A 288,358-nucleotide genomic window follows, 5' to 3' on the forward strand; every position below is an offset into this window, starting at 1 on the left:
GCTATCGTGGGAGGGGAAAGTACCTTTTAAGATCCGTCAAAGCCTTTGCTAATAGGGGTGATCCATCCAGGGCTTTCAAAATGTCACTTCCCTGCCTTGTTCATTTGCATAGCCTCTAAAGCTTCCAAGAGAGCGTGTGATGCATTGATTTAGCTGGTGACTTGGGAGATGCTTTCCTTGTTGATGCAAACGTTTAAGTGAGTGTGACTGTGGCATTCCTTAATCCACTAAACTGCATAGCTGGTAAGTACTCTGCCACAATTTTACAACATCATCAACACACATCGTAATCTGCCAACTGCACTTGGGTAAATATCACTGTTTGATCTTTGGATAATCATGAGTATTTCCAGTGGTGGCCACCTCAGTTTCTTTTTGGATCCACAGACTCTGCTTTTAACTGCTGTCCTTGGCTTCAAAAGTAATTATCTAAACATATTATTAAATATAAAATTATACCACACATTTTTTTTTACCATATTGCTAGGTTAAAATATTTATATTTTTGTATGTGTTTTATATATTTTTAAAACATTTTGATCAACTCAGCTGCTGTTTCCAGTTTAATTACATTAATAAAAAAATAATAGTTGGGATGCTAGCATGGTGCACCTAAAAATGTCACCACATTGTTTCTGTTGCTTTAAAATTTTGGAATATTTTTTGTATGCAATTTATTCTATTTTTATCCAAAAATGAAAAAAGAAAAGGAAAAAGAAAAATATTTAATTTACATTTTGACATGCTATTCAGCCTGCAATTAGTGCTTTCTTGAGGTTGATATAGTAAAAAGTATGTACTATAGAAGAAGGAGTAGTAGAGATATGAGCATTAGTGGAACCTTTGTTTGGGGGGCGTTGCTTCCGGGTTCGTTATGGGTCGGACTTCCTGTTTGACTCAGGCAATCTGAATGCAACAGGCAGTGGTTTGGTCGTAATGGGTGAGTTCTGTTCTACTATTCTTCAGGTCAGTACATGGTGAAAACACACCAAAGCTACTCTGTAAGATGTTTTCTTCATTTAATCAGTAGATAGCACTATGATACGGTTTCTGTGCAGTTTCTGCTAATAGTTGTAAGTTTTATCAGCCGAGGTTTAGATTGGCAGGATGCCAACGCGCAGGTGAAGTCTTGCTGGATTTGATGATTAAAAGATCGTGATATCTTATTAGCTCCAGGTTTTAGGAGTTTTATTTTGCTTTTTTTGAATAATATTCAGTGCATGTTGCTTGGTGACTCATAAAGTAGCTTAGAGCATGAGAGTAAAGTGAGTTTAGATGACGTTAAAGGTAGAGAAACTATTTTTTGTTCATGAAGCGTGGGAATTCAGAGGTTAAAGTTGGAATAATGCCATGTTCTAAATTTTTTTGTAGGTCTTGTAATTCTATTTTTGATCATTATTAAGTTTGGTTTGCATTTTGATGTTTGAACCAGTTAATATGCAGCTAAATGCAGTAAAGCTTTAAAAACAGTTAATTTATCATGTTTAATACACTATGCCTTGTTTGTCTTCATCTAAGTGAAGGAGGGTGATGTGAAAAATGTGTGAAGTTATTACTTGTGAGAAATGTAAACAAGGTTTACAAAACAAAGGTATTGTAAAATATTAGTATTGCACACTGTAAAAGGTAGGGGTGTGCCGATCAGGTTTTTTTGTTGCCGATTCCGATACCGATCATCCATGAGGCCAATGTCTGCCGATCACCGATCACTTCAGATCGCCTGGAATGGCCATTAATTTTCTGCTTTAGGTATAAATGATGAAGTGCATTTGTTTATAACGTTAAGCTGCTGTTTTATCAAGGCTGTTTTCGTTTCTTCTGTTTCAGGAACTGAGGCTCCATGTGGTGGTGATGGTGAACCCTGGTGGCTTGTGTTTTTTATTTTTTTTGAAGTGCCAAAGGTATTCCCTATTCTTCACTGGATTTTGTCCCCTTGATTTCATAACTTCTCTCATTGGTAAGCCTCAGTCTCCCCTGACAGAATAAAATATTCATTTCAAAGTTAATATTTGAACTTTGAGGTTAAAATATGTTAGAATATCTGTTCTAACATACATATTTTGTGTATGTTAATATATATTCTAACTATATGAAGTTAGAATATGTATTTAAAAATAGTTAATACATATTCTGTGTTTTATTACAAATTTTAAATACTTTTAAACGTCTTTTGTGTTCCACTTTACCTGTCAAAATACTTGGCACACATTATTTGAATCTGTCTCCTTTTTCTGGTAGGACAAACCTGTGTTTTACCATTTAGTTTTCCTGGAGTATGATTCCAGGTGGCATTTGTCCTCACTCATTGCAAATTTATCATTGAATAAAACCCAGCCCAGCCTGTCACACAGGAATTAAAAGGAAATACAAACAAAATAAACCAAAGGAAACAAAACAAATCTATTGTTAATCTAAAGCACGTAAACTAGATACTCCTGTTCTGGTTTGCTAGATAAGTATAAGGAGGTATTATCTGGACTTTCTAAGTATGCATTACATTTGTAAAAGTAATGAGTACTCCACAGTTTCCAAGTAAGAATAAAAACTAAATGTTCCTGTTCTTGAAGATCTTTTTTCTGGATTCTAAGTTCATTCTAATTCCTTTTCTGGGTTGCAATAATAAGAGTCTCTCTGCATAATAATCTAAAAATGAATCCAAGAAGTATAATATTGATCTGGATACTGAGGACTCTACAGTTTCTAAAGAAATAAGCTAAAGAGTGACTAATCTAATTCCTTTTCTGGGTTAAAAGTGAGCACTCCACAGTTTCTAAATAATAAAATAAAAGGGTTAAATTGCCTTTGTAATAGGATTTATGATTAGCTGTTGTCAGTGTGACTATTATACCCAGACAATAATGTATTTCTCTCTTGCTTTTAAACTCTAAAGGCAGTTTAACACAGATAAAGATGCATATATTATTTGACTGTCTTAATGAAACAAACTGTAAGAACTTAAAATTAACAATTCACCCTTGCAGCTTTTACAGTGTTGTGACTGCCGTTGTTGATCCCGAGGTCAAAGGTTGGAAACGCCACAGGTTCCAAATATGATTTTAAATGGTTTTCCAGTGAATAATTTTCAACCTGGAAACTGCCTTGTTTTAATTTGATTACAGGGAATGTGATTTGAATGTTAATGTGAAATAGTGGTTTAATCTGAAAAGTTTTGTCCTAATGCAATGCAAAATTTTCATTAGTGAAAAAAGTAAATTATTGGTGTCTATCGTAGCATTAAATCTAAGAAACACTTCACATCTGCTTAAACAGAAGGACAAAACAGTTTAATGAAACAAAAAACACAACTCCCACACAGTTAAACTTGTTAACATTTATTATTTCAACACTTTTTTCCTTGTGAATTTTCTCTAGAATCAAAGCTTTTAAAAAAGCTTTTAAAAAAGCTGAATTATAAGTTATTCCAGTGCAAAAAAAGCTTTCAGAAACAGAAATTACACAAATGTAAGAGAATATTCTATCAAACACAGAATTAATTTTCAAACCATAGCATTTCCCTTCTGTATTTTTAAAGTTGGTACAAACAATACGTAGGCCTCCTAATTAGATTTAGGACAATGGGCTTTTTCAATATGTTTATAAAGCCATGGCATATTAGTCATAATTGAAGCCTTCTCACTTTGTCATTTAAAAACCTGTATTTACTTTGCTTCTGAAAGCAATTTGTGTCACTGGATTTAATTTTGTTTATTAGCTCTTGCCATAATTCATTTCTAATATATATGACACTTTATTTCACTGTTCAGACTTGTGGAATGTAAAATCAGAAAGTTGCCTAGACTTTGAGGGAAAAAAAAAACCAAGAACAGGTAAGACAAAGCAATAAAAAAACAGAGAAGACATAACATAGCTGAAACTATAAAGACGTGGATAAGATGCAGTTAACATTTTGTCGCCTACAAACTGGGTACTTGTAGATTCTAATGTCAGCACATGGATTATATAAATGTTTAGAAGTGAGACACATACACTGTGGTAAATGTTATTTACAGTTTTAAGCCTCTTACCTCTTCAGCTGCTAAAAAGAAAAAATAATATCACAGTAAATCTTGACATGTCTATTTAGGCTTTTCTGCATTCTTAATTATCTCTGTATTGTTTCTGACAGAGAGACGGCCCACAGCAAGGATACTTGACTCACTTTGCTAAAACTCATAAAGCATTGTATTTGTTCTGAATCATTACTTCATATCATCACATCAAAACCCTTCACTCTTCAGTGCTTCAGAGCATCAATAGCAATCATTTTTGGTTTATTCTCGGCTGTCTGTGAACCCCGACAGGAAAAAAAAAAAAATCCAGTTCATTTCAATTGTTGGTGGGTCACTAGCCAGCATGATAAACTTTCCAGAATACGTGCTGTTTTTAAATGTGTATTCTCTCTTTATGCAGAACATCAAACACACTGGAGGTAATGCTAAGTGTAATAAACTAATTTTGTTAGCGATATAACAGCTTGTGAACTGAAATTAATTTGTACAGATTGAGAAGACATCAAGAGATCAGTTGCTGTCATGTAGCTATCCAAGTTTTTACCACATAGATTACAAACACTAGCTTCTAGTATGAGAACATTTACCACTGTTTAAATAGTAAAAAAAATGGCAGTTTATCACTTTATTGATCTAAATAATACCACATGTCAATATTAACAGAATCAGATACCAGAAATTGTGTAGCTCCTTCAATAGTTTTGTCCAGAGCAGAACAATGTGAAACTCTGGAAGTCAAGCCAAGTATTATCTGAAGAAAGTTTTACATTGCAATGTTCTTCAGTCATTTTGTATTTGTGGAGTAAAACATAAAATCTCAACAAAGTTCACATTTCTGCACATTTTCATCAGCTGTCAGTGCTATTAGCACAGATGATATTGATTACTGTAACAACAGATTCCTGGCATATCTCTTTTAGATTGCAAATGATCCATCTTTTGTCTTTGAATGGGCTAGTAATATTTCCAAATCATTAGTGCTTCATAAAACTGTATCTTTTTAAATGAGCTCTACCATTTTTAAAAATCTATTTCAGAAGCCAATTTATGGCTAATGGACTGTCTCTTTAACCTGGAAAGGGAGTAAATAATGGTTTTATGTATTTACTTTGAATCACTTGTATAATTTTGACCCCCAGATTCATATTGCAATATTGATACTTTAGATATGAGAAAGTTCACTTCAAACTTGTGTATCCATTTTCTGTTTTTAGAAATCACTGATCTTCTTCTTATTCCTTTTATCTCATCTTTGATATATTTACCTTCAATGGAAAGTCATTAGTGCTTTAAAAATGTTCTCTTTTTACTTTGATTTTCAATTATTAACTAATCTAAGACAAATACTTGAACAACCCACTGTCTTCAAAAAAAGAGTAAATATTAGAGGTTAATGGTACACACATTATAATGTGCCTTCTTTATTAAACTCTGCTAATAAACACTGTTAGCTAGTGCAAGTGCAATTAATGGTTTTGACAATAACACAGTTGCACATTGTGTTTTGTCCAATCTCAGTCTAAAAAACAATGAACCATTTACATGCATGAATGTGATGTATTGCAGTGAAAATAAAATAACACCATACCTCATATGCTTGAGGCTCTGAATCGATTGGTAGTTGCAACATGAGCTGAAGAGTACTGGTGCATGAATATGTGAGTCTGTGTGTGTGTGTGTTGAGGAGAGAAGAGAGAATGATTCATTGTGAGAATGGCTGGGGGGGAGGTTTAGGGCTGATGATGAAAATCGATAAAGAATAATAAATGAGAAACAACTGAGCAGATTATAGAGGTTATGAGGATGTGGAAAAAAGACTGACTTTGTCCTTTTAGTTCACACTTTAGTACAGCGGGAGACAAAGACGTGGAAAACACCTTGAGTTGTGGGAATGTGGATTATGCCGCAGTAAAGGATGTCCCCTGCAATTTTTATTTATTTATTTATTTTTTTTCAGAGGGTGGTCATAGCTTCAAGGTTGGAAAAGGCAGGATTATAAACGGAAGGTCACAGGACTGAATGTCTCTAAGTGTAGGGGGGAGGTAAACAATCTACTGCCCCAAACTAATTAGATGCCCTTGAGAGAACTGTTCAATCCCCAGTGTTTCTATGTATCTGGTGAACAGTGCACTGCACAGACCATTTCCCAGGTGTAAGTGTTTGATCTGTAAATAGAAGCGCTCTTTCTTTTCCTAATAAACACATACAAACACAAAACTAGAGCTGCAATGCAATGGGGTTTGCGTGTGGCCCAGCAGATTTCAAAAGTTCCAAGACTACACACAGAGCTGGTCGAAAACACAATCATCTGCAAAAAACAATTGGTGAAAATTAAAAAGCACACCTCCCCTGCCTTTGCTTTGCGTTATCTTTAAGAAAACATGCAGACACTGTCGGCAGATTAATTAAAATCCGTATAACGCAGTGATTAGAATGTGCCTGTAGACGACTACTTACAAATAAATAGACAGCTGGTCCTTTTTAAGAAAATTCTCACGCTTTGACAAAAACAAACTCTGAGTTATTTTAACAGACAGGTGAAAACGGAGATAACTAAAAGGAGAGAGTTAATCTTCATGGAACAGCAATAAGAGGATGTGTGGGCAGGGATACAGCAGTTTTTAAAGGATGTGTCTGGAATCTTAATCTTTCCATTGACAACATTGTCGGCAAATAAAAATATATTTGAACTCATTAAGGTTTTGAGACATATTTCCAAAATAATTTCTTGTACAAATTATGCGGCTTGAGATATTATTACTGCAAAGTGAAAAATTCATAATTAAAATTTGTAATTGTAGTAATAAATTTGGAACCTTATTTTCAAGTCATATCTAGAGGTACAATGCCTATGTTATTTGGAATTGGGCAAAAACAAAACTTTTTTTAAACAGCTGCGTAAAGATTAATGATGAATTCATCCTTAAATATGACAAATATAATAAACATCCATGTTGGGAAATATACAAAAAAATCTTGATCTAGCATTTTTCAAGACATTTTAACTTGGAGATTTATCACAGTTCAGATGTGTTTAAAATGTCATATTGTCAGTGTTGGTTAAAATCCAAATAACGCAAAAAAAAAAGTCATAGAACTTGTTACACAGTAACATATTATTGGAAAATCCTCCTGTGTGTTGGCAAATCTATAAAATGTGTTGGCAGTTAATGTAACATACTATATCTTGTAGAACAATACATCTTTAGTTTATGTCAGAAACGATTTCTCTCTGCTAAACCAAATACTTGTGACATATTTACTACTGCGGCATATTAATTACTTGCCTAATATTGTACTTCTTATAATAGGTTATATAATGAGTCTATTTTAAATTAAAATTACTTAGTTGTAATGCTGAAAACCATTTTAAAAATGAAGTTGCAAGAGTAAATGTTTATTTTGACATTTCTAGACATGGGAAACACACTAGAATGGAAGTTATCTTATCAGCTTTTACTGGTCCTAATTGGTAGCATCACAATAATTACTTTCCACTGACTTCTTCCCTGATAATGCTAAGCTCAGGTGTGGAATTATTCCTACATTCCAGTTTCCGCTTTTGAGTGGACTCAATATGTCCTAAACTGAATCATTCACCACAAATAATGCTTCTTATTGTTCTTTCTTTTTCTGTAGTTTTAGTTATAAAGCAATATTGATTAGTTCACCTTTAGATATTTTCATGTCAATTCTGAAGCTTGCATTTTTGATAGAGCTTAAAAAAGTAATGCAAACTTCTACAAAGTTAAAGCAAAAATCAAGTAGAGCGAATACAATTCACTGCCAAGAAAAACTCATAAAATAAAAAAAAAAGTCTTGTTTAATTTAGCATATTGGAGCATCTGTAGAAATGGGTATTGTGTAGTTAGCCAGCCCACATTAATTCACATTTCTCAATGATCCACTCTCTTTTGATTGCCACTTATTGTACTACCCACATCATGCATTGACTCCATATTGTATTATGAGGTCTTGCATTTCAAGAAACCCAAGGGATGATGGCCTTTGGCCTTATTTTAAAGGAGCGACCAGATGGTTAGATGAAATTGCACAGGCCCTATGCAGCTGGCTATGATGGATGTTGTGAATGGACTGGTCAGAGAGGTGAGTGAGCTGGGGGTGTAGATGTTGGCATGGGCTTACTGTTGATGCAGGAATAGTCCAGGCATAAAGCACACCTCAGAGAGATCCATCTGTTTTTTGTTTTTTTTCATTAAGTCCTGATGAACATTAATCACAGAGCCAAGTTCTCACTGGCTGTCTTCCTTCTTGGAAATGCACATTAACATATACACATAGACACCGTAAAGTACACACACAAGCTCCTGATTTAATTGAAAACTGCCCTGAGAATCTGTGAATCTAAGAAACTGCTTTCTCGTATTCCATGCTTCCCTTCACCTTCACCTTAAGACCTTAGAGCCAGCCGTGTGCTGGCACCAACATTCAGCATTTCAGCAGGGCGGAGAATCACTGTAGTTCTTTTAATGCAGCTTCACCAGGGTGCTCAGGGCTAATTCACCCACACAAAGAAAGCCGAAACTATTCAAAGATGACATGTAAAATTCTGTTTCCATCGCTTTTGGAAGGAACATCATAACAGGCTCATCTTCAGAGGCCAGGGGGATTTATCTTAGAGAAGTGCCTCTGCTGTGGGTTTAAAATAACTATTGACAGCAGAGTTGCTCCCTAGATGAGGTCTCAAATTTCATTAGGATGGCACTAGTTACATCTTTTGCGAATTTGAAAGAAGGCAGAATATTGCTTTAATAAAAAGTTTACCTTGTCTTGTAAACATCCTCCTCTTGAAGTTCCCTCAAATTTCCTCACGTTAAAACAACTTTAATAAACCAAATGATAATTGGTAAATGGCTTGTACTTGTATCATGCTTTATTAAGTCCAAAAGACTAACTAGTGCTCTTTTAGTCTTTTAATACAACCTTTTATACTCAGAGCCTTCTTAATAAAATGCAGTACAGACCGTAGTCTTGGAAAATCACTTCATTAGTCGGGTTAGATTATAAAAGAATATCCTGCGTGGGAAATGCAAAGGCCCCCCATGTACTTGGATGAACCTAACTCAGTTGGAGCTATGTGCATACTCAAAGTGAACGTCTACCCGACACATCCGCACAGAGGTACGTTTTTATGACAACGTATGTGGTGCGCCTGAGTATGTGGGACGAGCTTCAATCAAGCACAAGAATGCAGAAGCTGATATTTAAACTTAAAACTTACCAAGACACATGACTATCCACCTGAAGTGATTGGCTGGGCAATGAAAAAAATGCGTCAGACTAGCAGAAAAGAGGCTAATAGTAACTCTGACCCGGCAAGAATTACAACTCAGGTGGAAGAAACTGTCAACATGAAAACTATCAGTCATGCACTGCATAAATCTGGCCTGCTACATCTCAAATTGTGCATACAAATCTAATTGGGAGCTTTATATTGCACTTACTGTAGTTGTGAGTCTCTCTGCAAGGTTGTCTGTGTGCGTCTGTGATTTTATCCTGAAAATAACTGGCAGCCTGTTGAAGGTATACAATGACAGATAAGTAGAAACAACGGTGGATGTTTGTCTTTTTCAGAATTGAATTTATTTTTACCAAATACAGATCAAGTGCAGAACAGAGCAGCACATTTGCTTTTGAAGCTAAATGATGAAGTATACGTTGTGATCTTGCTTGTCAATCAGTGAAACCTTTCTGCAGGTTTGATCTTTTGATCTCTAAAACAAATTGTGAGTGGGTGCAATCCTTTGTTTTTGAAGCTGTATGTGCAAAATATGAGAACACATAGTTCTGTTTCAAAGTGTCATTCTAACAAGCTCCAAAGACAATGAGAGCTTTGAGGACAGAGGAACTTTTTCTGTTCATGACTGCTTCTGTTAATCTATTCTGCAAGAGGAAAACCCATCTTAGAAAGAGTAGGAATCATGCTTGTCATATAATGTGACTGATATGTAAAACAGAGTTTGCATAACTAAAATATTTTTCCACAACACTGTGATGGTGATGCAATTAAAAACCAGTGGTGTGGGTTATTATTTGGAGGCAAAATGATATTCCAGAAATGATCACATTGTTTTAAATTACGAAAACATAATGGTTTAAAGGGGCTTGTAAAGATTAGTGAAAAAAGGGTTTTTTGAAACATTTTCAGTTTTATTTCTTTATTACATTTCTTGGAGTTGAAGTCACCTCAAAATGTCATGTTTTGTGGCATATAATAGACCTTAACATAAACCAACAAACAAATATATATTTATGTAAAATTCTAAATAAGGCCTTTTAATTTCTAAATTCAATTTAGAAATGATATTCTTATAATTTCTAAAAAAAAAAGTTAAGTTCGTTGAGAGCTGAAGTCAATAATGGCCTTTATAGAATTACTGGAAATCTATAGCATCATTATTAGTAGCATAATAAACCATTTGCTATTTGCTTTCTTATTTTTAATTGTCATTTACTATACATCCACAGGCTCATTTTTGTACATTTTGTTTATCCATGTTGAGAAGATTTGCACGTGTTTTACACTGGAACTGATATTCACTATGTGAGATCATCTGGTTGATGGGCATTAAACATAATGCAGAATGCAGATGAAGCATTTCCTTAGAGCATTGCACCATGGGTTTCGAGAGTTCCCTACAACATTTTCATTGAGTTTTTAATGTTGCCTCTCAGCATCCAAGCATCCTGTATTCCAGTAACAATGGAGCAGGAACCTTCACTCTGATCAATCCGTGATGCACTGTTGGATTTTTTTTTTCTTTTTTCTGATTTTGCTGCCACAACCGACTATTCTGCTTAAGACTAGAAAGTGCTTCCATCTTCTAGTGCTAACCAAAATTCCTTCTACGATCTAGTCAGATGGTTTCTGATATTTTCTGCTATTCATGTGTGCAGTTTTCTGCAGAGGCAGATTGCTGGCCCATAGTTAGATGAAATTGCCACTCTCAACAGTCCAGCCTTGGGTAAATAGCTTTGGATGGGTTCTATCAATTTGTAAAGGGGTTCATTAGTTTTTGGCATTTGTGGAGAACAATTGCACGGCTTTTTTTGCCAGTAGGTGTAAAATACGGTTGAACATATTGCATTTAAACTCATTATCCTTGGGTGTCTGCAAATAAAATGGCCTATGCTTGGGGATTCAGAGGGTTTCTATGGTTGTTTTTTAATTCCTCTCGCTATGAAACGTGATCACATATTATGCTATCTAATAGTTATATTGTTGGATCATTCATTTTTTGTCTTACTACACAATAAACAAGCTAAGTTATGATAATATTATGTTTAACTAAAGAAAATCAAGTTAAATCTGCTTTTTTTCGATTGAAAAGAAAAATGTGGAGTGTGTCAGCGAGAAAAAAACACACAGAAAAAGAAATTCACAGGCCATCAGTCCACCGTCTCAGTTTAATGGGCACATGCTGTATATTACAGGCCACTGGGTGAGAGGTCTTTAATGCAACTGCCTGAGAAAATCAGAGGCTGTAAAGAATTAATAAAGGCAGTGATCCACCCTTTTAACCATTTTGTAATTCACAGATTCAAATCTCATTTGTAAGCTGTAATAGCAAGGATATCCTTTCATAACACCAGTGTGACAGGGAGCTGCCTGCCTCAGTTGGACCAACTCATGCTTGATAGTGCATTATCATTAACAGGGAGCTGCAGATTAATATTTCATTAGGATTGTGGCTTTGAAGGGGCTTCCAGGCATACCAAGTGATATGTTATTCCCTGCTTCACACCAATCTCTCTCTCAGGGCCACAGACGGGATTATTATAATGGACAGAAAGGTGACGCAAGGTGATCAGAAAAAAGTAATATCCCTATTCAAAGGTGACTAAGTCTGGTGAGCCTAAAACGTGCTTAAAACATTTAGCGTAATGAACCAGTGTTGTACTTCTATGGCTCCCTGGGAGGGTCAATAGTGATGGGCCTCTTGTGGTGTTAGCTAATCCATATCCCCCATCTCTCCAAATGAATAAGTTTGGATGAGATTTTGAAACAAAATCTAACAAAAAAAATTAGAAGAATAAATAACATGTCAAGCTTCTGGTTATTTATTTAGTTTTTTCAATTTTAAGAGGAAGAATGTAATTTCCATTAATGTTTAATGGAAAAATAAATCTCACCTTGGCTACAATTTCGCAAAGCTGCTCAAGGAGAACTCAAGATTTTAAAATGTTTTCTGAAAAAAACAATCAAAAAAACAAACAGAAAAACATTCCAGTCTTTGTTTTTAAAGTGCAATAATTGGGCCCTGTAGTATTTTCTTGTTCATAAAATCAGAAACATTTGGCTCGTTTCTCTAATACTGAAAACCCACCATCATTTCCATCCTTTATTGTTTTTTGGAGTTGGTTTAGATTAATAAGTAGTGAAGTGTGGGAGGAAAAGATTGTTCTATAGAACCACTGAAAATACTTAGACAGCTGTCTCTTGAGTGACCATGCTATGGTCTTGCAGCTGTAAATAATCCAACATCTTGTCCAATGAAGGAAAAATACCAAGCTAATACACAATTGTAGCTTGTTTCCTTCCAGTCTGCTCTTATCTGTTAACAGTTTTTCTACCAAGCTACTTATGATTTAGTAACCAACACAACCACAATGGATGACTTGCAGCAAATACTGGTTGAAAAATGGGTTGTCGTCCCATAGCACTTGTGACCACCCTGGTGACCATTGGTGACAATTGAGGAATCTTGGTCTACCAAAGTAATGTGCATTTCTGCAATGCTTCCATTGTCACATTTTAAATATTAGTTTTACCTACAGTTTAGCCACAGACAACAGAATGATCAAAAATTATATACATATACAGGTGTGCAGTTTATTTGCAGGTGCTCAAGGCGATTGCTTAATACTTGACGTTTTTATCCACAGATTCGGAAGGGAGACCAAGATTTCCAATTGAGGGAAAGAGGAAGAGGGATTGCAGACTGAAGCAGAGGTCGTCTGTCACAATGACCCAAGGTGAGGACAAACAGAGGGAATTGAAGAGAATCTGGAACCAGGAGTTCCTCCATTAGTCTACTGTTGTTTTGAACAATTTCTATCTAGCAGAAAATGTACAAGTCTCCAAACCTTAACTAACTGCCACACTTATTAGCTTAAGCTACTTCCTTCTTAAAAGAACTGACCTGATCACTTTCTTTTATCTTGTTCTGTTTTATATATTGTAATTGCTAAACTATACCATCTGAACTCACCTTATTTACACCATTGCTATTAGGGCAATGTTTAAGTAATGTCTATAAATTAGTTTTGTATATATAAAAATTGCATTTATTATTTTTGTACCACCTAAGAGATATAATACCCAGATGTAAATTCTTTGTGTGGGTTACACACTCAACCAATATACCTTATTCTGATTTAATGTAAATTATACAACAGTCAAATTTTTAGTTAAGTGGTGCAATATTTGCTAATTTACCTTAAACATTCAATCTGAAAATCCAGTGTATGGTATCTCTTTTACTGTGCCTTTTCAATGATTCTTTGATAGGTGTATGCATGTCTTGGCTACAAGAAATTGACTTTTTTTCCCTTGAGTTTGAGTTGGTTACACGCTTGGCTATGTTGAACAGAATTACATTTCATCAAGACAACGGTTTGATAAAACCTAAGCAAATCCTTTCCTCTGCAAAGTGTCTGTATTATTTTTGACATTCCCTTGAAACTGGGAGTCTTCAAAGACGGCACGCTTAAACCTCGAACCATTTGAAATATCAAAGTGGTGGAATGGCAACTTTCTAAATGTCACGGTGGGGGATCTTCCAGTCTTTTGATGCTCATTTCTTCAGGAACAGTAGTAATGGGTCTGAAAGTATTTCAGCAATCCTGTCATTGCAGCAGTGCTTCTCTTGTGGCAATTCTCCCTCTCCTTGAACACTTACATTCAGAAAATGAATGTAGTTTTTATATATTTGGACTGTTGTGGATCGTAGATATCAATTGCTCCCATCAGAAGTGTATTTTACTCAGTGAAACATTATGCAAATATAACTAGAATATAAATCCCCTGAAGGAAAAAAATAGCTGATAACCTTATTTATATCCTAGATATGGATTTGGGGAATATTAATCAGACTTCTGATCTTTTTAATGTCCTGATGGCCACAAGTGTTGTTGTGTGGTTCACAGCTGTTTCTGACAGATTGAGTTATGTATAAGTGAATAGATTTAGCTGCAGGGCTTTTGTGTTAAATGCGATCTCTATTATTGACTTGATTGACCCAACAGGGAGTATGTTGAAGACCAGTTTAATTCCACCATGTTCTAATTAGCAACTTAAACAACACAATTCTCTTTGTGATGGTTATCCAACACAAGGAAGGCTTTGTCTGTTTGTGCTCTGGCTTGGTTTCATTTATCAGTGTGCCTTCAGTTCATTTTAATTCATATCAACACTCATCCCATGCTCCTCATAGAATATTTAATAGGTGTTAATTAAGTTGCTCAAACAACTTCTTTTTCTTTTTTTCTCTACCATTCTTTTGGGATCATGAGGGCCCTGGGAAAAAAATAAACAAAGGCCTATCATTTCTAAATAAATTAAAGTATAGCAAAAAAAAAGAGATAAAAGAAACACAAGGGACATGCACGAAGTAAAAAGGTGATATTGAAAAATAAACAAAAGGAAATTATGTGTTTCTTGCAGAATTCAAACCAAAGCTCTGAAGGGGCAGCCAATATGTTAGAGACAAACCATCATACTAGAGTCTTTATACTCATGAATTTTAAATAATGATGAATTAAACAGATTAAACTAAAAAAACATGCATAAGTAATCCAGGTATCTTCACCCTTAAATTATAAAAGTCTCAAGGCAACAGCAACTCAGATATTTTTTGCTGAAACATTGCTTTGGCAACTAAGTGCACTTGAACTTTTCTACATGATTTAAAAGAGCAATTATCATTACCAATATTTTTCAAGAGGGATAATTTTGTGATTATGCCATGTTCAGGTTTTTGCTGAAGCAATTTTAAGAAGGAATGACTTAGAAGTACTCAAGTATATAAATGGTTGCTTCAACTTAATCATGAAAATAACTGTAAGGTTCTTCTACACAAACTGTCACTCTTTGTCATATATTTAGTAAAAATCCAATGTTAGACAATGCTTTCAATATTTTTTTTTTACTTCAAATATATTGAGTTGCCACAGTTGACAAACCTCAAAACAACAAAATTTAGTCAGGACAACTTTGAGGACAGGATCAAAACATGCATCCATGAAATATATCCAGGTCCTCTAAAATTGCTTTATAATTCTGTTGTTACATGTTCTGTAAAATTAGATTATGGTGTACATATTCATTTTAGCAAATCAAACTGGCACTTCTAATAGGTTCAAAATGTATCAAGACAGTATGTGTAATATTTTAGTTTGTTTTATATTTTCAGTGGCGAGCTGCTGGATGGGTGCTGAGGTGTACTGTTGCCTCTACTTGCCATTGCATTTACCATTCAGTTTTACATTCAGCATGGTTTCCCCAATGCTCCCAGCCCTTTGACCCCTTCACAATATTCTTCCAGACTGTTTCTGACTCTTTCTGACCTTGAGCTGTGAGCTCAGCAGACGTCCAGAAGAAGGACTGGGAATCATCTGCCTCTTAACAGCATCAGCATTTCAGGCTCCATGTTGACACATTCAGAAATCAAGTGGGAGTAAGCTGAATTAATTTTGCTTATAGTTTCCCATTCTATTTTTAAGAGTAAGGACAGCATAGTCATTGTCACATTTTTATAGAAATAAGCACAGTGTTAGGATTAAATGCTTAATGAACTACTAATCTGGCTACCTACAGCTTGATGGTTTTGTTATACAGGTAACCAGCTTTAATTGCTTTTTACCTTGCTGTCATTCAGAGCAGACAGGAGCTATGACATGTGGATTTCTCAAATTACTTTTTTTTTTTCAAAGTTAGCAAAAGCTCCTTCTACTTAGAATGCTGAAAAAGTAAAATTCCCAGGGCACTTTTGTAACAGTTTCTGTGTAACTCTGTATGGTTGATGTTATGGCTTCAAGAGGGTCCTCTGAAGTCCCAAGCTCGTCAGAGCTGATGCAGTGTGGAGTTGGAACCATCAGAAAACAAAGGGCTGAGGGAGCATAAGCTCTCATTTTCCAGAGAAAGTTAAAAGCAGCACAGCTTCTTTAATGCTCATAGGCCTATTTTAGATATTCTGAGCTTTTAATGTCAAACACATGCAGCTGGGCTCCCCGACAATGTCAATGATGGAAAAGGGGCTTAAAAATCTAAATCATCTAACAAGTAATTTTCTACTCAAGTGGGAAGCTGTATGCAAAGTGGTGCAAGGAAAAAAAAAATCTTAGTTAAAATGACCAAATATCTCTGCATATTGTAACTGGTTACAATTTAAATATTGTTTGGATAAGTAGAGCATGCTGCCATTTGAAAAGATTTGGTGCACATAGAGGGAAAAATATCTGTTCATTTTCTGTAGCCTCGCCTCCTGCTGAGGATTGCAGAGATGTTGCGGTCTATGTCAGCAGGAATTAGATATGAGACTTTATGCGCATGGAAGAAACACATTGTCAAGTGCTGTGTTCTACTCCTAGATTTAAAGCTCTATATAAAAGAAACAACTTCAGATTTGTCTTGCATCTTTATCTTGAGCCAGCTGCATAGCAAATATATGGAGATTTTAAAAACAATAAACAAACCAGACTCTTGTCTCAATAAATGAATGTCAGTCAATAAAAAGACATTAAAACACTGTAAATACACATTATGAGAAGGTTTCACTCTTATTACCCATGCTCTGTCTCATATGACCTTGAATTTCAACTACAGGGATTCTTTTCAAAGACAGGAAACATGTTTAGATTTTAAATTAACCAACTCTTAAAGAATGCAAAGAATTCCTTATAACTTATTGGTGGTTATTGCCTATTTTCATTATCCAACTAAAAACCTTGAAAAAGTATTCAAAATTGATAAGAGTCATTGGGCCAAATGCATATCAATAAAAATGTTGCAAACACAGCAGTCATAAAGTTCGTACACTTAATTTTGTAAAAACATTAGGAAAAGAAACTTTATTTTGCTTAACAGTGAGACATTTTAAAATGGTCTACAAGTATGTTTAGTAATGAAGTAGTTGTAAGCATATCACAAGTGTCACTTATTCCTTTAAAAGTGTAAAGAAACTGATTGGGTTGCTGAGAAAACTATATTCTGCTGCTCACAGTACATTTAAGGGATTTGTTGTTGTTGACTACCTTCCTGTAAAACAAGGTTGTCATACATGGTTGATATGAAACTGTGGCTTTGAGAATATAAGATGTATTTTTATCACTGCTGTGATGCCTGATGGGTACTGAACTTAGATGGAAGTGGAACTACAAGTTCCCATCAAATCTTGTTCTGGCTTTGCTGAAAGGCACGCATTTTGACTTGAATAACTTGTTGTTGAAGGGTAAAAGTCTGCAGAGGAACATTGAAAACCATTTATTCCAATCCAAAATGTCAACAATTCTACAAACATGACTGCATTTTCAGAATACCCTCCAAATACAGCACAGGTTCCTTATTTTTTTTTAGCTCCTCTTATTTCCCTTTACACCCCAGTGTCTTAAGCTTGTCTTTGCTGCCATTAAGCATAAACACCTTTTAAGGTTTCCAATGCTATCAACATGGAATATTTTAAATCTACATACAGAATAAACTTAACCTGACTTTAAGTTGACTTTGCTTGTAAATACTCTGCTCTCATACGTGGATTTAGTTGTTTTTGAGTATATCAGGCTCACACTTCCATCCTCCTGAAGCCGTTTTTAATCTTAGCACTTTATATCCTTTTTGTCACTTTGTTTCTGTTGCTCATGAGAACAGTTCCCTCACCAGCCACACTGTGTAGCCTACAGTGATGTGTACTAGATGTCTGCCACTTTTCCTTAACCTTAAATGTCACTCCGGGAGATCATGTTAGAAGGGATAATACACTCTCAGCCAATTCAATTGGTCTAGCTTCCACACTGCAGCTTCATTGTGCTAGGAGAACCCCATGATAACAATCAGCTGTACTGATCTGTAATGACAGGACAGGGGTATTGGGGGTCTGGCTGAGTAGATCTGATGAAGGAGTGGAGAGAGGGACAAAATTGCAGACAGAGAGCCCCTCTTGCCAGAAGAGGGCTCTGCATGTTAGAAAACTAATGGCTCTTCTTCACAGCACTAAATGTCAGTCTTCACAATTATTCAAATGAGGTATTCCTGCGATCATCTTTATCATCATCTCACTCGTTTTGTTCATCTTCTTCTGTCAGTTCACCCTTTTACCCCCTTATTCCCTCCCTGCTACCGTTGCCCTCTTCTCTTTATCCTGCACACCAAGAAACCGAGCATTAACACCCTGGTCGAGTCTGACTTGTGTTGAATATTTCAATATGGCTCTGCTTATCAGCCAGCCCCTATGACCTGCCTGGATGAGCAAGTGAGAAGCAGAGATTCGCATGACGAGCTGTGGAATGGATACTATACACAGTCATATATAAGTGAAGAGCTTGCCTCTAGGTGCACAAGCTCATGAATACCAGATCTACTCCCACGCTCATTTATGTGGACGAATCCAAAAATTCTTGATCAGACAAATTTCAGATTGATTTTGTCCACTGTTTAAAGCCAAGCAAAGTACAATCTTGGTATATCTTCTTTTTTCTGTGATTGTTTTCTACATGTTTTGCAACACAATAAAAAAAAATAAAATGGTGAATAGACCAGAACAATAGCACTGATGGAGCTTGAAATCATTTCCCAAAAGAAATTAATTAAATTGTGATCAAAGCACCATTGAAAACTCTGCTGGTGAGATACACAATGCGCTAGGTTTTGGGTGGTAACCAGGGGTGGAAATTAAAAATATTTTTCACCAGCCACAGTGGCTGGTAGATAAGTTTTTTTTTTGTTTGTTTTGTTTTTACTAGCCACTGTTTTTATTTTTTGTGTGTAATATTCCTCTTGATTACAAGCCCCACCAATCCAATTCAAGCAACTTCTATAAAACATATTATAACTCTAAGAAAACCAATTAACTACAGACTAATTTAATATAAAACATGACCACTAACAACACAGGTGTAGAGCAAGAACTTAATTTTAAGTAATTACTAAAAGCAAACTTTATCTATACAACCCTAACATTTTTGCAATCATTTCCTATGTTGAGCATTTCCACATTTTGGATAAAACTTCCACAGACAGTATTTCATGAAGATGTGCTCCATGCACACCTTTAGGTGTGACTTTATTGAAATGTTTGATTCTTGTTATAGAAAAGAATGATTTTGTTGCATCTGGTTGTCTGCGTAGTCGAGGTTTATACACAGACTGAAGATGAATCAGGTTGTTCTGCTATTTAGTTTGTCATCATTTTTTCAACCTCCTGCTCCAGCATAGGTATTTGGTTTTTGATAAAAATCCAACTGACAGTGTGGATGCAGTTATATCAAATATCTGCAGTTATATCAAATATCACTTTTAAAACAAGTATCCAGAATTGCATAGATGGGGACTGTTATAGGAAAAAAATGCATTGCCAAGCACTGTTAGGTGAAAATCACTCAGTCAGGTTTATTTAATACCATGCGCATGATATGAGAGCCACCAGATCAAAAACTCATGAACAGGTCAGAATGAAGCTCCAAGTAAGGCTCAGTGGTTTCTGTGTCGGCTTTATGTGGACTCCAAGTTGGCAGAGCCAACTTGGAGTCCACATAAACTCAGAGTTTATGTGGACTTGGACTGCCATCGTCAAAACAGTGCCATCGTCACTGTTTTGATGATGGCAGACAACATAGCAGTTTTATATCATGAATAAGAAACCTTATGGAAAATTGCTAAACAGCTGAAACAGTGAGTTCCTTTAAATCAAGGCTAAAAATACACCTGATTAGAGTTGATTGTGAACCATAAAAAAATAGAACATTGACCAACATATTTGATGTGCATTGATGACAAAATGTAATGTTTGTCACTGGTTCCTCACTTGTTGACTTTATGGTGTTCAAAGACTTTATATTTTTGTGTTTTTATGATGTGAAGCAGTTTGAATTGCCTTGTTGATAAAATGTCCTGTACAAACAAACTTGATTGATTGATTGAGTTGCCCTGTGTACTTCGCCTTTCGCTGTCTGACCACTGAAGTGTTAGTCTTTGCAGTAAAGTCAGACCATTGGGATATTGGTCAGTGAACCACAAAGAACAGGAGGAGGCCCTGGCCCCCAAATCAAGATTTTCAGCCAAACATTATGATGGCATTGCTTGAGGAAAGGCTTGACTCAAACCAATAGTGGGGAGTTAAAAGGATCATGGGGTAGCACTGTGTGTGTGACCAAGGAGGGCAAAAGACACAATGCAGCCTCTAATTGGTTTTTCTTTCTGAAACCACTGCTCTTTTTCTCTTGAAGATGTGCTGCGCTCAGACAATCACAACTGAGAGGCCTGCAAAGCCTATTGGATTTAAAGGGAATCCGTATCTTAAAGGGGTGCTGTGCTGCCGAGGGGAGGGGCACTGCAATCAATAATTCATAAGGCCTTTCCTTATTAGGATTTCTCCTGACTGGGCTTGCAGTTTTTATGCCCAGCTCTGTGTCGGATGAGAAGGTTCCATCGAAAGCAAAGCCACACTGGAACTGCCTCTTCTTCACTGTTGCAACGGCTGCCTACTTTGTCATTCCCACCATGCACTCACAGCTTTTTCAACCTGTAGAGATCCTTTGTTACTCATGATTTCTCAGACTTTTTAAATACAAATCCGCCTTTTTAGCATTACAATGAGGATACTATAGAGTAGTGGTTCTTAAGTGGTTCTTAACCTGGGTTTGATCGAACCCCAGGGGTTCGATGAGTCGGTCTCAGGGGTTCGGCGGAGCCTCTGCCGCGGAAGTAAAGACACACTGTGTAAAGTCGTGATGACACCCCGCTTTGCCATCACCTTCTGCAGAGGATCACTTTACATTTCAGTGCTAAGCAATGATTGGCTAAGCTCACCGTTTTTACCAAATTTTGTAGCTTTCGGTGTACTTCTAAATCTGCTCCTTAGTCGCATCTTTTCGGAGTTGGTACTGCCTCTAGTGGCGTGGGGGTAGTGACACAACTAATATAATTACATTACTAAATCAGAATACTGCAAAGTCTTTTTTATTATAAATTTTTCATTATCTTAAGAATGTAGAGATAATTAAATTACCTAAAGACCTTAAAGTGATTCCATTTTCTCTCGATGTCCAACCTGTTGAAACTGTGGCAAATTTTAAATACCTTTCATCGTTCCGGACAGTCAGCTCAACTTTGCTGAAAACACTGACTATATTTTGAAGAACTGTTCTCAGAGACTCTACCTTTTAAGAAGACTTAGTGATTATGTTTTGAATTTGGGGGGGAAGGGGAAATCATATTTTATTTATCACTACAGAAGGGTTCAGTGAATGCGCATATGAAACTGATGGGTTCGGTACCTCAAAAAAAAGGTTAAGAACCACTGCTATAGAGTATTTAGTATGTAGAACTGCTGTCATAGCCACAATAGGGATTTTAAAATATCCTTAAAATATATCACAAATTTGACTTTATTGAATATATTTACAGATTGATTTAAATCAGTAGGTATTTAATTATTATTATCGTTACGTGTTTATATGGAATGTGTCAGTCAGTGTGATGGTACATGTATACAAACATTTATACCTACCTTTAAGCTTGTGGACTGTCTTTACTCTGAACATTTGACGTCTGCTGAGCTCAGAGTCACTGGGAGCTTCTGGTCAGATCATTCTCATTACACTGCAGCTGCAGCACATTAGGAACTGATAAAATACTTATCTGCCATGTGTTAAGAACTAATCACACACACAGGGCTTCGCTGGATGCCTCTCTATCATTAATTCTCCCTTATTTTCTCCCACACCTTGTTTGGCTCGTCATCCCCACCCATACAATCTGTATCATTTATTATCCTTAGTTTAAATTATCTTCCAGTTACCAATCCTTTAACCAGGGATGATTAAAATTGCTTCAGTTTGCCTTATCACATCTGTAACTATACTGTTGTCATCCTGCTATGATGAATGAGATTTTAAACATCCTGCATTACTGTTGAAGTCTCTGAAGGAATATCTTCCAGGCGGCCTGAATTCCACATGTTCATTTAATGGCACTAGAAGTGACTGCTGTGCAGGTAGGAGCCATGATGCGAAACAGATAAACAGTGATTACACTCACCATGATAAATGAAAGGGCAGCTCGCCAATGTGAGGAGTTTTGCTCATCATAGATCACAATTTGTAAATGCTGCTTGCTCAGGGTGCCATAGTGGAGTGGAGGGCTGCTCTCCTTAATTCAATCAATAGGATTTTATGCAACTGAATGCTACATTAAAAAAGTGGGTCCAAACAAGCAGTTTCTAAATGGAGCATTTTTAATCCATCCTAATAAAAGTATTTGTCATATGTATGAGATTGTGAGGGTAAGCGAGCAATAGGTGTATTTCAGTCTCCAACAAAAAGCCTCTTTTAAAATATTCCACCTTTTTTGTATGTCCTTTCTGGTTTTTGTGGCAATTTGGTTCCCTGACAAAATGTCATATGCTAATATTTTGAATAGCTTGTTATCTATCCCCAGTTATTTTTTTTTTAACATGTAATTTCATTAGAGCCAAAAGAGTCTTGGTGTGGTAGATGACGCTTTTCTTTCATCAAATAACATCTAAAATTTACAAGACGGTATGAAATGAATATATGCAGCAGGAACTAAATCTTACGTAATATGAAAAGGTTGCAACTTTTCTCCACAATACTTGTGGAGATTCACAACTCTCTTTGTGATATCTTGCCTGATTTATTTAGATTTTCCTGAGATGTCATTGGAGGAAGCAGTGTGTTTGAAGTTTTGCCTTAAAATACATCCACAAGTGTCACTTCATTTGACTCTCATGTTGTGAAATAACCAGAAGCTGACAAGTGCGTCACGTCACGAACTGGGATTTCTCTGATAATTTAAAGGCCTAATAATCTTACTGTGTATAAAGTAAAATAAATGAAAGTTATAAGATCTGAACAAAATTCTCAAATTATTCCGGTGTTGAATTAAATGCAATTTAAAAAGCCTTGCAAATATCTTTAATAACATGGTTAGGTATTACAGATACATTTTGCATTGCATTAGTTACTTTTCTTACAAACCTCTTAAAGAGAGAAAGTAAGGACAAAACCAAGACAGAGATTAATAACAAAGTGACCGAAATAATGTATGTGCAAGAAGGGGGTTACTTTGATTGTTTCTCAAAATATCAGTTTGACAAGTTTTTTATCAGTTCTCTTGTTTGCAGGAGGTCAACAAGTGCCATAGAGAAAGAAAGGGGGAAAAAATGGCCTTTAATACCGTGGAAAAAGCATAAATGTGTATGGGGACAAATTCCAGACATAAATATGTGTGACTTGAGTTTGATAACCTTTTACATTAAAATGGCTGAGAATTTTATTTTTGTGCATCCATAGATAAGAAGATATATGTGTAAAAAAAGATTTGTATTTGTAAAAAATAATTGCACAAAGTAAACATTTTTTGGTCTTTTTATAGATACAAATAAAAAAACCCAGCTGACCTTAAAATTCCTCCCAGAATTACAGAGATATACCAAGCTAGTGATTTCACACCAAGTGTTTTAGAAGCTTGGAAGCCATTCATATTTTAAAACAGAAACTCAGAGTTAAGAATTCTTGTCACACATTTTGTGTCTTGGAGCAGATGAGAAGCTGAACAGGAAGGGGTAAAAACCTTACGTGATTCCAAAAGTCCTCTTTCCCATATGTCAGTGATGTTTCCCTCCTTCAGCATTCTGGAGTTCACTGAATGAGTCATCAGCCGTCTTCAGTAAAACAGGATGACGCAGGACAAGATTATTCAAAACAGCTGAATTGTGTTGCAGCAAGAAAACTTGTAGGATAGCAGAAGTGGGTTTGGGACCCGGGAGCTGAAGTCCAACCAGCGGTGGATAAGAAACAAGTGGGCTGCCAGTGACTGCCATAAAGGAACAAATCACAAGCATATAAAGATATACAAAACACTTTATTTTAAAATTCATATTAATTGGCTATACATTGGTTAAAGCAGCTGCACAGTGGTGCAGTTGGTAGAGCAGTTGCCTTGCAGGAAGAAGGTTCTGGGTTTGATTCCTGGCCTAGGGTCTTTCTGCATGGAGTTTGAATGTTCTTCCTGTGCACGCATGGGTTCTCTGGCTTCCTCCCACAGTCCAAAAACATGACTCAGGTTAATTGGCCTCTCCAAATTCTCCCTAGGTGTGTGTGTGTGTGTGTGGGGGGGGGGGGTGTGCGTGTGTGTGTGTGTGTGTGTGTGCATGGTTGTTTGTCCTGTCTCTGTGTTGCCCTGCGACAGACTGGCAACCAGTCCAGGGTGTACCCTGCCTCTCGCCCAGAACGTTAGCTGGAAAAATGGATGGATATTGGTAAAGCCACTTAGTCATGATCTTTGGGACTTTGGTTTTGCTTTTTTGCAATTGTGAATGCTTCCTGTGTTCAATTTAGTTCTCAGTTTTAAGATTCTTCTTGCTGTTGGTTTTGTACTTTAGTATCTTGTCTTTTATTCTTTGTTCCTCTGGTTCTTTTCTCCTTCGGTTTAATCAAAGATATTTCACAATCTGTAGTATTTAAGTCTCTTTGCATTCTGCTTATATTTCCTGGGTAAACCTGTGTTTGCCCAGTGTCTCAGTCCCCTGCACTACACAGCTGTCTGCTTGTTAACTCACCTGTCTTGCAATTTAGTCTCCCTGGTCTGAGTATTGGTCGGTTCTCTTGTTTGTGTCAGATCCTCGGCCACTGCAACCAGCCTGTTTTTGTTATTTGTGGTCCAGTTAAAACATTTTATTTTAACCATTTTGAATCTGGATCTTAATATTATCATTATATAACTACATGACACAACATGCTCTAGGACTTGTAAAAAAAAATGAATCGTTTATTTCCTAAATCTATTAGAAAAAATACTTGTCTGTTTTAACGTCGGCCTAGACCTGCTAGTGAAGGAATACTCAAGACTTTCTAATTGATTTCTACCCATCTCTATGGCTGCCCAAGTTTTCAATATTGTCTTGCCAGGGTCTATCATGCCAGCAGACTTCTAATTTCAACTAAGTACTCACTCCAAAATGTGCATTGAGTGCGCAGATGGAAGCTGAAATTGTTACATTTCCATGTATCACAGTCTTAACCCAAAATTTACTCTGAATTATTTTTTTTTCTTTCTTCTCGTCTCTTTTGCCTGTTTTTTTTTCTTTTTTCTTTTAAGTATATCTGGCATTTTCTTTTAGGGTTTAACTTCTTTTGCTTCTGCTTTTTCTGTAGTTGGCAGCTGCTGTATTAAGTTTACAAAAGTTTAAAAATGCAACAACAAATCATTCTTTTTTTAGATTTGGGTTACAATTGACAGAAGACATGTTTATTAAAGACGTATTACAACAACCAGGTTAATATCGAATGTAGCTTTGCACTGGAAAATGAAACAAACAAGGCATTGCATCTTCTTGACAGAAATTGTTTATACTCCCTGCATTCAAGTGCTTTTTATACCCTCCCCCCTTCATCATTTTGTACCTCACTTTTCGGATAAAAAATGGTACCGTTTATCACGGGTTATTTGCAAATGGCCATGCAATTCAGACCCACCAAGGAGATGTTTTGTTCTGACTGTGTTTAAATTTGTACCCACTACAGGAACTTTTTATAGTGACACAGACAACATATGATTTTATAGTAATTTTCTGTATTCTATTCATAGTCTGCTGCAGGAAAATTTGACTCCTCTAAGCAGTATCTACCGGCAAGTAGTCACTTAACATTTTCATCATATAATTTTTATTGTAATCTGAGTCAAAGGGCCCAACAATGAATCAAAACCAAAATAAAAGGTGACTGAAAATTGAAAAGTGAATCTTTTTCAGATAGTATAATATAATTTAATGAAAATATGTGAGATTGTAGCATCTCTGTCACAATTTATTTCGTCTTAAAACAAAAAAGAAAGAAAAAAGCATGACCTAAATTGCAATGGTTAAAGTACATATTTAAGTGAAAATGGTTGTTTTTAACCATGTAACTGAGACAAGAAGTTACCACATTTATTGAAGTTGTTAGAATGACAATGAAGTGCATGTGTGTGTGTGTGTGTGTGTGTCCGTGTGTGTGTCATAGAGAGTGAAAGAGAATCAATTCATCAAGAACAAAAAGTAGGTTACACAAAAAGGAGAAAAAACACTTTAAAAGTTATAAAGTTGCTGCAAATTGTCATCTGACCTCAGGGACCTACATGATCTCTATCTGACAAGTGACTCAAATGTATTTTAAATCACAAAAAGAACTCACAAACTAAATCATTAAATATTTTAAGTATATTCAATTATTTATTGAATTCTATTTTTGATGCTTTGCTATTTTCTGATTTTTATTTTCAGAATGTTTAAGTTACACTTCATTTGTTTTGAGGGTTTTTTTCCTACTGAAAATGAATGAATTGCTGGTTTCTTTCATGCATTGGTTTATGCCCATGCCTTATTTATTTGTTTTTTATTTTTTTTGTCTTTGCTGTCTTGTGAAGCACTTTGGATTGTCTTGTGTATGAATAATTCTATACAGGTAAACTTCCCTTGCCTTGCCTTACCTAAAGACTAGCAAAATGTCAATTCTAACTTGGATTCTTGCAAGATTCACAATATCACAAACACAGGAGAATTCATTTAGCCAGACTTCAAGCTGTGACTCTGAAGCCAGAGCACAGTTGTTTTTGATCAATCAGCATCTTTTACTAGCTGCTACAAGGAGGCTTTAGGATGTGATGACAGTCAGGAGTGGCAGGTCCAGGAGATGTGTAGGAAAAATGTGGCTTTAACAGCAGTTATATTAGAACAGGAGAGCATCTCTGTTAAAAAGAAAAAAGGCAACAGATATTTACTAAAAGCTTCTCTGTGCAAAGATCTATGTATTTTTTAAACGCTTGCACAGACTGGCCAAAGCACAAATTGAATTTCCTCAACTGGCTCCACTCTGTTGATTTGATTGTAACAGATGGTTCAACTAATCACCTGCCAATTATTTTTTAAACACTTGCCCTTCTCCAAACTGACTTCTCCAATAATTCTTTCTAACAAACCATCTGGAGCATTAGCTTAGCTGGTTCCCAGCACTTTCACTTCTGTCCTTAATGAAATGTACAATAGAAAACTAAAACATCAAATAGCTAAAGATAACTTCATAGTTTTTATTGTATGTGATTATGTCACACACACACTGTTGTTTTGCTCAAACAATGGAAGCCAGTTGAAACGAAAACTGGCTAATGGACTTTTATACCTTTTAAAGACTCATAGCCCACTCATAGAATTTATGAGGATAAGACGCCTTAAAATACAGAATGATACAAACAAAACATACATTTAAAAAATATATTTTTTGACATTTATTCATATTATGAGTGTCATACTATTGACTGTTGCCACACTTTGCACAAGTACATACACCTTTTCACAAACGCATTCAACTGACAATAAGAATATGTTAAAAGGACACCAACTTCAGAATGATAATAGATGCTGACCATGACCCAATAAAAATGTATTGCTAGCTGGACTTTATGCAAAAAAAAATGTCCAAGTTGACTAGCTCGGGCTTTTCTGGGCCTTGCAGCTAAATCAGTAACTATAAATAAGATGCCGACTTCAACACTGTAAGGACTGAACTCAAAAATGTAACTTTTTGAAACTGTTACTTCATGCAACAGAAGTTAGGTTAGCATTCACCAACATTTTGGTGACAAAATGACAAAACGAAATGAAGACAAGAAAGATAAAGCTAAATGGTGAATTTATTCATTTATTAAAACATTTATCTTAAACATATTGCAAATATTTGATTACAGGTACAATACACATCCCCAGCTACTCATGTAAAATACAAATAATATCAGTAAATGTTAATGGATTAATGACAGCACATTTATTTTGAACATGTATTTATTTTAAATAAAAAAGAAAAAAGGACGAGAAAAAAACATCTCTGATCTCACACATAATTTGGTAAAAAGTGATAACTTTGCATGATTTTGTAAACTATGATAATTGAATGCAAAGTTGGAATTTTTAATGGACTTTCAATGCAACTTTTAGAGCAACTTTGCATTAATAGTGTCATTATTTACCGAATGACATTTCATGACAACTGTCATAAGCATTTATAGACTTCTTCATGTTAATGACAGATGTTATGTCATGTTTATGACGGTGTCATGTCAGTCTTATGCACACCCCTTCAAATAAAGTCTTACCCATAATTTGAACTGTGATTTAAATTATTGACACTCTGCATGCCCCTGTCTAAATTCTAAACATTATTCTAATGTGTCTTATGTGTGATAGTTTTGAAAAAAAATAAAAATACCCCTGCTTTGCTGTAACATTAATGAAAATGAAACATATGTCTTACACTGACATCTTAGCTAAAGGACAAACCAAGAACAAACACATATTACCAATACAAACTTTGTATTTTATCTTCTTGCTTCAGGGATTTATTGTTTGTGTCTAACAACAACACTATCATTAGTTGTTTTATCGTAATAAGTGTCAGAATGGGAGAGCGAATGCTGCATGAAAGACTTCTTTGTACACTATGAAGGTATTCCAAAATAATCTCAAATAACACAGGAACGATTAGACGTTTGCGATGGAAATTAATCAGGCTTTTGTTTATCAAAAGTTCATCTTAATGTTGTATTCTCTTTGAAATAATGAACCGCACCAAGATAAAACACAAGTTAATTTCTTAATCCATTCATCATTTTGCATCGCCTTATTACCCATGAGTATTGACCATTTTTTGTTGTTGTTTGTTTTTGCTTTTTATTCATGTGTTTCTAGAAAACAAACAAAAATATTTAATTGCCATTTTATTCCAGGCTTGCTTGGAGGATAGTTTGGCCTCTGCTATTATTTAAATGTGTGAGTTAAGTTAATGTTCCATGTTTTAGCGCTGCAACATAATAAATTAATAAGGTTGATGCAAGGCATGATACAGACTATGGGAACCTACAGTTATATTAATATTTAATATTTTCCTTCATTTTGAAAGTGGTTGTATTAAATCCTAATGTACTGTGCTACCCAAGATAAGAGTTAAAAAGTTCAGATTTTTGTTGCTGTTGTTTAACAGCTATTATGACTGAAGGGAAAGGCTGCTGTTGACTTCTCTCTACATCAACAATAGAACAGCGTCCTGTCATAAAAATCATTTTTGCATCATCATCACGTAAAATGAAAAGCGTAAGTGTATGCCTGTCCATTCACCTCTCATTCACCTTCTGTCTGGGTTTTGTGATAACAGCTTACAGCAGGCGGGCTTCTCCTAAAAAAGCTGAAGTGACACCTAGGCAGCGTAATAGCTTCCTGGTTAAACGCAAGCTGACTGCTCATATGCATGTATTGTGTTGTCAGGAGGTTTGTTTTGTTTTCTTTTCCATGTCTGTACCGATGGATTCCTACATGCTTCATCTCAGCAGCATCACCTGCTTGTCGGGGAGCTTTAAGCTGATATAAATAGCTCCACTTTCTGTTGGTGTGTTTTGTTAGTCAGTGTTGCTGTCAAAGCCTGTTTACGCCATAAACAGCCTCTTCCTAAGGTCTGCGGTCCTCATACTGTCACATGTGATTGGCCGTCTGCTGCTCGATGGCCCATTCTGCCGACACGCAGCAGAGGGAGGGAGGAGCTGCCCCAGAAGCACCAGCCACCGCTGTCAACTGTGGGCCTAACTCTTGGCGAAAAAGCAAAGGTAAAGATTGATAGATGACATGAACAAAATGTTGTTTAGGAGGCGGGGAAGGGGGCAGCTGACAGAATATGCTTCCGAGGTCCTGAGAGGGCTAACTTGACTTCAGCCACACATGACTAACTGCCCTGAAGGCAGGTAGAGAAAAGGCCCTGTCATAATCTATTACTGCATCTCGGCTCTTGAGGGAACATTACAACTACACAACAAATGCATCTGAGCCTTCTGTACTGAGATGAGGACACAGAGTCTGCAGTATCCATGTTGGCTGTACTAAAGTACGAGTTCTGAAGCTTGTTAGACCTAAAACAAGACGCATTGCCAGCATCCCCTGAGTAATGAGTGTAATGAAGCTGTTTTCATGACATGTTTATCATGCAAATGACAGCAGAGTAGTCCAAGAAACACTTGGAAGGAGATGTGTCACATTTTGAGGTTGAAGAATTGTTTGGTACACAGTTTACCAAAACTGCTGTTGATGATGAACTTGCATAATACACTGGTTATAAATTGTTACATGCTTCATATTGCGGTGAGCTGCATCAGTTGCTGAGTTCCAATGCAGCACTTTTCCACATTGACTCCTGTTGAGGTTTATCTTGCTACCGGGTGCATGTGTAATCTGCGGCAGGATTTGGAACGTTTTATTTATGAACGAGGAAAGAAGTGGTGGTGAGCTTTGTTTTAATGCATCTCTTTCACACCTCTTTTCATTACCAGTTATTCTGATGGACTGAATCTCAATGTGTACTTTATCAGGTATGTTTGATGCACACATGGCAACAATGTGTTGCATTTAGGGATCTAGATATTAAGACAATATGCAGGATTTCTAACAGAATCAGAATAGGGAAGAAAGGAATGAATAGAAAACGATCTACACAATGAAACGTCCAGTTCTGTGGACTAAACAATCTTGTTTATATCAAAAATCAGATGAGAATTTATACTAGTTCCACATGATGCAAAGAAAGCAAGGTATGGGAAATAACAACGTTGTGCTGAAAACTGGTTCAAATTTTCTATAAGCAAGTACTACATAATTTGTTATATTACTTTATCTTAATTTATGTGAGCTAGATAATCTAGTCTGGTCTAGAGGACCACATGAACAGTTGTGACGGACCGGATTTGGCCCACGGATCTTGAGTTTGATTTTAACAAAGACCTCCTTTTTGATCCTTGACAATTTGATAAGTTTTCCCGAGTTAGCAAGGAAAGCTGAGAGCTGAACGTGGATTTGCTCTCCGTAATTCTGCTGTGATTTCATTGCATCGACCAGGGCAGAACATGTTGGCCATGTTATTATAGGTTTGCACAATTTTATTTAGCAATGCTTGTGTAATAGTCCACTGCTGAGTGATAAGTGAAATATTTCATATGTGAAGCTAAGATTTGTGTTTTAATATATTAGATTATGTTATGTTGAACCTTTTTTCATGGTTTTATGTAAGCACACATGGCTTGTAAACCTGTTTAATCTCACTGCAAAATGTCTTAATTTTCTTGACCTCACAGTTCAGTTGTGTGCTTCAGGGATTCTTCTGAATTGTTTGAGATATATTTTAAGTGAAAGGACAAACAAAACTTTTTTTTTTGAGAGTTTAAAACGCATTTCTGTTATCATTATTACTCTCCCCTGTTTTTCTTTATCCAGATGGGTGCCTTTCACCTATCCATAGAGTGGTCACTCAAGTGTCACTCCATGAATAGGAGCCTGATCAAGCGGAGGCTGTTGTCATAGCAACTGCCAAGGGGAACACAGGTAAGGGCACAGATGATTGCCTGAACTGAAGAGCGCTTGATGAGGGGTAGGGCTGCTGTACAATCACGGCTCAGTGAGTCAGGTCTCACGTGACAAAACTGGAGGGAAAATTTTTTTTCCAAATTTTTCGTGACTTCTCTGGTTGTGCGTCCGTCTTAAAGCCCTCTGTTCTGACAGCCCACAAAATGTAGACAGGGACACTTTACTGTGATGGGCGTTTTTGAAAAATAGTAGAGTTAAAAAAAAAAAAATGATGTGTGTGTGTGTGTATATATATATATATATATATATATATATATATATATATATATATATATATATATAATCTCCACCAGAAAAATGATTGTAGGATCAGGAAAGTTTCCTCTCTGCAATACCTATTTATCTAGTATTATTTCTTTTACTCCTGACATTATCCTTGTCCAAGGTGTTCCAGACTTTCTGTGAATTATAAGGATGCTGCCTCATGTAGGATTATGCCTCTAATAGACCTCCACAGGTGCCCTATTATTGATTTTTGTACAGTGGGAGAATAGTCAGCTTCATGTACCAAGCCACTGAAGCAAAACTGACATAAGCCAAGGCTCTCCTTTTAACACAGGTCACAGAGATAAATCTCTGTCTTAACATCACAGCTTATATTTGAATCTTAATCCTGGCTAATGAAATTATGAAATAAGGAATGCCTTTTTTTCTGCTTCCAGTTTTACTAAACATGTTGAGAGAAAATGTGCAAACGAGAGACAACATCCCAGAATGGCCGCTTGCACAATGCCACAGTGTGGAATTTCTATCTCTTTTGTTAAACCCTGCGTGAAGTCTTTGTGACCATGCTCTGGCATTGCATCAAGTGTGGGGAGCAAACGGGACAAATGGCACTTAAAGTCAAAATCAGGCTTGTGAGAAAGAAAAGATGTCAGCGGGTAAAAAGAATAGCAGGACAGCTGCATTTGTCACAAGAGGTGTGAAAAATTTCCAGTGCTTTTACAGCTTGGTTTGTCACACTTTAAGGTCATCAGTTTCTTAAAAACAGAACAGAGGTACATTTTAGTGGTGAATTTAGAATTCCCACTTTGTTCATAAAAAAAATAAGTTATTTTTCTTATTTTTATACTGCATGGTTCATTTTCCTCATGCAGTGAAATATTATCAGGCAAAACTAGTATTTACTGCTGTGTATTATATTAATAGTGCCTTTTAAAAGTATTTGCTGAGATTTATATATTTTTTTACATTTTGTCACATTACAAATACAGATATTGTGGTGTTTTGAGGGTAATGATAATCTGTGACAATGGAGCAAATAACAGAAGTAGAACAAAAGAGATACAATGCCTTAGTAGGTTTGTTAGACTATATTAGTAAGAATTAAACAGTGTAATCAAGACCAAGAAATGTGTCACACACTTCGGAGTTAAAGCTATAGAGGAGGGGAAAAAAATAAAATCCCAGACTATTCAAACCACAGTCCATCCATCCATCCATCCATCCTCCCTCCCTCCCTCTATATCCGTTTGACTGTGTATTGTCATAGAGGAGGTGGTACTGCTTATCTCTATTGGTCATTGAGGACAAGCAGGAGACTCTAACAATAAGAGAATTAACACATTTCAGTTGTTGTCTATCAAAGGTCAGAAGGTCAAGTGAAGTATATGATAACATGAGGTTTGTGTAAACAGTCACCGGCAAAACTTGGACACAAAAATAATTTCCAATGTGCAATGAGAGATGGCGAGATATATAATTTAAATCTGAAGCTTGAACAACCCACCATTGTTGTTCTGAAAAAAAAAATGGTAAGAGCTCTGATGGAGCGTCACTGTTTTTTGAAAAAGGCTTATAAACTCTCGTGTATGTAACATCATAAAGAGAGTTTCATTCAACGTTGTCAGTCACTTTATTTTTTTTTATTATTATTATTTCTTATTTGGTCATCCTCCTATTTCTTGACATAATTTTATTTGTAGAAATCCTTGACTGTTCAACTCCGTGAGCTAAAATTCAGATGTTTTTTGACACACTTAAAATGTATGTCTCAGCAGGCGTCCTTCTTGCTGATGTCAGCAGGTATAAAGAGACCTTTTCCGGACAAGCATGGCAGTCATCTCTGATGGGACGGCTTTTGCTGACATTTGTCTATTCAAATAGCGTCAGCACCAAATACTGTTTGACCCTGGACGTCCTTCGTTCAGTCAGGGACAGCATGCAGTTGGTCAGTGTGATTGGTGCGATTAAAACAAACTTCCAGTGTTAGTCATGGCAATTTTACATTTATTTCTCTGCAGTAAATTTTGAATTGTAAACGTGAAGTGCTGTTTTCTGTTAATTGTCTCCAAAATATATAATAGGTAATGTGTTTTGTCTGGCTGTTTTTAAACAATGGACAGATTCACAGAGAGTTGGAAGATATGTACATAAAGTTTAGCTCACAGTAGGCGTGTTATTGTTTTCCAACTTGCAGAGGCATAGGATCTAAATTGCTCCTTTTTTGCGCCATGATTTTGTGATGCCTGCAGTGAGTCTGTCTTAAATTGGTATGAACTGAAAAATTAGAGCAGCCAGCATGTATACTGTATTTCCTTATATTTCTATGTGTGGACCTGAGAGGGAATATGAGAGTGATGATTGGACCACTTGGTGAAACAGATTATTAGGTAGACATTTTAATTTCAATTTTGAACTCTGTGAGCACAAGCACTGGACTTCAAAGAGCCATTTAGTTCCTCCACTTCATACATTAGGATGGTTGGCTCTGGACAGAAAAATGGTACTTATCCAGCTGATAGAAACCAAAACCACTGCTTATGGAACTTATTTCACTTTAAAAAATAAATAAATAAATAAGCTATATGGTTACAGGATATATTACAGGAAAATCTGTATTCATGTAAAATCGGACATTTCCTCTATATAGTTTTACTTTCCTACTACAACGCTCAGAACTTTAACGTTTATCATTTTTTACCTTTGACGTACACATAATATGCACCAGCATCATCACAAATGTTTGCAATATTTATTTTTTGTTTAAAATAGTTGTCATCCATGAATATCTTTCTTTGTTTTAAAGCATAAAAGGCAATATATGTAACATTTAAAACATATTTTATAACACTCACACATGACTTGTACTTTTTTTCCTTAAGAGATTTATTAACAGATAAAGTCTTACTGTATTTTTTTATTTTTTATTTCAATATAGTTTTTCTAATGTTTTTGGCTTTTGAAATAATGCTCTTTTTCTTTTCTTTTTTGTGTAAAATACTTAATATTCATGATTATTTGAGAGAGAATGGCATTATCGTTTTGAATATTTGTTGTCCTTTTAAAATATCCTGAACATTGTTTTAATATATATTCCCTTTTAAAATGCTAATAGTGAAAAACTTTTTTTTTCTCACATATTATTTCCTATGAAAATATAAAAGCAAGACTTAGGACACTGTCCACATTTTTTGTTTGTTTTTATATATTGATAAACACAATGGCAAACAGTGCAACTTTTACAGAAGTCCCTGTACTGAACAGGTAAAAAGTAAAAGCTAAAAAAAAAAAGCCTGATATGGAGGCAAGAGCAGCTCCCAGAGTCCCCGAGTATTCATTTATTATCATTTGTAGGTCCAATTCTATGAAAATGGTTGTAGCCCTGTTGTGTGCAAGGAGCTAATACATTCCGATTTGGTGCTTTCTCTTGAGGCAGACCTGAGGTGTCAGACTTCATCCACTTCCGTGCTGCTGGAGGGGATATCTCCCGGTTTGATATATGGTGAATTCCTGACGGATCGCCTCCAGTCAGTCAGTACACAGAAAATAGCTCAGAGCTCATATGACAAATGTTACCCTACCCACACACTCCATTTGACCTTAGGAAGGATGGACAGCCTGCCTTTTTGTTAGGTTTTTTTTCCTCTATCTTTTTTAAACAACATGCTTAGCTGTCAGTAATGCTAACAATTACCACGTCCACCCACCAAATGAGTACATTTTCAGTGGACAGATTTAATCTGGTTAACATACGCCCGGATTGATTTTAAGCTGCGGAATCATTAATTAAAGCACAGAACATTTCCTGGGAAGCCGCGCATTGATGGAGAGCAGATCATTAGTGGTCCTTTGGGTCCTTGTAATATACTCTTCTGACAGTGGCCAATTCAGCATGACTTGGGTAGGAGGACCCAACTCACAAATCAAGCTTGTTGACCTGTAATTTGTTGTGGGGTGGATTTTCCAGCTGCTTCAAGAATAAGGAGCTATTCCCTGTTAGGGAAGTGGGGATTAAATGTCTAATGAAACTACGAAGTATCTATCTATCTATCTATATATATATATCACAGGAGGTGAGGGACTTGGTTCAATAACTATGATCACCAATTTCACAATCAATTATGTCCTTATTTCCACACTTGTGAATATTGGCATTTTGATAGATATCCTAACTTCAGGGTGTTGCATGTAATGAAAAGGCTTTATAATAAAACTTAGGGTTGCAAGGCTTTTTATATGAGGTTTCATCACTTTTACATTCATACCTTGGTGGGGAAGAAGAAATATTAAATGGCAGAATTTCTGAGAACATGAAACAAAATGATATTCAGTGTCCCTGCCAACACTTTGTAAAGTGGTGACCTTTAAGAGAGAGAAGTGTTTATACTCCATCGACAGAAATCTCATATATAGAAAATGTTCCACTGTTTCACTAAAAGGAAACAGAAAGGGACAGCTGTCCCTTTCTAAAAATGTAGCTCACGATAGTTAACATTTATTTCCATCACTAAGTCATAATGTCTGCAAGGTCAAACTCAAGCATCTTTGCATGAGACAGTGTCCAACCAAGACAAAATTGGTAATGGTAAAGTCAACTCAATTTTTTTTATTCACCAAGTGAAAATTTAGATTCTGAGATTTGGATATCCGGTAATCAGAAAGTCCAGGAAAAGAAAAAAAAGTCTGGTAGTTTATAGACTGAAGAAAGTGGCACCCTATGGAGGAATTGCTTCAGTTCTGCCAATTTACCTGATGGTAACTATGATGGATGCCTGTAGTATCTGCAAAACGTTTTCTTCTTCTTTTCACTTGTTTGGTTGAAATGTAGAAAAAAATGATGCAGCTGATGAACAATAAAATGCATTTCTTGATAAACATTATTCTCAGACAACACCCATTGTTGTCTCAGTGGTCTGGCTGTTGACTCTGCTTAAAGCTGTCAGTTGCAGCTGTAGCATGAACTGTGTTTTGTCCACATTCATCAGTTTTTGGTTGTTTTCACCGTTGGATATAATGTCCCAACAGAAAGTGGTTAAGGAGAACTCTGACCTACCTTTTTTTTCACTATCTCTCCACCTTTTTCTGCCAATGGGGTCACTCATTTACTTTTTGATTACCATAAGAGATGTCCAAATGGTGCTGCTACAGATGCTGCACCATAATCCAACTTTGTAAGTTGTTTCCCGTTTTCCTGGATGTGGCTCATTATTTTTGTTTCAGAAAATGTTTCAAAATTACTTATCCGCTTGTAAGGTTTCTAGTTTTTTGAGAGGCTCTACATTTGATACATGCCGTTGAAAAACTACAAAACATAAGTAATGAATCAAATAGAGGCCTGCCTTTAAAGAAATATTTATAGGTGATTAAACATTTTAGTGGTTGCAGACTGGAAGTTGTTGAACAGCACAACCTCAGGTCACAAATCAAATTAAGTCCTTGACTGCAACCCCCATTGATTTCTTGGGTCTGTGGATGACCACAATTCAATGCCTTGCTTCTGATTAAACACCAGCACCATGTTTTAAAAAAAAAAAAAACCAGACATTATCTCCTGCATCCCTGTTATACCATTGGGAATTCAGTCGCGATATCTCCGTGGTTCGCTCACAGAACAGTTTGTTAATGACCAGCCCCTCTGACATATAGGTGGTTTCCAAAGATCGTGATAAGCCGAGACCAAAGTAATTAAAAACCTAAACACCACAAAGCCATGTGTCAAGACAACTAGTTTAATATGGTGATATACAATGTAATTTTGTAATAAATACAATGTAATACAATGTAATTTATATATATATATATATATATATATATATATATATATATAAACTTTTAAGCCTACAATGTAAAAAAGATAAAACTAAATGAATAGATTCAAAATCTAGCTGTACCAATATGTATGACTTTATCGAACATTTTTATGAAGCAATATTGACCCACTCTTTTTTTATAACATTGCATTAGCTAATTTAAGATTAAAGGGAATTATTTATACACCGTTCTCATTAGGTCCCACTACAGCATTTAGGTCCAGTGTATGTCTGAACTTTGACTATGCCAGTGCAACACAATAATAATTTTCTTGCTCTGTTCTTTGTCATTTTGTTATAGATTTGTCTCTGTGCTAAGGATCATTACTTGATTTTAGACCATGCCTCATTTGTCAGTGGCATCACATAAAACAGAGTTCATGGTGAAGTGAGTGAGTGTTTCTGTGGTCCCCAGTTTCCCCCAAATCCTCACTCTTATCCCTGCATTTGGTCCTATCTATTGTGCTTTGTTTTCGCAAACATTGCAATGTTCATTGTGGAGACACGTTTTATGTAGTCTCCTATGTCCTAATGAGATTGTTCCAAAAGTCAAATTGTTAATCCAGAAGCAACTTTACAGACATGAGTTATGCGTTCTTCTGTGAATATGTTCTCACAACCCTATCAGACATAATTTTTTCATCTAATTTCAATGTCATAAACTTTAACATCCACATTTAAAGTGAGGGCTGTTGAGTCTGAGATTTAGCTATTGGGTTTCTTCATTTTTTTTTTTTCTTGCACACTCTTAAATTTGTTGGGATGCTAAAAAGTTTGGCATCTTTTTGAAATTCTCTGCACTTGTAAATAATAGTCCAAGCAGTAAAATGATGAAATTCATATTCCTTTCCCTTCCAGAGAAATTAACAGCAACAACTGCTACTCTAAGGTTTTTTCCGACGTTGTTGCCATTTGTATACTCCAAACCAGCAAATTGCCAAATAATAAGTTGCATTTTAATGAGCATCACCTGGCTTCAGGATTTTCTCTCCTGAATTTCCTGTTAATAGCAACAGTGTTTTGTTTTCCCAGTGACTGTAATAGAATTGGACTGGATTCTAACTGTAGTCATCTATTTTTCCTCATTCCCACTGATGTACATGGAGAAACTAAATTATACAATCTGTTCAGGTGCGTCTAATAGCAAATCATGAGAGAATTTCTTACCAAATATAACCCCATAACTTATATACAATGCCCTTCCTTTAACTCAAGTCATGTTGTCCCACTTAAGCATTGAAATATTTGGATGAATCAACAAAACATGTTCCTGTGCTTTTACTTTTTAACCCTAATAAAACAGCACCTTTTGCCTAGCTTTTTCTTCACCACAACATACCATACCAATGCTTAGATTACTGCACACAAAGTCCCAATTTCTCCTCTTCATTTTAACATTTGTGAAAAAGATACAAAGGTAGTTGACCCCCCAGGTAAGGGGCGGTCATTTACCCCAATCTATTTTTGTCCAGTTGAGAACCATGAACTCAGGCTTCAAGGAACTGACTCTTATCCCAGTAATGGAGTCCAGTCCAGTCCAGAGCATGCTCAACTTTGTGTTAGGTATACACATGCTACTCTTGCTTCAGGTATGCATGAACAAGACTAAAAGCAATCCAAGTACCGTATTTTCCGCACTATAAGGCGCACCGGATTATAAGGCGCATCTTCAATGAATGGCCTATTTTAGGACTTTTTTCATACATTAGGCGCACCGCATTATAAGGCGCATAGAATAGACGCTTCATACTCTATTATTACACATCCACATTAATAAAGAAATGGTCCCCGAGTACTTTATATAGTAGGCTGGCCCAGTCGTTGTTTCACTCACGGTGTTGGTGTTGCGATATTATGCCCAACTGCTTTCTGGGTAACACAGACCAACCGACACGCTGCCGCTGCAGTCTCTGTCTCTCTTCCCCTGCCCCTCCTTTAAATGTATTATCAAACTTTATTAACAAACCAGTGTTCTGACAACTATCCCAGCATGCACCGCGCACTACTTCTTCTACGGGGAAAAAGAAGTTGGCGGCTGCTTACCGTAGTGGACCAACTATGTAAGCAGCCTACTGCATGTCTGTGTAAACATGACGTCTTTCATTTCGATCTGAGTTAATTAGCGTAGCATTTCTGCCGGATTTTCACAACATATCAGCCACGACAATGGACAGGGGAACCAACAAGTTCATGTCATCTTTTTTGGACGACATCAAGGTGTTTGAGCCACTGGATGCCTCCAACATTGTGCGCGTCACAGCTAAAAGCTACCGATAGATGAGGAAAACAGCAGATCCTCACACCCTCAGCATAAATATAGCTGTGGACAAGATCACTGATGCCTATTGTTCTTGCAAGGCTGGGTAAGTCGGCATTCATGGTTTTGATGGTCCACAATGTACATTAGCATATGTTTACTACTGTAGCTTGTGTTTGTGAGACGGTCACGCACGTAGTAGCTGCACTGTGACCTAAAATGGGCATTAGCCAATGAAACGCGGCCCCTGTGGTAAGGTCCGTTGCTGGACCTGTTGTGGCTCAATATTGGTCCATATATAAGGCGCACCGGATTATAAGGCGCACTGTCGGCTTTTGAGGAAATTGAAGGTTTTTAGGTGCGTCTTATAGTGCGGAAAACACGGTACCTCATATTCATGCAGCGCTGCACACAAAATACTTTAAGGGACCTGGTTGAAAGCTGTTCTCAGTTTCAAAAATTGACCAAACAACCAAATTCCCAGGAACTCCTCAGAAATTTGGCAGGGATCTGGCCCACAATTACACATCCAGGACAAGAGCTACCCTGTTCCTCCTGAATCCATGGTGAAACAGATGGTGAGAGCCTAATTTCCAACATTCTGGTTTAAAAGAAAATGTGGAATCATATTACAAATCTGCTGCCATTTTAATACTGTGGTGTTTCTGTGCTTATGATAAAAAAATGGGGAAAAAAATTGATTGATCCTCCAGAAATGCAACTTGCACTTAAAAAATTGTTAGGACAGTGTTCAGTCTTATTTGATAACTTGCTGAACACCCAAAGAAAATGTGCAGTATGGAGTTTTCTCCTTCAAGGAGGATGTAAACGGATGGGGTGCTTTGCTAAAGTGGATTTGGGGGAACCAGCAGAGGCTGACTAATCAGGGGGTGCTTGGGAGAGCATTAAGACAGACGTGTGGAGGGGAAATGTGACACCTGGAAATTACACAATGTAATGGAATCAGCCAAGTGGTAAATGTAGCTTTTAAATAGGTTTTGTGTTCTCCATTAACTTGCCAGACACTGATTGGTCTTGACAGCAAGGGAAAGTGATGGTCAGCATGTTTCCCCCTCCCTTCAGTACTAACCCTCATGCACAGGCATGCACAGACACAGACACACAGAGTTTTGAGTGTGTGACATAAAGTTCTTTGTAGTTAGAACAGTGTCTGGAGTAAAATAAAGGGCTGGCAGAAGCTCTTAGTACAGGTGATCACAGCAAAGTGCTGCAGTTATGTTAAATTCATCCTTTTGTGGTACTTTTGTAACAGCTTGTCTTTTAACGTAATCACTTTCAGTCAGAAAGATGGCATCTGAAAAAAGATAGAATATGTGATTTTTATGAAAGGCATGTAAGAATAACATCTTTCTTTTTTATAAGAGTCCTTGGTCTTTTTTATTTCTTACTGTCCTGTGTACCTTTTTTTCTTAATGAAAATATTATTTTAGTTTTCAGATATAATTTTCTGCTCAAAGTCAAGTTGGCCTGAATTTTTATGTAAAATCATTTTATAAGTATTGAGTACAAATTATGAGATGTAATAGCAAGCTGCTCATTCTATGAAATAAATATGCAGATTTGGCTAGTAATCATGAGCTACCAATCAACTATTTAACTATTTTGTCATTTTCAGTATTATATTATCATAATTTGACAAATATCTATATAATCCTGTTCCAGTAACTGTTTCAATAGAGACAAGCCACTCCAAGAAATTAATCTGGTATCTAAAAGTGAAGAGATGGGTTTATTGATGGAATAAAAAATATGATGTAGTTACAATCAAATTGACAATATGCCACTGTTAGTTAATTTAGCAAAAATAATTGGTATTTTAAAAGTCAAGTCAAGTTTATTTGTATATCACATTTCAGCAACAAGGCAGTTCAAAGTGCTTTACATGATGAAAGAAACTCACACAAGTCAGTAGACAATTATGGAACAACCAACAAACATTACATTTTGTCAAATGTCATCATATAATTAGACTTGAAGTAAGACCTCTGCTGTTTTTACCTTTGTGTTTCTGTCAGAAAGGCATTCAGGCTGCATTACATGGATTAAATTTAAAAACGATACATTTTCTGGTTGACTCCAGGCGCAATTCCATCACATTTGTAGATTTATTGTTGACTAGACCAGGATTCAAAGTGAAATAGATGACTGTTGTTAACAGCTGATGTTTGGACTGATGATAATGGTCTTCTTTGAGTACACTTTAAAGTGCATTGTGGTGTTGAAGGACAGATGTTTTGCTATGTCTCAAAGACACAATAATTAATAATGAATAAATGAGTATTCTTACAGCTATAGTATCGTAACATGATGTCACAAGCATCCACTATACTTCCAGTTTTTCATTGGTTCACAAATTGGCATCATTTCTGTCTTGAAGTATTGTTTTGTTTATAATCACTGAAGAACTGATCATTTATTTTGCACATAGGCACCCACTAAGGTTTGCTAACAAGTCCGGCATTCAGTTTTGTGCAGATGGTTATGCTGTTGACTTTTTAAGCTGTGTTTTGCATCCCTTATTAGAAATTAGCATATGCAGCCACTGATGACCATTCAAAGCAGAATAAATGGAGAGTTTTCTTATTTCATGGTGGATCTGCACTTTTAGTCTATTTTGTATAAAGGTAGCTTGAGAAGTAACAAAATACTGTACCTGAAATAGAAAACTTTTATCAGTTTGGTGACTGAACCTTACCAGTACTTGTGATTAATTTTAGACTGGCAATATATCACTTCAAATAGATGTAATATTCATTTTCACTTACTCAATCCTCAGTGCAGATCAAATACTTCTTACCGATGCTACTCTTTTGCCAACCACAAAAAAATAATATCACAAAATGCTTCTATAGTCTCTGTTTTAGAAGCAAAATAGACAGAAAAAAATGAAGATGCATCAAGATTCCCTTTAGCAGACAAGGGGAAAGATCTACAAAATAACTGAGAATGGAAGGGTCAAAATGACTGAATACTTAGCAGTGACTAATACCTCCGTCACACTGTTGCGTATGAGCGTTTTATTTTAATAGTGATGAAAGACACAATGCCCTAGGGAAATAATGTTCTTCATCTCTCTTTTCACATTTAAAACTGTAGCACACACACATTTTGATCACTGCCTAAACCAGCCTGTCACAGATTTTTGTGGAAAATGCCAAAAACTTCTCCCGCTGCAGTGCTTGCATGCCAGCACATAAACATCAGGATCAACATATGCATAGTAATGTTTTGCCCAGTAAATACACACATATGACGACTCATTACCATAACCCAGTAATAATCACTTCATCTCACCCAGTGCTATACAGGTGGCATGGTTGAAAATTGTCTGTCAGTATCAATTAGTTCCACATATACAACCAGACTGCACTTCAGCAATGGCCAGGGCGACACTGAATATATAGAGCAGGACAAATTGAACTGTAGCTGTATTCTCTTTTTGTGCTTACAAATTTAAAACACCCCCAAAGTAAGTGTAAGATTGGTTTCCTAAGCAAACAACTGTTTAACGTTCTATTTGACTCTGATATAGTAAAACTGCCGTAACCTGAAAGTTATTTCCTGCCAAAAATATTCAGCACCAACCAGCCAAGTGAAATACCACCAGACCCCATAGCACATTAAAATATTCGGTACTTGAGTATTTACCCAAGTGTTTGCATTATGCATAGCGCCCTCCCCCCCCCCCCCAAAAGAAAAGTGACTGGGAAGAGTGAGAGCTACTTTCCAAGCCAGTGCTCAGAGCTCTTACATGTTCTCCAACATGTGGGAGTATCAGCTGGCTCAAGGGGGGCCCACACATTGACATGAAGCTCATGAGCGTCAGCCTTCACACAAGCCCCGCAGTCCCTTTCAATGCAAATGAGAGAGGAAAAGAAAGGAGGGCTTAGCTGCGTACATTCAGTATCTGCCTCCCTGCTTTTGCATTTCAAATGAATATAAGATAAAAGCTCACTTTTTAGTCAGCTGGTGACTGTCCTTTCTCAGTTCTCTCTCCCTTTACTCAACATCCCAACTCTCCGCTGACATACAATCGTTCCCATTTTAAGTTTGCTGTGACTTTCCCATGACTGCCAGTTTGTTCACCCCATTATTAATCTGAAGGCTCTTTTGCGTAACTAATGCTCGTACTAAACAGCTAATTGGACCAGATGCTGTTCATTTTTTTGCGTTATACCCAATTCATTAAAAAGACCTTACAGCTGGCCATTGGAAAGAAAGACAGACTGAACGTGGGCTATTAATAAATGGTTTGTCAGGCTTAGTTTCACTAAGAAATATCTGCATTTAACTGTGGCTCAACTGTAATAGGGTGGTAATACCTATCCTCCCATCATTATTTACACCTCTGCTCTTTAGCCTTAGCAGCCCGTGCTGCAGTCTGTACACATAGAAATAATGGCCCATTATTACTTTTTTCTTTTTTCCCAGAGAAATACTGGATGGCCATGTTCACAGAATAGTGGGAGGGTGTGTTGAAAACTGTGCCCTTCCTCATGGGATGCGGGGGTGGAAAAGAGTATGCCGAAGTCAAACACCAATTACCGTAGGCGCCGAGAGAAATACTTGTTGGAAATCTGTAGACTTGTTCACATGTATCAGTGTTGGTGGAAATTTGTAGTATGTGAGGAAAGAAATGATATGAGTTTATCAATTTATACTGTTGCTCTCAGAAGCTCCAGATCAGGCATAAAGTGAGAAGATTTTTCTTTAGTCACTAAGGGCAATTCAGTAGTACTGTATTATGCACTATGTATACACAACAATAGACATTTATTTTATTTTTATTTTTACTATTTTTGGTCTGGTGTGATTCTAATTGTCCATAAATGCACAGTGCACCTGTTGGCTGGTAGAGAATAGGTAATTGCTGCAAAGAAGTTTGTTAAACACAATATAAGTATACATGGAAATAACAGGTATCAGGTGGAGAGATGCAAGAAAATGTCCATGTCACAAAAACAAGAGCATTACAAGGCATTATACTATGCTTCGCATGTGGATCTACATATCGTTGAGTGAGCATAGATTTCTAATTTCAAGGGTCTTTTAGTTTTATAGTTTTTGAGAATGATTGATTTGTCTGTGCCTTATAGATCTAAGCCATCTTAGTTTTTGCTCGTTTTCTTTAGGAAACGTATTTGCGAGTGAATTGCAAGCTTCTTCATAAACTGTTGTGTACATTCATGTGCATGACAAATACCGTAATTTGCAATATTTCTATTTCAAGCACAACTTCCATGTAGCTTTTGTGGTGTTTTATCAACTAGTGGAAAAAAAAACAGTGAAGCAGTGATGGGAAGAGAGCAGCGTTAGCTTACTGAACGCTGGAGATGTATGTGTTGCATCAAATTTGTCTTTGGAATCCGTTTCGGCTGAAGAGTTTTCAGAAATGTATTTTAGCTTTTTAGCCAAGTTAGCTGATGTTGTGCAGCATATTGATGCTGACCTGCAGAATCTGTGGTTTAGATAAAATTTCTGTTGCTGCTTCCAGAAAGTGGATGGTAAAGGAGCTGTCTAATGAAACTGATGAAATGTAGTTATATTTTTACTGCACTCTAAAGATGCCCACAATTTTACTCAACTGTTTTCAAATTACTGTAATAGGCATTCAAGAGAACACCTACTACAGGTCTTTGAGAAAGGAGTAATTTTTGATAGTTTGTCTCTTGATTGTAATAACCTTTTTATATAGACATAAAAATGCACCTGCTGTAACATTGATTGCCCATTTGGGACTTGAATAAATCTGAACTGAACTGAACTAAAATGAGTATGTTTGCCATGTTTTAGCAGCTTGCATGCAGGAAATAATAAATAATTTTAAAAAAATCACTGAGATGTTAGTGTAGCCTTTAGGAACTGCATGTTGAACAAGTTCTTAGCAGAGTTTTGAATATTATGAGGGACATGTTTCAGAACTGCAGGAATCACCTCATTATGCTTAGTGGTGCAGGGCATATGGTGACTGTGCCTCTGGAGAGCTGCATAAGATACATTAAGTGAAGAAAGTTGTTTACAGTCACTAAACTACAGGCAAAGGATTTAGCTGCTGCAATTTTTTTTGTTAAATCACTAAACTAAAGGGAACTGACACCTCCCACTCCTAATTTGGCCTGGTAGTTTTCTCTTTACCCTCCTGACACGCATGCAGATTGGCAAATAAGCACCAAAAACTGACTGTGCCTGTGCTTTCGCTTTGCACCTGTGTGAAGGAATGAGTAATACAGGATGAGTATGGCAACATTTTCCAGTAACCAGTCTGAAACTGATGCAAACAGATGCAAACATGCCGCAGGCTTCACACAGACAGGAAAATTGATACTGTTCTTCAGGAAAAAAAAAAAATCCTGAGTTTAAATAAAACTACTTCAGAAAAATAACCACAAGGGGAAAAAATAAAATAAAAAAACGACTAGAAGACAGTAACAGGAAGAAATAGAGCTCCTGTTGAGTTCTGAAATCAAGAGTTGACACACAGGAAGACTGCACACAAATCTGACCACTGAAGGTTGTACTTGTGTGTCTTGCCATCCACAGAACCAGAGCGGCAGGATAAATTCACTGATTCACTGACGAGCAGGTAGGATTAAATATCACCTCATGGATGTCTGGATATACATGTGACCTAGAGTGCTCCTCTTCAACAAGACAAGAGTGCTTCCAACGTTAAGACAGTTCAGAATGTAAACTGGGACATGATCTGACAAACCTAACATTTTCTATTTCTATTTTCAGCTGAAAAATTGGGCTGTGATTGCATGAAGGTGACACTGAAAAGAAGCCCCATCACTCTGAATCCTGAATGATGCTTTTCCGGCAGACTTTTCATCCCCAGGGACTCACTGAAGAGTCACAGCATGACATTCATCATCATTCTCTGTACCTGAACTCTATGATGTTACTTTGTATAAAGCATGTTTTTGAAACCTGGTCTCATGAATTTGCACATGAATAGAGTGCCAGATCATGTCATGTGTCAGTGCAATGGATTTTGCATGTTTCATTTTTCATTTGTCGCTGCATGCCATGTCCTGCAAAAGCATGGCATCACTGAGTTTAATGTAGCCATGAATTATTACTTTATGCTGCATATTGTATGGCATGCTGCCCTGTTACCCTAATCAAATGACAGATCACTGTAACATAGCATAATTGTTAGCAGTAGTAAACTAGATTGAAGATTATAAATGTGTATTTATTTTTTTATTTTATTTATTTATTTATTTATTTATTTATTTATTTATTAAATCAGAAAAGTGCTTCCAGTCCCTCTGAATCCAATTACAACTGTAAGTTTTTGGATGCATGTCCCAACCAGCGGATCTAGAGAACCAGCTTTCTGCCCATTCTTCTTTGCAAAATAGCTTGAGATTGAATGAAAATTAATTTCTAAGCACAAATGTTCAAGTCAACAAATTCTTATTTGGATTTAGATGTGGACTTTTGTTGGGAAATTCACACACACAATGTCACACTGCACTGCTCAAGACTGGTGTCTCCCCTGGTTCAAGACCCCTGAATCAAATGACTGGATTGTCTTCTCACCACCAAGATCCACAGAGTCCTGGTAATTATGGGTTGAAGTTTCCTGAAGCAGAGACGCTTCTAAAAGTTGCAGGACGCCACCACTCCAGGAACGGAGTTCGACAACCCTGATCTTAGGCGTTCCACAGTTACTTTGGCTCAATTTTTGGGTCCGTTTCCTGCTGGAGGTTGAAATCCATCGCCTAGCTTGATTATTTTGCAGGTTTCCAATACTGACATATTTTGACCTATTTTCACCTTCTCATCGCGTCCGACCAGCATTCCTGTTCCCGATGAAAATATTCCCTACAATCAGATGGTGCTACCATCATCTTCCAGTGAAACATGTTTTCTGTGTCTCCTTGATAGCTTGTGGCAAACTGCAAACATGAATTTGTGGGGCTCTTTCTCATTAATGGTTTTCATTAGTGTGTGACTAATAGTTGACCTACCAGCAGATTCTTCTACCAAGACTGCTTCTCTGATTAATACTCTGATTGTTAGCTTAGCTGGAGGGCAAAATCTTAGTAAGACTGCATTTGTGCACATGATGTCACAGTGATGTGCCAAAATCTGACCATTCAAAGGGCATAAATAGTTTTTCAAGGAATTTTATTGCTCAAAGATGGAAGCTATAAGGGCCTATTGTTTTGTTACAAAATGTACCAGCATCATCAGACGAAAACACAAAAATAAAGTTGATGTGAAATGTGAAAAATTTCTGAACTCAGAAATTCCTCTTCAGAATGTACTTAAGACTTTGAGATTGAACTTTATTCATAATTGATGCTAATACAAAAATGAACATGGTCAGAATCCTGAACTACTTGTAGCACATGATAAAATTAAATCTTAATTTTCTCCTCGTTTTTTTCCCCTTAGTTTTGACTACAGACAGTTTGCATGCTAAAAATCTGGGACAAATTCATTCATTATTGATACAGCTTTTATTTCAACACTTTCTCATTTGATTATCCACTGTCTGGTATGGCAGCGCTCATTTGCCTTCATCCATTAATAATTCAAGATTTCCACTGGTTCTCAGACACAGAGAGATTCGCACTCGAGGTGTTGTGTAACAGTGATTCCACAAACACTTTTCACATGCAGTTAGAGCTCCTTGGTAGGTTTTATTATCAGCAAAATCTCAAACATTGATGCACTAGTTACTTTTTGTACTATATGTTTTGATTCCTAAATAATTTTGAGGTCTGGTTCATTCTTAAAGAAACTCTCTGATAAATTGTGATAAATTATTGATTTATTCTGATAAATTAAGACTTGTCATTTTTTCTTTCTTTTTCTCTTGCATTGTTTGGTCTTTTCAAGTGCATTATAGAGACTTATTCACCCAAACAAGTTTCTTCTGGTTTTGATTATTGTAATTTTTATTAATTTTTTTGCCTAAATTAAATAAAAAATTGTGCACTCCATAGGCTGCAACTGATACAAACTGGTAATATTGTTTTAATTCAAGGATTTTGGGGCTCATATTGTATTTTTTGCACTTGAGGTTTAAGGTGATAATCTGGGAATTATGTGTCACTTTTGACATCTTCTAGTCTACTTCCTATTGTCAGCTTGTTCTGTCAAGGGAATTTTTTGATTCTACAATTTAAGATGTAATCAGGAACTTGGTGTCTCGTGTGGAATTAAACCAACAATAAGAGATTAATCACAGTTACTTTATGATTTGATTTAACAAGGGACCAATCATGGTTTTGACATTGGAATAGGCCTTTTTTAAAATATATATATATATATTTTTTAGTAACCATCAGTTTAAAAAAAAAACTTTTGTGTGCTAAAGTTATCTTTGTCTAATAAAGTTAGTTTGATTATCTGAAATATTTTTCAATGAAAAAAAATCAACTATGGAAACAGTTCTGTATAAGGGAACAAATACTTGTATGAGCATTTCTTAAAAATACCTTGTTATATAAACTGCATGTGCATTCAGATGAAGGGTGTAAAATTCATCGTTTTATTTAAAATTCATCTTGGGCTTGAAGCTCCCAGGGAGTTAAATTAAGTGGATTTATTCAGAAAATGGTAGCAGGTCTAATGGCATGTTGGATATCTGTTGCTACATTTGTGTAGCATTTATGTACATTTTGTAGCAGCGGTCCCCATAAATTGTGATGTTCGAACCCGCGGACAAACCCACTTGGTACCCATATTCTAGCCCAGTTTAGACCCAGTTGGGGCCCAGGTAAAAATTAATGAAAGCACCCTAGTGGGCCACAGATGGGCCTCATGTAAGATACCCATCTGGGCCCCACTCAAAACCCAGTCTGCACCCATTTAAATTATCTGGGCAAACCCATGTGGGGCCACTATGGAACCTGCGGACGAACCCATTTGGGGCCCATATTGGCAGCCCTCTTTTTTCCCATATGGGGCCCACATAGGCATGCTGGCTGGGTCTTGACAAAGAAAAAACATGTCCAAAACAAATTTATGGCAGCCAGGTTTAGCTCAAGGTCACATGTGTGCAGCAGTAAAAGGTCAAGCATTAATCATGTATGTCAACATAGTTTTCATTCACCAAAGAAATACAAGAATACACAATATTGAGATGTGTGTGTTTTATTTGTTAAATAAAAAAAAATCAACACAATATTCTCTCTTTTTCCCTTTTTCCCAAATAACACATCCACTGAAATCATCCACGCCTTGCAAAAATGTTCAAGCCATGATGCAAGACAGGTCTTATCAGAGAAGACAGATGGGATTGTTGATAGATGACAGACATGCTGATAAAGGATTTTGATTTTTATCTCTGCTCACTTCATAGGGTGGGAAACCTGACAGTCTGCATCTTCAAAGCAAAGAAAGAAGGCCAGAAACTCGCCATGGTGCAGCAGATGGAAAGACTGTGTTTTTAATAACCTCGGTTCCTCAACTGCCCAGCAACGACGCCAGGCGTCATCGTGTCAGTGAGCAACGCCACACAGTTGTGCCTACTCGCTTGTCAAATCTGTAACATGGCCAAGGTGATAACGTCTTTTCTAGTGTTACAAAAATTACAGTATGGTAGAATGAGCACTTGCCATCTGGAATTTGCTCTTTCTGCTCGCTTTGAAATGGTAATGTCTCCTGTTTTACATGAGGTCAGATTTAATTATCAGCCAGCCAGGCCAGATGTCCAGTCGCAACTTTGCATTCCTTTGAGGTTTCTTAATTTAAACACACTGAATTCAATATTCCTACAGCTGATGCTGTCAAGTTCATATTGTGCTCCAGATATTTCGACTTAATTGTTTTCTTTTTTTTTTTCTTTTTTTTTAATGCAATCTCTCGCCGCAGTTTTAAAAAGTCACAATTAATGTCAGGTCAATGCCACTGCTCTTAAGTAGCAAAGCTCAGCTCATGTGACATTCACACAGCTGGGTTGATGTTTCACAAGGTGCTTAAACTGCGTCTGTGACAGTTGGAGGAAGAGTCACAGCTGACCACAGAACATTAATGTAGACTGAAATGAACTCTAATTTCTAGAGACGTGCTCCTTTTCAGCAATCTGAATCACTGCATTGGTTTATCATGCTGTTGCTTTGGGAATGACTCACTGCTGCAGGTTCACTCTAACATCAACAATCCGTCCTCCCTGGACTGAAATCAAACCAAAAGGATCATCCAGAGCAATGAGAAAAGGATAACTGAAACAAGAACATCATCTTTCACGTGCCTTCGATTACATATACTGCCTTAAAAAGAGAAACAAAAGGAGCTGATTATACAGTGGCCATTGATAATAAATGACTTGACAATATCAGTGGAATGTGTTCTTAAAGTCTAAGGAGTTTGTTTAAAGGCTTTGATAAAGCCGACATTTAAGCATTTGCAAAACAATAACAAAACAATTTAAATCTATCTATAATTTAAATTTTTTGACATGCTTGCCTACATATTTCTTCGTTTTTCAGAAGAGCATGTCTCATTTTGACAAGGGAGATATTTAACTTAATTTTAAAAAAAACTTATTTGTTGAAATCCTGAATAATCCATGTAAAACTGTTTGCTTTTGTAATTATACTTCACTTTTTTTTCTAAATATTAAGGTCTCCAAGAATTTTTAACCAGTAAATCATCATTTCTACAAATGTTTAACACAATTTAGGTCAACACATTATTGTGCTTTGATGTTTTGTTTTCTTTTTCTTCCCTAAATGAGTCAACACTACCTGAACAACATAATTGTCCTCCAAAATAGCAACAGACTGTTGATGAGCAGCGGGAACCTCAGGCTTCAGGAAGGCACATCTGTCAGGTAGTTTTGAACAAAAGCGAGTTGAAATATTAATGAAGTACCGCTTGGAGGCCAAGCCCAGGGATGGCATTTGACAGAGAAGAGCACATCTCTTTCTGGTTTGTGGCACTTTATTTAAGACTAAACTCAAAGACTGAACTGTGCATGAGTTTTAGAGTTCTTCCAAATTGACTTCCTGTAAGCATAAGTTTTATTAATTAGCCTCTTTTCCTACAAATTTCAATGCACTCTTACCCTGCACTGCTTTGTGGTGCTTTGTCAAACAACACGCTTGAGGCTGTTTTAGAACTCATTAGTTTAATTGGCAATAAACTGCAATTATTCTTTGCAACTACAGACTGCATGTCGAAGCACCTACATACACTATAGACGTACAAATGAAAAGGATACCAGCAGCAGATTCCCCAGATCCCTCCCTCGGTGTCCTGGACAGAGCAATAATAATTACTGCTCAAGGGGCAGATAGGTAGGTTCAACCAGAACGTTCTCTGCACCAAAAGAGTCCCCTGCTTTAATAACAATACATTTGTAGGCTTGTCAGTGGCCTCCGTGACTCAATAAGAAATAGATGAATTAATAATAGCCTCAATTGAAGGTATCTGGTTGACATTCATGTTTCATCCAGCTTTTTTTCTACCTTACACTGAAACCTCCCTTTTCCCTGTTCACATAAATTATTCATGCATTTAGGAATGCAAGTGGGTGGTTGGAAACCTTACTGATTGGAGGATTTGTACAGTCATTGATTACTGTTGGTAGGCAGACGTCTGATTTTCTTTTGTTTTTATAAGCTTGTGCAGTTATTAAACACACAGGTTTTCACGGTAAAAACTGGTAACCATTGCATTCCAACTTGTGAAGGTGTTATTTGTAAATATGAAAAATGATAGTTGGCAGGAACATGAAATCTAATACAAATAAAAGTTTAAAATTCATCTGATGCCAGTTACCACAAACTACCTAAAGAGCCAGCCAGCCAGCCATCAATTGCTTATTGATTTAACCATCCATCCTGTGGTCTGTGCCTTTTGTCAGTTTCCCATTTAATGTGTGGTCACTGTTGAAATAACTGCAAAAAACACTTTTGCATTTATATTTTTTCTATTTACATTTTAAATGTTTTCCAAAATAAACTAAAAGCTTTACAAATGTGAGCCTGAAAAAAGTATGCTTTGTTTTTCCGACATGGAAAATGTGTTGACACCCTCCAGCTGGTCTGGTGGAGCTTGTTCATTTAACCTCCGTGAACAAACCGTTTAAGTCAAAGGTTTGGATTTGTTGTGCATTCATGTATGTGCAGATTTTTTTCATGGACCTGTTTTCTGCGTGTGCATGTGTGATTGTACATTTCTGGCAATGAGACCTTGGACAGGAGAGTAATTGATTCAGAGAATCTTCAAATCAATTCTTGGACAGCTGGGGCCGAGGAGATTAGAAGTGAAGCACAGGCGGCCTGCAGTGCAGTCAGACAGGCCCCAGAGCAAACAGTCATCTCAGGATTATAGACCTGGGGGGGTTTGGGGGGGGATGTACCTGTTTTCTCCTATTCCATTCCCTCCTGGTCTCCTTGCAGTGACAGTCTATACTCACTACTAACCACTCTTAAAATAAAAATAGCAATCCTGCTGTCCATCTTCAGTGCTTCTCAATAGAAGAATAACCAAACGCTCCTCCTGACACTGTGGTGAATTATGTGAATGTAAGGCTGAGTGATGTATTCTGGCGAAAGGATTTTGACCTTATGAATCTCCTCATTTCTACAAATAAAGCCAACTGCAAAAGTAGCAAACTCAGGGTTAGGTACATATCATATGCCTGCGTGGTTCAAAGGAGCCACTTACCCTAATGAAGTAAATAAAGTAATGTGTTCAAAGGTCATTTGTATAATTGTTTTGGTCGGACAGGACAGATGAATTGGACTGACCTTTGTTCCAAGTCTCAGATATATCTTACCTATCCAGAAAATTGATTCAATTAAATCAGAAAAGTAAATGTGGCAGCTTGATGGCAGAAAAAAGTGGGCTTAGAAGATAGAGAAGAAAAAACTTAGAAAAAATGTAATGCCACAAAATGAGCACTTGACACAATCTGTTATATTTTCAGTTTAAACTTGATATGTGAAGAAGCTTGAAAAACGCTGTCTCAGATAACTGAATTGATCTCATACCATAAATTCTGACTGGTAATATAATTTTATGTGCTTGTTTGAATAGAAAAATACATAAATAAAATAAGCATTGAAATCTTGTTTTCTTAAAAAAAAAAAAAAAAAAGCTTTGAGTTATGGGACTTAAAGACACACAAAAATAAAATGTGTCAAATGTTACTTAATGGTGGCAGAAAGCAAATTTAGTAACAACATTTGCTACAAACAACAGCTTCCTAGGAAACATATAGTGAATCGGGATGGATTTCTTTTCACTCGTCAAAAAAATAAAAGTTGTGAGAATACAACACAGTTCATGGCCTAATTATGAGAGAGCAGTCATGCAGTATCAACAGCCAGACAATGAGTTGACCACAGCTGTTTTTTTTTTTTTTTGTTTTTTTACAACCATAGAGTTTATCAGGTAAGAAAATGCTTTCTTTTACTGATAATTAGGTGTAGCAGCATCATTATATGGTGGGCCTGAGGCTGCAGGTGCTGTCTGAATATGTGAACTCTCCTTCCAAGCATGTCAAGTAGCTTGTTTTTTTTTTTTAGGAAAAATAACATTTGGTTGTAAATTAATAAAGTAAATGAGACAGAGCTTGACTAATCCAAGTCCTGGTCGTAACATTTTGACGTTGGGACAACTTTGACAACTGCATGAATCCATAGTAATGAATTGTTGTAAACCAGCTGTTTACAATTGCTAGTCAGGACCACAGCAGAAAATGCATGGCTACTTGAATGTTTGTGTTTCATATTATGGTTTTTGTAGCAAAAAGGTTTTTGCCTGTTTTTAGGGAATTATAGACAGACTTTGTTCAGAGAGCAATTTAAGCTCCTTCACAGGGTGGCAATTTGCTTAGTCGCTAAGTCATTGCACTGACAAGTTTTCCTGGCTTCTTCCTTGTCACTGCACTTTGCTGTGAGAAATTTTATGTTTGATTTGTGTCGGTTTATGCATACAGCTGGAGACAGCAACCACCTCAGTTATGCAAGGATAAGCAGGTGTAACTGTGATTGAGCGACAACCTGTCCAAGATGCAACCTGCCTCTTACCCGGCCGTTGGAGATAGTCACCAGAAGCACCAGTTGGGCTGAATGGATGAATGGATGGATGATCCACTGATGCCTAACAAAGCTTTGCAAACGTGCCAATACGTTTTTTCATAACTTCCTGCTGTGTTTGACAAATTCTAACTGACTTCTTAAGGCTGAGTTAAAGTTGTGCTTTATTGCACTGAGCATGTCTGAGCTGAGCAAGTGTTGTGGCTCTCATAGTTTTTACGTACCTCGGTGCAGTGTTCTTCAAAAATGAGCCCTCATAGAGATTTCATACAAATGCCAGTGCAGGTGGACCTGCTCTGCAAGAGCACCTACTAAATCATACAGTCAGAGAGAAAGGTGGCACATGCTGCAAAGATTCAGAGGAGCACAACAACGTGTTAGGCCAAGCAGGTTCAGTGAAAGTAGGACTTTAAGAAAGACGTCCTCCCTGTTCTTTGTGTCTGATGCTGGCGGAGTTACCTGACCATAAAGGTGCTCCCAACAATGTATAACACCTCCTACACAACCCTCCCTCGTAGATCAGAGTTGGGCATTAGAATTATAAATTAGACCCAAGACATTTTGGGTTTCCGAGAAAAAGAAAAGCTTCTGGCATTGTGTAGGTTACAAGTGTTGATTCAGTCCGTTAAATGTTTGTTTTTAGACTATTTCTGTTATCTAGTGGATTGTTATTTTTGGATGAAAAATAAATTTCCTTTGCACTTTTATTAGTGATCAACTGTTGTCAGATTTTATATTTTTATTGAAGTGTCACAGTTTATTTTCATTTTAAATAAATTCAGGATACTTAAATGCAGATATATCCGAGTGATTTGTTTTAGTATCATTTACAGGACTTACTGGAAATCCCTGCGCCACTTGATTTTGAAAAGTTGTGAGAGTGACATGCTTAGAAATATTCACATAATTTAACTTCTTTGGAAAGCTTCCATTCAGAACCATTCACGCTGTACTTGAAAGAGTTTAAATTGTAAAAAAGTAACAGATTCAGGTGGATGTCTCTCTTGTAGCCACATAGATGAGAATGGTGCTTCATCAAGGACTTGCTGGCTCTCAAGGTGATTACTGGGTGATTAGCTGTACAGTAATCAGAAGATAATTCTTGATATGGATGTGATTGTTTCTCTGGGGTTTGTGACCTCTGCAGATGCATCCTTCATGGAAAAATGAGGCTGGGCAAATGGGAAACCTCTGACCACCCATGCAGGAACATGATACATTTGTCATACAATAGAGAGCTGTCAGAATGAATCTGCCTGCTTGTCCTGGAGTCTAATATTGAATCTGTAGTGGACAAGAACTTTTGGATGAATTTTACTGTCTTTATTTACAGGTCAATTCTGACCATACTTGTCAGAATTGACAAGTATTTATGAAAATATTTGTCAATTCCACAGTTTTATTTAAAGTTTTTAAGTTCAATATTATTTTTGATGGCTATAGAAACTTTTTCCAAGTATTTTACTGTGGCTGTTAATATGGCCTCTGTGTTAGATCTATTCGATTTCAACATATTTTTCATATTAAATGCAGTTGCATTTATTTGTACCATATATGTGGTGAAGTGAGCCAAATACTAAGAATTATGGTACCAAATCAACAAAATGAGGGAAAACATGTGCTGTTTACCATTACCCTGCAGTTCTGTTTGCTGGGCTCGCTATTTGTGTGTTTGTGTTCATTACTAAACATTTGTGCTTAGCAACGCTGCAGAGGGTCCAGGGAGGAGGGCACCAATGAGCAAATATGGACCGCTAGATTAAACCTTTACTTGAAAAGGCAGAAAAAGAGAAAAAGAACAGATGAGTGTAATAATCATGTTTCTGCTTTCAAAATCTAACAAGTTTAGCAATGAGAGCTCTGAGTCCACTTCAAGAATCTACAAATTGATTCCATGTGTTCCTTTTGTGTATTTGACTGCAATTTAAACAGCTGGTAGATTTTAAACATGAGATCCATCAGTAAGAGTTTTGATGGCGAGATTTGATTTTAGATAACCAATTATGCAAAGCTCTCAACTGATAATATAAATTTTACTTGATTTTGATTACTTTATGAGAGCTGTTTACTTTTGGATAAACTAAAAAAAACAAAAAAAACAATTAATAATAATAATAATAATAATAATAATAATACATAAAATGCCAATTTCTTTACAACAGTTACAATATACTGGTGTTTCACAGTCCTGGATTCTTTGTCCTGCATGTTTTAGGCGATTCTCTGCTGCCACACATCACTTAAATTAATGAATCACTAAAATGCTTCTCCAGCATTTGATGGCATGCTAAGAAGTTAATGCAATCAGTTGAATCAGCTGGACTGGAGCACAGGCGCATCATGATGGGCAATGGGCCCCGAGGATCAGATATGAGAACCTCTGCAGTAGAGTATGCCACAGAAATATTTAAACAGATAAAACCCAAATAAACAAATTGCAGTGCATGTGTTTGCTCCTGTGCAAGTCAGATTATAGCTCATATGTTTTTATTTTTTTCTTTATTTATTCCACGCAGCTTTTGCATCATTATATTTCATCAGATATGCATCAGTTTTTGCTAGCAGCAATCTCTGGGGATTTAGTAGAACGTTGTCTTAAGTGTGAGATTTCCAAAAGCTTGCCAACATTTTGTAATCCAACATGTTTAATGACATATAGAATTTGACAAATTAAAAGAATAAAACCAAGCAAATCTGTTGCAATATGTTAATGTTTTTGTTGTCTTCTGGTGATGTCAAACTCCCGTTGTGGCTGCCAGAATGAACAGCTAATATGCCTGAAAATGAAGTTTCCATTTTTAAGCCTCTCTTACACCTTTATGCTTCCTCTGATTTCATTTTTATCTTTTAGTCTGTTTCTTGTAGTATAACAACTTACACATGACAGAGTGTTTTTGCCAGTGCAACCCAATAGTGCTCATATGTTATTTTAACTGATTTTAAAAATATTCAATTTTGTATTCAGATGTTCAGAAAGACGGCTCTCCTGCTCTGTCATCTTGAACAATAAGATTGTGCTAAAACAAGCATCAGATCATTAACAAAACAGCATTCTTGCAGTTTTTGACTGCTTGTTTAATTTTTTTGAGATTTGGATAAGAAAGAAAAAAAAACTAAAGAAGGGCATTGATGAGCGCCAGAATTTCCAGGATATCTAAAAATGTAACTAAAATTGAGACGACAAATTATATTTTTATACAGACTCCCATTGGTTGCCTAAAGTTAAAAACCATGCTGTGCAATTTTTATACTTGTCAGAATTCATAGAAGATCTTTCTCATGTAAATTGAATTGACAACAAAAGCTAGGGGGCAGGAAAGGCAGCTGAGGTCTGAGGTTAACCAAAAATCTAAATGAGCTGTGAGGTTCCTCCATCACTCTCCTGTAACATAGGGGTGGGAAGGATGAAATCCCTATACCTCACTTGTCTATTAATGCCAGTGGCAGTCTGAAAAATCAATATGTCCAAAATAAGACTCTATGATCACTCCCACGTCATGGATACTTTCTGCAAATAGTGTCTTGGCTTTTCTGCCTCAGATAAATTGATTTGAGCCTGCAAAACAGTTGAACTTGTTCCTTTAAAATCATAAAGGAAACCTTGAATGTGTCATGTCTGTTTAACAAGTCTGTTTAACTTTTAGAAATTAATAGCACCGTTGTTTATAGCTATTGTCTGAAGAACATTTTTATTTTTCAGACTTCTTACTTCATCAGACAGATGAAGAAGCTGGCATCAGGAGGCCGGCCAAAGGAGAAGGTGAAGGGAATCACAGAAAATATTCAAAGGGATTTCTCCAACAATTAAAGGAGATCTGTAGTTGTGGGCTGACCTGCCAGTCACACATGTAACCCACCAGCCTGCATACAGCGTTGCGGATATTTAAAATATTATTATTAGTTCTGAAATAACTTCCTTGTGGAGCAGTTGACAGAAATAGGCTTTGAAATTCACCTCATTCACACACAGCTAGTTTACCTTGCTGTCTACTTTGCAGAACCCACCTTGAAAAGAATCTGTACGGTAATGGCATCAAACTCAAGTCCATGGAACAGGACAGCAAGAGAACATCTATAGATTGATATACATAAGAATGAACAAAAAATTTTTTGTGGGGATCACTTGTCCCAGAAATCACAACTACCTTCAATTTAAAGATACATGAGCTTAGCAAAGCTAGAGATCCCTCTAGGGCCTTCATAAACTTTACCATACTTTTATGTATTCCCTATTGCAATGCATCTTTTCATAGCGAATCAGACAATCTGCCTGATACTGACAGATTGTTCAATATCAGACGCAACTCATGAGTATAATAAATAAGGGGAAACAAATCAAAAGTAAACAAACTTTTGTCTCTACTCGCAGTTTAAAGTATTTTCTTTCTTTCAAAGTATTTGGCTTTCCTAGGAAGCCAGATGATTAACATTTTCTATACAATGCCAGTCCTTTGCCTTTAGTCCCCAACAAGTCCAATTTATTGCAGTGTCATTAGCCATCTATAGCTGGTAAATCCAACTCATTTCTCCTTTCAGTGTCCACTCCACAGAAAATTGGAGTACCACCTCCTCAGCAGCTTTCCCATGGGGAGAACCAAACAGCGTACAGAAACTGCCTCAGTTGTTTCTGAAAATATGAAACTACAATACATGACATCACTTAGCAATAAAAGGACAGGTCTTCTACTGGTCTGCCATTATTGAAAGAGCAAACACGGAGCCTAATCAGACCTTTGGAACTTTCTGAGAGTGAAACCCTTTAAAACTTGGTCTGTTGAGCTACAGACTGTAAGACTGTTCTTTCCAGAACTTTCTAGTACTCATTAGGTCTTTGTCCATTGGAAGACACAATTTCACCCGTTTTATTTTCACAGCAAATGTTATTTTATGATGATGCCATCTATTTTGTCAAGCGCACCGATGATCTTCCTCATATGTTGTCTAATTTCCTTTGATTCTTCAATTATGTGGAATAATTAAGGAATCTGTTTGAGGTGTTGCCTCTAAAACACTCAAAGAATATGAATTACACAATCAGAAACTTACAAAGCCGTAAGATCATAATCTGGGCTCACAAACATTGAAAAAACATTGAATTCTATTTGCAAATAGAATTCAGCAAATCCTATTTGCTGAATTTCCAACATTCAGCAAATAGAAAAATAAATTGAATTCCCAACTGACATGAAACAGGATATTTATAATGTAATTTAGTTTAAGAAAACCTGAATTTTTTTTAAATGTTTTTATACAATTTATGAAAATATATCTTGTATTTCTACATGTTTTACGTTTTTTTTTTTTTTAAATATAGCTGAACCGGAAAAGGTGAGGGAATAAAAAACAACAAAAAACCTAAAAGACCTTTAGATCTGCTACATGCACCCATATTATAGTTAATCTGTCAACTCTAAAATGCAGAAGTAGATCTTTAAGAGTTTTCATATTAATACAACACCAGCAATTGCGTGAAACTATTTCCAATCTTCAAGCTATGAAAGAAACACAGTCAATATCCAACTGTAGCCCTTAAATAACTGGAAAAGTGATAGTGTGATGCGCAGGATAAAGTGAGAGTGATTCCTGTAATTCAATATATGCAAATATCAGACTGGCATGGTTCACGTGTAGCGATTATCCATGTACAAGATCCTTGATTAAGCCAACAGAGAGCAGTGTACATTGATTAAAAGGCCACATTTTCAAATGGCCCTTACCTCTAATTACAAATCTTTTTTCTTAACCCACTCATTGATTACTAGGGAGTGTCAGTATTTTAAATTCAGTAACACACTGTGCTGTGCTCAGGTCACCATTGTAAGTGAAAATCTCAAACATTCCACCAGTTCAAAAAAGGCTAAATAAATAAAATAACAATAAAATAAACCTGTTGTCATAATGTTCTTTATCTAGCCAACTTATTTTGGCACGTCACCAAGTATTCTGTCTGTCCAGAGGCGCAAAAAGTGGGTATGCAGCGTATGCAACGCATAGGGGCGCAGCACCAGAGGGGGCGCCAAAACCCCGTCTGGAGGGGGGGACGCGCCGATTATGTTTTCCCATACACTTCAGCACCTCTCATACTTCACGTATCATCGCCTCGGGGGGTGGGGTGGGGGGGTTGGTCAGCGTCGCTCCTTCACCCTGACGTTCCTTCCCTGGGGGGGGGGGGGGGCGCCGATTTATGTTTTCGCATCCACCTGAATAATGTGTAGTTGCGCCACTGCCGCTACATATAGTTTAGTTAGAAACATGCTCGGACGTGTTCGGACTTATCCGCTCCCCTGCAGCCGCTGGCTCGTCTCGCCCGCTCTGTCAGGGTGGAGCGGCTCGTTAAGCCGAGAGAGAACCACCGTTTCCCGCTGGTTTTCGGCAAGGAGTTAAAAGCAAAAATAAGACAATATCTAGTGTTAATGATTGCTAATTTTATTATTATTATTGTTACTATTAATTACAAAAACATTTATTTAAAGTTGGTGCTGAAAGTTATTCAGCACTAAGTTAGTGTTTAAGTTAAGTTTTGCTTATAAATTAAATTATATGTGTCATTTTATTTTATTAAGTGCTATATTTATTTTTTAGGAACATAAAATTACTCTGAACATTTGAAATTTCTGGCTAATTACAAGTTATTTGCAGTGGAGACAGCTATAAGATTGAATTCAGTCATTCTTATTTGTGATTTTCTCTTTTCTGATAGATTTTGTAATTTTACATCCAGGATCTTCAGGAGAATTGACCGAAACCCAAACTCCTTGTTCTCAACGAAGACCTTCTGTATGGCCAAGAACATGAGTCTGCTCCCTCATGGCATTGAAGCTCAGAAGAATAACATGTTTTCATGCTTTTTAGTCACTGCAACATTTTAACACTAAAATGTTGCAGTAACAACATTTTAATATATTTATTTTTTGTTTTTTATGTTGTTTCCTCATTTAACCAAAAATTATTTGCTACCTTTCAACTGATGCTTTTAATTTGAAAGGATTTTTAAAGGGACAAGGTTGCTAAGTGATCTACACAAACTTCTGACAATAACTTACAATTAACTGTTTTGGACATAGTGCAGAGAGTAAGAGAGCGTACGAGTCACAGCTAAAGGGAGATAACTAGGGAATAGTCCAATTAAGGTCTAAACAATTAATTAGTTAGCGCTTGGTTGATGAGGGAACAAGGTGAGTGTTTTGATGAAAGTACTGTATAAATTGAGCATAATGTTTGTTTCGACATGAAATTGTGTTAATTGATTAACTGTCGAACAGTTGGAATATGTTTTTGGTTAATTTGTAATATAGCAATATTAATTAAATACATGTATTGTAAGTTTAATGTTATTACTTAAAGTAAGGTTTATAGGTTAAGGTAAAAGGTTAGAACCACAAAGAGTTACTAATGGTATTTTATTTGTATGTTTGTAGCTCTTACGGTGTGTTCATGTACAAAGGCTGTTGAATAAACAAACGTGAACCATCAGTTTGAGAGATCATCCTTTCAACCGGGATGCTACACTGTATGCTTTTGAAACAACTAACTTATGTTTTGTAACTTTTGTAAATGAAATCTGCTGGCTCTCTCTATATCACATGGAAATAAAAGAAACTTTAAATTTAGATTGTTTTTAGTCTTGTTTTTATTTAGTGAAATTTAATATGAATACATTTTTTGTTTTTTACCCAACTATAGTGGTATAATAATCCTTGTGTTGAGTTATGAGTTTCAACCCAATTTTGGGTCAATTTAACCAAATTAAACAAGTCAATTTAACCCAACCTTTGGTTAGCTGCCATAACCCAATGTGCTGGGTCAAATCATCAACCCAACCCAGTTGAGTTAAAACAACCCAGAGTTGGTCGGTTCATATTTGAGCCAGCGCTGGGATACGAATTGGGTTATTTTTAAACCCAGTAGTTTCTACTGTGTGTGTGTATATATATATATATATATATATATATATATATATATATATATATATATATATATATATATATATATCCCTCCCCTCCCACACACACATTAAGTTTGTTTGTTCGTATTTCCATCCCAATTTAACTTCCGTCCCCCCAGAACTCAACGGTACGCAAGACCCCCCCACCCTCTTCGCACCTTCGCACTTCCAATGGCACGCTAGTCAACCCTCAACGTCTCTCCGTCGCCCTTCCATCTTCGCTTCCCCCGACCCCCCCACCCCCTCTAACGATACATCCGCCCCCCACAGTCCGCATCCCCACCTTCTCTCCTCCTTCGAACCCCTTCTAACTATACTCTAGCCCCTCCAGTCCACCACCGTTCCCTCGTCCCCCTATTCTCGCTCTTCGGTAGGCTCTACCCACCTCGCTCTGACTGTAACAGCGGATGACTAAACGTTTCAGGTATTCTCAGACTCAAAACTTGGAAGAACTCTAAAGGCCATAATGATCCACTCCCGTGACTTGTGAAGTTCTCCTGAAGAAACGCATCCAGTCTTGACACTTCTGACAATGAGTCTCTTCGTTGGTGACAAAAAATCCTGGAAACACCGTGAGGCATGAGGACTCGGAGGCTGGTCCTGACCCAGAGACGGGTCCTAACTCGGAGGCAGGACCTAACTTGGAGGCAGGACCTAACTCAGAGACAGGTCCTGACCCAGAGGCAGGTCCTATCTCAGAGGCAAGTCCTGACTCGGAGGCAGGACCTAACTCTGAGGCAGGTCCTGACCCGGAGGCAGGTCCTGACCCGGAGGCAGGTCCTGTCTTGGAGGCAGGTCCTGACCTGGAGGCAGGTCCTATCTTGGAGGCAGGTCCTGACCCGGAGGTAGGTCCTGACCTGGAGGCAGGTCCTGTCTCGGAGGCAGGTCCTGTCTTGGAGGCAAGTCCTGTCTTGGAGGCAGGTCCTAACCAGGAGGCAGGTCCTGTCTCGGAGGCAAGTCCTGTCTTGGAGGCAGGTCCTAACCAGGAGGCAGGTCCTGTCTCGGAGGCAGGTCCTGTCTTGGAGGCAGGTCCTGTCCAGTAGGCAGGTCCTTACTCTGAGGTAGGTCCTGACGCTGCCGTCCGTCCGTCCCCCCAGCACTCAACGGTACATTAGACCCCCCCCCACCCTCTTCGCCCCCTCGCACTTCTAATGGTACACTAGTCAACCCTCAACATCTCTCCTTCGCCCCCTCCTTCTACGTTTCCCCCGACCCTCCTAACAATACATCCGCCCCCCACAGTCCGCCCCCACCACCTTCTCTCCTTCTTCATCGAACCCCTTCTAACTATACTCTAGCCCCTCCAGTCCACCACCGTTCCCTCGTCCCCCTATTCTCGCTCTTCCGTAGGCTCTACCCACCTCGCTCTGACTGTAACAGCGGATGACTAAACGTTTCAGGTATTCTCAGACCCAAAACTTGGAAGCACTCTAAAGACCATAATGATCCACTCTCGTGACTTGTGAAGTTCTCCTGAAGAAACGCATCCAGTCTTGACACTTCTGACAATGAGTCTCTTCGTTGGTGACAAAAAATCCTGGAAACACCGTGAGGCATGAGGACTCGGAGGCTGGTCCTGTATCGGAGGTCTGTCCTGATATGGAGGCTGTTCCTGACTCAGAAGCAGGTCCTGTCTCACAGGTCTGTCCTGACCCGGAGGCAGGTTCTGACTCTGAGGTAGGTCCTGACTTGGAGGCAGGTCCTGACCCGGTTGCAGGTCCTGTCTCGTAGGCAGGTCCTAGCGCAGAGGCAGGTCCTGACCCGGAGGCAGGTCCTAGCGCAGAGGCAGGTCCTGACCCGGAGGCAGATCCTGACTCGTAGGCAGGTCCTTACTCAGAGGTAGGTCCTGACCCGGAGGCAGGTCCTGACCCGGAGGTAGGTCCTGACCCGGAGGCAGGTCCTGGCCCGGAGACAGGTCCTGACCGGGAGGCAGGTCCTGATTCAGAGGCAGGTCCTGGTTCAGAGGCAGGTTCTGACTCGGCGGCAGGTCCTGACTCGGAGGCAGGTCCTGTCTCAGAGGCAGGTCCTGAATCTGAGGCAGGCCCTGAATCTGAGGCAGGTCCTGACTCGGAGGCAGGTCCTGACTCGGAAGCAGGTCCTGATTCGGAGGCAGGTCCTGACTCGGAGGCAGGTCCTGTCTCGGAGGCAGGTCCTGACTCGGAGGCAGGTCCTGTCTCAGAGGCAGGTCCTGAATCTGAGGCAGGCCCTGAATCTGAGGCAGGTCCTGACTCGGAAACAGGTCCTGACTCGTTGGCAGGTCCTGATTCGGAGGCAGGTCCTGACTCGGAGGCAGGTCCTGTCTCGGAGGCAGGTCCTGACTCGGAAGCAGGTCCTCTTTCAGAGGCAGGTCCTGTCTCGGAAGCAGGTCCTGACTCGGAGGCAGGTCCTGTCTCGGAGGCAGGTCCTGACTCGGAAGCAGGTCCTGACTCGGAAGCAGGTCCTGACTCAGAAGTAGGTCCTGACTCGGAGACAGGTCCCGTCTCTGAGGCAGGTCCTGACGAGGAGGCAGGTTCTGTCTCATAGGCAGGTCCTGAATCGGAAGCAGGTCCTGACTCTGAGCCAGGTCTTGTCTCGGAAGCAGGTCCTGACTCGGAGGCAGGTCTTGACTCGGAAACAGGTCCTGACTCAGAAGCAGGTACTGTCTCGGAGGCAGGTCCTGTCTCGTTGGCAGGTCCTGACTCGGAGGCAGGTCCTGACTCGGAGGCAGGTCCTGACTCGGAAGCAGGTCCTGACTCGGAAGCAGGTCCTGACTCGGAGCCAGGTCTTGTCTCGGAAGCAGGTCCTGACTCGGAGGCAGGTCCTGACTCGGAAACAGGTCCTGACTCAGAAGCAGGTACTGTCTCGGAGGCAGGTCCTGTCTCCTTGGCAGGTCCTGACTCGGAGGCAGGTCCTGACTCGGAATCAGGTCCTGACTCGGAGGCAGGTCCTGTCTCGGAGGCAGGTCTTGACTCGGAGGCAGGTCCTGACTCGGAAGCAGGTCCTGACTCGGAGGCAGGTCCTGACTCTGAGGCAGGTCCTGTCTCGGAGGCAGGTCTTGACTCGGAGGCAGGTCTTGACTCGGAGGCAGGTCCTGACTCGGAAGCAGGTCCTGACTCGGAGGCAGGTCCTGACTCTGAGGCAGGTCCTGTCTCAGAGGCAGGTCCTGACTTGGAGGCAGGTCCTGACTCGGAATCTGGTCCTGTCTCAGAGGCAGGTCCTGTCTCGTTGGCAGGTCCTGACTCGGAGGCAGGTCCTGACTTGGAGGCAGGTCCTGACTCGGAAGCAGGTCCTGACTCGGAGGCAGGTCCTGACTCGGAGACAAATCTGACCACTGAGTGAACCAACTTGAGATGCCCAAAGGGTTCTTGCCTCTCCTCTGTGTCCGAAGCGTCTCCACAACAGGCAGCCTTCTTGATGATCTTCCATGTCTTCTGAAGGAAGCTATCTTGGAGAATGACTTTTCGCGGCCGTGCCAGGTTCCTTCTGAAGCTCTCCACCACCTTGTACATAACTACCGGGTTGTCACTTTTTATCATCTTGAACAACAACTCTCGAACCACATCTTCATTGCCCCAGAGAAGTTGTAAGATGTCTCGGCAGAGTTTTCGTTCCATATCCTCAAAAAAGACGAAATCAATGTCTTTTACTTCCTCCCAGATTTTCGGAGCAAGCTTTTTATGTACCGGTTCGGTGTGCTTCATTTGGTAACCTCCATAACTAGATCTGAAACTGGACTTATAAATCAGTCTCCAAAGAATCGTTTCCACCATGACTCTCCTTTCATCTTCGGTTCCACGTCTGAAACCCATCTTGTTCGCTTCCTTCAAAAACTCTTCAGGATCCATCCCTGCCTTAGTAAACTCGTCACTCAGGCAGTTGTCATCCGAGTACAAGTCCTCATTAGGAAAAAACGTCTTTCTGATCTTACTTTTTGTAGACTTATACCTCTTCTTTGGAGGAACAGGATTCTCCAGGTGACGCTTGAATTTTTCCACAATTACGTCATGTCCTTCTGGGTAATCCAGCAGTGCAATTAAATGCAGTCCAGAGGCAAAGTGGAATGCATCTCTCGCAGTACTCTGGAAAATCCGTTCACTTAGCTCTTCCGATACCTCCGAGAGTACGTCCACGTTTATTTCTCCAGTTTTTCTCAAAAGCAGAGTCAAAATCTTGCTGTGCTGTTCCTCAAATGTCTGTCGTACCAGATGCAGAGTCGGATCATCTGCGGCCTTTTCGATCACTGCCCACAGAAGTTCACTGAGAAATTTTTTCTTCTTGTAATCTGGACTTCTTTGTCCAGGATGAACTCTGTTGGACAATGTTTTTTTTACTTTTGTCCAAAATGAGACCTGAGGCCTCACATCCATTTCTCTCTGCGGGCTTTCGTCAGTCATATTTTCTGAGCTGAGCTAAAACGTCCAAATGAATTGTGTGTTGACTGACTTGTTAACTGATTTGTGTCGACTGATCAGAGAATTAACTGATCAGTTGGTTATGTCATGGACTCTATGACATCACAAAGTCATCCTTAGAAGGGCCTCATGACACAGACATCATTTGAAGTCATGCTGATGACATCATTGTCAGCAGCATGGCAACTGTTGCTAGGGCTAATAATAGCACGCAGTGAGCATGCGCTATGAAAAAAATAGAACCTGTGGGCACTACATGCATTATTCCCACAAGTCTGCGCAGTGATCTGCGCAGCTTCGCCGGAACAGGAGGGGCCAGGGAACCACTGGCTTTGGGCCAACGGGTAGGGCACTTTACTGCCTTACCCATTTCTGTCATTTGGGTTTCATCTCCCAACAGGCATAGGGCAAGTGTCAGTGGAACCGCTACATCCAACCAGTTACTCAGCAAGTCCACCGCTTTAACCCAGAAGGGTTTAACCACCTTTCTATTCCCATATTCATTGTAAAAAAGTTCCTACTTTTCATCTGCTCCCCGGCGCAGGAATCTGCTGCGAATGAACGGTAGATGCTCCGCTCGGTTTGGTCGCAGTCACAAGGTCATATTTATAGTTTTTTCTTCATATTTTACAAAGTGATTGCCTGTCACCTGGTCATCCAGGCAAAGTCGTGAAAACGTATATTTTCTCATGGTGACTCACTAGTCTCAAACGTTAGGCGCTTCCAACACTACGCATGCGCACAGCAGATCAGACAGAGAAACCAATCGAGTCTGTTAACATCAGCTCAGGTCCTGGGAGTAGATATAATTTTTAATACAGATCTTACAGTTAAAGCAACTTAAAACAAAAAGTCAGCATCAATGTAAAATTCCAAATATATTGAAGCAGTCATGAAATGTTTATTGAAAAATTAACTACCAAGTCAAATTCTATTTGTTACCTTTTACTACCTTTTACTGGCCTTAATTTGAGCTAATTTAATTTACTACCTTTTATTCCCGCATGGAAACCCTGTTACATGAGGCAAGAAGCTTCTGGCCTACTGTAACAATTTATAAACCATTAACTAACTAAAGTTTTACCACAGATGTAACTTCAAAACAGGTCAGTTTTTGCCTTCTCCAACATTCATAGCGATTAAGATGAAGTTTTTTATCAAAGACCTGTGTGTTCACCAGTTGGACTCTCACACCTAGCGCAGCATCACAGTAGTGTGATGACAAATGTGACACAGTACTGTCTCATGTTTTGTAGTAGCAGAGGCGCAAAAAGTGGGTATGCAGCGTATGCAACGCATAGGGGCGCAGCACCAGAGGGGGCGCCAAAACCCCGTCTGGAGGGGGCGACGCGCCGATTATGTTTTCCCATACACTTCAGCGCGCATCACGCATCACCTCTCGCACATAACGAGGGGGGGGGGGGCGCCGATTTATGTTTTCGCATCCACCTGAATAATGTGTAGTTGCGCCACTGTGTCTGTCCAGTCATGACACTTTGTCAAACCTACCCTTTTATATCCATGAAGTATGTATGTACATCACTTGCAATGTAATCCTATCCTGTGTAGAAAGTGTGTGTAAAAGGGAGGGTGTGAAAAGTACAGTGTGCTGCATCACACAGAGAGTAAGTTACTTTAAGATCACAAACCATCTGGGGATGACAGTTCAATGCTTTGTGCGTCCTGTATGACTGCCCCCTAGTGGTCAAAGAGTTGTTATCTTACTTAATCATAAATTAGGTCATATCTCCATCAGTTGAGGCCAATTGAGGCGTTTTGCATTCCAGGGTGAGTGAATCATTAGCAATCCTGCTAGAGAAAATTAATATTGTGAGAATGTTTGACCTCTAATGTCACAGCAGTAAGTTCCATTGCAGAGACATTTTTTTATGCAAATAATACTTTCTCAACCTTTTTGAAATTACGGACAAATTATTCAACATTTCCGAAAACCAAAACATCTTTACCTATAAATCAAATTGTGTATGCTAAAGTTTAAGATGTGTAAAAAAGCAATTGATTATTGACATAAAGCAGTGTATCTTCAGACTCAATTTAGATTAAAAACTGTGTGATGGGGATGACAAAATAACGCCCATCTACGTCTCTGCATTTTTTTCGTTTTTCTTTGTATTCCTTGGGTTGTACCATTCCCATTATTTTGACATTTTAAAAATGGCTGAAAGAGAGCAGTTTTGCTGCACTGCTATCCGACTTCCTGTTATCTACATTAAGTCTTGCTCTCTCTTTCTCTCTTGTAGCCTGAGTGCTACTTTTTCTCTGGTTTCCACTGACTTCATTGATACAACACAAAAGAGGGCAACTATAGGACCAGCTGATAGCATTTGATTGAAGGACAGATTTTTGATCAGTGAAAGGGTGATTTCCTTTAGATATAGTTATTTTTATTGTCTTCTGTTTTAAATTTCAAATTATTGAATTAGTTAACCCATTTTCGCAACATTTTATTGAACACAATTGCAGTTCATGTGCTGTAAGTTGGCTATCATTCTATATATTTAAGCAAATATATTAAAATTAAACTTGATTAGGGTATGTTTATCTCTTGTGTCGCTAGGTAAAGCTGTTTGTTCTCAAGCAGTCACACCTCAACAAACAGATTCTTTAACTCCAGTGTGACAACAACCCAACATGTAGCTGTGAGTGACTGACATGCTGCTGGCTCCGACAGACTTTACTTCACAATACTGCTCCGAGACAACATACTCATTCATTATTTTCTGAATAACTTTCAGAAAAGGACTGTGAAATACAAAAAATTATCCATAATGCTCCTGGGCTATACTAAAGTGGGTTTATTTATTCATGTTGTGAGCAATATTTGTGATGTTTTGGCTCTTTAAAAGGAAAAAAAAGTCCCGCTTTAAACTACATTTAGTTCCTTTTTCTATTCAACTCCTTGATAAATTTACCAAAATATCTGGCCCAGCAACAAACATCACGCTGTGAACTCATAAGATTGGTAAAAATATTTTCACGATTTAAGGAAAATATTCACAACATGAGAGAGATGGCGAGCGAGACAGAGACAAAGAGAGTAATTATTAAAGACTCCAGTCATTAATGCTGGAGAGAAAGTTCACTTTGTAACATAATTAAAAGTTGTTCAGGAGCAAGCATTGCTGCAGGGTGCAATTACTCATAAATGCCAATGCGATAACATGAAAGTGAATGAATCCATGCATTGTACGCAAATTCAAATAAATTTGAAGTTGGCTCAGACACACTTTCCTTTACACACTGATCCTGAGGAAAAGTGCATCAGATTAAGACTTAGATGAATGTGATAAAAACGCAAACACACACACACACACGCACGCACGCACGCACGCACGTACGCACGCACGCACGCACACACACACACACACATGCGCACACATAGAAACATGCAGCCAACCTACATGCACAACCTTTAATTGATGAACTTTAAACATCAAATGTTATGATTTCTTTTACCAGAGAAACTTGAAAAATAAACAACCTGGTTTTCACTCTTCCAAGATATTTGACGAACGCGTAGTCATCTTGCTGGGGGAGAAATGGTAATGGTAAATCAGTGAGCAGCTGGATTCCCCCGCATGCACCTGCAATTTTCCCCCTTCCCCAATACTAGCCCAATGATGGCGCCTGCAGATTTTCTAATGGGCCATTATTTTGGCAGATTCAAATGAAACCAAGGTGAAATTGCCTTTTTTTACTATTTATAATGCATATTTGAAGTAGCGAAGGTTGTCACAGTTGCATGAGGCATACAATTATTTTCTCATTGTTTGCATTATATAGGGTCATTGAGGTTAATTGAGTCTTACTTCAGTATTCTGACGGGAAGTCACACAAGCTCTTTTCACAGCGTATTCATTTTAATTAACGTGAAAGAAGTAAAAAGCTGGGCCTGCTTGCGCGACGATGAGCAAACGTATAAACAACAATAAAGGCCGGCCCTGTTCGGCTGTCTGTGCAGTGTTTGAAGCTGTGGAGCTAAATCGTTCTCTGTCTGTCGCTACTGCTCTTTTACCGTAACTGAAAGATGGGAAACTCAAGTGAAATGAGTAGAGAATTCAGATAACCTTCTAAACAAAGCCTTGTGGGTATTGACTGCTAGAGCATTTTGAATCTATAAGATAATACAGACTTTCACTCTGCAGGAGTTTAAAACGCTCTCTTAGGTGAGTTTCTGTGATTCTAAACATTACCCTCCTCAAATTGTGCATATTTTTCCACATATTTTTAACTTTTAAACCTTGCAGTTTATTGAAAACTAAGTAGAACCAGAAAGCTGGAAATGTTACAGTTTAACCCTATTGTTCAGTACTGATTGCAGTTATCTGAAATGGCAATGCAGTCCCGTACTTGAACACATAACAGCAATGTTGGTCTCCATTGTTAAAGAAATGTAGAATGGCAGTGATTTTCCTTCTTGTTTTTTTTTTTTGTGCTTGCAATCATGTCAAGTTCAAAAATAGATCACAAACTCCATTCTTGTCACTGGTTAGATTGCTACCCAGCAAGAATGCTTCCTGTTTGATTTTCGGCTGAATAGTATCTTTTGCAATAGTCCAATGTCCTTCCCCTGTCCAGGCATGTCTGACAGGCAAATTAGAGATTTTCTGCTGTGTTTTTGAGTGAGTGTGAGAGGTCTTGGCTTTTGTCTTATCTGCATCTCTGATGTCCTTTTGATTAACTAGTGGGAGCACTTTTCATAACTGTTGGCATAATTTAATACATGGAGGAACATAGATCAAAACACAGATCTTTCAATTAGACTAGAGCCTTTATGTACCTCTCCTTAGTTTGATAAAACGTTTTTATTTATTTAAATATCTGAAACAAATGTATGGAAAAAAAGAGTACATTATAACAAGCTTAGCAATGGAGATAGATGAGAAAGACAGGGGAAATAAAAAGATTAAAGAGAAAAAAAAAGAACATTTAAAAATAGGGTCATATTCAATTTTACCACAATGTTACAACACACTGATGGATAGGAATACTAAAGCATTTGTCAGTATATTGCACTCACCCTTCCACCTCCCAACCATGACTGAATTGATACAAATCCACAAGACAATTTAACTATTAAAAAAAATAATTTTAGTTATCACTTTGACAAAAACACACAATTTAAAAAAGAAGTTTGCCTTAACAGCAGCCTTTAGTTTGTCTGCATTGTTGGTTCTGCTGTCTCTAATCTTCTTCTATACTTCGTACTTTCTCTCCTGTGGGAAAATTAAATCAACATCTTTATAAAGCTTGTCAGCAGAGGGGTAAGCATGGAGGGCTGTAAAATATTCTTGTTGACTTTGGAAGTGAGAAAACACAGTGGACCAAAAAAATAAATAAATAAATAAAAACAATTAACATGGCTCCCCAAATTGAACTTTACAGCGGATCTCAAACAACTTGGAACCTGTATCGCTTCTTCCATGGCCAGGTAAAACATCTGAGATCATGGGGTCCAACCGACCCCACACACGTAAAACTTGTATCATTTACCACAGTCCTCTACGTTTATCTCGGTCCTCTACGTTGCCTCAGTCCTCGCACACACAAGGGTTGAAAGGGGTTATACACAAACACCAGCACAGTTCTACTCATGTCCTGATGGTTCCTGAAGATTTGAGTCAAGCTGCAGCCACAACTTGTGAAGAACCTTAAACTCTTGAATGGTTTAACTCGTAACCCTCTGAATTCTGCAGTTATTGCCTGTTGTCACACTTTTTCCTTCCACCCAAGTTTCCGTTAACATGCTTGAATGCAGCACATGAAAACAGCAAAGTTCCTCAACATCGACCTTTTGTGGATTATCCCTCTTGTGAAGAGTGTCAATGACTGTCTGCTGGATACTGTCGACTTATTGTCTTCCATATGAGTGCAGGCCATAACATATAATTTAAAATATTATAATAATAATTTCTAAAAAACATGATTTTGTTTAGATTTGTACAAGCCATAATAATAAAAATGAACATAAATAAATGTTTGAAAATGTGTCCCTCCGTGTATAACTTATCAATTCATGAACTTTTTCCATTTTTTTGAACTGAATTAATGAAATAACGCTCCAGTACGTTGAGATGAATCTCAACGTTGTGACAATCAGTCATATGGTGTCACACGACAAGGGTAGCACTGAAAGACAAACAGAATACACACAGAACCTCTGCAACCATTACAACCAGAGCATCTCAATGACTTTGGAAACAGGATGACCTTTGATTCAGAGAGAAAATCATGATTACATTGTAATGACAGTCTGAGTGTAGGTCAGGAGCAGTGCTGCATACAGTACGTTCACAGGTCAGGACTAATCACACAGGGTTTAGTGAGAAAATTAATAGCTCTTTGATTGCGATCTATAGGTTATCGTATTGAGGAGTTCAAGAGGATTTTTACTTCTCCAGTTTGCCTCCTTGACCTGAAAGGTTTTCATGAAGGAGTATTTACATGATAACCTAACAGGTCTGGATCTGTGGAGTGGATGTTTGTGTGTGAGGGTTGTGAGGCAGGCCTATAGAGCAGGCTTTGGAAGTATGACATTCATGATGCTCTTTCCTGACGCGTCCATACACTTGAGCTCCAAATGGAGAATAATTTATTTAAAGGTTATGAAGCTGTAGCCCCCCTCCCCCCCAACCCCCCTGTCATACACATGTATAAATTGCTCTCAAATTTGAAGCTGGCTTTCAGTGGTTACAGAAGACAAATGGCAGGGATGATGAGTATGATAACACTAATAATTCAATTGATAAATCAGGTTGGTCAGAAATCCATTATTACTCACTGCCTTTCTCATCTATAACCAGTGGCTGAATCCCGCTAGCAATCGCTTCCCATCTCGCAGACTGTCTGGATGACTGATCAGGGTTGTGATTGTCTCCACTCTCCCCATCACACCACTGCCACATGCGTCAGCAACAGCACATACATCTTGAGCGGCCTCTAACTCCGAGCCAGCATAGTCTAGAGCCTCGGTAAACGTTGCAATCAGCAGAAGAATTGGGCCAATTCCTCATAACCTTGTCTGCACATGGCACCTCGCCTTGAATCATAAGACTCCGCTGCTGTGGAAAGCCTTGAGTTTGCCGGCACAGAAATTGTATGGCCCAGGTAATGTTGAAAATGGGTAAATGGATATTTAATTATCTGCCTTGTCCCACAAAAAGTGGGAATGGTGGATGTATCGGGGTGACCACAGACTCATGGGTAACAATGTGCACCAAAAAACAAAAAAAAACACTCATGGCATTGCTGCGTGTTTCTCAAAGCGTTCTATGCAGTGGAGAACTGGTGGTTACAAAATAAATGAATAAATAAATAAAAATAAATGAAATCCAACATATTTGTGATCTCTACTCCTTGCATGTACACATAGCTGTTCAAAATAATAGTAGTTCAACATAGCTCACTGGATCAATAACATTTTTGGAAGAAACTATTGATTCATGCCAAACAATTTACAACATTTTTTTTTATCAGTGAGATCTCAGTGTCCCACGTCATTCTGTAAAAAAAAAAAAAAAAAAAAGATTTTACATGCTGCTTGAAGTATATCCCTCTGAAAATCAGAGTAAAAGTAGTAAATCCAGACATTGCTCTGGAGATCTTTGTAAAAGTAATTGAATAACAAAGTGATTGTAGAGGGCTAAACAAATAGAGAAGTGCAAAAATACAGTCTGCTCAGCTCAACAAAAACTCCAGGAAGACAATAAAAAAGTCTTTTTACAATTTAAAGAGATCAAAGATACCCAAACTGGCTTAAACTCAGCAAATTATTAATAATGCTTTCAAGTCCCCTGTGAGTACTCTAACAATTAGATTAAATGTGCTTAAGAGGCTAAAACCTGCCATAGAACACATTAAGTGATCTAAAGACAAATTGTGAAACATTTTGTGTATGGAAGCAAAATATTTGGTAACACTATATTTGAAGGGGTGTGCATAAGACTGACATGACACTGTCATAAACATGACATAACACCTGTCATGAACATGAAGAAGTCTTTATGAATGTTTATGACAGTTGCCATGAAGTGTCATTCAGTAAATAATGACACTCTTAATACAAAGTTGCTCTAAAAGTTGCCAACTTTGCATTAAATTGTCACTATTTACAAAATCATGCAAAGTTGGCACTTTTAATGACTTTTAATGCAACTTTTAGAGCAACTTTGGACCCATAAGCAATGAAGTTAAGCTAAAGTACATCATGAATCATGTAGAGTCAGGCCTCCTGTTATGGGAATGTTCCAAATATTACATTGTTGTGGTAATTATTCAATTGAAATTAATTATGGATAAGTTTGAATGGATCAACATACTTTAAGGGCTTATGCTAACATGTTAAACTCGAGAAAATGCAATTAAATAACTCTTTGGTTATTTAATTGACTCCAAATACACCAGTAAGCGAGCAGCATCGCAATGCCAAACCGACCAGGTTAGCATCAGGGACTTGCCAGGCCCCACTCAAACACAAAACCTGTGGGAGGCATGAAAATGCTTTTTCTGGGTTAAAACCAAGACATTTGGAATGCAGCCCATTTGTCCTGGATTAGAACAGCTGTTCACACAAGACAAAGCTGGTGACAGATGTGCAAAATTCTTACAAACAGAAAAAAAAAAATCTCCAAGAATTTTCCAGTTTATACATTAAATGTTTGAGTTTCTAAAGAGAAATGTAGGCAGTGCTGTCTATTAACAACCTAAAGTTCTTTTTTGTTTGTTTTGTTTGCAGTAGCATGTTTGCGCTGTTCTCAGGAAATAAAAGCTAAGAATTTTGAGCTTTACTCTCTCTTTTAAGCACTGCTATTTTTCAACTGTATGAGTCAGTCACCATTCTCTCCTTTCATGTAATCAATACAACTTTCAAAGAGTTTGAAAAGTTGACTTTGTGGTTTTGATGAAACGATAATATTTAAATAAAGCCCGAGCTGCTACTTCAAAAATATGTACTCCATCAAAGAGACTTCAGAAAAGCAGACATGAACTTTATAACACATTAGACTTAGAGATGAGTTCCCATTCACTATTGTTAAGGGGAGATGTTCGATCTTGAGCACTGCATTCAGTCTAGTGCCAAAGCTCTATGTGTGTTTTTTTTTTTTTTCTTTTGAGCAGAAAATCTAAATCAATAGTGAAAATGTCTCACGTGATTCATTTGTTCGGCTCAATCGAAGCAGCAGCAATTTTTCCAAATAATTATGAGCAATCTAACATCTTGGAGTGCACATCTTCTCCGTCCAATCACAGACTTACGAGCGAGCAGAGAAACACATCATGGAAATTGATTGTCCTTTCTCCTTTCTCAAAGACTTCAGGAAAAAAAAATAAACAACAATGGGCTGATCAATCTAGTAACATAAGTATACCTCTTGTCAATGTCCCTCTCTTTACAATGGGGACTTGATGTTTTAGGAGCTATTTGTTATGACCAACTTGCCAGAAGAGACATCGATCGCCGGCTGCTTGCAAATGCATTTTGCAAAGAAAAACAGAGCTGAATGTGCTGTGCCACGTGTGGATGTGAGTCTTGCATAAAAAGTGTCAACTTAAATGACTTTTTTAATTTACTCAAAAAGAGGACTGATTATTTTAATGGTAGCTCTCATTACAAACCTTGCCTTCCTTTACCCATCATTTTTTCGCTCCTTGCTTTTCGCATCAGTCCACGCTTTGAACGGTCGCATCAAATAACCATAACTCTTGATAAAATACTTCCCTTTCTTTCAGGCCTCAAAGGGAAGTCTGTTCAAACAAATTGTAGAAATTTGTTTGCTGAAGAGTACTGTCTGCTTAGCAGCTTCAAACACGAATGGCTGGGCAGTGCAGTTTTTATTCTGTCGTAAAACCGAGGGATCATTGTGCATACATGATTAATTTTGGTTTAAATATAGATTAGAGATTTTTTTTTTCTTTCTGCTTTATTATGTTTCATCAGTGCTCAACTAATATCCTCCTCTACTTGAATGTGTACACTGCGTAGCACATTTTAAACTTCAATTGATCATTTTAATATTTGTCTTTGCTTGTGTCGACTTTTTAGTCAAACGTTACACTACAACACTTTATAAGAGCATTCAAAGGGCTCAAATAGTGGATGATTAATGGTAAACCTGTTCTACATAAAAACTAAAAACTATTTGGTTTAGTCCAAGTAGTCTCGATTTATGATTAACTTTGCTGAAACTACACTAGGATTCTTATAATTAGTATGAAGTCGTGTGAAGCACGTTTCTGTCGCTGTCATAAAATTTAATATCAATGGCAACTTGGTGTAAAGGAGAGTGCTTTAAGCTCAATGCAATGTATTTGTGTCTCAGCCTTATTTTAAATTATAAGTGGAAATAGTTCTTAAGTTCTTCCCTATTTGTTTTGATAAAATTGGCTAGAGAAGGGGTCAAGCTAACTCATAGCAATCCACGTTTCTCAAATTTCATCATAAAGTCATTTGTATTTCTGAAACTTCAGGATCTACCAGAAAACCTGATGTTGTGACTTCCAGCCTGGTAGTCGAAACTATTGAGTAAGGAATGAGTCTGATGTGAGGCTCACACAGCCCTTTAGGAGGCACTTTTAGCCAATAGACTCAATTTTGCTTTCTCCCCACATGGAATATCAGTTGTGGACCTTTTGACTGCCATGGAGTCAACCGTTTGGAACAACAACAGTGCAGAGGCAGAAATAGAGCAACTTAGGATGAAAGTTATTTCAACCATTTGCTAAATCTCCTTCTTTAAACCTCACACCTTAGAAAATTCTCCTTCTTTAAACCTCACGCCTTAGAAAATTTCACCATTTTACTAGAAGACAGGGGACATACAAAAAGATGCTCTTAAGAAATTCAGTGAATTACTTAAATTAAACACTCATTTATTAATCCCAAAGGGAAAATAACTGCAACTCGTGTTATCCAAGTTTCTTCAAAGTGTTGCTGTAGATGCAGATGGCTGTGGGCAGGAAGGATCTCCAGTAGCAGACTGTATTGCAGCAAAGTAATGAAGCGTCTCACTGAAGAGGCTGTGTTGTTGTATAACAGCTTCATGCAGAGGATGCTCAGGATTGTCTGTCAGATTTTCCCCAGGATTAAAGACCAGTTTTCCAGGCCTGCAAACATCTGTCAGTTCCCTGGAATTAACAGATGTTCACAGTTTCAGGTGGTCATGTTTCTCTGTGCTGGAACCTGCAGACTGCTCTGTCCCTTCCATCAGGTGGCGTCTTTAGTCTGGTCTGTTGTCCAGGTGAGCACAGGTGTATTTATGCTCCTCCACTACCTTCACATCCAGAGGTGCACTCCCTTGAATTTTGATTTAACTTAAACTTATGAATCAAAAGGAAATAATACAAATTATTAATGTATCATAACATTTGATATCCTGCCTTATTTTCCTTAAAAGGATATTACTGATGACAGACCTAAGTACAAAACATTCCCCAGTATTAATGCTAAGTTGTAATAGAGCTATGTTTTGTCCACTCTTATACCAAATGACAACTTTTACACCAAATGTCCATAATATATCATGCACAATAAGGTTATGTCACAACAACACTGATCTGGTCTGTTGCAGCTGTATTTCTTACTCCACTACTATTGCACTAACACTCCCATACTCTATAACTCTTTTTTTTTCTCGTAATAGTAAAGAAATTATAACACTTCATGGCCTATTCTTTCAGAGACAAAACTGAATGTTGTGGGAATTAAAATGTATTGCCATCAAAGATAGAAAAATCATTCACTTCCAAAGTAATTCAACAGCTATTGAAATTCAGGAACTTAACAGAGTTCCTTAATTTTATGCTAAATATTTACTTGGTGGGGGTATTCCTCAAATTTCCAGCTGAGGTGATTGAGAGCACAGACCAAGATCTCTCTATAGAGGGCACCCACAGACCCGGAATGTCTTGTTTGCTCGGCCTGTGTACATTTTGTATTTGAAAGAGCAGCAAGTCAATGAATCTCCATAATGCGAGAGCCAGGCCACATAACTCACGTTGATAGTCCTTACATTGTGCCAAGAGGCGATAAATCTGCTCTGTAAGACATGAATATGCAGTGGCAGTCAGCCTGGCTTGTTCTTGCTCGCGTGTCCCCTGATGAACAGTTTATTCCTCTCCTCTATTCACAACAGAAAAAATTAAGCCAATGAGCTGCAGCACTGTCTCATCAAGAGACTTGTATTAAGCACCAAAATATGTAACATTGTTTATTCTTTCCTCAAATGTTTGCTAATTTATGCAAATATCTTTTGTGACGTATATGGTAGTGAGTGAGTTTAATATCTATCTATCTATCTATCTATCTATCTATCTATCTATCTATCTATCTATCTATCTATCTATCTATCTATCTATCTATCTATCTATCTATCTATCTATCTATCTATCTATCTATCTATCTATCTATCTATCTATCTATCTACCTATGTCTATTTCTTATGCCTGAACTAACCATACTATTTATACTATTTAGTTATTTCTTTTTCAAAGCAGACACTTTTCTTATTTGATTATTGACAGGATTTGTATTATCATTTTCTTTAGAATTGTATAAATTTAGCAAAGTTGCTGTGCAGAGTTATGCTCGCAAAGTTTCATACTGTTATGAGTGAAATAAAAAAAAAAGTATTCTATTCAAACCTTTAAACTGTTCCATAGCAATATGGCTGAATGAATTCTTTCACGGCTTTTGTTTGTGATGGGTCCTCTCCAAGATTATTTGTGGCCCCTATCTGGCCACCTCAATCAAAACTTTCTGGAGGCAGCCCTGGAAGCCAACATTTTGCAGTTTGTCTTTGATGACTCTTTGCGGTGATGAAAAAATGGACAACAGGACAAGCAGAAAGAAGCCGCAGGGCACTCACGCCACCACACACACTAACAGAGTGACTAATAATTGCCGGGAATTTTTTTGGTCTTTTTTTTTTTTTGTCTGACCCTCAGCTGAAATCTATTTTCCATAAGTATCTCTGCTGCAGAGATACTTTGGGGAAAGTGTTCACCTTTTTTGTTTTTGCTTGCATTCTATCGTGAACATGACCCACACGTTTTAGTAATTGGACTTTCCTACGAAAAACCATAAGTGAAAAACAAACAACCACGTTGTTTTATTGTTGCATCCATTTTGATAAACCAAAAAACATTGTCTACTTTATCATTCTTCTGCTACTCCTCAACAAAGGCTAGTGAAGCTATATTTCCCCCATGATGTCAATGCCCATGCGTGGTAGGGATGAGTAGGTTTTACTTTTTTTCTTGTTTTGTTTTTTGTTTTTTTGTTTTTTGATGGAAGTTTGACTTACCTGTGACCAAACTAAAAAAAATGTTTTGTGACAAAAAATGATGTGGGGCACCACTTTTGAGGTGCAAAGAATAAACAGCCCCTATATTTGTCTCAGTATGATCATATAATACCATGGATGGATGGCACAACATGACCTCACTGTATTCAGGTCAATTTTTGTTTTTCTTTGCCATGTACGTTATGTTATATTATCTTTTCTTGTTTTAAATAAGTAAAGAAAATTTTAACCTAATTTAACTCCCAACTAATAGTTTTTGACAGCCAAGTACAAAGAAAAAGATCGCATGTCTATGTAATATTTTAATTTTAAAACACAAATCAAGTAAACACTTGCTTTCGTTTTTCATGTTTGAGGTCAGAGAAGCCAATTAACTAAACATGCACGGACCAAAAAAGTAAAAAAAAATAAAATAATAATAAAAATGCGGTAAGGACGAGAAATAATGTATGGACTGAAACAAAAGCGCCGACAAATTCAGAAAAGTAGAGAACCGGGTGGTGATTCGGATCCCTCTCACCTCCACGGAACACTTGGACATAGTTGACAGCAATGCGTAACGACGCGTGCCTCTAGTGGCACCGTGGAAGCAGGGTCGTCAGACGCACGCAGATACACGGCTGCCCGCATTATATCCCAAACCAACACATAGTGAAACGTTCGTTAATTTAATGCGACGTAGCAAGAATCTCTTTGAACAGATGGACCTTCTTCAGTGACCTCTCTTTTGCCAATGACGGTGCGCAACCGGACCGGAGCGGGTTCCCTGCGTTCGGAGCAGTTTGCAGAAGTGAAGCGATCAGTACTGGAGTGACTAAACCACGAGAAGCATTTCGGAGTCACCGAAGTATGTTGAAATTTCTCAACAATCACAGTACGAGCTGACGAAGACAAAAACCATTCGAGGAGAGCCAAACTTCCGCAGGCGCAGTTCTAGTCGTCCACAGTGGCGCAGCGAAGCGCAGGAGTTCGGCTCGGCTTTTCTGCCTGTAGACAGACGGCACCGTGTGCAGGAGGGTATACAGAGAGACTCCTGCGGGGTGATTGTTTGCAGCCTGCAGAAGCAGGTGTTTTCGCTGATCCGCCTGCGAGGGACGGAGGGGGGCTTTATCCTCATCTTTCTTTCTAAGACTGGTGAGAAGAAAAAAGAAAAGAAACCCGAGGAGAATGTTGCACCAAGAACAATGAGCGCAGAGTTGTCGCATTTTACTCAAATCCACACATGCTCTGTAGTAGAATTCAGTTTTCATGAGCAATTCTGACTCATCTTTGGAATTTTTAGAGAGAAAAAAAGTGGATCCAACGACTTTGCAACCATGCGAAATACTTGGCTGTCTCCCCGGAGTGCGATTTGGGAATATTGGACTTCGCTGATTGCATTCCTCTTTTGGATTCAGTACTCTTGCGGGATGCCTCACGTTATACGAATTGGTAAGTTGGAAACACATTAGCTGTATCCACTCGTGCGAGCACTCACTCAGGTTTGGATGTAACCTTGGAAGTTGCTCCCAGATCATCACATTTACGCGCGAGTCACAGTTAGTTATTGGTGGAAACGAGCAGCCTCTCACCAAACGCTAAGGTCGTGTGAATATTTAGAAATAATCTCAGCGAAAGTGCCGATAAGTAACATTGCAGGAGTAAATTGTGAACGCCTTCTGAACTCAGGTGCCGCGCAAGGAAACACTGTGGGCTTGTGTGACCTCTATGCACTGTGCCTTGTGTGCTCCATTTTCTACGGGCAGCGTGTTGAGTCACCGGCTATATTCACACTGCCTCCTGGAAATGTTTTTTAAGGACGCATTTCTGTATTTAAAAAAAAAAAAAAACTTAAACACCAGGAAAAAAATAGCACCCTTCTAAAGTTTGAAACATAAATTCTTCATGCAAACTCAAATAGTTGGACGCATTTTAGAAAATTTTATTGAATTAAATACTTGCACATGAAAAGTATTGGCAAACACTAAGTAAAAGTTGTCCCCATCAGTTATATCTCGCCACAGAGAAAAAAAAAAAAGATGATGAAGCCAAGTTTCATTAGCTTTCTTTCTCAAATCACTCACTGAGGAAACAATGTGAGAATTGTCTTTCGCAGACTGGCCATGTGATAAAACATTGTGTGCAACTAAGAGACAGGGACAGAATGAAGATCAATATGTTTCTTTTATTTTTTTTTTGCCACAAGGAGTATAGTTTTTTTTTTTTACTTTAGTGGAATGATGTAAGGACAATTGCTCAAAAATGGCAGTAGTCCCCTCATTAAAATGCCACTACTACAGCCAGAGTATAGTCAGGGGGTAAAACCATCTTAAAAGGATCTGGGCTTTTTTTCTTCCAGATGGCTTAAAGTGGATTAATTGGTGCACTGTATATCTTGTATTCTCAGAGCTGGAAATTGTCTCTCTGTTTGATACATCCCATCATCAACACTGTTGTTGTAAATAATAATTTCTCTGCAAGTCTCTTGGGAGCCCAATATATTTATATATGTGAGGTGTGCACAAGTTAAAGATAAATAGGTTTTAGAGGACAGTGAGTGAAGAATGTTGTTTATCTTTATTTTTAATATATTTCTAGCATTTGCATCTAGAGAAATGGAAAACATGAAGTGTAACTTGTTTGCAGCGATGTGTAAAACGAGACATCATCCAGCTTTTGAGGGAGGCCCAGCGCAAGCTGTGATTTTTCACATCACTGTGTTCATAACATATTGACGTTTCAGAAACTGCACAAATTCAAAAGTTTTCTCATTACTGATCTGAACTTAAATTGTTTGGGTCAAGGGTTATTTTCTTTTCCTTCTATGATCTTCTTTTCAAGTGGCAGCAGCCGAAATGAAGACCCAAAATAGATTTGACAAGCTTTGTTTTAAAAAAAAATGTCAAGGTGCAAAGACAAATTTACCCAGAAATGTGCTACAATAGCACCATTGCTTTTTATAGGATCTGTCATTGCTTGTGTTGCAGAAGCGGTAAACGTGAGTGTGAGTGCCAAGAGGTGAGAGATGCAAGAAAAGGTTCCTTCACCTTAATAACCAAAGACAAGAAAAGAATAGTCACAATACATATCTCCTGATATTACCTTTTTAAAGAAAGTGTTTGTGCAAAGTGGCTGGCTTAATTAATTTATTTTTTCCTATGTAAAAATAATACAAGAATCTAATATTCTCTTTAAAAACTTCTCCCACATGAGCTTAATATGTGCATAAATCATGCAAAATGCATATGTAATATTACTGATAGTAAAAGTTTGTTCTATAAGTGCACAGATTATTTATAGCTGAGCGGATTTCTGAAGGAGATGTTAGTAGGTTATATTTCCTGTTTTTTTTTGTTGTTTTTTTCAGATTTGTAGTTTGTTTGGGCGCTCTTTGTCTCTCACTCACTTTGCAGAGGCCAACAGAGGGGTCTCTCATAGTCAACACAGTGTGGCTAATGTTGCTCCTCAGCACTGGTTACCAACCCCAGCGAACCAGTGAAATTCATCGAGGTGGGCGGTAGTGTGTCTGTGCCGTGTCTGCTCTGAGTTAGGTGGCCTGCAGTTCTCCAAGTACACCATCTGGGTAATGGTGGGCATCCAAGGTGGAGTTGTTGCCATTGATTTTAGTGCTTTTACAGTGCATTGCTCCGAGTTGATGCCAGATGGTTGCTCTGTATCATTCAGCAGCTTCTATCTGTTGGAGGGAATAAAAGACCATTTCTACTGTATTTGTCCTCTCACATGCTGCGTTTCTCTTTAGTTTCCCTCTGCTTACCCTTTGCAATTCTTTTTTTCCCTCCTTCCTGACATGTCTTGAAGCCTCCTGTCTCATAAAGGGGCCGTTTAAGCAGAGCATGGAGCGTTTTCTGTAAGAAGGACAAAAAGTGATCACGGAAGCAGAGGGGATATTTTTCCCTTCACAAATATTTTTAGATAATTTGCATGCTTGGAGAGATAAAAGGACACTAATAATGGAGCTGTTTTTGTCTTTCTCCATAACCACATTCTACTATCATTTGAGAAATGTCCTGCACTCATTATTTTTAGCCTCCATGTTAATTCAGATATATATTTATGTGACAATAGCATTATTGCAAGTTTAAGTTCAAAGATAAAAGATAGAAATGATTTATTGAACAATTAATTTTTCTTGGAAAATATATTTCTTTCAACCCTTTTCACATGTTGATAACAAGTCAAGTAATCACCGCAAAGACATTGGAAGTTCATAAATCATTTGTAATAAAATTTGAATGATATGGAACAGCTACTGACATTTATCAGCAGAAAAGCTTTTTGGGTCATAAAAAAATCCAGATGTTTTCCTTACAAAGATGCTGCATGCGTTGCTTAGGTATGACAGAAAGTAAGTGGAGTGTAAAGCAATTTTGACTTATTCTTCCCCACAAACTGTTTTCTCCTCCTAATTGTTCTTGTGCACGCTGATCTTATTATTGTAGTATTTCTCTGGCTTGTTTGTATTTTTTTTGCAACAAGATTTAAATTAGCGTCGACATGCTTTTTCTTCAGCGGTGGAGTTTTGTATGACAGATGTGTCAGAGGTGTAAAATGAATTGCGTCATTAAGAAATTGGACCTGCTCGTTTAAATTATCTTTGGGGTGGTCCTAAACACATGAACAACAATTTTATATTCTTTTGGTTCCTGAGGTCAAAGGAATAATGACCTCGGCACTAGTAGTGCTAACTGGTACTCTCTGAAGTTTAGAGATCCGTCTGTAACCGGTGCCAATAGTATTTTCTGCAGCAGTATGGGTCCTTTGCTTTTTAGAAACCATAGGTTGATTGTTGTTTGATACCTTGGTAAAGAGAATCTTTTCTGTTGGCTGGGATATATAATTAATTAATTTGCACTGATAAGGACAGAATAGGAAGGGCCAACTGGTTTTCAATGCTGATAGACCTAAGATATTATGTTGGTTTCTTTGCCTTCTTGCACTTTATTTTCTGTATGTTTTCAAAACTTTATTATGCATAACTTGATTTGTTTTGTTTGTTTCGCTATTTTGCACACGTGGATTACTTTGACTGTTGCTGAAATATAGTTAGGTTCATTAAAAATATAGTTATAGACAGAAATGCTGGCATGTTCCTCACTTATTTTCCCCAGTGTGTTTATCAATATATTATACAAAGATAATCACATATTATGAGCAGTTTCTTTTATGAGTATAGTGATGAGACTAATTTATCATTTGTTGTCACTTTTCTGTGTCTGAGGCTAGTCACTGTATGACAGGGATTTATTGAATAATCAATTACTTTATCTGTTTTATACTTAAGTCACTTAATCAGTGCCACATAACCAATCTCCCTCATGATTTTATGTTTATTTCATTATCTCCACTCCTCGCTACTCCCCTACAACACCTTCATGCATACATTTTTCATTTAGTTTTTTTTCCAAAAATGCTTTGAGAAGGCAACGTTCCCCGCTTTCATTATTGTCTTTGAAACAGCCTCAAAGTTCCAATGCGAGCTGACAAATGTGCAAGTACTTGAAGCCGCATTGTGCGGCATGAGCTGCTCGCAAGCTTCAGCAGGATAAATCGGGTTTGTGGTCACCTCTTTTAGTTGAAATCTTCAAACACGCGGAGGCACTTCAGTGGCTTGTTGTTATCCCCGCACAAGCAGCAGGAGAAGGCTGTGAGAAGTTTTCATGTGTTTCACTCGTCTGCAGGGAGCTGCGAGCGGCACACTCTCCACTCACATCCTCCCCGAGATCCTCATCGACTGGGTGTGTGCAAATGTTTCATCTGAAATGATTTAGACACATTTCAGCGGCATGCAACAAGCTGTAATGGTACTTTAGGATTCTACATCTCAACAAAGCCAGATTCAAAACAGAGGTGCTTGTATGGAGGATTACCCAAAGGAGAGCGGTGTAGCTGGGTCAGAAGAGTGGGGAAGAGGATGCGTTTGGTGATGAAAAAGAACAATGAGGATGTCGCATCAAAAGTTTTGTCAAATTAAGATGGCCATCAGTTGCTTAGTGGAAATGAATATTTCATTTTCATCAAAATTTAATCTCTCCCTTGACAGAGGTATGAAGTGAGCAAGGAGAAGGCTGCGGGCGGACGCAGAGGGCCGGGGAGTTGTTGTGGTGAATATGAACAAAGGCTTGTAGAGGTCACAGAAGAATTGGATACACAGAGAGGCTTCTTTGATGTGTAATTCCATTATCTGTAAGTGAAAGCAAAGATTGAAATGGGAGGAACAGTGTGGTTGTTTTACCTGCTTTCACGTGTGCCTCCTTCATCCACATGTATAAGCTCAGATGGGATAAACAAAGTGCAAAAGAAATAGCACGGGGCCCATTTTCTGTCTTCACTATCAGGCATCTGCATCTCAGCTCTCACACACACACACACACATGCGTGCTTTATAAAAGCCGTACTCGATTCACGGTATTTTCTAAAACATATGTCCGGTCTCACTGGGCCTCTTGTACCACAATCCAATTCCTTTCTCTCTGTCAGCGGACTCGTGGCTCATCATTAGCTTCAATCTTGCTGATGAGGAACTGCAGATGTTCTTTTTGTTGAGCGAACAACTCATCTCCGAATGTGCAGTCTCCTCTACTCATCTGCGATTCTGTTGAAACACACTAGAGAATGTTGCGCTTTGCATAAGACGTGGCACTATCTGTCAGGAAGGACATGTAAGAAACATGTAGCTTTACTCCAAGTCAAAAAATTTAAAGCGTCTGTGCTTGATAAGGTGAAACGGATGCATAGTCATAAATACTTTAATCTACGCGTAATGGGAGGTGTTAACAAGCCCGAACTCCATCAGGGAAGCACAAGTACCTGCCTCCAAATTCAGTCACACATGGTAATGATCATCCAATAATCCAACCCACCAGGGGCTAATAGAGCGGATCTACCAGACAGTATGATAATCCTGTGACATACCAGGTTCCTATCTACCCCCAGCTAGCTTATCTTTGCCGATGCTCACACACCAGATGGTGTTTTCATATCGTACTACAGAGTGGGTGCTCACCAGTGAAAGGTCCTCTGCAAACATATGGTTCTGCCTATTGAAATAAATAAGGCTGTGATTTCCTGATGACTGGGATTTTCTTTTTTGTGGCATTAGAAAAAATCTAAGTGAATTAGCATGGGCTGGTGTAAGATGTTCAGAATATGATAGGTTTGAGTGAAAGTACCGCAGTTTTACAATATGTACAGCATGATTGATTGTATTTAAAACAGTTACTCTACAATTATTCTTTCGGGTATTTAAATAACATAATTGATTAATTATCCTGATTTTAAAAATGTTAGGCAAGTACATTTATTGAGTGAAATATTCCAACTTTGCATTTATCAACTCAAATCTTACAAGGAAATATTCACTGAACATCTTGTGGGGCTATCTGCAGGTAGACAGCCTGTTGTCGTTTGCTTTGTTTACATTTTGCCAACTTTAATAGATTGCCAACTGGAGTCCCAAAACAATGAACAAGAATGAGTTTTGGGAAGGAGAAGAACTTCCAAATAGCTGAATTTATCTTTCTTGTAAGCAAGGAAAAAGTTTAATAGCCATCTGTCAGCCAGCTAACCAGCCATGTCCAGCAGCAAATGGGGGAGTGGCAGGCCTGAATTTCTTTAAACTCCATGAAGCTGGAAAAAAAACCTTTCGTGACTCTGGCACTAACTCTGGCATTTCAGTACAACAACTTTAAATTCTAAAAATTGTGCTATTGGACCATTTTAGGGGTTTTTAAAAAATATATATCTTTTTAGACCTTGGTTGTTACATTTACCTGGACCATGCCTTCATTATATATTGATTATTTCTGTTGTGGGGAAAACTACAGTAACTCATGATCTAATTGTTTTTGTTTGAAACAGAAAAACAGCTAAAATACATTAATATTCATAATAAAAAGCATTAATTTTACATGTAAATCATAATTTGCCTTTCGTTTATCCAGTGTATTTCATAACGGAAGAGGAGACTAGAACTTTGAATGGAAACACCAGTTTCATAGTATTGTGGTAACTCTTCTATCTTGATTATATAGAAACAGAGAGAACAGTGGTGAGTGTCCTCACAGTCACTGTTTAGAGCCAGCCACCTATTACACGTACTCGTGATACTGATTTACAAATCACTTCTGGATTTTATATGTGGTAAAGATAAAAAAAATCAATTATTTAATCTTGCATATGTAAACAGTGATGGAAGACGAGCAAAATGCACAATACACAATTGCAGAATGTAGGAGGAGTAGTTCTCTGCACAGAAAGAAAGGAAGCTTGCTTGTAGCACAGAGAGTGATCCCTTTTTGCCCTTCTGCTCCAATAACACTGGGAGTCCGACAAACTGATACTAGCTGGTTAATGGATCTTCTCGCCTAGTGACCTTGCAGTCAGCTGCTGTGCAGAATGCTGCTCTTAGCATCCCGAAGGAGCGCCACCTTAACACTTAGGTGATGGACAGCACTTCTGAAAGTTTCACACGATAACTAATATATTCTTTTACGTTAACTAATTGTTTTTTTGTGAACAAGAGAAATGTGTAGGAGTGACCGCCAGAGGCGAGAAAGTGAACCAACTGCTCAAATCAAAAAGAGAAATCTCTGGTTACTGTAGAAGTTTGTATGTCATCCAATTAAAATACTTTAAAATGTACGAATGGTATAATGCAAAATTTAGTTTTAAAACCGTATTTATTTTTGGCTCTAAGGGATTGCTGCCCCGACCCAACCAGTTGCTGTAAACTGCAGTCTCTCTGCTGTTCTTAAGCCCAGCTCAGCTGTTTTTAAATGCGTTCATTAGGGGAAAACACAGACAAGGTCTTTAAGCTAAAAGTACAATGGCTATCACTTTTATAAAGCTAACTTTATTACTATTAAAGTTGGAAAGCTGATTTAAACCAGTGTAATAACGCCATGTTTTGTTACAGTTTTATTTGAAGTTATTGAGTTATTACCGTGGTAACGTAGCACTACAGTGTAAGGTTATTATAATGTTGGAATCTCCTGTCAGCCCATGTTGTAAGAACAAAAAGACTGACTTCTATTTAAAGGAATTACAAGTCATGACTTGACACTAATTTGTTTTATGTGTACAAATGCAAAGTTAAACCTGCAACTGAATTAATTCTGCTGCAAGACATTTCTTGTAGTTATTGACAGTGAATAACAATAATACCAAACAAATTACTTTTAATGTCTTAAAACAGTCATTGTGATTGTGGTTGTTGAGGTAAATTGTTAAACAAAGACGTATCAAACTATGTCCACTTTTTCTTTGCATATTCATAAGTTACCAGTTTTTTTGAATGGAATGTAAGTTTAATTTGGGATGCAGGTGAAGACTGGTATTAAAGTGAACAAAAATGATGTGCATTCATTTTTAAGGACTAACTAAAAAATACATTTTGGTTAATTTGGTTAATAATTGGAATTTGTCTCAAAAGCAACTATACAATCGCTGCATAGTCAGTTCTAAAGCTAAAATTTAAAAGACAAATCCAGTGATTGATATAATTTTGCCCAAGCAAATGCTCTTCAATGAGTCTGACAATCAGTTAATTTAAACAAAATGTTATTCTCTCACACCTAGTTCACACAGTGGAGCCAGGAGGCAGGAAATTGCAATTGCACCTGCAACTAAACAGAAGAGGAAAAAGAAAAAGAACAGACAAGGCCACTGGCTGTAACACTTCAGTCTGGAGCTTCCTGGAAGGCCTTTGAAGTGTCTTCCCATAAGTGCTGCAGCTGTCCTTATTTGGAATTAAATTTATCTGAGCAGAGAAAACAAAGGGAGAAGCAGAGCAAAAGCTTCAGGTTTTTTTTCTACACCTGTAGTTTGTTTATTTTGGTCCCAATTAATTGGTTGGTTTGTTAGGTTGTAACTTTTTCCATTGGTTGGGATTCTTTTCACACAGAGAAAACTCAAGGCAAACATAAAATTTGTCACCGCAATCAATGCAAGAACATTCAGCCTGTTTATTGGTCAGATGTTTCAGGGGAAGGAATACCAAATGTAAATACAAGAAGCGAATGCTCTGGCTCCATAGAAAACACAGAGGATTGCGTCGTACCATTAGTGTATTAATTCTATTTCAGGCAAAATTATTATTTTAAATTGAGCTAATGATTTCAACAGGACAAGTTGCACAGGACTTTGTTAGCTTGCTTATTCTACCACATCTCACAATGCATTTCAAACCTGCCTACAGACAAAGTTTGGCTCAAACTTACAGTGTACACCTGATAGCTAGAGTTTCTTTGTAACTGTACAGAGAGCACCTACGCCAAATGTTTTGGTTGGGAATTGCTGTGTTCCCATCTACAAAAAACGATCTGCACCCAGGGGGGAGGACGAAACGGAGAGGATGGGAAAAGACTTGTATTATGGTGAATGTGGAAGACATAGAGGCACGGGTAAAATGGAGATTGTGTTTTTGTAGCCACAAGGCAACCAGTCCATTTAAAACCTCATGACATGCATCTCTAAAACTTGTGTCCTTCAGCATGTTGCTTGAAAGCTTTCCTGTGTTGTATGCTTAAGGAAGTTTTTAACCTTAAAGACATATTAATTTACAGCTTGATTGATACAATGCATTAATTGGGTTGAAGCTCCCTATGGGCCTTTAAGGTATTCAAAGTCATTATAGAAGGCTTTGGGGGGGCGGGGTTCTGACAATGTTTTGAAATTCATATCATGTCAATTTTGGCCATTTCCTTGTGAACATTACTGTAGCAAGGCAATGAATCAAATTTCATGCTCTAGCCATTTGTCTTTATTATGTGCCCTTGTCCTTTCCATTTGACTCCCACCGCAGTTCTCCTTGGGGCTCCTCTCAAATCATTTCAAAACAGTTTGGGAAGAAAAAAAATGCTTGATGAAAGGGCATTGTGCTTAAAGGGTCATGCTTGCAATGTAACATAGTTAATTAGAATGAGTTTTTTTCTAGATAATCTGGTGATTATTTTTTTTACATTTCAGCACAAAAAGTAATTTGTCTTCCTTTCTCCCACACACACTCTTACACCGTGTATGTTGGCAAACCTTGCAGACATTATAGGCACGCAAAAATAATGCAGCAAAACAGGCAGAGAGAAAAAAAAAACAGCAGCGGGTACAAGGATGATGCTGGAGGACTTTTATTTAGCTGGTTAATTAGCTCGAACCTTTTGATCCCAATTTTAAAACTAGCCACATTGCATTTGCCGCCTTTCTTTTGTATGTTGTTCCGTGCCCGATAAAAACCAGCTTTATTTGGCCGCCTTTCAAACACCGTAGCATTCACTGAAGCAATATGAGCTTTGCTTTGCCTCCCCGCGTTAAGCGTCCAGCTTATCTCATCCCAGACGCTCTGTGTAAACTTGGTCACCTTAGACACCTCGCTTACATACAGTTAAACACCTGCGTTGCAACAGCCGTCCCTTTTCTTCTCGCTGCTTTAAAGCAATCAGAATTTGACAGTGGAGGTATCAGCCGCAGTGCACAGGTTTAAAATCCTATTTAACTCGGGCTAAGGACAATGAGTGGAGGGTGACACCATTTCATTCTGCCCTTTTAATCAAGCTCTCATTGTTATAGGTGCACCGCAAATGTCAGGTCTTGGCTGCGCGATTCTCTCCAATTGCTGCTCCATGACTGTAGGGAGATTTGTGTGCGGCAGCGTTCACTGAAGGTGGTGGAGAGGCGGGGATGAAGTGTGTGCATAACAGGGGGATGTATAAGGGGAACTGGCATAGGATCCCTGGAGCGTATGGGTAGAGCAGGAGTTACTAATCAACTGTGAGAGAGGAGACTGGAGAAGACTCACCCTCTATTTCCCCCATGCGAGAAAGAGAATGAACAGATAAGACAAACCTCCTCGGGCCAAAAACACTAGAAATGAATGGCTATCACCTAAAATATGAGGGGGGAGACGAGTGGAGCGTTTCTTTCTTCCATGTTTTGCCTCACACAGATCTTCTTTTTCTTCGTCTTATTCATGCTGGCAGTAAAAAAAAAAAAAAAAATGCCACGACTACTGAAGGGAATGCAATAGACTCGAGGGTTACCTCTCAGGGCCTCTGCTCACCCCTTCACTGATGGATAGCCTGGAGGTTAGAAGCCAATGTCAATTTAGTTAGCACAGCCAATACCCAGAAGATTCCACTCAGCACCCACGGTGTGTAGAGGCAAGACAATCTTTGAGGGTCTGTCCCCCGTCTTGGGGAGTGTTTCTTCATCTGACAATCCTCTGTCCAGGTTGCCTCTGGAGAGCAGTGTGGTTAACCACAAAATGTTCCCCTGTGACTCATGTGAAGACAGGCTGACGGCATGTAGCCACCTTCAGACATATGAAACAAGCAGGAGATTATTGTTGACAGGGAAGGGAAGCAGAGAATGTGGGCGGTTTGAGGCTGGCAGCACATTGTAGTAAGGCTGTTAGTGACGCTTGTATGAATTAGGACCTTTAATGTGGAGCCAGAAATGCTGCTAACTGTCCTGTAGGTTTAAATACTGTTTTAGATCTGCTTTTCCAGAAGTACAGATGGCTGTCATAGTAACCACTTTGTGGAAAACTAGATTGATTAGGGGAGATTGTAGCTTGTAATTAAGCAGCAGGCTCTTTTTGGTCAAATCAATTCTTTATCACAGAGAGTTAATGAAGAGTCAGCCTTCTGATTGTTTCTAAGTCGTAGTTTTCGGTCTCAAGGGTTTCTCGGCAAAATGTATAATATATATCTTGTTACTCCAATAGGATTTTCCTTCATACCGCCATTTCAATACTGGACATCTGTGTTGTGTTTTAATAGCTGAAAAAAATATGCACCTTTGGCAAATAATCAACAATACAGACATATCACATATTTTATGTAATGTCAAATAAAAACAAATGATGAAACATACCGCATAGTTGTATCAATCCTATAAACTTTAATTCAAATGCTATGCAAATGTTGCAGGATTAACAACACAAATTCTCTTTTCACACTCATGAAGATTCACGCACCTCAGAATGCTTTGACACTTCTGTAAAAGTGTCCAACCTACTTTCTGATTATTTCAACTAGTAGTTAAACATTGGGGACACTAAGACTACACGCATAGAATTGAACCCTAGATGATTAGATAATTATTAAGTCTGGGAAAGAAAAAGAAAACAATCATTTGCGATTAATCATCACAATTATTCACAAATGAACATTCAATGTCACACTGAGTCAACAGTCATTGTCTGAAAGCAAAAAGGCCTTTATATTTTACACATTTTTCTTTTAGATTTTAATGGAGATAAACTGGAATCATGATATTTTTCCACAAGGTTATGACAACTAAACAAGTGTGACAGCAATTGAAGCTCTAGTTTTTCTTTTCACAAACTGTCAGAATGGGCAAAGATTTCCCAATTTTCTGCATAAATTTACGCAAGTAAATCAGGTTGCCAGGAGTGGAAGGATGAAAATAGTTCTCAAAAAAAAGTCAAACTAAAAACTATGGATGAATGGTGATGGGAGAAGTCGATTTCTTTTTTGCTACTTTGACTCAATAATGTTAGCATTGATGTTTGTCGGTTGTCCAGATAAAATCCATACAGTTTGAGATTGTCTCTGAGTTTGACAACATTATCTCCACCATTTTGTTTTCAAGGTACAGAACAAAAAATGTGATTTTACATACAATTATTCACATCAGCCAAAAAAACTATTTAAACAGATAATGACACTGAAATCTGGATGTAAGTTATTGACTAATAAGCCAATCTAAAGTTAATTGATCTTATCAATTGACTAACATTTAGTTGACAGGAGGCCATTTTCTTTAAAATCTTACTTTTGTCCTGCATCAAGGCCACCTGTCTTTCCATAACATGAAGGGCTACATCTCATAGAATATGCTATATTAAAAAAAAAAACACATCTTTATATTCTAACTATTTCTTTTAGCAAATGTATTAAATACTGACTGAATACAAAGAAATAACAGGAAAACATTAACACAGCCCAGGGTGAGACCCAACACACACAACCTGATAGTGTCAGCAATGACACTAGCAAAAGTTGAACATTTTTCCATTTTGGACGTAACGTTCCATGCCTGCGTTCGCATGTCAAAAACTGAGGATGTTGCCAGTCGCTTGGCGATTGTATTGTCATCATGTAAGTTCCATAGATAATGATCGGAAAGGACTTGTGTGTTGAGTCCTTATGTCGTTCTTCCAATTCATCTACCTTTTTTTGTAGGGCCTCTCTAAGCAGGTGGTTATAGTTGCTCTTGAGGGAATGTTAAATCCTTGCTCCATCTTTGCTCGCATTTGTTTTGCGTAATTCCTTCTGTTTTTCTGTTAATACATCTTCGCCTTCTTAGCACATCAATAATCTTTAGTTGAGAACTTGACTTTAGTCTACCATGCAACATGGATGAGCGCTACTAAGGTGTTGACTTAAAGAGCCGGTCAAGAGTTTATATCTCAAAACACAACAGCAAAAAGTACATTTTGCATCCCGTATCGGTCTCTATTTGAACCATTTCGCTTTCCTGTTCCTGTTCCAGCCCTTGGATGTCTCCCCCAAGATTATTTTTCTTACAACTATCTATTGGCTCAACTCAAGGATGAGCATCGACGCTCTCTTCTGGATGGCGGCCAAACTACATCACTGAAAGAAAGTGTTGGTAGTTAATTGAATGGAATGAATTTTAATCTAATAAACCATTATTTGAGTATTTGTTTACATCCCTATACAGGGAATGCATTTATTATTTTTGCTCTTGTTTTGCCTCAGACCAGTTTTGGACTCTCTTTTTTTACTCCCCTGTTTTTAATAATAATAATAAAAAAAAACATTTTTATATCATGTATTTTTTAAGTGGAGGGTTAAAATTACATTTATGCCTTTTTTTTTACCAAGACAAAACAATATACCATAAAATATGTGCAAGCCAAAACAATATGCAATCACCAAGAATGATCACTTTGATGAAAAGGATTCATTGAAATAATGCTGCAATAATCACATGCATATTTAACGATGCTTCTGCAACTTATTAGGCTGATTATTTTCATTGCTTAAGCAAATGTTGAATGAACCTCCTGAATGCCAATTTAGTGAGAAATGTCACAAGACATGAATATTAGATTCATATGCAGACACGTTAAGTGGGTTCTGTTTATAGTGACATTTAATATGTGAATGCATAAACTGTGTGCGTGTGATTGTGTGAATTTGCGACTCATAATCGTATGTGTAGAAATCTTGAAAATGTATTGTTGTAAATCGAAAGAATAATAAGACAAGGTATTCTCTGTTGACTTAAAACATGAAGAAGGCTTTAACTAATATTCAGAATCGCTGTGCATTGCTTAAATGTGGTTGTGACTGTTATTCATCCATAAAGGATGTTGTCCGTTAAAAATATAATTGAATAAATGCATGTAAAGAATAACTGGACTTCATCAACTTCCTCTTTGTTTTGTAAAATTTTAGGTTTTCGTTAGATTTCAATGATGATCTTATGAAAACACCTAATACATGTCTTTGTATTAGGCTATAACCTCAAAGCTAGTATCTAACATATCTAACATAAAATATCTGATTTATATATACTGGAACAGTGCATAAACGTCATATTGTGTATGTCGAAGGCAACAGGCCTAATTTTTAGTCAGAAAATTTCTGATTCTCAACTGTCAGATGTGCATATGTCAACTGTCCTGAAAATAATATAAAAAGAAAAAGAAAACATTGATTAAGTAATGCCTTTTAATTGTGCATGTCTTCAGTTTTTAGGTTTAGATAACTGTTAAACTATATTAAAGTTTTACGATCTAAATTGTTATTCTGTTGTGTAAAGACAGATCAAAGATTTTTTTTTTTCCTTTTTCTCTTTTAATGTTGCACAACTGAGGGAAGAGATAAGATGACAAGAGACCGGTATGAGGGTGTTTGTGTTTTTCTGAGTGGAGCCTATTAGTCGAGAAAGGGTCTCTAAGTGACTGTCAAACTTAAAACACTGGAGTGGGAGGGTATTACCTCCAATTATGTGCTTTGGGACATTGGAGAATATGTGCACTGTGCACCTGCAGACATTTTTGAAAAGGAGTCATTTGTTCCCACCTTTCTTGTCTCCATTCTCTATTCCCCATCCTTATTATTTTGGCCCCATTCACCGTTCTCCTTCTTTTCTTTTCAGACAGAAAATGTGACCCATCCTAACATATGCTCATTGTGTTAATCCCCTGCCAGAGCAAAATGAGAACTCCTCTCTCACCTGTCTTGACCCACACACCTTCTATCTCCTTAACACACTTTATTACACGCCACACATTTCAATTTGCAAGCCCAATCACCTGGATCTTATGAGCTGCTTGTTGGAAAGCAATTGAGTCTCATTCAATCTGTTCCCCTTATGTTCCCGCTGGATTTATGATTATTCAAAGAAATTAAAGGGCCCGCATTTACAGAACCAACATTTTTCTCTCTTGTTCTTTTCTTTCTGTGTTTTTTGAGCACTTCCTTTGATTGCACCCACCAGCCAAGTTTTCTTCCACCCAGTATTTGCCTGGTCTTCTGTAGACCTTGATTTCAGAGTCGAAGGTTGGGTGGGGGGTGTGGGAATAATAGCGCATGGAAATGGCCTGGTGATTGCCTTCCTCCTGGCGTAGTGATAGAGGGTTTGAGCGATCGCACACCTCCGGCCCCTCCCTCCTTGGTGGCTGATTAGCTTTGAAGCCCCGGAGCTCTGGCACAGTGGCTCATCAGACCCCGCTCAGACTGTCAGGAACCCACTTGATTGCGCAATCCCTCATAATTGTCTCCTGTCCAGCTTTGGTGTACAGCGAACTGCCATTTCATTTTCATGCTACATGATGCTCAACCTTCCCTGTAGGTTTCTACAATTTTCCACATATGAGTTTCTCCATTCTGGAGATTTGACTCATTAGTTTAAAGCCACAATAGTATGGCTTTTTGAGACATCAGTGTGGCATAATAAGCAATATGTGTAAAAAAAAATGAATTAAATCATTAGGAAATATCTTATAATCATTCACACAGATTTTTTAAAATAAATGCAATGTTCAATGGACTCCAATGCTGCAGGAAAATCACAAACACTAGTTTTTGACAGGAAGTTGTTCTTCCTGTCAACTCCAGCAACTGGAATAGGTTTGGTGCAATATATATATTTTTAGGAAGGCAATTGGAAAAGAATTGCCATAATGGCATTTATAATTATTGAAGTGGAAGACAAGATTGAATGTTAAGGCGGCCTAGAACTCGGAGGCCTCCAGCCCCTGCTATTGATTCATATAGCTCAAGTGAGGGAACTGCCTGAGGTAAGGAACTCATCATAGACTGCATCAATTATTTTTATGTCCCAGCATTAGCCTCAGGGGACATTTGAGGTTCTTCAAGTTGAGTCTAATCTTACTGTGATCAAGCTGTAATTCTCCAGCTCATATTCATTTGTTAGTCTGTGGAGACTCCAGCTGATAGTTTTGAGGTAGGACGTATGTGTAATTCATCTGTGAATAAAAGCAAAAACAGAATGCATCAAAGGAAAGCGCAGATTGAGGTGGTGGTGTCAATCCTTTAAGATATGGCACCAGAGAGAATGTTACAACTATTGTCGGGATCACACTTTGTAACCCTTCTGGCCAAGGAACGCCTCAGGAATGAGCTAGAGAGTGGATCTGGGAGGAAGCGTATCACTCCTGGATCTGATTCCCCATCACTCCATCTGGGACAAAATGGAATACTATGTCTGGATGGATGAAAAATACAGGAATCTGCTGCACAAGTTTATCTGTTGGACATAAAAGTCATGGTTATTATGGAATCTTGACACATTGCTGGTAAAAAATAAAGGGTTGAAATTTCCACATATGTCTTCTTTGATTGAATTATTATTTTTTTCTGAAAAAATTTTATTAATGCCACCTTATCAAATGCATCATTTTAAATTATTATCCAGAATACATATTTTCATTGTAATCATTGGAAAAAATAAATGAAACAATACAGATAAGGAAACTATGTAGGTAGCACTGGTCCATATGTGGTCTCATGTGGATGAAATTAATCATATCACATTTAGAAGTATATATAAAAAAACTGTGCTCAAAAACTTCTCTGTTTGTGTAGCGTGGAGTTAAATTTTCCCATTGCCTCGGGAGAAAGCTTTTCATTTTGTTAGACTTGTGGCTACAAACACTTTTGCCTGACTGCTGAGGCAGAAATAGTTTGTTGCTGGGGTGGTGTGGATCTTTTGTAATCCCACAAGCTTTGAATTTGCAGAGTTGAGAGCACAGATTCAATGCAACTTGCACCAAAGAAGAGAAAACTTCTGTCTGTGTGTGTGGACTATTTCAGATTCCGTTTGTTTGGACTATGAAGCAGGTGCTTGAGATGCTGTCGAGCTGCTTCATACCACATATTTATGTCGGTACAGACAGTAAATCTGGGAGCCGTTAGGCATTTGGAGCGGCTCAAAGGGGCTTTTCAAACAGAGCGGGCATGGTTCTCATTCTTAAAGGTTTCTCCTGACAGTTTGACCAAAAAAAAAAAAAGTTTAAACAGACTTGCATTCTTTTGAGCCCACTGAAACATTAATTGTGATGACATGTGTTTGTACTACTAGCTGAAGAGAGTTGCTGATTGTATGCTGTGATTATCATTGTTCTTTGCGACTCTTGATGCTTTAATGCAGCAATCTGTTTGAAGTGATTTGTACCTAAAGTAGAGTTTGAACAACGCACTAAAACTCAAGCTGTGCGTTCCTCTCAATTCTTCTTCCACTCTCTCTTCTTCTCTCCTTTTAGCATCAAACTCATTCACTCCATTGTCATACAGTACAGAACCTGAAACCATGTTTCCTTTGTCTCGTTTTAAAACTAGGCCTGAGCACATGTTTAAGTTTTATGACTGGTGGTGATGGTGGGCTCCTGTGGGTCCGGGCAGTGTCCCTAAAACTGACATTAGTCATTTTCACTACCCCACTCTCGTTTTCCCCACATCATCCCTCTCATTTCATTCTTTCTTGTTTTTAATTATTTTTATTAGGTAGCTCAGTGAAGAGATTTATTTATGGGATATTTCAGCTGTAAAGATGGGCTGTTTTGTTCATAAATTCTTAGACTTATTTGGAGACGAGTGTTTGTGACCATTTTTTGTTGTGTGAGGAGTTTTCTAATTGAAGTTTTTAATTCAATCCTGAGAGAATTACAAGTTTGGCTTAGAGATAGTGGAATTAGTGCAATTTAAAAAAAAACAAAACAAAAAACTAAACTTTATGAACAATTTAATTAATAGTAAATTAATAAAAATAATTATTAATGATTACATAAGCCAAACATTGACTCAAATTCACATACCTAAGTTATCAAATGTATGAGACGGTCATGTCATTTAATTATACTTTTAGATTATGCGTCGTTGCCACTGGGGACAGGGGCACCAGTCGTCTTTCCACTTACCAAATAGCTTGGATGACCTCCAGTTACTCAGTTCAGCAGCTGCTTATCAGTAAACCAAGACACAGAAAATGACATTTTCCCCCTCGCCTTCACCAGTGTTGAAGTCTTTTGCTTTCGTGCAGCAACGCTCAAAGAAAACTTTCATGTTTTGTAAAATAATTTGCCCACTTTATGATGTGTGCAATTGCATTTAAGTGAATGCCAGTTTGTATTTTATTTTTCACAGACGATGTGAAGACTGTGGCCACAGGCTTGTTTCTGTCCAAACTCTTACCCAGTATTAGGCTTTTACTCTTGTCACCGTTTGGATGGAGTGTTTTTTTTTTTTTGTTGTTGTTGTACTCCTTTCCTTCTTTTATTTCTAAAAGTAGTTTTCATTGTCTTTTGTATTTTTTTTCTGCCATTTTTCTTGCGCTTTCTACCATGTAACCTATCTACGTTGACAAATTTGCTTTATTCGTCTGTAATAGCAGCAGTTATTCCACCAGTTGCACATTCACACATTCTTTATATTGTTGCTGCTCTCGAATGAAATTGGAATCAATGTCAGCTTTGTACAAGGTGATAGACTTCATTATATTGGACAAAACTTGTGATAAATTGTAAAGCTGCCATTAAATTCAGGACAAGCCCTTACATAAGCAGAGGCTGAGTGGATTGTTGTGACATTACACATTTGTTCAGTCAAAAAAATGAATCAAGGTGTTTGCCATGCACACAAGGCCTCAGAGAAAATATCAGCTTTCTCAAGAATCCCTGAAGAGCGCTGTGAAAAATGACATGTTGGTTTATCTTACCTCTTCATCACTGTCTTGTGTTTGAATCACTGCACAATGAAAATAATCTAAGAGAGCAAGACAGTGAAGTATTTCTAGCAGAACCTAAAATTTTCTGCTGTTCTCCTGTTTTGTCACATGATTAAGTCTGAGAGAAATGCATCGAAATCAGTTTAGCCTATCGTTTGATTGCATTGTCTGCTCCACTGCTTTATGAGGCCCATTTTGTATACTTTTAGCACTGGGTTGTAGACAGGTAACTTCACTCTTATATCAAATGATACAAATGTTGACAATTCACATAGACCTTTTTTTCTATTTACCTATTCTGTACAAACCAAGTATAATACTTTGGGTGTCAACCTGAGTTATTTTGGGGCTGGTGTCAGAAACTTGCTTACATTTTGAAAAATGTTACTAAATATACAGACAACAGACAACTGTGACATCGTCAGAGCAATGACAGGCAGAAGTATGGAAAAGTTACTGAAATTAAAAATAGAAATATTGGAGAATGTTCTCCTAGCTTAATCATGTGCAGCAGTTAATTATTTCCCCTACTCTGAATGCAGAGATGCATTCCTGACCGCCTAACCAAGGGGAGTTTCTTCAGTTTATGACTAAATATGTAATTGCTGCTGCTCCAAAAGGAAGCACTACTTTATTTGAACCCTTTTTGCAAGAAAGATGCAATTTAATTTTAAATTGTTCAATTCATATGAAAGGAGAAATCACTGAAATTCATTTATCAAGTGTCTTTTATGTCAAAAAAACATGAAGTTATCTCTGAAGTCTTTTTTTTTTCTGTCTTGCATTTGCTCAGAACCAAATTCACTAAAGTTGGTTAATACAAGTCATCTCCATCTGCGGCCGAGCTCACAGTTGTGCTGATTCCATTATGATGGAGTAATATGAGTCTTTTGATATGACGCCATGTCTACAGTGAGCGCCTGTTGCATGTGGCTTAATAAATGAGTTCAACGTGGGTGTTGCTGCTTATGCCACCTTTTTGAACGGAAAACTGAAGGCAGTAGATGACTAATGCTTCACCACTCTGTACGGGAAAATTGTATTTGCAATAATGCACACGTGAATACATCAGACCTCATTAAAGCACTGAGTAGAACAGGAAATAAATAAAACCTGTTTCACGACTTCATGTTACCTCGCAGTTGATTGTCTTTTCTTACCATTTAGTCAAGATGTGATTGGAAAATCAGAAGTAGTCTCCAATTTACTGAATATTGTCATTAATCACAGCTGCTTTGTTTTTAATTTGTTACACATGCCTCTGGTGCTCACTGTCTGCACAGTTCTTTTAATATTCTGAATGCTATGTTAGATTTTTCAGAGTTGAAGATTTAATGTGCCACCAGTAGAGATAGATATAGTTGCTTGTGCTCAAAGCATATAATGTCAGTTTGTTAATAATTTGCTGACAATGGGCAGTGGTGAATCTACAGAAGAAGACATTTAGTTGAACATTTTTAGAGTTACTCTTTAAATTCAGTAAGCAAGAACATTTAGCTGTGACTTAATGTTTACCGTAACATAGTTGTTTCTGTATATAGATGCAACAGTGAGTTAGGCTTGAGTGTTACACACTAAAAACAGACTGAACCAGGTAAAGACTGAATGGTTTGATCTATTCAAACTGGTATTCTCCATCTTCTTGGCTTTTGCCTATATGTAATGGTTTGCATCCTATGTAACACACACGGTACGTATACACTTAAATACAAGAATAATTTAGTACATAAATAAAAGTATGCATTCATTAGGTCAAGACAGTTTTGCCCAGCTTGATATATAATTTTAATAAAACTGTTTGAAAGAACATTTTTTTGTGATATCCTTAAAATATTTTCTCGTATCTGTTAATATTTTTGAGGAAAATTCACAGTAGAGCCACATGTCCAGCCAGCTCAACACCTAATATGTTACCATAATGATCTTGAATTACATTTTTGTTGGTTTAATTAAAGATGTCATCAGTTAAATGCTTGTTTAATTGCGTTATCTATCTAAATTCACAAGCACATGCTACCTTATGCACAAACCCATCCGCCTCAGTGCTTTTGGTCGATTAGCTTTTTGTAATTTTCTTTTTGAGCACAGAAATGTAAAAAGGCGAAGGGACGGATTACACGCTGGACAACTACGAGGTGTATCATCGTAATTGGGTAATTACTCCTCAGTGGATCTGCTACTCTGGTTCAAGAGAATCAAAAAGAATCATCAAATAAGCTATAAAATTTTAATGACCAGCAATTTTTAAACATAGTCTGTCCATTTTATTTAACTGTCATGCTATCCCCCTACAACTTTAAAGTCTGTCTAAAGGAAGCTATATAATGTACGAATGTCTGATTGAACTTGCTGCTACTACTAAAAGCTGATCTTGATAAAATGATTTTGTGGAGAAGGAAATTCATCCAAAGCAATGCAGATGGCATGCTTTTACTTGTGACGGTCATTAAGAAAAACAGTAGTAATTCAGAGATGGCAAGGAAACATAAACCATAGTGACTGGACACTGAAACATTATTGCTGCCAGATTCTAAACTAATGAATGACAAAGAATGCTGTCAGTCAGTCCTTTCACCATTTGTACTTTTGTATTTCCTTCTTGGATGTTCGGGACAAGAAGCCATCTGTCACGGGATGTTCTGTGTCAAACATGCATGAGTCTATACTGCTTTTTCAGCTGACTCAGATTCATTAGGGATCTGAATCATAGTCAGTGAAAACTAAAGTCTTAATATGTTGTGATATCTTAACCTTAAATATACCTAGTAATTATATATTTTTAAATTATTTATCACTTTGTTTCCTGCAAAGTGAAGCACCGTTTACATTCAAATATACCATCTTAGAATCTTTGAATGCAAAATGGCATTCAAAATGTGGGATGTTTCACACAAATGCATTAGTTTACTGAAGTTTGGTTTATGAGTTTACAAGTTTTTCTTTAGTTTAAGAAGCCACATGAAACAGTAGAGAATGGATTAATTCATGGTGCTTTCTGGTATAATTGGTATGCATTATTATAATACTTGTTTGAAAAATGTTTTGGAATCATTCCCCTTGAGCCACCTACAATATTGAAATTTGGATAATTTGAAACTCATGGAGGCTTATTGGCATGTTTGAACATTTATATGATATAAAGCTTTAATTCATATCACCTAATCTTGAAATTTATAGAAAACAACACATTTCTTGTTGCAAAACTGTTGATAGGATTTTTTTTTTTTTTATAATAACTTTATGTAGAAGCACGCACTAAGAAGCAGAGAATCTCTTGGCTGCTCACTTTGTTGCACCTTCTGTGCAGAAAAAAGGAATTATTAGATTTAATAGCATGTAGGAGAGGGGAAAGCAATGAATAAATAAGAGGTTATACAGTGCTGCAATTCAAATCAGCCTTGGTTTCAATTTGTTGATGGAATGGTAATAGCTAAGGCAGAGAGTGAAGGCAGAAAATGGTGTGTGATTTCCCACACTTGCTTGCATCAGACCATGCTAATTTGTGTTTTCGTGCTCTGAAGCTGAAAAGCAAACCTGTGTTCAATATCTCTACATAATTATTTATTATTTATTATTTTTAAAAGAGGTCATGCCTGTCCTTGGTTTTAATTTGTTATTGAAAAAAAAAAAAAACCCTTCACTGCTAGTGTCGGCTCCTGGATCATTTTTGTCATGTCTGAGTAGGCTTGTGGATCTCTTCAAAGACGACAAAAAAAGTATGTGAATAAGAAAAGCACAGCGTAAATGTCCCTCCTAATGACTCTCAGCAGGACTGCTCCTCATATCTTTTATGAGCCAGGAAGAAAGGCGTGCATCATTATGGGGTGCCCATGTGAAATCTACTAGCAGCATGATGCTCCACAAAAAGAATCCCCTCCTGGCAAATCGGGCGTAATGGGACACATTAGCGTATCGTTAGCCTGTTAGCATGCCTGGAGGTCAGACACTAGCTGCCAAATTCCTGCTGCTGCGCAAAAGAAGAGCTGGCTCTAGATGTCTGCTCAGTCATTTCAGAACAGATAAGACAGAGATGAAGACATCTCTTTATAAGACTAAATATATTCCAGGGATTTTGGGAAGAAGGGGATTAATAAATGGAATCCCAACCAGTTTTTCCTAGTTTAGGTTAAATGTCACCCAAACACTGCAGTCTGCAGTACCTTTCAAAAATGTTCACAACCCTTGAAGATTATCACATTTTATCATGTTGCAAGTTTTATCTGTAAAAAAAAAATAAAAAATCTGAAATGTTCCATTTACTTTAAGTTGATGTTGGAAAAAGGCAAAATGTAAAACAATATTTCTCAGACAAACTGGATGAACTTCACTAGAATAAGTCATCCCCATAGACACACCTTGTCTACTTAACACTTTTTGGATGTTTTCATGTTTTCAGTAGGCATATTGCTAGGTTTTAGTGTTAAAATGCACCGAAAAACACTTTAGATGTCCATTGCGCTATTAGATTATTAAAATGCACCAGAGAAGAAGTTCTGTTTTAATGACTAATCAATTTTCTGTCCCCGAGTCTGAAACTGCCTGGAGTCTGAAAACAGTGGAGGATAAAATGTCACCATTTAGAGCTGGAGCGAAATATGAGTCTATAAAAGAGGAGAGGCTCTTCAAGATGCCCAATGCATCAATCAAGGGAAATCTTTTATTTTGAGAGTTGCTAATGGAGAGCTCGACTTCATTTATTGGTTTTGCCTCCTCATAAACTTATAATACTCATCTTCCTCGTATTTACAATAGTTCCATTATTAAGCTGTCAGCAACTCGAAAAAGAGGACATGAGGCTTATTTACTTAAACAGTTTACACCACAGCATGGAAGAGATAAATAGCAGAACGACAAAGATTATGTTTGCAAGGAGAGATGATTTTCAGTTCAACAGTGTAATATGAGGGTTCTGTAAGTCACTCATCTGTTGTCAGTTTTTCTGGTGGAAATGTAACTCAAAATCTGATCGAATCCAAAGGATATTCACCAAGAGAATAATGGACACTCAACAGTAATGCAAATTATCTAAAAGACTGCACTGCTCCATCAGGCAGTATTAAACAAGAGATGTTTAGATTTCCTTCGGATAATAAGTGACATCTCCATGCACCATCATGAAGAAGGTGAGAGATGAGGGTTTTCTAGGCCAAACGAGAGCAGAAGCTAGTCAGCAAATAATGGGCAAGTTATCTGTGAGCGATGACTATCAATTAAAGACACTTAAGGCACTAATGATAAGCAAATGGTTACTAATGAGGATATGTGAAGGTGGGAACACGTCTCTGGAAGTCAAGTGCGGTGTTAAGATTCCAGCAGTATGCTAAAAGCCATCAAGACACACAGGCCCACTCATCACACTATCAAGGTCATTATATGCTACAATCAACTTACTTAGCATTGTTTTTACAGGAAACAAAGTTGCTTCACTTTAATGTGGCGTTTGGAAACCATGTACTGTGTTACAGCAGGTGATTACGCTAATTAGTTCCCTCTGTCAGCTAGAAGGCATGCTAATCAGTGAAATCGTTTTGTGTGGTGTTTGGCTGGAATTAAAACTTGCACACTCTGGGCTATTATCTGTCACACGGTTGCTTATTCCCGCATTATAGGTGAAATTTTAAGACAATAAACTCAGCAGGGTCCTTCTAACTGTGAATAGAGGTTCAAATAATTAGTTAACATGCTTCGAATATGAAGCTAGTTTAAGACCATCTGACATCATAACAGAGCCTTGTAGCAAATGATGACAGAAAAAGTCCAGTGGTTTTAATTTTACTTAGGCCTTAAAGCTGTATCTGACTCATCTTTTATTTTTTTTATTTTTTCTAGATTGGGCTCAGAGTCCAGCTGTTTACCTTGTGCTTTGAAGTAATCATTATAAATCCTAAGTTGTAGATATTTAGTACTATGAGGCTGATTTTAATAACTTGGTCTCCCCTCCATCAATGTTTTCCTCTTGACTCAATCTCAGGATTTGTGGTCTTGATAGCATTACCTTCTGTCCTCCTGCTTTACCACTGGCAATCTGTTTGAGGGAGTTAATGTTTTAAATGTCAAGATTTAAATTATGAAGCACATTTTGATCTCATTAGGCTCAATGAAGCATCTTATTGTGTCTTTTAGTTTAACACCGCTGCTATTACAGGATTTCTTTCAAAACCTTGCAAACCGTTTAGAACACTAATAATTTCTGTTTATTTTGTGTCTTAGCTTGTACTCTAATATGTTTTTTAGAGTGGTCTTAAATCTGAATGTAGGATTTAAGAATGCAAGTTAATGATTAATGGGTTAATCTAAAGTTGATTGATCTTACCAACGATTAGTTTATACGTGGCTATTTTCTTAAAAATGTGAGTTTGAACGAAGAATGTCTTTCCATAACATGAAAGGCAAAATGGATTACATTTTTTGTAAAAACTAACTGAAAGCATATTAAATTAGGTTGCTGAATGGAAAAAAAGACAAAAAGAATAACATCTATGAAACACTTAATCCCATCTGAACAGTGAGATATAAAACTATAATTTACAGACAGTGTAAAATCTAAGATTACGTGAAAAACTCTTTTGATGATGAGTATATACAAGGTATGAGTCAAGATTTTTGCACAATACTCTAATTGGACAGAGCATTTTCTTTCCTTTGCAGTCACACACTTGAGATTACGTCTGTGGCTATTTAAGAATTCAGCAACTTGACCAAGGACTCTTAAACGTTTGCAGTGATAGTCGAGCCAGAAAGACGACATTTTATTGTTTCCACGTAGCTGCCTTTTGCAGTAGCCTGCTCTGATCTCCATCAGCTGCTGGAAGGTACAAGGAGAGGCAGCAGATATGTACATTTAGAGTCATTCACTCATTATATGTCTCCACCCACTTGGCTCCATCCAGGGCTGTCAGAGGGCTGCAAGCAATATCTGGTCAGGTTTATAACCCGGGCTACGCGATGCCAAGCATTATATGTGTAGAATGTTATCGACGTCTTCATAACCAAAATAATAGTAAATAACATGTAACTTCATTACAATATCTCAAAAGCCTTTTAAACTTTATTCCAAATTATTTTTAAAAACATTGCTTTTTTTCCGTTTAATACCCAGAACTTTGCTGAAGTCTAAATCAAATGAGTGAATAAGCTGTGAAGGATGAAGCTTTCAGTGTAGAGGAGGGAAATATTGTCTGGGCAGGAAAGAGCATGATACCAATGACACTGAAAACTCTCCCACACCTCAGGGTGTTTTATTATCTCCTTAGCAACCTGCTCACAGCCGACCCCCATTACCACCCTGGCACACAGGTCAGGCATGTATTGCATCAAATAAAATGTATTTCCTGACAATCTCACACAGAAGGCCGCAGAAGAACACAGAAGTACTAAACAAGTATGTTTTAGGACAATATAGCTTGATGGAATTGTTCCATGAGCGTTATCCATCCCAGACGACTGGAAAAAAAAAAAAAAACTGAAGGGTTTTACTTGCATCAATCAAGGCAACTGATGTCTGGGATTTTAAAAGGTTAGTATTTATTTGCAGGAAATGAGAAATGGTCAAAATAACGAAAAAGATGCGGTGCTTTCAGATCGCAAATAATGTAAAGAAAGTAAGTTCATATTCATTTAGAAAGAACAATAGTAATGTTTTAATCTAGGAAGAGTTCAGAAATCAATATTTGGTGAAATGACCATGAGGTTTTCAATGTTATTTAGTGCAGTGGGCTCTTATTTTTTTTCTGTAGCTTTCATTATTTTCATTACAGTAAAAAGAATGAAGATATGATCAACAGCTTTGCACTAATCCAACCTTACCTTCCTCCTTTATAAAATGAAATTGTATACAATACAAACATTCTATTTGCTAACAAATATTTTTTTTTGAAATGTCATCATTAAACGCAGCATGAAACCAAAATCCAAATCATTGTTTGTTTGCACAAACTTAGCAAATAAAAAATATTCTGATTCTGTAGCTCTTTGCTGTGTGCTTCAGAGGAAGAGATAGTAAATCCTTAAGAAACTTTGTCTGGATTTTTGCATCATTTCAGGCAGTTCATTTGTGAAACCACAATTGCAATGAGTGCAAGTTCCTCAGAGAAAAAAATAGAGAGCGTTATTTTATGGATGCCAGAAGCAGTAATCATTTTAATAGAGGTTTTTTCTCACCCCGTTTCCTCTGGCAAAGTCGAAGCGTGTCTGAATATGTCTGTGTCATTTGGTCATGTGGGTGTGCTGGAGTAGACGGCAAGCTTTCACATATCTTGTAGGTTATTTTTTTAGTCACTCAACTGTGGTAAGAAAATGGTGAAAACATATGCGGTACGTCAGTTATTATGTTTCTGTCCTTTAAAATTATGAAGAGAATGGTTTTCCATATATTGCAAAAATAGTGTTCTTGAACTGTGTATAAAGGAAGCAGAGCCTAAGTGATTGTGTTTTGATGCTCGAGCAAATTGAAATTAACTTAGTAATTTACTTGGATTTGCTTCAGTGTTAGTCTAACATTCATTACTAATGTCATGCACAATGTAAAACAGACTGCAAATATGATCAAATAAAAAAATCTAGACCATAGTTTAATCAATTGTAAATGCAAATCTGATATACTTCACTGTTTGAAAATCAAGTGAAAGTAACGGCAGGATTTTTCCAGATAGAGGATCGTTGAGAAGGTCATTTTTATAGCTCATATACAGATTCAGTACACACAGTGATGTCTTCCAGTTCGTCATCACTCCTATTGTTCATGACAACGGTTTAGTAATAAAAACTTAAAATTCTGTTTTTCAGAAAATTTAAGAATTTAAGAACATTTCCTGAAATATTCAAGAAAACAGATTTTTTTTTTAAAACAGATATATCGATCCACTAACAAGCATATCCATCTTGTGAAGTAAATGCGATATGCCTGTGGCATGGCTGACGAAACAAAGCCCACTCTGCTTAAGGAGCAGCTTTTGGATTGTCTGTGTTGGCTTCCACAGATTGTCTTTGTGGCCGTCTGATATTGATAAAGTTTGCATCACCTCCCTGTTTTTTAAACTTAAACACAATACCTTCTTCTTTGGTTTAGGTTTAACAATGTCAAAATTAAGCTGAGTTCAGTTTTTTGCTCTGATTTTGCAACTTTCTGCATTCTCTCACCTCTGTTTTGTTTTTTTCTCTCTCTCATTCCACTGTACATTAGTATAAGTAGCTTAAATGGCAAAACAAATGTCTGTAATTTACTTGTGTGACAATTTTGTCAGCTGACATTCTTAAGAATTAGGATTTTGTTAACACATAATTCTTTAATGTGACCGCAGTTAGACACATATTTTTAATGGATTGCTTTTCAATCAACATTCCAGAATAATTTTGCTTTCTGACAGCAGACACATATGAATGAGAACTACTGTTTTGGGAATTTGGCCAAAACAAAGCATGGTTTGTGTTAGCAAAGAGAACAAAATAAAGCTCAGGTTGCAAATACTGGGTAATGATATCTGATTTACCAATTGGTGAGTGACATCATAATCTACCTATTTATGCATTTTTACACTTTTATTTCAGACAAAATATAACAAATTAATAAGAACGTCTTCATTTTGGAGCTGAGAATTTATTTTAGGATGTTTAGATGGTGAAAAACGAATTCAAAGTATTTCTATTTAACCTGGCTGAACCAAATTTAGAACTAGTTATTGTTTGCTATGAACTCATGCAACTCTGAGTGGGTTCTAGCACCGTGAATGGAAAGAGGTGTTGATCATTTTTGTTTAGTTTCTGGGAAATAGTTTATAAAAACTATTTCACAAAATAGTTTAAATTAGTTCAGTTTGCACAGCTGAAGTAGTTCAGTTGTGTAAACTGAGCTGTTTATTCAGTTTACACAAAACAAATACATAAATGCTGTTTTCAGAGCAATGTTGAAAGAACTACACAATTTCTTTACTAATGTAGGTTTCTCATCTTCATGTTTTGTTTTTTTCTTCCTGAATTCAAACTGTACACCAGAATAACAATCCCCTGTATTTATTCACTTCATTTTAATTTAAGTTGAAGTTAATATTTTTGAAGATGTATCATTTCATTTTTGGTGAGGAAAACATTTGGTTAAATTCTGTTTTTCTGTATTTATACAAACTGATTAAATCATCTTTGTGGTAGCCACAAAGTGACTTCAAAAGACTAGCAAGTCTCCGACAGTACCAAGCAGTTTTTTGTTTTTTTTTTTACCAAAATGAGCTCCAACTGGGGAACCTCTACATGAAGCTCTCAAGAGATGTTCCTCAAGCACCCTCCCACACCTGCCTGGGACAGGCCTTCCTACCGTTCCCTTTCCGCTTCCTCCTCCCACTGGCAGCAGGGCAGGCTGTAATTAATTTCCACATTTTAACTATGAGGCAAAACGCTAGTGTCCTGGGACCGAGGCGCATGCCACCAGTCTAGGTTCTGGATTCAAGGGATAGGGATAATTAGCCCCCGGAAGATTGGGCAGACAGATGGAGAGAGTAGACGGTGGCACCTTATGGCCTAGGAGCCTGATCTCGCCTGTTCTTTTCACTAGCTTATAGAGTAGCTGTAAACAATTATTTCCTAACTTAGTGAAAAAAAAAAATGCAACGCAAACAGCTGAATATTTTTGCCTCAGGATACTTGTTTTTTTTTTTTTTAGCTAACTTACTTTTGGAAAGATTTCAGCTTGTGTTTCTGTGGCATACAATCCTCCTAACCTTTTGCAAACATCCAGAGCACTGAATAAGAGATGAATCTTAGGCTGTGTGTTAATGTGTATGAACACAAATATTTCCTAAAATGGGTGGCTGCTAATGTGTGCGTTGACTGTGCAGGCTGTTTTGACAGCAGCTATGCTCTCTGTCTCACTCAGCCTGCAGGAGCCCTCAGTCACTTAATGAAAAAGAGAGTGAACTTGTTGTAAGTCACTGATGCAGAAAACAGATTAACTCTGGTGGGCCACACTCGTCCAATATCATGTACAACAAAAGCATCACCTCAAGTGGGCATGAACATAGAAAGACCCTGCATGATGAAGAATATAGGCACTGCATTAGTGCTTAGTAGTGGCTATATTAACCTGGCTAATTTACAAGTGCATCTTAGTAATTTCAACTATAATAAAAACATAATTTATTTCAGCAATTCACTTCAAAAAGTGAATTGCATTATATCTGATCACCACACAGAACACTATGTTTATTTTATATTTATTTCTGTATATTTTGATGGTTGTGGTTTTCAGCTACTGGAAACCCTAAATTCAGTTTTTCAGAAAATTAGAACATTACATAAGTCTGATGAAATAAATACATTAATAAAATGGTCAACTATTGAAATGCATGTTCATGTATTAAACACTATGTTTGCTCAGTCTCTGTACTACTTTTGAATAAATCACTGCATTAATGTGGAATGTCATGGAAGCAGTTGGTCTGTGGCACATGCTTAAGAAGTCCCAGGTTGCTTTAATGGCAGCCTCCAGCTTGTCCACATTGTTGGGGCCGGTGTATAGCTTCTTCTTGGCAATACCTCATGAAATCTCTATTGAGTTTATGTCAGAGGAGCTTGTTTGCCATTCAAGTGAACCATGGGTATTTACCAGATATTGCTACTTGTGATAGTTTTTTGTTTGACAAAACAGAGATCAACACTTGCAGATGTTATGGCTTCTCAAATCATCACTCAATGTGTGAGTGGTATATTGGCTGCGATTCACATTGTTTTGAATACTGCAATATTTTGTACATGGAATTTTGTTTGCCATAAATGTTTCTTATGCATTATGATGCAGTAATTACCGTATTTTCAGGACTATGAATCACACTTGTTTTTATAGTTTTGCTAGTTCTCTGAAATCAGGTGGGACTTAAATGTTTTTTCCCTCTTCAGGACTCATCTATTGACTGTTGGGTTAAATATTAATCCATCCTGATTGACATGAGTCAAGGAGTAAAAATTACAGTCTGTAGCTGTGAGGAAAGCTAATCGCAGGCAGAAAGTCCAGAGCTGGTTCAAGAAAGTGCTGCAGCTATGTCTTCACGTCCCGGTAGTTGCCAGGAAGATTAATTTAATGACCTTGCAGGCAAGTCTTCTTGGTGTTACCACTTCATGCAATGCAACTTCCTATCTATCAACCCGTATTTACACTGCATGCATCTCCTCTCCGCTGCGCACTTCGCCAGCAGGGTGGAGATGTTCCTGACCACTGAGATGTAGAGCAGTGGTTCCCAATCCTGGTCCTCAGGCATCCTCTCCTACATGTTTTAGATGTGTCTCTGTTCCAGCTCACTTGATTAAAATGACCTCCACTGCATGTTATCTAGTACTGTTGAAAGCCTGTTTATCACACAGTTATTTAACTTAGGTGTATGGTGGCAGAGAAACAGAAACTGCCAGCAGACTTTTAAGCCAATGTTGGCAGTTTCTGAGTTTGTTGAAAAGCAGGTGACTGAACACAGACCGTCACAAGATTATATCATTAAAATTGACAAGGTCCCCTTCATGTTTGATGATTTCTAAATAAATGCTACTTACAGTCCAGTGTGACATATTATTTTTCTTCTCTTCATGACAGTTTTCAACTTGTGCAACTTATAGTTCAGAAAATATAGTATATAAGTTGTTTTGTTGGTCAGTCAGAATGTTGCATTTGTTGGTTTGCTTTGACATATTTTCAGTGTCATATAGCATCCATACTTAATTTAATTAATATCCAAATATCAATATCAATAAATGAACAGAATTAGGATTTCATGAATTATTAAGAAATCATTAGTTGGACAAGCCAAATTAAACAACTGTTTATATAAGTAAGATCAACAAGACTATTTGAATAATGACTGAATCATTCACTTAAGGTAAATATCAAACATTCAATTAGTAAACGGACTGCGGTACACACCAAAAATAAAAAAAATAAATAAGTAAATAAACTGAGTCATAAAAGGTTCACAAATAGTGAATTATTGCATTTTTTTCTATGGAAGAGAGAGTTGGCTGTGCACATGGGAGTAATTTATTCTACCACAAAATCAAACCAAGTCACATTACTGTGAGTGTTGATACACAGCTCAAATTGCTTCCAATCCACACCGTGAGCAAAGTACAACACTCAATATTTGCTGTCCAGGCAATCTGCTGTTACAATTGGCCTTTCATGTGTTTCTAGGGATAATTTCCGGCTGACATATTATATAATTCAGGATACGCAAACACAGCTACAACCGCTTCCCTGTCAGTTTCACAGTTACGAGACACAGCTTCTGAGTATTTCATTGGTTTGTCTGAAAAGCAAACACAGAAATCTGAAACATGGGAAACAAACAAGAAGCTTTTTGAGGAGTGTAGAAATTTTATCTAGAAAAACCAATAGTGCTTTCATATATACGTACACAAGAGATATCAAAGGGAAAATGCTCTTCTGAATTTTCTGGGAGTTGTAGCTTTTTTTTTTTCTCCTAGGCATCAATGTACAGCTGCATGCATATGTTCTCTTCTTCTGGGGAACAGTTGAAAGATGCTTGTAGCTTACTGTTCCCACATGCACAACTACACACATATAATAAGTCAGGTATTAAAAGTTTAAAAAAATTAACTTTAAAAATGTAAAAATGAAAATCAGATTTAAAGTAGCTGAGAATATTTAACTTCTGCATTGTACCCAACCTTCTCTATCTGTATGTAACATCTAATTTTATTTGGCTTTGATTTTACATTGGTCCTGCTTTGTATTAACTTGTACTTAGTGAAAGTCCAAGCCAATTTATAGTTCTGAACATGTGAATGTTAATTTTCCTTTGTCATAAACTGTGAGAGCTTTCAGCTTGTCAGTGCAGCATCTTAGCATCATTGGGAAGCTGCATTGCACATTAGATTGTTGTTGTCATCATAATACCAATATGTGCAATACTAAAATCTCAAAGGACTGCTTAGAAACAATATTAGATAACCTACTTTTTTCCACATCCCATGCATCCAACCTTTGAATGCCAAAACTATATTTACCTATTTAGATGGCTTTTCACTGCCCTTGATGCCCAAACCTGATATGTATTTTTGCAACAGAGAAGGAAATCTCATGCACAGAGGTGGAGGGCATCATAATAATTGAAAAAAAAACAAAAACAAAACAGAGCGATGAAATGCAACTGATAATGCCATCTCAATATTCAGTCATAAAACTGTAGTCAAATGTTTCTCTGATATGCAGCTTAATAAAAAGATTATTTACATCAATTGAAATTACGTCGGTGTGATAGAATAGTAACCTGAGCTTGTTATTTTTCAGACAGGATTTGCCTGGTTGAGTAAGTGGATAGATAAATGATGTTGATCGGCTCATATACATTTACATAAAAACGTATGAACCATTATATTGAAGTGTGTTTGACTATGCTTGCGTGTCATTCTGTGGTTAAAGAATCTAACTAAAATCAATCAGTTTCATGACTATTTGTCACTTGAGGTGGGTTCTTTCTTCACACAAAGGAAGAAAGGCAGATACTGCTTTCCAATGTCTTTCTGGTTAGCTTATGAAGTGTTTTGTAGACAAGACATAAAAGACAAATGTGTCAACAAAGGGACCGAGTCTAGAGCAGGTTAAGTTGGTTGCAGGTTAATCGAGAAAATCCAGTATTCATTCTGAGTTGTTCAAAAAAAAGTTATGATAACTGCAAGCTACTGGAGTGTAAGGCACTAAAATTTAATGAAGTTAATGTTGTGAAATTAATTAGATAATCAAGCCTATAAAGTAATTTTATTATCATTGTCACACACAGGTCCTAATAATGTATGTCCTCTACTTTATCTGTCCACTGCCCCTCCATGTTCTAAATTACACAATAAAGATGCTGAACTCTGACACCAAAATCCGCTGATCATTATATGCTGACGGCACATAAATGCAACATATGGTGTAAAGGGGGAGAAAAATTCAGATATCTGCCTTGTCCCTTAGCATGCTGTAACAACATCACTGGCTACACTAATATTACATGCCTTCCAACATGTGTGCAGCCTAACGATTCCCATCGTCAACTGACAGTTTCGGCCGTGTCTTCCCCTCCCTGAGTGGGTTTTTGCGCTTTTTGCTTCCTCGCCCTGTGAAAAGCACGAGAAAAAAATAAGTGACAGTTAACTCCAGAGACTCCTGCGCAGTGGTGCAACATGTCTGAGGCTGCTATCTGACAGACAGCAGTAGGGGGCCTGTAAATTGTGAAAAAGGCTGAGGTAATGTGGGGGGCCTGGCAGAAAAGGAAGGGGAGCCAGAAGTATTTTGAAGGCTGTTGACAGGTAGACAGCAGGAGTGTGTAAAAAGGATATGCTTCTACCTGCGCACAGGGGCTACATCAATCTTGGTGTCTTTGATATCATCCTTTTTATAAAAATATATAAGTATGGTAAGATGTTTATGTGAATTTAGGTTGTGTGGACTGAATGGTGAGTTCTTTCTCCACTTATTTTAACGGCCATAAAACTATGTGCTGCTCACACCTGTCTGCTGATGTACTTTGTGGATTTCTGGTCACTCTTTTAAAATGTCAAAGAAACGGCTACATGTTGATCAGCGATCATTCTCTCAAATGTTCTAGAAAACACGATGAATGGAAAAATGCCTTTGAGGTCGACTTATTGAAGTGCTGCTGTTTCTATTTTGTGTAATTAGACCTCGCTCTGAAGTTAACTGTTTGAATGAATTTCTGCTCAATTCCCAATTTTAATGAAGTTGACCTTCAGTTTCTGAAGTGAGTCAGTTAAATGAATGCAAAATAAGAGTTTTTAGTATATATATGAAATCGGGCCACACAGCTGTTGAGTTGACACTTCCGCATTATCATCACCAGACTGCATTATCCTCGTCAAACAGAGAAAGAAAGAATGATTGCATTAAGAGTTTAAAACATTTATTTTTATTTTAATCAAAATGTGTTTTTTTTTTGTTTGTTTTCTTTTAAGAAATACATTTCAAAGAGATCAGGTGATATACCTGCAGATTAATCATTCTTTGATTTGTATAGCAGCGTAACAGCACTTGTCATGAACTTTCCATGAAATAACTTGCTGACTCTTGCCGTTTTGTTTCCCAAAGGCAAATAAAATTTGCTGTTTGTGTCAAATTTCTGCTCATAGATTCAGACAGATTCAGAGGCTAAATGTGGGTCACCAGAAGGAGACAGGTGGAAGCTGAGCAAGCTTAATTGCTTTACATCTCCTAAGGTTTGAGAGGAACAAAAATAAGAGTGCCCTCTACTTAAGTGAAACAAGGCTGCAAAAATGCAAAGACTAGTTATTATCATTTTATTATTATCATCAAGACAAATGGAACAAACATGATAAATTACTATCTTACATTTCTTTCCCATCTTAAATTTCTTCCGGGGAGTTGAGGAAACAATCAGAGCTCTTGGATTTTCTTAGTCTAGGTTTAAATGTACTCCACCTTTACAGAAACATAAAGAGCTTTTTAGGTTTTTAACAACAGCACCTGGCAGAAAGGACAACCCTGTAGTGCAGTGGTGCCCAAAGTCCTTGAGGGCCGACATCCCACATGTTTTACTTCTCTCCCTGGTGGTAGTAACAACCATTTCAGCATGTCAATGTTCTTCTTAGGCCTCTAATGAGCCATCATTTGATACAGGTGTGTTAAACCAGGGAGAAAACGAGAACACACAGGATGCCGGCCCTCAAGGGCCGACTTTGGGCACCCCTGCTGTAGAGTCATGCTACTCACTATGTCTTGGGGAAAAAAAGAAAAATGATGTCCAGATTAGTTGGTAAGCAATCATTTAATTTTCCCTGTCACAATGAATAAGGATTAATTTGCAGGCAAATATTACAAAATGAATTATTAAGCAACTCATCTCCAAGGCCAAATTAATCTTGAGGATTGATGATGTGCATGTAACCTGTGATCGGAGGGACATATTTCATGTGCCATTGGCTAGTACACTTTGCATTCACAGGGCCATTACCAAATGATGACTTGATTCTGACTGGCTGTCCCCGTTTGGAATCTAGGTTATATAAACAAACAGGAGACACTGGTTGGGCAGCAGACCGGATTTTGATTGCTTGGAAAGTCAGCTTTTTAATTAAGTTCATTAACGAATTATGACAGTTACTGAAACATTGTGATTTGCATGTAATGGCTCATGAAGCGTCCCTTCCTGATTCCAGCAGACACACAAAATGATTTATTGGAGTGTCCTTTAAAAGCTGAGTGAGCCTCCCTTGCTGTTTGGGTTTGGTACTCAACAAAAATGCATCAGTTCTGCTGCCCTACGACTTTGTTTTCCACAATCTGTCGTTCTTCTTCAGAAAAATCATAGCACAGTGGACATGATAGTCTATATCATGTTAAAGTTTCTTTAAAATTTCACACTGCTTTTTGTTGAATGACAATTTATAGATATTTGAGTCAACATTTAAATTGGCTACAGAGTATCGGTGGTGTTTAAATTAAAAATGACTGTACTAGTTCTGTGTGAAAGGCCAAAGGGAAGAAAGTTTGTCATGGTGAATTTTCTGTGTACTAACCTTTTTCTGCAGCCGCACTATTGGCTCTCTTTAGGTCAGGTGTTACGCTTGCTTTAGGCTCTTGATCACAGAAGCACCCTTGAGATTTGCCAGGTAGGATTTAATAGCTGCCTCCAGCTTATGGCCTTCATTTTACTCTTGGAACAAAGACTATCTGAGGATCAAAGGAACCAGCAACATAATGGCATAATAGTTCTTAGCCACCTTTAACACTGCAACTTATGCCTCCTTTAAGGAAACTTGCATCAGGATAATAGTTGTACCAGGAAGTGGTAAGCAAGAAGGCAGGGTGATTCAAAGATAAGGACACTTTACTAAAAAGGCAAGTTCAAATTCCAGAATCCCGAGTAAACACGGACAGCAAACAGGAGAAACAAACAGTAAAGAAACGGAGGGATAAACAGAAGGCAGAATAAGACTGACATAACAAAAACAAACAAGAAGATCTGACACTGAACAGAAAACAACAAGGGGTGTATTTACTGTGAGAACCTGTGCTAAGAAACATGTTAATTTTCCAGGTTTGCAGTAAGAAATCTGTCTGATCAAGGCGTAAAGCTGCAGATATACTGATGTTTTACTCTTATTGCTTTTGCAAAACAATTCTGATCAACAAAATGTGGCCTTAATGACAATAACACCCTTAAATGTCAAAGTGGAAACTGATTTCTACAAATTAATGAGTATTAAATAAAAATATTTAGCATAAATTAAGTGATCTCATAAGTATGCTCCCCCTTGTAAATGGCTGACGTAATTCAACAGAGGTCCAGCCAATCGGTGCTAGTAGTCTTACAATGAATGGAATGGAGTCCACCTCAGAGCGGTGAGAGCGTCTCTAGTGATTGCATAAAGACACCTGTATTTGAAAGGTCCAATCATTGGTTTGTATTCCTGGGTACAACTACTGCATGAAGTCAAAAGAACATTCAAAGCACACCAGAGAAAAAGTTATTAAAAAGGTATAAATCATAAAATGCTTTCTGTATTAAATCATCCAAATATAAATGTACATATGATAATTTTAAATTATGTTTCATGAAATGCTGCAAGTGAGACCCGTTGAACATCAGACATCGATTGGTTGATTTGGGATTTTAAGAACAACATGGTGAAAAATTTAGGAGGTTATGATGGGTTCTTCTCTCAGACACTGTTGTTAAATAACATGGATACTTTTTGAGATGTGGGCACTTGATTTAGGAAAGTTTATTCAGCTTTTAAAAGGAACAAACAGAAATCAGTAATTATTTTAGGATCCATTTTTGTTGAGATATATGAAGCATTAGGAAACTGAAGTATTGAAGGAAAGTGAGTGCACTCCTTAAGTGCTATCGGAGGACTAAAGTTGGTGTGGAAGGCTTTTCCTTTTTAACAGGGTGGAGGGGTGAGGAATGTTTTTTTGCCAGTGGGAGGAGGTCAGACACATCCTATCAGTTCGATTGATTATTATGTCATTAACCACTGACAACATAAACGAGCGGAAATGAAATATAAGCTATCAGAGATGCCCTCCTGGCTAACACAACCTGAAAGTCATCATATTCTATGGATTTCCTGACATTATTCACTACATTATCTTGACATATAAACTACTCTTTATGTTTATTTCCATCACATGGTCTCACGGGTAAATCTAAAAGAAGCATGCCTGCACTAATGCATGATTCGAAATGGTTTGCAAACAAATACCCAGCACCAACCCCTACGCCCCACCTATCCCTCCGGTTGGCAATGGTGTCCTTCCATTGATTTGAATTGATGCTGAACGGAAACAAACACAAAGGAAACACATAAACCCAAAAACAATTAGTAATTACATTATGGCGTATGAAAGTTCAAGAGTCAACCATAAAAAAAAAATCAAATAGCAGTTTAAATACATTTTATTTTATCAGTGATTACCCTATATTATCCTTCAATCATAGCTGCTGTGTATGAAAACTGTTACCAATAACAATTCTTTTCCAAGCAAATGTAATTAAGAGAGCTTCTTTTTGCAGGTAAGATAGTGACTGCTCATATCCTTGCCACCAAATTCCACTTTAAAACTATTTCAGCCATCTGTCCATCTGCTTTTCATCTTAAAGGGCCTCAAATCCTGCCCTACAATGCTTCAGTTACTATTGAAGAAATTGAATTTTTTAGAATGACGATGACCTTCATTTTACATTCAGTACTGACATTCTGTAACATACCAGATATATTAATGACAATTTATTGTTTGAATAAAATACTTGCTGGGTAATATAAAATTTATGAAAAAAACATTTAGCATATTAGTGTTTTTATATATAACTACAATTCATATTGAAAATAAAATAACTCTTCTAGCAGTGGTTCTATAAGTGTGTATTTGTGTTATTTTTTATGCGTTTGCATGATTTATGCACATTTAAATATGCGACTCACCCTTCCACTACTGTGGACTGAAGATTTACATTCTAGGTTTTTCTTATTGCACATGGACAGTCTACTGTCTCTTCTTTTGAAGAATGGAATACAAATCTGCTGAGTATGTTATGCAACAGCAGCTACAGAAAATATGTGTGAGAGAAACTGTAAACCATAGAAGTAAAATCATGACCCCGAGTTGACACCAAACTAGCAGCAGCCGTATAGAAAATGCAGAGTTTGCAGTTATTTTTGTTTCCTTTTCTGTTGAAGCTACATAAAAAAAGCTGTTAGCTTGGTGATTTCAGCTGGTAAAGCAGTTGCCAATAGTTTTTTTTTTTTTTTTTTGCTTTATTTTTTTCCTGTGATTATTCAGCTCAACACCTTACTCACTGTTCACTAAGCTCTCTTTTAACACTTTAATTTTCCCACTGACCCATACGTACTTAGCTACCTCCCTTTCAAAATAAATGATCTGCTTTGGACACTTTCCAGCTGTATTACAAAAATGCTATGCAGCTAATTCTAACTGAAGTCATTTGTCAAAGACTCAAAGAAGTTGTGGCAGATAAATCATATCAGCAAATGTTACACTGGCATGAAGTTAGTAATTTTTCAGCTAAAGATATTTATGCTGGTGATTTTTATTGATCAACTTGAGAAATATGTGCTTGAACAACACACAATCAGAAACAAAATAGCTTAACACACACTTCTTACTGTTTGAATCAACCTTTTCCTGTTTCCAGTGATTACTAAACTGTCCCTGTTTGCTAAGTTAGATTTCTTATAGAAATATAGTAGTTTTTCATTTTTTAAAATTTTATTTATAGAGTAGCACTTTAGAACATTCTGATGTACATTGCCAACTGTTAAATTAAGTGTTACATAAAAAAAATAACGAGTTAAGTTTTCATACATAACTGTATTTTTAAGCCAGATTACAGAAAGTATAAACTTTCTTTCAAACAGTTGACTACAGCAACAGGTGGGGGAGGGCACCACTCTGGTTACTGTCTCTTTTTCTGGCATCTAACTAAGATAAAAGATCTTGGTTTTAAAACTATAACGTTTTGCCATCATTGTGGTGCTTTGTACTAGTTATTGAACTACACTTACTTGGCACTCAGCTAGCAAAAAAGGTCTGCATTAAAGAGAAAGCACTTTCTACAGGCTGCCACCTGCATCATCCATGACTCACTGTGCATTTCCTTCACCAAAAAATGTGAATGCATGTGAATATGTAATATGTAATTTTTTTTTTTTAAATCCCTTTTTAATTAGAATTTTAGTCTCGCATGAGAACTTTCTGCAATCAACTGATACTGTCAGAAGAATAATTACAAAGGACAAGCATAGGGTAGATGTCAACAAGGAAGCAAATTGTGTTGATCGCATTTTAATGTAGGGATAACAGACCAGAAAAAACAAAAAACTAAGTTGGTGGAAGTTGTAACACATCAAACAATTTATTGTATTTTTCATTTACAAATATTGGTTCACAATTTTAAAATAATGGTTCAGACGTCACAAAAAAGTAAAAAAAAAAAAAAAAATGAAAAAAAAACATTGCCTTGTGTGTGCTTGAAAACTTATCAGCTTTGAAGTGCTTCAAAGTGCCACATTTAATCTGTTTTAGAAAGCAACATATGTTATGTACCACCAGAAGTTTCATCAGTCAGAGGACCTACAGTCTTCAGTAATCTATGTCACTGCTGCTGACATCTTTCTGCACATGTGTAGAGGAAGGCAAATACAAGCATGTTTAACCTCGGTTTGACTTGTTGACTTGCTATTCTTTTTGAGGACTGTCAAAATTTGATGTAGAGTTTTAGCTGCTCACTATCCAACTGTCTCTCCTGTATTGAGAGCTGTCTGGAGATGTCAAAGCTGAGTGCAGAGCAGGTCACATGTCAGAGACAAACACGCCGTTGCAGCAGTTAATACAGTCGCCCTTTTCCATGGAGCATTCTTTTAAAGAGTGAAAAACACATGTAGGGGAGATTCCCAATGAAGAAAATAATGTGCATGGACATTGTGAAACATGGCTTTAAGCAGATATGGAATACTGAAAGAATCAAACGACATCTATTTAAATGGTGGTTGCTATTACAGCTCTCACTGTTACATTTAGTGAGATGTAACAGTCAGCCACAGGTCTCTCCTGTGGCTGACATAAAGTTGCAGACAGTTTGCGAATGGTAGTTATTTTGTGATGAGTTTCATCTGGTACTCCAATACTGATCATTTAAAAATCTCTTCTAGGGGAGATTCCCTACTAGAGATAGTCTGTAGACTATCATTGCACTGCCAACACCATATATTCCCCTCAGAAAATTGTGTTGATGAGTAAGTTTGACATGCTGAGTTCTAAAAGTAACTTCAATAAATCAGATCCAAAGGTTAGTTCTAGTCTTCTTTGTTGCAATCATCACTTCCAATGATCCCAACAAAAACCTTAGTGTCTTTAACTTTACTTAGCAAAAATCACATTGCGTGCCAACCAAAAAAACGAAACAATGCAAAGGGTAGGCCACAACCTAACATTCTTCAGCTCTTCAATTATTTTTAACAGCAATATGGGTAACACTTTATTTGAAGGGGTGTGCATAAGACTGACATGACATTGTCATATACATGACATAACACCTGTCGTGAACATAAAGAAGTCTTTATGAATGTTTATGACGGTTGTCATGAAGTGTCATTTGGTAAATAATGACACTTTTAATGCAAAGTTGCTCTAAAAGTTCCATTGAAAGTCCATTAAAAATGCCAACTTTGCATTCAATTGTCATTATTTACAAAATCATGCAAAGTTGGCACTTTGCATGATTAATGCAACTTTTGGCAGCTCTTATCTATTGCTTGTCATAACTAATCAGCAAAGATTATTTTGTGAAGCTCAGTCAGTTATATTTACACTTTAATTTTGGAAATCTGCCATTTATAATAAAGACTTTATAATATTAGCCTTTATTATAAAGCTAGTATTCCACTTACCGAGTTATAGTTTATAGACTAAGTGCAGATGGGTTAATATTTCTGGTGCTGTTTTCAGCTAAAGCAGGGGTCCCCAAACTACGGCCCGCGGGCCGGATCCGGCCCGCCTCCACATGTGGTCCGGCCCCCTGAACAATTCCAGAGAGCATTCAGATTTTTTTTCATTTATTTTATTTTCCAGTTTAAATGTGGATTTTTCTTCAACCACCAGGGGGCTCTTTAGCAGGAAGTGTGTCCTGTAAACTGTGGGGCGCATTGCTGCCATCTGTTGGACTTTTAGGGAACTGCTTGACTTTTATGTTATTTAATCAGTACGGTTGTTTGCTAGCGGTAGAGCAGATGAACACACGTGTCTGTTATGAACGCCGCGCATTCCAGGTTGAATTCTTCGAAGCGATGCCTGTAAGTAGCAGCTTATACTTCAAAACGAGCCTTTATGTTAACATATGAGAAATCAATATGTTAAAGTTACATTCCCTCAATGGAATATATACTAGTTAGTCCCAGTGACCGTTTCACTCATGGGTTTTGCCCATGTGCTTTATGGGTAAAAATCAATCCAGAAACACACCCCCTCCCCCCTGGCCCCCCACCATCAACATTTTCCGGCCCCCCACCAGAGAAGGGAAAAGTTATGTGGCTCTCACAGGAAAAAGTTTGGGGACCACTGAGCTAAAGAGTAACACAGGATAACTATATACCTGCTCTATGAGATTTTCAAAAGGTGCACACATCTTGTGTTCTTTGGACAACAGAGTGCTGAATGATTGCTAGTGAGTCCACACGATGCCGCTTTAGCAGAATGCCATGTACACGTCAAGGATCAAAGCAAACTGTGGAAACAGTTTGCTTTGCAGCATGTGTGACCATCAAACACTGGGAGAGTGAGAGAGAAGCTATGTGAAAATAAAACAAGCTGCATGGTTCTTTAGATGGAGAACATGCTGTTAGAGCTCCTCTACGAGTTTTTCTCAAGAGTTTTCTTGGGTATTTGTTAAATTCTGTTTTTAGTAACTTTTAAAGTGATGATAATTGAAGGCCACCGGAAGCTGCATGTTGATATGTTTTCATTTAGTTTATCAGGTCATTGAACACTGATTATGTAGATTGTTCTTTTAGATACTATGTGTCAAACTCAAGGCCTGCTGGCCAAATCCAGCCATAATTATTTATGGGACACATAAATAATTATAATTGTTCAGGCTCAGGTGGGATAATAGGTATTTTAGGAAACAAATCAGGTTTTCTCTGTATCAAGCCAAATTACATCAACGTGAAAAGATGTTCAAATTTTTAAGAAGTACTCATCAATTGCACAGACGGATATTTATTAATTCTTTTTTTTTTAATGTGTAGTTCTATCAGTACATTCTGCCACAACTGGCCTCGTGATCTTGATGTGGCCCAAAATGAAAATGAGTCTGACACCCCTGCTTTAGATAAACAAGTTTAGCATTAAATTAATTTCCTTAGTAGGTCAGGACATTGACTACTAGTATTTAAGCTATACAACATAGTTTCCTTATTTAAAGATCAAATCAAGCTGCTCTTTTCCTGTTTTTTGGTGTATTTAATGAAAGAAAATTAAACAACATATCTGTATTGCCTCGGGACTTTATCAGTTGTGCAATAAAACACACACTTAATGGGTTTGTTTAAAATGCCCTAATGGTGTTCTTGGTCTCTGTCCAAAATACCCAGAAAGGCAATACAGGAATAATTTAGACATTTAACTCTAGGCCGTATGTTTTTGTCAAGGGCACTAGTCTAATTAGAAATAGTCCCCAGTGCTACCAAATAACTCTTGTTTTTCGCGATTTGACTTTTTGACTTAGAAATGTTTTCTTTGATTTTGACTTCACTGCTCTTGGTGGTGCAAGGCGTTCTTGGCACTCTGCACCGTTGAGCGAGGAGACTCTCTACACCTGTCAGAGCTGACCAGAACAGGTAATGAGGAAAGTCCCTCAGGATGTTAACGAAGCCATTAAGCGCTCAAGTGTGAAACTGCTAAGAAGTCGTTGTGTTAAACTGCGGTGGCCAAATTAAAATTCCCTGCACATGGCGCTGAAATGTAAATATCCAGCCTTCGCAAGGATGAGCTGGCCTCCTTTTCCGTGCCCCTAATCGGCTTTGAAAAGACGGTGCAAAGTGCTGAAGAATAATGCTTGTGCGCTGAGATAAAACAGGCAGCCTTTATTATAAAGCTACAATAGGCATGCCATGTTTAAAAAAAAAAGAGCTTTGTGCATTTTGTTCCTTACACTGAATATAAATGGCTCTAATTCAGGAGATAAATGCACGAGTTTTGTCACACAGTATCTCATGGCTTATCATTTTGTTTTGTCTCATCAGAGCCAGAGAGACACTGATGTGCCTGGTATCTTTAGCCTGCTAAATGTCTTTAACAAGAATGTTTTGAAGTAAAACCATCAAAGAAACAATGCTTTTGCCATTCAGAGCTACAGCTGTTTCTTTAGCAGTTTCACAAAACTAAATGATTGTCCTTTTTTGAATTTTACAAAAGAGACGAAAAAGTATTGAAGACAACTTTTTCCAAAGTAAATATATTTCTAATAGGTTTTACTAACAGTCAATGAAATCCACACAAAGAAAGACATAAAAGTACATTATTCTTAACAAGGAATAGATTAATATGTTTCTATGAAACTAAATGAGAGTCCTTTTCTAATACCCTAAATATAAATGTTCATAAGTGCAAACTTTGGCTCCCAACCATCATTTAATGTTGCTTGGTTGACTGGTCCTTCACATTCCTTGCTCCTTGCTCTTTGCTAATCCTCTTGAGCGCATGGTCCTCTGCACATGTTCTGAGGGGGAATAATCTCCCTCCAAGCGCCACCAAAAACGTTGAAGAACACGGATAAAACGTTGGTGCCTTGGGCTTTCAGTCCAGATGTTTTAAGATTGGTCTTGCTCAAGGAGTTGCACACACCCGTGTCCATTGCAAAGTTATTTTTAATTTCAACCTCTTTTGTCCCAGAAACTAGTCGGAGGTGCCCCACATGATCTGACCAATGTGTTCTCCCCTCATTTGTCTACATTAACTTGCATGTGTGGTCCGTCCAATAATAAGTGGGGCAAGGTTTATTTTTAGCAGCACCTGCGAGGACTTTGACAAAAAAGGTTAATTCTGTCTTGTCCTCAATCAACATTTTAATCCCTTTGATCTGTCGTAGGCCATAAACCTGCACTAAGTTTTAATATTTGAGTATATTAAAAAATATATTGACATCTCTTTGTCTTGGTCAATATTTGGGATGCAGCCAAACTGCATGCTGTTTTTTCTGCCTCATGGCTGAAAATGTCGCAAAGCCTGCCAGAGATGTTTATTGTTTTTTAGCAAAGTAGAGCAAGAGATCATAAAACATGCTTAACATCCAATTTTCATTACGCCTCTGGCAAAAGACACTAATTTCTGAGGGTGGGTGACCATAATAGCACTGTCAAAGGCTTAAATGTGTTGCTGAAAATCGTGTTCTAATTATGTAAAACATTAAAGCAACTAAGTGGCTGTCAAAACCACACTGTGGTAATGTGGCCTGAACTAAACAATACCCTTCCATTTTATCTCGGACTCTTAAGAAACATGTAATGATAGACCAAGGCCTTGCTTATAATTTCAGCCCTGATAGTAAAATCAATGTGCTAAATATAACCATTAAACTGTTTGCCACATAAATTCCTATGGATTCCACAAATTTCTGCTCATTCTTTATCCCGGTGGTTGGCTTTAGTTTTTCCAATAAAGTCATGATATAATAAACTGTGATGTAACGGTAAACATTATAGACTATTGATCAGTTCCTTGGGAATAAACATACTGCTCTCAGATTCATTTTGGACTATTGTTTGTAAAAATTATTTTATAATTATATATAATTATATTATTGTTCCAATAATAAAAAATATTATTGTTCCAATAATAAAAAATTATTTTATTATTCCACTGTGTGGAAATAAATTTCCACACAGTGGAAATTTATTTTTCCACTGTGTAGAAAAAAAAAATATGTACATGATATTTTGAAACCAATGCTTAATATGCAGTTACCAAGACATATCTCTGAGTTGGCTGTGAACAGTTTGGTCAGTTATGTGAGGGAGGTGGTCAGCTGTGTAAGAAGAGTGAAAGAGCAACTTAACAATAGGTACATGCTATAATATAAACATCCTCAATTTGATTAGTAGTGTTGGCTTTCATGGACATGATCTGTTTTCCATAGGAATATGTTGAAACATATGCTTGCATGGTTGCTTAGATAGCCCACATATTAACTGTAAACTGTGTTTTGCCAGAACGTCTCCCCGACCACGTACAGGCCTGGTACGAGTGCTTTTCGATAAATTAGAATATTTAAAAGAGCACTTGTTTCAGTAATTCAATTCACTGAGAGGACCATTATATTGATCAAAAACAGACTGACATTTTCAAGCCTTTTGTATTTACTTTCTTAAAAGATTACTATGACAAACAAGTCTCTTCAAAGCACATATTCCAATCTATGTACTTGTGTTGACACTTCTGATATAAATCTAGTGCTAACAATTGCCTTCATTGGTCACCGATGATGGCACTTCATAGTCCATCATCCCAAAACTGAAAGCACCAGTCACAACTGCAAACCTACTAACACATGACATAAATCTTTTCAAAGAAAGCAATACAAAGAGATGCAGCCAAGAGGCCCCTGGTAAGCCTGGATGAGGTGTAGAAATCTATAGCTCAGGTGAGATAATGTGTGAAGAGGTAAACTATTAGATGTGTATTCCACAAATCACAAATCTGGCCTCTTTAAAAGAGTTACAAGGAGGAAGCAATTGAAATAAAGTTAATAGAAGTCCAGTTGAAAATATGCCACAAGTCATGTAGGTTAGCTAAGAAGGTGCCAAACTAAATGTAAAACAATATATGCTGGCAAGCCTACACTGCACATAACACTGAACACACTATCCCCCTTAGTTCAACATGGTGGTGGAAGCATCATGCTTTGGCATGGTTTTGTTCAAGAGGAATGTCTGTTCACAATTTTTGGGACATTTGATGGATCTATCAGCAGAACAATACTAAAAGAAATCCGATCAGAGGACGCAAAGACTTGAAGAAAGAGTAAAGGTTCACCTTCTAGCAGGGTAGTAAGTGAAGTATGCAGCCAGAAAAAAAACTGAAAGAGTGGAATAGTTTAGATCAAAGCATTCTTTGTTGTTAGAATGACCCAGTCAGAATCCAGATCTAACCTCAATTGAGAATCTGATACATAACCTGAAAATTGATTCAAATGCAATCTGAGTGATACTGAACCGTTTTGGGAAGAAGACATTTTACATTCATTTTGTCACCTTTTACATGGTGTGATGCTGCTGCGAAGATGTTTAGCAAAAATTGTTCTATTTTTCTGAGTACAGAACCCACTTACTAACACACTTGAGTAGATCACTTATTTAAAGCAATCTGCTTAAGTGGGTGAGCACATCGCTTTAAATAAATGATCTACTTGGGTGTATGAGTAGATCACTTATTTAAAGAACAACAGGCTTTGAAAATGCATGAATTTTTGGAAATGTACTGGTGCACAAGCTGTGCTTACAGATCTGTGAAGGAACAATGCAGCTGTCCTGTATGATGGCTGCTTTCTGCTCTCTGTGAAGATTTTTACATGGTCATGCTTATAAATGTATTTTCTTTTCTTGAAATCCAACACAAATAAAGTTGCGGTTGGTAAAGAAGACTTGTTACATTTTAATCATAAAACACTTTTACTAATCCAGTCATAAACAGTCTTCAGTATGTATATATATTTTTTAAAGTTGCTGTAAAAATAATATTGTATATTTTACTGTGATAGTCATTTTTCTCTATCTGATACCCATTCTGAACAGTTACGTTGAATATAAAGGTGGATATACTACACATATAGAACAAGAAGCTATCTTTACTCTGCTACTTAGCAAAGAATTACCATTTAAAAGTGAACAAGTCCAAGGTTACATCCAGTCTCTTTGGATTAATGTTTTAAGACTTTTCACAGTTGCATAAATACTGCTGACATTACAGGGATGTGCTAAAAAGAGAGGATATACATGGCCAACGGCAAAATAACCGTGAGGCTTTATAGCTGGATTGTGTCTTTGGGGACAATATCATTGTACAGAAAGGTTAAAATATTATTTTAAAGGGCACATTTATAATTGTGCTTATGCTTATATCTCATTGTAGTTATCTTAATTGTAATGATCAAAATAGAGCAATTTAAAAAAATATATATACCAAAGAAAAAAGCCAGCACAAGGCAGTTCATAAAGCAATCAAAAATTGTCTAATAGTGATGATGTCACATTTGGAGCACCAACCTTGGCAATCAATGCATAAAATTATATCTCTGTAATCTCTCTGTAATTCATACTTTAAATCACAAGGTTTTTTTTTTTTTTGGAGGGGGGTTACCCAAAAAGATTAAGAAATAAAATCTTTAGGTAAAAGAATAATACTACTAATGTGTCATTTGGAATCTTGGCCAAATGACCAACATTTGTAACAAATATTACAAATGAAGAATACTATAGGTAACATTTTTCTGCACATATTTAAACTTGTTTCCTAAACACACACACACATGGGCAAAGACACACACACTTATGGACACAATAAGAAGGTACATCGTCCAATCCTTTTTTTTTCATGCGCAGTGTGGAGCTTTTTTGTGCTTTTGGCCTGCTTTGAGTCCCACTGAGATAAATTGCCAATGCTGCAGGTCTGCATATTCCTCCCAACACGTGGACAAAGAAAGGTGACTGCAGGTGAGAAGATGGATGGGGTAAGGGATGGTGGCAGACACAGGTAGCTTGGCAGATCTCAGAGCCACCGTCCACCTGGCGTTACTTACTATTGTCTCATCCCCAGTTTTCCTGGCAAAGCCTTTGATTGAACTGGCACTGAGACAGGGATTTGGCAAAGGGAGTGTTTTACCTCCATGACAACAATAGGCCTACAGGACTGGGAGGTGGTTGTGTGTGTCATGCATTGTGCAGCAGTATTGTGTAATGTAGATTTACTGTGCATTGTTTTAGCTTTCTGGAAATGGATTTGTGATTTGTAAAAGGAAAACTGAGGCCAGCTGCCAATCAATTCTGCATACTCTGCTGTTATCCTCACACAGTATACAGCAGACTCTCTCAACTGAAAGATCAGATTAACTTGGCCAATTGTTTAAACTTGTAGGGAGAGAAGGACACTCCCATTATTCGTACTTTAAGTGAAAAAATAGTATTTTTATTGCAAGCACGCCCCTACCCCCTAATCATGGCCAGGGTGCCCTGCATGGTGCGATGCATAGGCCCCCGCCCTGACAGATTATCCAGTGTGAATGTTTGGGAATGATAATGAGATCAAAATACCTCACAGACAGCTGGGAGGAAAGGGTAAAGACTGGAGAAGAGAAGGGAGTGAGAGAAAAGTTAGTGGGAGCGTGCAGAAGGAGAAGGTGAGCGATAGCTGCGATAAATTGCAGAAGCAGAACCACTTGAGCATAAAATTAGATTTTACAATTGTGTTGTTACCTGACAGTCCTCTGACAGTGGAGATATCACAACATTATAGGGCTGCATGAGTGCTACTAATCGTATCAAATAAATAGGAACGCCTTTAAGCTGGGATGGAGCTGAATGAGATTCAGTGAGACAGTAAGTGTGATGTTGAAAGAAGTAATTAAAATAGCATTTCTTTTTATGGACTCAAATGCTAAAGTCCCCAAATAAATCCATAGTATATTATACAGTGTGAAAGCAAAGCAATATCTATTGTTTCTGTCCCCGTGGTCTATCGGTTCATTGCTGATTTCATACATTGAAGAGCTTTTACAATTTAGAAATTAGATTTTTAAGCTTTATTACATATATCATTTGCAATTTTGTTACTGTTTTATGTCTTCTTCTAGTGCACATGTGTCAAACTCAAGGCCTGTGGGCCACGTGTGGCCCGCCATGTCATTTTATGTGGCCCCCACAGCATTTTATAGGCCGACATTAACTTACAATAGATTTTGAGCACGAATTGACTACAAACTACATCTCCCACAATGCATTCCGATTGTTACCAGCTAACATTACGGCTTCTCGCCACTAGAGAGCAGCAGAGTCACCTCAAGCTGCTTATTGATTTTCCCAGCGAATAAAACTGAGACATCGACAAGCTAACATCAAAACGTCCAAGAAAAGAAAAATCGATTTACAAGTAAGACTGTGAATGGAGATGTGTGTGAGTTGGTGTCAGGGCGGCAGGTCGCGCTAGACGTTATCTTGACCGACAACATAAAAAAAAAATCGGTCCTGTACTATTTTATCCGTGAAATTACAATCATATTAACATCGACTATTTTGTCGCATTTTATGCGGTTTAGTTAATATTCACCATGAATCCAGATCCCATCACAAATTAAGCAGATAAATGTATCTACATTTTTCTCGTAGTGACAGAAACCACTGACTGAGGCCCCAATAACTTTTAATAAATTCAATTAAGCGACTTCACTTAAATTAGCATCACTTCACCCGCTGGGGTCTGAACGTACTTCCTCCTGGTTCCCATCTGCAGAAAAATCTGCACTAATTCATCAGTCAGTTGGATCTGTCTGATCCAAACAGATCCACTGAACTCTTTGAGTGTTTTACCCTGTGCGGTCCGGTGTGCGCTTTTACCAGGATTATTTAGTTATTTATTTAGCGTGGTTTCGCTTCTCCGAAACGGACAGATGTTACGTCTGCAGCTCCTCCAGAACGCCGCTCTCCTGGGTAACGTGAACCCAGAAGGCTCCATTTGTTAAATCCGCTGGATGAGTTACTTCCAGCGGTTTCTAATTCTTCGCAGCGGCGGAGCCACGTCCGCAGTGGTTGAGCTGCGGACTGCGCATGTTAGTCTAATTAACTTTTGCATCGTCATTTATTTCCTCCAGATAAACTACCGGCTCCTCAAATGGATTAACACAATGTTGCATTCTCTTTAGTTTTCTCTGGTCTGTAATGGAGACTTGAATTTAACGCGCCATTTCAACCAAAGGTTTATAATGCGCTTCCTAACCATTTTTTATTTGTAAGTATTGATTTTATTTTTTTAGCCAAGCCTCTGTGTCTGCTAATGACATCTTCAATACATTTTTTGATCCCAGGCTTAGTTTATGGACTGAACAGACAGAAACAGTTACCATTATACATTTTTGAACTGTTGATTTTATTTTTGAACCATTTTTTTAAATTGTAAAATGTTGATTTTATTTTTGAACCATTTTTTATTTTAAAGTGATTTTATTTTTTAACCTTTTTTATTGTAAAGTGTTGATTTTATTTTTGAACCATTTTTTATTTTAAAGTGTTGATTTTATGTTTGAACCATTTTTTTTTATTGTAAAGTTTTGATTTTATTTTTGAACCATTTTTTTAATTGTAAAGTATTGATGTTATTTTTGAACCCTTATTTATTTTGAAGTGTTGATTGTCTGAAAGACCTTACACATGAATTGCCCCTTACGGGGTTTGAACCGATGACCTCAGCATTACCAGCACGGTGCTCTAACCCGCTGAGCTAACTCACCTACCTTACAAACTGTTGAGTTTCCATGGATTTAAGAAGAACTCACATGATCTTACCACAATGGAGATTTGATAAAAGTGCTTATATTCCAATGTTTTTCAAAACAACATACATAATATTTTATTTTCCAGAGATTTTGTATTTTGAAGTGTTGATATTATTTTTGAACCATTTTTAATTTTCAAGTGATTGTATTTCAGAGATATTTTTTTATTTAATGTCTTAATTTTATTTTTGAACCATCTTTTATTTGTAAGTGTTGATTTTATTTTTTAGCCATTTAACCAATTCTCTGTAGAACCATTTGTCTCTGCTAATGACATCTTTAATACATTTCTTTGATCCCAGGCTTAGTTTATGGACTGTAATGTGAAATTGGGCACAATTATAAGTCTGACAGTTTGTTCACCAAGTTACTGTGCTCTCTGAGAGGATCTGTGGTATAAGTATTTGACATTGTTCTATGCCCATCGTTGGCATTAGTCTCTAACAAAATGTGGATCATCTACCAGGAACACTAAAAAGAGCATGAGTTTCTGTAGTGTAGTGGTTATCATGTTTGCTTTATATGCAAAAGGTTGCTGGTTCGAAACCAGACAGAAACAGATTTTGCATGTTCTATTCATCACAGGTGTTTACTATAGGTCAACAAGGGCTCTGTGGTGTCATGGTCTGTACTCAGAATCCAGGCATCTGAGTGCAAGCCTCAGCTGAAATTTTCATGTTGCATCTCACATCATCAACTTTGGAACCTCAAACTGAAACAAAGCAGAGAAGTTCAGTTCCTGTAGTGTAGTGGTAATAGCATTTGCTTTACACGCAAAAGGTCTCTGGTTCAAAACCAGACAGAAATGGTTTTTGTAGGTTATGCATCTCTTGGGGTGCAGCGAGACAACAAGAGCCTTCCTCTTTTGTGATGGTTCATTTGCCAATCGACTTCAATGTCGGCTTCTTTGAAATCGAAGCTACTTTACTTCAATTACCAATTGGCAGTTCTATGGCGTAATGCACATGTGTCAAACTCAAGGCCCGCGTGCCACATGTGGCCCCACAGCATTTTATAGGCCGATGATTGACTTAAAATAGGTTTTGAGCACGAATTGACTACAAACTACATTTCAACCAAAGGTTTATAATGCGCTTCCTAACCAGACGCTCCAAAGCGTCCGGTCCATAACTCTTCAACACGCTGTCAGCTCCCTGTCAGAAAGAAGCATTTAGTTCAGAGACCATGAGATGATATTCAGAAAGGATTTTTTAAATTAATTGATTTCAGTTGCCTCTGAGACTAAATCTTTGCGTAAAGTCTATAATGTCTGCCCATGTGACTTGTTTTTATTATTTGTTTGCTTACCTTTAAACACTGATTTAAATATGGTAATTTTTAAACTGAGCAGTAATTTTACATCCATGGAAACTCAAATGTAATATTTAAAACTTCAATACATAAAATCAGTTATTTAACAATATGAGGTGGTGTTTAATTTATTTTTAACATTGTATTTTTATACATTTATGCTAGAGGTGCCTAAGTCTAGTTTTCCAGAGCTACCATCTGCAACTTTAGATGGATTCCTTCTCTAACACACCTGGACCAGTGACTCATTATAAGCCTCTACAGAACTGAATGAGAGAAGTCAACCTTTTGTCTGGGGTGTTTTAGCAGGGATGCACTCCTGATTTGTACCGTCAATGTGGCCCGTTGATGGGGGCCAATATGCTGAAGTGGCCCTCTGTGAAATTGAGTTTGACACCCCTGTATCTAGTGTATGCTATGAAAATACTCAGCATGTTGGATTGTTCAGGATAATACTTTGAACTGATATTATTGTGAACTGATATTATTTAAACAGTCAGATTTGTTTTGTTTGGATCCTACAAAAAAACCTGATTGAGAAGACGCTTCCCTTTATTGGATGGTAGATGTGTGTAAAGTAATACAATAAAACATACATTTTACTGTTAGCACAGCACATCAAAGTAAACAGTAATTCTACGTAACGGATGGGGATGAGGGATTAGAGGAAACAATTATTTGTTGCTGGGGGTTACAATAGTAAGTTAAATGCATCATTATGACAACAATGAGGACTGAGCGAATCAGTCTGAATGACAAATGGAAGCTCTAAGTCAAGTCAGCTTACAAGAGAGACAGTGTAAGGAAGACAAGTCGGAACGCAGGCTTTATCTGTAGTTTTCTGAAAAGGAAAAAGAGCTTCTTAGTATAAATCCTTCACAATGAACGAATGCATGAAAAGTTTAGAACCTGTAGCCACTATTCTGTCCTATTGTTTATTGCTTGATATTGAAAAGCGATAAAGTGTTCATCAAACTAGTGCCAATATTAGAAATTTGTTTTCTTGCAAATTTATTTAATTTAATAGCATTTCCATCACAAACAGTGATTCATCATGTATATGTCACAGATTGAGGGAAATCATGCCTAACATTTCTATAAAATGGATGATTAGCATTGTGATTAAACAAAGTTGGAGCATATGAAGGTGAAATATTAAGGCAGTTTTTAAACTATAATAGTCATCAGCACCATAAGCATTTGTAACTATAACAGCAGTATATTTGCACTAAATGCCAACAACTGTCTTATACAATCTCTCAACGATAACATATTTCCTCAAATATAATGTTACTGAGGAGAAGACTATTGTAAAAAGATTTGCAGGTACTATTAACTCTTAAATAAGCTCACTCGTCTGAGAAATGCACCCAAGATATCTCTTTATGTGTACGTCATGATATTACTGTGAATATTTAAATGGGCTATAATTGCAGTTACATAATATTGTCAACCAAAATGTGACCTGCAGCAGCACAGTATCATATTGTGTGGATCCATGACTTCAGTCCCAATATCTATTCTTAAATTGACATCACCATCATGTCCAGTGCTGATGCTAAATTAGATAAGTCCCATCTCTTTATACATGTCCAAAAAAAATGAAAATATAAAATTAGTAATTCTTATATGTATTCTCCTCCAGATTCGGATGTTCAAATTTTTTTGCTTTTTGTATCAATTAATTGTCTCTACCTAAACAAACATCACACTCACATTTAGTCTGTGTGAGAACACAGAACAATAAAACGTCCTCCCAAAAAAAACCCTCTCCTGTTTAGCAAACCTTTTGAAGTATATTTTAAAGCCCACATCTAAAACAATCAGTTGTTTGATCAGATGAGAGCCAGACAGTTCATCATTCCCTGAGGCAATGCGGTTAATACAGAGTGGTGGCAGCTTCAGGTTCTCAAAACTGCAATTAGTTGTGAACAACTGAATGATGTGGAACTTGGTTTGAATGACACCACAGAAGTCAGACAGAAATACAGTACCTAGAAAGCGTGGTGGAAAAAAAAGTGTTTTACCCTTTGTGGTTTGTGATCTTATTGTTTTGTAAAAAGTATGTCAATGTTTAAGATCATCAAACAAATTAAAATATGAAACAAAAATATAACAGAAAACACTAAATCCAGTGTATACATGACGGCATTTGAAATGAAGGAGATTCAGAACACACCAGAACCTGTTAATCATAAAATATGGTTGAGATATACACATCTACCTGTTGTGCTAATGTGCACTAAAATGTTTTGCGTTGCGTCGCTTGAGCAGTCTTCAAAAGTATCAGATTTTGTCCACATAGTTTAAGTGGCTCGGTCCTTTGATGTTATGTATCAACTTTCATAACATCTACTATAGGAAAAGTAATCAAAACTAAATTTTGACTTTGCGTTGTAGCAAAAAATTTAGTCTGTCGGAAGTGGGCATGACCAATGTAAAAGTGATGCAGACTCATCACTTTTACCACATTGCTTTATCAATTTTTTTCCTGCATTTTAAATTTTTTCCAACTAACACTTTTTATCAGACGGCTGCGCAGTGGCAAAGTTGGTAGCGCTGTTAGCTTGCAGCAAGCAGCTCCTGGTTCGAATCCTGGGTCGAATCCCTGTGCATACCTGGGTTCTCTTCGGGTAGTCCGGCTTCCTCACACAGTCCAAAAACATGACTGTCAGGTTAATGGGTCTCTACTCCTTGGGTGTGGGTATGTGCGGGCATGATTGTTTGTCCCATCTTGTCTCTCTGTATTTCCCTGCGATGGACTGACCTGTCCAGGGTTTACCCCGCCTCTCGCCCGTTAACTGCTGGAGATAGGCATCAGCACCTCTTGCAACTTCACTAGGGATAAGCATGTAAAGATAATGGATAGATGAACATTTTACAAGAGAAGAAGAAGAATCAGCAAGAATAAATAATCCGTACAATTACAATACCTCTGTTGGGAGCAGGCAAAGAGCCATGGCTTGTTTGCTCACTTCCACAGTCTTGGAACCCTAAAAATACATAACCAATTGTTTCATACTAGTCAATAAACTGTAATACACTAACAAAATGTATTCAGCTATTATAACGAATCACATTTTTGTAGTGAAAGTGATGGTGAATTATGAGATCGAATTATATTTTTTAATTCAAAAGCTTTTTTGATGATGCTACGGTCTAATGTTTATTTGTTTAGAATGTTAATCAATGAACATATTTGTATATTAGCTCACCTGCTAATCTATACTTCACCAAATGCTTTTCGTTGATAAGGCTTATACGATTACTCATAAGAGGTGTAAACAACATGTGCAGATCACCTCTCCTCATTCTAAAGACAATTTAAAGCCTTTCATTCATTTAAACCGAATTTGTTCAGACTCTTAAGAAGTAACCACAGCCACAGGGTGAGGTAGGAGGGAACATGAACAGATATACCACAGCTAAGATCAAACTCTGAACTGTCTTGCTGTGAGGTGACTTTGCTAACTAATGAGCCAGCTTGCTGCCAGACACCATTAATTAACCAGCAACCTTAATTTCCTCTCATGATACTCATCATTGATTAAATGAAACAGATTCTTGGCCTGATTTTCTTTGTCTGGTATAAAGTACAACACTGGCTAAGTCTAGCACTAGCTCTCAGTATTTTATAAATGTTGGTCCCCAGTGTTGTGTTGTTACCCATAATTACAAATGAACGTATTCTTTCCAAAATTGGCTGCGTTTCCAAATGTTCATGGTGATTTGTGTATGCGCTTTGTGCTGGTCATTGTTTGCTGCCATCATTGTGTTGTTGCACATCCAGGGAGACGGGAAGCTATTCAGAAGGAGATTGGTAATCCCACCAGTGAGAAGAATTACAAAAGAGCAACACTCAGAAATGCAGTGGGCGAGTACACATGCATCCAAGAGCATAATGAGTGAGTTACATTGTTTGGGCTGCTGAATTGGTTCGTCTGGGAGCAAGGAATTTGTTCTAACAGGCCGGATGCATTAGGCAATGAATGAAAACCTCAGGTTCTATTTATTTATCTAACTTCACTGTATCTGACTTGAATTGAATCCATAATACTTCGCACAAGAATATATATTTTTAGTGTGCATAGAATGCGTTGTCCATTTTTCCTTAAACAAACATTTGTTCTGAAAATTGAGGATTGGTCAGATTCAGAATGAGAAATTATTTTATTTTAAGTATCTATCCATAAATAATGGATTAGCTTTTGATAAGAGCAAAAAAAGCACATGGATTTCATTCAACTAAAGTGGGCCTTAGTTGAAACCTGTCTAAAAATAGCTGGCAGTATCTGCAGATACAGTATGGCCAGATTCCTACTGGCAAGAAAATTATAGAAAAGGTCATTGATCTTCCCTCACCCCAGCACAAATTTCATGTTGGACAAGGGCAGTGGCGCTGCCATTTTTTTTTTTTTTTTTTTTTTTGCTACCTCAGTAGCAAAAAAAAGTTCAGCTAGCAAATTCGACCTTTCCTTCAGTTTGAAATTGTGGTTGCTACATTTATATTGAGTGTGCACCTCGTTTGACAGAAGGAATAAAAAGAAAGGGAAAAAAAACAAAAAAAAAAAACTCCTCTGTGAGTTTTAAAGCAAGAACATGCTGGGAATATTTCAGGTGAATGTTAAAGGTTTCTCTATGCTCCAGGTGATGAATCCTATTGTAAAAGAACTTTGGTTGAAACACAGAATATAAGAAGCATCATACTAAGGGCGAGGAGAAATAGGGCTGGACTTCTATTCAGTGTCTCGTTGTTCTCTTTTTATTCATATATAGACTGCACATTTTATTTCTAATTCTTAGTCACTAAGGTTGCAGGAAGAGTGGTGAGGCAAAGTATTCAAGAAGATTTAGGTCTACTGTGAAGTGTCCAGAGTCATTGAAGATTTGGAGCCTCCTGTCATCTACTGGTATTAGTCAACTGTGTTTTCTGAATAAAATTTTAGAGCGCTTCATACTTCCAGCTACTAACATGTTTTATGGAAATTACATGCTTTTTGCTGACTTTTTTTTTTTCCAGCAGGTTGTGGAGTGTGCCTACATTACCAAAAGTACTTAAACTTGCTTTAATGATTATAGTATCACTGTGCTTGATTAACTGAAACCCCATAGAGAATCAATGGAGCGTTGTCAAGAGATCCAACAATGGAGAAGAGCTGAGGCTATTAAATCAACCTAAATACCTCCATGCCTTGCTGCATTGGCGTGTGATTAATGCAAAGGGAGCTCAAACCAAAAATTGAATGCATTCACTGTCATAGTACAAGGACATACTTTTATTGACTTTAAGATTTTTTTTTTTATTTACTCATGTAATTTTATAATTCTCAGACAACCTGAATTTGGAGTTCAGTAATAGGATTGGATATTGGAGACACTGATGTCATTTTGTCTCATTTCATAGATTTAAATACAGTTTTCCTACCTCATAGGATCACATTCCTAATGTTTTATATTCCAGTTGTCTCTTCATGATTCCAAACAAATTAACTAAGCTGTCTTACAGCAGCCTGCTGCTACGTAACAACAGAGGTTTGGGGTTTATGCTTAAGTGTAAGGCTGTGTTGTTTGCGGGTACATGACATGTGAAGCTTTCATGCTGCTACATCAATTTTTGGGCGGGCATATACACTTAAAATGTGAAACCTCTAATTCTGACTCGACACAGCATGTCTCTGTCAGTTCCTTCAGGCCCAGCAGACCTCGCAGCACCCACTGGTTCTGTTTGAGATTAAAATTCAACCTCATTTTTATTCATACCACAAGTTACTGAGGGCTTTCATTTTTACACAGACCACATGTTTTAATGTATAATTTATTCCCTCAAATAACAACCTTTTATCAACATTAAAGAGGGGGTTTAGTCACATATTTAATGTGACTATGGATCATTTAATTTAAAATGATCTCTTTTAAAAGTGCAATAATTGTACACTTATTATTTGTTCTATTACTAATATTTAATAAAACACACAGACTGTGCATGTTTTTTTTTTATTTTAGCTTCTTTTTGGCAGTCAGCCTCATCTATTTTTAACCTTTTCTTATTTCATGTGTATCTTTCTGCAAATTTTTAAATGTTATGTAAGTGTTCAAGCAAAGTTTTGACACATTTTAATCTTTTTATGGCTGATGCAAGATATAGTGGCCAGAAAGTTGAATGTTTAAAACTTTGATTTCATTACTGAATGTCTTTATTTTTGTATTGAATGATTTATTTTTTTTTCTATTCACCAACCTGCCCCTTTGTGAAAAAGAAATGTCATCTCTTGTTAAACCATAAACTGATTAACCACATTCTTGGAATGCCTATGTCAATTTAACAGGTCAAACTCAGGCCTGATTACTGCCATACCTGTATAGTTAAGAAATTATTTTAATAAAACCTTTCTGAATACATGAGATGAGCTAAAAGATTTGAGGAAGTAAGACATCATATCCCAGACATTTGCAAACACATAAGAAGCAAAGTCATAACAAAAATCTGATTAGTCTGAAAAAGGTTACAAAGCTATTTCCAAGGTTTTGGGAGTCCAAATCCAGAAAACCACAGTGAGAGCCATTGTCCACAAATGGAGAAAACATGCAATCATGGAGAGCATTCCCAGGAGTAAAAGGTTCAGAAAACAATAACTCAGTATTGTATGGACAGGAAAAACAACAGTGGGAAATTTGGAAGGTGTTTCTATTTATTAAGTCTATCACAAACCTAACACATTACAGAAAAAGAACATTGTACCGAGAGGAAACATGAGGGTGATTGCTTGATGGTCTGTAATTGCTGAAAAAACAACAATAAACAAACAAAAAAAAAGCAATATGAAGGTTTTGATTCAGACGTAAATCTGTGTTTCCTCTCAAAACGAGGTCATCATTGGAAAGCTGGTTTTGCGTTTCCTCAGGTTATTTTTGTATGATAATCAGATTTGTTTATGTATCAAAAAATAAAAACGGAAAACAGTGGGCAAATACTTTCTCACCATGCTACAAATCTTTCACCTGAAGGTAAGAGACAAGTATAGCATTCAGTAGAGCAGATTTTCAAGAAAGGCAACAAATAAACAAATAAAGTACTTACCAAATTATGAGGTGCATCACATTACTGATAGTGACAAATATTCTTTCTATGCGCAGCTTAAACTACTTAAACATGGCCTTACGTAGTAAATCACCTTAGTGGCAATGATGAAACCCAGAAGCGACAGTCTGCCGAGGTGTACTAAGTTTAGGTGATCCATGCTGTTAAAGTTTTAATCATCTGCTATTCACGCATATCCTTATGTGGCTTTGAAACAGAGATGATCCACAAAGTCCTCAAAGGACAAATTATGGAAACAGCTGCAATTAGTGTCTGATTTATATATTGTGGTAAGACCTTAGAGACTAATTAAAGGTCTTTGTGTTCCTGTCTATTGGAGACATGCTAATTTAAAGCCTTTTGACTGTGATTCACGAGGAACAAAATCTGAAATTCATGCATCTCAATTCATGCACGCCCACTACGATAACGAACACTCAGCGTAGTTGTTTAAACGGGGCCCAGTAAACATCCAATCTCTGCATCATTAGACCAGAATCTCCTAGGATGCTAAAAGGAACAGCTTGTCCTTTATTTGATGGCGTTGCAGGAGGTCTACTGCATAAAGCCCTCCGTATTGTGCTTATGGCAGATATCTGGAGAAAGGCGGAGCAAATTATCTGCAGGATTTTCCTCCCAAGAAGCGGGATTCCTAGTGTTTATTAAATTTTTTAGAGTGCTTCTGAGCAATGCACATTTTATCCTCTTAACAGTCAAATTACTATATACTCCAGCAATTACTTAATGTACTCTAATGAGATTTCCCCATGAAATGGAAGGATTCATTTATTTTAATGTGACGCATTCCACTGGGCAGGTTTATGCATCACATCCCCCTTGCGATCCAGAGGAGGCTTTGAGTCATAAATAGTAAGATGAGCTTGGCTTCCAGGTTTACCATTTCCCCCACAGCAACTGAGGTATGCGACTCTGTGATCCAGGCACACAGGATCTGTTCTGGGGCATCAGGAGGTCACCGTCACCGTTCTCAAGCGTAGCTCTCTACAACCACACATTTTCTGGGATTAGTAAAATAATACCATCCTGACAGGTAGTGTTAATATCATGGACCATGGAAGTGCAAAATCCACCACACAACTAAAACACAAAGATGATGCAAATGTGTTGCTTCTCACTGTAAAATAAACATTTTTAGATTTTTATAATCCTGAGGCATCTGACATGAACACAAATTACATTTGTACCCTGTTTTATACAACATGGACTGTTGTGAGATTCTCAGAGTAATAATATTGAATAAAAATACCACGTTTTCATGACACGATGCTGCGTAAAAAGCATGATGCCGGTAGCTCGAAAATCCATGTTATTAACTACCAGAAATGTTTCCAAACACCCAAACTAATCTGTCTTATAATAGAGGAGAACAGCAGTGGCTTTTATCTGACAACTTACTAGCAATGTGCTGCAACACGTTTTGGCAGAGGCTTCTACTTATAAATTCAAATTACAGTAGATCAGCATAATTTATTAACAACTGTGTACAATGCAATGACTATACTTGGTACGTTATGTCAATAGGCAGAAGGTCATCTAAAAAACACCGCCCATGGGCTGCAGTTTTGTATCTGGTGAATTTATGGTTAGCATGTTTTTTTCTTCATTGATAAGAAGTCAGGTTATCCAAACTGGTAAGCCACTTTAATAAAATAATAGTGAAATAATATGTATTCATAAAATATATCAACATTTCCAAATAAAACATACAGAAAGGCCTAAGAAACCTTTTAAAATTAGGAAATATTAATGTTAATCTATTTGTATGATTTGTTCTTTAAATTGCCATTTATATTATTTTGGCTGTTACGATTAAGCAAATAATCAAACCATAATAGTCTAAAAGCACAATAAGAAACTTAATCATGGCTAAACGTTCTGTACCATATCAGCCTGCAGGGGATGACTGAGGGATGAAGAGACCATGTCGCTGACGTGTGGTTGTTTAGGTTCTGACGGATCTGCCTCTGTGTTCCTCTGATCCATTCTGTCTGGTATCACACTGCGCCACGATGGACACATTATTTTTATTTTTTTTAATTGTCTATGTTCATCCTCACTGATATTGTTCAGCCTGGGATTTGCGTCTTCCCTCTCACGTTCGTATCTTGACAAGAGTTCCTGCTTCTAAGGACATGGTGGAGTATCGGATCGAGGACGTTTTAAAAAGACGCGGCTGCATAGTGTCTGTCTCTAGGCAACCACAACAGCGTCAGACCGCAGCGTTCTGGGGGTCCTTTAGCTCCCGCCACCACAATTTAGCTGACCTTAATATTTTCCGTGTTTTATTTTCGTAATTATTGTTACACTTTGTGTTGATATGTGTATTATAGACATGTTTTCTATTGGACATTTATAGAAATGCGGAACAAAGAGCGTCCCGTAACTACGGTGGCCGACAGGTGCAAATGCGCACCAAAAGAGAAAACATGCAAACAAAAGAAAAGACACACCCCCGAATCAAATGCAGCAAACAAAAAAGAAAACACCCCCGAATTAGAAAACACCCCCGAATTAGAAAACACCCCCGAATTAAATGCAGCAAACAAAAAAGAAAACACCCCCGAATTAGAAAACACCCCCGAATTAGAAAACACCCCGGAATTAGAAAACACCCCCGAATTAAATGCAGCAAACAAAAAAGAAAACACCCCCGAATTAGAAAACACCCCCGAATTAGAAAACACCCCCGAATTAGAAAACACCCCCGAATTAAATGCAGCAAACAAAAAAGAAAACACCCCCGAATTAGAAAACACCCCCGAATTAGAAAACACCCCCGAATTAAATGCAGCAAACAAAAAAGAAAACACCCCCGAATTAGAAAACACCCCCGAATTAGAAAACACCCCCGAATTAAATGCAGCAAACAAAAAAGAAAACACCCCCGAATTAGAAAACACCCCCGAATTAGAAAACACCCCGGAATTAGAAAACACCCCCGAATTAAATGCAGCAAACAAGAAAGAAAACACCCCCGAATTAGAAAACACCCCCGAATTAGAAAACACCCCCGAATTAAATGCAGCAAACAAAAAAGAAAACACCCCCGAATTAGAAAACACCCCCGAATGAAATGCAGCAAACAAAAAAGAAAACACCCCCGAATTAGAAAACACCCCCGAATTAGAAAACACCCCCGAATGAAATGCAGCAAACAAAAAAGAAAACACCCCCGAATTAGAAAACACCCCCGAATTAGAAAACATCCCCGAATGAAATGCAGCAAACAAAAAGTGTTGAAAACGGAAGTGCTCCAGACCACTATGCGGAGTCTAACAAAAAATAGCTGTGTCCGAATTCAGGCTCTGCATCCTTTCAAGGGCCCTGAGAAACTGATCCTTCGAAGCATAGACATAATAAGAGTACACCCTCCCCCCCACGATTGGCTGCTCCGGCGCAAATACACTTTGCTTTGCTCAACCAAAACAGCAGAAGATGCCTTCAGCACTGCGGAATATTGTTGATCGGATCGACGGACTACTGACGTGAGGGCTCGACAGACTTTTCGCAAGTAAGATGGACATATTACTGTGTATTTTTGTGATTAGAATATTACTATACTGTATTTATGTCCACTGGCGAAATACCAGCTAATGCTAGCTATAGTGCTTGGTGTTCAGCCCCCGCTCTGACAGCTAACCGAGATTCCGTAAATCTTAAAATGTTTAAGTCATTCTCCAACATTTAGATTATCTGATACAAGAGCCTACTATAGAAATGAAACAATATTATAAAAATCATAACATTCACCAGCAAAGTTTACACAGATGACAATGGCTATTATTTAATTATTTAACTCAGTCAACGTAAGATAACTCGAAAATGTCCCGTTTTTGTTTTGAAGGTTTCCTACGACGTGAGGAAGAAGGGAGAGACAGATTCACTGCACAGCACGGATGAATCTCGTATCGGATTTTGGACCCAATCTCAGCTGCTGAATCACTCTTAAACCAGAACTCGTAGGCTGGAAAACATTATATATATATATATATATATATATATATATATATATATATATATATATATATATATATATATATATATATATATATATATATATATATGTGTGTGTGTGTGTGTGTGTGTGCGTGCATAATCATGCATAGCCTAATGTATATTATTCAGTATTAATGATTATTTATTTATGTTTGTATACTTATATAAGTATGTATTGATAACACGAGAGCGGTCCATTAGGCGTCTGTCCTTTTATTATGTCTATGTGAGAAACGGCCCGATCTACAGAAGACGGATCCTTCGAAGGCCACGAATATGGACGACCAGAAGAGAGAAGCTGTAGCCTCCGGCTAGCTGCCTAGCCTCCATCTCGGCGTTATGTTGCTTAGCAACCGTGACAACGTGAAGCACAGAGCAACGAAGTAAAAAAAACGGACTCAGTTGTTTTTTACTCTTTATTTCTGTATTATTCTTCACCTTTTGTAATAAAAGTTGTTCCATAGTAAAAAGAAAATCTGTCTGATTCTAAAATGTTTAATGTATACAAGGGATATTATTCATTTTCAAATACTCTCCAGATCTCAGGTAGTAAGACATTACAGTTAAATAAACTATGTTTGAAGGCTTAACTTTAATCAGTCAAACCCATTTGCTCAGGAATAAATTAAATACTTTATTAATATCTACATGGAGCGCCCGGCCAGCTGACAGCTTGCGAGTGAAGCTGGCTGTTAATGCAGCGGGAGAAGACATCTCCGAAAACGTCGGAGCAATATTGGAAGTAGGTGATTTATTAATGAACCGAGCAGATATTTCAGATCTATACATCTACATTCTCGCCTAAAAACATTGTAAAAAATAAATTTGTGTAATTTTAAGTGTAATACAGCAAAAATTATTTTGTCGCCATTGCTGCTTCGGGGGTGTTTTCTAATTCGGGGGTGTTTTCTTTTTTGTTTGCTGCATTTAATTCGGGGGTGTTTTCTAATTCGGGGGTGTTTTCTAATTCGGGGGTGTTTTCTTTTTTGTTTGCTGCATTTAATTCGGGGGTGTTTTCTAATTCGGGGGTGTTTTCTAATTCGGGGTGTTTTCTTTTTTGTTTGCTGCATTTAATTCGGGGGTGTTTTCTAATTCGGGGGTGTTTTCTAATTCGGGGGTGTTTTCTTTTTTGTTTGCTGCATTTAATTCGGGGGTGTTTTCTAATTCGGGGGTGTTTTCTAATTCGGGGGTGTTTTCTAATTCGGGGGTGTTTTCTTTTTGTTTGCTGCATTTAATTCGGGGGTGTTTTCTAATTCGGGGGTGTTTTCTAATTCGCGGGTGTTTTCTTTTTTGTTTGCTGCATTTAATTCGGGGGTGTTTTCTAATTCGGGGGTGTTTTCTAATTCGGGGGTGTTTTCTTTTTTGTTTGCTGCATTTAATTTGGGGGTGTTTTCTAATTCGGGGGTGTTTTCTAATTCGGGGGTGTTTTCTTTTTTGTTTGCTGCATTTGATTCGGGGGGTGTCTTTTCTTTTGTTTGCATGTTTTCTCTTTTGCTGCGCATTTGCACCTGTCGGCCACCGTACGTAACGCAACATTTAACAGCCAAATACTGGATAGTATTTGGCTATTAAATGGACGGTGGCAATCCCATGCTTAGCGTTCAGCAGCAGTCAGTAGAAAACAAGAACGACTGTGGCAGTTACTATGCTACTAAGAAAAAATATAAAATCAGGTTTCCAAAAAAATAAATAAAGGAAGAGAGAAAAAGGTAAGAGTGTCAATTTGTAACCCAGTTTTTCTCCGAGGTGGGTAGACTGTGTGAGATTATCAACCATTTAGCATAGTTAGCTTAGCTACAGACTAATGTTTGCCTCCATTTCACTAGCATTTAGTGAACGAAAGAAATAAATATACCAAGATATTCATATATTTAAATTGTACTTGTACCTTTTACCACATTTAACAGATGAGTCAGTCAGCAGCAACTCTAAGTCCCTCCTGACTCGTCCTCTCCTAAGTGAAATTAAAGCTGCAGTATGTAAGTTTTATATATTTTTTATATACATATTTGTTAAAACTGTCATTATGTTGTGAAAAGTATCACATGAGAGGAAATCTGTGAAAAATCTATTTCCTCTGCCCTCTCCCACTGCTATCTAGAAACAACCAATCAGTTGCCAGGAGGCAGGTTATAGCGCTGTCAATCATAATCTTATGTGGCTGCTCATCCTCCCTCCCATTGCTCTGTGCCATGTTGTAGCTAGCACAGCCTGTTGTGAATGCTCAGTCTAGTTAGCATAGCTACCAATGACGGCAGATAAACTATTTTCCCGTAAGATAAGTTGTTTCTCCACCATTAGCACATTTAGCAGTAAGTAAATGAAGTTGACTGGCAGCACTAAGACCCTCCTCCTCGTTCCGATTGGTTGTTTTTTGTCGGAATGGTGCATTACTTTAGCCAGTTATAGTTCATGGAGGAGGTGGAGAAGATTAATTGTTTTCACAGATTATCTGTCTCATACCAAACTGTCACGACATGGTGACAGCTTTAACAAATATGGAGAAAACATATTTTTTATTAGTTATATACTGCAGTTTAAATAAAATGCAACAAAGCATCTTTGAGAAGTCTGGATTGCTTCATGTATATTTTGCACGCTGCCTAGATGACTGTTACTCGTGGGGAGAGACCTTTCAGTAAAACTAATAGAAAAAATTTAAGCAACCTATTTGCATACTGTATGCAGACTGTTGCATGTAAAATTCATGACTCATGAGCAGTAAATATTGTGCTAGTATCAGTATTGAGCCAAAGAAAGCAAGGGAGTTGCAAGCCTTTAAAATTATTACGCTTTTCATGGGTCAAGAAATTGTAACACTAGCTGCACAGGGGGGCCCAATCTAATTTTTAATCATGGGGCCCGAGATTCCTGGCTCCGCCCCTGTGTATTATTCACTTATGTTGTGTCATGTTATACGTACTGTAAACTGTATGTACTTCCTTGAATACACCTCTCATACGGATTTTCCAGTATTATTTATCACCATAACTAATTATGTTTTTATTAGCGTAGAATCTCAGAAAACCTCATAACAACCGATTTATGCTACTCTGTCTTCCCTTGTTCTCTTTCACTAAGCTCGCCATGCTGCACCACTTTGTTTGAACAGCTTAGCAGGCACACAAAGCACTGGTTCCAAAATAGTGTTGTAGCCTCCATTAATTCTTCAGTGCTTCAGAGAAGTAAAGGTGAGGCTGAAGATTTTTAGTTGGTTGCTGTCTGCAACTTTACCATAGATCTCAAAATATATTCTCCTTCATCAGTGTGTATGGTGATGCAGTGTCAGACTCCCACTGTGGAAAAGAAATGTTTCAAAAATCATATCGCACAACAATGTAAAAACGGTGAAATAAATTAAAGGAGCAGAATGTTAGGACAAAGCTTTAACTGCACCAACTTCAAATCCGAAGATCAAGATCACTTGAGGCAGCCATCTTAAGTTATCTATAGTCTTGTTACCTTTACATACAGAGAATACGTTTAAATTTTATTTTATGCTAGAATTTAGTAAATTCCTTTTTTTTAACAAACTCTCATTAGAACTCTGTTTACAGATTTTTGTGATAATCAGAAAAGTCATGAGTTCAATAAAAAAATTATACAATTATACAAAAGTTACACTCTAATAGATGCCCCTTCTGTGTGGATTTTTTTTTATAACATGTCTATCTTAAGGATTTCTCCCTATCATGAATAATATGGTTTCAATTATCTGTTACTCGACATTTGTTGAGCATTAGCCACTCCCTTTTTGAATCTAAATTAGGCTTTTTCCATTACCAAAACTGGATTTTTGTTTGGTAGTGTCCATAGATTACCACCAGCAACTTCAATTGAACCTTTTAATCAGTTATTGTTTTATAAAATTTGGATTCTCACAGATTTGATATTCTTAATAGTCAAATAAATACTGGAGCCAGAACTATAACTTCACTTTAGTTATACATATTTTTTTTATGTATTGAAATGTGGAAAGGTTTTGAAAGGTCGTGTCTGTGACTCAAATTATGAATAAAAGTAAACCTGATGACAGACATTCAGGCGCTGATAAAAGTGGAAATTGTGTTTCTTAACTTTGTTGACAGAAGAGGAGCAGAGACATTTTGCTTTCTGACAGAGAGGGATAATTTGATGAGAGTGGAGCTTGAGGAACGAATCTCTCTTCGCAAACTGATGTTTTTGCAAACATCTTTTAAGAAGCTGTCTGAGCTGTCTTCTTAGTCTGTTGCCAAGCCACAGGGAGACTTTGTTGTCTTCCATTCGACACAAGATGCTACATTCGTAGTCTTACCAATTAGCCATGAGTTGTGGTTCTTCACATATTTTAGTTTTAAACATCAGGCATCACGTTTAAAGGTGTTGAATTGGATAATGTTTGTAGCTGTTTTCGCAGCTGTAGCAGTCTGGATGGCTACTTTGTGAAAGAGCAAGAAATGTGCAACAGGCTAAAAAAATTATCTCTGCAAACCCCACACATCCTGGTTTCAAATTGTGTAAATGTATACCTGGAGATTGGTGCTACAAAGCGGTTTTTGCTGAAACCAACAGATTTTTCAGATTTTTTTCAGAGAGATTTTTCCCCATGCAGTTTCTGATGAACACAATGAACACCTCACAAAAAGAGTAAAAAAAGACCACAATATTTCCACATTCTTCTTTCCTCTTGCAGATATATCTATGAGATATAAAAAAGGGAAAAAGAGCAATGTGTACATGTTCTTCATGTTCTTGCAGTTGTAAAGTATGTAAAGTACTGCCAGCACTTGAAGATTGAAGTCATATTCACATTTTGGGCCCACGGTCTTCGAACGGTGAATGTAAGCTAATATTAACCTTTTGGATTGACCCCGACCTCTACTGAAAATTTGTGAACTAAAAACTGGTTCTGTGCCAGGGAAACAGTTCAAATGAAGTCTGGTCAAATGTCCAACCAAAATTCTGTCTGAACCTTGTTGATGGAGACAAAACATGTATGTTTTCTGCACAGTTTGCCAACCAACATGCATTTAAAAATGACTGAAGTACATTATATTATCAGTCTATCTATAAAAATCCTAAAATGGTGGTATCTATTTCTGGCTGTCTTTGAGTGAGAAGTGGGACACAGGCTGCCAGTGCATTGCGTAGCAACACTGTTTTTCTTTAATATCTTTTAACGTTTTTACAGGTCCTTATTTTATGGATTAACTTGAGAAAACTTGAGAAATACTTGAAATATTAAAATAAAAAAGTTTTTTTTTCGCTCTCTCTGCACTGTAGGGAGTAGAGCTGAACTGATGGTCTAACACTCACCACCATCTGAAGCACCACTTTACTTTGATGTTGATATAGACATGTTTTGTAAGTTTTGAGCTGTAGTCTATGCCATCTTAAAAGGAAAAAAAAAAGGCTTTTCTTTGAATTTTATGTAAAAGAACAGTGCTGAAGTCCGGTTATCTGCTCCACCAATGTGGTATTCAGGTGAAATGAAAGGATATCCTAATGGAGAGACAAGAGCTTAAGATATTCTGCTGCTGCGATGGAGTGGACATACAAGCACAAACACACACATACATACACGCTCATACACATACACGCTCCTTAAATCCATTACGGCCTCAGACTTCAAAGCTCATATTGGTTTTTTCAGTATTCCCTAAAAATGGAGAGGGTTGCTGAATGTTTGCAGAGTAAATTCAATACCTCATGTAATGTGCACTGCTGCCTTTACTGCTATTCCTAAGTGCAAATGTCTCTCAATATTTCCCTGTCTGTGACTACCCAAAACTATGCCTGTATATCTTTTTTCACCTGTGTTTATGTTTGGGAGCAGATTTCATGACCACCTTGTGTGCTTTTGTCTCCTGTTTTTCAGGTGGGATTTTCGAACAAACAGACGTACCTGCTTCACTTGTTAGTGCAGAAGAACTTGCCTTTAAATTTGCTGTGAATAATATCAACAGAAACAGGACTTTGTTGCCAAACACAACACTAACATACGACATACAGAGGATTAATATCTACGACAGCTTTGAGGCATCAAGAAAAGGTAAGTGATGTTACTTGAAGGACTTGTTAATGCAATGATATGAGTACTTCCTACAGAAGCATTCAACTGCAAAAACTAAGAAATAAATTCAGGAGCATTACCTTATTTAAACAAGAAAACTTTCTCCTTATAATGCAATGCAAAACTTGTTAAAAAAGAAAGAAAATCTTGTTTTAATGAGATTTAAAAACTCATTATACCAAAATATATCTCTCAATGAAACCAAAATATATTTTTTTAATTAAGAAAGGTCATAACAGAAAGGGTCAGACAAAGGAGAGTTATGGTGATCCCCTCTTTGCCCTTTTGTAATAATAATAATGACATAATGCACCAGAATTTATTTACCACATCTGGTAGCGAGTCGCTCCCCGTAAATATTAATAAATAAGGATATCATTGAAATGTTGTTCATGTTGTGTACAGTATGCCTTTTAAGCTTGGTTGGAATGTGTTTGCATGTATTGCTGCTTCCCCCCACCAAAAAAAAGCACTTTAGTAAAGAGGAGTTTGGACCACTGAGTAACAGTCTAGAACTTTCTTTGATCGTCCCAACTAACTTTCATCTGATGTCTCTTGTTCAGGACTGGCTTAAGACAAGCAATGTGACAGTTAACACATTGCTTGTCTTTTTGGCTGACCATCATAACCCAGGGTGTAAATGGCTGTTTTCTGAACAACAATTGCTACCTTAATTTTGACTGCTTTGTTATGTCGTCATTTGTAAGTCATTTTTGATCAAAGCCCCTGACAAATGCATTAGCAACAACATAAACAACTGTTAAGTTGGTGGTTTTCCCTATGGTTGTGTTTGTCTGGAAGTTTTTATTTCAACTCTAGTTTAGAGGAACAACTTCAGAGCCCCTTACGTGTACAGTTATTCTGAAATAAATAACTGTAACATTTGCATTTAAAATCTTGTATTAGATTTTTTTTTTTGTTCTAGGTGCTGCACAGCAAGTGTACCCATTATCAAGCTCTCATCTCTTTCCTTCCATTAGCTTGTGACCAGCTGTCGTTAGGTGTGGTTGCAATATTTGGGCCTTCACATAGCTCATCTTCAAATGCTGTGCAGTCCATCTGCAATGCACTGGAAGTGCCACACATCCAGGTGCGGTGGAAACATCACCCAATGGACAACAGGGACACTTTTTATGCCAATTTATACCCAGATTACTCATCATTAAGCTATGCCATTCTGGACCTCGTGCAGTATCTTAAATGGAAAACAGCCACTGTTGTATATGACGACAGCACAGGTGAGGAGACTACAAATAACTGCATACTTTTAAACACAAATGTATGTGTAAAAAAAAAGAAAAAGCTGCTGTGCTCTAGTAAGTAACAGAAAAAGCTGTGCCTTTATTTGTGCTGTTTTCTGCAAGGTCTAATAAGGTTACAGGAGCTGATAATGGCCCCATCAAGGTATAACATTCGATTAAAGATCCGCCAGCTTCCTCTAGATACGGAGGACACGAGGCCTCTTCTAAAGGAAATGAAGAGAAGTCGGGAGTTCCGCATCATCTTTGACTGCAGTCACCACATGGCTGCACAAATTCTCAAACAGGTGAGTTCTAAACTCTTATAGACAACCTTGAGTATCAAACCAGAAGACTAGACAACCTTAGGTTCCCATCTAACCAGTTCCAGCTTCAGTCACCTCAGCTATGGTGCTAATGCTGTGAGGTCTGTAACACATCAGCTGCACAGTTTGAGATGCACTGAAGAAGAGACTGTTCTCCTGTTCTCCAATGGAAAAACGGAATGGAGGCGTTCCGATGCTTAAGGGGATAAGAACAATATTTGATGCACTCATGCATTGCCTTCCTGAAAGTATTAATGTCTCTTAAACATTTTCATATTTTGTCAAAAACTTCAATGTATTTCATGTGATAGACCTAGGTAAAGTAGTGCAATATTGTAGTGTGCAGTGAAAGCAGTGGATCCATGTTTTTTTGTTTTTTTTTACAGTTATGGCTTAGACGGGTAACATTTATATATGTATTCAGCCAAAATGAACTGTAATACCATTAATTAAAATCTAGAGCCACAAATTACCTTTAGAAATCACTTAATCATAAGCAGAGTCAAGCTGTGTATAAATTATTGTCAGCATTAAGACATCTGTTCTGTGCAGGTCTCTATTTTTTGTAGAGAATATTAATTAATTTTCTTATTTAAACAGAAACATCCAAGAAACATTAAAATTATACGCATGCAGCACTGCACCATTATATTTGCCTCCTTTATATCTTAAGGTTCCAATTAGTCACAACCTGTTTGACTGTAGATTATATTTCCATTTTGTGAATTTCATTGTTTTGATGCATTCTTTCACACAGTTTATGGATGCAAAGATGCACAGTGAAAATGGATCCATCCAAAAGCATATTTGCATATTCCAAACCTAGCACCATGTTATGCTTTCTTATTGAAACAGAACATAAATGTGATTTGATATAAATGTCAGTCAACAGGGAGCTGTCAGCATTTTGCACTAAGTGATGAATGTGTAGGTGGTCTGATGTTTTATAGATGTCAAGAATAGGCTGTTAAATCCCCCTCCTTTCTACAGATTTCTGTCAACTTATATTAATATGCTTACCAAAGGCATCATTGCCAAAAAAGTTATTTAAATAGCTCAGTCCTCTATTGTTGCTGTGATAGAAGATGACATGATCGCTCCTAGCCAGAGCGCACATCTAATGCAAAGACGTCAGTGTCTTGTTCAGTGGAGTTGTGAGATAAAACTTTGAGGCAAAAAAGTTGCACCGTCAAGTCTCAGTTTCAATATGACATATTTTAATCAGTTTTATTTATCCAGAGGTTGTTTGTGTGCCATGGAACAATAACAATGATGATTCATTACAGCAATTGAATAGATGTTCAATAAAAAGATTACTGGAGTGACAATTAAATGTTCTAGCTGTAATGGTAATAGCAGCAAGCAACAGGTATGTTTTTTCTGATATTATTTTATGGGTTAAACTGGGTTCCAATTACATTTTGTGTAATTTTTCTCAATAAACATGAAGCAACAGCAGCAATGAGAACAATCTTTTAGACAGGTACAAGCCTTTGTTTTTCCCTCAGCCTTGAAAATGATATTGCTAAAGTAAGTAGCTCTAAAATACACTGCTGTCTGACAAAACATGGAGTTTCTATTTTTAGAATTTTTTGTACATAGGTCAGGGGTGTACAAAGTCAGTCCAGTTATTCAGTTTCGGGCAACCTCTATAAATTGTACTCTCAGTTTCATGTCCGTTGCTGACAGGAGTAACACTCATTTTGGTCTTCTGCTGCAGTGGACCATCTGCTTCTAGATTTGACACGTTGGGCCTTCAGAGGTGGTTTTCTTCGTCCCTTGGTTGGAAGAAGTGGTTAATTAAGCCAGTATTGCTTTTCTATAATTTATACGTTACCTTGTACAAAGTAGTTTGTCCACTCTTCTAACTTCTAACATGATCAAAAAATTGTCATTTGCACATATGCTGGTCACTAGAAAGTTTTTTTAATTTATAGACTATCTCCATAAAGCCAAGAGATGTTTGTGCGTGAAAATCCCCTTAATTCCAACCGGCCTGTCTGCCACCAGCAACTGTGCCATATTCAAAATCTCTAAAATCCCATTTCTTATGAATTCTGTTGCTCTGTTTGAACTTCTGCATGCCACATCTAGATGCCTTTTTGCTTTACAACCAGATTCCAAGGCAAAATAATAATAATTGTACTTCACTTCTAGTCTATGTATCATTCATGTTTGACAATATGAATCCCAAAATAATGTTTTGCAGCACTACTGTCATGATCTGTTTCCCTGAGTCTCTGTCTTTGCGTCTTCCCCGTTGATTGTTTCCAGGTGTGTCTCGTTCCCTTGATTACCCTGCGTGTATTTATGTCCACCTGTTGTCTCTGTCTCTTGTCGGGTCCTCGTCTAATGTCGTCGTTGTGTACCAGTGCGTTTCCCTGTGTTCTTTGTGCTCCCCGTTGTTCTGTACCTCGACTTTATCATTAAATTTATCACCATCGTCCTCCTGGGTCCTCCCTGCGTTCTTCCTCACCACCTCAACCACATCACCTTATGACAACTACAGAGTTAAATTATGTTAAAATACAGATCACCTCTCTGTCATGCTCTTGGATTTTCTTCTTGACATGCAATGATGCTTAACAAAATGAAAGGCATTTTTTTTTTCTTAAAAATCTCATTGTGACTCAACATGCATCACTCAAATTATATTCTATTTCAGATTATGAAAATGAAAATGATAGGAATGACTGTGTCTTATTTACAAAATAATTGCCTTTGTCCCATGGTTTCACTCTATTATTGATGAGAATATTTGAAAAATAATAAAAAATAAATAGATGGTACGTTCTTTGAATCTGAATGGAGATATCTAATACTAATAACCTCTGACTGAATTAAATATATAAAACAAAGTTTCAATGTCAGGTATTTGGCTTGATGTCTGTAGTTGCAGAGGTGAATTTTCTCCACAGAGGCTTAACATCTCTTTTGCATAACCTTGAGTTTTGAGGGGGTTTTTTTATTTTTTTTTTTATAACACATGGTACAGTAGAATGGAAAGCACAGACACCATGGTGGATGCAATGCCTTTGAGTGTAGATGGAGTGAAACAAGTCGCAGCGATGGAGTGTTTGGATATAATGCAAAGATTAGTAAGTCCTTGATTGAGACTCTTTTTTGTGTTGCGGTGGCATCAAATGCCCCAAACCACCAGTTTAAATACAAAGAAAATCATTAGACATGTTAGTAAATGGTAAATCAACAGTCTGCTTATGGCTAAGAAACATTAGCAAGTGGTAGCGGAATCTTGCTTGCAAAACTATCATGATATGAGTCAATAATCTCATTAAAACAAATGTTTTCTCCATCACTGATGGCTCTTTTATTGAATCTTTGTGGGACTGCTTGTTGTAAGGATGCTGTTTGGGATAATGAACACTCTCAAATGACAAAATAATAATTTTCCCTGCCCCAGCTCATTTCATCCACACCTTTAATTCCATGTTTTTGTCTCTGTATCCTTCCAGGCCCAGACCATGGGCATGATGACAGAGTATTACCACTATATCTTCACCACTCTGGTAATGTACCATGCTTGTTAATGCAAATAGTCTCGTTTGTTCTCATCTCTTCTCCGCTAGAATTTTTCATGAATAGTGGCTAATTGCCAATGGAGTTTGGATCCAGTCCATAACATCAATTTTGTTTGACAAGTCGGAGGCACAATGGAGTCCCAGGTTTGCAGTGGTAAACACTGCTTCATAGGACTGTCAACAGCAGTCTGAAATTCCACAAAACGCCAGATTGAGATTCAAAATGGAATGTTTCATCCTGGTAAGCTGATGAAGATTAGACCTATTGCTTTGTGAATTAAATAAACAGTTAATGGGAAGTTTGGTAAAATGTGAAATTAATGCTTACAAATTATAGGTAACATTATACTGCAAAATTTGCAGGTCAGACTACAAACATGTACAGTGGCCTTAAAAAATACTCACCCCTTGAATGTTTTATCCTTTTGTTTCTTTTACAAACCCAAAATCATGATAAACAAAACTTGTTTTTCAGGACAAAAATAAAAGAAAAAAAACACTAGAGTTCAGGTGAAAGCGAATTTCTATGAAATAATAAAAATTAAATTAAAAAAATTATTATCTTCCTCTTTAAAGTGACTGACCAAATTCAACAGATGTCCAGCCAATTGTGGGTGGTACGCTAACAATGAATGGAATGGAAATTACCTGAATGCTTTTCAGTAGATTGTAGTATAAAGACACCTGTGTTTGAAACGTCCATTATCGGTTTAATAATGGCTACCATTACCACTGTTGAAGAAAACTCATATTAACAATGTTCTTTGGTCTGACAAGAACAAAGTTAAGCTTTTTGTCAACCAGACACGATGTAAACAATAAACACTGAACATCACTGTAAGCACACCATCCCCAATGTGAAGCATTGTGGTGGCAGCATCATGCTGTGGGGATGTTTTTCTGTCACAGGCCCTGAAAGCTCTTGTAAAGGTGGAAGATAAAATAAATGCAACAAAATATAGAGAATTCCTTGCAGATGTCTTGTTTCATCTGTAAGAGAACATTTGACTTTAAGCAAGACAATCACCTGAAGCATTGGACTTGGGTTGCCCACGCAATTTGACAAAGGTTTAACACTTTTGGAAGAATGACGTAAAATTGCAATGGCAGATGTTCAAGTATGATTGAAACCTGACTGTACAGACTCTGTTCAGTCACCACTGACTTGGAGGGGTGAATATTTATGCAATCACTTATTTTAGGTTAAATATTTTTTTATTAAACTTTGTTGTTAATGATTTATAAAGCAAGAAGATGTAAAACATCCACATGGATGAGGGCTTTTTATGGACAATGTCTTATGATGATGATGAACTTTATAAAATCCTGGTACAAAGTCTAAAAATAGAAATGTCTACACAAACAAAAATTCCAGACAGTTCGTTTTTTATTTACTATTTTATTGCTAATAATGTAAACTACTTAAAATAACTGGCTTTATAGCAGTGACCTTCTCACCTTGTGTGATAGAATAAAAAAAAAAACTCAACACAAGTGTCCGTAGGGTGCTGCTTTTCTCCGTTACCCTGCCTAAATGGGAACCAGCAGATTGAACTGGAATACAAAGCAGCATGCTCTGTGCTGTTCCTTTCACCCTCTGTTACTGTCTTTGTCTCCTGACTCTCTTGAGCGCTCACACTCACTGTCTCTGCAGGCATGGCCAGTCTGTTGTGATAATATGTTATGACACAGGGGTCCAGATATGATGTGTGTCATTTCTCACAGTTGACAGCGGAGCAATGACATTGTTATGTGGTGTGTCATGTTCATGTAGCATCTGTTGTGCTTTAATATGGAAATCTGAAGATTATTTATATTCTTGTATTGTCTTTTCGAGTATTTAGCAGCATTTTTATGCATTTGTTTTATTGCATTTTCCCAACTATATTTTTTGTACATAAGACATGGGTATCTTGATAGGATCAGTGTTATACCTATCTAAAACTGCAATATGCTGTCTTACTGATAGATATCCCATTAAGAAGATTATACCTGGCAACTTTATTTGATCCAAAGTAATGAATTCTTGCACGGTGTACATGGCAATACAATTTCCTCTCGATGGAGTTCACTGATGTCTATGTTTTATCTTCAGAGGTGAGGGAAGTGCCGACTTATTAGAGCGTGAAAAGGCAAAAGCACAGAGCTATGGGGGTAATAACTTCCTTGTCCTTTGAAATGAAACTGTCATAGCCCTTGTCTTGCCACAGCGATCTTAGAGAGCTTTAAGCTAAGAACTTAGTTATGTTTTCCCCAACTGTATCACTTTTGCATTATCTCAAAGCATCTTAAACTGCAGAAAAAAATTCTGTATAAGGCAAATGTAGGATCATGTTACGTATGTGTTTGTGTTGCATGTGTGCGTGTGTGTGATACTTAGTTCTGATAAAAGTAAACTAGAACTTTTCATAAGTTTTTTTATTTGTCTGACTTTCTGTAATATGAAAAGCAAGTACAGAACAAATCACCATTTGTAAATATTTGTAAATACAATTGTAAATACAAAGTAAGAGAGGATTGGACATGCTTTGCTACATTAAAAAAATAAAATTGAATTCGTATAGTCCAAAGATTTCTGTTAGTTTACTTTCCCAACTTCCCAATCTATACCTCAGACATTTTCAGCTGTGGTAATCTGGGTTACTCTTTGCTTCATTTAGAAAGGACAAATTATTCTGCACGTTTAAAGAAGGAAAAAAGACAGCTTTATCAGAGGGTAACAATGGCCATTCTTTAGTGAATGTCTTACATGCTCTCCGTCCCCCGGCTCTTCCTCCACAGGGTGCTAATGAAATATCTATGTTCATCCAAATGTCTTTTCCAAGCCCCGCGGCCCAATTTCACATGACGTGTGTCAACATGTGACTTCACACATCAGATACAATCGCTGCTCCAGACATTACAAAGGCTCAGACTGAATTCCTATTTATTTTTTGTTGAAGATGCCAAGGCAATGCAAGAGCGGAATATTAATATGATACAAAACAAATGATTTGTTTTGGTGTTTTCTTTAATTTTCCAAGCTACAAGCAAATAATTAATAATCTGCCAGCCTTTAAAAAAATGCCTTTTTGTTAAATCCAATTAAAAAAAGAAAAAAGTGGTTGGGATGTTTATTGCTTGGGCTGTTTAGCCATTATTCATATAAATGTGACCATGTCAGGAAAAATCTTTTGAACTCTAGTGCTCTGTCTGATTTGATTTATAATGCAAAGTTTAAATTATTCTTTGTTCTGTCTTAAATAGATATTTCTCTGTTTTTATTTGATGCTGTCCAAATCTATCTCTATATGAGGACAAATGATACAGAGTATGTACTTCAAACACAAGATGTTCAGTAATGCCTGACTGCATAACAACCTTTCGTTTCTTTCTTTTGTTTCTCAAAAAGGACCTGATGGCTATTGATCTAGAGCCATATCGCTTTTGTGGTGTCAACATGACTGGCTTTCGCATCCTCAATGTGGACAACCCCCAGGTTGCATCTATTGTGGAGAAATGGTCAATGGAAAGACAAATTCCACCTAAACCAGATTCAGGCCTGCTGGAAGGCATCATGACGGTATAAATATAGAATTTTTAATTTATTTTTAAAACTACAAAATCAGAAACATATTCAGTTTGTTTTTCATATCAAATGATCATTTTTGTGACGTGAATAGTTCCAAGAGTAATCCAGTGCACAGTATGAATACTGTTTTTAATGAACTATTTTGTAATATTCTTCAAGTTCCACACTTGAAATGCGGAATGGGCAGGCGTGATATTTTGATTTGTTTTAAAAGTGGTGCAGTCAGTATTGCACAACCATTGAAAATGGATTTTGTTGTATTTTATTTTGGCTTAGAGATCATCTATGTCACGAGAATTATCTGCACACCTATAGACTGAAGCAGAAATCATTATGAAAAATCACTTCAAATTGAAAATTGATTTAGAATGGAATTGTGACCCTAAAATTTAATCAAATCATGAAACACTAAAAGATTCCCACCTGTAAAAGAATGGGTACCTTCTGTGCCAGTATGTTTTTGACAAAAATTATAGTAACCTTTGCCTATTCAGACTTGACAGCGAAGACAAAATACAAGAAAATTACCACCTGGGATAAACACAAGATACTCAAGATTTTAACTTTTTACTGAATGTGCGGGTTATTTAAAAATACCAATTCTTAATTTGTGATTTATTCTGAGTCTGAAGCAGAATTTGGCATGAAATCTTATTAAAGTCCAGTGTTTACCACTGACTGCTGTCACTTTACAGTAAAAACAAATTCAGACACACCATTCCAGGGAAAACAGTCACAATCATACTTTCTAAAAGAATAACTAACAATGCAATTTTGTTCTCTTTTTCATGAAAGTTTTTGGTCATATATTAGCAGATACCATAAAATGTGTTTATTCTTAGAATATGAAGTGTATCCATAAAGTATTCACAGTACTTAACTTTTTCCACATTTTGCTATGTTACTGCTTGATTTTAAAATATAAATTTAATTTAGTTGTACAGATTTTATAGGGATTTTTTTGTTGCTTGTAAGTCTGATTTACATTTGTGAATCTGTATTCCATCAGCCTGGACAGATCGTCAAATCAAAGGAACTCTGTGTGACCTCCTGCTGATATATATATATATATATATATACATATATATATATATATATATATATATATATATATATATATATATATATATATATATATATATATATATATATATAATTTTGATTGGTTGCCAGTGTCACCTCTTGAGACAAATATCACATGAAATTGCTATTCACTTCTTATAAAAAGAGTTGCATTTGCAGCAATCTAAAAGCAGAGCAGCTCTCATTCATTTCTACACCCAACAGTTGAAGCAATTAAATGCCACTCTCCTGTTTAAATTGTAACCTTGCCAAATTTACCAGACAGATAAATGTCCCTGTATTTGGCTTGTGGTGTGCGTTAATTTCCACCCATAATAGTGTCTGTGTTGAAATGGATTTTCAGTGTTATGTCAGTGTGAAAACTATTGTCTATAGCCGCCAGCTGAAATAATGTTCACCCCTTATTCCAGACAGATGCAGCTCTGACCTATGATGCTGTCCACATTGTGTCCGTCTCATACCAGCACGCTCCACAGATGACTGTGAACTCACTGCAGTGCCACCGACATAAACCCTGGAGATTCGGAGGCCGCTTCATGAGTTTCATCAAAGAGGTGATGGGTCACCTTTGGCCTGCTGCTGTTTTACTCTCAGTTATTTATGTTGAAACACACTGAGTGGTTAACCAGAGAACAGAAGTGGAAGCCTAGTAACTGTGTCTTATTTAGATCTTTAGCTAAATATGTCAGACCCGCTACCAAGAGAAGCTAAGCTTGACTCACACATCAAAGCAGTTTTTTGTCAGCTTCATCATTTCTCTCTACTCATAACCTATTTTTCAGGATAAAAGATGCCATAACCTTTTGGAGGCACATGTTGTATAATTGCCTTTTATCACATTCAACATAAGCATCTGACAGTGCCTCAGACAAAATGACAAATCAGAGATGTGCCGAGTTGCTTCAGTTTGTATCTGGAAGTTTAAATAAGAAAATAATTTGTCATATTTTTTATTTTACAAATAGTAGGGATTCTGTTTATTTATTTTTAAACGAAATCATTAACCTTTAAGACAGAATGCACTCTCTGGATTGTAATTTATTCATTTTGTCAGAGAAAATTACTGACAACTTTTCCCATCCAGTGTTGACAGAAACAGCTCTGTGATGCACATGCTATCAGAATTTGCAGCCAGCATTGCAAGTGCTATTTACTCAGTAACAGCATCTAGACTGATAAGTGTCATTGTTCATTGTTACCCAGATTCGTACTAACCCTGACTAGGGGAAAATGAACCGTTTGAATTTTTGTTGCGTCTCTTGTGCAGATAAGTGTTTGTGTAGTTCATCTTTTGACTTGTGTAAAAATACAAACCTAGTTACTGCATTGCTTGTACCTAAATAATAGAATGAAGAATAAAATGTACAAATATTTAAACTTTAGCCCAGTCTGATGTTTAGATGATTGGTAAACAGAAGGAGAATCAAGGCTAAAACATGTTTATCTTTTCCTTGCTCTAATGTGAAGCTTTGATAGAAAGCGAAGGTGAGGTGTATATTTTGAACAGACACAGCTTGTGGGTTTTTCAAGAATTTCCTTTTACCAGCTGATATCTTTGACAGAGATAAGCCTGATAGTTTTGTATGGTATCCCTGGCTCAATAACTTCACATACGTTCAAGCAGTATATTGCTTGAAATTGGCGTAGCCCAAATCCTCTGCTCACTCCAGTGAATATGAAGCAAAGTATCATTTGTGTCTGACCTGCAAAAATACCTAAGGTGGGATGATTCAAGTCATTTCTGCTTTTCATCCAGCCTCTGTTCTCAAGATAACAGCCCCTTTGCACACATGTTCAAGATTTTTCTGAGGTCTGTGAATTACACAAAAAGAAACCTGTTAGGATTTTAGAAGGTATTTGTGACTTTGGTACACTTCACCACAGCCTTTGAGGTATTTGCAGTCGTGCACGCTGATGTTTTATATTTGTGTGCTAAAACAGCCTACCTTTGTCAGTTCACAGAGAGACTAATTTTACTCTTGGTGATATAAAATATTATGTTCCGACTTGCAGTAATGAGGGTTTTTTCTTTGCTTAAACAACATCTAAGGACATAGAATGTGTATATAACATAAACAATTACAAGGATTTTGCACTAATTAAATAACCTCGTATTCTACATACAGTTGATTCACAAAGCCTTTGCAAAACAAATGTGTGCTTCAAAGTGCAAAATCCAAGCAAATAGCTGCACAAATTTGTATATATCTTTGCTCATTATTTCCAGGGTAATAAAAGCATCAGATTCCTAAAGACCAGTCTCAATAGTAATAAGCAGTAACTACAAATTATTGTTAAAGTTAGAGTCCACATTTTACTTCAAAAAAGAAAAGGCAAGAACATGACAGGGTAGAATTGATTGATTCTTGAATTGCTTGTGCTTGCTTTGATTTGTCAAAAAGTGTGTTACATTCTGCTAATCTTCAATTGGATTACAAAATTCTACACTTATTTAACGTTGAAAGAGAAAATGCCTCGCATTTACATCGACTCTGAAACAAGTATTTTTTTTGCAAAACTAACTCTTCTGCTTTTGCGTTGGACTGACCACCTGCACCGGGTGCACCCCACATCTCAGCAGCAATGGCTGCTGGAGAAAGGCTGCAGTCCTGCAAGCATAATCGGGTGTAGATATTGGATGGATGGAGCAAAACCTTCCACTTATAAAACACTGTCTGGGTGAAATGACAACATTCTGCGTTGGTTGGCACAAAATGGCAATATGTAATTTGTAAAAGAGTTCCAATGTTGGAATAAAGTTAATCAAATTGAGTAGATAACTGCAGCAAATGAAGTAGGAATAGCACAATATGTGAATCAGTACTATAAGTATTCTATATATTAACCTCTACATATTAATACTTACTTAATAAAATATTACTTTTAAAAGACTGTCAGAGCTGCAGAGGCAATCCTCTATTTTCAGCCAACAGATAAGCCAGAAATGTATTATTTGCATAACATTTACATGCTTGTACAACAATGTCTGGTGTTTATTTGTTCCAATTAGACTAAGTAAACATCAAAGTATTGTTGGCCAATTTTTCTTTCGCAATTATATTGGAAAAGAGTAGCAAATCCTGATAAAGGTTAAACAAATGCTAAACATCTAGTGTGGTAATAAAACATTAACTCACCGCTGATTTACACTTGCTTCAAGATCAGAGGCTGACATGTTCTGAAGGTTGAATTGGCCCTCCGGATGTGATACGGCTGAGGCATAGTATATGTCATTTTCTGAATTAAAGCTGTTTGAACATGCCTCCCACCTCGGTGGCAATAGGCCAGAGGGAATGAGGTATGGGAGGATTTTGAAAAATAGAGTGTCACAGATTTCTCCTTGAAGGTTCAATCTTTGCACAACAAGTTCTTGCAAGCTGGAGGCTGGACAGCTAGCTGGTTGTGAGGTTGTCACAGAATGGGTTTTAAATATTAGTAAAGTGCAATAGGTTGGCACACGGTGATTGATTGCCTTATTGTGTGAAGACCTGTTAAACATCCAGTGTGCACATCAGAGACTGCGACAGGATGAGCGTGACATTGATGCCTAATTAGAAATCTCTTTTTTTTTCTACGCAGAAGCGTTAATTTATACACATTCTTTAGTTGGTATAGCATTTAAAAATGAAAATGCTAATTCAGTGGCAACGTCATCAGCTGTTAGTATCATAGAAGCTTACAGATGGCTTACATTTGAGAGGATCAGGTAAGTGGCATGCTGTTGTGGCTGCACCTGCAGTCATTTCTGGAGGGTGCCGGTATCAAGGAATCATAATCGGGGGCAGTCGTAGTTTTTCTCCTTCGGGTGGAATCAAGCAAAAGAAGATGGTTGTTAATTAACTACGTAGTCTGGAGGGAAAATGTGTCGGAGGCGTTGAGATGTAAAATGTAATTAAAAAAAGGGAATGCAGCTTGTATAGTTGTGTTTTTGCTTTTGGTCTGTGTATGTGTGGGAGTGAATTTATTTTCAGCAGGAAGATAAAGTGCACTTTTTTTTTGGCAGGAAGTATATTTCTTTTTATGTGTTTGGGCTATCAGAGTATTTGCTAAACATAAAGAATACAAAATAAATTAAGGAACAGAAACAATGTTTAAAATTTACATTCAGGCAAGGCTTTTGCAATTTACGCAACAAGCAAATATATTCTGTTATTCCACCTCCTAATGACATTGCAGCAAGAACGATAGAAAGATGGATGGATGGATCACTCAAGCCTCCATAAAATAAATCTTCTGCAGTGCTAATATAATTGAAATGTTCTTTATTAATATGCAACATTTTCATGTTTCAGTCTCACTGGGATGGTTTGACTGGAAGGTTGTCCTTCAACAAGACGACTGGGTTACGCACAGACTTTGACTTGGACATCGTCAGTCTAAAGGAGGATGGACTTGAAAAGGTGAGTTTGTTTCACCAAACTGGGCTCTGCTGAAGGTTCCTTCCTGTTAAAGGAAAGCTCTTCCTTTCCACTGAGGCCGGATGCTTATGCAGGATGGGGGATATAGCTGCAAAGTCAGTGAGTGAATACAATCGGCTTTTACTACATCCTTTGCAAATTATATTTCATTATTTGAAACAATAAAGTATGTATGCAATCCAATTTGAATCCATCTATAGAAGTAGATTGAGGATATATTTATTAAGATAAATGTAGATGTTAGTCTTGAGATTGCAGCTATAGAAAACATTTTCTTCAGATTCTGTTTCACATCTTTTGATATTAATCACAGATATTTTTTTAAAATACTGAAATATTAATGTTGAAGTGTCATTTGGCTTTCTTATTAAGAGGAGTATTGGGAGTTAAAACATAAGCATAAGTTAGTAGATAGTAAAATAAATTGTTTGGGTTACACAATTGTGTGTTAGTAGCAGAATCTCTAAGTGATAATTTGAGGTAATGCTTAAATGGTGTTTGGCACTAAACTGAATAAGTACATTTTACAAAAAGATAAAAACAACATCTACCAGGGCAAAATTGTAGAAAGTATTTTATTATACTGGAGGGCAACTACAACAGCTATTATCTGCTAAGTGGCTTTCATACAGTGTGAATGAATAAAATAAGGATGAGTCCCATTATGACTTCTTCAGAAACTCCCTCAAGGCTTAGGACTCTACAGTATAATAGCAGAGACTTTTCAGCTTGTAACCCTCCAGAACAGAGCTTTGAAATGATTCTTCTCCTTTTCACTGGCGTCTTGTCCTGCGCGCAGCCATTTAAACTGAAGCATTGCAAAAATTATTTGATGCCGTATTATTATTGTGCTTTTGACAGATCCTTCACTCAGGCATATTAGCGTTGATCCACAGCCTGCTGTAGATTGCTGGATTTTTTTTCTTTCCTTCCTTGCATATCCACAGAATCGGCTTTAACTGGGTGAGCCTGTTAAGATGTGGACTTTTTTTATTCCCAACTAATCCCTTGTAATTGAATATTAGCCTAAGTTTATGAACAGGTTCTCAGTGTGTCACTTTTGGTAGACGAGAGCATGCCCAAGATGGTGAATTAAGTGTAATGCTCTTTGTGTATTTGCATGAGAAAATAACTTTTGAATCAACTAATTCATGCTAATCATGTTAAATGAATTGAACTAATTGTAATTCGGTGCTATTAGAAGGAGTTTTGCAAAGCGGAAAGCATCCTGATATTTTTAAATTCTCTCCTGGAGTCCTCTCCGGTTTTGTGAGACAAGCTGTAACTAATGTGGTTTTCAAATTAGAGCATATGCCTCTCCCTGGATTAGCTAGGGAGGACATTAACAGGCATTTTTCATGCTTTTGTGTGCGCTTGTGTCTGTGTGTGTTGGATGGTGAGCGTCTTTAAATGGATTCACCTCAAGCACAAATCCCAGTGAATATTAAAAGCTCAGAGTGTAGCAATAGAGGAAACAGAGGAGGGCTTGGTGGAAAGCTTGAGTTGCAAACAGAGATTGCTATAGACAGCCACAGGACTATTTGTGCTAATGATATGTTCCAGAGTGCGTTTCTACAATGTGCTGAGATATTTGCCTTAAGGCTTCTTGCATGTGTAACTTCTTTTTATTTGCTCAAATCACTTTGCTTATCTCACTGACACTGCAGAGAAAAATTACTCGCACAATGGAATCCAAGCTCCAATTTTTCTCCCTCTTTATTCTTTTCAAATTAGCTGTAAGGTTTAAAATAAGCACTGTGTTTGGTAGTGTCCTACTCAACATTTAGTTTTTTTTTTGTTTTCATTTATCGTTACATATTGTTAAAACTGAGAGCACTAATAATATAATTGCAAATGAGGTAATATGGTGTTTTTAGTAGTTCATCAGCATTTTCATGATCATCTCAGGTAAATAACGATACTCTTCGAAGAATGTTATCATTGTGTGGTTTACCCAACATGTTTTTTTTTTTGTTTTTTTTTCCTATCAGTGTATATTCTTGACTACCTATACTTTGCAGAGCACCTTAGCCTGCTGATAAAAGGTGACACAGCCAATCATCTAATGCTGCTGGAGATGTGTTCAACCTGGCACTAATGCAGGAAACAGTTGGCGGGGGAGTCTGTGGAGGTCATAGCTCGCCAACAGACACAGAACACTTAGCTTGCACACTTTTCATCTTCTACAGGTGGGGAAGTGGAGTGCGTCAGGAGGTCTTAACATCACGGAAGTGCCGAAGCGAAAAGGGATGAACATCACTGATTCTCTGTCTAACCGTTCTCTTGTCATCACCACCATTCTGGTAGGTCACCATGTCTTCCAACTTTTCTTACTGATTATGTGCTAGGAATCAGGTTTAATGCAATTAGCATATTTAGTTTTCTTTAAAAAAAAATCCTCTTCAAAAACATTTTTTTAATACATTGTATTGCCATAATTAAAGTAACAACTGCTTTTGCAAACAAGCAAGCTTTAGTGATTAATATTCCGTTACGATATAGACTGCAACATGTTTAATCTTCTAGGAAAGCTTTCCACATGCTTTTGGAAGGATCACTTTTAAGGGAGCACTTGAGCTCAGGCAAAAGCATTAGACAAGATAGCCTGGATGAGAATCTATGCTCTAATTCATCCCTATCATTTTTTTTTTGCATTTAAACAATAAACTCATTCATCCATCTGCTTATGGACTTTACTTTGTGCACTGGTGCAAAATTATTTCACAACTGGAATATGGTGATCCCAATTATCTTCCCACATTTTTGAGAGCATGAAATTGCTAAAAATGTTATTGTGTGCTTCATCATAAAGAGCTTCTGTCACGGGAACGAAGGAGCCTATCCCATACCCTGAAAAAATGTACGCTTGGTATAATAAAGTCTGACAAGGACCACTTTCCTGGCAGCTTCCAAACCAAGACTCGTCGGTTTGATTACCAGACAGAGAAGAGTGATTTCTCATTCCTGAGTTGATTGGTGCATAGCGTTGTGTTTACACGTCTACATCTTACAATTTGCATTGCTCTTGATGAAGTAAAGTTTGCATGAAGTTGCAACGCCATGAAAACCCATTTCTTGCGCTTCTCCCCTCATCGCTCCTTAGCTAATCTAAGGGCCATGTAAAGGGCCTCTGCAGGGTGTTATGCACTCTGTTCACTTTATTACCTACATTTATTTTGGTCTCTGTAAACCTGATAGATGGTTGTTCGTGAAAATCCTAGTAAAACACTTTGACTGGAGCAAACGTCCATTTCTCATTCAACTTCACTTAAATCATTTTGTCCTACCTCATTCTGATGCTCTGTTTGAACTTTAGCAAATTGTCATCAGCTATATTCTAGATGTCTAAATGATTTGAGTCTTAACCAGGGAATGCTTTTATTGTTTTGTCTGATTGAGGAAAAAATAAGCCAAATGTTTGTCTATTATCATCAGAGGGTAATATTTTTTTTGCTGAATTGTGTGTTGTAGCAACTTGGCTCACTGGACATTTAAGCTTTGGAAGTGGAGATCAGGAAGAAAGCAGCACAAATGGAGCAAGTGAGACTATAAACTAGCGTTAATTACACGTTCAGACAAAAAGACCTAGAAATGCCTCTTTTAGACCCACATTACCATTTACTTGCCGTTGTTTGTCCTTAGCTCTGTCACTGGCTGTTGGTGTCTGTGGAGGAGCTATCACAGAGGTGATGGCACAGGCCTTCCCCTGCACACCCCTTAAAGTTACAATGATAAACACTGTTATTATGCCTATATTGAGCCACAAAGCTATAATTATGACAAGCAGGATTGTGGTAAGGAATAATTATTGCCTATCAGGTGCTATCTATATTAATTCTGTCTCAGAATGGAGAAAATGAACAAGGATTTAAGTGGTCTAATGTTGAACCACGATACAGAACCAGTCACTGATTTTATGCCATTGTGGTGTTAAGTAGCTTTTATTTTCTTTCCGTCTTCTTAAATATATAATTTTTGGATCTGACAAGCCTTCTTCATTTGCAGTTTCTTCAGGAATCATTAGTTTAGGAACATAAAACTTTCAAACTGTTAAGAAGAGCTTATATTTTAATATCAATCTCCCCTCGTAGTGTAATGAAATTGCATCACACTGATTCTCAGTGATGCATGAGCACGACATCTGACAGCTTTATACTGATAACTTCGCAGTAGAGATTAGGGCACTTAATGTGTTTTTCCTCTTACAATAATTGTTTGCACTCCATTGCCTGTAATGTCTATTTGCAAGCCTGCCTTCCTCCTCTTTTTGTTGTGCACGCTCATGCTGCGACTAGAAGGGTTGAGCTGGTATAAAGACTTTGATTTGAGTCCAAACCTTGGGGAATTCCATAAACGGGAAGGCTAGAAACAGATGGTAATGGCCTTCTCGTTAAACATGCAAACTTTTTGATCAAGTTAATTGGACAAGTTAAGCGAAGTTTTTGGCCAAGCATTTTGCTATTTAAATGCATTGTCATCAAGTATTCATGTCTCGTTTATTTAAGAGGCAGTTTTGTGTCTATAATATCCAAACAGATTTGGATATTATAGGAACAGTCAGATACATTTTGTTAGCACTCAGTGGGAAACATTTGAGAACCTGGGTACCCTTCTTCATTTTTGCAAACATTTTATTTGTTCAATTTCTGTACCAGATTCATTAAGAATATTTTTGTATTTACATGCAGGAGCCAATAGGCCCATCTTAGATGGACGATTTCTCAGACAAAAAAGTCATATCTTCTTTGCATGGATCATTTCTGGGAGTTTTATTTATTAACCTATTAATGTGAAGCATTTCTTGTCCCTCAATCTTGAAATGGCGATACTGTATTACAAAATGTAGCACATTTTTTAAAAACATAAAATTTAATACATTTAATTTAACAAAATAAAATAAAAAATAACATAGTAAAAACTGCAAAAAATCAAGCACAGCTGACTAAAAGAGAAGACCTTTTGTGATGATTCTATTTTATTTTAGATCAATAGCTCAACTGGTTTCTGAATTTTGAGTATGTCAATTTATTTGCTTTGGGTGTAATACATATTAACAAATATGGGTTGGGTGTCCCCTAGTATTTCACTAACGCTTGATTCTCCAATAACTGATAATTTTTTGATTGTCATACTGTAAGTGCTATGGTCGCCAGTTTTCTCCTTTGTGTCTCCCCCTTTTTTTCTTTTGAACCTCTCTCTCCCACTGACAAAACACAATGGCAAGGGGTCACCTTCACAAGAGAATTAATTACTCAGCTTCTGAGCTCAGTTAGTAAATTATACAATGGCAGTTGGGTGTAATAAATTGTAGTTTATTTTTGCATTTATGGACCGACATGTTTTTAAATGCACATCAGTACTTTGCAAGTCTATCTGGCAGGGAAATAGTAACAAGCACCAAATAAAGGAAATAATTTATGAGCAATTCAGATTCAGTCATTGTCTCTGCGGGCAACAGTGCCGTTGCTGTCCTTTGGAGGATGTTGACAATTTATGAAGGCACCGTCGTGTTCATGTTCCTTTTCACTTTTGCTTTCCGTCCGTAATCAGACAAATTGTGATCAGTCGGGTGGATTATCGCCGGCCTCTAAAGACTGTTGGGTAGCTGAACAGAAAATGTTACTTTCATATATAATGTTTAGTTATTTTGATATTAAATATTGAAAAACTAATCACTGAATTACGTAGCTCCAAGTATATTTATTTCTCATGCAAATAATATCTATTTGATATTCTGGTCTTTATAGAGTAATAAGAGGATTGCTTGTACCAGTCACTGATTTTATGCCAGTGACTGGTTGGGGTTTGTGCTCAAACAGCTAGTTTGCAATAACTACTTATTATCTTAACAACATTACCTGCCTGTTTTTGTACACTGCAAAAAACGGACAGCCCCTTTTGGTTAAATGCACTTATTTTATTTGTTAAATGCCATTTGCCATCATGAGTCTTTTTAACACAGAATTTAAGTTTACATGTTTTCCAGTATTTTGCTCATGGTTCTTTTTTTTTACTCTTGTCAGCACTGATTTAACTCATATCTGAAAGCTGATTTTCCTCATAGTTTTAAGGCAGATGTGAACTTTTGTTTCTTGGTTAAAGGACTTTGTCACAGTTTATTACAGCGTCTGCCTACGATGTATCCACCAGCTAAATAAGTTAATATCCATTTTGTTTGTATAGGCCTAATGTAGCTTAGCATTTGGTTATTTCATGTTTCTGTATGTGGAAAAACTTCAATCTCCTTTCATATTTTAAGTCTCTGTAGCTGCACACTGAACTTGAATCTGCTGTCACTATCTGTTAAGTGCTACAGCGACTCGTCAGCTCAGATCGCTTTTCTTCAATTAGGTGCATGTGCTGAAACAAATTGAAAAAGCTGACCTCACCAATGCTTCTCATTTGATCTTTTGGGTCCGTGCAGGAGGAGCCATATGTCATGCTTAAGAAGTCTGACAAGGCACTGGTTGGGAACGACCGTTTTGAAGGATTCTGCATCGACTTGCTGAAAGAGCTCGCCAAAATCCTGGGCTTCACGTATGAGATCCGCCTGGTGCCTGATGGAAAATACGGCTCACAGGATGACAAGGGACAGTGGAATGGCATGATTAGGGAACTTATGGAACATGTAAGTCTTGCTTTATATCATATTTTTTTTTATTTTCCCCTCTGGCTTCAGCTGATGAGATAATGACTAAAAAAAATCACCTTATGCTTTACATAATGGGGATAAAATAAACCTGCCAGCATCTGCAAGCCTCACTAATTAACACCATAACTGTGTTTGAAATGTTCACACAAGCATTCACTCACTATAGCGATGATGAATATGAGATGTTTTTGCATTTCAAAGACTGCCTGGGTGCTGCGGTAGTACAAGAATTCCCAGTTATATTTTATACAAATAAGCGCAAGTGGGACAAAACAAAATGCTTGAAAGCCATGGTAAGCCAAGTTCCATTCCAGATTGTGCATATAGTAAAGAAAGATGGTTTAAGGTCCCTTGCAGTTCAAAACAAATCTTTTAGAAATAAAATCTTCTAATATTACTTTTTTGTCACGGGTGAGGGACAGAGTAAGGTGTCATTGTTACATTTCAGAATTCAAATAAATAAAAACTTTTCAAATCTCTTACACCAAACAACTGTTTTCAAGCAGGATGTCCTGATCAATAATGTTAATAAAATCAATTCAAAATGCTACGCTATAAGAAAGACAACACTTATTTTGTCAGTACTGCATTGTCAGCATTATTAATGTTATTTTATCCCACTCACCTCAAAGAATATGATCCAGACACTATATTCTCAATCTTTTTACCTTGACAGTGACATATATTTTCTCCTATCCAATTTTTACGCATTAAAGGTCACAATTATTTCACTGTTACACTGCTAGACTAACACTAGCATGATTTGTCTCTGTTTTGATATGACTCATTGATTATTTGCGTCGCAGCTTGTTTCATGTTAATTATGGCCGAGAAAGTTCTCTTGCTTCATCAACTCAGCTTTTTGGTTTGAACGTTGCAGACATTAATGGCACGTGCTTTAGCTGCTTCTTCTCCAGTTCTCCAGCCTTTAGTGGGTGTTGTTTTACACTTTTGTACATTTTTTACACTTGTAAAACCTTGTGTTGTTTTTACACAGTGGATGCTTGTTAAGTGTAAAAACAGAAGTGTGAGTTCTTCACAGGCACCCGAGTTCCTGAGCCACAATTTCTCTCAGGCCCAGTTAGAGCCACTCACTTTATGCCCAGACTGCTTATGAATATAGCCGTCATTATTATCTGTGCAACATAGTTTTTATTAACTTTATCTGTTTCTACTTCTCAGGTGAGCTTAATTTTAAATACTCATTGAATTTTTTTGTCTATGAACTAAGAAAAAAATTGTATTTAGAATATTATTGGAAGTCAAAATATTCCTTTTAACATTAGACACTATTCCTGTTTACTTTGTAGAACCATTTTGTGTCATTGCAGAATGCCCTGCCTTTCATCTGAATTGCAGGTTGTGTCCTCCATGGAGACAGTGATATAGTTATGATTGAGTACAAGTCAGGAAGAGCCTTCCAACCTGTCAGTTACATTTATGGCACAATTATGTCAAGGTTGCCTAAAAGTTATGAGTGTGCTGATGTCACTCGGTGAAACGCAACACTCGCCACAGCTGGATGACCAGGGGTCTGGAAGAAAGCGTGTGATGAAGCATATCTCGAAAGGATTTTTGCAAACACGTCGACCATCGTCTTCCCACAGGACAGTAGGTGATCGCAGCAGTCTCTGTCAAACTCAAAACCTTAGCAGCCATGAAACAGCCTTGCATTCAATTGGTGGTGGTTATTCTCTGCTGGCATTTCATAAGTGTCCCTGTCGGTGCACTCCCTTTGTCCTCAGCCCCATCAGGTCAGAGCTGTACTCAGCTGAAAACTTGTAATAGCGTAAGTGGCATTTAGTGCAGGGAATTGTGTGGCAGGAGTCAATGGCTTGGTGCTGAAAGGGTTGGAAAAGGTGGACTCCCACTGCAGCACTTTATTTTTACACGCAAGCTTTTTGCCAGATCCACGTTGATAACTATAACCTTTAAGGGAACAAATGGATTACCAGAGGCAGACAAGTCAGGCACAAACTGGAAATGCACAATGCCATAATTTAAAAGTACATTTTTGTCTTTGGTTTTTAAGAGAAATGGTCCTCGTTGCCATAGTGAAAAAGGTTACCGGTTTGTAGGCAAAGAAAACAGCTGTGGTACTAATAAATAGCTACTTATAACATAAGATTTAAATACTGTTTTGCAAAGAGATAGCGTCCGGTGATAGACACCTCTGTGCTGTGCATAAATTCTAATACAAGCTGTTAAAGGGCAAAACATTAGTAAGCAGTAGCATCTAGAAGTTAAACCAGATACTTACATTAACTGCATGCAGACACAGCACATTTTCCTCTTTTTCTCACTACAAATTAACTGAATTAGGATTAGAAAAAAAAATTGTCAAAGGCCACCATAATTAAAGTTTTTTTCTGAGATTATTTCATAGTTTTTTTTGTTTATAAACACTTATTCACGACTGATAGAACTGCTTCTTAAACTGTATGATTGTGTCAAATGTTTTGAGTATCACACGAGTTGAAATACCTCAAAGTTTGGCCCATTCCTCCTCATAGATCCTAGTCAGCTTTCCAGGCCAACTTGTGATTGAGATCAGAGCCCTTATTCTCAAAGATTCCCAAGACTAAACCTCTGCTGTCAGTTTAAAAATTCTAAAAAAAATTAGCAAAATTCTTAGAAGTTCTTGAATTGTAATTATTTTTTCTTAAATTTGGCCCCAGTAATGCTTCGTTCATACAGCAAGATTTAAAAATCGTCATTTACTTTCAAATCCTGAGAGACCACACACATGATGCCAAAAATCTTTGATAAAACAGTTTTGGTCGAGTCACACAACAGGAGCAACACACCACAGACAAGCTGATTTCACAGACAGGAAATCTTACAAAACTTCAAGAGTTTTAACGTGACTTCAGTCTAAACAAACATGGCAGACTTGGAAGAAGACAGTTTTGACAGTCTTGACAGTTTTTGTTGTTTTTTTGTCAGTCATTTCATCAGATCAAATACAATCAGGCAGTCAGAGTTCATTGCTGACAGCTGAGCGTCCGCATTAATATCAAGTAGATGACATAATGAAATGACCAGCATGGTGAGAGGCTGTAATAAATGACAATAATGATGAGAATGTAAACGTGCAAACATGTTGATACTGTGTGGTAATTAATTAAATTGTGTATAGTTACATCATCATAGCAGTTTTAGATTTTATGATAGGTTAATTTCTATCAATGGATTGTTGGAGGTGTGTACACGCATACTGTATAGTGGTCACATATATATATATATATATATATATATATATATATATATATATATATATATATATATATATATATATATATATATATATATATAACATTAACATTAACTTTTAAGCGAGTTTATAGCTAATTTAAATATATCCGTAGGCTTATTGTACATTAGGAGAAACGATTTGTTCCTAAGCCTCAACTTGTCTAAGTCTAAGGCTTAGGAACATCTAAGATATTCTCTAATCAGTTTTGGAACATTTAGGAAAATAAAAATACTTATCCTAACTGGCCTAAAACAGACATTTTTAGTCTGACTTATTGCCACAAAGTGAAGAAAATGACTTCATTTGCTTATACAGTTTACATAAACATCAGGGCTTAACTATTGGTGTATTTTCTTTTAGTTTATAGCTTTGAAAAGCAAGAGACTAAAACCATTGAAGAGCTCACCCAAAGTGCCATCTGTGCAAGAATCATCAATTTACTCATTGCTTCCAGTGCAACACCTGAATCGAAGATCAGCATCTATACTGCCGGTTATTGCTTTTACTTCTTCTTATCCAAGTATTATGGATGCAAGGAGATAACGTAGATATTTATTCAGTTCTATTTTTTGGTTCAGTGCTTTCTAGCCTTGTTGATAAGAGTAAGCTGATCATAATTCGGCAGACCTGAAGCATGGGCTAAAAGGCAAGCTCAGTCGATTTGACCCTGAGATGACATGGGATGCAGGCATCAAAAGGAATCATCATATCTACAAATCTGTTGGAAGGAAAAATAATAACAGTAATACACAACATGAAGAAAGTATATATGGACATACTGGTATTTCTTTCATTTTTGTAATTACTTTGTGTTAACCTCCTAACACCCCTTGGACCTTCTGTTTAGAGGCACTAGATAAGGTGTATAATATTTGAAAGTTTTTTTTTTTTCAGAAGGGGTACAAAAATAAGTCAGGAAAACACATAATGGTCCCCAAACATATAATGTAGCTCACTACATTTGTTTGTGCTTTGAAAAAGATTGAATAAAAACACATTTTATCTATGAATATCAGCTTATCTGATTTTCTCCACGAGAAGGGAAATTTTGGGTTGACATTGCCAAGTGTCACAATTTGATATATGCAGCATGCAGTGGTTTAATTTACTGTAGTCACGAAACTCACTGCTGTGCCAAAGGGCATTGTTTGTAAGGTGCTAAATGATGCAATAGGCCTTGTTGAACTTGATTTAGTCAAAATAGATGATCACGTTAATCAGGCTGTGATGCAAATGTTAATAGCATTCTTAGCACTTCGTTTGTTTCAAGGCAATTAATCTCTTCACCGACAGATACACTGAAAGGTTTAACCAGCACACTTACTCTTTGTCTGTGCATGTTGTCAGATAGATTTATGGTAAAAACATAAAGTTGCAGATTATTTAACAGTGCTTTAACAGTATTTTATCTGAAAAGAAGTTATTTATTTGTGAGGAGATCATTCTAACCTGCAGGAGAGAAACTTTGATGTTTATCAGATGCAACAGGGCAACTTGTTGATGCAACTGACCTGTACTGTTATTGCAGACCTATAATTGATTTGCCTCAGAAGATATACCTTTTGTTAAATCAGTTACAGACTGCAACTAAATAATGCTTGTGTTGTTTTTTCCTCCAACTTCTTTGTATGCTTCAGTACTGCAAGACCTGAATCCCCACAAACATCTTTGAAAGCACATTTTCAGGTCATCCAGCCATCAACCCTATTTAACCTCACAAAAAAATAAATAAACTGGAATATCGACTGTTTTTACCATATACCAGAATGTCCAAATAAAGGTTCATTAAAGACAGTATAAGTACGCAGTAGGACTGATGATAAAATGTTATTGTTTATTGTCAGAGCACTTTTCAATCTGTTCTCTTAAAATGTGAAGAATTGGCCACACCTAAAAAACCTAAAATGATATGGCCATTCACCTAAACTCATAGACAGGACAAACAACTAATCGGAGAAGCAGCCAACAGGCCACAAATCTAGCAAGAAAAAACCCCAGAATGCAACAAGAAGTCACATTATTAATTTGTCACAAGTCAATAAGTGCACACAGAAAACATCTGGGAAATGTGCTCTTTTCATATTAGGCAAGAATTGAAGCTTTCAGCTGGTATGTATGGCAAAACAACAACCGCCTCGAACACATCTCTAGCATGGTAAGACGTGATGTTTGCAGCATCATGCTGTAGGAATGTTGATCTTTAGCAGGAATGGGGAAGCTGGTCAGAGCTGATGGGAAGATGAGTGCAGTTAAATGAAAAGCATAATTGGAATTGTGTCTCAATTTGAACTTAAGAAAAAATGTAACATTTATTTAATTCTGCGTGCCTATGAAACACAACAGAAGGAGAATATGCACGCCTGATATGAAAGCATTGTTGGTAATATTTAATTACTGCATGCTGAGAGCGGCCAGAATATATAGCTCTAACTAACGGTGCTATGTATTAGTGCCTCTTGAGAATATGTTGATCATGTTAGTGTTAATAAATGTTCTCAAGGTTGTTATCAGGTGAGAAGGTCTGCAGGGACAGCAATGTTAAGCCTACCATCTGCAAACCCAGATAACACCGCACCATGTGGCACATACTAGGACATTGTGTGTGTAGTGCTTGCGCCTGGTTTGTGTGCATAAGCAGAAAGCAGAACAAGGACATGCTGCATGTATATTAACCCACCATAGGGATCTCTGGAATAGCATGCTGGCTGATCTTATGGCTGAGTGGCAGGTTGGTTCAAAGCAGCAGTTGGCAGCAGAGAATACAGCGAGCAGGATGTGATATGCGAATTTGAATAGTTTAGGAGAAACAGTGAATGCACGGCAGGATTCTCTGGTTTTTCTGTCTTTTTATCAACTGTGTGTTTAACCACCATGGTGCAGACCACAGGAGCACATAATTCAAGGTGCCACATGTGAAGTGAAAATGTTTCATTTCTGACCTGCGTTCACGGGTACACAGAGCGTAGATCTGGGACAAGAGTTGTGTAAAATAATAGGGTTTAATTCTGACTAAGGTAAATGTTAAGGATAATATATGACAGAGGAAGACAAAAGAATTTCTACTCAGTGCTCAACTGCAACAACCTAAAAACATAAATTATTGTGCAACAAAACCCATAGAAAAAACACAGCTTTTATTTTGCACGTTTAATTTTTGTCTATACTTGATTTAAATACGTTTTTGAATAAGCCCTATTTTCACAAAATAGATAAAACAAAACATTCAATCATTTCTATGTGTTGAAAATGCAGTACAGTGAACTGTTGTATATTCAAGCCCTGTTACTCTTGCACTGCTCAACATGGAGGAATTAAAGAAAGCCTTCCTTTGTGGGTTGTGTCGTTTCTTGGAAGGGAAAAGGGTATCCGAGCGTGAACCAAGCAGCTGGTTTCATTAACCTCCTGCCCAGCCATCATGTAGGGGGAGAGGATGGTGGTGGTTCTCGGGTTGCACAGCGTACGTGGGTGGTTGGGGCATGGATATTGAGACCATTTAAATTTGCAGTCCAGGCATACTTCTATAATGGGTGGCGACCGCAACTTAACCTGCCATGCCATGCGTGTCTCAACTACATGTTGTTCTATGTATTAACATGCTCACAGACTGGCTCTTGCACTTTGACATGTTATTCTCTGTATCAGTTTGATTTATTGGAATTATTCACAATGTGCGATCAGGGGTTTCCAATGCAAATTTTATATAAATTCTTTATCAGACACAGTACCTCCCTTAAGTCTCATACCTCCTCAACTGTGACAAATTTTGTCATTACACTCTCAAAAAGTGTGAGATGCAATGCTATTCAGCCTCCCTGAGTTCATATTCTGTAGAGCCACCTTTTATTGCGATTACTTCACCAAAGCTGGAATTTTTGCCCATTCTTCTTTGCAAATTAGCTCAAGCTCAATCAGCTAGGATGAAAAGCATCAGTCTCAGTGGTGTGAAAAACTTTCTCCCTTTCCTGATTTCTCTTTTTTTTTTTTGCCCGATTGTCACATTTCATTGTTTCAGAACATTATTGGTTTTAGTGGGTACTCACTTTTTCAAGCAGAGCCATGTAGGTTTAGATTTATTTCTCCCTTAATAATAAGCATTCCCAAAATTAATTTAAAAAATATATTTTGTGCTAACTTTTGTTGGCTTAGGCTAATATTTACATTGGTTTGATGTCCTGAAACAAAGTGCTTTAAAAAAAGGAAATCAGGGAGGGCACAGACATTTTTTCATACCACTGTAGTTCGGGATTTTGGATGGATAATTCTAACACATTAAAATCTAGATCCTTTGATTTATGTAGTTCATTTGTGATTTTGCCTGCTCGTTTTCCTGCTAGAAGATAAACTCTTGGCTGTTTCAAATATGGTCACTCACCATTGTTTTAACTACATCCATCTCTACTGCTTCCCTCTCCTTACCAATGAACTTGAGATGTTCTCTTATAAACTTACTACACTTTAAATTTCTCTACAACTTTATCCCTGACTTGTCTGATGACTATCAGACAAGTCATCATTATTGGTCATTATTGGTGATCATTATGGCATTTGTTCCTTAATGTTCTCCAACAAACCTATTAGGATAAATACAGCTGTTCTCTGAAGGCCTGAGATTAAATTAAACACAGTGGGAGTTTATTAATTAGGTGATTTCTGAAGGATCTGATGCTCCAGATTGTGCTTAGGTATATCAGAGGGGCATGTACTAATTAAATGTACAACACCCTTCAGTTAAAAGACCTTTCTTTTGTTGCAATTTCACAAAAAAGTGTGAACAATTCTTAATACTTCTGCGAAATACAATGAATCAAAAGTTGACATTTTACTAGTTCAATTAACAAATGAATGTATACATGCAGACTGTTGGCCCAGGATAGCCAAAATTAAACTGTTGGTCTGAAAGAAGAAATCTACAACTATAACTGTTTTATTTTCCCTTTTCAGAGAGCAGACTTGGCAGTGGCCCCTCTCACCATTACCTATGTGCGTGAAAAAGTCATTGACTTCTCAAAGCCCTTCATGAGTATGGGCATCAGCATCCTGTATCGCAGACCCAATGCCACAAACAGCGGCTTCTTCTCCTTCCTAAACCCCATGACTCCAGACATCTGGGTGTACATTCTGCTGGCGTACCTGGGTGTTAGCTGTGTTCTTTTTGTCATTGCAAGGTAAGTACAGATGCTTTAAGCTGTTTGTCCTTTCAGTCCTTCATTCCTCTCCCCATGTGGTTTTCAGGAGTCACAGTAATTTGCCCTGTTATCATTACGGGCCGAGCTTTGAGTACAGGAGTCCAGTTTATCATACTGTGTTAACTGCTGGGTAGTGATCAAGGCAGTTATGCCTGCATGGGCTCTCTACAGCCCAGCAGTGTGAAGGCGAATATAAGAAAAAAAAAAACTTCAAGCATAGTTTTAAAGTCCCATCCGGTAAGTAATTTCTGGTTTCCTACATGATGTCTTCGGGAATCGGAAGGGGGCTTAAAAAGACTTTTGAAGAAGAAGTAGGAAAAAAAAGACAATCTTCTGTAATTATCATATTCAGCAGAATAAAAAAAGCGTTCGCACCTGATGTGAAATTACATCTGAGGAGTTTATTTATAGTTAATCATCCACATTTACATATTTTATAAATTATGAAGTTCAGGTTGTCAGCGTAATTTTTTTTAGTGGGGGATTATCGTTTTTTTTTTTTTTTTTTTGGTCATGAATACGATTAATATCCTTTTAGTGTCACTGCCTGCATTTCCTGCTGCTTCTCATGCAAAGTGGTGCTTGAGGAAGTTCTAGAAAACAGGCGCTGGATGAAGTTCAAGGGCTTGAGAGCAAACAGCTGCACTCCTTCATCCTCATTTGCTTCTGTGAAGCTAAACTAATTTTGGAGTGGCTTTACATAAGTTTAAAATCATCTTAAATTTTTGCAATCATTCACTAAAGGGTAGCCCAGAGAGCTCAGTGACTTTATGTGCCAGGGAGAAGTAAATTGCTAAATATCCTTAAATGTATATAAAAGTTAATGTACAGGATAATTACAGTGCTCTTTCAGACAGAAAGGGGTAATTTTAAAGGGATAATAGACACTTCAGTGTGTTCTTAACAATAGTACACCTAAACTGAAACGTGATAATAATATTGCATAATATCGTTTTTGTCAAATGTAAAAGTTTCAGTCACATATAAATACCAGGAGAACAGGAGCTTCCTTATATGCGTGAAAGGCTTAAAATGAATATGTCTTTAGTTGCTGTAAAATAAATTTACCATGTAAGTATCAAAGTCCAACTTTAAATATGTGTACATCATGAAGTAAGGGAAAAAACACCCACTTTATTTATTTATTTTTTTTACCCCCCCAAAAAAAAATCAACAGCTCTTCCAAAATACAAAAAATTGATACATGTTTTTCAATGCTTTACTTTAAGTAACCTCTGTCAGTCATACCACACAATGGAAAGGACAAGAGACCAATTTATTCAAAATAAAAGTGATTTGACACTTGTCTGTTATCCAAAGAACAATTTTTTCTTGAAAACAGTTAATTTTTTTTTTAAACTGGTTTGGAAGAGAACCTAAGTTTGACTTGAGTCTATGCACCTTGAAGAGGATAACAGTTAAAGAACTGCTGCAAAGAGTGGTATTTTGGGATCACTCTTTATTTTGAGGCTTTTGTATCTTCTAAGTATTTTGTATCCAGCTATCAATCTTCAGTGTTCAGAAACCAATAAGCTAATTAATAATTTAAACACACTCAAAGTATATTGAAATGGAACTTAAATTCCCTTTAAGTTCCACCTTAAATTTACACCTTAAATTCACTTTAAGGTAGAACCATAAATCCTGTCTTAAAGGGAATTTGAAATTTGCATTAATTTTAATGTATGCTCTGTTTATTTGTTACATTGGGATAGTTAATTTAGCACAGATATTCCCAACTTTTCTTTTGTTTTGCTATTGCATTTTTTTATTATTTGTAGATATGCTTTTTGTGTGACAACACATTTCTTCCAACAGGATGTAAAGGTGTTCTGAAAGTGAAGTTGTTTTACTAATCCATTTATTTTTACATTTTATACTTTGAGCAAACCTCAAATGCAAATAAATGTATGCATCTAAAACTGGTATGTCAATACAATCCCAATATAAAGTGCTATTTTTTGCTACTGAGTATCACAGTAACAAAGAGAAAACATAAGTTGAACTTTCTGTGCATATTTTGTTCAATATATTGAAAAAAGACACAGTGCTTCGATAGTACACAAATGGATATCAACAGATATTTTTCATAAAAATGTATATATTTTGCTCCTTAAGTTAAATTAGGACTATATAAACTGACAGTCTTGGACAAGAATGATTTGTTGGCCTGCAAGGATTTAATTGAGAAATTGCACAAGAACACAGAGTGGTTGAATAATTGAACTGCATAACAAAATCTATGCATATGTTCATTGATAGTCAATTTCCCCTTCTATTTCCTTGGTTCTTTTGTGATCAGTTTATTATTACCTTAATGTGATTAATTGGGTGAAATGAACTTTTCTGCAGTATGAAACAGTGTTCTGTTAAACACATCACCTATGGTTTAGGTTAAAGGCAAAATCTTTAATGTGCAGTTGAGATTAATAGTGACCTTGAAATTAATTCTACATAAAAATAGAGTAGGACAGAGTTTCTTAATAAAAAAAAAACAAAACAGAATTTTTGATTTATGTTGTGTTTTCATACAAACATATTTGTCCTCAGCATGCAGGTTTTATGGGCTTATTGATAGTGATAGTCATCCAAGTTGCCTCGTAGTCATGGTGATGTGTACAAATTGACCCCCAAAATTCTAACTGGAAGGCACTCTACCATTAAGCTATGGCCGAAAATGTCTGAAATAATCTTCCAATATTGTCTCAATTCAAGAAATGCACTCAAATCATTTGTGGCCATTTTAAGGCTCATTCATGTGTCTTTCAGCTGCACAGAAGGTCTCTTTGAGTCTCTGTGCCTCTTCACCATCATGTAATTATTTGGCAATGGCTTTCCATTTTAACATTTAAGTAACACAAAATGAGGCTGAAAGGATTGATCGAAATGGTGACAAGTCAACAGCCAGACGGAGCCTGACTGCAAATGCCACCCAGGGAAAAGATTGCAAAGTAGTAGAATGTAACTTATCACAAAGCTTCACCTATGAAGACTATTTGTTTGTGTAAAATAAGAAACATCTGATTGATTTTTTCCAAAATAATTCAATACATATAATGTTAAATGTTTTTTTTAGCAAATAGATATGACATTTTTAAAGGAAATGTTCATAATCAGTCTCACTCAGGTCTGTGTGGATACATTCTTAACATACATTAGAGAAAATCCAAAATAAAGACAACAGTTTTGAAAGAAAACTTTTGTAATCGGCTAAGCAGTGACATTTCATTCAGCATCTGCCTTCAAAACCAATGTTTACCCTAATAGTATTGAAAAGTTTATGGCCGATAAAGTAAATGGCAAATGGTTTCACATTCTCAAACATGACATTTAATACCCTGTCTGTGTATGCATGACTCATTGGTCACCTTTAAGCACAAAACATGTTTTAAAAAGGCATAAGGATTACCAAAGGTAATCCGTAAAAGCCGGACCAAAAGATTTTCAAAGTATTTTGATGTCCTGTTTGATTAGATAAAATAGATATTACAGCTGTGAAAAAAAATCTGGCCAACACCTTGGAATGGCAACACAATAATGGAAAATATTCTTTCAAAACAGCTAAAGTTAAAAATAAATGGCAGACAATTATTCAATCTTTTAATGTGGAAAGGTTATAAAATATTTAGGGCACACAGTGTGAGCTGTCTGTGTAAACAAACAGCTTGCTAAAATGGGCAGTTGGGTAGTATTTAGCCAAGAGCTTTCAGTAGTTTTCTGTTTGGCACATAGATGTGCAATAATAAGTAACATTGGTCAGAGTTCAGGAATTTCTTGTATCAAACTGCTAAACTTTAACAAAGATAAATTGTGACTTTTTGTCACACATACATTTCATTCTCTCAAACTAACTTTAAAGTTAGACAATGATAACATGAGCAAATATGAATGCATTTTTCTAATGATAATGCCATATTAAGGAGAGAAAGCTATTAAGACTAAACTGGCTCTATGCGAAACAGTAATTGTCTTCTAAATCTGATTGTTCCAACCTTGGCAGCCACAGCTACCCTCAAGCTTTTATGGTAATTGGCTCACTATTCTTTACAGAACTGTACAGCCAAACTAGAGGGTTTTTAAAATATGACCAGTCTGCTTAAGGTCATATTTAAATCTAAGCTTTGACTAGGGTTCCAGAACTCCATTTGGGTTTAAGGTCACAAACAGATGATTTATCGTTTTCAGAAGTTCTTTTACAAAATTGTGTGTTGCGATGTAACGGGACATGGAACTTTGACTTTGCTCTCCCTGGAATATTTTCTGGAAAGTTTCAAATTCAACAATATGTTTAGAAGAAAATTTGACCTGCTCTTCCTCCATCCCAGGTTTAGCCCGTATGAATGGTACGACGCTCATCCCTGTAATCCCGGCTCGGACGTGGTGGAGAACAACTTCACGCTCCTCAACAGCTTCTGGTTTGGAGTTGGTTCCTTAATGCAACAAGGTATGTCAGCGAACACGACTGCTTATCTTTTCAAAAACAGTGTAATCATCACATCACCTCCTCCTCTTCATCATAAGCTCCTAGTTTGTGCCTCTTTAGCTGACAAGCTCCGAGATTTCCTTCACCCGACTGTTTCATAAGACGTTTACCTGTCAGGAACAACTGCAGGGCTCTGTCTCACATGACAGACAAAGGCTGTTGTCACCTAGCTGCTGTTTAAAAAAAGCAAAGAGTAGGTGCCAGGTACTTGTCAAAGATTGGCAGGTCGGGATGGAAAACATTGTTGCATGTATCTCCCTGTAACACAGTCACTGGCCCTGTTTAAGAGCATCATGTGTTGGGAGAAAAAGGGTAAAATGAGAAAGAGGTTTGACAAATGCCTTTTGTCAGCTATGCTAGATATGGCTGGTGTGATGTTTTCAACTCTTCAGTACCTAGTGTTATCAACACTAGGTACTGCAGTTGACCTATGTCTAACTCATAGCTCACAGTGTACAACCAGATATTACAATAATCCTGCAAAACACTGTTTTTGTTCTGTCAGTAAACATTTGTGATACCATTGCAAATCTTACGTTGTGAGAATGTTGACTCTCACAACATTCAGTTCATTAAGTAGATGTGTGTCACCATGTTTGGTGTTTAACCTTTTGTACTTTTGTCAATACTTAGATTTATGTAAAAAATATATTTTTCCAACATAAAGTAAATGGGGAAGCTTTGAAACAATTTAAATACCTTATGTTCTTTAAATGCTAAATGCTAGCTTTCAATTAGCAAAGATTTCCAGACTCTAAGCAATTCCCAAGATGTTTGGATTTTAGGAAACAAGTCAGTGTTTTATCTTTATTGTTAAATGACAGTTTGCTTGATAAATGTTTTAGTCAAATCCTGCACTTTTCAACGATGACATTGCCCAATGTGGGTTTCAAATGGACTCCTACCTTCCACATTTTTTGCTAACAAATTTTTACTGCTGCCACAACTTAAGCAAAAGTTAAAGATGTATTGAACAAAGAAAATATATTGTCTTTAACATTGTTTCCCTTTGACATAACATTACACAATACGAACAGAAACAAGAAGATACCATCTTGAGCTTTGACGTCTTTAATGCTTACCACTAATGATATAAGTTTGAACTGTCTCTACTTAGAAGTATTTTTGTTTTTGCGATTTTCTTGTAAAATCTTTCTTGTTTATGGCATTTTGATCAGTTTGAGCTCTTCCTCTCCACATATACTATTCATTGATGATTTGAAGGACTAAACATTAACTCAAAGAGCTGATTGTTCAGAGTATAAAAACAAGGAAGGGAAATCCTTTCCTTCTGCAAGGTATTCCTTAAAGGGATGAATAAGCAGAGGAAGGGCCAGGATTTACATAATGGAGTTAACTGCGGCGAAAAGGACCCAAGTAAGAAAATGTTTAACCTCAGTGTAACAAGACAAATCAAGAAGGTTTAGTTAGGCTCAGTGGATCTTTGGCTGCAAGGATTGCAAACACATTCAGCAATTCATTAAGCACAGAAACTCGGCGGCACTCTTGTGAAACTGCACAGCAGCTCTTCCAATTTGCTGATACTGGCAGAGAAATATGAGAGCAGCAGAGGTACGCTGTGAGAGGGAGAATCAAATCAAAATGAGCTAGTTAGTTGCCTATATTATTAAACTAAACAGGGGAGTATTTTCTATTATAATTCATAATGTGGCGCACACTGATTTCTGTAAATGCCAGAGCTCCACTGTTTCTCATTTTCAGGCATTGACTGAAGCTCCTGCTGTTAATCAACTCTTATTCATAGTTCATTGATTTATTGTTTTGTTTTTTGTTTTTACTTTGAAACATAAGAGTTCATCCAAGGTTATGAATACTGCATATATGCACTTAAAAACAGTTAGCTAATTGGCCAAATAGTCCAAAGCATCTTGCCAATTAGTGCATGAATGCATCTAATTTTAAAACTGACATCGTACCTGGCTTTCAGTGACACCGTTTTTGCAACAGCGCCTTGTAACACATGCTGCACAGCGGTATCTGTAGCGAGGTGTATATTTTGTCTGTGTCACATTAACAGACACCCCTTGCTTGTCTGCCAAACATGGTGACAGCAGCTGAGGCGGAAGCCATTTCCTTGACATGTTTAAAATGCAAATGGACGCGTTTGAGGAAACCCGCAAAAAAAAAAAAAAAAAAAATCTACCAGCCTGTCTGTGGGAGGGAGGTGTCAGAGACAACAAAAAGAACATAAAATATCAGGAGGTGCAAAAGCACTCAGATGCATTCTCGGAGGTCTGGGTTTCTCACAACAAACACATATGTGATTATTTTTTATAAATTGGTTTCTTCCTGTAAAATGTCTGAAAGTATGTTTGATCTAAAAAGTTAAATGTAAAAGTAAACATAACAACCTAACAAATTAGTCTGATAGATTTTGCCTTCAGCATCTTGAAATGGTTTATTTTTGAAAATTAAAGACACTGAACCCAATATCTCTTAGAAAAACAAATATTTGTAGAGAAAGAAAAATCAATTATTTTTTGCAACTCCAAAGAATCTCTAATATTTCCACAAACATAGGATATTAATTTGTTGCAATCATTTTTCAGACAGTATATTAGTAGATCTGATATTAACTGGTATAACTCTCACCACATGAGTAATGATACTAAGATTAGGACAGAAACTACAGTGGTCTCTGGTATCAAACCAAAGAGATCTGAATAAAAAATGCATCCCACACCTCTGTTTTTTGTTTCAGTTCATATTTATGCACTACTTTATGTTGGTCCATTGCATAAAATACAAGTAACGTAAAATACAGTTTGTGATTTTAACCTGACAAAATGTTAATCTCAAAATCAAAAACCAGTAATTCAAAACATTCTGTTTTGACATATTTGGCTTGCAGCAAGGTTTTTGCAGTATGCTACAAAAACACCAGAATTAACAACAATCTTTGCAAATTTGTGCTTTCTGTGTAATAAGACTTTCTTTGACTATACACTGTTAGAGAAAATAATTTCAGCTCAATGACACGATGCAGAAATTATGTGAATTATAAAGTTTTTAGTTGTGGTTTGAGATTCATTTCATTAGATGAGATCCTCTGACACATAATGATATATAATGGCTCCAATTATGAGCTTTTAATCAGGAAAAATACCAACTTTCTTACTTAGCAAAAAGTCACTCTTTTCAACACAATTAGGGCTTAGCTTCAAAAAAGAATTATTTTTATTATGTTTTTCACTTTCTGTTCTTATTTAAAAAAATATTCTGCTGGAATAAAGTCCTTCAGTATGAAAACTATTCTAAATTAGTGCCTATTCAAATGCTATGGTGATTTATTGATAATTAAAATATGCCCATGCTAATTGTTTTATTTTATTTGGTTTTTATTAATAATGTTCAATAGAAAGTGAATCAGTAATTTCATGCAGAGGTGTGATCAAAGGAATTAGCCTCTAGTACTGATTCTCATGGGCAAGCACAGATTTAATTTAGCAATGGGAGGCACTGCTGGTGAGAATCAATATTCCAAACGAGGGCATCATATTTTGCTAATAGTTGCTGAATTACATTAAAAACTCTTTTAAAGATATTTCAGAAGTCGTTGTACTGTTATCCATTTGCACTCTATTATGTGTTTGTTTTTAATTTTTCTCCCTTAACTATAAAAAAATTAGCACATCAATTTAATGTAAATATATCAAAAATAGTAATAATTCCCTGACTGGACTCATCATATCGTTTGGAAACAATGAATGACTCCTGCCATCGCCTTAAAGTGGCAATTAATGTAATCAAGAATTAATTTTATAATTAATCATATAACGCTCTACTTTGATGATTTAATTAGGCAAAAAGGAAAAAAAAACAATATAAACAAATATGCTAATTGATGACACTACTTCTCTACAAGTTGGAAGGGAAGTGTTTTTTTTATTAGAAACTCAACATTCAAAATATTGCATATGCAGATAAAAAAAAAAGATGTTTCTAAAGTTTATGAGGTTTAAAGCCTAGAATATATGTTAATTTGAGTGGAAAAGTAAAAGAAGGATAAATTCAAAGTTTCAGAGCTGACACTAGAGAACAGGAAAACAGAGAGCCTAGAGTAGGGCACCTGCTGCTATTGTCTTCCTCAAAACCTACTTACATTTCTGGTCAGAGAGATCGTCGGCTTCCCTCCTCTAGGAGCGTTTCTGTCTGCACAGAGGTCACTTGCAGACCTCCAGTTGTCTTGTTTTCAGGTCTCTTGGATATCTTGGAGAATCCCCACTTTGGATTCTGAATCAGGTCATACCCTTGAAGAAAGTTAGTGAGGGACACTGATAAGTCCAAAGAGTGAAGGGGCAAAAAAGAAAATGTACTAGAAATGAAAACAAAAGTTTATACCCAATTAACAAGGTTTTAAATCATTTGCCCAGCAGCATATTGACACAGTAGGAGGAAGCTGGAATGGAACAAACAAATTGCATAATGACATTTGCCAAGATGACAACTCTTTCCATGGAGTCAGAGTCATTTCAAAATATTACAATAAAATAGTGTCAACTTAATTAGACTTCTCATTGATTTGTCTGGGGCAAAAATAAATAATAATTGTTGGTTCTGGTTCTTTGTGTCCGAGTCTCAGAACACTGAAGCTCAGTCGACAGCGTCCAGGGAAGTAGTCATCAACCACGTGCCGATCAGTCAATCAGATTAGATTTTTGGACAGCCTAAGTCAGAGGTCCTCAACCTTGGTCTTCAGAGCCCCCACTTAGGTGTTTCACTGCTGCAGGTTGATAAAGAAGCTTCTGCAACAATTGGAGGCATGCAGTCTTTTGAATCAGCTGTGCTGAGTGGAAAACATCTAAAACATGTAGGAAAGGAACCTATTCTTTTTTTAGCAAGTCAAGCTGCTGTAAAAATTCAGCAATTTAACATAAATGATTCCCATCAAAAATTTTTTTTCAAGTATAATCCAAACAGTAAAATTTACTTTGAGTAGACAGTGCAGTATCTAGTGAGACATATGATCTTTCGACAGCTAACAGTGTGAATAATGGCTTCTGTATGAGAACATTGAGTTGGCTTACAAATAATGACCACTTCCTCTGAGAACAGTATCGTACTGTATCTTGCCACCATTTTATTGTTGGCACCATATGACTGATCTGCTTCTTGTATTTATTGGAGTGTTCTGATGCAGTGCCATATATTGCTCCCCGCTGACAACAGTGCTTTATAGTGTGGGATTCAATTGAGTTACCCATGGCTTCACTTCATTTTTAGTGTGACCAGAGAATGCATCTGGATCTTGCCTGTCTGAAGTCATTGTGAATTAAGGGAAGCTTCTATCTTCCCTTGTTTGTAACCATGTAGAGTCTTTGTCAAACCACAAAGGACAAATCCAATCAAATTTGGTAGAAGAGGTTAAAGAGCTGACCAGGCTGCCCGCCTTCTGTGGGCTTGTTACTCTTCAGAATTGCCCTCATAAATCTTCTCAGTAAAGTAACAGAGTGCACAAAGCACAAGGGTATTTTAAAGGTTGTCAGAGATGAGATATAAAGTAACTTTAACACCAGTCAGTGAGCCATTGTAAACATAGTACTGCTCAGAAGAGACCCACTCAAAGTCAAGGCTGATGCAGAGCTCTTCTGTCAACATATTATGTCTTCTTTCTATTTTTTTTTTTCTTGATGCAGGCTCTGATTAATTTTTTTCCATATTTATCAGTAATATGTCTTTTTAGTGGACCCAATGAGGTATAAAATATATATATTATAGGGCTATGGAAACAGTTTGTGGTTTAAGTCCTTTTAAAAGTGTATTTCAGCAAATTAAAGTAAAATTCAAGCATTAAATAGATTCAACATTGACATGATTTTAAATTTCCAGCACTTGTTTTGATGATTGTTGCTTGCAGTTAATGAAAACAAAAAGTTTTGTTTCTCATCAAATTTTAAAAAAATAGAAGATAAAAAGGGGTTTAGTGCATAAATCTGAAAAGCATCTCAATGTACTGTACAAAATATACACTTAATACTTGGCCAGGGTTCTTTTTGCATGAATTGCAGCATCTGTGTGGGCATGGCATGGAGGCAATCAGCCCGCTCTGCTAGGCGTTAACATACACCTAATAAGATATTATAGATATAGTGATTTTTGCAGGCATTTGTGCATTCATATATATATATATATATATATATATATATATATATATATATATATATATATATATATATATATATATATATATATATATATATATATATACTAAAAACATAAGAAAGAAAGAAATGTTTGTATTTCTATGAATTTTTCTGCTCCTAGTTTTAGCTCACATTTTGACTATCTTGCCCTGCTGACTTTAATTTCCATTTACCAACTCGCAGCCCCTTAATGAGAAGCAGTGGCACTGCCAAAAGCATTTTCAAGCTAATTAACAAAAATGCAAGCAGTCATGTTTCTCCGTTCATTTAACTCGTTTACAGTATGTTTCTCTCTTTCTCTCTCATGGTGTTGCACACAGGCTCGGAGCTGATGCCCAAAGCCCTGTCGACCAGGATAATAGGTGGAATCTGGTGGTTCTTCACGCTCATCATAATATCGTCATATACAGCTAATTTAGCAGCTTTCCTTACCGTGGAGAGGATGGACTCACCCGTGGATTCAGCTGATGACATTGCCAAGCAGACCAAAATCGAGTATGGTGTGGTCAGAGATGGAGCAACAATGGCTTTCTTCAAGGTAGATAACAAAGCTATACAGAGTAGCACACAATAAGTGATATAAAATACATAACTAATATTTTTCTCAGATTCTAGAAATATTCTTCTGTAAGTATACGGTGCAAGAGCCTGTATAGTTCACCTTATATTTAACGTGCACATTGGTAAAGACTACTTCTGGACAGCTATGCAGAGCATATTCAAGATTTTAAATGTTACTTTTGGAGTACTTTTAATTCTACATATTATATACAAATATTTTTTAAAAATCTATATTTTATGTTCTATAGTTACAATGTCTTGGATACCAGATACACAAACACTTGTGATCTTTGAATAGCTGTATTAAAAAAACGAAAGTTTGGGGATTATTTCTGCTATTCAAGAATTTTTAGTAATGAACAAGAGAAACAGGTGGCTAATTGCACATGGCTCAAGTGACCTCTGCCAGCTTTTGCCCTTGCAGAGGGCCTTACTGATGCTAATTCAATGAGGCAGAAAAGGCTGATAAATGATGTTGAAACCCAGATGTACAGATTAATTTTTTTTCTGGTATTTGCTAATGGGTTTTAATCTTAATGTGGATTAGAGAACAAAAAATAGAAAGTAAAAAAGAAAAAAAGTTTTGACTTTTCACTCCAGTTCAAAAATCAAAAGGGAATTGATTGAGAAACTCCTGGCGCAAATTCTGTCCAAGAGGTTTTTTAAATGTTCAAAAAATAAATTTCCCATAAAAATAAAAAAAAATAGAATAAATACAAGTTACTTATAAAGTATATTGACTTTAGATCTATTGATTAAACTTTTGTGGATGTCTTTTGAACTCGATTTTGTAAAGATTTGTTCTGTGCATCATGAATTTGGATGATTCTCATTCTCTTTAAAATGAGAACAACAAAACTGAAAATACTTATTTTCACTATCATGTGGTCAACTATTATTTTGTATAATGAAAAGTATGTGGGGAAAAGTCCATGTAAGACATGTCTTACTATTTTAAAACAAAGTCAAAGTGTTTACAAAAATTATATTTTAAACTTTTATAAAGCATTATTTGTGTTCCTGGCAAAATGTGGATCTTTGTCTTGTTGTTAAACTCAGATTTTAAAAGCATAACTCAGTTTTCAATCAAACCAAAGAATCTTGTTGTCTGTGCGACCTGGCAGAGACTACATGAGATGCATTCGGTGATTAGAAAAAAGATCACATTTTTGAGTTTTCAAAAAAGCTGGTCCAGGATCCAGGCTTTTCAAGATTAAAATCAGATTTTGGTCAGTAGCCAATTTGTTAGTCATTTAAGGAGCTCATTAGATGATTAACTCTAGGCAGGAGGACAATAACTTTGGTCATTGTCATAAGAATGTTTCACAAAGAAGGCAACGTGATCAGAGTTGTGCTCCTGATGCGGAGTTCATTTTGCTTCTCTTGCTTGGTAAACGTTTTACATTTTAATCATCAGAAAACATGATTAAAAGTCATTTCACTCAAAAGGAACTGGGGCATTACCATTGAATGTTAAAAGCCAATTTAAAAACAAAGCAGACACTACTTTATACTGTATATTTGATTAACAGTGTGCATGAATAATTTGTGTTCTATAAAAGTTGTTCTTACATCTTCAACTAAATTTTAAAATGTCAGTAATAAAACCAATCACCAAGTTATGATTGTTTTAAAGAAATTCCAACATTATTGCTTTTGAGTTTAGGGTTTGCAGGACAAATGTAAGAAATGAGATCAAATAATCCATTGCATTAACTTTAGAGCTTTACTGATGGTTGGAGGGGGTTTCCTTGGTAATATGGTAACGTTAATTAAACATTTAGCAGCATGAAAAATAAAATGGTGATTACTTATAGGTTAAAACATATACAAGTGAATCTCAATACATTAGAAAAGAATGCATTATAAACCAAAATCATTGTGGATGACATGAACTTACTTTAAGAGTTTAAAGACTCTATATAGACTTAAATACTGTTACTAACTTCATAAAGGTTTGATTAATTTACAAATTTAATCCCCCATAAAATTGCATCTTATGCTGTAAGCCGTTTTAAAATTTAGTGAGTGAAAATGTGAGTGACAAAGCAAGAGTCACATCACAATAACATCATTATAATGGTGCTGCACTTTCTTCCTTAAAAGTGTGTGTGGCCACTGTCGCACAGAATGTGCTTGCACCACCTCAAATTCTTCCAAAGTGGAAGTTGAAGACTGCTAAAAACAAAACAATAAGTGGTTGAATGCCAACTTAAAATATCTCTTCTGAGATCGCCAGGACTCCAATGTTACTGGATTTAACACCAGGAGCAGATTTCTTATAAAGAGCATCTCACACAATTTGAAATGCCTCATAGTTATTAGACAGTAATTATCTTGGATTAGACATGGCATAAATGTGACCTCACAGAAAATTGCATGAAGTACCTCATAGACTGATGCAAGACGAATGGAATGGCATTCTATTATTGCTGCTTCAGTAACACTTAAGAGAATAGATGTGTGTGAGCTTCAATTCGTCGTTCTTTAATCCTGTGATAACGGAGATCTGAAAAGTAATCATTTAAATCTATTTGGTTTTTTGCTAAATAAACCACTAAGAGCTGCAGCGTAATTACACATACCATCTGTGTAGTCTCACATATTTTTAGCATTCAGAAAATCTCCATCGCTACTGAACAACCCATATTTAATAATTTATTTTTTCACCTTAAACACCTTTGGCTATTGCATTTAAAAAGTTGCTTTATTTGAATTCAGCATTTTTTCTGTTAATAAAAACATTGTGTGCTTTTCCAGCTACTTTTCCTTTGCCTCCAGCATCGAAGAATGTTAAAACGTAGTTCGGAGATTAATTTACTTTTACAACTTTCTTTTTCCATCCCTCACAGAAATCAAAGGTTTCTACGTTTGAGAAGATGTGGGCCTTCATGAGCAGCAGGCCGAGAACGTCTCTGGTGAAGTCTGTGGAAGACGGGGTTCAGAGGGTGCTGAAGTCTGACTATGCACTCATTACAGAGTCCACCACCATTGATTATATCACTAGGAGAAACTGTAACCTGACACAAGTGGGAGGGCTTATTGACAGCAAAGGCTACGGCATCGGCACTCCCCTTGGTAAGACTTATGAATAGCCTCCAAATTGCATTGCAGAGCTCCAGCACTATGAAAAATTCAAACCTTTTTCGTAAGTTAGGTGTGCTTTTTGTGTTCCCTGAAAGATGAGGGCAAGAGAAATAGCCCTTCGATGCAGTAGGTATGCAGGGTAAAAAAGACAAAAAAAAAAAATGTAGCTACTCGTCAAGACAGTGTGCCACAACGTGCTTATGAACCTTATTATCGCAGAGTCCAGCTGGCATTTCATCCAAAGTTAAATTGACCTTATGTTGCTTGCAGGCTCGCCATACAGGGACAAAATCAGCATAGCAATCCTCAGCATCTTAGAGGATGGGCTTCTCCACGTTCTGAAGGAGAAGTGGTGGAGCGGAAGCAGCTGCTTGGATGAGGAGCGTCGCGAGACGGGCCCCATGGGGATCCAGAACCTGGGTGGTATATTCATTGTGCTGGCATCTGGTCTGGTGCTGTCTGTCTTTGTGGCAATTGCTGAATTTATCTACAAGCTGAGAAAGACCACCGAACGTGAACAGGTATATATCTCCACAGATTATGAATTTTAAAGAGCATTTTCATGAGTTTATTCTCACTGTGTGGTTTTGAATGCTGGTCTAAAGCATGATGTCACATACTGTAATTATACAGGGTTTCAACTTAAAATAACTTGAAACCTTGTATAATTACAAAAATAAAATGCCATGGTAGTTTGACTTAGAAAACATGAAAGAATGTTCTTATAGAGAAAACTTCTAGGCCAAAACAAAACTTTACCTTCTGACTACAATTTTGAAAGATGTTTATATTGCCATATCATAAAATCATACCTGTGCCCATCATGTCCTGGATTACATTTGAGTTCCTCTGTCTATGAATTTCTTGTTTCAGACTTAATTGCAAAAATGAATTAACTTTATAATGCTATCCTTATTCATAAAGATGCACCTGTATTTTTACAGTCGCTAGGAATCATAGCTATTCTCATGATTCTTTTTCTGCATACCTTAAAGCTATTGCTCTATTCATAGCTTTTGATTCAAAAAATTCATAAAGGGATTTGCATGCCTTTCTTTGACTAATCCCTTGGAGTACTTGGCCTTAGCACCACAACATTTACTCATTTAGCTGGCATTACTACAAATTGGAACAGGGAATTAATCCATTATTAGTCATTGGAGATAGCAGAATAGCATCAACCCCTTAATGGCACAAATCAATAATTTTGAGTCATGCTGTGTGCATTTTTGCATGCATTTCTGTGTATTATGTGTTCAGTGCCACTGACACAGCGATATTAATGAGCTATGTGCATACCACATGTGGTGGTGAGGTTGCAGTGTAACATTAATGACAGCCAGGCGCATATGCACACAAAGCTATTAAGGCAACATGAGCACTCCACATCCATTTCCTGCTCTTTAGACTGTAGACACCCTCTGCTGTCAGAACAATTTAAAGCTAAGGCATTTACCCCCCGTCCCTTTCCCCTCTGCTCCGCGTGTCCCTCCCCGGATCCTCCCTTTTTGCCCAGAGGTCTTTGTGCAGCGCCATGGTGGACGAGATCAGACTGTCGTTCACCTGCGAGAGACGGGTGAAACACAAGCCTCAGCCACCGGTCATGGTGAAGACGGATGCAGTGATCAACATGCACGCCTACAACGACCGACGACTCCCAGGAAAGGACAACATGAGCTGCAGCACTGGGATGGCTCCTGTGTTCCCCTGACAATGTGTTCCCCGCAGGGCAAGAACCTCGTGAGCAACATTTCAGGGGCGGTGCCGGAGCCCAGGGACAATGGCATAGACGGGATCACCAGATACATCATTAACAACAGTGACATGGGAACACTTACAAAACATGGGCAACTCAAATTGGCAGCATCGGCCACACAGGTATGACAGACACCACTGTAATCAACACTACAAAAGATACTTGGTTGTGGTTGTAAAGGTTGTGCAAGGGGCAGAAAAACAACCCGACAAAGGAAACGGTACACCCAAATATGAATCAGTTCGAGTCTGATGTTTACATATGTACCACAAGAGAAAACACAATATTCAGTGGACCCTGAGTCACTTAAAAGATTTAAAATTGTATGTGAAAACATAGCCTGGCAAATGAAAAAAAAAAGGCTTTTTGAAAATGGCAATAAATGACTTTGATACAGTTCCAGAAGGATAAGGGAGTTTTGTTATAAATCACGGTTATATATGAAGTTCTTTTGTTTGGCCTGTTGATTTCCACAAAACTGAATGACCTTTGGCAGCAGAAAGTGTTACCTCAAATATGTACAGGTTCAGCTGGGTGTCTGTGTCATTTAGTGTTGGCAACACTGTGACTGGTAGAACCTACAGCAAGATGTGAAACAGTAAATTTACATCTGATGTAGCTGTGATGTGTACCTAAAAATAGTGTCATACAAAAACAACCGCAATCACTCATGCAGAGTGGATTGTGGACACATCAGCTGTATATTAAAAACATAAGATTCTAACTTGGGATATTTGACATGATTTTTGACTTTTTTTTTTCAAGGTTCATTTTTCTTTCAAATTACTTTGTACATAATTAGATTGTTATCAGATAACATGTTGATTGCCAAAGACCTGACCATTCAACAGATTTATACTCAGAACATCAAGAGCCAGAGCTGTTTAATAACCAGGTGTTCAATTAACAGTGAATTGGAGGGGCTGAAGTGGGACATTAAAGGACTCGTTCTCCAGTTTATTTTCTGTAAGAGGCATTCAAATCTAACTATCTGCGTCTGGTTATGGCTAGGCATGGCTCACTATGTGATCCCAATTATATGATAACCTGGAATAAAGAACACCAATCAGTCATACAAAAATCTGAAACTAACAACAAAATCCTGTAAATTTTAGTAAAAAACAGAATAGCAACGCATATTTGTATTTGTACTAAAATGACACTTCAATTTTAACAGAATAAGACGATCTATAGCATTTTGATATGTAGACTAAAACAAAAAATAGGATCATCGCCTGTGAAATTGATCATAGATTTTTAAGTGCTTTAATTTACACCGCCAAGGCATAACAAAATGAATACTGACAGGTGAAGGCAAGAAAACGGATTAGAATTTCAACTTGATACTCAGTGGCGGGTGAGATAAATGTGTAAAGAAGTGAATATTTAATTTATATAGTTGCTCCAAACAAGCAGGAAAATGGGGAAGCGTAAGAATTTGAGTAAGAGTCTAAGAAGGGCCTAATTGTGTTGACTTGACAACTGGATCAGAGCATCTACAAAACTGGAGCTCTTGGTTTGTGGTCTGCAGCAGACAGTTTCATTTTAAATTGTCCAAGGAAGAAAAGTGATGAACTGGGACCACAGTCAGTCGAGGCTCATTGATGCACATGAACAGAAAAGGGTAGCCTGCTTGGTCCAACAGATGTGTTGTGACTCAAAGTGTTAAAGAAGATAATGCTAGTTATGAAAGAAAGGTGTCGAGAATGTCCAACGCATCAGGGATTGTTGAGTAAGAAACTGCATAGCTTCAGATAAGTTTGGGTGCCCATCCATTTGCTGACCCCTGTCCACTGCCTCAGATCTGGAAACAGGACAGTGGAAGACTTTGACAGTTTCCCTTTGGATGACTTTGCGACCATTTTGTAGTTGCTAGTGCCACTGCTTTTTCCTATGTTGGATTGATTCTGAATTGTATTGCACCAATTAAACATTCAAGAAGTGTGGATGCTTGAAAAACTGCAACTTCAAAACTTTACGTAGTGCTTTTCTTGTCATACCGTCCACTAAAAGCTCTTTTACAGTACAAGTTGCATTCGCTCAACATCCCAAACAATGTCTGACTTGTGATTAAATGTTTTGCCAATAGACACTTTGATCAGCATTGACTAAAACAGAGAACATTAGATAAGGTTTTGTGTTTATCCATCTTATTCCTTCAAGCTTTGAAAACATTGAACTTTAATTGCATTGTAAAATGAAAATAAACTCTCTGTAGACACACATGTAAGACATTATGTTTCAATACTGTTACAACTTTTATACCCTAAATAAGGGCCATCATGGGTCGTGGATGACCAGCCTAGGTAACTCATTGCAAACCAGTTACATCAGAAAAAGTATGTCTAGCTAGCAAAACAAATTTTACTTCAACTTCTGCTACCTTCCTGGAAATAGCACCAACAATTAATACTATAGCAACAGCTCTGGGTGGATATCTTAAGGGAATGAGTAACTGGTATTTACTGAAAGTTAAGTGCATTTAATCAGGCTATATTCATTAAATTCTCAACTGCTCTTTGGTTGATTGTGACCACAGAGTGCCTGGATGCCGCATTTTTTCAAACACATTTTCAAACCTTTTCCATGTCAGGTGTAATTTACAAGGTTTTTGAAAATAAGTTATAATTATTTTATTTTTGCAAAATGAAAAAAAAAAGAGACATAAAAAAGGCTTGAGTTTAAAAGAAAAATTAACCACTTTTGAAGGGGATCTCAGAATAGATGATTGATCGGCTTAATTACCTGATGTGGACTTTTGCTGAAAGACTGTATGGTAATTTGAGAAAGAACAGTCAATTATTCTTGTGTTTGTTTGGACTGTAATGCCTATACATTTTTATCTCCAGCAAAATCACCCAGAATAAAGATTGGAGCAGTCTGTAAGATGCTATTATGCTGAAGCAGAGAGAACATTGAACCTCTGTGAGGTTTACATTGTCAATACACAGTGACAAAAGAGAGAAAATATCTATCTATGATTCAAGGAAACTTTGATCTGTAAAATTTAGCATTGGTTTGGTAGAGACTTGCTGTATAATTGTTTATCGATTCTCTTCTGCTAAGTAGAGTATGTAGATAAGATTGGCAGGAGAAGATGTATTTTACTAAATTTATACAGTTATATATTCATTCTGTTCACAAATATGTTCTAGATGCTATTTATTTCATCTGGCCACTTTACCCTTCCTCCCCACTTTGTCCCGAATCCGATTCCCCCAAACCCCGTTTATTTCATAGAAATACGTTTGAAAATGATATATTGGATTCTTTTCTATCTAGATGAGAACATGTATGTAAATTGTCTTTTATGATGGCTAATATATTTCTATATGGTGAAAATGAAGCGGAGAGATTGAGCTCCCCTAAGAGTTCAAGGGATATTCCCTCAGAGTAGGCGTTTCTTGTGTCAGTGGACCTTTATTTTTCACAAATTCCCCATTACAACCTGGTCTAAAGTATAACTGCTGCTGATCTACGGTTATGCTATTGTACCGTCACACCGATGTGTACTGGAACTTTTCTTGCAGGTGATTAAAAGACTTTTGAGACTCATTGTACAACATTTCTTTAATGTGTGGCAGCAACAATACCTGAATGAAATTTTGTTGATTCTAACATGGCTGCTTCAGTCCATTTGGTTACTGAATATAAACATCTTTTTTTAAAATAAATAATGTGAATAATGTCATTTTACACAAAACTGTAAGAAATGTGAGAGAAAAGTAACAGAAAATGTAATCTACATAAACCTGTTCTATTACCTGTGTGTGATAAATGTTTTTATTTCCATCCTTTTTTTTTTCATTTTTACCTTTTTTTCTATTTTCCTTTCTAGCCCTAACGCTTCTATCATCTGGCAAAATACCCTCCCAAATATATGAGAAATATGTTGGTGCCAACCAGGGTTTTCTTTGTGAACATACAGACTTTCTATGAATATAGTTTTTGTAAGATTTTGCTAAGAAAATATGAAAAAAATTATTGAAAAAGTGGGACAGGTGTATTTGTTTTCATTGTAACTGTACGTGTAAAAAGAGCATCTTAATAATACACTGGAGGGTTTCAGCAAACTACTATAGAAAACTTACTGAACTATTCTTTTTAACACACTGTGAATAATTTAATTGTACAGTTTGCTGTATGGGTTAAATGAAGTTTTAAATAAAAAATACAACCTACCTGTTCTTCTACTGATTGTTGTTATGCGCTGAAAAAAAAAAAGAACTAACAGGGGAAATAAAAACACATTATTTGGACAATATTTTGGTTGTACTGTATGTGAAGTGGTGTCTGTGTTTACAATTGTAGAAACAGTTACAGCAGTTTCACGTACAATGCGAGAGCACATCATATAACACAAAGAGGAAACTGCAGTAGCAAATACAGTATTGTTTATTCTAAATGTTATTCTAAAGTGTAAAAATCTTCAGCAGAAAACCAAGTTGGTAGATCATGCTCTGTTGTTCAAGCTGTGCACATTAAAGTAGATGGGCATAGATCAACAAGTACCAGGAGAAGCAATGAACGAGCTCCTTCTCTGCGTCTCATGCAGCCTGCACTCTACCGCAACAACCGCACACACAAACAAAACGATACCCTCAAAACAGAGCTGCTTCTGGGGGGGGAAAGGGAAGACAAAGAGAAATATTGTCATGTAAAATGCTTGTAGACGATACGTGCTGTAAATTGGTGTTTTATACATAAACTGAACCAAACTGAAAATAGGACGATGATGGGTGACAATCCTAAATGAAGAATCAAACCTTATCCTTCTGTCTTATTATCTTGAAGCTTTGAAACACTTTTACTGCTTTGATTAGACTTTTGGTCATTTTACTACCTTGACTCTTCTTGGAGACAATTTCATCACTTTGACATGATGCATCTGTTTTGGACTAATTGGAACATTTTGTTTGACTAGATGACCATTGGTAGCATTCATTTTTTGACCTAAAAGCACGTTAATAATTCTGCAACAACAACAAATACAAATAGCAGTATCTGCAAAATAAAAACACATAACATGTCTTTTTAGAAATGTAGAAAAAAATAAGAAAAACCAGACTCCATGCTGCTCCCATTTAAAAACAAACATTCAGGATGTTCAAATGTCTGTTTATCAGCACATTACCAGTAAGAATATATGGGTTTATTTTCATGTATAAAAACTAATCTCATTGAAGTTACACCTAAGAATTTATTTTGAGCTTTCGGTTTATTCCTGAAACCAGAAGAAGGACAATTATAAATTTAAGGGACAAAGGCTAAATACACACTCATTCTATGTTCATTCACGGATGAGCCAGAGTCTCAACGTAAGGGATCCAATCAAGTGCGATAGGGAGAGATTAACCTTGCTGGCGTTGCAGTGGCAGATGTGCATGTTAAAAAAGCCAGGGAACCCCGGGCCACGGCATTGAGGAGCAGCGGGCGGATAATGAGCGATGGGCAGGGGGCTTGCGCCTAATGGGGAGATTTATTATCTCTCACTATCAATTAATCCCCTTGGACAGACCGGGGCCAGCAGGAGCGCATCAGGAGTATGTAAAAGAGAAAGAGGCAGACTGAGGAAAGATGGGAGCCGGCCAAATGAAAAGAGAGACGGAAAAGGACACGGGGCTGGCAGGACCAGGAGCACTGGGGCAAAACAAGAAATGATGTGGTGGGAATAGAAAGAAAGCTTGAAAGATGTGACAGCAGAAGTTGAAGGACAATGAGTTGATATTTATGATAAAAACCAGTTTCACAAACACGTGACATAATTTAAAAGTTGGCACAATAACATGAGTTTTTGATTAGATGCATGTTTAATCTACGCTGCAGAAGTGTTCAGTAAATGCAATGGACTACATTCCAGAAACTACAGATTCACTATATTTTTATTTATTTTTTTACTGCAAAAAGCCTTTAACGGACATCATCCGGTTTCATGAAAGGAGCTCATCTATCATTGAAGAAAAGAAAGTATTTTTCTTCAATGTTAAAAGGCTGTCTTGGTGTTTGGAATAGTTTTTATGATGAGAATAAAAAGGCAGAAAATTACACTTGGAGGTATGTACACTCTTCACAGTATTACTGTGAATATGTGATGCCTCGTTTACAATTCTTAGTTTACATGTAGGATCTATAACAAATTTTTTTTTTCTTCACAAATTCTATTGTGTAAATGTGTTATAACATTTTTCAAATGGAATAAAAATACACTTCGGATTGAAGTTAAACAAATTGATCCGGGAAGAAAACATCTCGGGTTGTAAAAGGAAGTTCACCTTCCGGCAGGAGTCAGTCATATTCATGCATTATAGCTGACCAGTAATAGTTCTGACCCCAATCCAAAGTATCTATTTGCTATGATTACGCTTAAGCTGTTTTACAAAGTCTGAAACTCTGGAGCAGGAAACAGTCAGAGGCACAGAGGTTGTGCTGATTTTGGGACCGTGTTTCAGGATGGCGCTTGGAGGGGACGCAGGGGATTTGTAGTAGTATTTGAAATGACCAGATAAAGAATGAATGTGAAGGAAAGCAGCGTCTGACTGGGGCTGAGGACAGCGCGAGAACATCAGAGAACCAGGAGAAGATAAGTCAATCCAACAAATTGAGTTTGGCTGGAGACTTGTGTATGGTGGTGTTAAAAGTTTTGCTCTCTTAATCTTCCAGGTTGGTAATTAGGATCAGTGAAAAGTTGGGTGCACATGCTGGTGAGGGAAGCAACGGCGCCAATAGGAATACAATATATATTACAGTGGATCACTGGAGCACAGGATTTGGGCATTAAAGCCAGGATCCAGTGTCTGTCAGAAGAGACAAAGAAGGTAAGAGTCACAGCTTTGAGGAGCAAAGAACACAACAAGATGAGAGCCTGATTACCACTCATAAGCAAAACGATATTACTATCACTGATGGAAAATATATGTTCAGGCTCATTTAACATAATACAAGTTAAAGGAATGTTAAGTGCTCTGATGACTTGTCAATGTTTTTGGACTTGCTTTACTCTGAACAGTGATGACATGCAGAGCTACGAGTTATGCTACAAGGGAGAATGTCTCAACATCTAAAAGATACCTAAAAATTGGTCATGCAGCGGCACAAAAAATAAAGACTGTTGTTAAAAGAAAAAGAGAAAAAAATATGTTTAGAAGTGTATCTAGATTTGGTTGTTTTAGCAGTTGGTTTGGTTTGTTTAGCCTTTTTGAGTGGAATTTCTATTTTCTCCCAATTAATGTGTGGCTTTTCTTCAGGTCAGACAAGTTCACTGGCCAATCAAGCAGAGTTTTCATGTCGTTAAACAGGAAAATCAGCATCTTCATCAAGCTTGTCAGCTAATGGATGCAACATTTACTCGGTTTCCTGGCAGACAGCTGCTAAGATGTTAGACTTAAAACTTTTTCAAGTCAGGGAGGTATGACTTTAAATCACCGCCTTGATTTAGGCTGACAGTGGCATCACAACCAGCTGTTTTACTTCTACTTCAGCATTTAATTACAAAATGTGGTTCCTTATGTTTGTCCATCCATCCATCCATCCATCCATCCATCCATCCATCATGTATCCCCACATATCCTTGCTGGGTCACAGGGGACTGGTGCCTATTTCCAGGCAAGAGGCAGGGTTTGCCCTGGACAGGTTGCCAGTCCATCACAGCCTTATGTTTGTTGTGCTACAAAATATTTAATTTTAGTTTCACACAACCTGCATATAGTGGATCTCTAGTCGAACTCATTTTCCCTATGATGCAGCGGGTGCAGGATACACTCTGTTTGACCTTGTTGTGTTCATTATAAACTATCCGAGTGCTGCCGTCACTCGCTTCTGAGCTCCGTCTTTTGAATTAGTCAAAATTGGATTCTAAATTAAATTAAAAGATAATTGAAATTTGATGTTGTTAATTGATTCAAAATCGGTTTTGTCTGCATCACAATGCATCAAAAAGTATATTCTGTTCCTTACCCCTGTGGTGGAAGTTGTCATTGACTGTCTGCCAAGACCATTGTCAAATCAGCAGACTTACCCATTATTTTGTTGGCCAAACAGTCGTAACACAAGTTATTTATCAAAAACGTTCTTTTATTGGTCTTATGTGACATTATCCTGATATAAATATTTTAAAAACTTAATTATAAGGTTTTCACGTGATCCTCACGAAGCACAAATAGCTGAAATCTATCAAATTGATCAGACAATTTCACTTTTTAAAAGTAGATTTCTGAAGCGAAACATGTCAGATCCTGATGGTGTTTTAGGCCATGCCTAGGTAAAATTTTAAAGAGCGAGACTATAATTTACAAAACTGCTGCATGGAGGCTTTGCAGCAGAAGCCATTATGGGAACTGCCTCAGCTTGTTGCTCACTTGAGCTCTTGCCAGTTAGCTCTCATTGATGGCACATGTCCAGTCAAGTTTTCTTTTTGATGACCTTGACAGAGACGTCTCTGGGTGATATTCAAGCTCCTCACTCTGGGACGATGTGTTAGACGACGATGGCTGCGCATCATTGACCCATTTGGGGGTGAATGACTGCCTGACCTGTGCCATGCCCATCTCAGTGGACCCACTGGGTGAGAGATGTATCTCAGCAGAAACTGCATTTCAAAATTGGCTTGAAAGGAGGGCTGGTGTGCGATGAACCTTGTTATAGCCGATGTCATCATCTTAGAAAAATAACATCCCCCCAGAAAGTAGATAATGTTTCTGAATGGAAATCGGTTTGAAAGAAATAAAAACGTTTCATTTCAACAAAGGGACAAAGCTTAGAAGGAGGCTACAAATGGCAAACTTTTCATAAATTATGATTTTTTTTCTGTATTGTTATGATACTGTTTTAAAATCTATATTCTTGCTTTACATTTTTCCACTTTATCCCTGATGGATCTGCTGTGGTAAATGGTTGTCATGATGTTGTTTGTTCTCTCAAAAATGGATGCCGTCACAAACAGCTACTTGTATAATGGAGTGAAATTACACACAGGTGGAATCTTTTTTTACAAATTAGATGATTTCTGAAGGCAGATGGCAGCCCTGGATTTTATTTAGGGGATATGAACACATATCTATGCTCCTCTTTACTCTTATATTTCCCATTATCATACCCTACTTGATATTTTCCTATACTTGTAGTTATAATCAGACCAAAGGTTAAAGTGTTGTACATATTTTTAAAGGACCTATCTAGACTGATTGTATTTTAAATTCTAATAATAAAAGATGATATTGGATGTTTCCATAATTCCTATTGAGATGGGACAACATAAGTGTAATTTTACTTCCTTAATGATTATTGCATAACATTAATGGCATTTTTCAGAGACGTTATACTGCAGCGTTAAGAGACAACTGTTGTTTTTCACCAGCCTCCATCTCCTGTTCACCAGCCTCCTTCTTTTATTGAAACCACTCCGCTGGTATCAGAGCTTTATCTCTGCGCCATCATGTTGAATTATCCATTTGAGTTTAGGTGAAATAGCGTGATAGAGACATTGCCAATGAAATGCCTTAGTGACTTGCTCTTTCTCTTTGCTATCTTTGACCCTGATAACGACTGGAATAGAGGCTTTTCATGAATATAAATATAAATCGTGATGAAAGGCAATTTTCCCCAGTGCACATAAAATAACACTCTTGAACATTTAGTGTTTGTCAAGAAGGTATGCTTTTGCAGTTTGACTTCACGTTGTACAGAGTGGCCAGCAGAGCTCTCTGTTTACATAAATCACTCATTTCGCTTGGAGGAGAGTCAAATGTAAATGAATCACTCTCTTGCTTACAGTACGTATACAGTAAATTATGAAATGTGTAAAAATGAAAATAAAGCAGTAAATACAAATGATCAATATTGTAAAAAAAAAAAAGTTTTCCACCATCTGAGACCACATGCATTAAATACGGTAGAAGAGACAATGAGACACAATAATGCATAAAGAAGCTGTTTACAACTTAACTAGGGCAGCAAAGAATTGCTAATACTGTACTATGCCAGGGGAGAAACTTAAGCAGCTATATTCCCTTCTCACCATCCGCGGGTGGTCTCTTTTCATCCTCTGAGCTCGGGTCCTCTACCAGAGGCCTGGGAGCTTGAGGGTTCTGCGCAGTATCTTGGCTGTGCCTAGAACTGCACATTTCTGGACTGAGATGTCTGATGTTGTTCCTGGGATCTGTTTGAGCCACTGCTCCAGTTTGGGGGTGACTGCCCCGAGGGCCCCTATGACCACAGGCACCACTGTGGTCTTCACCTTCCAGGCCTTCTCCAGTTCCTCTCTGAGGCCCTGGTATTTCTCCAGTTTCTCATGCTCCTTTTTCCTGATGTTGTGGTCACTTGGTATTGCTACATCCACCACAACGGCTTTCCTCTGTTCTTTATCCACCACCACAATGTCCGGTTGGTTCGCCATTACCATCTTGTCTGTTTGGATCTGGAAGTCCCACAGGATCTTAGCTCGGTCATTCTCCACCACCTTTGGGGGTGTTCCCCACTTTGACCTCGGGGCTTCCAGTCCATATTCGGCACAGATGTTCCTGTACACTATGCCCGCCACTTGGTTATGTCGTTCCATGTATGCTTTCCCTGCCAGCATCTTGCACCCTGCTGTTATGTGCTGGACTGTCTCAGAGGCCTCCTTGCACAACCTACACCTTGGGTCTTGTCTGGTGTGGTAGATCTGAGCCTCTATTGCTCTGGTGTTTAGTGCCTGTTCCTGGGCGGCCAGGATGAGGGCCTCTGTGCTGTCCTTGAGTCCAGCTTTCTCCAGCCATTGGTAGGATTTCCTGATATCAGCCACTTCAGTTATTTGTCGGTGGTACATCCCATGTAGGGGCTTGTCTTCCCATGATGGTTCCTCCAGCACCTCGTCCTCTGTTCCCCATTGTCTGAGACATTCGCTGAGCACATCGTCCATTGAGGCTTTGTCCTTGATGTATTTATGGATCTTGGATGTTTCATCCTGGACAGTGGCTCTCACACTCACTAGTCCTCTGCCTCCTTCCTTACGGCTTGTGTACAGTCTCAGGGTGCTGGATTTGGGGTGGAACCCTCCATGCATGGTTAGCAGCTTCCGAGTCTTAACGTCCGTGGCCTTTATCTCTTCCATTGGCCAGCTAATTATTCCGGCAGGGTATCTGATTACTGGCAAGGCATAGCTGTTTATTGCACGGATCTTGTTCTTGCCATTGAGCTGGCTTCTCAGGACTTGCCTTATTCGTTGGAGGTATTTGGCTGTGGCTCCTTTCCTTGTGACCTCATCGAGGTTGCCATTTGCTTGTGGTATTCCCAGGTACTTGTAGCTGTGCTCTATGTCTGCTATTGTTCCCTCTGGGAGTGAGACCCCTTCTGTGTGGATGACCTTCCCTCTCTTTGTAACCATCCGGCCACACTTCTCTAGTCCGAATGACATCCCAATGTCAGTGCTGTAGATCCTGGTGGTGTGGATCAGTGAGTCGATGTCTCGCTTGTTCTTGGCGTACAGCTTGATGTCATCCATGTAGAGGAGGTGACTGATTGTGGCCCCATTCTTGAGTCGGTATCCGTAGTCGTTGATGATTTGGCTAAGGGGGTTCAGGCCTATGCAGAACAGCAGTGGGGACAGAGCATCTCCTTGGTATATGCCACATTTGATGGACACTTGTGCAAGTGGTTTGCAGTTGGCTTCAAGGGTGGTTTTCCACAGCCCCATCGAGTTTGCAATGAAGGCTCTTAGAGTCCTATTGATGTACATCTCTAAGCATTCAATGATCCAAGTGTGTGGCATTGAGTCATAGGCTTTCTTGTAATCAATCCAAGCGGTGCACAGGTTGGTGTGTCGGGTTTTGCAGTCTCGGGTGACTGTGTGGTCTACAAGGAGTTGGTGTTTGGCTCCTCTGCTATTTATGCTGATGCCCTTCTGTGCCGTGTTCATGTATTTATCCATGTGCCCGCTTATCTTAGCTGCTATGATGCCTGACATGACGTGTATCTCTTTAGGCGGCTGGCCAAGGCTTGGAGCCTTTGTTTGGCAGTTTCGAGTGCTTCAGGTATGGGCATCTGGCTGTACTTCTTAGGTATTGGTCTTTTCATTGCACCTCTTTGGAGCTCTGACAGTTGGCTCACTTCCCTCCTTGTTATCTTGATCTTAGCCTCTAACCGTCTTTTCCATGATGGATATTGGGTCTCATAGTTGCTCTTATAGCCGAGTGATTTCAAGGATCACTGATGCTGAGTTGTGTTGAGTTGATATACAACTGATATACAACACAAATAGCATTTGTGTTGTACCTCGTCAATCTCAAGTTGTGATAGCAGTTGCCGTTTGCGGATGTTGGAACACTGAGCTACTAGTTGTTTGGCAGTCATTGTAGACTGTGGGTGTCAAAGTAACCATTCCACCCTCAGTCTTTGCATGTAACCCCTCTGACTAGGGTTACTTGAGTAGTAGCATTCCAACAGATCCATGTTTTCGTCTCTCGCCCATTTCCGTCTTGTTCCAGTAGCCCATTTTTCATCAAGGTGCTCTGGTTCCCCAGCACCTGACGCAGACCTTGTTTGGCCGGGCGACGTCTGAGCCGGCATGTTATGCGTATCAATGTCTCTCATGGTATGAGGTAGGCTATATAGCTCCAAGTGTCTTGCCTAAGGACCCACACTGCATAGCTCAATTGCACTGTTGTAACTCGCCCCAGCCCGGATTCGAACCCCGGTCTCCCGGGTGGTAGACTGGTGTCTACCCACTGAGCTATACAGTCAGCTATATATATATATATATATATATATATATATATTTGTATTACTCTCACTGTCATGAATGTTTTCTAGCCAAGAGAAATTCATGGTTGTTTGTTTTATGATCCATCCATCATCTTGTACTTGTCTTCTGAGGTTGCAAGGGGTGCTGATGGCTATCTCTAGAGGTTAATGGCAGGGTAAACCCCGGACAGGTCACCAGTTTGTTTTATTTTAAAATAGACATTTTTACTAAGAAAGGCTCATATTGATGCCTAATATAATTAATACAATTAAACAAATTAATTGTGCTTAAAAGAAATCTAAACAAAATTTCAAATAAAATTGTATTTTAGCTGATGGAACATTAGGACATTCAAGCCCCTTAATAACTAGAGCTAATCCTTTAGAAATAACCTCTGAGAGATTTCTGTAGTCTCTGATATTGGTCAAAGGGAATTTTGCACTACTCCCCACATCTAGATTTGAGATGTATGAAGGGTTTCTTCCATGTACAACCCAATTTCAAGTCATTCCACAAATCCTGGTCTTTGTTCATGTTCTATGGGACAAACATCACAGGGCATTTTCTTGCACACCTCCCACGTCACCTAAGTACACTTGATTGGACAGACAGAAGTGGCAATTATTTTGAAAGTCCTTCACTTAAACTCCGTTCCGAACAGCAAACAGGCTAATTTGAAATTGTTCGAGACCTCTTTAATTTCCTCATCTTCGCAGCTTCAAACCTTTTCCTGGAGGAGAGAAAATAATTTGCTCATCAGGTGCTTTGGGTGTTACACACTTATGTGAACATTTAGCCATTTTAGACGGGAGTATATGTGTGTAGTTTCCCAATTTATTGACGGGACTACATAAAATGACAAATAACCTTATTTTTTACAGCTTTTTCTTAATGCTGAACATTAGTTATTTGAAGGATACTAATTTTTAAAATTATGCCGCACAGGACTCACGTGTTTCATCATATTTAGGTATATGTTTTGTATTAGAAGAATGCTTATCAGACCAAACAATGCAACCAAGAAACTTACTACCGTTGAGATGAAACATTACCTGCATGAATGGTTCACTGAAAATGAAGGATATTTTCTAGTCATCAAAGGCCTGGATTCCTTTGAAAGCCTCTAGTATCTTATTAAGTCCACACAGAAAATCATGGTCTGTTCCTGATGAAACAGACCTCTTTGCATCATTCCCAGTGATGAAAAGTTTCTAAAAGCGTGCTAAAGCTTCTGCCCCAGTGCCTGCAGAAAGCAAGTTGCTTTTTTTTTTTTTTCAAACCACCACTTTTGTTTCTTTAAGACATATTGGTAAATATGTATACTACAAAAGGAATTAATTCTCACATGTTCTTATTCAAGACAAAACCTAACAATATTTAACTGTTCAAGTCACCAACTTCATTAATTCATAAATATCAATCTAGTCTTAGTAACCATAGCTCAGCCTATTTCAACCCATTCAGAGTACCATACTGCGAATGGTAAAGACTTATTCCTTTTAGGACCTCCTTAACTTCTATCTGTGCAGTACAACAAAATCGAAAAGTTATCTTTTCAGTCTAGGTAAGTTTCAGTTACTTATCTTTTTATACAATTTTTAAGATAAAGTATCTCTCTCTCATCATCAAAAATTATCCCTCTGCGTTCACTTCTGCCTGAGAATATACTGACTGTGTTTGATGTGTTTTATTCCATTGTTGCCAACAGCAAGGCTGATTGATGTTGGCCTAGAACCAGACTATGCTCGGTTCCAGAGGGTGATGAAGTTCACCAGCACCTGATTTACTATTCCTTATCAAGCTTCATCCCTGAGTTTTCCTCCATCAACTTGGGGAAACAGTCGATTCAAGCACATCGAGACTCAACTCAACTACAAAAGCTGCTACAGTTTACAAATGGCAAGACTGCAGCAGCTTTATTTGCCATTAAAATTTTGACTTAGACTATGATGGGGCGTACCCTTGCATGCTTAGTCCTGAAAGGACATATTTTAATAATTGGCCATTGCAGCAGCTACCGTGGTCTGACAAATTTAATGTAATGGCTTGATTGTAATGATAAGTTTAAAGTCTTTTACTATAGGAGAGGGAGACCAATTTTGCCCTACAATTGCTTAGAGAAAGTAATTATTCTCAAATCAAACTTTAAATGTGGCTTTTGCAAAATCTCCCTTTGACTCTTTAATAGAACTTGAAAATCCTTGGCGATGAAAGTCAGAAAGTCTCTATTCTCTCTCAATTGCCTCCTCCATGAGAATAAGTTATGTGGCCTGTCCAGGGGGAAGGTGGTGGAAGGTATCTGGCTGCCTGGAGGGAAGTTTATGGTCTGTGAAGGCCAATTTGAGCAGCATGAAGAAGGAAAGCTGCCATGGCACCACTCTATCTCCATTATTTTGTTCTCGATAACGCACAATAACTAATGATAACAATAATGGTAATAAAATTAAAACTAATATTCATCGTCATCACGCACCGTCTACTCTTGCCAGGTTGTTTAAGATTAGTTGACACTTTGTGACACACCAGCGTGCATTTGTGTCTGTAAACGGCTCATTAATATTAAACAAGGAAGTGGCAGTTGGAAACACTTGGCTCACGCTCCTGGCACATCAAGCAGAATTGCAAGTGAAAGCTGGGTGCTTTGTTGAGCCCAAAATGTGGTTGTGAAATGAGCGAACAGCTGCTTCCCATTTCTAAGACCAAGTTACTGCTTGGCTGTGTTAGCAAACCTTTTTTGACTGCAAATCATATCATTTAATGGAAACTTTCTGCAAAGTTAAATCTACTTTGAAAGGAGTGACATAAGGCTACCAATGCAAAGACATTGATCAATCCCAGCTGTCTTTAAATGCCAGTGAAATGACAGTTTATTGACATCCCCTTATGCCACACTCTAAATATGCAGTTGTAAACCTTAAAATGGAGCCACGACGTACATAATAAAGTGTGTGTTAAGGATCCAGTTTTTATGGCAGATGACTGATGCTGTGCTACACTGGTTTTAATGGTTTTATCAAAGCCACAATGCTAGTCTCTGAAAATAACTTTATGTTCTGTTTTTGTGGCTCCTAATTACTTGTTTTTATGAGTAAGGCAAAATATAGTTATATTCCATTAAGGAGCATACATAAATACCCATAAAATGTTATGTTGTGGCATGTCAAATATTGTAAGTAATATAAGAGCATCCCAATAACTTAAAATATTATTACATTTTTAAATACTTTAAGCAATTCAGTCCAAAAAAATAAAACACATATACTGTATTTATAGACTCACACTGGATCAACTGGGACCATGACTGAAATACATATGTTATATATATATATATATATATATATATATATATATATATATATATGTTTTTTCTTGTCTCATGTAATACTCCTCTTTCCTGATAAACTGAATTTGGAGTTCTTCTCTAGCTGTAAGCCATAATCATCAACCTTAACAAAAATGAAGATTTCAAATACACCACTATTTGTCATAAACGTATATATGCCTCACTATTTGAATCACATTACTGAAGCAAATTAACAATTTTAAACAGATTCAGAGAACCTACAACTATTTATTCTTTCAACCATAAAGCATGATTTGCAGTGGAAAGCGTGCGGTTTTGATGGGAAATTTCAATTTAGTGGCACCATGTGAGCTCCAGTTCCTTGCCTTTTGACTTGTTCAGCTAAAAGATCGTTTGGAAAAATTGTTTGGCATAAAACAAGTGGCAGAGGCTTCGTTGGTGGTTTATGCCATTGCATATGGGAAGTCCTTCAAAGTCAACCCGCCATGCCGCAGGCAGCATTCTAATGAGGTCATCAATAACCTGCAACAGCTGCTCGGAGAGAGATCTCATCTGTTGAGCTCAAGACACCAGTGACTCTGCTATAACTGAACAAACAGCTCCGAAATAATGAGGAGAATTCCGCGTAACATACAGCACTGCTTTACAATAAACCATTAATTGGCAGAATTGCAGCAGATTCTTCATTTTATTTTACAGTAGAGGGAGTAAAAGTGAATGAGGCATGTGGAAGAAATCCTCTCAGGGACCGTTTCTCTATTCGCTGTCAGAATTCCTCAAGAATGATTCTTTGAAAAATAAGATAGCAGCAAACATGTCATCATCTACAAAAGAGTAAAGAAAGAAGTCCGTCTATGCTCCAGAGTGATTGTTATTGTGCTCACTGTTTGCAATCAGATCACCATAAATATTAACAGACTTAGCTGGGCAAGACAGATCAGAACAGAGAGGAAGAAAGAAAGGCTCAAAACCTTCACTATATCTTATCAGAGACACAAAGAAATAGTTCAGAATTTGCTCTCTGATCTCTTGCTGTTTGCTTGGAAAGGCCACGGTGCCCTTCAGCTTTTCATGGTGCTGCTAAATTTGGACGAATGACTTCAGATCCTCAGTTTTCTTCCCTGAGACATGTCAGCGTCGAGCCTTTCACTGGTTTCACCACGCAGCAACATAATGGTTTTCATCATCACTCATTGGTTGACTCCTACCTCTTTTCTCCAACCACAAATCACTCAAATCACCACATTTGCAGTGTGACACCTGAACTGGTACAAAAGCAGTACAATTTTTTCTGTTGTCTTCTCGAAAGGCAAGAGTCAGATATGAAAAAGGTGTAACTTTACTTGCTGGTAACAAAGCGCCTTCCTCTCTTTTGAAAAAGCTTTTCCAGTGAATGCAGCTTAGGACTGAAGAATGTCCCAGTTGGAAAAGAACCAAGTCCATCCCGTGTTATTAAGGAATTTCTTGGAAGGTGAAGGGCTTTTACAGGATTGTACTTCTAGGTATAAAAATGTAGTGGTCTGAGATTGGTCAAGGTAGAAAAGTGAGGAGTTGGATACATTACAATGTACATCTTAGATTTTTTTCATATGAAGTTTCATTTTACAATACAAAAACATATCTTGGCCAGTTCAAGCACGTCCTCTGTAGTATGGAGGCTTCCAGTGAAAAAAACAACAAAAAATGAATGTATTGCTCTTGCTGTGAATTGTTCCAGAAACTTTTGTAAAATGTCTAAGTGTGCCAGCAGAACGAGTCACAAACACTACTATTCAATTAGCAGTAGTAAACCTTGAGGCAAGTTTCAGTAACAAACTTCACATCTTACTTTCAAAAAGCAACTTCAGCTAGACTTGCGCTTCAGTATTTCGTAGACCCGCTGAAGTTGGGCAATGTGAATAAAATGTTGATAAGCCTCCATTTCTTTGTGGTTGTGCCAAGATTGCTCACATGCAGAGACTGGTAGGAGGGGAGTGGATGGATTAGGAAGACGTTCTGTCTCACCTAGAGTAGGACACGCTGAAGGTGGTGATCTGGGTTGAGCAGATGCTGCTGGAGGATAGCCATATTGAGGCTACACAGATTAGAAAGGGACACACTAAGATGACCAAAACACTGTCCTTCATATTTACTATATAGCATATATACATATATAATAAGTACTATTTATTTTAATGTCACATTTTAAGCAAGTGAATGTGTCTATGGACTTAGTAACCAATTACTTTCAGTTTCCTTGGGGTGTAAATATAAAATTACACAAAAACTCATTTTAATCCACTTCTCACTAGGCCCTAAGAGGGCCTATAATTATCGTGTCACCCTGCACAGTGAGCAGTATCACAGTATTATATATATAAAACCATTACTCTCAATGGTATCTACATGTCATTGACATAAGTGATAGATGCCAGAAGAAGCACTTTCTGTCCTACAGTCACAAGCATAAATGTGTAGAGATTTAACAGTGCCAGGGTTTAAACTGCAGCTGTGTGGTAAATGAGACTAAGACTGATCAGTTTGGGGTTAAACAAACATTGAATAAGAGGAAATCCCCACTCTTAAGTACAGCGGAGGTTCAGTGATGCTGAGGGAGTGCTTCTTTTTCAGCTAGGTACTAATAAGGGCCATCAATTGGTCAAAGGACAAAGATCGATTAATGTGACATTCTTTTCCCCCACTAACTAAATTTCCATGAATTAAAGGCTTTTTTCCCCTACAATTCTCAGGGGGAGATTTTGCAACTGCATTAGGAGATCGTGTTATTTTAAGCATTTCTTCACAAGAGGTACAAAATTATGTGGCATTGTGTATCTGCTTGCAGTGTTTTCAGATACTTTGTCTTTTCATTTTCCTTTTCATTTGCATTTTTAATTATTTGAATGACATTTTTAATTGTGATTCTTTTGCTCCCTCTTGGTCAGGACTCCCTTGGAAAATAAGGTTTTTAATCTCTTTGTGACTTTTCTGGTTAAATATAGGTTTATAAATGATGTCATTGTAAATTGTTATATTTTTCTCAGGAATCTTCTGTCATAATTTTGGTTGCACAGTATTCTACCTAAGTGATTACACTCAAAGATGTAAAATAATACACATCTCCTATAAATAAACATATTCCTGAGAACTGTATGTATCCTCCCCAGCAATCTTTATTGACTGACATTATATTATATTTCTGTTTTCGGTGATATTCATTTTTACAATGCAATTGTCAGAATGTAAAAATAAAAGCAAAATTATCTTTGTGGTTGTCAAATCTGCTGGATTAAATTTGACACACTAAGTCAAGCAAGAAGAAATGTTAAATTCTAAAAGTTCACTAAACAGGGAAACTTCATACATAAATGAAAGTCTTGGTGGACTGATGCAGGCAAAAAGAGTGAAACCTGAAAATTGACCCTTCCTCGTCCTTTCTGTAACTTTTGCAATAGTTAACATCATAATGGTGCTATTTATGGTACCTGTTTAATAAGGCAATATCTCAGAATCGATTTTGCTGCTGGTTGCTCTCCCCTTTGGCAGTCCCCTCAAACACACGTTGGATTTGATAACTCAAGCTCTATTGATTTTTCTATAAGCAAAAATAGCTTTTGGAAAGCTATAAACAAAAAATATTTGTTATGGCTACCATCCTTTCTATAAAGATCAATATTCAAATGTTTTTGTTTGTGCCACGGTAACTTAATATAGTGAAGTTTATGAACAAAAACAGATGAGAAAATTACCAATCAAATGAAAGTATACTGAATAAATATGGGGAATGTTTAAAATTCTGTTGCCTAAGGTGACCCTGAGAAGCATTTCAGTTCTCACCATGCAAAATTGCTTCGTATGCTCTATGTGTTCTTGACAAGGGCACGGGCAGAAATATGATTTTAAAAGGATGCAGCTGATAACATGAGTGATGACATACCAGGAGGTCGCTGCACAGACACAAATGGAGATATGCCGAATGCAACAAATCCAAACACACAAGAAAATGAAAAAAACACACTGGTAAGGCAGTGTTTGGAAAGGTCTTTTGACACACAAATGGCAGATTGCCATCTAACTTTCCGAGTTGGGGGGAAAAAGTGACAAGGATTAATGGATTTTTGTGCCTGCTGTGATTAAGAGGCTATACTAAACCTGAGATAATGTGCTGATATCTGCTGGGAGCTGTTTGATGCAGGCTGATCATAATCAGTAAAGCCAAGACAGTCAGAAAGCTGCTCACCTTCCTGGAGCACTCATGTCTGGTCTTCGCCATAGTCTCCCACTCCGGAAATAACAACGTGCTTGTTTGGAAACACAGGTATAGCTTCTCATAAGACAAAAAAAATAAATAAATAAAAATCAGGAAGACTGCTGTTATTGACAAACAAAATGAAGCCTATTCTTGAGTGGAATATTAGTGCATCCAAGTAAAATACAAAATTATTGAAAATTCATTTTAGCAGTTCAACTAAAAAAGTGAATCACAGACATGTGATATAGCACAAGATTTCATTGCTATCACAAACTGTCTCAATATTTCTTATCTGCCTCTCATTTCAATTGTATTGGGAGACATAATGCCACAAGAAAGTAATCGTCCCACATGTCCTTCCCATATTTCACATTGTGGCGTGCACAGTTTGACCAATCCCATAAGCCAGGATGACTACAAATATTTTGGGACATGTTCAAAAAAATTGTGTTAAAAGTGCTGCAGCTCACACTGTTAAAGAAACACAACTGTAACTCAAATATCACAGTAGTGACCCAGTGATAACATTATGTAATGCTGTGCCACACTATTCAGATCATTCACTTGCATAGGCTGAATAACGTTTGAAACCGAAAGTTCAATGTCTGGCTTCCCTTATTTCATAATATGGATAATAATCATCAAACTTAAACCCTGTTGTGAGAAATTTTATTCTCAAGTTGTCAATAGATCTATTGATCTGAAAATATATATTAAAAAAAAATAAACAGGAAGATGACATCACAGCAACGTAACAGAGCTTTCATCATCAAAATGAATAGAAATGAACATTGAAAAACTCTCATTTCACTTTTAAATTTAAAATAAACAACCAAAATGAAATGACTGCATACATGAAATTGGGATTCTAATTTAATTAAATTAACACGATGAACTTGGAGTTTGAAAAAGAAAAAAAAATCGTTCCTTCTCATTAATTTGGGGGCAATGTCGTAACAATTGGTGTGAACTAGTAAAGCGGAGTTAAAGTTTTATAGTGTACATTCAAGCTGTGGTGCGTGAAACATCGCTGATGTTTCTCCGTGTGGCCCTCGGGTTTCACTCTGCCGTTGAGCAGTTTAATTTTAATCTTAATCAATGTTCCGTGCTCTAATGAGAACACTAGTTTTACACGCTTCTTGACCCGCCAGATCAGTAAGTGCTAAATTCGATCAGAGTCTTATTAGGCTTGAAAAGGTATAAGCTTCACACCCATCCTTACAAAAAATAAAAAATAAAAACTCCTGCTGAGAACTCTAAATAGCAGGAATAGGACTTTAATATGTCACTTCACTAATGCTATATTTCTCTTTGATAAGCCAATGTATTAAAAAAAAAAAACAATGAGCGAGAATTAGGGCATCGACCTGTGGAAATACGACTCTCATCAATTATTTCTGTGCTGTCATTACAGTTTAAGTGGACCAGAGGGACTACTTTACAGCAGAATAACAAGTTTCTGCATTGCAACAACCATATGTACTCTGCTTCCCTGGGGAAAAGGCTTCTGGCTGGTCGCATCTTGTTTCCTTGCTGTCATTTTTAGGCAGCTTACAGTGTACACACCTGACAAAAAACTTTCATACAGAAATCTTTCAAACGTGAAAAAGAAAAAAAAAGTCCACTTTTACAACTTCTTTTGATTAATCTTGCATGTGGAAAACAAACTGAGGTAAACTGCCATCGTTGTGGAAAAAAAAAAAAAAAAAAACTGAGGTTCCACTATGTTTACCACATTCTTTCTGTCATAGTTTATATTTCCACAAATTATAACACAATGTCAATTCATGATCAAAGTACTTTGGAGAACATCTTTTCCTTGTCAGCTGGTGTTCACCATTGTTATAATTATTTTTGTGACTAATATACGTGTTTATGTTTAATAAAGAGACCTTTTTGTTGGGTGTTGGGTCTTTATGTGTGCCTCCACAAGCTAGTCCAAGTTTCCTGGATAGCAAACGTGGTCACTTGATAGTTATTTACCGATTTCCCTGCATGCATCCATTTCTCATTTCCATTAAAAAGTTTTTTTTAATGTAGAAAACTATCTTAGGTGACATAATCATCTACATATGGTGACTACTTCCTGTTTTTAAGAGCATTGTGTCTACAAGACCTTTTTGGTTTTTAAAATAACTTACTTTGAAAAACGATGATAAGGCTAAATCTTATTTATTTATGTTTCATTCCTTAAATATTTATAGTCTTTTTTTATTATTATTATTTCCCCTTTAAGTTTGATCAAACACGTTGGAATTTTCATACTGTAAAAATTGTTTTATCTAATCTTATCTGTCCTAAAGCAAAAGTTAATGGAGGAATGTGGAGATTAAAATAAATATATATGTTTCTCTGCTCTGGGTACTGCTGAAGGAGCTGAAGAAGACCTTTGAAGCTCATAGATAAAAAGTACCTAGAACCTTTAACAATTGGAGCACTTCTCTTTGTGAGCAATATCTTTAGACCAGAGCAGTCTTCCATTTGTTTTACTGCACTATGTACTTAGGGGCACTTTAAATGTAAGCTTTTAATATTAATATCTCCCCATGCAGTGACACTTACAATATGATTCAGAATTAATTGCATAAATGAGTAGAATATCTCATTTGTTTATTTTTTTCCTCCTGTGTTCATTATTGAATTAAACAGCAAAATCCAATTAGCAGTGTGCATTAGCCTTTCTCGCAGTTTGATTAAGCAAGTAAAATATTAAGGCTGATGCTTAGCCAAATTACGTTGCATGTGAAATCCTCCAAAATAGAAGGTTTTAATTCATTTGCACAGATATTATTCTGCAATAACTGTCTGGGATGAAGGATGCAAATAAGAACGCTCTCGTGTGCATGAAGTGGATCGGACGTGGAAGATTTAAACCAGCCTAATGTTGTTTCCGTGAACAACATTTGTACTTGTTCCATACAACATCTTCAAGGCTTTCTGAGAGGATATTGTGATCAGCTATCTCAAATGCAGCACTGAGTTTTAACAGGACAAATGCAGTCACAAGTCTCATAGCTGACACCATGAGAACATGCAGTTCTGTGTCAGTGCTATGATGAGCTTTAACCTTACTGAATCTGGTTTTATCTTCTAATGGTTGTTTGATAACCCAACTATGGTTCTCCACCACTTTTTTTTATGAGAATGTTTGTTCACCATTGTTTTTTTTTTGTGTGTGTTTTTTTAACAAACTACTGAGGCTCTCACAAAAAAGCTCTATTTACGTGGAGTTGAAATTACACAGAAGTGGGCTCTGTTTCCTTATGAGTGACTAATAAGTTTCATTTCATAAGTATGTGCTACTTTGTGTTGCTCTATCACATAAAATTTCAACATAATGCTTTGAAGTTTGTAGTTGGAAAAATATACTTTTAGAAGGCACTGTACAGGCTGCCAGAAAATTACAATTAGGCTTAGTGTTCTCAGTTGTTACTTCTTCAGTATTTTACTTCCTGTTTGACAGTCAAAACAACTATTTAAATCGAAAGAGCCCCATTTAAAAAATCTATTTGGCTGCAGCATGTGTCACAAGTTGAGGAATAGCAACAAATCAGGCCTGCCAAACTAATTTCAAGACAAGATGAAAATGGCCCAGCTTACATCCAGTGGGTGTCAAGAGAGTTTGGATGTCACTGTTTTGCAAACTTGGGCTGGAGATGTTTTGCTTTGTGTCATTCCTATTATCTGCTTGTTTTTCTTTTTTTTTTTTTTTTTTTGTTCCAGGGATTGCTGTGACACCCACACACACACACACGCACACACACATTTGTGTGTTTATTGTCCTTTAAATAATCGCCTGACAGGGCCTCTAGAAAACACGTCTTTCTGTCTGTGCCCTCCTACATTACTGCAGTGTTGTGTCTGCTGGAAAAAAACAAAAAAACAAAAAACACAACAGCTGTTGAAAGCTGAAGGTTATCGCTTCTTATTTTAACAAAACATGGCAGATGTCATTAATAACCTACTGACACATTGCAGCTGACTCTAAGGATTCACTTCAGCTATAAGTTAATTAAATGCTTCATGCGACTTACCCAACAATGTGAAGACAAAGATGGAAAAATAATGCATTACCCCAATTTTTCTGAAGCTTCTGACATATATCTCGCTTTGCTGGTCTGACTGAAAATAAATAGGTTTACTTTCTATTTTACCCAATCTTTAGCGAGGGTTGAGACATTAACTTGGCAAGGCCTGTGGTCTGTAATCTGAGCGAATTGCGATGCCATATATCAAAACTCTTGGCAAAGCTCCTGGGTTCAAATCTGTTTGAAAACCCAATAGATGGCAAGCAAGTCGCCTGGTGAGTGATTACAGAACAGGCGACAAAAAGAATGAATGTGTCCCCCTCACACTTGCTTTTAGTTTTACTAATGCTCAACATCCTGAATGACTGATTTCAAGGCTTACCCCTAAACAACCAAATCCATTTGTCCTGCAATAGCTTTGATGCAGAGCAGTAAGACGTATTTACTCACTTTACACAAACAATCTTTCCACTCTGAAAAAAAAAAGACTGGATGCAGACATAACCCACATTTAGAAGTTTAAAAGTGTGAAGCATAACTTAGGGTTCCTCGAACTGACATTGGAGAAATTGAGAAGACCCGAAACAATTGTGTAGATGGGGCAGGGCAGCTATTTGCAATAATAAAGAGCAAATACAAGCAGCCTCTCCTTAATGGAGCTCCTCACTGTATCACTCATTGCAGGGGTCCCCCAAGGCTTAGCAAGATTGAACATGCCATATGTTTATCTGGAGCTTCTCCCTGCATAAGTGCTTCTGACTGCATGGTTTTGGCAGTACCCTTGTTCTTTCCATAATGCAATAATACAAAAGCTCATTTAGCCAGTCACTTTGCAAAAACCCCACACAAAGGAAAACTCAGGCTTTTGTTTAAATGAATGATTACTGAACTATCTGCTTTGTACAATTTACATAATTTATATTTCTTGTAATTATGTGAAATATAGTATGCTGGAAATAACAGCTGGAAACACTGTAAAAATACAACAAACAAAAAAAGCATAAAGTTGTTGTCTTTTGCATTTCTCTGAAATGGAGGATTAGGTGTCTATTTTTTCCAACACAAATATTAATTTTATGACTTTAGTATCTGGGCAAAAAAGTTTTCTGAGTCGATTTGGCATTGTTTAAATATTAATGTCAAATTAGAGTGTATGTAAGACAATCATTCTATATAACTGTATTGTACTGATATAAACTGGACTGATTCAATTTTATTTATCTACATAATGGGGTATGAATTAGACCTGTTTTCATTACGAAGTGCTTAGAGATGACATGCTCTAAACTGGCACTATGCAGATAAAATAACATAAATACAATTACAAAAGGTACAAATGTGTCAAGATGGATGAAATTGTTTCGGTTTGTGATATGTGTTTAGAGCAAAAATAATTACACAGACCTACTAATGATTATTGATGGACAACAAAATTGACCAAGTAAGGTAGAAGTTCAAAGACTTACTTGAACAGAAATCTGCGTTAGATTTAACCAAAACCTCACCAACTGTTGTCTTAACTAAAACTTTTTAACACCAATCTACACAATACGCAACCAAGAAAAAAAAATATCAGAATGATGGAAGGTTAAAAGTCATAATAGGCCTGCTCTCAGTTTTTTAAGCCATTTATATTGCTGGAATAACTGTAACTGAACAGAAAAGGCCTTTGAACCAAAGTCAAAAGCTTTGGTTCAAATAGAGGAAGTACATCTAAAAAAAACCGCATGTTCTCTCAGAGTGGCAATTTCATCTGTGGTGAAAGCCTGGCATTATTAGTTTGGTTCTGCTGCACTGGTGGCAGCACAAGTTTTGTGATGAAGATACAGTATGTACTGTATCACTGTATACAGTGAAGCACTGAAAGCCATTGCTGGACTATTGTTATTTTGTCACTATGTGCCTCATAATTAGTCTAAACATAAAGAAATCAGCTGCAGTTTGAGTGAAGAAGTACCCGACTTAAAAACTTACTTAAAATTAAGATAAATCAAGAACTGATGTGACATACATCTGATCAAATTATATAAACAGTATCAGATGCATGGAAGGGCAATACTTAATTGCTATTTACATAACATTGTATTGTCTTCATTCAAATACACCACAGATATGTGATGCAATACATTCTGTCTCATGAGCCAAATTAAAGTGATGCAGGGAAATTTCTGGAGTAGAATAGTGCTTGTTTTGGTGAGTTGTCAAAGGAGGGCCTAAACAACGGATTCAGCAAGGTTAGAGGTCAAAGTAGAGTGATTAATAACTTTACTGGGGAAAAAAACTAACTCAAAAGTGCTACCAATGCAAGTCATCCAGAAAACACCAAACTAAAGCTGAACTGAGCAACAACAAAATGAGGCTGGGGACAGAAAAAGAGAAAATGGGTTCTGGCAAACAACTGGCAGCAGGTGACATGCTGTGTTGGCGATCAGTTATAACATGTGGGAAATTAATCAAATTAAAAGAAAATGAGAACTGAAGCCAATTGCTAATTGGCTTCAGTTTCAACACAAGCATTTTTAGAATCAAACTGAACCCACACACTGGTTTAAAAAAAAAAAATCACAATTAAAAGCTTTATATCTCTACCCGTCCTTTGGAAATTTCCAGAACCAAATGTTTGATCATCTTAATTTTCTTCAAAATATACATTTAATAATAAGATAGATTTTTTTCCATTATGTTGACTGACGTTCTCCTAAAGCATTTTAAATTGAAATAGATTATGACAATATTGCTTTATCAGTGTGACAGTCGAAGGCCTGCATGCTCCTGGTGTGCGAGCAGAGCTCTGATTATTTAGTGATATCCGTATCTCATCTAACCTTGTAATGATCTTCCCTTGTCCTGCCTTAGTGGCCCTTCTCTCCACATTTACCCTGCTGTTGTACAGCCTTTTTTAGCCCCATAATTTCCTTGGCAGTAAGGTACTGATGAGGTTGGTCAGGGATGAAGACTTCTATTAACTCAAATGTTGTACATGAAGGGAATTGCAGACCCATAAAGCACGGTCTTGTCAGTCTCCTAGGTGAGCTCTTGCATGAAGAGCATGGTCTCCCTCTCCATCCCTCTGGCAAATTTGCCTTAAAAGTTTCTCCAGTTAAAGGAGGATGGAAAAGAGAACAAAAAATAAATAAAAAAATAGGAGGAATTCATGCTGTAAACTTGACTCAGAGCTTAATTAGGTACAGTAATAGAATGATTTAGACCTAGAAAGAACGGAAGCCCACATCCAAATATAAATTCTTAAAATGCCACAGGAAACATGGGAAAAGAATAATAACATATGGGCATAATGCATTTGTTATCATTTTATTTTTTTTTATTTAAACAAATATTTCCTCAAAATGTAAAATCTGTTAGTCCTCTTATTTTATCAGGTATATTGCACTAGTTCTGAGATAAAAAAAATATATATTTTTTTTCTTAGTGCACAGATGGAAACTATTTTACCACAGAGCAGAGTATCTACCTCATATGTCTGCTCGCACATTAATGAGAGAGAGGGTAATGGGCTGTTTAATCTGGCCTCAGAGCGAGGATGGATATTATGATTAAGAATATGACAGTGCCACTTCCACACCTTGAGAAAGTGATGATTCTACACGTGTTGGTTGTCACCTTGCATTAAATGGATGTTTCATCACTGTCAGTGCCAGATGCCACAAACCCCATCCTTCCATTTTGAGCTCCTGAAAAAGAGCTTCGTTACAACCGACTAATGTGACGGGAGAGGAAATAATTCACTAGTGCGTATTGTACTGTAAAGAATATCAATCCAGCTGCAATGAATGTGTTACCACAGGAAATACTGAATCATCACTGACAACAAAGTTCCTCCTGATGTATGATGAAATGCTGTGTCACAGAAAAAGGAGGCCTGGAGACCTCCGGGTCCCCAGCTGGAAATGAAACACTTGCTGTAATAGATCACCTGTTTCAAAAGAGGTTCACGCTTCTGGCTATTAGTACCTCTGAGGGTTTAACCACAACTAGGCAATAAGTTGCAGTCATGAGCTACTAGAGTGTAATCATGTGGATCTGTATGAGCAGCACTCTCAGTGATGGAGTGCCCCAGACTCCACTGAACAGCAGTTGGATCATCTGGGCGTCATGCTGTTGAAGTGCAATATAAATATAGATTGTTCTGCTCTCACAGGGGCAAAATCTATAACCATGTCCTGGGAGGCTTTGATCTAAGGCTAACATATGACCAAGGCCATTTTTGTTTGCTGAAGGTAAACAGGGCAATCTATAAAGAAACACGACCTCTCTGGATTACAGATGTATGACCATACTTTTAAGGAGGTTCCATGGAGGAAAGAAAAAAAAGGCTTGTGAGTGTGCACTCCAGAAGACTGACAGCAGCAGATTTTCTATTTCCTATTTATTTTGTATATGATGTAACAACTTTTTCAGTTCAACTTGCCTGAAAATTTTAAGAAAATAACTGGATATCACAGTTACAATGATCGTTAAATTAAGGTTGTAGCTTTGAATGTTTTGAGAAGTGAGTGCTCTGAATATTACTTTTTCGTTGTTGTTTTTAGAAGCCTGCAATTCAAGTTTAGCCTGACAGATGAAGTGTTAGGAAGTTTTATTGAGGAGTTACATCATGGTACCTTTAAGTGCTATTTTTTAACATTAACTTAAAAGAAATGTATGTCTAAAAGTTATTCCATAATAGAACAAAATCATTTGGCTCCTGAATATGATTTGTTTTATGATCAGATAATTTTTGTTTTACAAACTTTAGACACTGTGTGTCTAAACTGTGAACTGTATGAATTGTGAAAAAAGTGGTCCATCGTTGTTAATTTATAAGCAAAACCTAAATTTATATTTATATTGTCTGAAAACAGAGCTCAGTTTTACCAGTAACACCTCAGACTTATCACTGCCAAACCTGTTGAATGAAATGTGGTTGTTCAGCTAAGCTAAATATATAATATGAATAAACACCTACGGTTGTCTGCAAGGTCTAAGTGGCTTGCATGCACTGACAAAGAAAGGCACTTCAGACCCTGAATGTGGATGTTACTGGAATGGACAAAACATAAAATTAAAGACTATTGCAAGCATAAACCCACTGATATAAATTCAACAAAAGCAGGCACTGCATGTCTGACTAACTTGTTTTTTGGCTACTCAGATGATTTGTGTGCATCACAACATGCTCAGCGATGACATCATCCAATAACAGGAAAATAAACTTTACTTCAAAAATTCTATGCGGCTAAATCTTAAGCCATGCTCTTAAAAATGACGGGTCAAAACGTTTCTAAAATTATGTTGAACACTAATTTCTAATTACTGCAAATGCTTGATAGCAGTGGTTACCCCCCAAGGGTGAGACAACTAATTATTAGATTTTGTTGACATTTAAATTAAATTTTTCACATCGGGCTTTGACTTATTTTGTTCACAAAATGAAATCATCTGGAGATAGTCTGAGGGTCTTGGTTACTGAGCCACAACTTTCTGCAGGGTTAACCACAGGAGGAAACATTTATTTGAAAATATTTCTTTAACATGTTAGCTGTCTCCTTATAGCTAAAATAATGCAGATCCAACCAGCTAAAGAGTCCTTTAAAAGAACTTGGAGATTTTTCATAATCAAGACTTTCAAATCATGTATATAACTGTTTAGGGAATATATATCATCACACTAAACCATGCACTTTTAAGCATTAAGAAGACAAAAATGACTTGGAAATGTTCTTTGATAAATTGAAATCATTTTTTAAAACATAAATAAATTCATCTATGCTGCACATTTTGAAAGGATTTAATGGTAACTCAAATCAATTTGTCATGAATACTCTGACCAGAATGGTTACCATTGTGGACTAGTGCATACAGAACCCTTTTGTTCAAAAGGCTGAATGGCTAGTGAGTGCTGACATGATGATGGAGGGAGTCCGGATGAGACCTTGTCAGCAGGCGACAGCACCGCCCCCACGAGCTGAGCCACAGCGGATAAAGGTGCCATCGTCCTGTCCATTAACATGGGAAAAAATGAGAGAGAGGTAAGCCCAGGACCGTTGAAACAGGGTCACTGGGGACTCCCTGCATCTAGTCCCAGATCAAGAAATGAGAGGAGACACACAAGCTTGGCTTTTAGAGGGAGCACACTCACAAAGGAAGCATTGAATGGTGCTCTGTCAATTTGCCAAAGTAGCTCTGGTGATTAACATTTGAACTGTGGCACATCAAGAGCCCCCTGCGGATGAATGGTCATTCTATCAGCATCATTAGGGCAAACCTATTCAAGGATGCCAAGCACAAATTGCCCTGGCCGAACTGTCTAGCATGAATACAGACTGACAATGGCGACCCAGAGTAAACAGTCATGTCTCGTGGATTGTTCAATTCCTTCAGTAAACAGCGTTGAGGCGCCAAGATAAGCAATGAGCCTCTTAAAATGTTGGAGTGTCATAATCATAACCTGTGGAGCAGCGTGCTCAGTTGTTTCTATGTGGGTACCTTCTCTGAGTAAATATCATGAAAAAGGGAGGTGTGAGATAAAAAAAAAAAAACAGAAATAAGTGGTTACTTTTTATTTACACTTTAAAATAAAAAGAAGATTTCAACATTTTTCAGGAGAAGTTAAATCACAAGTTACCCTGAAAGTTATGTGATTTACTTTCAGGAGAAAGATGTAAAACAATGTAAAACGTCAGATTTTGACGTGTAAAACCTGGTTAAATTCGAACAGTGAAAAATGTAATCCCGCATAAAGATATTTTAATTGTGGTATGTCCTGTATCTATGTGGTTTGGTTTTGCTAACAAAATGAGGACAACAATGCATGGTAAAAATGAATAGAAAGTGGAATTCTTTGGTCAGAATACAAATGAGGTCTCCATTTTGAAATTTCAAAATGGCAGTACATTTAAAATGATCCTTTTTCTTCTATATCCTACGTGAGACCACTTTATATTGGTGCAAAAAAAAAAAAAAGTAGGTTCATACTTGCTCTTCAACATTTATGTTTTTCTTCCCCTCTCTCTTTTCAGTTAAAAATCAGCGTGATCTTGTTTGATAGACATGTTTACTCAAGCTCTAGATGGAATTCATTAGCCATAATTAAGCGTTTACTTGATCAGGAGGGTATAAAAAAAGGATTATGTGAAGTCAGATTAAAGGGAGCCGAGTGAAACCAACGAAGAGATTATCAAGCGCTGCCAGGCAAGCAGCCTGCCTTTGGAGTTGGGGCCTTTCTGATCGCTATCTCGTTAGTGCTTTATTCGTCAAGCACAAGCTAACGCTTGAAACAAGCTCGGCTTTATCCAGACTCCTCAGAGGGAGCATAACTCTGGAGATTAATTATTGACCAATGGGAGAGTACATCCTTTGCAGCCTTTGCGTCTGAGTCAGACAAAAGGTTAAACAGACTTGAGAGACCAGTGAAAACAGCTGGAAAAAATGCATTGAGGATGAGCATGCACTACTCAGCGTTACATCAAAGATTATTTTATTATTATTTGTTTTTTGTTTGGACACTTCAAGAATTTTAAGCAGCAATAATTCAAGTTTTAAATCTAGATTCACATGTAATCTCTAATGCATGTTTGTAAAAGGAGAAAAAAAACAAGCATTCAGTGTTATTTTAACTTAAGAATTGCCTTAAGACTGGACAAAAACACTTTGTATAGATTAATCAAATATGGGTTGATATATTGTACACTCATGCTTTAAACCTGCCAAAATGCCATGGATTTTGTGGTTTTTCTGTCTTATTTATGTATTTTGTGTCTTTGTATTTTGAGATATTTCTGTACTTCCTATTTGAGGCTTTGTTTTCTTAGTGTTGTACTTATAATTTTTATCAGTCCATTCTCCTCTACTCATTAGTTTTCTTCCTTACTGGTTTCTGCAGTTGTCATTTTGTTTCCTGTCTCCATGTTTTCTCTGTGGTTTTCTTGAAAGTTCTAATCTTTTTGAACTTTTTGAAGAAGTGCACCCCTGCTTTTCACAGCTCATCAGAATTAAATGAAATGTCTTTAATACAATCTTAACTTAATAAACCCTTATAGCATTGTGTCCTGGTTGAACAGCATCATCTTTGATTGTTCTCTTAGAAAATTCTTAACTTAAAAGACCATTTAAAAAAAAAAATCATTTCATCTCTTTGGGGTCTTACATTCTTGTCAGATATTCAGTAATTCCAAAATAAGCATAAAAATGCATGTTGTCATCAATCTCACAATAGAAATTTGGCTTGTCTTCATGTTTCTCATAAATGAGAATTTGTTTTCTAAAGTTCTTTTTTTTTACTGAAGAGGTTTTATTACACCTCATTTCACTATTTGTTTACAAAGTGGAATATGGTTTATAAGAATATCTCAAAAGCTCTAAAAAGTAGATCAGTGAATCTCAGATTGTAATGCTGGTGTTGTTACTTGATGAAAAAGTGACTTGTCTCTTTTAATAATAGCTTCTGGTTTATTTCCTGGTGATTTCTTGACATACACGTCAGCACATGAGTAATTCCTCTCACACAGCCTTTGCGTCTCCCATCTCTCCAATGATTTTTCTGCCCTGATCTAACTGAGAGGTACTTATTCAAGAGTTCAATAATACAAAAGGACATTGACAGATTCCCTAACACAACTGCGTGATTAAGGTCAGAAATAATAAAATATTGCAGGCCTGTTGATTTTCTGACCTGCAAAGCACACCCTGTTGACTTGCTCTCGAGAAAGTAGAAAAACTGCAACAAAGCCTGAGCGGTTAAAACTGAAGACTAACTGCTGTCTGCTAAAAGATGCAGATTATGGCTTTCTGGTCTGTCACCCATTGGTGTCTGGGGTCTGTTTTACTGAAAAAAAAATCATATCTATGTTAAAAATTAGATTTATGTATAGGTTATTCTGACACATAAATATGCTTTTTTCTAAACCATTCATTTATAACCATGGCAGTATCTATCTGCATATATACAGATAAATCCCATCTTCACTTCCTTTGCCGCATGTCTTTCCTTCCTTCTCTCTGCCCCCGTCCTGTGAGATTACTGGCCACTAGTGTCAAAAAAAACAAAAAAAACAGCAATGGATGTTTGGGAAAAGCAAGGTAGTACATAACCTTATTGCACCAGTCAATTATCGTTCCATCGAAGCACAACCAGTTTAAAATGAACATTTCTGAATTCCATTTGAAACAATATGACTTCTTTTAAACATCCCTGAATAATGAAAACCTAGATTACCGAGATATTTGGTTTGAAACAATAAACCATTTTCTTGAACATTTTTGAAAATTGGCATTTTTATAATGCAAGTTTACAAAATTAAGCATAGTGATTAATCCTGATTAATAACATCGCTAGAGTTTGATGAGATTATTTATAGCTTTTAATTGATTGACAGCACTTATTTACATATACAGCATTTGTGTGCATGCTTCATATTTCAGTTTGGCTGGATTTGTTTTTAGAGAAAGAGAATAAAGGATGAGGGTTATTTTCCCTAGTAGACCAAGGTCCAGCGAAATCTATGACCTGCATATATTTATCTGTGTGAATGTGAAGATGCTGAAGGATAAATCAGTGAACTGTTCACTGACCAAGTTGCCATGGCAGAGTCTGTCTGAAAAGAAAATGTGTTTTTATGGCCCACTGATTTTCTCCCCACAAGGGAGCGAAGCATTCAACCTTCCTTTTTCCTCTTTTTTAACTATTTGTTTAATTCCTGCTTAAATTTGAAACAAGAGCAACAAAAGGAACTGATTTACTTCAGTCATCTTTCCCCTGAATTTTACTGCTACACATGTGGCTTATGGCTTTTCCCCGAAGCACTGCCACCCTGCAGACGTCAGCACTCATTTCCTAAATGTGTGCACTTTTTGCACAATGAAATGTTTTCATACATCCACTCTGGAATACGGCACCCTCACTCCACACAGTAAGCAGATTACATGAGAGTATAACAAGTTGCGCTGTGGCTTGAAAATAAATCAGCTTGTACTTGAATATCTACACATCAGAGCCTTTGCTTATTGTAATTACAATGTGCAATAAATCAAAATGGAAACTGGATGTGTTTGCAGTAGATTTTCTTTTTCCCAGCTGATATATATATTTTTTTTTTTTTCCAGATGAACCTATTGCTGAGGCAGCTTTTCTTGAGACAACAAGCTCGGGAGAATTGCACATGTCTCAGCAGATATGAAAAACCGACATCAGAGGTAATGAAGTGACTGAAATAAGAATGCAGCGTGTTGTGCAAACTTGTTGACCTACATCATCCTGGAAATATGACTTTTAAGCTGCAATCATCTTAGCTTTGAATTCTTAATGAATAAGAAAAAACTTGATAATCTGATGGACAGGTGGAAAATGTCTTCTCTACCAAAAGTGGCTGTTATATTTACAGTGTTTTCAGTAAAGTCAGTCACAAAATTGACACAATTTGTTCATTTCAGTGTTCCTCTCCTTTTCAGGGAACAATTACCAAAGACATGGACAAAAAAGTATCTCTTGTAGTTTTCATTGGGATATTTGAATTCAACAGCCTTGTCACAATCAAAAATAATCCACAAATAATTTGAGGCTTTGTTGAATTAACTCCCTTTCAGAGATTTCACACTGAATCTCATGTATCAACCCACAGCAAAAACGTCAGATTACTTAGCATCAAAACCACATGCAAGTTATATAAGGCTAGATGGTGAAGAAAATAAATGTCTCAAGGGTTTTGCAGGCCTTAAGAATACTTTCTTCAGAATTTGTGTGTTGGGGTGCAGTGAGAGCAGTGGGGTAGGATTCTGTAGGGCACATCGCCCTTCCAAATGCCCAAGAGGCCAGCAGGCTGTCACAATCACTCGTAAGCAAAACCCTTTTCAGAGATGCATCAGCATTTCACACTGTGTGGACTGAAGTGATAAAGTCATTTGAATGCAGTCTGTGTTTTGAGAGCAGCTTATTAAAAATGCAGTGGTAGAAAGTATCCTGATGCTTTAATTAAGAAGAAGTTACAACACAGTCTCCAGATAAGCCAGATGGCCACAATCTCTGATTCCAGTTCTGCCGATGGTTTCCCTCTGCTCTGAGGGGAGTTGTTATTCCCAAATGCTGCCAAGAGCTTCCTTAAAAGGAATTCTTGGGTGCTTTTTATCTGAAATGCCTTGAGACAATTTTTAGCACTAAATTGGCACTATATAAATCAAACTAAAGTGATGTGAATATCATTTAAAGAAAAACTGCTCCAGCGACTACATCCGTCTCATTAGAGCTACACAATTTAAAGCTTCACCAAGCTAGATGATTCTCAAACCCCAGTCATATTATTGTGCATCTGCCTACAGAGATATGTGGCCTAAAGTAAATAATGTCACAGCATCGACTTTCTGCACTTCTTTTACTGCAACATCATTTTATCTCCATTTTTGCTCTTGGACTGTCACATTTAAAGAGAACAGTAATGGATGCCAAACACAGACAAGTTTATTTCTTCTTCGTCGTGGGCCAACTCCGACTAAGTGTTTAATAATTGGTGCTAAAATCAGTTAACAGACAGAACATAGATGGTTAAACTTTATCATGTGCATTATGAACACATAAAACTAAATTAGTGATAATAAAACTAGTTGATTGCAAAAAAAAAAAAATAATAATGTGAGCTTAGCATTTGGCTGAAGTACTTTTGATTGACTTACACTTTACATGTTTATGTTGAAGTAAGGTGCAAAGATAACAGAGGAGAAAAAGAAACTTTGTTTTGTTTATAGGCCATTTTGTCTTACTTCTTTAAATTGATTGTGTCAAAGATATGGCCTTCCATTGAAAACAAAGATACAAAACTGTGCAAATCCTTTAATCAGATTCTTAGCAACATCAAATAAGACGGCTCAGAAGAGAAGCAAAACAAAAGCATGAAAACGAGAGTTAAGCAAATCTTACAAGAGCAGAAGGACCTTTCATCATTTAGATGTGTTTTTTGAGGAATCAAAAAACTCAGAGTAGAAAAAATTTAAGCTCAGCAAAACATATTTTCAGAAATTTATGTCAGTATGTTTTGTTTTAAATATTCCACTTTTACAATTTAGACGAACTAAGTCTAGCTGTTTTTTCACACAGAAAAAGAACAGTAACAACGAATTCTTGAATTTAAGTTTGATTGAAGTTTCTCTTCTGAAGTTTTCATTTCTTGTCAGTGTCTAGGATGATTGGTTGAATCAAGGAAGAACAAGAAGTTATCAGGAAATGTAGGCCTGTTAAGATAATGAACACTCTGGTTTCTACGGCGACCAGAAGATGCCGTGCAGCCGTGCCGACTTGTCAGTTTCAATTACAAAACGACTGATTAGCATCAAGGTACTTGTGCAGGAGGAAGTAGCAGAGCTTTCCAGATCTTCAGACAGCTGTGCAACTCAGGGGCAATCAAAGTGTGTGATTGCTGTCATCTCACAAGGGTTCTGTTTGTGTAATAAATTAGCTTCAAAATCACCAAGAGGTCACTTTTTTCCATTTTGAAGTACATCTTGGGTGCATTTTTGCTCTTACACTTAAAAGGTTTCCAAGCTGTTTGACCTATTTACCAGAGTTATAAATCTTACGTAAAACTTAACCCATAACTTTGTGTTTTATTCACTTTATGTACAGCTAAAGAGAAATATTTTGTTATTTATCTCCATTGCTTTCCTTAGGTCAAACAGAGGACATAATCAAACTAATAAGAAAATTAGGCTTGATCAAATTACTTCTGCCTTGGTGGTTAATGATACTGCAAACTTTGGAATCCCTTCGAGCAAGGAATGCACATTTATCGGATGGTCACAGTGCACATGGAGCTAAATTAACTTTGAAATCACAGATCACCATGCTTCTGTGGACCTTTAGGCTCTCTCAGCTCCAAATCCTCACAGCACAGCAATCACTGCACCTTAGAGGCAGCAAATGACTTTGACATGTGCAGTGTCAGCATACCTTCACTGCCATTTCTATTTACACAGGAAAAAAAAAAAAAATCTGATTGCATGTTATGAGGGTTGGGATAAACATTGCTTTATTTTATTTTATTTTTTTCTTAGGCTCTGTAGATTCAGTGACTCAGTCAACAATAATTATAGTGTAACAATTCCTCTACCTGGGACCTGATGTAGCTGTGCTGTGGCTTCTGTCGGTGCCCAAGGCCACTCTGGCGCTCGGTCAGACTTCACAGCCGCAGAGCTCTCAGTCCCACAGCGGGAGCTCATGTACAATGTCAGATGTCAGGTGGTATTATCTGGGTCCCAAAAAGAGGACTCCATTGTTTGTGAAAGCCCTGGTCATTGTCACACCACATCTCTTGCCTCAAGGAGAGATGGGATACGAAAGACTCTAAAGTGATCTAATTCTCTTAGCTGATACAACTGTGATTGGAAATGTGGTTCAGTCCTACAGTAAAATTGATCTGGGAAATGCCTCATAGGTTGTGCCGTAAAGTCATAGGTTTAAGTAAAGAGTATAAAATATTTTCTCTAATACAAGACTAAAAACATGACAAATTAAATGACACAACAGACTTTCTTGTCAATCCATCTTAATGACTTAGCCTAAAGTATTAGTGGTACAATGGATCCACAAAACCTGCATTTATGATCAGATCATTTTAATCTAGAACTTGTAAATAAAATCCAGAAGTTCTAATTGCCTTCATTTGCCACTTTCTTGGTAAATAAAGTCACTTCGTGAGTAATTCTATCTTTGAAGAAATGTAGCTGTTCTGTGAAAGCCAAAAAGGCTGTTAGGAAACATTAGTGAGTAAACAGCATTAGGTTGACCAGGTAGGTCATAAATAAGGCTGTTGAAGCATTTAAAGTAGGCCCAGGTTATAAAACAATATCTCAAACTTTGGACATCTTCATTCAGTCCATGATCTGAAAACAGCAGGCAGAACAGAACTGAACAGAACTGCTAACCGAAAATATGGCCATTCATCTAAACTGGTAGCTGAGACAAGGGAAACGGTTATCAAAGAACCAGTCAAAAAGCCCATAAATGGAAAGAAAAGTGTGGCAGAAAAGGTTTTTACAAGCAGCAGGGATAGCGAGTGCTTTAAGAGGATTGTGAAGCAAAGTCAATTAAAGATTTGGGAAAGATTCATAAGGTATGGATTAGAGCTAAATATAGTCCTTCATGAGTCAACAGAAACACATGTCCGAGCTACAACAGCCACATGAACCAGAAAAAAAAAAAAAAAAAAACATATTTCCTGGCCCAAGGAGAAAAAGGATAAGACTTTTGCTCAGTGATCCAAAGTCCTCCATTAAGAATTATATTGTTTTGAAAATAAAGTTCCCAAGAGTGAAGATTCACAGAATCAAAGTTGCTTGCGGTCCAGGATAGACATGTCAACTTCTGGTGTTGGTCTAAGTCTGAAGTCAACGCAGCCATCTATCAGGAAACTTTAAAGCAGGTGATGCTTAACTTTTTGATTACTGAACTTAATACCACATCCCTTCAAATATAATTAAGTAGATTTTTTTTATAAGTTGGGACATATGAGCTTTCTGATGCCCCCAACCAGAACACACAGACACAGAAACTGAGGGGATAATTAAATCAACTTGCAACTGAGCTCAGCCCTTTCCTTACTCAGAATTCTGCTGATTCTATTCACACAAACATTGACACTCACTCACGAATGCTAACATGTTCACAGACCAGTGCACAGACACATCATCCTCAAAAGGGAGCTGCAAGGTGAAGCATGATGAAGAAGAGACCAATTATCCTCCAGAGAAACGTCTCAGCCTGGAAGACCTGGAGTTTCTGATAAATTTACAACTTTTGACTTAGATGCACGCCTGAGGAGGTATTTAAGGGCAACATTATGTTGCAGCATCATGTGGTGCTGCAGGAAGGACTGGCACACTTCACAAAATTGATAGCATCCTGAAGGAAAAAAATAAAATAAAAATATGTGGAATTAATGAAGGACACCCATAACTTTGGAGCTGCCATAAAATTTAAGAGGCAATTCATCCAAACTGTGAAAATCTAATAAAATAATATAATATAAAATAGTATAATATAATATAATGTATTTCATTATTCTGGCATTTAGCAAATAGAGATTAGACAGGAAAAAATAGTCAAATTTGGGGTTAGATCTTGAGAATCAAAGTTTTGTCTTTCTTTTATGCAGCATGTATATGTTTGGTTTCAGCTGTACATTCACTCTAAATACAGACTCAAAATAAAATGAATCATCATATCAATAAATTGGAGAAAAATAAAATCTCCTACCACACAGTCATTGGTGTATTCACAATGTGAAACCATAAAAATAATACAATGAATTATTTTAAAAATCAAAAATGTTTTTTTTTGAATTTCTAGATGCGTTCCTGCTAATCTTGCTATTGCATTGCCAGTGGGCGAGACACAGTCTCCTTTTTTTTTTTTCTTTTTTTTTTTTACGTAAAAAATATTTTCATTTGTTAATTGCTTTGTTGTTGTTGTTGGGCTCTGTACCATATGGCTGATAGACAAGGTTCATTGTTAGGTCAAAGTAACATGCATGTGAATGCCAGGACCTTGAGTTTCCTAGTTGTATTTTGCATTTTAAACCATCTGTCACTTGTTTTGTGTCTGCTCAGAGTGTGTAAATTAAGCCGAGCAGCACCTCAAGCAAACTGCAGCTGTAAAAGCAGATCCATCCTCCATGGAGCCAAGCCTTGAAGGAAAATATGAAAACCAATACATGTTTTGTACATGTAAAAAACAAAAAAATCTGCAGCTTATCAATGATGAGATCACTTGCTGATAGTCACGATCTGTCTGCCTGTGAGCACCTTTCTGTTTCTGTTTTTAGGGCTACGTTTTTCCAAAGAGATAAATATGTTTTCCGCCCCGCATCAGTGAGGAAAACAAATTACGTATCCAAGCGTTCACTGTAACAGTTTTAACTTTAGCTCTGTTCTGAGGAACAGAATGCACATCCTCAACTAACAAGTGTAACCCCACTGTTCAATAAACAGCAAATACACTAAAGTTTCAAACTCCTGAAATACTTAAAAGTTTTCAAATAGAACCCAGTTTGCTCCTTATAATTTAGATGGTGGAGGTGATCAAAAAAAATGCATAAATAAGGAATTTTGATGAGGCATTAAGGTGCAGAATGAATAGACATAAAAGAAACGTAGTGTTTCTATTAAATCCAATATTTCATAGACATTATGTCTTTTCTACAGGGTAAATAGTTAACAGCCTGGTTATTTGGTCCAACTTTCTAGCACTGAATCTGAACCTTTCTTTCCTTCAGCTGTGGCTTAATCCTTTGTAGCATTCATAGCACTTATACAACAATGCATACATATATTTTTGGTCCATACTGACATGATAGTTGCTGCAGATTTGTTGACTTCACATCCATGATGCAAATATCCAGGACGCTTTATTGGAATGAGATTTGTTGATTGTGGAGGCAAGTGGAGTTCAGGGAATTTATGCCCATGTTTATAAAATCAGTTTGAAATTATTTGAAATTTGTGTTATGATGCATTCTTCTGCTGCAAGTAGCAGTGGCTACGGCGTTGTAATACAGGGATGGACATGGTCAACAATGTTTTATAGGCTGTTATGCTATTAATGAGGTAATGAGCAACTAATGAGGTGTAATAAAGCAGTTAGCGGGGGTAAATTCACACAGTTTCCTGTTATGGTTTGCAACGCTTGGTCTTATAATTGTCCACCTTTTTGCATTTCTTTCATCTACCACAACGAGCTGCTTTCACAGCAATTTTTATTTTGCTTTGTCCTTGTAATTATCGAAGTTGCTCATGTTTTCTTTTCAACTCTAGTTTTTCTTTCATCATGTCCGTTGACAATTTTCCTCTGCCTGTCATTGTGTTGTTTCTGTAACATATTGGTACTTATTCAGTTTTTAATACACAATGTTAACCACTTGCCCATGTTTCCATTTAGAAAACCTGCAGCTACTTTTTTTTTTTCTAATAACTTTGCAAAGAAAATCTTCAAATGCCTTCTTTCAGGATTGGTTTTGGTTCAAAAGAAGGGTTAATTTCGTGGTGGGAAAAATGGACCCACTTATTAAACATATGTAAACAACATTCATCTGTTATACATAATGCAGAGACAATATGAGACTACAATACAATGTGACCTGGGGAGTTAATCTACTCAATAGCACGACAAGTTGCTTAGTCAATGAGAGATTTCAGAATAAATTAACATAAGAATTTCCCCTGAGGTCTATTCTAATCAGAGTATACCATCGTTTTCTGTTCCTGCTTAATGAATCATACGAATTATAGTCATATTATAAATGGCAAGTCTTTGCAGGGCTATTAGTTTGTTTCTTTAGGGGTCTAATAGAAGACATGCTTCATTTAGGGCCCTGTAGTGTCCCGCAGCAACAAAAAAATGAATTGCATTATTTTCAACTGCAGCCATTTTCCAATGATCTTATCAGAAGTGCACTAACATAATGTGGCAGAGGAAGTTATTATTCCAGACCAGCCGTCTCACCCTCACTTCATAATAGCATTCATCTTCCTGAGCAGGTCTTTTACTTCTGCCTCTCCATCCTCCTTGCATATTTCCCTACATTCTTTCTTAATTACAAAAGATGTATTCCATCAGTAGATACTTTCCTGGTGAAGATTGATATTCAGCAAGAGCTGGCATTTAACTTTCATTTTAATGCTAATGCTTTTTTTTTCTCTGTCTTGCAAACCAGTATATGCAATGCGCAGCAGCCGGAATGCATTAGCTCCTTATTCAATGCACTGATTAAACTTTGGTGCATCTAAGCAAGAATTTGTAGAGATTTCATTTGGTAGAGCAAATAATTCCCCATCCTGCTACCAGCTGAAGGGTCTTTCTTTCTTTTATTTCTCTTCCAAACACGGTGCACTGAGTTATACTTAGCTGGCAGTCTGGAAGAGAATGGACCACAAAGCTCTCTGTTTATCTTTGGACTTGTTTATCATCAGTGAAGCAAAACCTTGAACTTCTATCTCTATTGCAAAGTTTAGCTGACTATAGATGGGTATCTTGCAGTAAAATAAAAGTTCTGAATTAGTGGGCAAAAATGTTGCAGGAAAAACTTCCAAGATAAATGGAGCCTTTTTTTTTTTTTTGATGGAACAAGGGGAAGAAGTTCAACAGAAACTGACTATAAAAAAGTATTCACCTCCTTGTATGCTTTACTCTTTTTTTTACTTTTACAAATCTGTCATGATCAACATTGGTCTTTTTCAACAAAAGTAAATAAATAAACAGACCTTTAGCTTCACAATTAAAACTATTTTAAAAAATAATCCAAACTAGATTTTAAAAAAATTAAACATAAAATAAGTGATTGCATAAATAAACTTCTATTGCCCATGAAACATGTCTGACCTAATTTGACAAAGGTTTTGCCAACTGGTGCTAGTAGTGAGTGGGATGGAGATCACATGAATGCAGTAACTGTGTTTCAAGTGATTGGTCCATTCTCTGGTTAGTCAGTATTCCTGGCCAGAACAGGAATACAACATGGAGATGAAAGATCATGTCTCAATCAACAAGAAATAGAAGGAATATGGTCCATATGTCAATGTTCCTACACAGGTCGTCCTCACAAACTGAGTGGCCGTGCAAAAAGAGACCAGTGAGAGAGACCACTAGGCACTCAAGACCACACTGAAGGAGCTGCAAGCTTCAGCAGCTGAGATGAGAAAGACACTGCATACAACTGTTGTTCAGTTTCTTCACCAGTCAAAACTTTATGGTAGAGTGGCAATGAGATAGCTGGTGTTGAAGAAAACTCCAGTCAATACCAAACTTAAGTCTCCACTGGCAAGTGGAAGAAGGTTTTTAGGTTTAAGACGATAAAAATGGAGCCATTAGACGAGACGCCATATTTGGCGGACACCAAACACTGCCCGTTATCACAAAAAAACTGTCTCCAATGTGAAGCATGATGGTGGGGATGATCAGCAGACCCTAGAAGCCTTGCAAATATAAAAGGTAGAAGGTAAAATGAATGCAGAAAAATACACAGAAATCCTGTAGGAAATTTTATTTCCATCTGCAAGAGAACTATGACTTTGGAGAACATTTATTTTCCCAGGAAGACAAATGACCCAAAGCATCCAGCTAAAGTGACAAAGAAATGGTGTGAAAACAAAGTAGTGGATGTTTTGGAGTGGGAGGTCTATCAGACCTCAATCTGATAGAGAATTTGTGGCAGGACTGGAGAAGGGCTGTCCACAGCCGATGCCCACGCAACCTGACAGAGCTTGGCCAGATTCACAATTAGGAATGGAGTAAAATTGTAGTGTCAGATGCCAAGCCTGATAGAGACCTATACACACAGACTCCATGCTGTGACTGCAACCAAAATCAAAGGTGTGTCTACTAAATACTGACTCGATGAGGATGAACATTCATGCAATCTTTTGTTTTATATTAACTATTTTTATTTGTCATTATTTTGTATATATTATTGTCTACTTTACTTGACATTAAAGAGTTTTGGGTTTTTTTTTTGCAAAAAATCTAAATTTTATTGGTCATGATTGATTTGTAGATGCAATAAAAAGGTTGAAACATCCAAAGAGGTGAATACTTTTTTATAGACACTATACAAGTTTATTCTTACCTTCTGGGCTCTCCACTCATCAACTGTGGATTACCAAAGTCAGATATACTCCATATTTATAATAATATGACTGCCCTGGCTCCTTTTGTACAAAAGGTTTGTATACATAACAACCCACCATATGTCATTTTAAACATAAATGTTCAACATGACTGCGCTCCAACTTCACTGTTAGCATATACAGTTATGAGCCCAATGGTAACACTCGAGGGTGTGCTGGTCAAACTTTATTTATTCTAGTTGTAATGCTATGCTCTCATATTATGTTGAATTTTGTATTATGTTGAATTTCTAAAATAATCTGAAGAATAAGATTCAGTGAAATGCTTTTTGAAAACTTAAACTTTCACGACTGTGATCTTTACAACTTAAAACTTAAGCTACTAAACTCACATTTATGGTTCTATAAATTTGTCTCCTTATTCAAACTAAACATGTACATATAGTAATTAACCTTAATTTAACCTACACACTAGAACAAAGAAGCATCTCATTCACTCTGCATCTGTCACCATGTTTTGCTCTTGTTTAAGGTTTGAAGCAGTCCCATTCAGAACGAATGTAAGGGCATAGTTGTCTGATTACTTTAATAATACATGAGAAATCTAATGAAGATATTCAGAAGGAGGCACAGTACGTGTCTGTGTGATACTGAGTGTTGATTAAAGTTTGCCTGCTTGGCATTTGAATAATGCGCAAACACTGTGGAGAAATGGCAGCCATTAACCTTTCAAAGGCCCTCTTATTTTAAACAACATTGTATCTGGCTGTTCCAATTCACAATTCCTATTTTCCACTACATTACCCCTTACTGATTCCAAATGTGCCCCTGTCAACACAAAGGTGTATGTGAGGACTTTCACTGTAAGCCATCCAACAAGCTGATAATACTGTCAAAACTGCTGTCCAAGTAGATGTGTAGTGTGAAACAGAGGAGTCCTGAGTAAGACTCAAATCACAAATTTAATGACTTTGGACTTGACTTGGTCTTTCACACCAATAACTTGTGACATCTCTTCGACTTGAGCTAAAGTACTGATGTACACTTAATGCTTGAATAAAAACGAATGTTTTTGTGCTAAATTAATTAATATAGTAATTAACCTTGCAAGAAGAAAGACCCCAGGCCAGGGATTGAACCCAGGGCCTTCTTGCTGCAAGGCAACAGTGCTACCCACTGTTCCACTGTGCAGCCCCTTTTCATTTATTTATTTGGTTAATTCCTTTGATGAGTTTTACATTTTATTCTTGCTGTGGCTTTTAGGCATCATTTATTTCTAGTAAGTTAGCTTTTTTTTGTAAGTAAACAATGACCAATGAATAACTACTTTCACACACACAATTGTTAGTTGTTTAGAATTATGCAATGAATACAACTAACAACACAAACATTCTTTCACAGCAAAGCTGTTGAAAGTTGGATGTCTTAGTGTGCTCAGAAACGTGTGCTTCCTTTTAAAATTGCCAGAATTGTGATTTCTGGCATGTTTTGGCTTCTAATAAGTTGAAAAAAAAAAATATATATATATATATATATATATATATATATATATATTTTTTTTTTTTTTTTTTTTTTTTTTTTTGTTTGTTTGTTTTAATCTCAGAAGTGCGACTGAAAGTTATGAAAATAATTTAGGAATGAAAAGCAAAGCTTTTTTTTGTTTTGAGATGTACCAGTAAAAAAAAAAGAAACATTTTGCCAACTCCTACCAGTCATAATAAAGCAAATTGTCAAATGAAAAGAAGTGTGGTTTCAAATAGCTGAAGCGAAGCCAGATGTCATAAAAATTCTGAGTCAGTTCAGCAGCAACCCTTCCCTTTGTTAAAAGTTCTTTGTGCAGTGATTTGTGATGACTTTGAAACAATAAAAGCTGATTGCAGATGAGAATGTGCTCTCTATTTTGACAAGGACTTTCCACCAGTCTTTTTGCTCATTGCAACACATATTTTATAAAGCGCTGATACAATAACACATAATCAGAAATAGCAGTGACTGAGACTGTGTATCTGTCCTAATTATTTGGAAGAACAGCAAGCCCTGTTAGGCCACAGTAAATGTATTGTATGTCATAGAAAGTAAAATATGTGGTATATAATCGTATATGTTGCTCCACCAGTTACAGGGAGGACAGATGAGTGGCAGCATGCCGACATAAACTAAGTAACATATTTGCCACAGCTTTCTACTCATGCCATGTGCAAATGTTGATGTCGGGTGAAACCGGCAAAAATCTGTCAGTTTCTGAGCTAATGTTCAGCATATGGTCACAAGCAATAACTGTGACAGTCAACACCAAAAGGTGCAAACTTCTCTAAACAAGTGAACAACAAGCCATCTGTGGGATATTTCCTACTATCTCTGCAAAGAAGAGTGATTTTAAAGGACGGAAGATAAAAATAGTTGAAGGACATACAAAGGCAAAGCAAAATACAGGATTTTGCCCTGTATTTTTCTATTACTCAACCTTTCTCAATAATGGTCTACCTTTTGAATCCAAGTCAAAACTTCACATACAAAAACATAACACAAATTTAGATTCACAATCTACTTTGTGTAATATCGCTTTGCCAAAGTATGAACCAAAAAAAAAAAAAAAAGAATAGGGAAGTAAAGCTAAGTAAAATAAAGTTTCTGAATCACTTTTGTTAGACAGGTTCTCTCAAAGTAATTGGACTTATTTTATCAGGCTCAAAATGACTCAGGAGAAGTGGTTCTGAAAGAAACAGTTCTTTTAAACAACGAGCAGGACTCCCACCATGTCTTAGCTACATCTTTTCAAACCCCCAGAGGTCGTTTTCTGAAAAGTAAACAAACACCAAGAAAAAAAAAAGTCAAGTTCTTTGTGAACAGTAAATGATGAAAAGCCATGTTCCATGTTGATGGAATGTCCACCTAGCCACACCTGCTGTGCAGATTGCCAATTTTGAAGTTGTACTACTTTTTTCTTTTTGCTAGCATCTTGTGAAGAAGCATGGCACCAACTGGGACTGAAGTTCAGTTGTTAGCCTTAAAAAGAAAACCTGGACCTTTTTCCCCAAAAACACCATATTCACTATCCTGGTTAGTAAATTCTGACGGCTCAAACAAGAAAAACATTTCTGAGTTAGGTTTAATTTTATCATTAATATGTGGTCAATTGAAATACATAATTACAAAGACAGGACCTTGTGCATATTAAAGTACGGCAAGGCTTAAAAAAAACTTTCCACAGGTGAAAAAATAATTAAAATAGTAAAATTGTATGACTTTGAGTGTCTCATGTGTCAAGGGACATCTGCCCTTAAATCCTACCAAGTGTGTCACCTTTCCAAAACATCAGATTTCCTTTGAACTAGACCTAAAATGCAAACCTTGAACATTCTGCTAATTTTCTGAACAAAATCGAAGCATGGTGCAACATTTTCAATTTGACAGTACTCAGAAGATATTAGGTAAAAAGTTGAGCAATTTCACAATGTTGATGTGGTGATCACATAGTGACACATTATTATACAAACCTTTTTTCTGAATGCATTGATCAAAGCAGACCTGTTCAATTTATGGCCTGCAAGTCACATCCAGTCTACTTGTTTATTTATTTATTTATGTAATAAAAAGCTGTTCATGGCATCAATAAACTGGTTAAATATGTTGACATCTGAAACTATCCTACAATGATATGCTCCTATCTTCCTATCTATACATTAATTTAATTCAAGGTTCTTGTTGTTTTTTTATTACTTTTTATTAATCTCTTGTAGAATTTGTAAATGGTTTCACTAATTCTTCCTTTATGTCCCGAAGTGCATGTTCATTTTTTTAATGTAACATTTACAGGCTCAATCAAAGCAATTAGTGACTCAATGTCAACAAAATTCCTCTCCATTTGTCACAGTAGATTAGTTACAATTTATCATAAATGTATATGCTAAAACAACTCACTACCTATATTTAGCACCTGTGCTTGACCTGCAGTCATCAATCATAATCCCATTTGGATTTTTCTCCTACATTGTGACTCACTCTACATTTATCACTCAGCGCTAAAGAATTTAGTAAAACTGAAAATATGCTAACGCCAGTGGGTCAACTCATATAAGTAGATGTAAACATATGCTTACATGAAATATAAATGGATGTAAAGCTAATAAAGAGTATTGACTTCATGCTTCTTGCTATTTTATTTAATTATTTGTCAAATCAAAATTCCATTATTCCCCCACAATGTAATGAATGATTTTATTTTAAGTATCTAAAAAGCTGAAGTCACACTTTCTAAAATGTTTATTTGCATATATGAATAAGGTCAGTAATGCCCATGTACAAAGTTAATTAATATTTCGTTAAAAGGTCAAAACTTTACAAAAAGCAGTGATTTGCCTTCTGCCACAAAATACCAGTCGATGCATCTCTGTTAAAGTACCTCTTTCATCCATGCCTCTTTTTATACTTCCTCACGTAATTCTATAAATTAACATGAAAACACTCTTTATCAATTCTTTATCTGTTTTGCATCTCCTTGTAAACTTGCCAATATGCTTGGTATGATATCCATTAGCCTGGCAGACAGCATGTCAATGAGGAAAAGTGTGCTGTGAGGCTACGTCCTTCTCATTCAGAGTTCACCTCGTCCCTCAGAACTGCAGGAAATCTTTGCTTAAAAGTTCTGTTGAAACTATACTAAAACACCTGCATTAATGTTTGGAGTGTATTATTCACTTTCAGATTTACTTGGTGAACTTGTATGCATGCGAGTGTTTAATTTTAAATCTAAATAAACCGGGATGTTGCCTTTGGCAAAACTCGCCAATTACAACGTTTTTAAATGGTGATATTCAAGCAGTGCAGAACATAAGGTGACAACATAAACCAGCAGATGAGTGCATTCAAATCTATAGCCACATATTTTTTGTTTAATAAAGTCATTACAGAACAATAAAAACAAACACTCTGAATCAAACCCAGTGCTGCACTTTGTCTTCAGTTGTATTTTATCAAACTTTTTTTTTAAAGTTTGTAAAGTTTAACGTGAAATTATGGCACATTTATGCCGACATCAGCAGTTAAATGGCTCCAGTGGCTGCAGCTAATTGTCTACTGCAGGTGGTAGCTCTTTATCTCATATAAATGAGATGTACAGCTATAATCATGAGAGCTCCTTCCGTTAAAGCTGTGTTTATCTTTCTCAGCTGTTACATCATTGTTCAGGAACATTCGCTGGTGTCTGGTTTTGTAAAGATACTCAACTTGGGTGTACGACATGAGGAACAATGAGATTTTGTTTGTGAAATTGAGACCAGAAAACAAAAGCCTTTTTGTTTTGGTTCTTCTGGTAACATGCAAATTTTTTTGGTCAGAAATCCCCCTCTGATTTGTTCATATGCTGTAGGCAATGTCTGATAACACTCCTATTGTTTGATAGCATTGGAATAGCAACACGCGCGCGCACACACATTAAATAACACTAGCATGGATGTACACTCACACTGACACATGCACAGCAAGCAGTCTCTCTTTCTCTTTCTCTCTCTTTCCCTCTGTCTCTCATACACAAACACACACGCAAACTGCTGCTGTGGAAGGGGGACAAGTGTCAGCTGGAGGCATAGGAAGATAGGCCGCCCCCGCTACACAGTTAATCTTAATGAAAAACGAGTCTGCCTCCAGACTGGGTACTTTGGCTGACATCCATTGATGTTCTCCCCTCAATGTATTTATTATTTTTATAATGTGTCATAGAGCTTAAAATCACTACATTTGACATTTACTAAACCTATTATTCAGCCTTCCTAGTTTCCCTGCATATCTCTTTGGTTATCAGATAAACAGCAAATTATCTATTTGATTAAATGGAAGAAACTTATAAAGCACACATAATGCAATTTTAAGTATGGTCCTTTTAACATTAAAATTACATTGAATTCCATTTAGCTTGGTATTTTCCGCCCCCGAGTGACTCGATCCTTCAATAATTAAACTGTAATGTGATATTTGCTCCTTTTCAAGCAACTTACATTCTTGTCAGCCGTATTTAGTTTAGCCAGTTAAGTTTTATTTAACTGGCTATACTAAATATAGCCAGTTGCTTCCGATTATTTAATCGGAAGCAGCAAAGTACTTCACGAAATTTAAAATTCAGTATAGATGCATAGTTAAAATGATCAGATTAAATAGACAAAACAAAATATACTGAAATACTTACAGGATTAAAACACATGACAGCATAAATAGTAAGTGAACTGTACTTTCCATGATTAGTAATTACTTAAATAACAAAAATAATGCAATATCATTAGATAATATTAAAAACTGTTAGAAGTCAGAATTAATAGAAGGGCCTTCAGTTTAATCCAGTTCTTAAATGGAAAGGCATTTGCAGCCCCTTTAAAATCAGTGTGATGAGAGGTCACTTTCTGGTCCTTGTCACCATAGCGACTGAAATCTGTGGTAGCTGTAGTGGCTACAGTTTTTTACAGTTGCAATAATCTAGTCTATACGTTTTAAAAGTAAATTCTCTGCTTTGGACTAGGATACAAACAATCCCATTATGGAAATGTATTTCAAATGTTAAGATGCATTCTTTGTGACATTTCTAATGCGATTTGTGAAACTTAGGTTCGAATCAAATATGACACTGGTTTAGACCTGATCTAAAAGGTTAATTGCTATTTGAAGGGGTCATTGCCAATTTAAAGAGTTAGTCTGTGTCACATTTACTTACATCATCTTTGAAGATTTCATGCTTTTGAATATTCATACAAATTTTTGGCTGCAGTTTTGTTTTCAGAAAGCAGCTATTCTGTTTGTTGCAGATAAGGAAAATATTTAATAAATAAAAGTATTAAGGAAATTGAACAGAGACCGTTGCAGTGTGCTTCCACCAAACTCACAGAATATCTTGGTACAATACAGCTTGTGAGGAAGTTCTCAAAAATATGTTTTTCTCAAAACAAAATGAACACTGAGGAAAAACCTAGTCTGACATGAACAATCAAGAATGAAATCTTCTTTGAATCAACTTATTTTTACTCACCACTATTTAATTAAAAAAAAGAAGATAAAACTTTAACTTAATCTACAGGGTACTTATCAAAACATGGATTCAAAACATGAAAGGAGTATTCCAGCTATAATATGATCAAAGTGATCAAAATACCACTGGTGTTTCATGATAATACAGCTGCAGCATAATTCCAAGCAGCTGAAGGATTACACAATGTAGGCCATTAATCACACACACAATAATTATGAATGACACAAGGCTTAAAATATTGGACATCAGATTATCTGTGCTTCCTTTTCAAGAGAGTAAACATCAAAAGGACAACCTGTGGCAAAACTAGATATTTACCAGCAAGGCCAGAGTGCGCCGCAAAGAGAATTGCTCTCCTCTCTTATTATAAACAAGAACTTCAAGCTCAGTCCTGACCCGTTGCCCCAGTCAAATGGTGAACTTTGCAGTGAGACTTCCAATTTACTTCTTTGGTTGTTGCAGCACCAGAGGAGACGTGCTTCGTCATTACTCCTCAGCAGATAGACACAAATCTCAACTCAGCAATCTTGTTGCTCGGGGACCTTCTGCCGGCTTGGTTTATTTCTAAATTCTTGGAATGACGCAGTGCATTAAGGAACCACTGTGCTTAAGTGAATGAAGAGAGTTGACACTCTAACTCTGAATAGCCAAGGGCTTTGACACTTAATTAAGTCCTCACAGTTCTCTTCAGTATTCATTAATGTAAAGAACTGCCGAATCCAGTGAGCACATGAGCTTTGTCAGAAGTGGTCTTCTCATGTGTGCAGTTTATCTGCACAACTGCAGCCACTTGCCCTACTATTAAATATCATAAAAACGGTCTCTCTCAGGGTTAGGTTGCTATACTGTATGCAACCAATTCTCTTTCTGTGCTAAACATATTGGACAAAAAAAAAGGCAAGTATGGATCCCAATAAATGTATATATATATGTATATCCCAATGTGATCAAGTTAAATCCTGCATGCAGTTTGTGCAGTTTTGTAAGCTGCGTTTGCATACGAAGGACTTTGAAGTTGAAATATTAGCTGCACAAAAAGCAGCCACACAACTGGTCAGGTAATTCTGTGGGCATCCCTTAAATAGATTACATTTAAAATTGCTTAATGCTATTGATTGGAGTCAACAGCATTAAGAGACAATATTGACAATTTAAAAATGTTGCGATAGAACTGATACCAAGTATTAGATTTACATTTGGTATTAATAACTTTCTCTACTATCTAGGCAAAGGTATTTGTAAATCTATTTTGAGATAGAAGATAAATACTGACAGGACATTATTTTAAGCCGTTCAAATTGTATTTAAGAAAAATTGAGAATGCTGTGAGGCAGAACATCTGTTTTTGGATCTAATAAAAATACTACGTTTCAGACTGCGTTACTGTCATTGTGGTTTGTTGTTGTAATTCCTATGCCCTTAGTAAAACTTCAACTACTATTATAATTTCAGGAAATGAGTCAAATGACTATTCAACAGAAAATGTACAACCACCTAGCCTTTTGCAGTTTCTTTTGTGTCAGCACACATGCAGAGAGAACTATGTTCCAACACATTTAGACACACATTTATCCGCATTTTGAGCCACTGAAAATTCCCTTATTTGAATGGTACTTGATTGAAATCACTGGTTTCAGGTTTCTCAAAGATTCATGAGCAGCTTTGTTGCCATGAAATTTTTTTTTATCATTCTGCCGCATGGTTCTCTGTCTATCAAAACGCCACTCACACACTCATCGCTTTATCAGAGAAGCTCTGAAGTAAACCACCTTTCAATTCATCAAACATACTTGTATAGGCCTCGAGTCTCAGCCGCACACCTTTTTGTGTTTCGCTTCATTGTGTGTGTCTGAGGTGGAAGTTGTAGGTCTAAAGCAATTACGTGCCACAGACGAGCCTTTTGTTGCACCACAGCAAGCCAATTTCCGGAATCTATGGCAGTCAAGTGACTCATCACATAATGTTTTTTTGTTTTTTTTTCAGACTTCTTAGCATACAGGTAACACATAGCGCTCTCCGAAATAAGCAATAAATCCCATCTAAATGAATCAATAACCGCCATCTGCACACACCTGACACGAAAGCTGAATACTCAATTTCTGCTATAGTCTAGTCTCAAATAGCAAGTGATCAAAATACTGGAGCAAAGCAGCTTCATAATGCGGGAACTGTTGTTGGCTGATCTAAATTTACAAGTTCCATTAAACAGAGGGCGGCTCATCAGGTCTGAATAACAATGACACTGGTGCCCATTTTATAATAAGTCCTGGCTTTATGTGGAAGACAGCTTGAGCCGCTAGGGCTGAAATTGAATTTGGTTCATTTCCTTCGGCTGTCTGAATTCTTTTGTGCACTTTTTTCCTGCTTGGCATTGATTGTAACCAGGTGCATTTAGGCTAGCTTTCATTCACAGATATAGCATCCATATAGAAAAAGATGCACCTGGGCTTGCAGAAAAATATCACAAACAAGGGTAATCATTTAAAGCAGGCAAAGAAATAAACAATAAAATCATTCTTAAGTTCAGTTTTTATCTTAAAAATACCACATATTTTACACAATGTGTGTAAAATATGTGTAAGATGTGACTCTGTGTCTTTGACTACACAGTCATCCAAAATGACATGGTACACAGATCTTGCTACTCTGAATGTTAAAAAAAGAAAAGAAAAAGAAGATTAAATTTTAAGTTGTGAGTTAATAATAATTTGATCAATGCTTTGAATATTCATGCCATCTTGTGATTTTAAGAAGTTCACACAAAAACTATTTGTTTTTGTTTGCATCCTGTTTCTTACCATCTGACTACAATGTATTGCTGCTACTACAAGGCGGAGGTAATGAGAAACGCCTTCGGGTGCTCAAGAAATAATGTGTAAATGTGACCAATAGGGGGCAGTGATAAATCAGCTCAAGTCTATTCTCGCAAAAAAAAAAAAAAAAAAAAAAAAAAAAAAAAAAAGTTTAGGACTGCTGCACCTTTGTCTGCTTCAGTTTTCAGTTGGCAATATTTTATACTTTTTTTTATCTGAGGGGAAAATGGTTATAGCAACTTTTTTAAAATGTCATGAATAATGAGGACAAAGCATTCCTGTGAATCGCTGAACTAATATTCTGTTGTATAACCATTATTTCTGAGAGCTGCTTCTAATGTGTGTTACATGGAGTCTCCCAACTTCAGACAAACATACCAACTTACTGATCTCTTCCTGCTGGCACATGCTTTGCTCTCAATTAAAAATAAAAACTTCTCTTACACTGCCTCATCATCAATTTCTCCAGGGTGATCCACTGGTTGACTGTTAAATAATGTGCCCAGTCTCTCCCAGCTGCAGTCAGAGCCGCTGCTTCTAAACTCAGACTGCTAATGAATGATGCATAGCCTGTGCACTGCCACCATTGGTTAAATCCCCTTACAGACAGGTTGGAATACAAATATAAAATGTTCTTATCTGATATAAAACAGTGCAAAAAATCTCTATTAATTGATTGTGTATCAATATTAATACATCCATCTGTCCATCCATCCATGGAACATGCATAAGATTTGTTGCAGTGTCTGTATCAATGCACTGCAGTTAAATTTGGTATTTTCTAATGTATCTCAAATTAATGAATGTGTTTTAAATAAGCAAACATTTTTAAAATTACAATTATTACTACAATTCACAGAGTTGAAACATTATAAAAGAAATCATTTCATTACAGAAACATCATATATTTTTTTTAAAATAAAACCACCATCCAGATATTTGTGTGAAATGTCTCATCATTGGTTTTATTTTAAATCCTTCACTTTTATTGATGTGGCAGGGAGTGAAAGGCGAAGGCAATTCGTTCTCACATTAATTGGGTCATACCTGGTGTGCAGGGGAAGGAATTTGTAATGAAATCTTATACACCTGAGAGTGTGTGCTAAGTTCAGATAAGCCAGCACTGCATGGATTCTCCATCTTATCTCGAGTCAGCAATGGGACTGTGAGATTGAATAATCCGGGGAAGGTTGGGGAGCAATGGTTCAGGCATCCATAGGCTCTTAAAAGCAATTTGACAATGGCTCCACACTCTAATAAGTGTGGCACATTCACTCTCTGTGCAGGATGTCAAAATAACAGGCTGCTACTTGACATCCTCACTTTCAAACAAATAAAGCAGCTAATATCAATGGAGTCGAGGGAGAGCAGCACAGTGTCAAAGTCACATAATTTGGGGACTCAGAGATTCCTTCATTTTAATCTTCAACGTATTGAAGATCTCACATTGACATCAAAAATATTAAAATTAAGCCCAGCCAAAAGAAGTTACTTTATCGAGATTTTTTTTTCTATTGAACCAAACGATGAACTAAAATTCCTTAGTAAACAAATGACTCTCTAAAAGTCAAATAATAATGCTTGCATTTAACTTGATTCTGATTCAGTGTTTAAACAATTTGTATATCTAAGACATACCTAACCACATGGTTAATGTGTAACATTTCAAAAGTTCAAGACAAAAATAATCTACATTGCCTAATTTCACAGAACTGATAACTAACATTAGTTTGCTTCCTCTCCATTTTAACATGACTTATTGGTACTTTCACTCATAGTATGTCCTTCTCATAATTCCTATTAGAGAAAGTTGCTATTTGATCTAATTACTGTAAACATATGGAACTAACCTACAAAATAACCACTTCATCAATAAACTCAGTCACTGCTTATCACCGATTATGGCTTGACATGTGGGAATGAGAATTGAATATGGATTTTACAATTGTGTCTATTTATGCGATGCAATTCAAGTCTTAATGATTTTATTATCGCAGTGTCTTTCCTTTAATTTCCTGGGGGGAAAAAAACAGATTATATTGCTTTGTGTATAAACAAATATTTCATTATCTCAGAATATAGCAAATGCAGGTAGTGCAAATGCCTATGACATTAGCTTTAGGTTAGGTTTTATTCTAGGAGAAACAAAAGAAATGCACATCTAAAGTCTCTCATCAGTAATCTTAAAGCCCACTAAAGTAAACAACTCTCTTCCTGTTGAGAGAAGGAAGAGGTTAGAACTGACACTCTGGCTTATTATTAATGCAAAGATTAGAGAGCATCAGAGTAAGAAGCTATGAAGTGTAAGTAAAGGAGTGGAAATTGAACCTCACTGCCATAGCACCATTCAATCAGATAAATAAGAGTATAATCGAGTTTTACCCCTCAGATGCATAATTCATCTGACATTCAGTTCCATATTCTTCCCCTTCCCAGAGTGACTTTCTTGCTATAGATAAATTGTTGTGGGCTCAAACACATGAGTATTTTTCTTTTTACCTTTTCTCAAAATGTTATAGTCTTACAGTTAAAATGAGATGGCTTTGTGAGCATCACTGTTTTGTCCTACCACATACTTATTCCTCTCATGGAACAAAAGTTTTATTTTTAACAAGAATAAATGTTCTGAGTGAAAAACTGTTAAATCATATTTACCCACATGTAGGTATCTTATGTGAAAATATGTCCCCCCCCCCATTTTATTTAGTAAAACTGTCACCATGTCATGACAGCATATCATGACACAGATAATCTGTGGGGAAAAAAAAGTCAAGTTCCTCAACGTCCTCGCAGTGCTACTATTGCTGTCTGCAAAAATGCACCACTCCCGATCAAAAACAACCAATCAGAGTCAGCGTGAGGGTCTTAGCACTGCTAATTAACCTCCTCTATGACACTTCATGTGCTAATTTTGAAAAACAACTGAAGGAAAACCATTCATCCACTGTCAACACAGCTATGGCTAACTAGCCTTGGCATTCATGGCAAAGAGCAAGGGGGGTGAGCATAACGGTGACTAACGGTTCTAAAACCCTCCCCGTGGGTCTGATTGGTTGTTTTTGACTGAGTGGTATATTTCTGCAGTTTGAACTGGGAGCATTGGGAGAAGGCAGTTGAGCTCAATTTTTTCATAGATTATTTGTTTCATCTTATTCTGTCAGAGCATAATAATCCTCTTTTGACAAATATGTTAAAACATAAAAAAAATATAGAAAAAACATTAAAACACATATTTTTTTATAAAAGTTCTATACTGCAGCGTCAAGACTGATCTTAAAGGAATTATTCAAGAAATTGTCGGCAGTCTTATGCGTTTTGATTTGGTGCGATACTAAACTCACCTATAATTATGTTTCATTTCAGTCCTGCTCAAATACAACCAGCTTTTTGTAAAGTGCACAGTGCTATAAAGAATGATCATACATAAACATCAGCGAGACACCACTGATATATTAAACCCTTGGGAGCTGCGGGACTGTCACCCGGGTAGAGAAAAATAGACTGTTTTTTTCTAGCACAGTTCTTGGCAGGTGAAGAGGCAGCTCACTCACAACTCAGCAGACCACCTGCTGCCAAATCTGATTTAGTGCAGGGAAATATTTTCTCTTCAAGATCCTGCCATTGGTTTAGAAGGCCAGGCCACATGTTGTGAAACGAAGTAGGCCGCCAAACTAAACGGGTTGTCATTTGCCCACACTGCGTGGCCATTGATTTACCGCTCCTTGCTGCTGATTTCCTGGAGGGGACTGCGAGCTCTAAAGAAAATGCCTGCGTGCTCCATCAAAAGAAAGGTTTCCCCCAGGTCAAACCTCCTATGAGGCTCCACTGTTAGCAGAAGGCACAGTCAGAGGTTCAACAAATGAAGCTGGATTATTATTTTATAAGTTCAAGATTGCCAGTTGTTTTGATAGAGTTGCAATCTGTTCCATCATTTAAACGAAACCCAGACAAAGACTTCCAAAACCATTAGAGTGTCTATGTAGCAGGTGCTGGCTTGAGTTTTTCTTTTGAAGTGGAGCTGAGGAGGTAAATCTGAATGAAGAAACAGAAGTAGGCACTATTTCAGAAGTAAAACACATATTTAGGCAATAACCAGCTATGCATATGTATATGAATATAATATAATATAATATGAGGTTTGTGGTTTATATTATATTGTTTTTATAAAGTTTTTCTTTTCCTGTACTGCTATTTTGCAAAACTGGAAAATGCTGTTTTTGCTTTGTGTGTAAAAACTGAGAACAAATGTTATGTACTTTTCATATTGTTTTGCTGTGCTAAATATCTCATTACCACAAGAAAACACAATAAACCTCTTTCTAGCAACATTAAATTTCTTTTCAGTTTTCGTTGTGTGCCGAGTGACACCTGAAGAATACATCTTTGGGGGTGCTATGGTGGCGCAGAGGTTAAGCACAACTAAAGCAGTCTTAGTCCTTGATGTGGCCTTCGCAAGTTTGGCTCCTGGCCTGGTGACTTTTGCCACGTCTTCCCTCTCATAGCACTTTAAATAAAACTTATAAGACTGAGCTACAGTTGAACTATGTCTATTATTATTTGTATTTTGACAAAACAAAAAAAAAAAACTGCCTGATCATTCACGTTTTTTTAATGTCTTCTTGGGTATGAAAATGAAATTGCAACCTAAGTAGCACTGAAGTTAATCTATTGACACGGTCCTTCTGAGACTGCAGTATAAATATGACAGTACATCTACACAAAGTAAAAGGAGTTTTAACAAGACTGCTCTCTTCTCTGGTTGCCTCTCGTTCACCATATCTGTATATGTTAAGAAAAAAGTACACATATTACCATTTACGACATAATCATGTAAAATATTGGGTTATAAGTATTAAACAAAAAGCAGAGAATAAAACAAGGATGTCAAATACTCAGTCAAAACAGTGCTCCGTTAAGAATTTACCTGTTTATTTTAACAAAGCTTAAAAATCGTACTGATCAAATATGAAGTATTTGATTAAATCTGGGGTCCAATTTCAGTTCCACCTCACAACATTCATTCCTTAAAAAAAGATTTTATTCAAATCTAGACCTGACTTATTTTGCTCCATAGCTGGCAAATTGAGATAGTGATGCACTTCAATTATTTCAAAACAAGTTCATAAGGCAACGTTAATGCAATCTGTTTGTGTGATTAGTGCTGGTGGCGAAGGTGCAGACTGGCTGCACGTTGCATATGATCAGCCCATTACATGCTGCCAGGGCTGGTTATGGAAATAGACTTATAACAGTGCTACCTGATGTTGCTGCCCACTGAGACAGAGGGAGAAATCACATTCGTTTCCCAGCCTCCAATTAGTGCTGAGCCCACATCATCATCAATTCACATACTAATTGTCTTGTGTGGCTTACACAGCATACCACCATCTGTGCAGGTCCTCTAACTCTTGAGGAGCAGGTTGGATATTTTTAGGTATGACGGAGAAGTGGTTGCACTTGGAGATGTACATATTTGCACTGTATATATTATGAAGGTTAAACCCTTGTCAAAATTTCCAGTGCCTCATTAAAAACTATGGGGAAAGAAAAACGAATGCATACTATGGAGAAAAAAATAAATATTTAACACGTCAACAGTTTTCATAGTGAAATCCCAGGAAATCCTTACATACAAAATAATCAGCAGAAAACAATCCATATATCAAGGTGTATCAGAAAATGGATTGAAAAAGGGAATCAGTGTTGACCACGTGAAGGAAAGAAGCTTCAACATGTTAGAGGTGGTGATGAGCTACAAGAACATGTGTTGATTGACAGCGATAAGAACCTCCTCCTGGTTCTGATTGGTTGTTTCTAGTTAGATCTGGGAGAAGGCAGAGAAGCTGGATATTTTTCACTATCTGTCTCATACCATACTGTCACAACAGTTGTAACAAATATGTATTTTTTTATTATAAAAGTTACACACTGCAGCTCTAACCTATCAACCTAAGATTTTTCCAGCGTTAATGTTCCAAAACCAACTAAAAATGTTTGTTTACATATTTCTATATTTTTAAATATCACTGAAGAGGCCAACTAGGACTAGGACCTTGAAAGATTTTTGACAATTTTTTTATTAATTCATTATTTAGCTGAATAAAGACAAACACAGATGCATACTGAGAAATTACTTATATGAATCGAAAGCTTAAACAAGTCGATTTTTCATCAAGGCAACAGTAGGAGTTTCTTTTAAAAGCAGAGGCCAATTTCAAGACTTCAAATTGCGAAGTCAAATGTCTTTTAAGATATGTTTGATATATGCAGCATTTTTATAACAAATGAAGGTAGTTTGGTTACTTTATAGTGCTATAAAATGGCACTATGTTCATGGAAAATACATAATAGCCTGTAAGAAGAAATCCTTACCGTATCTGCTTCCATTCTGTGTTCATGATCAAACGCAGTAAAAGCTCCATCACAGTAAAGTTGTTTTTCTTCTAGCTGTAGCTTGAACAAGTCAAAATATAAAGCAGCAAGATGAGTTCAGTTTCAGTCTGTCAGCATTGATTGGGGAGGTGAGATGACCATGATGTTGGCTCCAAAAGCTGCTATTAGACTGTGAGGTAACAGCTGGTGTGATCACCCACAAAAACAATAGGTAAATTAAGTTGCTCTTCACCTGCAGATTTATCAGAAATCATGAAGAGGTGCTTAATTGTTTTTAAAGATGGTGAGTGGCAATGAAAAGAGACTCCTGTATGTTTTATCTGCTGTAGCAGTTCCGTGCAGCATGTTGTACATTAATCTTAAAGTGAATGACTTATGTTCTGCATGAATTAAAAAAAAATTAAAATAAACTTTGGCCAGGATAAAAATGCTGTAATTACAGAACAGTGACAGAAAGACTAGTTCCTTTTCAATGTCTTGTGGTCAAGCCATGTCCTTCCTCCTGGAGTGGACTCCCTTTTAGAGCACATGACGTTATGTAAACTGTTATGCAAATAACCAAGGGTAATGGTATCAGAATTACAGTATTGTAGCCCAAATGTTACACTTTCTCACTGACCAATGATATTCATTATGTTCAGGTCTTTGTTATCTTTGTACAGAGTCAGATATTTTTGGAAGAAACCAGTTTTAGAAGGAAAGTAATAATGTGTTGCTCCAATATAAGATAAGCTTCTAAAAAGTTCTGATATTATAGGTACTGTCATATTTTCTAGGAATTTCCATCGGTTTTACATTCTGCACTTAATGGTCTATGTAGTAGTTTGAGTTTACATTTGAAGTTTTTGTTTCTGGTTTTATTGTTGTGGCTCCTCACTGGGTCTCTTGTGATATATTATGCAATGCTGTTGAATATGTTTGAAGCTAATTGATAATGGATACTAATGCATAATGGAAATGAGAGTATCATAAAGCTTCCTGCTCTACAGGAAAAGTAAAAATAAGGATTACTTTTCTTGGAGCTATTACTATATATATATATGTTTTTTTTTTAGAGAACCCCATTTGAACGGCATGTGTCTCGGTCTGTATGTTTTAAGATGTCAGTGGTTAAGTTTGTTTCCGATAACACATTTCAACTTGGCTCTGAATCAGATCACGCATCCCATTCAATCCCCCTGGCTGGCTGCAAAGTAAAATGATTCAATACATCCAATAAGCTTCTCTCTTTCTTTTCATTTCCTTCATTTGAAGCTGCCTGTGTACTGCCATCCTGGGTCACTCAACCCTATTTCAAGTGGCTCTCCTTCAATCTACACGATGAATTTCCTCTGTGGCTTTTCCTTTTTTTTCCCTTAAGAAAGATCCACAACTTAGAAATCAGGGTTACAAAAAGCACAAAAGAAAATAAATCCTTTGCAAAAATAAAGTTCAGTGTGCCAAAGAGGATTAGTTACAATAATGCCCCTGCTTTGTTTGATCCAGATTGTTTCAAGGTATTACTCTATTTGTCAGTGAACAAGATGAATCTACTTTGTAGATACCCTACCTAGAAGTCCTGAACAATTGCTCAGTGAATTCTCTAGGCCATGCATGTGCAATACTTTAAGTACTATATAAAAGATTCTTCTTTCTATGCCCATGAGTTTGAACCAAGCACATTTGTGAGAAAGGACAGACATAAAAAGGGGCATTAAGAATGTCATCTTCCACTCTACCTTTGCTGACAGCCCTTTCTCCACTAGACACAATTGTCTGAAGGATAATGTTCACATTAGGACTTGAATTATTCATCGTCACCATTCATAGCCTTCTATGAAACAGTAAAGTGAATATTACTGTGCGCGCATTACATCTCACTCCAATGGAACTATTTCTGCTTGGAACAAATCCCCAACATAGATCACCAAACTAAAAGGAAGGCTTTGATTAGCCTACTGACTGTCCTATCAAATCCAAACAACTGGTCCTCTAACATTGATGAGACTGTTAACCTTGATGCATTTTCAAATCCTTTCTGGATCATTAAACATTTTGAATTTGTTTTGTTCCCAATTCAGCAATGATACTGTCATCTATATGCTAAGGGGTTATCTTGGACATATATATTGATTTTCTATCTGGCAGGAGTGTGGGTTGAGAACTTGGTCATGTCTGTGATGTTCATCACAGCTCAAAGACAATTATGGAGTGAAAACTTAAGGGTAGCAGAGGGTAATCCTTTTACCAAGCTTCCCAGGAGCTTTTCAGTGGGTTGCTTGATTCAAGATATTGACTCCAACCACTCTTGTCTGACCCCAAAATTACCTATTGATTTACCCTTTTGACAGTTGTTAGTTGGAAACGTAATAACAACGACCTACATTGTCATAAAAAGTACATGTTGTTTGGCACTAGCTGTTGCTCCTCCTTTATACAAGTATTACTGCTGCTGAAGCACAGGCATGGGAAATCAATACAGTCAGAACACAAGACAAGTTTTTTTTTGCAGCAGGACTTGATTATCTATACTTAACTTATATTCAATGATTAATTTTAGCATCCGTTTATTCAAGCAACTTGTAGTCGACTTCCTAAAATTATTTACATTTTCAGAACATTCAGTGCTTTTACAGTCACGTTTACTGCAGCGGAATTTGTTCCCTGTGATAATCACAAAGACACAACACAATTACTGCATTGTTTTCAAGACTTGGTGTTATGTAATGCTGATGTGAGAGTTCAAAGGGAACATTTTCATATTTTTTTAAGTAAAGATTATTCATAATTTTAATATTGTTTGTGAACATTATGCTCAGCTACTATCATGCATAACAGAATGCCTTAAAACAAATTTTCAATGTTTATAAAACATGGGGATGGACAAGTTTTATTTTTTCGCCTCCAGGGCCACATGAGGTTCAATGACTGGTGCTGAAGGCCATATCATTGGGTAAACTCAAATATTCAAAAAAACAAATTTAGTCATCAGCTTTAAACTTTTTTCTCTTCTGCTATAACAGTACCCAGTTCAACTGAATATTAAAATGTTACACAGATTTAGTCAAATTGAACTATATTATTTAACTGGAAAAATTAAGTTTTAGAAAAAATTATTTTCTTGCATGTCATTGTTTATAATAATAATAAAAATAATAACTCTTCTTCACAGTCAGTCACTTTGCATTTTACTTTTGTGAATAGGTACTATGAAGTATGGCTACATGATATTACGATTCGGGTTGGAATACATTATCCTGGAACTGTCCTCTGTGTCACTGCAGTGAATTTATCCAACAGAGCATCTTATGACATGCAAAATGTGTATTGATGGTAACTGAAAATAACAATTAATGTATTTTTAGAGTTCTTTTCAATATAAATAAGAGCTGTGATAACTAACTACTGCACAGCCTTTATTTGGCAGTCCATTTATTATATAATCTAAATGCTTTATCAGTATTTGTCATTTAAGCAAAACCTGAGTGATAGTGATCATATGATCATGCATTGATGGATGATTGGATCAGTCTTGGATATCTAAAGGGTTAAATGTGGTTTGAGGAATTTAAAATTCCCACATTTTGTATAAAATGTATTGAAATGTAGAACATTTTGAAAAAAAAAAAAACATCAATTCCTATCACATATAGTGTATTCTTTTTTGATTGTGTGTATATTGGGATAAATGGTATGAAATGGCACTAATGTAACAGAACTGTTGGGCATACAGTGTAAAAAAAAGCAAACAAAACAGTGTTCATCAGGATATTTTAACATCTAAAGAAACACATCATCTGTCTAACCTACTGAAGTCCAGTCAAAGAAATATCTGAAATGCTTGGCCAAATAGAAATTATATTTTCTCTTAGTTGCAGTATGCTACAAGATGTATAAAACATTTGTACAGAATGTACAAATGCACAGTATGAATAATTTTTTTTTTTACAGTTGTGATTACCTGTGTTTCATAACACATGCTCATCCTCATTCCAGTTGGAAGAGGGTCATTCCTGTCACTACATCATTAAAGATTTATATTATTTTCTCATTTTATGCAGTAAGATTCCTCTCAGCAAGCCATGAATGTATGTTTTCTCTCCCTGCTGGATCTTATGTTTTTTATACCCATTACTGCAGGCATTAGTTGAGTGTTTGCACTCTGCACTGAAGCTTTGTGGCATAATAAACCATTAATTTTTCACTCCATCTGACAGAATACCATTAAGCTCAGTTATAATGTAAGGACTGCAAATAAAGTAAGGCATTCATATAATAATCTGCTGCAGAAGTTTAGTAATAATAATAATAATAATTATTATACTACTGGGCGGCAAACAAATATTTCATGGTGTTGACATTGTAATGTGCGGTACCAATGACATATGATTTACATGAAACTGGGTGTAAAAGTAGACAGTGAGTCTAGAGTAGAACAATGTCTGTTATAAAAAATAAGGAAAACATATGCAGAATAATAACTGTAAAACTGCAGCCAAAATACATTTTTGGTATACACATTTTCCTCGCTTTCACTACCATCTTTTTAAAGACTGCCATCATGTGTTACCTTAATACACTCTAAAAAGAAAAAGGAAAATTTCCTTCAGCCCAGAAGCTTCAGAGTGCAAAAGAAAACTAGTTTGCAGATGATATCAGTCCATCTCCAACCATGGAGATTATAGCAATGACAGCTGTTGTGGCAAACAGCTTATAGCTTATAGAAGTACCTGCAAAGAGATGGACATGATAAAATAAATTACCTGTGTGACAGCTGACAGCTTAAGAACACCAGTTTATTTCATTTCATTTTTTTTTCTCACTAACAGAACTTATCTGATTTTAGTTGGGCTAAAATGTAAAAATAAATAAATAAATAAAAAAAAAATAGTTTTTTTCCCTCCTCATAGATGCAATTCTCATTCTAAACTAAATGCCTTTATGGTTATGTTTGACTCCATGAGCTACAATGCGGGATTATTTACGTTTTTCAAGAGGCAGAGGTAAGCTTCAATAATTTATGAAAGACAAGACTTCTTGAGATGAAGTAGAAATTCACCCACAAGACTGTGTTTTTGTTTTTGACCAACTCTATGGAAACATCTCTAGATCCAGCTTAATGTCCGACTGTTAAATAAGTACATCTTTTCAACCAGACAACAAACCGACAAGCCTTTTGTGAAACCCATTTAAATGATGATGCAGTGCTTAGAGCAGGCTACAGACCTTGATGCAGCCATCCTGAGTTCAACTCCTGTCCTCGGTTCCTGCCCCACAAGTGTCAAAAAATTAAAACAGAGAAATAAATAAATTAATGGAGATAACCGTCATGCATCCAGGTAACACACAGACTGAATTCAGGCTGGTTGATAGACATGGCTGACCTGGGACTCATGCTGTTTAAGCATTGGTGGGTGCTTAAATAAACAGTTGTATTTTATAAATAATTCTGACTAAATAAAATAACTTCTTATCATTACTTCCTGATTTAAAAAGCATTGTGATGGTCAAATGGGCATATCTCTGTTAGGGACTCATACATGTGATCATATCCCAGGCCTTCATTTGATATGTTGAAAAAAACCTTTATGTTTATAATCTGTCCTGCATTGAAAGTAAGAAAAATAGACTTGGCAGAGAAATGTGATCGTTGATGTGAAACTGTGGTTTGGGTAATGTTGTGTACTGCTCTACTCCTCTCTTTCCATGTCCAGCCTGTAGAGATGAGGTTTAAACGAATGGCCTTATCTATGTCCTCCAGGTCCAAAACCTTTACTGACGTCAGTATTCTTCAGGGTTTAGGTTGGGGAAAAAGGGGAAGACTGGTAGAAGAGAGTAGAAGGAGAAAAACTCCTAACATACAAATAGGACAGAAAAATACAACAAAGGGGGCAGGATGATGAAAGGAAAAAAAAGGCAACTTAAAATATAAATTGACAAAAACCAAACTGGAATAAGTTGACTGATAGAAGTGAATAGATGATCTTTGCTCTTCCTACCAGTATGGTAAATCTAATATCATCCACTACCTCAGTGAGAAAGGATTAGGACGATGGTCATAACCGTTACTATCTTACTGGTAAGGATTGGCTATACCGCGAAGGATCGCAGAGCAAAAAAGAAGTTGGGCACCATGGAAGAGGGGTCAAGCTGGGCTATTAAAGCTCAGAAATGATCCTAAATACCGTTTAAGACCACATTAAGTACAATTTTTCATTCCAAAGCTAGAGCTGCACACGCTGCTATTTGTCTGGCTAATGTGATTGCTTAGCATTGTGTTTTTGTATCCTCTACGCATACCGTCTTGTAAAGATGTTTATATCCATTGACATTGCTACATTTTTCACATTTGTAAAGTAGGGAAAAAAAAGCCTTGTGTTTATGTTCTTTGTACAAGAAAATCTGAAGAATTGCCCTGTATTTGGGTCCATCCATCTTATAATTGACACCGACTATCTGACTTGTTCCTCCTGAAGAACTCCAAGAAGCTGCTTTATCCCCCTGATGGTTCACAAGGGCTGCTTCTTTGATTAATGCTCTACTTATGCTTTAAGTTAGGTCTTGTTTCATACTGGTTTGAAACATGGCATTTTAAAGAAAATTGTTAAATTTGCATTGTTTTTATCTTCAGTAGGCATGAGAGGTGGGCTTTTTCAATTCATAGAAATAGATCAAATGCTTTTTCTGTTTGTAATTTTTGTATTAACCACTCTGCAACACAACAAACACCTGTTACAAACTTGAGATTAATAAATAATCCTATTAGTTGATTGAAATTTATTAGCAAAATATTTAACACAAATTTTTCCATTGATTGTTCAATTTTAACAAGAATAAATAGCACGCTCTCTTAATTCTACTGACTTGAGTGGTCTACATCTTGAATTCAGTGTCTTTGCCAAAAATAACATACCATTGAGAGAACGTGGGGTACTTGCATGCCGAGCAAATCAAAAATATGGCAGAAAGGCTAGAACAGTAGGACCTCCAGCCCTCAGACGACAACAAAGGTAACATGAGTCGCTGTTGGTACGTTCTAATTTAAGACATATCTCCAGGGGCAGATTAGCCAGCACAACACACCTCCACAATGGCAAGACATATTCCTTTAAATTAAGGCCTAAAATACTGGAGGCCAATATCATCTGGAGGTGGTCAAGCCATCTATGAATTGTGGGCTGAAGACAAAAGAAGAAAATATTATCAAGGTCAACTGGTAAAATCAACATGTATGTATACATTTCTATAAAAGTTATTTCACTGTGATGAGTTTGTATTGAGATATTCTGAACAGAGAAGTAGTAAAGAAAATTTTATACAAAATATACAGTAGAACCATTAAGGCATTTTCAAACTAACAGTTCATAGATTCTAATAGGATTTTATAATCAAGTAAAAAGTCTCAAACAATCAGAGATTAGCAAATCCCTTTTATTAAATCTGATTCCAATTTATGTTGAGGAAATTATGCCTTATGGCTACAACTGCTTGCTTGAGGCCTAAACATTTAAAAGCATCCCTGGCTCAATCTATCAAAATGAATGACTGAACTACCTCCTCAGCATGCCAATATTTTTTATGGACTGCTTCTGTTGACCTAATTATAATATTTAAATGTCTTTAAGCTAAAGCACCTCTAAAAGTTCCAGGATACGGACTGGAGTGAGAAGCACACGGTTTAGAACATAATGGCAGCTGCCGTTTGAGATTCTAACACAACATATAAAACATGTGTAAGTTTTATAATCTAAAACTAAGTTTTAGATTATACTATATAAAAGTAAGTTAATGTGTCAAAGAGCGGACCTTATAAATTGCTTACAAATGGCAAAATGTGAATTTAACAAAAAATAAATAAATAAACATCTCAAATTAATTGGCAGAACTCGCTGTAGAAAAATCAAAATAGTGTGAATAAAACTTCATGCTGATCAACACAACATTTAAACCACAAACCCCCCTCCCCTCAAGATGTTTATTGTGGAGTTACAGTTAAACCTACCAAAAAGGATTAATTTAACTTTGTTAGTTTGATCAGACTCCAAAAAGTCTTTTTGGAGTCTATTTTGAGAAACTTGTTGGATTTCACTTCGCAAACAGCAGGAGTCACCACTGAGAAAAACAGAACCTCTCTGAAGGAGGAAGGCAGCTTTAGAAGTTTATCTACCAATTAGATAATTAGATTTTCATCTTTGATCTAAACTGATCTAGACTGACTTACCAGTGCAAGCATTTAAAACATGATCTAAAATTCATAGAAAAACTGCATCCAATCACACATGCATATGAAGCTATAGAAAACTATTCATCTTCAAATCTCTACTAGTTTCCAACCCAATTCAACCCAGTGCCCAAACAGTCATGCACACCCTCTGTCTCAGAAGGTGGAGCTGTTAGCACCTCCAGTTCTACTCCACATGTTCAGTATATATCGCAATGTCTTTTCCTGAGTCAAGGTTTTAATGGTTAGCAAACATTGTTCTAGTATTTCATTTCATGTATCAATATTTTTTTTTACAATATTTCATTATTTCACAATATTCCTTTTACAATATCTCAATTTTCACATCGACACATTGGTACTGCTAAACAGAGAGATTTTGCTTATTAACAGCTCTGAGAGTAAACTATGTGACAAATCCTGTAAGAATACCAACTGTCATCTTGCATCACAAATTTGGTAATGAGCCACTAAATTATAAAGAAAAGAAAGACAAACTGTGTATGAATGGAATGCTGGAAATTATTTAGGTTGTTTAAATGAAACCATCAACAACAGTGCTACAAAAAAAAAAGTTTGCCTCATTGATTTTTTTTTTTTTAATCACACTTAACTGTTTCAGATCAGACAAATTTTTATACCAAAGATAACCTGATTAAATACAAGAGGCAATTTTGTATTTAATCAGGCTGATTTCATTTCATTTCTTAAGGGAAGCAATGCACTGGTAAGTCAATGATTAACTTTAATCACCTTTTTTTCAAAGAGTTCAAATTTCTGTTGCTATCCCCATACCTGATTATGGTCAGAATGACAGAATCAAGAAATCACAAAAAAATTATGACCTGTCTGACTAGATTAAGAAAGATTAGAGCCATCTTAATCCAAAAACAACAAATCATGCTGATATGAAAAGAACAGGTTAAACACAAACTAACATCTCTCAGTCTGGGAACTGGTTACGAAGCCATTTCTCCAAAGATGAAAAAAAAAACAAAAAAAAAACATGAAACAACAGTTAAACTTTTCAGGAGTGGCTGGCTTACTAAAATGACTCCATAACTACATCAACAACTCAAGTACCTTTGTGCACTAGCTGCCTCAGGAAAAGTAGGACATGATGTCCACCCCTCCTTCAAGCAGGATGATGTTTTGCACCATTTGACATTTCTGATGTGGTTCAATCATTTGATAAGACCTTCAAAACATCACATAGCAGGACTTTAAAAACCAAACGTAGAACATCATACCAAAAAAAAAAAAAAAGAATATGTTTCTTTACTGTTCTTAAGGGGCAAGTTAAGATCTATTCAGTCTATGAAATCATTTTCCGAGCTCCATTGTGTTGATTGTGAAGTTTAGAGAACACTGACATTTCCCTTTTTTATCAAGAAAGATTTAAATAACTTATCAAGGAACCAAATACGAAGAAAATCATGAAAAGAGTGGCTTAAAATGGCACAGCTTTGAGATAATATTCAAACGTTTTGATGTAACTTTAAAAGCTTTTCTATTAAGGCAAAGCTCTCTGAAATCCGATGCAGCAATTATCTACACACTAGTATTGTGCCATGAACCTGCTAATGGAAGACTGCAGTGGTGATTGTTATTGCAGACCCACGGGTGCACACTTCAGTGATTGTTTATTTTGCGTATGAAAGGTATGATAAGACTTTTTTCCCCCCCTCCATAATCTCACATCTCACAAATAGCAAAAAACTAAGGTGACTTTCATAACGCTTGGCAACCTTCTGTAATTGGAAGCTTTTATAATGGAGCAAAGCTGCTTTTTGAAGAGACTCTCAGGGTATAAAGATCCAATGGAAAGATGTGTCCTCGACACTAGGTTAAAAACAAAAAAAGTTTTATTAAAACGACTGTACATTAGATATTGTCAGATAACCAGTCAGAAGCAGAATAAATCTGTCCAACTGAGGGAAACCGTTAACACCTCACAGACACATTCCCTTGAAATGACAAGTGGGCACCATGACACACGAAAGTGGTGCAGCAGGTGAGCCAAATCATTAGATTAGGCAGATTTATGGCTTCATGAAACTTGTTATTACCCACGGTGTGCTCCACTGATGTTTAGCGTGATGTCTTTATGAGCAGGCCGGTGTTCACCTTGCCCTAACAGACACTGTGTGGTGATTAGAATATTATAGACTTCATTTAACTCATTTTTCGGGTCAGAAAACCAGATGCCTGCCTTGGCATTTAAAACGCATTTGCTTGAAGTAATATCCTACATGAAAACATAATCCCTCAAGCAGGTTTCCCCCCCTTTACTAGCAGTGTGTTTTATTTTAGCTTTTTTTTTTGTCTTGGTTTAAAACACTTGGTATGTCTAAAACGTTTCAACAAAGGAGCAACATAATTCTAAGGTCAGGATGTGAAGTAGGGGGCTCCTTTGGCTGCAGCCCTTTTGGTGAACTATGATGAACCATAATTCTTTACGAAAATTCAGTCAGCAGCTTATAAAATCAAGAAATAAATCCAATGTTTGTCAAAATTAGATATACTCACTGATTATTAATTATAAATCAAAAACTACATACTATATATATCTTACACTTTCAGCACAGGTTAAAAGGAAGGAATTATGTCTATAAATGAACATTCAAAATGTTATCTGACTAATTAAAGATCCTACATTTAAAAAAATACTTTCTTTATACTCAGAGACTTAAAACAAATCAACAATCTATTATTCTACTCATAATATCTCATGATAGGATGTTTTTAATTTGCTGTTTTTAAAATTTTGCAACCATCTAATTGGACATAAGACAGAACTCACATTCATGCCTTAAACACATGTAACATCATATCCATTAAATGTTGCAGGGTGAAACACCTTGCCACTAAAAGAGGACTGAAAAATTATATTTTCCACACAGTGTCAGTGCTCCATTGCATTGTCACTGCATTGGCAACGGAGCACAGTGTGTTGCAAGTGAATGATAGAAAAGCAGCAGTTTAGAGCACCCATGAGCTATAGCTTAAAAGATTGTTAGGGTGTTTTGTGATCTTTTTTATGTTTGTATTTGCCTTGTAGCAAATTATGCTGATACGTTTTTTTTTTTATTAGCTTTTTTTTTAACTTGTATTTTCTGATGACAGTAACTCAGTTTAGATGCTACGGGTTTCTTAAAAGTGCAAAAATGTCAAAAGCTAAATTAAAAAAGGTTTACCTAATAATGCAATACTGGTACCAAGTTATCCCACATTTCCCATAATAAAAAGCGTCTTCTAGAATGCCCTCCAGAATTTACACATATATATTTATTTGTGTTGTTGTTTTTTTGTTTTTTTAGCTGATTGTACAATTAACTTGAATATGAAGTGAGTAAGAAAGCCACAAAGGCGCATACAGCATATCATTTCATGCATATCTGAAGTTTTTTAATCCTATACATTTGTTTGCTCTACATAATAATTTATTTACAGACACATATTTTACCATCTTTGTGGCAAGTGGCTCATTCCTAAGGGTATTTCTTCTGCTCAGAAGGGCTACCAGGATGGATCACTGAGGCTTAATTTAACACTACAAACAATGGAAAACAGTCGCAAATAACGGCAGCCATTACAAGCTTATCAGGCTGAGCAGGGATTACAAGGGAAATGAATCATTAACACTATTGCCACTTGAATGGGGCTAAAGCATGATTGGCAGGCTGAAAGCTGGGTGTTAGAAGGGGTGAAAGGAAATGGGTGGAGCTGTGGTTTGATATCCACTGAAGCGGGTATCATTATCGGATGAAAGCTCCAGGACGTTGAGCCAAAATGACCCTCAGTGTTTGAGTATAAGGCAGAGAAGGGGGACAGAATAGATGAGACAAAATTAAAGCACGAAAGATTGAGCATAGTTTAAGCTCGGTGCCCACCATGCTTGGGTGAATAAGAAATACACCAATATCAGATTAAAAGTCCATGATCCTGCTCACAAACACAATATGCTCCCTGCAAGAGTTGAACTGCAATTTTGATTTCTCTTTCTGTTTCTTTACTGCTTTTGCAGAGAGACATTGGTAAGACAGAGTGCTCCACATCCCCAGAGTCCCCTCACCCAGTATGACACCAGGTAGATTTTAATAGTTTTATGGAAAATAGTGAGATGCCATGCTGGTGAAGGGGATTCTGGGTCATGGAGGGATTTGTTAAGCTATTACAGTGTCTGGAGCAGGGCCCTTATCGGCACCTGCCAAGTCTTTGGCGGACCCAGTGGGATTGTAGTGACCCTGGTGGAAGTAATGGATATTAGAAAATCTTCACGCTGTGAGGAACAGGTGAAAGAGCAGGGAGAAAAGCAGTGAGGGAAGAGAAATGGACAGAACATCAAGGACACAACACCGGGATGTAGAAACACTAAACTAAGCCATGGGATTCAACTTTATCATCAAGAAGAGTTGTCAAAAATGAGCAAGATATTTAATTTGATGTTATCTAATCAGAATTTTAAAAATAAGAATTCTAAAAATAAAAAAAAATAAACTGTAATTTGTCTTTAATTATGCAACAGTTTCTTCTTTTTTGTATACTACACACAGTAAGCACATTGTTTTACACTGCCCACTAAAGACTTAATAAAAGTTAGGTTTATGAAAGCAGGGCAAACGATGTCTGCCGATCCTACAAAAAGTTTGTGAGAAATACTCTCCATCTTTTATAGAGCTTTGGAGATGACGTCAGCGTATGACGTTTACGTCGCTCGGCGCCATGTTTGCAGCCCACAGACCAAAACAAACTAGTCAGAACACCGGTGTTTTCATTGTATTACCGACCGAAGCGAAGTTGTTTTGCAAATTGGATACTGGATATTCGCCCTGCGCGGAGTAAGGGACCTTCAGCTCAAGGTTGATCCGATTTATGAACGCTAATTTCGGCTAGCTGTTCTCTACCGATGCCTGCTGAAGCGCATCGGAGATTCACATAGGGGCCGTCAATTTCCGAACACTCCTGTAAAATGCTTTGTCTTGTGACCAACTAATACAAAAAAGTGGTAATTCATGCTATTAAACGAGGCACAATATCCTCTATAAAATGTTTAAGTCATATTCAATATTTTAAATAATATTAAATGTTTTCTTAAATAGCTTCCAAATCGTGTGGCCCATTAACTTAAAATCTGTGAGAAATTATTCTACTAGACTGTATAAATGAGGCACACTCATCTTTATTACATTTGAACACTTTTTAATATTTTTTTCAGCTATTTCTTTAGTATTTTTCAATAGCTTCTAGGTCATGTTACCTATTAACTCAAAATCTGTGAAATTATTCTACTAAACTATATAGATGAGGCATATTTTTATTCCATTTTGACCCCTTTTTTATTTTTAAACCAAATTTATATTTAAAAAATATATTTTTAAAAAGTTCATAAAATATATTACCTCAGATGATAAGAACATTTGTAATCTGTAATATTCAATTACATAAAATTCTAGGACTGGATCTATTTGATTACATGCTTACTTATCTGAAATATGTTAAATACAACAAATATTTATTAAAGTGTGATCTGTTTCATAAAATTTACTTGTCACCTTTATTGTTTAATTACACAAACGCAGCAGGCAGTGGACTTACTTTATGTGGATGTTATTTTTAATGAACTAAACTAACTAAATCCAAAATCCAGGGAAAACAAGGAAATCCAAAACAATGAAACAGGAGACACGGGATAACAAAGGTAACGTGAAGATCTAAACCAGTGTTTCTCAACCCTGGTCCTCACCGCCCCCCTGTCCTGCATGTTTTAGGTGCTTCCCTTCTGCCACACACCTGAATTGTATCTCTGGGTGATTAACAGGCTTCTGCAGTACTTGATGGTCATGCAATAATTTGAATCAGTTGTTCTGGAATAGAGGCACATCTAAAACATGCAGAGCAGTGGGGCAGTGAGGACCAGGGTTGAGAAACACTGATCTAAGCAAAGAAAAAAACCTAACTAGTATTACTAAAGGAAGATTATATATATTCTTCCTTTAGTAATATCAATTTTTTACTTTAAATGCAATTAATTTCTTCACCTGTTTACATGCAACTTGAAGTGCTTAAATCAAATGTTTCCTGAATGTTTACCACATTAAATTATTGAATGAGAGAAAACAGCCACTTCCAACTGTACACATATTTCTGCAGCCTTGCTGAGCTCCTCTCCCGGCGTTTCCTTCTCAGCCTCTCCAACTTGCTCCTCATCTACAGCCTCTGGAACTGTGTTTTCATTATTTACCTCTTCTGGGGTAAATAATAAAAGCAGTCTCTGTAACTTGCTCCCCCACTTGTTGATGGTTTTGCTGTATCGCAAAATTGACGCCCATGTCGGTCCGGTGTTGTGGCGTTTACCTCGCAGTGACCCATATTCAGCACTGAAACCCAGTCTGGATTGAGCTCCTCGATTTCATACGTCGGTTTGGCTTCAAGAGGACATATCAGATCACACATCAGTATGAATATTGTAAATTTGATAACACTAGTAAAATAGTTTACTTCACAAAAATGTAATAACCTCGATGTCCACTGACAAAACTCGGACTATGCTACATAAACAATATTAGCCCGACCTAAACAAGGTTGACCCACTTAAATGAATTCAACAGAAACTGATCATGAGTACACTCGGACAAATTCATAGCAAAATAAATTATGACAACACTAACAAAGCGAATTTAGACACTCACCAGAATGGAAATGTCTGGAGCAAACTTGTAGGTATCTGGGGATGTTGGAGAAGTAATATCAGGACGTCTCAACCGCTGACACCAGGACATTCGTCTTCTTTTCGTTAGCTCCGATAGCTTAGCCTCCTCGCGTTGTTTCCAAGCAGGAAAATAGTGAAACGAAAGTCTGTTTAACATCTTTTTACCTTTTCGGTCGTGTGATCGGACATTACACCCAATAACGCAGCAAGTTCGTGCCATAGCTAAAATATCTGTGAGACAGTAGTTTTTGTCGGTGGCAACAAAGATGGCGCTGATACCCCTCCGACTAGAGCAGTGACGTCACGCTCCGAAGCTCTATTGGGAAAAAGTTATGCAAAATGTCAATAAAAAAAAAAAAAGTTATGCAAAATTTACTTTCTGTACATTTGTGCACATCCATTTTGGTCTCTACTGCTTCTGCAAACAGTCCAAAGCGCTAAAAGAATTCTAGTCATTTTCTGGTAATAAGTCAATGTTTATTGGTGTCTAGAAAATGAGACATTTCATGAACCTTCCAATTGTAAGGTCACAATGAGCAAGTACAGCTCCTCACCTAGCAACCCAGGCAAAATTAGGTGATATACATTTTTATTAGAGAAATGTATTCTGTATATTTGTAGAAGCATAGTTATTCAGAAAATCTATTACTTTTGTTTACAGGTTGTTATTTATTTTCCAAACCAGAGGTAATAAAAAAAAATATTGTTTTTCTAAATATGTCGGTCATAAAAAGTATAATTATATTATTATTTCCTGGATTGATTTGTTTTTTACATGTTAGAAAAAAGTAAACCCCAGCTCTATTTCATTTTTCTAATAGAAATTATTTTGCCGTTTAGAGTGCGCTACTGGGAGACCGGAAGCCAGAAGAAGAAAAACTGCCAGATAGACGGGATTTTTTCATGCGGTTGTATGGAGGGAACATACTTCTGGCTTGAAAGCTGTAAAAGTATATCCTAGTCACATTATGGTTGGATGGCTGCTCTTTGTTTTCTGGACTATAGATGAGTTTAAAAATGCGTGGTATCACAAGAGAGCCAGCTGAACTGCGTTTCCAGGACCGAGCTCAGTATGCTAAGCTAAGCTAGCGCCGAAGCTAACGCTACTGCGTTTGAGCTGATTATTAAGCTGAGCTCAGCTAGGCTGTTGACGCCTGTGGATCAGCACTCACTCACCTGCGTTCAGGAGGGCGAGGAAGAGAGATTCTTCATGCACACAGCTGCTGTTTAACCCTGGGCAGGAGAGTTACCTTCAGACTGGTAAGATTACTGTTTTTCATTGTGTTTAAAGGGAATCTTGTAGTGATGAGTCGGTCGCGAACGTTTTGGCTCTTACAACCGCTCTTGTGCGAAATTCTGATCCTGTCTGAAAATCTGTTTCCCCTGTGTCGGGAGCGCGAACTGCAGCCAGAGAGGCGGATCCCACAATTTTCACGGCCCATTTGTTCGATTCCTTGGTAAAAACAACAAATTTGTAAAATAAATATGTGTAGAGGTCTTCCTACATAGTTTTATGTTGTTTTCTTAATCGCCTAGAATCGGTATTTTTCCAACGTTTGTCACTTAAGCCTGACACAAAAGTCAGTCACCAAACATGGTTCTCCCAACACATTTATATTTATAATTTTTCATTGTCAATATAAGAGGATGGAAGCTAGCTGATAGCAGGGCAAAAGATGAGAGTGCAGGCTTTCTGGAAAATCCTACTCTAATGTAAAATATTACAGATGACTCACACATAAGAACCATTGAGAATTTCTAAACATTAGATCTTTATTTGCCAAAGGGGGAAACCAGATATTTCAGCAGTCTGAAATAATCTGCTCCCCCTCCATAACATGACCACATTAATTTACCTGGAAGTCTTTAACTGCGTTTGTTCCTCTCATCATCAACAACAAATCCTGTAAATTTGGTAACATTTGCTCTGTTCCAAAGTTAAGGAGGGGGGGACCAAATATTTCAGCTGCCTGAAATAACCTGTTCCCCTGTTCAGCAAAAATAAAGTTTATGATAGCAAGGACAATAGAAGAGAAAAAAATACATGCAAAGCACTGGCAACATGCTGACTAACACAAGTTTGATGTTAATGCATTCTTTATCTTGACCTTGGAACCTTTAGCAGTGTACAACAGAGTTTAGATTTATAGCCAGAGCCCGACCCAAAATTCTGGCTGGGTTGGGCTCAGGCTTCTGCAGCGCATTTATTAAGCTTTCAATACATACAAAGAGCAAACTAAGTCAGAATGCACAATATAATGTTGTCTTAAACTATTTCTTGTAGTCTAGGTAGATCACCCTGTTGAGGAAAGAGAAATTAGGGTGCAGCAGTTGATTAGACTGTAATAAGTGCAGCATACAGCATATTGCGCATACAGCCCTACCCTTTTCCACTTCCATCAATCACATATCTCTGAAGATTTGCATTTGTCTCACCCTACAGTTACAACAAGCGACAATATTGAGCTGGAAGATGTTAAACAAAAGCTAAAAACAGGACAAGTTACACTGCTTTTTAATTGAAATCATATGTTGGGCTTACTTCTGGCTCAGGCCTATAATTCAAGTCGAGTTGAATCGGACTCAGACACAATGTCAATGCCGTTTTTTATTTTTTTTATTTTTACCTCTTTTTTTTTTAGGCCTGATCTAAACTATAGTGTGCAATGTGCCTTGTACTAAGGAAAATGCCAAAAGAAGGGCAAAGTATCTAAATGCCAACTTATTGGAATGTGAAAACATTGAAAAATGTGATTTCTCAGGGTTCACATTAAGTCTTGTGTGGAACACAAATGTGTAAATCTTTAGTCCTTAATTTACTTTTTATTCTGTATAAAAACTTAATAACTTTATTTTATAATGTCTGTGCTAACATCCAAAATGACACATGTTCCCACAGTGAACTCTGCCTTCTGACAACGTTTCCCTTGACAAGGTTAACCAGCAGTCGGTAAAACTTCCTTGCCCATAAACACTTCTCAAACATGTTCCACACTTTATATTGGGCTCTGCATTACATATTTTGGAAACATTTGGGTGCCTCTCTTTGATTAAGTTTTGCATTTACGACCTAACAGACACAAACCAGGCCAAACAAATCAAAGCTGTGCATGAATGTTTCAGAGCTTGTCATATTCCCCGTTGGTTCTTAGAGTAAAATGATTTCCCTTTTCCTTTAATGCTAATCTTGCAGGCAGACAAAATATGATATCCAGTTGCTGAACTGTCAGAGAAGGAGGTAGGATCAAGTGACTCCTTACCAGGATGCAAAAAATAGACCAAGGAGAAACACATTTTTTTTGTTGTTGTCAGCGCTTTCATGTTGTTCTGTCATCAGGCATCCCACGTGGATTTGGTCTCAGAGATGACGATGTTTAGACATCGCACCTTGCCCTACTGCTGAGTAAACACCAGAGCAAAAGTACACACTGCAAAAACAGCCCTGGTAATCAGTCATCAGGCAGCTAGGATATTGAGTCAATGTAACAGCTTAGATGGAAAGCGCATTAGGACACAAGGAAAATCCATTGTCTCCATTTTTCACTGTTATACATCATGTTCCAGGGGCAGACAGGAGATTTAGAGGGGGAGAAAGACATAGTTTCGCTTTGGGGATTTGAAACCCAGAGGATTGAAGGGGATTTTTTTTTTTTTTTTTTTCTGTCTGCACTTTCGTGTAAGGCGAGACAAGAAAAATTACTGACAGTAAATAGATGAGTTTGATAAGGTCTCCTAAATATAAGTCTTATCTCTCGCTCAATTTGAAACAGCCATGGGAGAAATAGGCCATGTTGTCACTCAAGCTTTTAATTAAAATCGGATGAAAAGACTGCATGTGCGTGTGCATGTGATCCCAGGAGAGTAGTTTTAAAAACATTTATTCATACTTAATGTTTCTCACCTCTGAGTGACCTTGCTCTTTTGATATTTTTTTTCCCCTTCTGTTTCTGTCTGTTTCAGCCTAATTCACCCTTCGTCAAACAGGGTGAATGACACAGTCGGAGACGGACAGAAAAACAGAAAGACAGGAGAGGGGTGATGCGACCCCGTGTCTATTAATCAGCTGCTCAGCCATAGGCTCACATCACAAGAGGAGATAACGGTGAGTGTTGTCACACGAGTGAAAATAATGGCCGGGATGTACCCGTTTTCTGATAGCGGCTTGTCCGAATCCTGAGATGTAGACCGACAAAGACACGTACAAGGCTGGAAAACAGAGAGCCGCTGTCAGGCCTTTGACTGATAACAGCTTGAGTGAGTGGAACACGTCAGAACGGATAACAGTGGCCTAAATGTGATTATGGTTCATCATCAGTTAGAAAGCCCTCCTCGATCTGTGCCATCTTCTTAATTTATCAGACATGACGTAAAGCAGCCATTAGTTCAATGCTACAGAAAAACAACGTAATTTCTTTTAGGATGATAATTAATTTGAGTGCTCTGTTCCTAAAGTACACACTATTATGATATTTGGCAAAATGCCTGGGTAAATCCGAATAAAAGCTGGTTTAGATATGGAAAGGTTTGGCCAGATTTAGCTGTGTTAGAGTGCTATTTTAAATCTAGTCACTTTGTCTAAATGCACCAGGTTTCCCACATTTAATGTTCAACTACACCAATAGCAATTTTTCCCAAGGGTGGTAAAAACTATAAACTCACAAATCAAATAAATACCCCAAATCAGACATAACAGTATAACCAAAGGCAATAGCTTGTCTTGTCTGAATTTATCTCTTCAAGGCATTCCTGTAGAGTCTCAATCTGTTGGATTTAGAATTTAGTTTGATTATTTTAAAGATATTGTTCCATATTGTTTAATTTTATTTCTGTTCCTGATCACTAGTGTTACTTTACCTCAGTTTCTTGCTCTTGTAAACTTGTTTTGCATCTGCTTTTTTACTCATTATGCTGCATCATATAATCTAGTCCCCAGTATATATAGTCCTTGAATCAGTCACCTGATGGGGAGGCAATAAGAATTTTAAAAACACTCATTGTTTACCCATCAGCTTCTTGTTTCAACAGTTTTGTTTTTCTAGAGTACATGATTTTCCCTAATCCATAAATAGTGAAATTAAAAATGGCCTCAAATGTACAAATAATACCGCAACAGATATTTTGATAAATGTGGTTTAGACAGCTGCATTGAAACCACATGTCTTGTTACAATGAGCAAGGTCCTGTTATGCTTACGGTTGAATATTTAACCACTTTTCTTATTGAAATTGGCAAAACTTTTTTAGCCGGTTGGTTTTCTGGCATAAATCTAGTTTATAATAGAACACTCTTGAGAACGAGGCCATTAGAGAAACATATTGGCTTGCTTTGTCTTATTAAAACTTGTTTTGATGTGTTTGGGAATATTTTCTTTTCACAACATCTAGTGATATCCAAGTTACAATTCAGTTATGTTCAGCATCTTTATTTTGCACTTATTACAATCAGATGTCCTCTCAAGGCACTTTTCACAAAATAAACAAATAAATTAGCAACATTTTAGAAATCCATTTTTCATTAAACTTTATAGTAACTTTAATCCAGTCATACAGTCAGATTTAAAATCAGTCACATTCCAATTTGATCCTAGTAATAAAACAATGCAGTGAAGTTCAATTAATTATGGCTAATGTTAAAAAATATTTTTGTCATATGTATCCGAACTGACTGCAGGATTCTACATCAATCCCTCCTTGTGAACAAGTTTGTAATAGTGAAAAGTTGATGTTAATATTCCACTGTCCAATCTAGTAAAAAGCTGAGGACAGGCTTCCTTGCAACTTGCTAATGGACACTTATCTAGTAAATACTGGAAATATAAGTAGAGTGCATGTGGAAAGTGTGCTAAATTAATCTCTTTCCTAAAAACTCCACACACACATACCCCATTATGACAATGGGAAATGGATTATTTCAGGTGATGTTTTTTGTTGTGTTCCATAACTTTTTCTAAAATTAAAGTAATCATGTTTGGAATAAATTACACTATCCTTTGAAATTGAAGCATGGTGGTTGGGATGTTAGCAGCAGCAGGGACTGGCAGACTAGTCAGGATTGAAAGATGAATTCAGCAAAGTTCAGAGGCTGATGAGAACCTGCTCCAGAGCTCTCTTGACCTCGGACTGGGGTGGCAGCTCATTTGTCAGAAGGACAACGACCCAAAGCACATGGCCAAGATCTCAAAGGAGTGACTTCAAAACCACTCAGTGAATGTCCTGGAATGATCAAGCCAGAGTCCAGACTTGAGACCGATTGGACATCATCTCTGGAGTGATCTGAAAATGGCTGCACACACGACTCCCATCCAACCTGGTAGAGCTTGAGAAGTTCTGCAAAGAATTGGCAAAACTGCCTAATGGGTTCGCTAAGCTTGTGTCATCATATTCAGACTTAAGGCTGTAAATGGTGGATCAAGAAAGTATTGAGCAAACACAGTGAATACTTGTGTAAGTGATTTTTTTTCCCCTTCAAAAAATGTTTTTCCAGGCTGTCATTATGGGGTATTTGTTTGTATTTGTGGGTTACTCGCCACAATCACATATAGTAAGTAGTCTTATTTTTTCAATCCCTCATTCACTTGGTGTAAAAAGGGGCCTTCAAGGCAGCTGTTATCTTTTTTTGCCCCTCCATTTCGCATTTCTTCAGCTGTGCAAGCTCCATTGTTTTAATTTCATGCAAGATGTAGTTTCGTGTTTTGGTTATATTACAAGTAAATTCAAAAGTGAAAGCCTTTTGGGTTTCTTCTGATCAGGAGCTGATGGGAGTATTTATGTCTTTTATCTCGCATTTAAAGTCAAATGATATCTTAATTTTGTTTGTGTGTGCATCTGTGTGCTCATAAAAGGAAAACCCAGAAAGTCAGACTCCTTGGTCTTTTTGAGTATTTCAGTCATGGGCTCGAGATGAAATTCTCATCTGCCTGCCTGCTGAAACCACCCACTCCATACATCAACCCACTGGGTGATCAAAAGTCAAGTTAATAGGGATACGGCACGAGGGGGAGTTTAATTACTAACCTAAAATACTTTGAAAGGATGCTTGGACTGATGTGTTGCTGGAGGCAAGTGTCTAGTGGTGAGGGGAGCCTGAGTTTAGAGAATTTCAGAGTCAAAGCAGCTGCTTTATTTGTGTTGTGGGATTTAGAAAGTAACTGGAGCAGAGATCAATAAGGTTTAATAGGCCTGGGAATGAAACGATGCCAAAGTGTCCCTTGTCAATGACTCTGCTTATCTCCCTGTGCCAAACTCTCTTCTACTCACTCATGCTTGCTCACCTGTAGATTACTGATATTGAACTGGAGGGGCTGTAGAAGTATTGAGTAAAGCCTGAGTTTAATTCTGAGTTCTTGTATTAGAACCAAAGTAACTAAATGCTTGGCATCTACAGTCCCCAATAATTATTAGGTTAATATTATCAGCGCATGTCCTGTATATATATATATATAATTTCAGAATAATGAGATTTACTATGTTTTAATGTCAAAAGGTCTGAAATAATATTCCCATTTTGAAAAACATTGTGAATTACTGTATTAATGGGAACTATGAAGGGAATTATGAATAAAACTCAGCTGAAAAATCAAGTTTATTAAAAATGACATGCTCAGATGTTTTAAAATCAACACTTTAAAGCAAGGAAAGAATTAAAAGTCCGTCTCTACTATTTGTGTTTTTGAAGGGGTAAAAACATGGAGGAGTTGTTTCCTGCATGTACACAAATGCATTTTAGGTTTATTGTTTCAATTTAAAAAAGGAAATATTCTGGAACATTAAAAAGTAATATGTAACTTTTATGTGTATTGTGTAAATATAAACTGATACCAAATTGTGTTTGTTTCCTTTGAATCTAAAGAAGTATTTGTCAATAGGTTTTAGGAAATCACACAGCAGTTATATGAGCAACACATGCTGTGTGTGTTGAAAGATTAGAGGCACTTACCAAAGAAATCAGTGTCACTCTGGCCAGCAATATCTCCCCACCAGGCTTTCACTCAGGTAGCCATAGTCCTCATCACTTCCAATGATGTTTTATACTGTAACCCTTAAAGACACCCTAGCACCACCATGCTTTAGTGCAAATGTCTTACAAATATTAGCTGTCAGTATTGCTAGTGTGCCCAGTAACATGGCTATTATTAATGTTATGTTAAAATAAGGTAAGATATGGTAATTGTATTTATATAGCACATTTTCAGCAACAAAGCAATTCATTAACATAACATTTCAAAAGTACTCAGTAGTGCAGCTCCTTAATGTGCACCTGCACATTAAACAATCTAGCCTGCTGTCCAGCAGGTAAAGATGAGCAGGAACACAGTTGTGTAGCTGTTTTATTCAGCTAGGCTCATAACCTGTGTCTACCTAACAAGTTGGCTGCCCGTCTCTTTCTGTAAATACACTGCATTCAGTGCATCCTCAATTACTCAGCTCTGGCAGTTGACTGCCTCTCCAACAGTTGGCCATTGAACTTTTACTCCATTACAAGCTGTCCAGTATCAGCCATGCATTCTCAATGGATATTCTAATCTTGAAACAAATCCCAGCATAACACACTGAGACTGAGTGGCAGCTACCAACTAGGCAGTCATTCTTGTATGAAAACAAGATTTGTAAGGAAAACCAAACATAGAAAAGTCCAAATCTGAACTGAGGTCTCTTAAACTTGCCTTTTTCTCACTGACTTGTACAACAATCGTGCAGAAGATTCCACTTTTACTATCATGTTCCGTTAGCTAAAATGTGATTTGAGCTGGATTCTAATTGGTTTAATCACTGCGTTAACTAATTGATTCATTGTGCTACATTTATTGATAATTTCATTCATTGTCAGAATAAAAATCAAAAATGGCCTGATAGCCATCATTTGATTGTTACTGGTTTACGGTATGACAACAAGTGTCTGTTGAAGGTTCTCAGTTTTTCTTCAACAACTTTTACATATTAGGTAGTACCTATCTCTGGGACTATCTGGACACAGGCATGGCCATCTGTATTTTATTTGTTACAGCAATTAGTGCATCACAGCAATTAGCAATTAAAACAGCAATTAGTGCATCACGTCTTCTTCCTCCATTCGTCCACCTGCATCACATGGATATTCTGCAACTTCACCTTTAAGGTTGTAGCGTTGTACAAAACATGAAGAAGAAAAACAAGTAAAACCTTCTGGCACACTCTGATAAGGCATGTGCACATGCACCCTGCTATTCCCTTATCTCACTGACATGCTCAGAACGCCCCCATACCAGTGCCGAGCATGACATGTGCAGCCCAGCGTTATTAGTGTGATAGCAATAGGCTCTTTAATACAAGGATGTGACAAACATAGCAAATGCTATAAAAAATATGTAAGCAGCTGTCGTCATCTTTCCAAACCAGTTTTCCCTTCATAGGTACAGCTGGGGTGATGTGAAGCCAGAACTGACTAGAAAAGTGAAGCTAACGGAGAGCAGCGAGCCAAATTGAGGAGTGTGTGTCAGGTTAACACCTATCTGTCTGTCTCATGGTGGGAGCAGGTGCTGGTCTCTCAGGGTCTCTTATGGCACTGATGTGGAGTGTTGGATCTTGACCTGAATGGATGAGTCTTGACATCCACCAAATATTTGTTAGCATATATATTTTTTATTAACAAAGATTTTAGTGCAAAGATTAGAGAATGGGCTAAAAATATGATAGCATAATAATGTTTTCACAATATTGTCATGATTTGGCAGTTTTGTGATGGTGAGAACGAACGTAAGGACCCAGCTTGAGATGATGATGATGATGAAAAGTTTAATAAGGAAGTGCTCGAAACAGTCCGGTTCAGGCAGCACGGCAGAAGACTTAGCAACAGCTAAATACCGGTAGCAACTGAAAAATACAAGACTGGAAACGAGAGAGTCGACACAGGACTTGTCAGTTCTACTGTGAGCGACACGCAACACAAACACACAAGGATCTGACCAAGAACAGAGACAACAGGTGGGCTTAAATACACAGGGAGTAATCAGGGGGACTAGACTCACCTGGGAAACAATTAGGGAGCAGACAGGACAACACAGAGACTCACAGGATCACAATAAACACAGAGAAAAAACCAAAAATAAACACAGAAAACTCAAATCCTAACAAATATATTGTCATATGTACCTGAAGAAACCATGTTTCTGTTTTTATTATAACAGAAACATGGTAACAGAAACACAAAAACTACCCTTATTATCGATACATAATGGATAATATATTCACTCCTCTATTACATCTATTATCTATACATATAGTGTAAAAATGTATACATGCTTATTTTTTATTGCTTCAAAAAATTGATAGACATTTTAAATCTATGCAAATTGTGTAAGGGAGAAAACATAATGTATGTGACATAAATGTTAGTATTGCAAATATTAGAGCACCATGTGTGTAAAGTTATACCTGGTCTCCACTGGTCCTCCACTGTAGGATGGGTTGGTTCGATATGTTCTTTTATGGTCCGGCATTGCATAACAGGCCCCAATACTAGACAAACATGACCCACTAGCATCTCTTGTGCTTGTTTCAAGCAGTAACAGTTTTCTGTCCCACAATCAATGAGCTATGTTTTGTGATGCCAATAGCTGCCCTAACTAGGTTAGGGCAGCGCCAATAGCTGCCCTAACTATTGGGCAGCTATAAAAGAAATACCGCGTTTCTTTTAAAACACGGTATTTTTTTTCCTTGTCCTGTGTTCTTGCAAATGAACAGGTTAAAATGAGTGGTTTTTGGTTATTCTGTCTTACAGGCGAAACAACTGCTTATGTAGCGCTGTATTGATCAAAGATGACAATAACAAAACTTTAGGGAAAATTCTTCATTGTAACTACCACGGCCCCATGTCCATATCATACCCCCCTCATCCCTTTTCTCCATCCCCTTCAATGTCTGACTCTAAATGTACTAACACCTGTAATTTAGTGTCCATTTACTGTGAATATGATTTCTCAGTGGGTTCTGCCTGGAGTGATATTTTTGCAAGTTAGCTTGCTACCATTAAGATTTTATGATCTCAACCGAGTACAATTTACACATTCAAATCCTGCGTGATTTTGTCAGGCTTAAAGAGACAGGCTAATGGGTTGTCTCAGGAGAATTGTGTGCAAATTGGAAAACTATAATGAGAACTTTCTAATACAGTGATTTAGGATTTTTTCTTGTCTTTTAAAGTTAAACTTTCTTTTAAAACGCGGTATTTTTTTTCCCATGCAGCAATATTACTTGAGTCATACATGCATGCCCTTATTTTAACATTTCATCAATTTATATGAGGCATTACTTTTGTCTTATTCACCAAGATCTTCTCTTTGGATGGGCTTTGCACTAAAAGTAAACACAACCTCCAATTGTCCTTGGCTAGCTCTTGACAAATAAAAGAGGACTTTTATGATAAAAAAGGTAAACTACTGTTGCATTCAGGAGCTTGACTGTGGATCTTAGAGTTTTATTGGCATGCATTGCTCTATTACTTGCCAGACACTTTTTAGCAGATGACTCATTTTTTATTTGTTTTCCTTTTTCCTGGCTTAATAAATGTGTGGGCTACAGCACAACTATTGACCTTGATAAGTGCTCAGGGGTTGAAAGCCTCTTGAGTACAAGTGTGTATAATTTTGCACAGTCCAACGCAAACACTCGTATGTGATAAAAAGTAGTCAAACCGTGACACTTGGATAAAATGGATGCAAAGATAATAAACTTTGAATAGTATCATCAATAGTCTATTCATAATGGGGGAGTTAATATCAGACAAGCATAGAGAACATGCATAAGCGTTTGTGTTTCATAATAAGATTTAGGATTTACTGTTCATGCAAAGAGTTTCCAGAAGCAAGTAGGGGTAAGAGGATTATAAAAAAGGATAAACGTAACAAAGGATGAGGAAAGAATAAAATATTTATTGCATTACTTCCCCTTTCTACAATAAATAAGAATGGCATAGTAGGGATTGTGGGATACAGAGGAGTGATTTGACTTGGAACTGATTTGTGTATCCAAATCTGCATGACATAAGTGATTTGAGGATAAATGGTTGACTTAAAGGGATGGTAGGAAATCCCAAAATGCAATTGTATTTTCATATGGTTTTGTTTCAAAAACTTAGATTTTTTTTTTATTTCTTTGTATAATACACTGATCAGCTGCAATAGTGAAACTTTCTGTCTGATAGTGTGTTTGTCCTCCTTTTGCTGATAAAATAGGCCAATTCTATCAACATGGGAACTACACTAGAACTCTGAAGGAATGTTGTGGTATCAGGAATCAAAATGTTACTAACAAATCAGTTAAGTCCTGTAAGTTTTGAGTTGGGGTCTACATGGATTTTTACATTATTTCTTATTGAAATGACATTATTTACCCTTGATTTGCTTGGTCACAACTAGATTTTTATTACCGTATTTTCCGCACTATAAGACGCACCGGATTATAAGGCGCACCATCAATGAAATGCCTATTTTAAAACTTTTTTCATATATAAGGCGCACCGCATTATAAGGCGCATAGAATAGACGCTACAGTAGAGGCTGGAGTTACGTTATGCATCCACTAGATGGAGCTGCACTACAGGGAATATTAACAAAACAGTCCGACTCCGGTCGGTTAGGAGAGCCTCCTGCGATTGGGCCCGGGCGTGGCCGGACGATGGTCACCCTTCTCCATTCGCGCACAGCATGTTCGTGGAGAAAGTGGTGCTAAATGACCTGATTATAGACGATCGGTAGGTAGATCAAACTTTATTAACAAACCAGCATTCTGACAACTATCCCACCATGCACCGCACGCTTCTTCTTCTATGGGCGAAAATGAAGTCGGCGGCTGCTAACCGTAGTTGCTAGACCTGTTGTGGCTCAATATTGGTCCATATATAAGGTGCACCGGATTATAAGGCGCACTGTCGGCTTTTGAGGAAATTTAAAGTTTTTAGGTGCGCCTTATAGTGCGGAAAATACGGTATATTACCCATATGTGTTTAAGCTACTCAATGAATTTTCACTTTTTCCATATTGCTGAAACCACAGTCGTGCACATATGTGGTTTCTAAGGTTTTGTGTCATCACATTAAAGTCTTAGCGCAACGTTTCATCTCCACCTCCTCTTTGCCCTCTACATGACCAGTATAACACAAACACAAAACCAGCAACTTTAAGGTTATTTAAAGGACAGTGATCAATAATGCTCCTGTAACTCCTACTTAATCTCCATAATGAGCTTTATTGCAGCAATTAATCATGTCTTAGCAGCCAGCATCCCAGAATAATGCGACCAGAATAAAGGCCAGGCCCAGCTGGCACAGGCCACCGTATCCCAAGTGAGGCGATCCAGCTTCAAGAAATACAGTGGCCTCTTGAGTTATACCGATGGCCGCTTGAACATGTTTTTAAATTTTCTCTGTTGTAAGTAAGAGGTTCAGTTAAAAAAAACAACAACAAAAAAACTAAGTCATACTTAATAAAATCCATTTAAACCAGACAAGTAAGAGATATTGTTTCACAGCATAAAAGCAATGTAGAAATATGCATAGAGGGATGCAAAATCAGTGGTACTACAGATCAGCAGCAATAAAATATTACAAATTATTGGACAAGTCATTATACAAAATGTTTCAGAATTGAGTGCTATACATTTCTGGTTTCTGGTAGTGAAGAAACCAAGTCTAAGCAGTAAATATACATGCATGGTTTGTATGTGTGCATATTAAAGGTGCACCAATAAATTGACCAGCCGATAAATCGGTGACGATATACTTAATTTTGGGACATTGGTGATCATCACATGTGAATCCGATCTTATCCACCGTTCTTATCTACTGCAGCAAAGGCCTAAAAATTAACCACTGTCTTCTTCTGCTCTCCTGTGACAGAAATTTGACTAACAGACTGGCGCACCAGGTCATGTCTGCATGTTTGCAGTTAACAATAGTGACCCCACTGTTACCAATTCAGCTACCGTCTTTCTGTATTTAGTGTTGTTTCAGACTAAAAAAACAAAAAGCCAAAAACTGTATGACATACACCTCTCTAGTTGAAAAACATAAGGATTCTTAAAGCCAAAGATGAACATAAGAAACATATGAAACATTCAGAAATTAATCATTCACAAGGAAATTATTGTAGTGTACTGCAAAGACTTGAGTCAGTGGGGTAAATATGAACTTATGGTTAAAGTGACTGGAAATGTTTGTTGTTTTTGGTTAATGTAAATGTGATATTGTGATAGAATACTGAGGTTTTCTTATTGACATGATTTCAAAATATCAAAAATATTTCTTTCAGGTTCCTTATAAAATAAACTAATTTAACTCAAACCTTCTAATGTGAAAAATTGTTCTATGACGCATAAACGGGTGCTTTTATGTTTTACATTTATTACTAAAAAGTCAATTTGCAATGCTTCTGTTTGAAACAAATCCTTTATAGGAGTTATTTTATCACAAGCCCCTTATTCATGCAGACCTCAGCTTCCCCAACCAAGTGTCTCGTAGGAGTCAGATTTGATTTCAACCTTGGGCTGTGAGGTATTTTCAAATCTTTGAAACCGATGGAATCTTCACGCAGCATGATCAAGCTTTGCTCTTAGGGGGTTTGCATAAATGACCACTCAATTTTCTCTGTGTGCTGGCAAAAGCAGCAAAACAAGTTGGATGGGGTAGCAGGCGGTAGATGAGGTGGACAGCATAAGGCCCTTTATGATGAACAATTCGGCTGCATTTAGAAATCTATTGATTCTGTCCCAGCTCTAATAGAAGGTGATGATGGCACAGAGGTGAATCCATTACAAGGTGGGAAGCTGTGCGAGCCACGCAGGGGGATAGTGTGTGTCCTATTCCATTTGTCCCCACCACAACATACAAACCAGGAGGAAGAAGCAAGTGTGACTAGAGAGTGTCCCTCTAGAAATGAAGTCAAGAGCATTGTCTCTGAGAACCGACAGCAAAAGGATGCCATCTGTGGATTCTTAATTAGAAATTCTTGTCTATAAGTAAGACAAATAGAGAAAAATCCAAAAGATTGTCTAACGTGAGCAGGATTTTTGAAGTGAGGCTCAGCTGAAAGTTTCTTAGCAGTTAATATCTTACCTAGAGTACATAATTCGTTTGATGTTGTCATTTAGTATGAACCATGATTAGATAGTTCTAGAGACTGAATACAACAACTAGTCTGGCAGAGCTTTAGACCAATTCAGACTTCAGTGTTTAGCCAGCACTTGATGTCACTGACTTGACAGGGTGAGTTGAGTCTATTTTCTGATTCATCAAATTATACTCCTTGATCACTTGGCATAGTTAAAGCAATTTTACTGTGATTGATTTTACAACCACATCAAGCCAGCTACTAAATCTACTTACAACTATCTTGAACACATGTCCAGAATAAACAGGACAGAAAAAAGCTGAATCACAATTCCAGTAGGTAGAATGATTGTGTCTTTACTCATTTCTGAAAAAAAACAAACAAACAAACAAACAAACAAAAAACAATCAGGTAGCTGTAGCTCATCAAAAATGCTGGCCAACACCATGAAACACCAGGGAAAGGATTACATTATACTACTTCTTAAATTGCTGCGCTGGCTTCCTGTTTGCAAAAAAAAATAAAAACGTCTACCTATATAGTTGCTTACCTAGACTACCTTTAGCTGTTTCAACCTCAGGGACCTGCTAATCTGGATTTACACTAAATGTGCTTCACAAGTGCTTCGCTGAAAAGACGCAAAAAAGATCAGGTCAATAAATGTGCAGAGCCTGTGTTCTGTTTAATTAAAAAAAGCCTATTTTTAATCAATTTTAAATTTGTACTTTAGAGTGACCCACGATTTGTAGCTTTTGAGAAAAATACACATTCGAAAAAACTTAGTCTTTTCAATTCAAAGTGAATTTATTTTTCTAAAATATTTAGCCTTCTATTCCATTATGGATGAAAATATATATATTGTTCAGTTATGCATAACAACATAAACTCTGCCAAACAATCAATCTATCACAAGCTTTTTGTAAGACATAGTTGGCCTCTGAAAACAAGGCTGGAGTGGTTCAGAGACCAACAAAACTCTCATGATTTTCTTACTCTTGCCATTTC

General features: G+C 37.0%; 1 protein-coding gene, 1 long non-coding RNA gene and 1 other non-coding gene across 5 annotated transcripts; all 3 read left to right on the forward strand.

Moving 5' to 3' along the window:
• Positions 1-807: 807 nt before the first annotated feature.
• On the forward strand, positions 808-47,197 carry LOC148154973 (uncharacterized). Of its 3 annotated transcripts, none has more exons than XR_015765709.1 (7): positions 808-966; positions 1,828-1,957; positions 12,918-13,007; positions 29,743-29,892; positions 31,547-31,654; positions 46,547-46,589; positions 46,745-47,197. It is a non-coding gene; the product is annotated as an uncharacterized LOC148154973 (long non-coding RNA). The 3 variants fall into 3 exon arrangements; XR_015765710.1 differs by having other exon boundaries at positions 808-940; XR_015765708.1 differs by lacking the exons at positions 29,743-29,892; positions 31,547-31,654.
• Positions 47,198-80,068: 32,871 nt separating this feature from the next.
• grik3 (glutamate ionotropic receptor kainate type subunit 3) lies at positions 80,069-197,663 on the forward strand. Its single transcript, XM_088013799.1, has 16 exons — positions 80,069-82,109; positions 151,753-151,926; positions 152,928-153,185; positions 153,312-153,493; positions 156,985-157,038; positions 160,442-160,612; positions 162,115-162,258; positions 165,997-166,104; positions 168,312-168,425; positions 172,547-172,750; positions 180,972-181,195; positions 185,542-185,660; positions 192,184-192,401; positions 195,277-195,502; positions 195,782-196,032; positions 197,030-197,663. The coding sequence occupies exons 1-16, from the start codon at positions 81,995-81,997 to the stop codon at positions 197,393-197,395; spliced, it is 2,928 nt and encodes a 975-aa protein (XP_087869925.1). The 5' UTR covers positions 80,069-81,994; the 3' UTR covers positions 197,396-197,663.
• trnai-uau (transfer RNA isoleucine (anticodon UAU)) lies at positions 133,976-134,048 on the forward strand. The gene has a single exon. It is a non-coding gene; the product is annotated as a tRNA-Ile (tRNA).
• Positions 197,664-288,358: the final 90,695 nt, after the last annotated feature.

This window comes from Poecilia mexicana, unplaced genomic scaffold (genome assembly GCF_051168715.1).
Source record: "Poecilia mexicana isolate PSO_F unplaced genomic scaffold, ASM5116871v1 scaffold_16, whole genome shotgun sequence".
Classification (NCBI taxonomy): Eukaryota; Metazoa; Chordata; class Actinopteri; order Cyprinodontiformes; family Poeciliidae; genus Poecilia; species Poecilia mexicana.

Excerpts from the sequence above, each read along its gene's own strand:
- grik3 (XM_088013799.1), top strand. The coding sequence starts at position 81,995 with ATGCGAAATACTTGGCTGTCTCCCCGGAGTGCGATTTGGGAATATTGG. Across the intron at positions 82,110-151,752 it reads GCCTCACGTTATACGAATTG|GTGGGATTTTCGAACAAACA; the intron begins GTAAGTTGGAAA and ends CCTGTTTTTCAG. Across the intron at positions 181,196-185,541 it reads GTTCTTTTTGTCATTGCAAG|GTTTAGCCCGTATGAATGGT; the intron begins GTAAGTACAGAT and ends CCTCCATCCCAG.